General features: G+C 46.0%; 3 protein-coding genes and 1 long non-coding RNA gene across 9 annotated transcripts; 1 reads left to right on the top strand and 3 right to left on the bottom strand.

Annotated features, from left to right (window-relative positions):
• The first annotated feature begins 50,102 nt into the window (after positions 1-50,102).
• ADAMTS18 (ADAM metallopeptidase with thrombospondin type 1 motif 18) lies at positions 50,103-188,879 on the top strand. The gene is made up of 23 exons (XM_032324210.1): positions 50,103-50,347; positions 50,451-50,538; positions 53,408-53,724; positions 112,178-112,460; positions 114,628-114,821; positions 115,092-115,175; positions 116,780-116,939; positions 118,710-118,815; positions 120,770-120,907; positions 123,123-123,276; positions 130,383-130,478; positions 135,029-135,177; positions 141,235-141,407; positions 145,076-145,206; positions 145,985-146,108; positions 146,831-147,075; positions 167,400-167,541; positions 169,990-170,116; positions 173,270-173,474; positions 176,565-176,750; positions 178,119-178,331; positions 181,101-181,248; positions 186,965-188,879. The coding sequence occupies exons 1-23, from the start codon at positions 50,258-50,260 to the stop codon at positions 187,078-187,080; spliced, it is 3,669 nt and encodes a 1,222-aa protein (XP_032180101.1). The 5' UTR covers positions 50,103-50,257; the 3' UTR covers positions 187,081-188,879.
• Positions 184,316-242,723, bottom strand: LOC116579196. Its single transcript, XR_004281169.1, has 5 exons — positions 242,589-242,723; positions 186,905-187,022; positions 186,316-186,603; positions 184,770-185,208; positions 184,316-184,554 (listed from the first exon to the last, which is right to left on the bottom strand). It is a non-coding gene; the product is annotated as an uncharacterized LOC116579196 (long non-coding RNA).
• Positions 242,724-247,525: 4,802 nt separating this feature from the next.
• Positions 247,526-267,398, bottom strand: SYCE1L (synaptonemal complex central element protein 1 like). Of its 5 annotated transcripts, none has more exons than XR_004281168.1 (13): positions 267,305-267,398; positions 261,168-261,230; positions 259,197-259,256; positions 258,936-259,010; positions 258,342-258,389; positions 258,012-258,066; positions 256,784-256,867; positions 256,470-256,533; positions 255,563-255,632; positions 255,384-255,471; positions 255,030-255,114; positions 252,844-254,825; positions 247,526-248,695 (listed from the first exon to the last, which is right to left on the bottom strand). XR_004281168.1 is itself a non-coding variant. In XM_032324207.1 (12 exons), exons 1-12 carry the CDS (start codon positions 267,375-267,377, stop codon positions 254,766-254,768), a joined length of 825 nt encoding a protein of 274 aa, XP_032180098.1. In that variant the 5' UTR covers positions 267,378-267,398; the 3' UTR covers positions 252,595-254,765. The 5 variants fall into 5 exon arrangements, 2 of the variants coding, with proteins under 2 accessions (XP_032180098.1, XP_032180099.1); XR_004281166.1 differs by lacking the exon at positions 247,526-248,695 and adding an exon at positions 251,260-251,346; XR_004281167.1 differs by lacking the exon at positions 247,526-248,695 and having other exon boundaries at positions 252,893-252,961; positions 253,744-254,825.
• MON1B (MON1 homolog B, secretory trafficking associated) lies at positions 265,244-275,734 on the bottom strand. Of its 2 annotated transcripts, none has more exons than XM_032324206.1 (6): positions 275,646-275,734; positions 275,075-275,232; positions 272,775-273,104; positions 271,428-272,247; positions 270,930-271,077; positions 265,244-268,605 (listed from the first exon to the last, which is right to left on the bottom strand). In XM_032324206.1, exons 2-6 carry the CDS (start codon positions 275,220-275,222, stop codon positions 268,396-268,398), a joined length of 1,656 nt encoding a protein of 551 aa, XP_032180097.1. In that variant the 5' UTR covers positions 275,223-275,232; positions 275,646-275,734; the 3' UTR covers positions 265,244-268,395. The 2 variants fall into 2 exon arrangements, with proteins under 2 accessions (XP_032180097.1, XP_032180096.1); XM_032324205.1 differs by lacking the exon at positions 275,646-275,734 and adding an exon at positions 275,448-275,639.
• Between the last annotated feature and the right edge of the window lie 12,624 nt (positions 275,735-288,358).

Raw genomic sequence — 288,358 nt, 5'->3', positions numbered from 1 at the left:
ATCTATTATAAAAGATTGCAATTACTGTCTTGCATTTTCTTTCTCTGACTTTCTTTCTCACTCCAATGAAGCAAGATGCCATGTTGTGGGTAACCCTAACAGTGAGGCCATTTGGCAAGACCCTTGGGATGACCTCTTGCCAACAGCCAGATAAAACTAAAGCCATTGGTCCAACAATCTTTCAAAACTAAATTCTGCCAACAACCACATGAACTTAAAAGCCAATCCTTTTCCAGTTGAACTTTGAGATGAGATCCTAGCCCTGGCTGGCACCTTGATTGCAGCCTTGTGAGACATCTTGACGTAGAGAGCCCAGCTCAGCTGTACCTAGACTCCTGATTCATAGAAACTATGAGATAATAAATACACGTTGCTTTAAGGCTCTAACTTTGTGGTGTTTTGTTTTGTAGTAATAGTGATGTTCTAAGATCCATCAAGACAGAAAGGAGTATGTGGGATGGGTCAGAAGCCCCCACATGGCCTAGCTGTTGGCCAACCACTTCCCAGAGCCTTGGGCATGGCCCGCTTCTGGGTGCGGCCTTGTTGTAGACCCGCTGCAGACAACTCTGGCTCTGTGAAATGTGGACAGGAGGCTTCTCCTAGATTGAGTCAGTGAGTCCCTGTCTGAGCTCCAGCTTTCACAGTGCCTGGCAGAGTATCCGGTGGAATCTTCCAGGATCACTCTGAAGTAGAAGCCACTATTGCAGAGAACTCTCAATATGGCCTACAGAGTCAAAGCAAGGACTTGGCAGGACAGACAGAAGGACAAGTTTCAGAAAAGTATAATAGAGCTCATTCAAGAAGTCTGTTTTCTGCTGAATGTTTTTAGATCTGAAAGAACCTGAAGACAAATGTGGCACATGGCTGTGGTCATTTTTGTTTTCTATTCTGTTCTGTCCCCAAAGTTTGGCTGAAGGGATCACTCTGGATTCAACTTGCTGTGTCGTATGCATTGGACTTTAAAGAAAACCAAAAGCCCAATGAATGCCAGATATTTCTTCTTGGTTCTTCTTTAATGCCCCTCTGAACTCGCATCAGATACTGGGATTCTTTCTCCAAACTGTGTTTAGTTGGTTTTTTAACATTTTAATCAGGGTTTATTTAGACTTGCAGAGCTTGACTTGGCTCAAGCAGAGTCTCTGGATCTGAAGCTGGACTTGAGGAGTATGCAAATGCCGAGGCGCATTTCTCCAAACCACACATACTTGCTTTTATCTCTTTTAAATATTGGGGTTCTCCATAATATTCCATGTGGAAAATACAAAAAGAGGCACAGTGAGGAAAGAAATAATAAAATAATCTTAAAGTGCCCCCTAAACCACTGATTTTTGAGCATCTGCAAAAGATACTGGCCATCTCCACCATGGTAGATGATATTCACATTTTTATTTAAAAACCAGTTATTAGTCTAATTTGTTCAGTGTTTACCTATACCAGGCATCTGGGTGAATTTATTTCCAACCTCAGGGTGTCATTCATTCACTACAAACATATTTTTTGTCCCTAGCAGAGAACAAAACGTGCTGTCAATCAAGACAACCCAGACATCTTGATATGTGCTCTTTAAGGGTGTAGGGAAGAGGCAGAGGACACAGTGATGACCATGACCTGTGATAAGGCTCACTGCAGGCTCCAGTTTGTCAGAGACTGCCTCTGTTGACTAGAATAACTAGAAACACCCCCTCTTCACTTGTAAAAAGCTCTAATTTGAAAGATAAATTCAATAGTCTACTCTAGCTTAGGCCAAAAGTCATATGTGTGTAAAAAAAATTTTTTTAAAGTGCCTTTTGGTAAAATCAATCACATTTTCTGCTCATACTTAAACCAAAGTTGATCATTGACATTTATGTATTCAATTTATATATTGATACTTAAGTTACATTCTTGGGGTTTGTTATGTCATAAATTATTGGTAATTTTCTAATTCTCTTGACCAATATATAAAATTAGTCTTGCTTTACCCAGGTTAAGAGGAAAATGAAGTTTAGTTGGCTCACTTCTTCCAGCTCTGAGAGTTTCCCAGTTGCCATGGACAACATTCATCCATTGGAAAGCACAAATATCTGCTTTCCTATATGGAGATGATGACTATCGTGAATTTCTGGGGAGGGAACCTACCACCCACACTGTACTTTCTTTTACTTTCTACTCCTCCAAGGAATAATCGTGAATCAGAGAAAAGCTATATGGAAATCAGAGCTGAAATAGCCTATAAATCAGACTTGTCATCGTTTCCCCAAACTGTGGTTGATTTATGGAACGCCCGAATGCCTCATTGCCACGGCCACCCCATTCTTGTGATATGAAATCACACATACATGCCATCAGGGACTACTTAAAGACCATACAAAGGGAGAAATAAAAACAAAACAGAATCAAAGCTGGAGAGCACTGAGACACGTATAGGATGCAAATACATGAGTGGGAAATCTGGGGGATGCTGGAAATAAATGCTCACACTCTGGAGAGCAAGGGGGACGGTCATTTGGTCAACACAGGATTATCTAAACTCATGCAGAACGGGGGAGGGGTCATGTGAATGCCGAAATAATCAAATTTTTGTCTGTAGGTACAAAGGTGTCCCCAGGGGCTTTATCCCTGGGCACTCTGAGTTGGTTATTTCTAAGCCGAGGAATGGTCAAGCTTCACCCCCGGTTGAAGATGGGTAAAGGCTTCCCAGACATGCTGGTAGCACTGTGTGTCGAGGGAAAGTTAAGCATATGGCCAGGGAGAGAAAGAGAAGAGGAAGTGGGACTGTCTGATCATCCTCTTCCAGGATGATTAACTAAGCCAGACATTGGGAATCTAGGGAGAAACTTGGGGACCTGCCCTCTATCCATGTTCACCCAGATTAAAATCACGGAGCTGGGCTTCAGCTTCCAGTACCCATCCGTATTACCCCAAGAACATACTTCCTCGGATGAGAGCAATATTTAGGCTTGCTCTCAGTGGAATGTCCTTCATTTAAAAATATGTCCAAGTCCTATGTATTCCAGAAATCTGTCTGGGGCAATTTTCTAAAATACTTCAACAGAGAAAAATAGTCAGTGATGAAGTCGTGGGGGAAGCTAATGTGAAACCTAATTGTCCTCCTTTTGGGCTGCCACGAATGTCCAGGGCACGTCCAGAATCAGCAAAAACCCATCACATCACAGTGGTGTGGGGAACGGGCAGAGACACAGAGCGAGAGGGATCTGGAGTGTGCTTCCCATTGCCAGGGCTGCCCTGTCTCTTCCAATTGTGGATGATTTCTCTGGTGATGGTTATTGGGAGGTGATTCCACACTTGTGGGTCTTCTCCCTTCACATGTTCTGCCACTTAATTTGTTGTGTTTTTCCCGGTTACTTGTCATCACTTTGGGAACTGAGCACAGTCTCACGGTCAGATAGATTTGAGTTCAAGTTCCAGCTCTGTCTCGTATGAGTTGTGAGACTTTGATCAAGTTATCTGATCTTTCTGAGCCTCAGTTCTCTCATCTGCAAAGTGGAGGTAATAATAGCTATGGCATAAAAGTACTTAGGAGGACTAAATGAATATAAATAAACCGGCATACAGCCTGAGGTATACAGTAGGTCCTTAGTGTGAGTATGCGCGTGCATGTGTGTGTGTGTGTGTGAGAGAGAGAGAGAGAGAGAGAGTTCTCCAGAGGACAGAACCAACAGGATGTGTGTGTGTCTGTCTGTCTATCTATCATCTATTGATCGATTGATTGTTCAAAGGGAAATTTATTTAAAGAAATTGGCTCATGCAATTGTAGATGCCTGGTGCATCCAAAATCTAGAGTAGGCTGGCAGGCTGAAGACCCAGAAAGAGCTGCACTTCCAATTCAAAGGCAGCCAGCGGGCAGGATTCCTTCTTGTGTGGGGGAGTACAAAGTCTTTGTACTATTGAAGCTTTCACCTGATTGGATGCGGCCCACCGGCATCATGGCAGTAATCTGCCTTACTCAAAGTCTACCAACATAAACTGCCAATTTATCCAACAGACTCCTTCACAGAAACATCCAGAATAATGTTGGACCAAATATCTAGTCACCATGGCCCGGTCGACTTTGACACACAAAGTTAACCATCACAGTGTATATGTATACAAAATGGGAGCTGTGTGCTTCCTCATATGTGTCAAATAATTATAGGCAGTGTAGACTTACTAATACCTTTTCAGTAGTCACTGACTTTATGTGGAAAAAAAAAAGTTAAATAACTTTGGCTAGTTATTCCAGACCCCACATTTTGGATCTTTCAAAATTTATTCCACTCCAGCTGTCTGTGCCAAATCTTGAGTTAAGCAAAACTCCTCTCTCTGGCTGACCTGAAGCAAATCTTTTGGAAAAAAAAAATGAAGCATGTCTAGGCAGAGACATGCTAAAGAGAAAGAAAATCCAGTCTCTCTCTCCTCAGAGAGACATGTGACCCCTTTTGGAACTGTAAACTCCTCATTTTGGCTTTCTTGGCACCATGCCACAGCTTTGATGGCGAGACCATTTAGCTTTGTCAGTTTCTTGAGGGATATGGGCCTTCTTGGAGTGGGCAGTGAGATATCCATCCTGTTACCACCCTAACCACATGGAACATATTTTTCACTCATGGCAAACCTTGGACCCCCTTGAAATGAGCCCTTTACATATAGAAGGGTGGGCCCAGCCAAAAGAACGCTTAGATGGTCAGGGGAAGTTACTAATATTGCCCACCTATGGAAGCAACAACAATGGTTCATGAGATTTGCTTTCCATAGCTTGCTTGCCTCTTGGCTTTTGAGGCAAGTCTTGGCTTCCCCACTGTCTCTCTCAGATTACGGTGTCTCTTGGTGTCACTAAATTATATATGGCTTCAACCATAACCATAAGCCACCTCCACAGAAGAATATGGTTGAAAAAAAAATGCTCTGCTTCCCTGGTCTTCTCCTACTTTCTTCTTCTTTTTTTCAAGATATTATTTATTTCTAGAGAGAGGGGGGTAGGGAGTGTGAGCATGATCAAGAGGGAGGGGCCCTTCTTTCTTCCCGATGCCAACAGCCATCTTCGAAGATCACATTAATGTGAAGTGAGTTCGATAGATGGGTCCTTAGATATTTGAGGTTTGTTTTAAAGACAGTTATTCCAGGCCAACCCCTTTTCCATGGATCCCTCTTGTAGGAGGTTTCCCACATCCCAAATATTTTTTGAGGTAGCCATTGTTTCTACTTTCTAAAGCTTTTTCCACTTCGGTTTTTAGCACCCGTGGGAGGTAAAGGCTCTCTGTTTTATCTCCACATAGCCTCTCACATATCTGTGCCATCTTGTCTAATGCACTGTTACTCATCCCACAAAGTTGACTTCAGACAGAACTCCTGGGATGGCCTCCCCTAGAAAGTTCACCTTCTTCTATTTCTATAGAATCTATATGTCTTTACTGCAGTTCTTTTCAAATTACGTAACTGTTGGATCCACATTTCCTTCCCTGATGCGCCGTGAGCTCCCAAAACAGGGAATGGGGAGTCCTCACCTTTCAAACTCCTCCATCTTGTGTAGACAACAGCAAAGACGACCTTGAATATAAGTTTGCCAGATGGTTGGTTAGATGGATAGAAGGAGCCTTCAGGAAGATCTTAGAAGCATCCCAGTTGAAATTTCAGTGCTGAGTTTACCACCAACATGCTGTGAGACATGGAAGCAATTTACTGTCAAAGGAAGGTGACTTTTATTTGATAGCTGAGTCCTTTCCTGTTCAAATAATCTGTGCGTCCAGCATGCTGTTAGATGTTTGTATGGCCAGCAGCTTCCAAGCCAAGAGTCATCACTTTTGTATGGTTTTAGCATTCTACAGCAAACCTGCATCATATAGTCTTACCAGCTAGGACCCAGGCAAAAGTCTTACACTTTCAATGCTGTTTATTGCCTGACTCACCGGGCTGAGAAAAGGCATTGCTGCACTCTCAGAAATCTTCCTCTCCAGAATTCACATACCCTATGAAGACAACTTAGCAGTATGGTCAAGACATAAACACCTCGGTGACACCAAAATGGTTCTAGAGAGTTTTGCCATAACCATCTTTGCCGTAGTACTTTTGCCCCATAACAACTTGGCCGTAAGGCAATTTTGCTGTAAAAAATTAAAAAAAAAAAAAACTGGTTGACAGTTTAGTTTCATTTCTCCTTTGGCAGTATTTTTTCATTTTATATTATTATTATAAATCTCAGCCCTCATAATGGTCCACACAGTGGTGCAGTATTGAATCCACATTTCTTGTAGAACTTCCAAACATCTCTTGGTGGACGGGATGCCAAGAACAGATGACAGTGTAGAGGTTTCCACAGCACAACACAAAGCTCAGTTACAAAGGTACAGCATAGTATCTTGGGACTGATACCTTGCTTAATGAAGGAAGAAATTTTAGCAAATAAAGAAAAAGTGGTATCCTACCACCGAGCCACTGACTGGGTGGCTCAGTCGGTAGGGTGTCTGCCTTCGACTCAGGTCATGATCCCAGAATCATGGGATGGAGTTCCACGTTGGGCTCCTTGCTGTGCAGGGAGCCTGCTGCTCCCCCTACTTGTGCTCTCTCTCTGGGGGAAAAAAAAAAGGCAGAATGCCGATGGAGAAGATGAATCCACAAACAGCTCCCCCCTCAAATGTGGACCATGAATGAAAGACTTTGAAGACAAATGCTTAGGTACGGGCCCCAAAATAAAATCATTTACTTGCAGCGTGGCCATGAATATACACTATACATTTGGAATGTATTCATGTATTTTGCATTTTGCAATAGTCTTTAATTTTGTTCTTCATTTTTCATGTTTAATGATGCCCTTCTAAGTCAATATCCTTCTTTTACTTTTCATGATTTTTATGTTTTATGGCAAAAGTGCCTTATAGCCAATTAGTTACACAGCAGAAATGCTTGTGGAAAGATGCCAGACAGGCACCATGATCAGAGAGGTATGAGTGGGAGAGTGGGAGAGCCAAGACTGATGGGTCAGAAGCTAAGAAGCAAATAGTGAGCATCATAGACACCCAGTATTGGAAAACACCACAGGTCAGTGATTTCAACCTGGATCAGAGACATCTTTTCTCAGTGGACATTCTTTTTTTTTTTTTTTTTTTTTTTTTTTTAAGATTTGTTTATTTCTTAGAGAGAGAGAGAGCAGGGCAGGGGCAGAGGGAGAAAGAGAGAGAAAATCCTCAAGCAGACTCTCCACTGAGTGTAGAGCCCAACGTCGGGATTGACCCAGGAGATCATGACCTGAGCTGAAACCAAGGGTCAGCTGCTTAACTGACTAAGCTCCCCAGGTGCTCCTCTCAGGGGCATACTATACCTACTTGATTCCCCTCTGTGACATGAAGCTCACTACATGATGAGGCAGCCATGCTGTCATCAGACACTGAGAAGGAATAAAAGTCAAGTTCTACTCAAACTCTACTCAAGCTGGAGCCCACATTCAGAACCCAAACAACTATGATCTTAAATATTCCTGTGTTCCAGCCATTAGGAGTACAGCTTCCGCATTCAGTTGTCATGAGTATCACGCAGAGTGAACCATTTGTTAACTGTGTGACTTTGTGTGAAATACGGAGCCTCTCTCTCTCACCTGCAAAATGGGGGTATTTGCAGGACCCAACTTATAGTATTGTTAATGAGGTTCAAAGGAGATGATCTATATAAAATGCTTAGCGCAATGATTAGCTCTATTAACACCTGTGAATACTTACTCTATCTAGTAGCATATCAACTGTCACTCAGAGGATCCCCTTTCTCTTCTCTTTAGCGGAGAGCTAATTGGGACAGATACCAAAACAGAATACTTCTAGCCACCAAATCCAAGAACATCACAAGAAGGGGGTTGAGTTTGGAATCACAGGAAGGGATTCTGAGTCTCCATTCTGCCCGCTCCACTGGCTGGATTGCTTTTTGCAAGTTACTCTGGGATCAGTTTCCCTGTCTTTAAATGAGAGATTGTTACTAAGTCAGCATAGCTCCCTTTTTAGTAAGTGTACAGTTCGATCCCTTGAAATTCCAAAATGGGCTAAACATTCAATCTAAGCAGCGAGATGATTTTAAAATATTTTTAAGTGTGTGCATGAATTTTCTCCTGGGAAAATCTGCTGCGTACTTTCCCATTTTTCTCCCCTCCGCATGAGGCTCATCCACATCAAGTTAAAATCCCTGCCCTAGACACCCTCTAACTGTTCCCATCCAGCCTACAAATGTTTGCGTATTGTACTCATGAAAAACAACCAATGGAAGTTATTACTCAAAATTATCATAGACATTTGTTCATCTGTCAAAAAGTAACAAGAAAATTGCATAGAGGGGAACAGTGGTATGAAATTTCATGAGCTCTTTCAGTAGTATATTTTAAAATAAGTGAAAGTCAGCATGTTGTGGAACAAAAACATGGTGGATAAGGATTAATACCTTAAAAAAAAAACAACCTTTTGCACACCCTGGACTCTGGTACATTCATATTATCCATCCCACAAGGAACTGAAAAATCATTAAGCCCCCAGAAATTCCATGTGTCCATGGTGCCTGCACTCATTTTCCTTCTTCTCCACCCATGCATCCATGGCCCTGTCTTTGCCTTCTTATCAAGTTCTGCCTCAGGCCGCTGCCCATCTCAGCCTGGATTAGAAAAAAAGCCCCTCCCCCCCATACCTGAACAATGGGGCTTCCAGGCTGGGGGACTTCCTATCTCTGTCCCTGCCCCTGAAGGCTGCATCTTTGCCCCACACTTCCTTGGCTTCCACCCCCAAAGGCAGCAAAAGGAAACAATAGCTGTCAGTCCCCGCCAGCCTAGGTCTTTCTGAGATGCAGCTGAATAATCAATTACTGGGTCAGTGTATCTCAGTTTCCCTGGCGCTGGTCCACAGGCCTTCACAACATCCAAGTCTACAGGCTTGGAGCTGCGGGGCCCTCCTCCCAGCCTCTCGCACCAGGCCTGCCACTCAGCCCCAGCCCGAGGCAGCTCCTGCCCTCACCAGCCTCGCTTTGTTTCCTCCATCCTTTCCACAAGGTGTCTGGAAAGAAAGACCACTGTTTCCTTGAAAAGGGACCAGTTGGAAAGGAGAGATGGTGCAGACAGCACCACTTGGCAACTTGGTGGCTGGGGCCAAGGACCAGGAGCTATGAAATAGACACCTCAAATAATTTTTATTTTCATTTTGGTATCTGAATTAAAATAAAGCCAACAGATCCAAACTGTGAGGTCCTTCTGCGAGAAACCAGGGCCCCGAATGCCCTCCTGTTTCCACGTACCCAGAACCCACACAGTCCGAGAGGGTGCCTGCACTCCTGGCTTGTTTGCAGAGTTTACGCTAAGAAAAGTCAGAATATCAAGTGATCGAACAGAGGCATCTTGCCAGCTTGACAGCAAGCTGGGAAACAGTTTAAGGAACAGAAAAATTCTTGTCTGTGAAGATGTCCAGTTTTCCTGAGTGTTGGTGTGGATATTTATGTCACTTTGGGGAAAATGATGGCACAGGCAGGATGCCTGATAGGAGGGTGGTTGGTGGGCAGATCACACAGCAGCTTGTGAGGGTTCGGCTGAAAAACAAATATGGTTTATGTAACAGGCCGCACACGCAGGCCGAAATAAGTCCGGCGAACACAACATTTTCTCAGACTTGGGGATTTTGCGTCTTTGGGCTTGGCTAAAGCTGAGATCTCAAATCTGTGTTGAGCAAATGGGTCAACAGTTCTCAAAATCTGCCAGCGTGTGAAGCAGAGACGGACTCTGGTGTTCTCATCTGTCAAATGGGAGCTGTGAGCATACCAGTCCCAGAGGTCCGTGGTGGAGGGAAAATGAGTTCATTGCCAGCGGCCAGATAGTGTGATTTTATTTGTTTATTCTGAGCACCCAGAGGAAGTGGTAAATTTCACCAAAGTAGCAATATGTAGTTGGAAAAACCCTTGACAGGGAACCTTCAACCTGAGAATGTATGCTGACAGCAAAAAGACTTTACCTATGTCCAGTGTGTGTTTTTGGAGTGCCCACTACATGTGAGGCACTAGGAGTGGAGATCTGTTGCTATTTCATGATTTGAAACATAGAAAGTAGATTGCTTGTTGTTTAGGGTTGAAGCAGGGGAAGAGAAAAGTGAATGACCACTAATGGGCATGAGGTTTCTTTGGGGTGGCCCAAAACTCTAAAATTAGGTCATGGCAATGGTTGCAAAGTCCTGAAAATACAACTAAACACATTTTAAACGGGTGAATTGTATGGTATGTGAATTATATCTCCATCAGCCTGCTTTTTTAAAAACGTAGAGATGGGCACCTGGGTGGCTCAGTTGGTTGGGCTGCTGCTTTCGGCTCAGGTCATGATCCCAGGGTCCTGGGATTGAGTCCCGCATCAGGCTCCCTGCTCAATGGGGAGCCTGCTTCTCTCTCTGCCTCTGCCTGCCGCTCTGCCTGCTTGTGCTCTCTTTCCCTCTCTCTGACAAATAAATAAGTAAAATATTTTAAAAAATAAAAAATAAAAAACGTAGAGAAACACTATTAAAAAAGAAAAGAAAAAGCAACAAAACCAAGATGATGACAACAATGAAACCAGGTCTTGAGCAGGAATATACCAAATTGACTTGGTTTCTAGCCTCATGGAGCCTGAGGTCTTGTGAGATAGCCACAGATTTGCTAATTGGCCAAATAAAGAAGCCTTTGGATAAAGGTTAAATGAGAATAGGGCAGTGTGGCCGACACTGGCCATCACCTTGCAATATGCATGCATGTTCTTCTGTTTTCCTGCTGCTGGAGGTTGGAGACTAGGCTTACAGCATCCTCACAGCCCGGTGTGGCCCTAGGGGCATTAAGTGTGTGGCTGGTGGGATGTGTGATTTCCAAGTCAGGTAGGTTCCTTCCTTAGAACAAGCTCTCTTTCCTTTTCTGCTCTCCCAGGGACTGAGAAACCAGCATCACCCCTGCGAACAGGTCAGCCCTTTGCAGATGGTACAGACGAAGGCAGAAGGCATGGCCGACATCTTACTCTGGACCACCCTTCTGTCTCCTTCCTTGCCTTGTTCCCAATAAGCAGCTGTTTTCATTTTTATCTTAGCTTTTCTGTACATAACATGTGTCTTGTTCTCTGGCTGATTTTAAGAGTTGCTGTTTATCACTGGTTTTAAGCATATTTCAATTATGATTTTGATTATTTTGAGCAGGTTTTGTGACATAGGTCTTCATGTCTCTTGGGCTAGGAAGTCATTGATTTTCTTGGATCTATAGGTGTATAGCCTTTATTAAAATTGAGGGGGGATTGGCCACTATTTCTGCAAATAGTCTTCCTGCCCACACCTACTCTCTTTTTCATGGAATGTCATTACACATATATTAGCCTGCTCCCAATTGTTCTTTTGTTCACTGGTTCTCTTCTCTTCTCTTTTCTTTTCCTTTCCTTTTTTATTTTTTTCCTCTCTGAGTTTTATTTCAATAGTTCTTATTGCAATAGCTCCAAGTTCTCTAATCTTTTCTTCCACAGCGTCTAATCTGGAATCAGCCTCATGCAATATTTTTCATCTTAACACACCATACATTTCATCTCTAGAAGCTCAATGTGCATCTTTTTTTAAATAAAGATATATCTTTTATGTCTAAGTCAAAGCCATCTTCAATGAGAGCTCAACTTTTGAACATCTGGAATACAGTCATAATTGTTCTAATGTCCTTGTCTGCTAATTTTAACATCTGTGTCAGTTCTGGGTCAGTTTTAACTCATTTGTTATTTGCCATTTGGGTTGTGTTTTCTGGTTTCACTGCAGGCCTGGTGATATGGGGATGCTAGCTGTGGTGCATTTCACCTTGATAAATGTTTTTGAGGTTTTCTCCAGATGCAGCAAACTTTCTTGGCAACAGCTCGATCATTTTGGATCTTGGCATGATGATTTGTTAGGCCGGTTTGAAGCTCAGCTCAGTCTAGAGCTAATCATTCCCTGCTCCTGAAGCAAGACCTCCCTGAGTAGTCTCCCCAGTGCCCACGAAATGAGAGGTCTAGCTGGGGTAAATGGCATTATCCCTGGTCCGGTGGGAGTCCCAGACAATGTTCCCTTTAATCCTTTTGGATGACTTTTCCCCTCCTTTTGAGCAGTTTCCTCCCATGCATGTGCTGATCACGACTCTGCTGACTATTCAGGGACAACTGTCTTGCCGATCCTTGGGGTTGGCTCCACCTGCAGCTCTTTCCTCTCCAAAATCCTGCCCTGCATACACGAGTCACAGCAGTCTGCACACTCTAGTCCTGTCCGTCTCCCTGGATACTCAGCTCAATGATTCAACGCACAGTCTCCCAGGTTTCCCCCCGGGGTCCCTTCATCATGCCACAGTCTGCAAGCCTTTTCAAGGAAGCGATCGGGGGAATCATAGTGCTACCTTCATGATTCTCCGTCTCTCAGGGATCATAGTCCTTTGTGGCTTGATGTACAGTGTCTTGAAAATAGTTTTTCCCTGGATTTTGCCTCTCTTCATTTGTTGGTATGTTTCAGGTGGGAGGGTAAATCTTGTTCATTTGTCTTGCCTGCAAGCAGAAGATATGCTTCCCAATACCTTACTTAACCTTATCAATGAGGCTTTGAAATAGCTGACCTATCCTCATTTGCAGGGGAGGAAGAGGGGGCTCCGGCAGGTGCATAACTTGGGCATACTCACGCCGCTTGTGACTGGTAGACCCCAGATGCCATCCCAAGCTTGTGTCTTGAAAACAGTTTATACTCTTTTCTGTGCTCTGCATTCCTTTCACTGGAAATGCTCTCGGGTGGGAGGGGAGAGTGGGAGAAGAGAGCTGGAAAATAGGATGCTAGAACACCACTGGGGCCCTGCAGACCACTCCCCTGCTCCTTTAGGGTGTGAGGTAAGTCGGGGTGGAAATCTGAACGTGTGGTTCAGACCCAGGGGCCACACCAGTATCGGTCACCACACTTCAGTCTCGTAGTGAAGGAACCTCTAGGTCTGCAGGTCTCAATGTGGAAAACAAACAAACACATGTACTCATGGTTGGGGAGAATATACACCACCTTGGGTTATTAACAACAACAAATGGGAGAAAATAAAGATGAAAAATTCATCTACTTAGTTTCTTTCCTGAAGTTCTGGCTTGTGCCCCCAGTGAGAACTGGGGAGAGAAAGTTCCTCAACACAGAGAATTTGGTGATCTGAGTGACAGTGTCCAATTATTGCCCTCTCTCAGCACCCCCTTCCTTCTGTGGCTCGGTGCCACAACATTCAGTGTGGCTCAGACCACAGACCCAGCCAATCATCAGAACCACGTGTCTGCCACCCTGACAACTGGGCCAGCCTTTAGCTCCATGCCCCAAGCTGGGTCCCGCCCAGTTCTTCCCTAAGACTTCATTATCTGGGGCCAAAAGAAAAGGAGTTTTGTCTTTTGGGCTGCAGAATAGGAAGGCATGAGTCAGAGCTATCTGGAAGCCATCTTCCAAACCCTACAAAGACCTTGTGTGCGGTAGGAGAGAATAAGACAACACATAAGGCAAACACAGACAAGAATTGGAGTACAGTGGGGCTGGTTTTGGGGGGGGTGGTGATAACGTCAGAAAAAAAGAGATTATCAGGGTTTAGTCATTCATAATCTGCAGATCTCACTGAATCTAAAACCAGTGCTTGGACATCCCAGATGCACAACCCAGGAAATCCTATTTTATGCTTAAATTGATTTGAGTTGGATTTCTGTCACTTGCAACCAGAAGAGTCCCAGTAAATACGGAGAGGAAGTAATGTACCCAATACAAGGTCCAGAATTAGATGAGACTTCTACTCATTCTATACCAAACATATAGAGCAGGAGAGAAAATTTAGGACCCTGTTCTTCACCTTGACCTACAAAACCTGCCCCATGCACAATCACTACTAACCATTTTTCTTGTCACTGATACACACTGAGGCCATAAAAACTTAGTTCTGGGCACATTCTAAGGCTTTTATGTGCTCCTTCCACAACCAGGAGGAAGATCTTATTATAGTCTCGCTTTGGAAGGTGAGGGAATGGCAGCTTGAAGAATGTCAGCACCTTGAGTCTAGAGCTGGCTAGTGTTGCAGGCAGCCTGACTTTTCAGCCATGTACTTGACCGCTGTGCTGTCTTGCCCTTGCACTGGTGCGTTAACAACCTTCTGCCTGAGTACCAGGTGATGTCAGGAAATGATCTTTGACTGGTCTCGGACAGCATCGTCTGAATTTCCATTGTGTATCAGGCAGTTGCATCCAGATTTCTCCCTGAAGGATGAAAGAGCTGGTGGTGGCCACATTTCGGAGCGGAGGACGAGGGTAACAGGATTGCTCCCCACTTGTAAAGCTGTCTTCTCACACTTTATCCCAGTGATTCCTCATTTGAAGTTTGCTGCGTTTCAGAGAGTGCTGGTCAAGATAGCGAGCGTGAACCCTGGTGCACAAGGGACTATCCTTAACCTAAGTTTCCGGAAACAGTCACTATCCCATCTCAGGTGTCATTCTAGCAGAAATTCAGATACAGTTCAGGCTGAGCCACAAAATCAATGTGTTTTTCCTTCAATGACACCAAAGCGCTTGATTTTACAGAATCCCCTGTGGCCCTGATTACAAAATAAACGAGAAAAGAAAAGCCCAAGGGGAACAAAAGAGGGCCAGCACAGACCTTGCAATTTTCAGGCTCTGAATACAGAATCCATCTGTGATTCAAGAGCATGGATGTTACTGTAAGTGGACAGATGCCTGTTTGGACAAGCAAGGCCAGGAAGTGATTTGCCTTATGGCGATTTTTGCTTTGAAATTCTTTTTGTTAAAAAGTAAGTGGGTTTTTGGGGCGCCTGGGTGGCTCAGTGGGTTAAAGCCTCTGCCTTCGGCTCAGGTCATGATCCCGGGGTCCTGGGATCGAGCCCTGCATCGTGCTCTCTGCTCAGCAGGGACCCTGCTTCCTCCTCTCTCTCTGCCTGCCTCTCTGCCTACTTGTGATCTCTATCTATCAAATAAATAAATAATTTAAAAAAAAACTTAAAAAAAATAAAAAAAGTAAGTGGGTTTTCAACTATCAGTGAGACCCAGTCTACTAAACAGAATGACACAGATACCTCCGGCATTTTCTGGAATGGCTTTTGGCTTTTATCAGCAGTAGGGTTTGGGGAAGTTTTGCTGGGCAGACAGAAAAGAGCTCGGTAGGGGCTGCATGTTTAGACAGGGTGGGGCTGGGAAGCAATCACAGAAGGCCCACCCTGGGTCTGGGCTGTGGGAACAATAAACACAGGGGAGACTCCCATGTCATAGGAAGGAAGAGACCATCATTAAGGTCTTTGGAAGAACGGAACTGCGGGGTCTCTAGTGGCTTCGGGGCTGGTGTCATCTCATCCCTGAGGTCATCATCACACATGTCTTTCTCACACACCAGATGGTCTCTGCCTCGGAGTTGGCAAGCTCAGGCGCCTCCTGTCCCAGTTGGCCAATACCTACAGGCTAGAGTTTGCAGGAAGAAAGTACATTTGGAACCGCGAAGAGGGGACTCTTGCCCCAAACCCACTTGGGCAGCTTCGTTCAGCAGATGCCAAACAGGGAGCCATGAGTCTGCGTTGGCTCTGCTACTCACCAGCCCTGTGAATCTGGGCAAATTCCATTGCCTTTCTGTGCCCCCTTAGTCTCATCTACGCCTGAAGAAGCCTTAGAGATTATCTAATTAAAACAAGCTATGGTTCTAAAACTGAAGGGAATATCCAAGAGACCATTGTTCTGTTGCATGTAGAATTTTCAGGAGATTCTAAATTCCTCTTTCTTAGTCTCTACCATCAGGTTGCAAGTAAAGGGGCAAAAAAGTAGATTCTAGAGAAACATCAGAATCCCTCAGCACAAATTCAGGGGACCCTGTGTAATTTCTCCTTAATATTTGTCTTGAAGCCAACTCACATTTTTTTCCCCCAAATAGAAATAGTTAAAAAGGAATCTTTATATCACTTGCCATAATAAGAATTTTAAAACATTGTATTATTTTCATTGTATTTTTTTCCAATTACCTTCTAATTAGATACTGTTGCCTGCCAAGGGTTCTAGCCCCCAGGCTTGTTCTTTCTTTAATGCTTGCTAATCTCTCTTTTTAATAGAGAAGTATTAAAGACCTACTCATTCTGAGCCAAAACACTTCCTCTTGATGTAATCAGCAAGTGAGAAAGTGAGTCCCTTTTGAGTAATGTTCAGCCCCTGAGATTTCATTGTCGTTTTGTTCATGTGCTTCCGAAAACTGTCTCCAAAACTACCTGGTTTGCATTTTCTGCACCCGGGAATATGGAATGTAGGCTCTCTCATGCCTAACCAGGAGTCCAATTAAGTAGTCTAATCCTGGGTAGGCTGAAATCAGTTGCTGCGATTTAAAGAGATTTCCTTGCAAAGGGCAGGACCCTGTGCCTTTATCACTGTGTGCTTTGGGGCAAGCTTTATACAAGTCTTCCGAAAAATAAACTATTTTCAAGCAACACTGGCCCTGTCCAGTCCTTCCTAGAGAGAGACAGAACAGAAGCCTCAGCAACTAGGACCAGGCATTGTACCGGCCGCCCCTCTACCCGCTTTGAAAAGTCAAGCTTCTTGGGAAGTTTATACTCAGACATGGCTGAGGAAGGCAGGCTGTGCCTATCCACACAGAATGTCCATGAGCAAGTCCACACAGGTCAAAATACTTAGCACAGCCATAAAATGTAAAGTGGATAGGTTTGGTAGAAAAAGTCCCTGCTTTTCTTTTTCTTTTTTATTTTATTTTATTTTTTAAAATTATGTTCAGCTGACTACTGTATATTACATAATTCGTTTTGGATACAGTGTTCAGTGACTCGTTAGTTGCATATAACATCCAGTGCTCGTCACCACACGTGCCCTCCTCAATACCCGTCACCCAGCCAACCCATTCCCCCACCCACTCCCCTGGGAAACCCCCAGATTGTTTCTCAGGGTCCATAGTCTCTCATGGTTCATCTCCCCCTGTGATTTCTCCCCCTTCAGCTTTCCCTCCTGTCCCCCCTGGTCCTCCGTGCTATTGCTTATGTTCCACAGATGAGTGAAACCATATGATAATTGTCTTTCTCTGCTTGACTTACTCCACTTAGCGTAATGCCCTCCAGTTCCATCCATGTCGAGGCAAATGGTGGGTATGCATCTTTTCTGATGGCTGAGTAATCTTCTGTTGATTTCTTTCATGAACAGTAAATTTTAGGGATGCCTGGGTGGCCCCGTTGGTTAAGTGTCTGACTACTCAACTCAAGTGATAATCTCAGGGTCATAGAATTGAGCCTCACATCCATCTCTGCACCAAGCTTGGAGCCTGCTTAAGAGTCTCTCTCTCTCTCTCTCTCTCTCTCTGTCTCTCTCAAAATCTCTCACACTCTGCCCCTACCCTCTAAATAAATAAATAAATAAAATGAACAGTACATTTTAATATCAGAGTATGTTGGTGGGCACTTGAGAAAGATGATAGTGTTCACTGTGTTGCTACTGCAGGAAACACTCTTTTTAAAAAGATTTTATTTATTTATTTGAAAGAGATTAGAAGCAGCGGGGAGAGGCCGGGGCAGACTGCCCACTGAGCAGGGATCCCAGCGCGGGGCTCTATTCTAGGACCCTGGGATCCTAACGAGAGCAGAAGGTAGACACTTGACGACTGAGTCACCCACGTGCCCTGAAACACTCTTGATGGTTAATGAACTTCTTATAAAGAGTGACTCAGGGACCTGGATCTTTAGGACAGTGGTTGCTCCCAGATCAGGGCCATCTAGCAGGTAGATGAGCTTAGGTTCCATGCTGAGGGACAAGGGTCTTGGTTACAGGGCCAATAGTCTTCCGTGTCCTCTTGACTTGATCAGGGAGGAAGTGGTGGTAGTGGTGAGGGTAGTTTAATGAACTGCCTGAACCAGGAGCTATTTTATTCATCCTCTCCTTCAACCTCTGCCATGATCAAGTGATCTGGATCTAATGATTCCACTTTACAATAAAGACTCAGTGCAAAGAAGTCAAGATGCCTATAGCTTTGGAGTCAGTTTGGAGGGAGCTCAATCTTCCAAATCAGGCTTGTGCCATCATGTTCCCAGAAATCTTCAGCACCAATTTGCTCTCGGGGTGAGTCTGCTTCCCCATCCCTCCAAAAGACCCTCATCCCTGACCCGTGTGCTCCGGCCCCATGGAAGCTCCAACTGGAGCATTTTCAACACAGAAAGGTAATGTTTCCAAGACATTTATATCCTCCTTAAACACACATGCATAATCCCGAGACTAGACATGAATGGTAGCAGGGGAGGGTTTACTAGGGTTCCTTAAAGGAACTTTGAATAAATAATACTGGGCATTTTCCTACCCATAGTAGAAGAAATACATGCTATTTTGAGGATTTGGAGCTTAAAATATATCTTTGATAGAGAATGCCTACTGAAGATTGAAAAAAAGCTTACTCTAAGTTGATGATTTAACATGGAGGTTTCATGTTCTGTATGAAGTTAAATTGCTCTAACTTATCATCATGCTCTAGAAGAGTTAGGATACTCTGGCTACCCATTAAGGGGTTTTTATTGAGCACCTACTACCTGCCACTCACTGTGATGGGGTACCAGCGAGAATGGGCATTATGAAGAAAAAGTAGGCTGTAATGGAGCCTTACACAGGGAGCTGAACCTAGTCTATGGCTTTAGAGAAGGTTCCTCAAGGACAATTTTGAAGCTCGCTTCCAAGGAAGAATATATGCAGGGTCAGAAGTCCCCAGTTTACAAAACCATAATGACATACCTCCAAAGTCATATTAGAAATAAAATCCAAGTAGAAAAAAAAAAGGCTTCTTTTTTTTTAAGATTTTTAAAAAATTTTTATTTTGTTTTATTTTCAGTGTTCCAAAATTCATTCTTTATGCACCACACCCAGTGCTCCATGCAATACATGCCCTCCATAATACCCGTCACCAGGCTCACCCCACCCCCCCCACCCCGCCAAAACCCTCAGTTTGTTTCTCAGAGTCCACAGTCTCTCATGGTTTGTCTCCCCCTCCAATTTCCCCCAACTCAAATTTTTAAAGTAATCCTGACACCTAACATGGGGCTTGAACTCACAACCCTGAGATCAAGAATCACGTGCTCTACCAGCTGAAGCAGCCAGGTGCCCCTCCCCCCCAAGACTTCTTAAATATAGCATCAGTTACATCAATTATTGATAGTAGACGTCCAGTCTGGAAGAATATAAATGGTGGTATTAGAAATCATTTATTCATTTTTTTCCTTTTCATGGCAAATGTAAGTAACCCTTGCCATTTAACCATTTTTAAATGTACAACTCAGTGGCATTACTACAGTCACAGTTCTGACCTACCATGACCACGATCTATTTCTAAGGCTTTGTCATCACCCCAAGCAGGAACTCTGTAACCCTTCAGTGATAACTCCCCCTTCTCTCTTCCCCTGTCTACTGGAGACCCCCAGGTCTGCTTTCTGTCTCTTCAAAATGGGCCTACCCTGGATATTTCATGCACCTGGATCATACAATGTCTGTCCTTTTTGTGTCTGCCTGATTTCCCTTGGTGTGACGTTTCCAGGTTTATCCACATTGTAGTACATGTCAGAACCCCATTCCTGTTGATGGCTGCGTGATATTCTACCATGTGGATAGACTGCCTTCCACTGTCGCTGATTCTGTTTGTGGACCTTGGGTTGATTTCAGCTTTGGCTATTGTGAATAATGCTGCAGTGAACAAGGATCTGAACATCTTTTCAGTTCTTTTGAGTAGATACCTAGTGGTGGAATTGCTGGACCTCAGTTCTGTATTTAACTTTTTGAGGAATGCCGGCACCATTTCCCATGGCACTTGTGTCATTTTACGTTCCTATCCCCAGTGTATGCAGCTTCTGGTTTCCCGACCCCCTCACCAACACTTTACATTTTCTGGTTTTTGATTATAGCCATTATAATGGGTATGAGGTGGTATCTCATTGTGCTTGTCATTCGTGTTTTCCTGATGACTATGTTGAGCATCTTCTTGGCCATCTGTCTGTTTTCAGAGAGACATCTAAGTATTTTACCCATTTTTAAAATTGAGCTATTGGTCTTTTTTGGTGCCAAGTTTTAGGAGGTATATATATATATGTGTGTGTGTGTGTGTGTGTGTGTGTGTGTGTGTGTTTTATATATATATACATATATATGTATTCTGAATATTAAACCTTCGTCACATGACTTGTAAATGTTTCTCCCTATTTTTTCGGTTGGTTTTTATTTTTTCATTTTCACTAATGTCCCTTGATGCACAAATTTTCAAGTTTGCTGAAGTCCAGTTTAAATATCTCTTGGGTCGTTATAGGTACTTTCGGAGTCTGTACTAGCTTGAGGGTGTTCCCATCACAAAACACTCTGGTTTTTAATTTTCCCCATATCAAGAATACCTTTGATTTCCCCTGAGGCCTCACTCTCTGGCTGGCAGGTGACATCATCTTATTGTCTCTACATACGGTCTTTTCCCCTCTCTTGTGTCTCTTCATGTGTCCCAAGTTCCTCTTCTTCTTTTTAAAAATTTTATAGATTTAGTTGGGAGAGAGAACACAAGTGAGCATGAATGAGGGGGAGGGACCAAGAAAGAGGGAGAAGCAGGCTCCCCCCTGAGCAAAGAGCCTGATGCAGGCCTTGATCTCAGGACCCTGGGATCATGCCCTGAGCCAAAAGCAGACGTTTAACTGACTGAGCCACCCAGGCCCCCCAAATCACATAAAATTTAAAAAACGAAATGCCAGAAGAGAAGAGAGAGTGAGTTGGGCAGAGAGACGGTACTTGAGTGATCCAAGAAGTCCTCTCTGAGGACTTGCTATTTCTTTGGCACCTGGACCAGTTTTTAAAGATCTGGGAGACAATTCAGTCTCATCGCCCAGGAAACCACACACCTTTGCTCGCAGTGGCATAGCCAAGATTTGCATCCAGATCTCTCAACTAACTTCTGAAACAAACTATATTATGCATTTCAAGATTAATAAGCCAAATGGAGTGACTCAATCGATATCTTGTCACTAGTGAGAGAAAAGGTAAAGTATGAAAAAAAAGGGGGGGATGTAACTGATTGATTGGTTTATCAGATGTATGGATTTTTTGGCAACCATGAGGAGGGTAATCTAATGACATATTAATTTGACCAGTATTTTGACAAGCTTCCCTGGAATGTCGGTCCCCAGAATGATGTAAGATTAATAAACAACATTTCTTGCTGGGTACGGTGGCAGGCACTATCCTGGAAAGGAATGCGATGCATACATTCCATCCTCCAGACCCACGGCTGGCCACAGTGGGATCTCCGAGCTGCCAAGGAGAACGAGAAGTTACAGAGGCTTGGTCTTGGGTGGACTGACTTGTCTGATGAACATCGAAATGACAAATTGTCTTTCACAGTCCCTCGAGTGGGATGACAAAACACGGTGGTGGGTCAGAGTACGAGGCACATTCCACTCTTCTAGGCTTGCGACAAACCCACCCCAGTTCTCGAGGTCTTTCTGGACCCCAGACCAAGCTCTCCTCCTTGGGAAAGCCCCACCCAAGTGCAAACACGCCCCAGACACACTGCATTCTCCCACAGCACAGCTCTCCAAGAGTTGCGTTGCTCAGCACAATCTCAGCCTTTAACAAACACCATAGGGGAAGACCCTTCTCTAGGGAGAAGTGTCTATTTCTGAGTCCCTAGGACTCGGCCTTATTTGGCACTCTTTTCTAACTTGAGCAGCAGGGGAAACAACTCTTTTGGGTTCTGATAAGTCTTTATCACCAGGAGGCCCACCTCCCCTTCCTGCCCCCCCACAAGGAACTTGAAATCCCCAATTCATGTCTCCAGTCTCTGTCCATAGCATCTCATACACTCAGGCATTTTCCATCTTCTGCCCCCAGTGCCCATGCCTTCTTTTCTTTCTTTATTACCTTTGCTTAGTTACATGTTTCTGAATATAAGCATCAGGTTTTACTCATCTCTGCCTGTAGTAGCACAGCACCTACCATGCTTGGAATAAATATATTCTGAATAATTTTTTTTTTAGGAAGATCATGTTAGTTTTGAAAACTGTTTCCTATTTCGCAGGTATTTTTACAAAGTTGAGAGCTGCCCTTGTTGGCTTATGCAGAACTGTAATAAGGCTAGCATGAAAGCCAACTCTGATAAATGTACCAGATGGATATTGGAGAAAAAAATGACATAAGGTAGCCAGGTCACAAAATCTAATTGCAGTATTTCAAAAGGAAAAGAATAAAACTAATCAGAACAAGTTCCTTTTTTAGTTGACCGTGGGTTAGTTAATATAACTAGGGTCACAATTTGTAGACTGTCCAGATACTACAGCCACAAATGTAAGGTTTGATGGGACAATATACAAGAAAAGACTCCCGGGGCGCTTGGGTGGCTCAGTGGGTTAAAGCCTCTGCCATCAGCTCAGGCCATGATCTCACAGTCCTGGGCTCAAGCCCCACGTCGGGCTCTCTGCTCAGGGGGAGCCTGCTTCCTCTCTCTCTCTGCCTGCCTCTATGCCTACTTGTGATCTCTGTCTGTCAAGTAAATAAATAAAATCTTAAAAGAAAAGAAAAGACTCCCTAGAAGAACAGAACACTTGTAAAGTAAAAAGTACCTATAATGCAGTTGTAGTTTTCAACAATGTATCTGGTACATGAGTGGGAGCATTGTAAATTATTTTATTACTTATTTATTTTTAATTTCTAATCTTCCCTTTTCTTTCTTTTTTTTAATTATTTTTTTTCAGCGTATCAGAATTCTTTGTGTCTGCACCACACCCAGCACACCCAGTGCTCCATGCAATCCGTGCCCTCCATAAAACCCACCACCTGGTACCCCCAACCTCCCATCCTCCCCCTTCAAAACCCTCAGATTGTTTTTCAGAGTCCATAGTCTCTCATGGTTCATCTCCCCTTCCAATTTCCCGCAACAAATTTAATTTTTTTTAAAGATTTTATTTATTTGAAAGGGGGAGAGAGAGCGAATGAGCATAAGCAGTAACACGAGAGCAGGAGAAGGGAGAAGCAGACTCCCCGCCAAACAGGGAGCCCCCCCAGGGCTCGATCCCAGGACACTGAGATCATGACACGAGCCAAAGGCAAATGCCCAACCGACTAAGCCACTTAGGTGCCCCTAATTATTTTAAGCTTAAATGGCAATATCCATTAAAAGGAATGAAAATACTCATTCACTTGGACTCAATTCTCTCTCTCACAGGAATTGATATCAAGGAAATAATCCTGATAGATAAAAAGCAATTCTTTACTAGTACAGATCTTCCTCAACATATGACGGGGTGATATCCTGCTAAAGCCGTCATAAGTTGAAATTATCGTTAAGTCAAAAATGCATCTAGCATACGTAACCCACTGAATGTCACAGCTCAGCCTCACTGACCTTAAATGGGCTCAGAACACTACCGTTAGCCAACAGTTGGGCAAGATCATCTCACACAGAGCCTATTTTATTATCAAGTGTTGACTAGCTCATGGAGTTTATTGAATACTGTAGTGAAAGTGAGAAACAGACCGGCTGTCTGGGTACAGATGGCTGTCCACGTCCCGGGAGTTCCTGCTCGCGGCTGTGCGTCTGACCGGGATCTGCAACAGCCACCGCTTGGCACCAAGAGCATCGTGAAAACACTCATTCACTTTGAATGAGCATCGGGAGCAGTGTCAGACCACATGTCACTCGCCCGGGGACAGATCCTGTCCAAAATTCAAAGTACCATTCCCGCTGAATGCCTGTCACATTCACACCATTGTAAAGTCCAAAGATCCTAAGCTGCATCGTTGTAAGTCAGGGACCATCTGTAGAGACAAGATCTTTTTCCTATTCACCCAGAAATTAAATTTAAAAATTACGTGGTTGTTAGACTTGGAGTGTTTTAAGATCTACTTTAGCGTCTAGGTGGCCAATATGTGACGCTTTGCTTAAATGTTGCTGTTAGAACGGATAGCAGCACACACTAGGATATGCTTTAATACTAGTTTTAAAATGGGAATGTAAAAACATACCAGTGATTGCAGATAGCTAAAATATTTATGCATGTAGACAAAAACCGATTTCTTGTAGTTATTGAGGCCGAAGTGACTGACTCAAGAAGCTTGTGGAAGTGTAAAGATTTTTTCCTAAAGCTTTGTAAGCCAATTTTCTGAATTTGAAAGATAAATAAACTAGAATTGACATAAGGAAGAAGAACTAAGATTGGTTTGATTTTTTTTTTAAAAAAGGTTGTTTTTGTAAGATATTTATTTTAAATAAAATACTTATTTTATATTTATGTCCATTCCTCCCTTGCTGGTCTGAAATGAAGCTCTATCACTTTGTCTTCTAACAACAAAGCAAAGATCAAATAAATTTTTGAAAAGCGGAAACTTTCCTAGATAGGAAAGAAGATAGTAATCACACGCATAAAAGCAGATACTTCCTTCAGGCTTGTGAAAACAGTTCTAGGGTCTGAAGACTCATTAGCGTCATTTTCTATAAATTTTGCATTTTATTAGAGAATGGGAAGAATGCCATTAGACTAGAAGTACCGAAATGTTCTAAAACGGAGATTATTTAAGTCACTGAAAACTCAAGAAGTGACTAAATCTTTTTAAAGAGATGTAATTTTGTCTAAATAGCCCAGTTCCAATTGTGAAATTGATGAGCATTTACAAATGCGTGTTGAAACTAACATGGTTTTTATTTTTGTGCCAAAATAACTACACATACTCCGTTGATGCCTTTACCTTGAGGCTGGAGGAGCAGGGAAGACTTGCATCCTGGTTTCAGAGGAGTGTTTGATGACATTTCTCTGATAGTAGTATGTGCAAGGATTATGACATGGGAACTAGATTGTAGGGCTTCTGAACACAATCTTACATGACCAAGGAGGTTGATTAATGACTTCTTGTCAACTTCGTGGGAGGTCTGCAGCAGAGCGACACGGAGATCACTCCCCAGGTCTGTCCTGTTCGTCTATTTTTTATCAGCCACTGGGGTTGAAAGTATGCTTATCACATCTTCAGCTGCCACAGCGTGGGGAGGAATGGTTAACTGTGTAGACGACAGAACCAAGTACACAATGAAATCAACAGGTGGGAACAGGGTTCACCAGTGGAATGTGACAGGGAGAAAAGGAAGTCTAACTTTTTGGACTAATAGTACAATTAGCAAGTTTACCATAGGAGACATGAGACTTGGTTGGAGATCAAAGAAAAGAGGTGTTTTTTGTTTGTTTCATCCATTTCTAAGGCAAACAAGGGTCTTTGGAATGATAAGAACATTTAAATAAAAAGTCAGTGTTTATGCCCTGGGGTCTGACAATTCTACCTTCCTTTGAATCAGGTACATCTACAGTATTATGTCTAGATGGGAGCCTCACAATTGAAGAGGTTCATTTAAAAATAGAAAAATCAGAGGAAGGTCAACGGAAGAATGAAAGGGGAAAAATGCCAAGAGGTACTAGATTCTTGTTCTCCGCCTGGCACAGTTCTGTGCTGGGAACTCTGTATTTTACTCCCCAAAAGTCCTCTGGCATGGACACTGTGCTCATCAATTTATAGATGAGCTGAGGTCCCAGAATTCAAGGAAGTTGCCCAAAGACTAATAACCAGCGAAGGGCCAGACTGAAATTTGAGTCTAAGACTGTAAGTTGCCTAAACCTAAACTACTTTCTCCTCCAGGAAAAACATCCAGATTTATTGAGAACATAAGCATTGTTTTCATACATTTCAAGCATTAGTATAGAGAAGAGGAAACAAATAATTATATGGGCTTCCACATACGAGAACTAGGGCATTTGGTATAGTTTCTTAGAGCAACCAACTTTGCTCAATTTAAGGAAGAAGTTGTGTGTGTGTGTGTGTGTGTGTGTGTGTGTGTGTGTGTGTGTGTTTAAGATTTTATTTATTCATTTGACAGACAGAGATTACAAGTAGTCAGAGAGGCAGGGAGAGAGGAGGAAGCAGGCTTCCTGCTGAGCAGAGAGCCTGACGCGGGGCTCTATCCCAGGACTCTGGGATCATGACCTGAGCCGAAGGCAGAGGCTTTAACCCACTGAGCCGCCAGGCCTTCTTCAAAGGTTGTCCAAACCAGAAATGGAACATTCACTTAAGAAAAAATACTAAGCACCATTCCTAGATCACTGTGAACTCTTAATAAATATTAGTGATTGATATTAACAGCACTGTGATGATCCTTAGGGTAAGCAGAGTGACTTACAGGTCCGTTTTCTCTTGTATTCTTAAATTCTTCAAGCGGGGGATATCACGCTGCTCAATGTAGCAACTTGAGGCTTGGATGGGCCAGAACATCTGAGGTGCTTATCTTTCCTTTCACTCACTGCACACTTTCTTCAGGACCAACTCAACCCCTGGCATGGTGCCAGCTGTCCTAGGGAAGGACACAGATCTTGAATTCTGCTTGGTATCACTTGATTCAGGATACAAATCAAGGCCCAAGAATCCCCTCTCTGGGCGCCTTTTATCTTCTTGCTATTTTCATTCTTAAATGTCTTTTTTATCATTGACACGTATACATGAAGCTCGTCCATTTTTAAGACATTCCCGTGGTTTGGGAGTATGTGAAATACAGACGAGGAGTCCTCCGTCACACCCGCCCCACACCTCCACACATACACATTCCCTAAAGGAGAGCGTGCTTGAGAACTTGATGTTCTATGTTCTATTTTCTTTTTCTGTCCAGCCATAAAGAGCTCTAGATTTTCTATTTCTGTCCAACCATAAAGAGTTCCCCCTTCACTATTTCATCAACAGCCTCAGCAATCACGGGAGGTGTGACCACTTTACATATGATGACTGTAAAGATCAGAGAGGCCGAGTGGAACCTTCTACAGGCAGTGAGTAGCCATTAGGGTTGGAAGTGTTCTACTCTGTTGACTTTTATCCCAACAACGGCTGCCTTGAGGTGGCTTAAACCAGACTTCTGGCTTCTGGCACAAAGAATCATGAAAAAGATTATGAAATCAAAATCGAATTCACTAGTATTTGCTTGAAGCTTTCACATTTAAGAGAAAACTGATTTATAGGACTCTATAAAGAAATATATAACCAAACCTGTATCATCCAAGAATGTGTCATAATTCTTTTCTTTAAAGTGTAAGACAAAGCAATTACACTTAAGAGGCAATTTAGATATTTTGATATCTTTTATTTGGAATCAAATATGATGTGATACAAGCTCAATTTCTAACTAGTTTGTCTTTTCCTACTACCAGCTCATGGGAGGAATTCAAAATGCTGCAATTCAGGGGAAGAAAATGTTTGTCTTTCTTCATAACGCTTCCTTTTTTGGGAGTTGTTTATTTAATAATCAAAATCAGGCTTTTCTTTTTCTTTTCTTTTCTTTTTTCTTTTTTTCTTTCTTTCTTTCTTTTTTTTTTTTTTTAACAAGCTTGGCAAGTGGCTACCTGTTTTGGATCCATTCTGAGTTGATTAACCGGACCACAGAGAAGACACTAGAGCAGAACTGATTGGATGTTTCCTTTATTCATAACTAAATATTTGGACTTTGCTGCGCTTTTTTGCCCTTATACATGAGACCACAGTGTTATAGATTCTTGAATCCACTGTTGCATTTAGAACATTTTGCATTTTCTTCAGCAATCCCTTCTCTTCCTGCCGGGTACCTTTCTGAAATTCAGAGCTCGTGGTACGTGAAAGGTTCAGACTTCGGGTAACATGTCTGTGACAGGTCCTTGGTGTGGCCAGCAGGGCCTCCCATATGTCACAGGATGACATGTGGTCAGGTTCTGCAGACCAGAGTTTCCCAGGCAACCGAGTCAGTCATGCCCTATGGGGATTCCTTGGGAAGTTGAAAAAAGAGGATGGAGATCTCAGAGGTCTGGAGCCACCACGTCTCCAGGCCATTGTTTTGCTTTCTTTGTCCGCTCGCCTGCCTTCCCCTTGACTCTAGCCTGAGAGTCTCCAGTCTCCAACGTGGGACATGCATTCCTCTGCTGGCCAATCCAGAAGCTTCTCCGGGTGCGGGGGGAGGGGGCAGGGGAGACACACAGAATTTTAAAATTATTTTACATCTTTATGTTTTAAACAATGAATATATTCTCGTTTGATAAAATCAAGGCAAAGTTTGTAAAGTGAATCAGGTTACATATATGTAAGTAAATAGTTTAGGTGGCACACAGTTTTGGCTAATAAGAAAGAGGAAAAAAATACGAGGTGGCAAAGAAACCATTGGGCAGTTTCCAAAATTTCTACCATCTCTAGTTTTTCTGTTTATAGCATTTTTCTTATTTCTTAACAGCAACGGTGATAATGATACCTAATACTTTATTTTCCTTCAAATTCACACAACTTTTGTGTCTATATAACCAAATGATCTTCCTTTTTGTTGTTGTTGTTTGTTTGAATAAGGAGGAAGTTACTATTTGTTGGCTGGAGGGTGGGAGAGAGAGAAACACACAAGACTACTTCCTGGTTTGTGCTAAGAGAGCTTAGTCTAGAGTCAGATAAGCCTTTATCTTAAGCCCAACTTCATAGTTTCACTAGTCAGGTGGCCTTGGGGAAGTTCTTTGATGGCTCTGGGCCTCAGTTTCCTTCCCTGTAACATGGGGGTGGAGAGGGGTGGGGAGTGGGAGTGTGTGAGGGGGCCGGAAGCAGTAGTACCTTCCTTGTAGGATTATTGAGAGGATTCAATGGCCAAGGCATACAAATGCTTAGCATGGTTCTCAGCACACAGGAAGTATCTGCTAAATTCTAGTTATCATGTATTCTTGTCATTATCATGTTTCTAAGATGCTGTTAATTCCATAATACCTTATTTCACAATGGTTCCAAGGTGCAGAGAGGTGTGTTTCAGAAGGATGGTCTATGAAATTGCCTCCATGAAGCTTTTGGAGTCCTCACAAACACCTTGCCAGGTTGCATCACTCATTAGGATTAGCCCCTTGTCACTGAGGAGAGTTGCGGAGCTATCCCTGATTCCGAGACTTCCTCCCACTGATGGACATTGCCTGGGGACATTGGGAGTTACCCGTCCTCCCACCGTATCTTAGGACATGGCCTCCATGGTGTACTGCTCCCATGTTCTCGGAGGGCTAAGCAGAGAAAGTGAAATTGCTTCAGTTGATCCCAGTAATAAACTTACTTCTAACCAAAGACATAATAATGCCTTTAACCCTTTTAAAAAGTTTGCCTTCTTGTATCAATCCTGGCTTTTTTTGTTTTTAAAAAGCAGATCCCAGATCACTGCTTAGAAACGTACCCATTTGTCCAGCCATTTTGGCATCTCTCTCTCTCTCTCTTTTAAGATTTTATTTATTTGCAAGAGGTGGAGAGAGAGAGCACGAGCGAGTGAGCGCACAAGCAGGGTGGAGGGGCAGAGAGAGAAGGAAGAGCAGATTCCCCCTTGAGCAGGGAGCTTGACACAGGGCTCGATCCCAGCATCCTGGGATGATGGCCTGAGCAGAAGGCAGACACTTAACCCAGGCACCCCATTTTATTTGGAGTCTCTTATAACTCTTGATAACTGCCTTCTAATCTTATCGTAAAAGTGCATTAAAGGGATGCCTGGGTAGTTCAGTCCGTTAACTGTTTGCCTTTGGTTCAGGTCATGATCCCAGGGTCCTGGGTTGGACTCCCTGCTCAGTGGAGCGCCTGCTTCTCCCTCTGTTTGTGCTCTCTCTCTCTGACCAATAAATAAATAAAATCTTTTTAAAAAGTGCATTGCAGGTGATGGTTCTGAAAGGGATGAGATCTTCCAAAGTAATACATATTTTATTTTCTTTTCTGACGGAGAGAGTGAGCACCTGTGTGCTGGGGGCCAGAGGGCAGGGGCAGAGGAAGATGGAGACAAGGTCAAGCCGACACCCATGCTGAGTGTGGAGCCCAGCTCCCATCTCTCGACCCTGAGACCATGACCTGAGCTGAAATCGAGAGTCAGATGCTTAACTGACTGAGCCACCCAGATGCCCTATAGTGCACATTTTTCAAAGTGATGAGTGGAGGGTGAGTGAGAAAGGTCAGATAAAGCAATTGGCATAATCCATCCTGATACACTCAACGAGACACTTCCTTAGAGAAAGCAACATGATAAAGAGAGCTTACTCTGTCTTTTTCTTTCTTTTCTTTTTTTACTCTGTCTTTTTCTTTCTTTTCTTTTCTTCTTTTTTTCTTTTTCTTTTTCTTTTTTTAAGATTTTATTTATTTATTTGACACAGAGAGAGAGATATCGCAAGTAGGTAGAGAGAGAGGGGGAAGCAGGCTCCCCGCTGAGCAGAGAACCCAATGCAGGGCTCAATCCCAGGACCCTGAGCTGAAGGCAGAGGCTTTAACCCACTGAGCCACCCAGGTGCCCCTCTTTTTTTTTTTTTTAATTTTGCTAGAATGAAATCATGCCTCAGTCTTTTCTAGCTTCTCTAATAAATATAGAGGCTCAGAGTAACTGCCCGGGGTTTACTGGATAGAATGCAAAGCTCAAACACACTTCCTTCCCTGCCCGCCCCCGACTCCATTACTACACCTTGGTAATCAAAAACAGGTAATTCTATGAGAAGGAGATTGAGAACATTATTCAGCCAAGAATTCATTCATGTAATGATCCCATCAATAACATGAAGAGTCTTTCCTGTGCCTTGCGCAGGGCAACAATCACTCAGGTTTGCGGTGTTTGAAATGTTGCGTCAGAGCATCCTGGGAACACATATGTGAGATACAGACCACGTTCCCTCCATTTCACAGCCGGAGAACACTCTTCTCTTCGTGCTGGAACCAGCTTGCAAGGAATGAGTAACTTGTCTGAATGGCAGCTCCAGAGTTTTATTCCAGTGCACTCTACAATATTCTTATTTTTTCTACCTTTTTCCTTCTCTCTTCTTCATATTATTATACGAACAGTAATGGAGCCCTCCCTGTTGAGTCCCACATACTAGCGTCCCTGTAGGATGGATCTTAAGACCTACTGTCTTCTCGCTCTGACCGTCATTGGCGCGCTTCAACCCTGAGACACCAAATGTGGGTGTCGTCTCACAACTTCATTACTTCCAGCCTAAATCTTCTCTCTCAGATCCTACTCCAGGCTGACCACCTCCCTCCAAACCCCACAACCCACCTACAATTCTCAAGAATAGCTAAGATGTGGGGCACCCAGGTGGCTCAGTGGGTTAAGCCTCTGCCTTCAGCTCAGGTCATGATCTCAGGGTCCTGGGATCGAGCCCCGCATCGGGCTCTCTGCTCAGCGGGGAGTCTGCTTCCCTCTCTCTCTGCCTGTCTCTCTGCCTATTTGTGGTCTCTCTCTCTCTCTCTCTCTCTGTGTGTGTCAAATAAATAAATAAAACCTTAAAAAAAAAAAAGAATAGCTAAGATGTAGGGTGTGCCTGGGTGGCTCAGTGGGTTAAAGCCTCTGCCTTCGGCTTCAGTCGTGATCCTGGGGTCCTGGGATCGAGCCTCCCATTGGGCTCTTGGCTCAGTGGGAAGCCTGCTTCCTCCTCTCTCTCTGCCTGCCTCTCTACCTACTTGTGATCTCTGTCTGTCAAATAAATAAATAAAATCTTTAAAAAAAAAATCTAAGACTTGACATTTGGAAAGCTTACTTCTTTGTGTCCCCCAACCCCCACCCCTGTCCCAAACCGGATGCTTTTCAGAGATGCTGTTTCACTGAATGGCTCTCCATCCCTCCAGCTGTGCAAACTGGAAACCACACTCATTCTTGACACCTTCGTGTCCCTCCTCTCGGAACTTGTGAGAGATTGGCGTGGATCTCCACCTCCACCACCCTGAGGATCCCCACCCTCATCTCTGGCCCGGAAGACTGCACTGCCCTCTAAATCGGTCCTCTTCCTTGGTCCCTTTCCAATCCATTCTCCACACATTAACCAGAGTGAGATTTTCCGAAATGTTGATTTGCTGGTTGCCCTACCCCTGTCTTCTCACTTTTCCGTGGAATACCATGGATCTGGTAACAGACCAATATTCTAACAGGGTTCCAAGTCTCTTCAACACATCCTGTATCATTAATCTTTGCCCTTCGATCTCTGTACTTGGGCCACCCTGATTCTCCATCAGGTGCTTAAATGAGCCAGCTTCAGCCACATGCAAGGCTTTGACATGTTGCCGATGGTCTGAAAAACCACCTCCATCCCAAAGTTTGCTGCTGTAATGTCCATGTTGCCTTTATTTCCCTGCTTGAGTACTACTTCCTCGCAGAAGCTTTTCTTAATTTCCCGTACAATCAGGTCTGTACATTTTATTCAAAACACTTTAAATAAGAGCTTATACGCTTAGCTGTGTGTTTCCTGGATTAATACCATCGGTTCTCTTTACCAGAAGATAAGCTCACAAGAACAAGGACCATGTCCCCACGTTTACCATTATGCATGTCTATGCTTAGTGTAGAGCCTAGAACATACTAACAGTTGAGTATGTATTTGAGTACACCGTAATGGAATAGGATTATTACATGATTAAACTACCTTGTTTTCTAATTATTGATGAAAAAACCATCTCTGTCTCTAGAGTAGGGATTCGCAAATATTAGTGATGATCAGAAACACCTGGAAACCTCATTGAGCATCCTGGCTCCCTCCCCAAGCATTTCTGATTCAGTGGGTATGGCTGTGTCTGAACTTTGCATTTTCTGGTGAGACCGTTCCTGCTGGCCTGGGGACCAGACTTGGAGAAGCATCGTACTGGCCCATATACATTTTAGAATACAGTTCTTACATTCTTGAGAAATCATGCCTTCTTCATCAACTGCATTAGGCCCAGCCTCGGACGCTGCAGGAAACGGAGAGGTTTGCTCTTTCTTAGGCATTTCTAGCCCTTCTGAGAAGCTGCTGTGTTTGGACAGCCATGCCTGGCATCGTTCAGGGGTTCAGTTTCCAGCAGGGATTTACTCCCTAGCAGGACTCTCATGATTCTCAACAGGGACAAGTGCCTGCAACTGAAATGAAAATGCGGAGGGCAGGCAGGGAGGCTTAGGTTTCAAACATCTTTCACTGAGGAATTAGTTATAAAGAGACACACAACAATAAAGCATGAACTGAGCCCAGACACCGTCATTCAGAGCAAGCTTACCCTCCGAAACTGGCCCCACGCCAGCTTGGAGCCAGGTGCCTCTCTTGGATCGGAGTCAAGTGCCCCGCGGCCACCTACAGAGCACTCAGGTAGGATCCTGAAAGCCCCTCACCTCCGTCTGCCCTGCTTGATTACTATTTCAGGTCCCCCCAAAGGACTCCCAGCTGGCTGGCTGGGGCCCAGCTGCACAGGCTCACCCATCCCATCATCTGCACCACCGTGGGGAGGACGGGCAGGACCTTTGGGAGAGGAGTGACAATTGGGCCACCTTCTTTGCTTGGAGCTCACCTCAGAGAGGTATTGTTTACACTTGATTAGAGTGTTTATGGCTCATTTTGTCCTGGGTCTGTCTGGTGGCTGCAGAAAGAGACAGGAGGGCCAGACCATCAAAGCTGAGAGATACAAGTTTTGCTAAGAAACAAAGCAAAAGACGAGGACGTTCTGGTGGGGGGGCAGGGCGGAGTGGCGGAAGATCAAGTGTATCTAGAGAAGGACATTTATAACGTGTCCTGCAAGCCGATGAGCTCACCGGCGGCACAGACCAGTGCTCAAGTGCAATGCCAGGACAGGCACAGTGTGCCCCGAGGGCATGAGTCTGAGTACTGCGCGTCTGGTTGAACTGAAGGCAGAGGATTTGCGCTTGCTTTAGTGAACATTGGAAAATGCCTAGCATGACGGTCATGGGGATGCCTCACACACACTCACCTTGAGGCAGGGTAATGGACCAAGGGCCCAGCTGCTGGGCCCCAAATTCCGTGGCTGCATTTGTGCCCTGGCCCCGCTTTCCGTGGACTGCTCCTAGCCCACGAATGAGTGAGAGCAGCACCCCTGCTAAGGCAGACCGATCCCCCCCACTCCCCACAACGACACACACACTGCTAGGAAACACAGGACTCCTCTGCTGGCTCTGGCTTGAGGTCACTTCAGCAGGCTTCTAGAACCTTCCTAACATAGCACAGAAATGTCAGTTGCTTCCACCCAACCACCCTCTGGCTTTCACTTGGGGTCAGACCGACGTCGTGGACTGATGGGTTTGCCAGACTTCCTGGCTCCTCCCCTTTTTTCTCACCAACAATACCCCTAAGATTCCATCAGTTTCTTCTTCGCAGAGGATCCTGGTAGCATGGGAGGGCACAGAGTATTTATTCTTCACCTGGGTGAGGAAGCAGGGACTTCTGCTGAAATGGCCGGATTGAAGTTCTAAGAAATAGAGATGTTTCTTTTGTCCCTCATTATCCACATCATCTTCTTGGATTCTCCCTGTTTTCTGCCCTCTGTTATGTTCCCCTCTCCCAACACACACACACACACACACACACACTCAATCTCCTGCAGAGGGTCTTCAACAAAGGTCATCCCTGGAGAATAATTGGACATTCAAGATCCCCTCCATTCATCACCCTTCTTAGACTTCTCATCCTGTCTCCTACCTGAAATGACAACCTAGCATCTCTAAAAACCACCCACCATAGCAAAGGCCATCCTTAAGTTTCCAGCCTGAAAACTTGCTCTATTTGTGGAGTCATAAAATACAAAGAGTGAAATAACCTAACAGCCCTATGTACAATGTACTATGATTCCCAATTGTTTTGTTTTGTTTTGTTTTGTTTTTAATCTGGTAAACCATTGTGTGAGATTGTCATGAATCAGGAAGCCTAAGTCAGATGCTGCATTGCCTTAGGAATCTTACTGTCTGGGCTTCCATTCTGTCATTTGAGATGGTGACATTCAGAGCTATTGTGAAGATTATAGAAGACCATATTATATGTGGAAAGAATTATATGTGGAAAGGGACCTTATACCCTTTAATGCTTACTGGGGGCTAACTATTATTAATACACAAATAGTTATGGTAAAGGAGTAGGAACATGGTGATTCTAACCCTTGGCACATGGGGTGACATATAGACAGTGCTTAAAATTTGTTAAATGAAATGTCCTTTAAGATAAGGTTTCTCAACCTCAGCCCCATTGACATTTTGGACAGGATAACTCTGTGTTGTGGGGGTTCTGTTCTGTGCAATGCAGGATGTTGAGCAAGATCCTTGGCTTCCATACACTAAGTGCTAGTAGCAACCCCTATCCCACTTATGACAACCAGAATGTCTCCAGACATTGCCAGATTTCCCTTGGGTAGAGGGAAGGCCTCCAGCTGAGAACCACCAGTTAATATAGAATTAACATAACTCCTAAACCTAAGAGGCTTAAAATCCAGCAGGGAAGCTAGACCACATTATTTTAGTTTTTGGTTTAATATCGTATGTCCCGTGACAGAACAAAATACCGGATATTTGAAGAGCACAGAGAAAGTTCATTGACCCAGTCTGGAGGGTTTGGGGGTAATTTGCTTCCTGTGAGCTCAGCCTCACGCCAGTTATGGTCTGTTGGATTGACCTTTACAAATAGACCCATTAGGTCAGTCTGAGCTCATGATGAGAGCTGGCTTGGTTTCTAGCTCCTTCGTTGAGAGTAGGTATTCCAGCTTTTGTATTTTAGAAATTGACTATGTGAAAAATTAATAAAAGGAGAAAGGAAACCACATTTAGAATGGGACTGGGAGGCCTGCAGGGGGAGCTTTCCCACCTAACATTCCATGGCAGACCGAACGGGAAGAGAAGAGGCGGACCTTGGGGGTGGGTACTGCTTTACTGTCTATCCCAGCTGGAGGAGGAAAGGCTTTCCTTCTGCCCCAGCAACAGCCCAGCCAATGAGAGAGTGTTATAACTCAGCCAGTGAAAAGCCACCATACTTCAACCTCTCAGTTGACTCCAATGGCCTTTTTGTTTACAACAACCTTCCCCGCCGCCACCTTTCCTCTAAAGAGTGGCCCTCTGTTGGTGCTGTGGATTCGCCTCTGGTGTTGGCCAGCTTGGCATTTGAGTTTTGCCATTCTCTGCTATTCCCAAATAAACTCACTTTTTTGCTGGTGAAAGAACTGGCAGTTTTAATTCTTGAGTTTAGCAACAGCAGCAGCACTTGTTTGTCTTCTACCTAAACCGAAGATGAATGCTTCCGCTTTGTGAGGGACGGGCACTCTCTAGAGCGTGAGAAAATCATTCTCTTTTCACCTTCTTTTCACCTCGAGAGACCGGGTAGGCAGACAGGGGTCTGAAACACCCTCTGTTAGGGGCTCTGAGCTACTGATGAGTGAAGCAAGGGAGGGACAACCTATGATTTCTGCAGAGCATCGGTGCGTCATCTGATAGGCTAAGACAGGTCTGGTTCTGCTCAGGGGGTGGGGGCTAGATAGTTTGGTGTAAAAGGCAAGGGGAAGGAGAGGAAGGGAGAGTCTTTGGGTTTATGGACACTTCCAGCAGCATGGTGGGTGGCCTAATGACTTGTAAGAAAATGCTATCTGATACCGCCTTAAATCAGTTTAGTCTCCACTGTAACCCCATTTGATGGTGGTGATGCTTGGACAATACTGGAAATGCACTTAATGCTACCAAATTATACACTTTGGGATGGTAAAAATGGTAAACTTTGTGTTACATGTACTGGTGATGGTTCATTTCATGTGTCAGCTTGAGTGAGCTAAGGGATGCCCAGATAACTCATCAAATACTCTTTCCAGATGTGTCTGTGCAGGTATTTCTGGAACAGATCAGCATTTGAGTGGGCAGTTGGAGTAAAGATGATCACCCTTACCAATGCCTGTGACCATCACCCAATCCTTTGAGGGCCTGAACAGAACCAAAAGTCCAGGAAAGGATGGATTCATTGTCCCTGCCCGAGCTGGGACATCCGTCTTCTGCACTTGAACGTAAGGGCTTCAGGTTCTCGGGCTTTTGGATTCAGACCAGACCTACATCATGGGGTTCCCATGATTCTCATGTCTTCGGGCTTGGACTGCAACTGCAGCACTGGCCTCCAGCTTTCAGATGGCACACTGTGGACTACTCAGCCTCCATAATCAGGTGAGCTAACTCCTGCTAAGAGCTGTGTTTTCATATGTCCACAAACTTCCTATTGGCTCTGTTTCTCTGGACTAAGACAGTGTTTCACATCAAAAATAAAAAGTCATCTGAGTCCTCACACTTTAGTAACAACTGCTGTGGAACAGAAATGGCTCTTTTGAGTGGTTTGGGATGAGGCGTGGTGCTCTTTGGTCGAGGCAGGACAGAGAGGAGAGTGGAAGAGGTGAAAGTTGGTGACATTGAGAATTTGGTGGGAGCCAAGGGACATGTGAGAAAGTGCATGTCTAGAAGTCCTTCAAATTCTGGCAAGGCCACTAGATGTCCTATAGTAGAAGAGATCTAGGGGCCACACCCATTTATGTCCACATTTTAAGGGATGGGGTGAATTCAGTTGTAATCTGGCTTCCATTAAGACTGTAATCTATGTTCTAGCTTAGGGCTTATCAATCGGTATTTATTTATTTATTTATTTATTTATTTATTTAAAGATTTTATTTATTTATTTGACAGAGAGAAATCACAAGTAGTCGGAGAGGCAGGCAGAGAGAGAGAGAGAGAGAGGGAAGCAGGCTCCCTGCTGAGCAGAGAGTCCGATGCGGGACTCGATCCCAGGACCCTGAGATCATGACCTGAGCCGAAGGCAGCGGCTTAACCCACTGAGCCACCCAGGCACCCTATCAATTGGTATTTATATTACTGATCTCATGAGGCTGTTTTAAGGGCCAAAGGAGTTAAATAACTATACAAATTTGATATATACCGATTTTTGATGTCTGATTTTACCTTTCCACATTCTGTTTCCTCCATTTGCATCTGTTAAATGGTTTCCTGGTCTTCAAATTACATCCATTTGATAGTCACTGTCTTTGGTTTCTGTTATGTTTTCAGCCTTCTAAATGTCTTCCTCCCTCCAGCATGCCCTGATTTTTGCCTCTCTTAACTCCTTTCCCCCCTAATTTAAGAATATACATGCCATGTTGGATCCAGCCTGTGACTTTCCTGGGTGAGCTTTCTGACACTCAGGGATAGCCCATGTGAATTAGGAAGGTCATTTTTAGTGTAACTTGGAAAGTTAGGGATGAATTATAAACACTGCTCCTTTGCCACTGACGTCTGGTCCGGTCAAGCCTTCAGGGGTGGTTATAGACATCTGCTGGTGGACTCTCTTCCCACACAAAGACTCCCTAGAAACCTCAGCTACTTCTGGCATGATGGGGAGTGGTTTGTACCCCCCAGATCAACGTGTCATGCTGAACGGAAAGGATGGTGAGATGGGCCTCATGTGTGTTTCCACCACCGCCACTTATCCAGATTTTGTCAGGTGGTAATTTCCCAACTTCTTTGTGCATTGGATGGTCTCACTTTCATTTTCCAGTTTAGAAAACTGTTTGGCAGAGTATTTTGATGTTGCTTTTCTTTAGTGTGCATGGTGCTGGGCCCACTGGAATCAGTGAGTGGGAGTAACTTTCCCCGTCACTGTTGTCATACCTATTCATTTCTCAACCAAACTGGCGTCTCTCTGTGCTATCTTTCTGAGATATATGTATGCCTTGTGCCTTTGTTTTCCTAGTTCTGCATCATTGATTAAGCCTATGCTATCCTTTGTATCCAAAATTGAATTCGAAATTGTGGCTCTTATGTAAAGATACAACCTTGTGAATCTAACATTTGTGGGTGCAGCCCCTGGGTGTGTGAGTGATGGTAGCCCTAAGTGAAAGGTCTTTATGCAATCTGTATTCATTGGGAACTTATCTTTTGCATGGTCTGAGACAAATAACACTTGGGCTCCCCACCTCCCTTCGCCATTATAGATGCAATTATACAGATGTTCCTGTTGCTCTGTAATTTATTTTTTGTTATTTTTGGAGGGTTTTTTTTTTTAAGATTTTATTTCTTTGATAGAGAGAGAGTGAGCATTTGCGATTGAGGGGAGGAGCAGAGTTGAGAGGGAGAGAGAATCCCAAGCGGACTTCAAGCTGAGGGTGGAGTCCCACCCGGTGCTTGATCTCAGAACAAAGGGGATTCTGAATTTTTGCTAAGTGTGTTATGTTATATTCCTCTGATGAATTATGTCTCAGTCGTTCACACTGGCGGTGCAGGGAATCTTCATATCTGCCACACAGTCTCTCTATAGTACCAGTCAAACAAAGCAGGGCACAAAAGTGTATCCAGCCCAGTCTCAACTATGTAAAATGCTGCTTACAGCAGGAAGATACTATGTTATCTGTGGTCATCTTTGAGGGGTAGCTAACAGATTATTCCAATTCTTTCATTACGTCTTTCTTTATTTCCTAAGACTTTTTAAAAAAAGCTTGTACTGGTACTAACTACTATTTTTAATTTAAATAATTTCTTCAGTCCCTCCGCAGTAGACCTACTTTGCCAGTTCCATAGCGTTGGAGGGGAGGGGCTGTTTTTGTTTTTGTTTTGTTTTTGTCTGTATTCCCTTTACGTGCTTTTAAACCAAGTAAGTGTTGTATAATTAAAGCAGTGTGTTCAAAGCTGTGTGTCTGTGTGAGAGAGCTCTCATTTACTGTACAGTGAACTTAATGAACAAAGCAATATTTAGGCAATTCTGAAAAAATGGGTTATTTTTTCTCTTTTTTTTTTTAGGCATGAGGGAGCATGGGGTGGGGGGAGTTTCAATTGTAATGATTTTCCTCCGTGTCATTTAGCAGTTTTCCAGGGCTTTTCATTATGGCAGCACCGGGCCATTTGAGGTTCTTGCTTTCTAATCAGCCCTGGACGCCTTCCAATGAGCCTGGGCGGAAATTCACCGGGCACTGGGTTTAATTGGGGCCACCCACCATGGAAGCGCTTCCCCCCTTTGTCCAGAGAGATGGAAGCTCTTAACGTAATGCACATAAAAACGTCCAGTATTGCAGGGCAAGAGCAAGCGGGCTCTGATGTCCCGAGGCTGTTATTATGTCCCAGTTTAATGTTAGCTTTTCAGGGAGGCTCCATCCAATCACGGGGGATACGAGAACTCTCCAGAAAGAGAGCAATATAAAGTATTAGGTTGCAGTCTGAACACAACCCCTGATGTTTGGAACCTCTCTAAATAGATCCCAGACTGCTTTAAAAATGAGAACTACCCCCCTCTCATCCCTTCTCCTATAATCCCTCTGGCACCTTGGATTCCTTAAATTAATTCATTGCAAAAGCCGGTTGAGTTCCAATAATTGGTTTTAAATGATCTGCCTCTTGAAATTGTGCCTCGCAGTCTAGTGGAAACGCCAGCCTCGAGCGCGGTGGGGCCAAGTCACCACGCAGCTTCTGGAAACAAATTGCCTGTGTGATGGGGTGCAGGCTCCCTGCAGCACTCCCAGCGGGATGGGGATTGTGTAACTGGGGAAGGCAGGGTGTCTAGAAGGCCAGCTCATGGTGGTGTTTTGGATGCTGCGGAGAAGTCAAGGGAGCTGTGACCTCTTTGCACGCTTAAAACTGGAAATGTTTAATTTGGATGTGACTATGGCATCTGCAAGCTTCTTATTGGCTGTGCTTCCCAGGCTAACACAGCCAGTGTCCTGGGAATAAAGATTATTGTTGCTCTCCCCTCCCCTATGGAAGAGGGTAGAAGGATGAAGAAAGAGAGAGTGGTCTCGAGGCTACTGCTTATCGAGTATTTAATCTAGCGCTTAACCTGATAAGAACCTGATCCCTCTCACCCCTCCCCCTCTCCCTATGAGTCTGCGCTGTTACTACTGCCCTCTTGGGAGCTGAGGCTTACGTTGGGGAAGACACTAAATCCATCAGGTTAGTGTTTCTGTCCTGCCTGTTTGACTCAGCTGCAGCCCTTGGGAAACTTAAGGGGCATACAGGGCAGTCATACACCTGGGGATCTTGATCTAATGCTGTCTTTGATTGGGGGGGGGGGGCGGCTGGGGCATGGCCTGAGACTCTGCATGTCTAATGAGCTCCCAGAGGGTGTGGATGTTGGGGGTCTGGGGATCCCCCCCGTGCCTGTGCGCTCCATACCATGGTGGGACCTCAACTGGCCGCACATCCCATTCACCCGGAGCCAGCGGGCTCCCATTGACTCAGAATCTTGGGATGAGGGGACCTGACCACCGAGCACCCAGGCTGAGAACATCAGCCAAGGTGGGGAATTGTATGGCTTCAACCGGGTGGGCATCGAGGCCCTTAAACTTAGAGCAACAAAATGCAGGAAGGGAAGGAGGAAAAGACCACGGTGTATTCCCGGGTGAGGGAAGAAATAACAATGGGCCGTGCTCGGGGGTGAAGGAAGGAGTGAAAACAGCCGGAGCTTGTGCACAGGCAGGTGTGGGACCTGCTTGGTTGTGAAGTGCGTTCCACACAGGAGGCCCTAGAAGCAGGGTTCCCCAGGCGGGGCTGGCTGAAGAGGCGAAAGTGCCTGTCTCGGAGGTCTGGATCCGTTTTCTTCTGGGCAATGAGGACTCCACTCAGGGCCTTTCCCAACTGTCTGTGTCTCAGCCCTGTTCTCAGTACTAGAAACGGAGAGGGCAGAGATGGCCAGGGGTACTCTGCTCTCGGCAGCTGTGGTTGGGGTGGGGCGGTGGCCTCTATAGCCCTTGTCTCCTGGAACTAACAGGCCCCCCACTTCCCCCAACCAGGGTGATCTGGGAAGTCTGGCCAGGGTGCTGAGGGCCTGAACTAAGGCGATTGTGATGAGGGTATGAGGGGCTGAGCCTGTGGCATTTCTAAAGCCGGTTTGGTGATCAGCTGAGCCCCCATTCTCTCCACATCCCGGGGGGCTCCCAAACTTCCCAGCTTGGGATTTGGGTCAGATGGCAGCCGCTGGAGAATAACTAATGGCATTTGTTTGGTGCCTTGTTGCGTTTAAGGTGACTCTGGCGCATCCATTTAAATACATCCCATAAGTGGTTGGAAATGTGTGTCTAGAGCTTGGGACTGAGACACAGGCTGGAGTAAGAGCTTGGGAAGTCACCAGCCATTCCGAGGGGGTCCGAGTACACAAGGGGAAGAGATGATCTAATTAGAGAAAAGAGAAGTGACGGGGATGCAAATCTGGGGAGCACCAATATTGAAGGGACCCCAAAAGGGGAGGGAAATAATTGATTAGTAAAAATTAAGAAAAAAAAAAAAAAGCCAGTGTATAGTAATGACCTAGAAGCTGAGGAGGTGAGTGCTTTTTGAGAAGGAAGCAGTGATTATTAGTTCAAATGCTGTAACTACTTTAAAAAGATAAACACTGCCAAGGGCTTTCCCTCTCTAACATTTTTTTTTTTTTTAATAGTTGTGCGTGAAGGAGCGAAGTCTGCATCTCTATGTTTCTGCTTATTTTGAAAGAGCTTTTTTCTCATTCCACAATTATGAAATTATCCTTTGCGATCTGGCCTCCTCGGGGACTATTCCAGGGGACTTGGGGCACAAGTGAGGGGTAATTCACTAAGGTTATGATGAATTTGCCTTCAACTGCAGAGCCCAGTCTTTTGAAGGGCTCCCTGACACCCAGGAAGGATGCTGGGTAAATGTGGGAAACGATAAAATTGGCGATTTTGAGGGGTGCCTGGGTGGCTCAGTCAGGCCATTAAACTTCTGCCTTCGGCTCAGGTCATGGTCCCAGGGCCCTGGGATCAATCCCCATATCGGGCTCCCTGCTCAGGGCACCTGATTCTCCCTCTCCCCTCCCCCTCCCCACTGCTCCTGTGCTCACGCTTTCCCCCTCCACAAATAAAAAAAATTTTTTTTAAGTCAGTGATTTAGGAATAGTAGCAGGACATAGCGGTAGGTGGGATGAATCTTTGCTTCTAGTCAATTTCCCAATTCAAGATAAGAAAAGGCCCAAGAGGGGATTGTATCCCAAGCTGGGTGCCCAGAATGGTTATGCCCTGCCTGGGGGCTGAATTGAAATGAAATCCACTAAGTCCTAGGCTTCTAAATCCTGTCCCAAAAGGTGCCATTAACCCAGAGGGGCATCTCTTATCCTAATTTGCGTAGCTTCCAACTTTTCCCCACTTTTATGTGCCTGCCTGTGCAGAAGGGAGCGCTTTTTTTCTTTTCTCTTTATATGTTTGTTTGATTTTTTTTTAATTTATTGAGGTGTAATTGGCATTCAATGTTACATTACTTTCAGGTGTTAACATAGTGATTCAACATTTGTATATGTTGTGAAATGGTCAACGCAGAAAGTCTGTCATCTTACAAAGTTAGTATCATATTTCTGACTATAGACCTCATGCTGTACATGACAGGCCCCCGACTGTTTTATCACTAGAAGTTGGTACCTCTTAATCCTCTTCACCCATTTTGCGCCCCTGCCCCACCCCCATACCCTCACTCTGCTCTGTGGCAACCACCAATCTGTTTTTATGAGTCTGGGTTTGGTTTGGTGTTGTGTTTTAAAAGTGAAATCTTACAGTATCTGGCTTTCTATCCAATTTCTTTCACTTTGCGTAACACCTTTAGGTCCATCCTTGTCGCAAATGGCAAGACCACATGCTTTCCTATGGCTGAGGGGTAGTCCCCTGTATATACACCACATCTGCCTCTGTTCATCTCTTGGTGAGCTTAAGTTGTTCCCATATTGTGGCCATTGTAATTAATGGTGCAGTGAACACGGAGCGTGTAAGTGTCCTTTGGATTTAGTGTTTTTGTTTTCCGTAGCCCAGCAGTGGAATTGCTGGGTCCTCTGGTAGCTCTATTAAAAAAAAAAAAAATTAGGGACACTCCATACTGTTTTCCACCATTGCCGTTCCAGGGAACATCATTTTCTTAATGCACACATAGGCACTGTATCCAAGAGCTACAGCCTGGAATCGGATGGGAAATATTGGGGGTTCCGTCTGGGGTTTGGATGGAAGAACATTTGGAGGACACTGTCTATGAGCAAGAGTTCACAGGCTCAGGAAGTGGGATGGCCACAGGAATAAGGATAAAGGAAGTTCGAAAAAAGGGAGAAGAACTAGGTTCTGCCTCAGACATTTTGTATTTGTTACTCCCTTCAGCTCTTGTGAAAATAAAAATAGGTGAAGGAGGGATTATCTTCTCAGTGTGAAAAATGGTGATTGGGGCGCCTGCGTAGCTCAGTGGGTTAAAGCCTCTGCCTTTGGCTCAGGTCATGATCCCAGGGTCCTGGGATCGAGTCCCACATCGGACTCTCTGCTCAGCAGGGAGCCTGCTTCCTCCTCTGTCTCTCTGCCTATCTCACTGCCTACTTGTGATCTCTGTCTGTCAAATAAATAAATAAAATCTTTAAAAAAAAAATGGTGAGCACATTAAGACTTGGGTGTCCAAGTTCCCAGAGCAAAAAAGCACCAGGTCTACTTCTGCTGGAATTGATGGAAACCCAATTCAGATCAACTTAAAGGGACAAAGAGAGTTGGAAAGAGATTTCTTAGCTTACATGGTAGTGATTTCAAGGATTAAAGGAGTGGGGACAAGAGTCTTGGCCTCTGACCAGAGGCTGTTTAATTCCCTCTTTCCTACCTGAGAAGTTTCATTTTTGCAGATCAGAGGGACGTCTGCTGACAAATCCAGGCTGTGACCACACACTGTGATGACCTCAGCTGAAAGAGGGGTTCGTTCTCCCGAATGGTGTGGATAAACGCCAGTGAACCATTCTAACAGGTCATGCTTGAGTCCAGATCCCACCTCTTAGGCCAGTACTCTCGGCCCCTCCAAAAGTGCTATGACACGTTTGGGCAGGTCTAAATCACGGATTAAACCAGAACGAGGGAGATGGAAATGTTTAGAAAGCAAATTAGCCTCTCCCACCCAACAATCTAATCAAACAAGCAACAAATACTTCCTGCTTACCCCTACAGCAAGTCTTCAGCCCCACACCTGCCTTTTATGATTTCTACTATAATTTGATTCCTCTCCAAGTAGGGAGTAACTCAAAGGCATCCCAGAAGCTTTAAATCTTTTTGACTCCGAAATAGTGCTGGCATTTGAGGGAAGGCTTAAGTACAGTGGGCCACAGTGTGCTGTTTGTAATACATTTAGTGACATCAGAAACTACCAGGTGTTGGTTAAAAGACAAATGCCGGGTCTCATCCCAGACCCGCTTAACTGGAATATTCACAGGGACGCCCAAGAGTGTGGTTCTGACAACTCCCCAGGAGATTTTGGTTCGCAGTAATACTTCCCAATCCTGGCCATCCACACATTGAGTGAGGACGCACTGGCCTTAGAGAGGCGAGATTGGGGAATCACTGGGGCAGATGTCCAAGCCTGCGTGTGCCGAGATCCTGGCGGTGGGGAAGTAGGAGAGAAGAGGTCCCATAGACAACAGTTACTTCCTTTTCTTTGATGACCTGATTCTTTTCCCAGAGCTTTTGCAGAGTCTCTATTCCACTCTTCCCCTGTTCAGAGAGCTCAGAACTTGGCCTTGAGTCCAGTTGTGGAAATCAGTAGTCTAGTTCCAATACAGCCTCCTGGGTCTCGGGCAAACAAACTACTTTTAATAGTAGGTCTTGGGAAAGCACTAAAAATAGAACAAGGGAGCCCCACGCATAGCCAGGGCGGGATCAACAGAGGCAAGTGGAGCGGAGGAGTCTCATCCCACGGATAAGTTAGGGCACGTGCAGGTTGTAAAGCAAAAAATCAAGGTCCATGTCCTGAGAGGTTCAATGAAAGACTGAAATGTAATGCTAGAGGGGAGGGTAACAGTTGACAATTCCTAAATGGTGCTTGATGACAGTCTGTTTCTAAAGCTAGCTGTTAAGCTAAGAGTTTCTACTTCCTCTGCTGTCACTGATAAATACAAAGCTTGCTACATGTCACTTGTTGGAGTTTCATTCTTTGTGTGGCACGCACCTTGCCTTTCAGGTTATCTCTAAAGAAAAATGGAAAAAGTGGGGTGCCTGGTGGCTCAGTTGTTAAGTGTCTGCCTTTGGCTCAGGTCCTGATCCCAGAGTCCTGGGATCGAGCCCCGCACCAGGCTCTCTGCTCAGCCGGGAGCCTGCTTCTCCCTCCCACTTGGCCTGCTTGTGTTCCCTCTCTCGCTGTGTCTCTTTTTGTCAAAAAATAAATAAAATCTTAAATAAAGAGGAAAATGGTAAAAGTTTGGACGTGCCCTTCTTTATTCTTCCTTGCTTCCTTCCTTCTTTCTTTTTTTGGGGTGGGGGGGGGCAGAGGGAGAGAGAGAGAATCTTAAGCAGGCTCCATGCCCAGCACAGAGCCCATCATGGGGCGTGATCGTGACCTGAGTAGAAATCAAGAGTCAAGACACTTAACTGAGACACCCGAGTGACCCACAGATCTTTCTCTTGTGACGTGAAAATACCTTCTACAGGAAACTGTCAGAAATCTGTCGGGTAAAACCTGATGAACTACTCAGTGCAGCTTTGAAATGCCAGAGGACAGTGCCCTTCTGCTCTCTGCATGGGAAGGAGAGGAGAAGCCAAGGGGTTGGTCACGGCACAGAAAGTCCGTGGTGATGGGAGAAGAGTTAAGTGTTTGTACTTTGCGTGAAAGAGACACTTGTATCTTCCTAAAGCAGAGACCAAGGGAAAAGTTGGTAACTAAGAGGAATTGCCATTGTTTCTTGTGCTGACTAGGAAGGGACGCATGGCTTAAGGTATATTCTGTTGAGAAAAGTTGAAACGTATGCCCATGCAGAAGGAAGAAAAACCAACATTCATATTCATCATTCATATTAAAGAAGGAAAAAAGGGAAAGTATTTAACTACTTCAGAGTGAAACCCTATGATCTCTCTGTCTCAAACTTCCACACCATTTCCTTCCTTCTTCCAAATATTTATTGGCTGCCTGTGTGCCAGGCTCTGGGCTAAGTTTGACAGAATACATCATCACGGATTTTTTTTTTCTTTTTCCCCCTAGGTGTATGCATTGAACCGAATGTGCCATGCCCCAAAACCCACATGTTGAAACCGAATACCCGGGATGCTGGTATCTGGAGATGGGGTCTTTGAGAGGTGATTAGGCCATGTGATTGTATGAGTGCCCTTACAAAAGAGACGGAAGACCGCTCCCTTGCCCTTTCCACCATGTGAGGACACAGCAAAAGGAAGGCACCCTATGAACCAGGAAGCAGGCTCCCCCAGACATCAGATCTGCCAGCATCTTGATCTCGGACTTCCCAGCCTCCAGAACCGTGAGAGACAAATGTTTATTTTATTTTTTTTTTAAGATTTTATTTATTTATTTGAGAGAGGGCATAAGAGCGGGGAGGGGCAGAGGGAGAGAGAGAAGACTCCCCACTGAGCAGGGAGCCCAAAGACCCCAGACTCAATCCCAGGACCCCAAGATCATGAGCTGAGTGGAAGGCAGGTGCTTACCCCACTGAACCACCCAGGCACCCCAGTGTTTGTTGTTAATGGCACCACTGCTGTGGTATTCCCTTATAGCACCCTGAAAAGACTGACACAGATGACTGTGAACTTCAGATATTCCTTATGGTGCCTTAGATTTGTAGTTTTAAAATCAGTAAGATTTTCTTTTTAGTATTTATTTATTTATTTATTTATTTATTTATTTATTTGAGAGAGAGGAAGAGGGAGCAGGAGCAGGGGGAGGGGAGGCCGAGGGAGAAGCAGACTCTCCACTGAGCAGGGAGCCCTACATGAGGCTTGATCCCAGGCACCTGGAATCATGACCTGAGCCGAAGGCAGACACTCAAAACCACCCAGGCACCCCCCAAGTCAGCTAAGATTTGTATTTCCAAATAACTTAGAGAGGAGCGCTATTTTGCACTTAGAGCTGGACCTTGCGCTTCTGACTCTCTGTCACCATCTAGAGGCAATTTGTACATATTGCAGGGCTAGTTCTGGGAATATTTTATAAGCACAGTCATGTCAGAGGTTAGTTATGGCTGGCTTTGGCGTGTTTATTTATTGGCCCTACAGAAGACAGTGGACCCAGTCATCCGCAAATGCATGGAAATGGAAGTTATGATCTCTCCAGCTGTGAGTACATGAGAAATGGGGCTCAGTTTCTGTACCAGACCATGAAGGGTGGGGATCTACGGAGTGCAAAAGTTTCCTAGGGTTTGGGAGGACAGCTGGAAAACCAACGCGGGAGAAGCCACTTACATCAGGTTCAAGAGGAGGCCTCCACCCTCTTGGTGTCCAGGTCTTTACTGAGACCACATAAAGCACAGAAGCCACCAGCATCAGGAGCTCCCTGCAGGTGCTGGCTACAAAAGCATATCTGCCCCCCCCCCCCCATGAAATCTGCTGAAGCAGGACTTCCATGGTGCACGGCCCAGGAATGTGCACAATAAGCCAGCATCACAGGTGATATTGATGCACATTAAAATCTGATATCAGATGTATGAAGTAACAGAAATGCAGCGTATCCTCTGTTCTCACTTTTAAAGCCCACATATAAAGTGCTCAGGAAAATACAGTCAACCCTTGAGCTATCTCTCTGATACCTCGTATCTATTCCCGTTTCACATTATAGAGCAGAGGCCACTAGAACTGAAACAGATTATGTTGGGAAGCCCTGCTGGTTTGTTCAACCTGGATTTCCTCACTGTGTGGCCTTTCCCAAAGGCATTCCCTAGCACGAGGGCTTTGCCTTGGGCAGCCTGGGGTTCACCTTGTCGCTGCCGTGTCCAGGGAAACAGACTATGTGTACTGAGTTGTCCCTTGTCCTAAGCTGTGACCTGGACCTCATCTTAACCACCTCAGTACTCTTAGGACTGCAGCAGGGTCCACGGCCCCCTCTCCTGCTACCATCCTGGTCCAGGGTGCCTCATTATTCACCTTGACTCTAGTGAGTTTGCTTACTGATTCCCCTCTGGCCCGACCTTAGCAACTCTAGTCCTGATCCCCACAGATCAGAGACTCTGTATTAGAGATAATGCTGCCCTCCCCACGCCCCTCACGTCTTAAATCTAACAGACTCCTGCATGCTTCCCCCGCAGTCTACAAGGTCCTGGCGACTTGGACCTCTGCTCTCTGCCTCTCCCCCTGTCCTGTAACTAGCTCACCAGGGCGAGCACTTTTCATGCCTGGAGACCTTCACTTCTGTTGTGCCCCCTCTGCTGACACACAAGACCTTGTTCCTCTCTTCCCTTGTAGAACTAGCATTCTCTTTGGTATTATTTGAAATGTCAGCTCGGAAGAGACAGCTGACACACTCTAATCCCTACTCCTAGCCAAATTAGATAGAGCTGTTATTCTTTCTACTTTAGGAGCCTGTTCTGTTCCTTTCTAGTATTTCTGATCATCTGGGTTCTGGCATGTGAGAGCCTTTTACCCCCGGCCTAGACTATATTCCATTAATCGGTGCACTCAGTCGTGATCCAAAGATCAAGTAAGTGTATCGAGTAGATGAACAGGCCCGCAGGCACGCGGGAAGTGAGCCGCACATTCACGGGGGTGGCGGCACGGTTGTGGTGGTTCAGTTCTGGGAGTTGTAGTGTTTTGGGCCAGGACTCAGTCTTGAGAAGCTGGAGGCAGGCTCACAGGGAGAAGAAAGAGGAGAAGCGGCTAGGCCACCGCCTTCGGGGCAGGCTGCGACCAGACTCAGGGTTCCAGCCTTCTGGGCTCCCCTAGATTTGCCAGAGCCCACGGTTTCGTTGGGTAGCTAGGCTCCCTTGAGCCCAGCTGAGCCTAGGTTCTTCGTCTTTCTCGAGGGGTTAATAACTCCCACCTTGCCATAATAGGGCCCGAGGTAAACGAGACAAGGGGGCTGGGTAGCACCTGGTACTTGGGAGGCTTTGCGAACGCCGAATACGTGGGCTGTCTCGCCGGAAGACTTGTCCAAGAGAAGTCTGCACAGGCAGCGGGAGGAGTCGCGCCACTTACCTGAGCCTGCCCCCTCTCCGCTCAGCCCGTGGTGCGCTTCAATTACGTTTTCCAAGCCTGACCCAGGGCGCTCCCCACTCCCTCCCTCCACTCCCCCACCTCCCCTCCCCCTCCGCCTCCTCCCTCGGAGCGGGAGCCGGGGATCCCACGCCCTTGCACCAGCCCGGGGGCTCGGACGGGCCCGGGAGCCGCTGGTCGCCAATCACCGTGCGGTGGAGAGGCGGGCGCTCGGCTCGGCGCGCCGGGGGAGCCAGCTGGCGCTGCTTTCCCCGGGAGCCTCAGACGCTCGCACAGACAGACAGACGCACAGACTGGCGGGCAAGCGGGCGGGCAGGCACGGACAGAGTCCGCCGGCCGCCTGCGCTCGGAGGCGCGCGCCAGCCCGGGCCCGGGGAGCCCCCGTGCCCCCCGGGAGCGGCAGGCAGGCAGCTCCGCGGGCCGGCGCCGGCAGAAGGGAGGGCGCGCGGGCGGCCGGAGGAGGGGAGGCCCCGGCGCGCGCGGCCCGCGATGTGAGCGGCGGCGGCTCCCACCTGGCGCCGCACCTGGAGCGCCGCGCTCCGGGCCGCCGGGGAGAATGCGCGCGGCCAGTGCGCTCCGCCCGCCGCGTCCCGCCGCCCGCAGCCGCCGCGCCCGCACCTGACCATGGAGTGCGCCCTCCTGCTCGCGTGCGCCCTCCCCGCCGCCCGCTCGGGCCCGCCGTGGGGTCCGGCGGGGCTGGGGCGCGTGGCCAAGGCAGGTGCCCGCCGCGGGGCGCGCGGACAGCGGGGGGGCAGGGGGCGCCCGGCGCAAGCCCCGCCGCGCCTCCTCACGCGCGGTGTCCCCTTTTCTCTTGCAGGCGCTCCAGCTGTGCTGCCTCTGTTGTGCGTCGGTCGCCGCAGCCTTAACCAGTGACAGCAGCGGTGGCGGCGGCGGATTAAACGTTGGTTCGTATTTGCTCCCACCCTTAGAAGGACCTTTCCAGGCGCTTGCCCCTTCTTTCCCCCCGAAAAGAGAGAAAAGTAGAAAGGCGCCTGCCACCGCCCTCCTCCCCAGCCTGGCAGGTGTGCGCGCGTCCTGGAAGGGGCTCCTGTTTGGGGGCGGGGGATGGTGGGGATGTGGCAAGGACTCTGAACTTACCAAAAGAATCAGTGCCTCAAGCTGTAAGTCCCATAAATGTGAAAGCAGTACTTTCCTTCGTTCACAGATGGCTTGTTTTTAAAAAAAAAAAAAAAAAAAAAAAAAAATCCTTACTATGGTGAGAAATTAGGAAGTGGACGAGATGGTTGCTATCAAAAGGCACCTTCCTCATTCCCTTCCTCCTTTGGGAAAGCCTGCAGGAGCTACTTCTTGGTGGAAGATGAAAAAACTGTGAGCCCTCCCCTCCCCCCTCTTGCCTCCTCGCTTTTCGCTTTTCTGCCCTTTTGTGTTCCTGATCTTCCTTCCTTTGCTTTTCTGCTTCCCCTGCCCTTGTGTCACGAGTTCCCAAAAACTGCTTTGAGAGAGAGGAGAGCAGGTAGCTTGAGATCTTGGGGCCTTTATCTCTTCTGAGGTTCCCAATTGCGGGGTCCCAGAACACCTTCCCCGTCTGTCATTTATTAACTTCTCGTTGGCACTCACCAGCTACAGGAGAGGAGCGGATCCAGGTATCTAGCAAGACCTTGATGTCCAACCCAGATTCCTGAATTTTTAGCTTTGCAGGGTTATCTGCCACTGCTGTGGGAGAGCAAGGCATACTGGGGAGACGGGGCATGGCAGAGTCGTGGAGTAAAGGCTGAGCAGATGAGGGTGAGTGAGGGGACAGGAGAGAGCCAGGAATGAACTCTTGAGAAATTCACTTTTGGTCCACCCAGAGGGGCTGACTGCATTTTCTGAAACAACCCCTCATTGTTCCATGTATAGTTTCCGGACCGCATCTTTACTTAGTCCCGGAGCTGACCGATTAGATCACTCCCTGCAGGAGGCTCTGCCTGCCTCTCTCTGTCCACGGCTGAGTATCACCATCCACCTGCTCATTCTCCCCTTGGAAACAATCCTGTAGCTGTGTCTTGGGCAGGGGTCTTTGTGGGCTGAGTGCGTGGAAGGCTGGCTGGAGAAGACTACCCCATGGCCTCCTGGAGAAGACTACCCCATGGCCTCCTACGTAGAAGCAGGCAGAGTTTTGGGTGGGTTTGGGCAAGGAGGTTTGAAACAACTTCTTGTACAGTCTAGAGCACATGCAGGCGGGGTTTTCACGCTTAGCTTTTAGTATGGTGGAGGAAGGAGGTAGTTTTTTGTAAGAAAAAGTTGGATTTAATCAAGAGTCACCTACCTGTAAGGCAACGTAGCAGATTTTTGAAAGAGAAATCGTCTATGGTGTGCTTAGTGGTTTTTTTTTTTCTTTTTTAAGGTTAAAAGAGGAGAAAAAGTTTTCCAGTTGTTTTTAAAGACGCGTGTCAGTTAGATAGTATTTCTCATTAAAGGACTCAAGGAGAAAACGGGAGAGGCAAGATATAAAGTCCATTGTGAGACTGGGAATTGCTCAAGCAATAAGGGTCACCCATGGTCCATACAGAAGAAAACAACTGAAGTTATGATCCTGTTGGGATTCCCTCCTCCCCCGCCCCAAACGTAGGCTCAGTTAGAATATCCCACATCGATTCCTGTTAGCTACAGGGCTTCTGTTCATTCCTGGGCTTTTCTTATTTGGTTGTTGACTATTTTGGGAAAAGGGAAATTCCTCTTTCTTTTCCTCCTCCAGTAACCAAGGACCCAAGTGACTCAAACATGCCTCTTAGTTATTTGGAATCTTTCTAAACACTTTCCAAATTAGTTTCCCATTCTGTGCCTAGAAAGTGGAAACGCAGAGTGTGTCTGAACACACAGAAGGCATGCTCCAAATCATTTTGTGATGGTACTTTTTAGTTTCCACGTGTTGCGATAGAAAACTGTGCATGCTTCAATTTTCCAGCAGCAAATAGTGTTTTTTTTTTTTAAGCTCCTCCCCTTTAGAACAAGCAGCAATTAGTGCTGTTCTCGAGAGCAAGGGGGAAAGTATTTTGAAACATGCCTTTCCAGGTGTCCCCTGACTGACACTCCCCCACCAACATGTCTGAGCAATCTTAAACATCAGACACTATAGGAAAGTTCTGACAATTTTGAGGCATTTTTATGCATCCACTGTATTTTATGTCTACAGCGAAATGGGATTGTTCCTGTAAAAGCTCGCGGAGTGAAATGTTCAGAGCTCTACAGGTGCTGGGGTTTTATTATCACATATAGTTAATATTGGAAATATGAAGCTGCCGGTAGGTGCTCATTATCTGAGATGGTTTCAAGTTATTCAGCACTGTCAGTTACCATTTGAAATTTAAACTCAGCCTCCCCAAATGCTCCCAATTCAGTTTAAACAGGAAGATGTTAATCTCCTGGGGTGGGGGGGAATTGTTCTTTTCTCTCCTTTTGTGGTCTTACACTTATTTTCTCCACCCCCCCAATCACTTTTTATGTGTGGATGGCTCTGACTCATGTACTCAGTCCATCTGTCTCCGTGCAGACCATGAGAGAGAGTTGTGGCATTTTCCGCCAGCAGTCTTGACATTCACGAAGCCTGTGCTTGACTTTTCATTTCTGTAGGAATTACCATCACAGAGCTCATTTGCACAGGCCACAGCTCCTGTCGTCCTGAGCCTCTCTAAATTGTCGTCGATCTAGGTGCCTGGCGATGGGAACAAAGCCACCTTTGAGCTGCGCGTTTGCTCTCTGCCAGCCTGTTGCAGGGGGACCCTTTGGCACTGTGGGTTCTGGGTGCTGACAGCGAAACCTTTCCCATTGCAGATTACGTCTTTGTCACGCCGGTAGAAGTGGACTCGGGCGGGTCATATATTTCACACGACATTTTGCACAACGGCAGGAGAAAGCGATCGGCGCAGAGTGCCAGCAGCTCCCTGCATTACCGATTTTCAGCATTTGGACAGGAACTACATTTAGAACTTAAGCCCTCGGCAATTTTGAGCAGTCACTTTATTGTCCAGGTACTTGGAAAAGATGGTGCTTCAGAGACGCGGGAACCCGCAGTGCGGCGATGTTTCTATCAGGGATTTATCAGAAATGACAGCTCCTCTTCCGTCGCTGTGTCTACGTGTGCCGGCTTGGTAAGTACCCCACGCTTGGGGGCGACTCCCTCGTTCGTGGGTTTTGTGTAACTTGAATGAACAGATGTCTGCAATATTAAGCATTCTTCCAGCCAACTCGACACATTCACACTGTCAGCTTTGATACTTATAATATTCTCAATTGAATTAATCTAATCTGCTCCCAGAAAAAGAAAATAGAATAGAACTTTAATTACCATTTAGAACATTCTTTTGATGTTTAATGGTCTGGGCCTCTTTATTCTCCATGTTTGAGACGCTCCCCAAGGAAATTAATTTGATGGATGCCATTCGCTTTGTAAAAGTCTTGGGAGACCCAGGCATTATATAAATCTAACAAGCTGCTTGCCTGTACGTTGCTTTGAAATGGGAAAACTGTATTTCAATGCAAAATTGTGTTTGGCCGCCCCATGAAGCCCAACCTTCACTGTGGAAGGGAAGCCTTTTGTTTTCTTTTAACTAATCTGTTTGTGTCCTGCACACATAAGGCATCCTTTTAGAGTGTGATGTGGTATGCCTGAGGGCTGGTGGGCTTGAGCGTGGCATCCGGGGTGCAGGGCACTTTAAGCGTTCCTTCCTCTCGGTGGAATCCTCAACAGTGGAGCTCCAGGCCAAGGGTATTGGTGTAAAGGATGCTTGTCTCGGTTCAGTGAAATCTGTGAGGCTGTAAACGGGGTTCCGGGTTCATTGCAATTGATGAGCGTCTTGAACAGACGTCGGAGTGTCTGTCTGTTGAGACCCCCCCCCCCCCCGCCCTGCCCCGTGGTCATGTTCCTGGCACGGCTGGAAGAAGGAAAGCGTGAGAGAGCCCATTTGAGGATGTAGTTGGTAATGACTTGGTACATGAGGACACAGACCAAGAGGGGCTGGTGGCTGGTGTAGGTTCCTGGGAATGAAAACTCCCACGTCCTTCACTAGCCAAGACTTTATTATTTAACGGCCTGAAATTTAGCTCACACCTTTTGTCACAGAGTTCTGATAGTCTTTGGTGTAATCTTTGAATTACAGGGCAAAGCAAAGATTTAAGAAGTCTCAACTAAGCTTGATCCATTTAGACGATCAGTATGACTCACTGATGACCTGTATGTTCTGACTTGGTTACACACATACACCCGTGAATCCTGGGAGTTTTGTTTGACTTGGTTGTGGTTGTGATGAGTCTCCCACTCGTTTCTGGGCATTTCTCCCGCTCTCCCGTCTGTTCCAGTACCCTAGCACCTTCAGGAGGTTGGGCATCTCACCACAGTGGCTTGGACTAGCCCAGTCCACGTAACACAGTGGTTGAGAGCAGTCTGTTCTGGGCCATTGCACCCCAGCACTCACTAGTAGAACCCAGGGCCAGTTATTAACCTCTGTGTGTCTTAGCGTCTTTATCTCTAAAATGGGAATAATAAAGGGGTTTACATCACAGGGTTGTGGGGATTAAGTGACTTCTTCCAGGGAAATGCTTCCATGGAAAACAGCAGTTTCTGGCAGGGAATAATCGCCCTGTCTGTTCTAGTTCCAGCAACAGTTAGCCACTTGATATTGATTTCTCTTGGGATGCCACTCTCTGCCAATGATCACTTGCCTCATATTAATAGATTTCAGGTGATTTCTCCTAAAGAGGAGATTCACATAGAGCAAATGATCCCAGAACACCTAGGAATGGGGCAAATTACAATTTTCCATCTGCCTGTGTATAAGGCCGACGTGAATTAGAATCATGAAATTCAGATTCTGTCCCCACTGCTCAACAGACCAGCCACATGTACTTCATTAAATAACTTCTCTAGGTCTCAGTTTTCTCTCCTGAATTACATAAAATAATTTCTCAGACTCCTGCCATCTCTAGGCATCTGACTCTGATGATTTGATTTGTTGACCCTAGCCAGACCGGCTTGCTGTGGGGCAGGGCAAGAATCAAGCTCCTCCCCACTGCATTACCCACGTCTCCATGACCTTGCCAAGCAAGGGTGAGACACAAACCCATAGACCCATACTCGACAAGAAGAAAACAACAAGAAAAAAACAGAAAAGAATAGAAGTCCAACTGAGAAACTGATCACCACTCGAATTAAGTTTTATAACCTTGTGTTGAGGTGTAATGTATATACAGAAAATTATAAAACATATATACAGAAAAATGCAAAAATCAAAGTTCTCACCTATGTAATGACCAACGAGATGAAATAAGACCTTCATTACCAATGCCTCTTGGTGAGCATATGGACATTGTATATGCCTCTTGGTGAGCATATGGACATTCTGTTGGAAGTCTGCCCAACAGTGAGCTGTTGGGTCTAGCTGTACTAATTTGCCCTGCGATCAGAGCATATGGGAGTTCCAGTTGCTCCACTGCCTCACCAACACTTACCATTGTCTGTGTTTTCTATTCTAGCTGCTGAAACGACGGGTGTGAAGTGGTACCACGTTATATGGGTTTAGTTTGTGTTGTCTTAATGGTTGCTGAAGTTGAGCTATTTCTTACACTTCTCAGCCATTTGTGTATTCTCTTTCATGATCTTTCTATATCATACGGACATAGAATATAAATGTTTCCAGCCTACATTATGGTTTTATTTTCCTTTTCTCTGTAAATGGATACAAGAGTTCTGAGCAAAAACACTGCTTTGCTGATTTAACATCTCTGTTGTCGTGGCTCTGAATCTCTAACAACACATTGATCTGCTTGTGAAATACTATCAGAAAGCAGCAGTGAACACCCTGCGATCAGCTGAGCTCAGGGAGGGGACACTTGACTAGGAACATTGAGAGATGGTGATAAAGAGAAAGAATCATGGCAGGAGCAAGAATGTCTTCATCCTTCCTGCCACCTAGAACACTTTGGCACTGCTTCTTTGGCCAAACAAGGGGTTCAATTCTTCGCTAAAGTTAATTAGCAACTACTATCACGTATTCAGAACAGTGAATGATTGAAGAGTTCAGGAGAACTACAAATCTCTAGATGCTTTTTGGAGAGATCCTTGGAGATAACATGTTAAAGGAGACGAGCAATTCTTCTTATATTGACCCAGAAGCTGACATGAGATGATGGAGATTGAGAAGTAGAGGCTCTTCTGCTGAAAGTGTCTACACCAGGGTTTCTCCTGCCGTGGAGCTGGGTGTCTGGCATCTGAATGCCTGTAGGGGTTACAGCAACCTCCTGGAGGTCATGCAGGTGTATCGGGCCAGTAGGTCACCCTTCAAGAACAAAGTACCCGTGGGAGAACTAACAGTGATCCGGATTGCCAGGGAAGCCCCAGGAGAGAGTGGGAAAACAAAGGAGGTTCATAATAGTGAAATATATGTGTAGGTACAGGCCTGCCTACCTGTATACCTATGTATTCCATTAAGGATTTCTCTGGCAGTGAATTTCCCTCGATAATTCAGAATTAAGCTGTGCTCAAAATACTTTCTTAAAACGCCCTCCCCTCTCCACAACTGAAAGAGCTAACCTTATTCAGAAGTTGAGCAGGTAGTTATTTACTTAGAATAATAGACAAAACAGAAATTGCAAACTTCCCTGACCGAATCCCGCCCACTGTGACTCCTGGGCAGGATAATTTTTTTAAAAAATTTGAGTGTCTGTAATTGGGGGCTTGTGCACTCCAGCTCACCACCGCCTCCTACAGCAGACTGTCTCGCACTCTGGGAAAAGTTTTCTGGGTTTGCAGCCTTGGCCTCAGAATCTTGGGGTCACAGTTAAGCTAATCTAATCACCGCCTGCCATGTACATCCCTTCTTCTGTATCTCACCCCTCCTTGACCACCACAGTGAGGAGAAGGTCATTACCTCCAGGTTCATTGTTGGGATGGTCTTCTTGATGTCGAACCACCACTGACCTTCTCATGAGTCTCCTCTGTATTTCTTAGTCCTGTCTTTTGAGATGATTGAACAAATTTGTGTCTGTCTTCCTATATCCTGGGAGATCCAAAAGGCCTTTCTGCCCAAAAACGTTTCACCCTTGAGCTCCTTTTCATTAGGACTGTGTTTTCAGAGTTCCTGGGATCAGCTGCCTTGACTTTGCCTGAGGTGTTGAAAATGTGAATTTCTTTACCCACAACAGAAGGTCAAAGAGGCTAAGCTCAGGAATGCGTGTTTTCAATTCTCCAAATGACTCCTAATGCATACTAACATTAGAGAACCATTGGATCAAGACAATGAACGTATAGGCAGATTTTTTTAATGATTGCTGTTGGGGGGAAAAAAAAAACGCTGTTGGTTTGAGACACTGATCCATTTCTGAAACTTAATGGACATGTCCTATTTTAAGAGCTGACTAAAAGGACACGTTGAGTGATTATTTTATTCAACGACTATTGATGAGCTTCTGTTCAGGGCGGGTAGAGTTGTAAACAAGTTGGATGCCATATTCTAGTTTGTAGAAAAAGTTCATGGAGTAGGGTTTTAAAAATGGGGGAAGCATAGTCAAATTAGTGGTAACTCCACATCTCTGTGCTTTACCGGTGCATATTAGCAACTTAGAAATGCCCTACTTTAAAGACCTTTATTTACACCTAGCACCTTCCTAACTTATTTGGTCACAGAACCTTTTTTTTTCTCCCCCAAAGAACATCTCTTCATAGGCTGGTAGTGACAAGAAAATCAAGTGATGCCCCCCTCCCCAAAAAGAGATAGATCACGAATTGATCTCTAACTGGTGCAAGATGCTCCAGGGAGAAAAGGATCTCATGACCAGGTAACTGGTTTCATTGCCAGATACTCCCACAGAATAAGGGAAACCTTGGGTTTAAATGCAACTAGACAAGGTCTTCCCTGTGATACATTTCACACCTTTTACTACGCTAATCTGCATTGTGAAGCTTCAGGAGGCGGAACTGTAATACTAATTGGGCTGCACCTCCCTTCTTCAAGGCACTTCCATCAGCCACTTGTCCAGGTTTTTGCCTTTACCACGAAAGAGCAACTTCTACATCTTGAGATGCATCGCACTTTATCGGTACCTGATAGACCTCATTACCAGAGCAATGCACCTCTTGCTTAACAAACCCTTAACACCAGACTCCATTCACCGTGTCAGGAGCTAAAGACCAGGCATACTGAAACATCCCCCATCTTGCTTTCCTGCCCAGATCTGTACTAACGGTACTTGGTACTTTACCGTTGATACATAACCTCAGCCAACACCCAGCCAGCAGGAGTGGAGGCATGGTCTGTCGGTGTCTTCAGTCGTCTCTGATCAGGGGTCTCAGAGACACATCAAGGGCTCCCTGGACAGTGTGCCATGATCAAGTCTGCAGGAGATCCCTCCAGCCTCCATTCTTGACACTCCGCCTGATTTGGCCTTTTAGTTTTTCTTTCGTTTCTGTTCTCTTTGTCCCCAACAATGAAACCGTAAGTGGTGTTTCTCCTGCATGGCTGGCTGCCCCAGTGCCCTAGTGTCTTTCTCACCAGTGGCCCTTTTAGATGGCGACTGCAGGGACCCATCCTCCGGAGAGCCTGGGTCCCTGCAAGGAGCTTTGGAAGCAGTTGGGTTTCAATAGGCGGGAGGGACGCTTTGATCTCCTCTTTTCAGAAGTATTTTATGACTCACAAGTCTCGGCCATTGAGGTGTCTGGTGCTGGTCACTGCCTGCCCAGCGGTCTTTAGAAAGCTGGTTTCCATTCATAAAAGGGTTGAAGTTAAATGACCTTAGTCCAGACAGGCCGAAAGAGACCAGGCTCTCCTGCTTTGTGGGGCCTTGTTAGCTAGGCGGGGGTTTGCTGAATTATATACACTCCCTCGGCACTGAGAGGAACATGTGAAATGAAGGGTTAGACTGGGCTGTATTAATACGTTTTTTGGGTACAGGCTCTCCCAAATCAGAGGTGTTTTCTTAGGTTCCTGATTCATCAAGGGTAAAAAGTGGTGTTTTTGTTTTGTTTTGTTTTGTTTTGTTTTTGGCTACTCTTCAGAGGTGATTTATGAAGACAATTATTTGCTATTAGCAGTACTTTTAGCAAAATGCTGGCCAATCTCTTTTTTGAACACCTAGCTGAGGGTCTTGCCAGAAAGCAGGATCCCAAGGCTGATTTGGGGGGTGCTCCCACAGGAGGGTGAAGGGCTGACTCTTCCCCGGGCTCTCTGCCTGTTAGAGGGTGGCCCCTGCAGGAGCGCGCCCCCAAGCTCCAGAACTGTGAGTGCTGTGCGCTCTGCCTTGCTGCACACCTGTTTTCTCATCTGTAACGCAGACGGTACCTCTTTCCTCTCTCTCTTTCTCCGGGGACTGTGGCGACTCACGAGGAGGGCTGAGCCTGATACGCACTGGGTGCTCGGTCCTTGGTTACTCTTGGCTTTGGACTAGGAAGGGGTCTGGGAAGGAAATGACTGTTGTTCTGGAACCTCCTCAAGGAAAAGGGCTCCAGGTGGTGGTAACGTCCTGCTGAGGCTGTCTGGAGATTTTGTGCGGGGAGGTCACCCCTGCATTATCTGCCATGAAGGAAGGAAATGAGAGAAAGCTAAAGAATCAAAGAGGAAGGAGGCACAGATCCGTAAAGGTTGGGCTCGGGGCGCGTAGGTTACAGGAGTGCGGTGTGCTGGCTTCGAGCTCAGACTTAAAGAAGTCCCCGCTCTGGCCTCTGCTCACCGCACAGCTCAGGTCAGATGCCTGATCCTCTCTGGGCTTCATTCCTTCATTGGTCAGATGAGGATAACGGGGCTTCTGGATGCTGAACTGGAAGAAAAACGCTCTACGTGCAATGCTTACAACGGCGCCGAGCCCATAGTCATAACGTTAGTCGTGGTAACGAGAGAGGCATAATCATCATGTTTGCTAACCTCCCGCCATAAAGGAGTTTCCAAAGCTGGCTGATACCCATGCTCCTTACCACCCACAGGCGGGAAAGCTTTTGCCAAGATAATAATAATCGTTTCTATTTATTGAGCACTTCCTGAGTTATTAAAACTGGAGCCGTGGAGAGGAGAATTCAGCTAAGACACGGGCTGGGGCCTTCATAACATTTAACTGCCAGCGAGCATACGGGTATTCAAGGTCTTAAGTGGCCTTTATACCTCCACGCATTTCCAGAAGACCCAGGCACTTGGAAACAAACCCCCAACCTCTGACGTTTGGGCCCTCCCTCAGAGAATTCCGTGGGTCCTGGGTAGGGCCTAGGTGTCCATTTGAGGAAAGGAAAGGAAAAGCTTCACAGATGGTCTCAACCCAGCAGGCTTTCTTGACTGCCTTAGGGTCCTAAACACATCCCCAAAGAATCTTTTCAGGGGAAGCAGGACTGCTGGACCCTCTTTGGGGCAATCGTTTCTGCTTTGTGGAATGCATCACGGCACGGACGTGTGACTGTCCGCGCTCTAACCCCCATCCACGGGTGTGTATGCTAATGGGACAGGTAGGAGTGGCTCCTGTGAATCAAAACGGATTGTTCTTGTTTGTGTGTCCTAGAAGTTTCTCCTGGCGAGTAGAATAACTCCACCTCAAACTAGGTGAAGCATAAAAAAAAGTACATTTTGGGGATCTGAAATAATTTGAATTCATGCACCCCCCCCCCTTGCCTTGTGTTAGAACGGCTAGCTCTCAGCAAGGCTGGGTCCACGGTACCCAGGGATGTCATCACTGTTGTCTTTGTGTAACTCGGCTCTTCGACCTTGCTAGTCTTCCTTCTGCAAGCAGGACCTTCCGTGCTCGGGAGAGGAGGCCAACCGTGCCGTGGGCCCCTGGGGTCTCACGTGCCTTACTCAGCAGTGACGCCCCAGTTGTAGCCTCTGTCCCACGTGAGAGCAAGTGTCCGGAGCTCTGGACTTTATTTGCTCTCTGCTCTCTCTCTAAGCCCGAGAGGGCCATGCCCATTTCCTCTGTATTTCCGAACAAGACCAAGTCAGGTCTTCACTTACGTATTGATATGTGAATCGTGCCTGGAAGGAAGTCAGGGATGACGGACGGCGAGCCAGGGGCTGCCGCCATTGCTTTGAGGTTCCTCTAGAGACCCGAGTTTATTACATCTAGGGGTGTGTGTGTGTGTGTGTGTGCGCACGCATGTGCACACATATGTGTTCACATTTAAAATGTACATAGATTGTATTAACCAACACTTTTCCTGAAGCAAGTTTTTTGATGGGAAGGGAGAATCCATGAAAATAATGTAGATCTTAGAATTCCTTCTTATCAGTACGTGTGCATCTGTCTTATTCGTTTAACTGCTATGTATTTAATCATTCCCTTCTGGTTAATGGGTTTGCGGCCAACTTTTTGCTGCAGCTGAAGAAAACACATACGTTGGTGGGTCTTCTTAGTTGTATGCAATTCTGTATTCCATGAAAGAGACAGACACCGAGAGACCTGCTTTGTGGAAAAATGGAGGTGCCAAACCGACGCAAGACATTAGCTCTGGCCAGAAATTTCCCCGTTGAGAGTGACATTAGCCACCGCATGTCACTGGCTATCACCTTGGTGGAAAATCATGCCATGTTCCCATGAACTCATTTCACCTTTGTTTTCCGTGACCCTAAGAAAGTCACTTAGGAGAGTGGTTCTCTCCAGTGGAGCAGATGTTCTGCTAAAATTGCACATTTCCCACCACTGACCGCCCCCCCCCCCAAAATAAAACCAGTTGATGAGAAAGTGGTGCTGATTAATTCCTGAAGTCCAAACAGAAACAGGCCCAAGGAGCACCGCCCATTAAGGCTTTCGTGACCAAAACCATTCTCCCGGGCTTCCCAGCCATCTCTGTCCGCAAACTCAGGAGTTCCCTGTCAGTTACATCCAGTTATTTCCATGAAAGCCTGTTCCCACGGTTTCTCTGCCCAATTACGGGACAGGGTACACTCAAAGGCCGGAACGCAGGTCTGGTGAGAGCGTTCCCTCTGGACGGCAGGCTCACCTCTTCTGAAGGGACGCCTTTGAAGTAGCCAGGGATTTCATTTGCAGCTGAATTCTTTTCATTGCTTATTCATGCCGCCAAGCTCCAGAATATTTTATCTGCCCTTATTACCACTACCCGTCGAGGGGGCATGCTTTCTAATATAAATTATGTCACGCACACCACTCATGTACTGGAAGTCAGCCACCCCTACTTGAGAGACGGCACTTGAAAGGGACTGACCTAACTAGTAAGTAAAAGGAGATTATCTCTCCGGTGATTTCCCAAGTTCTCTCTCCAGCAGTGAACACCTGACACAGACACTGCTTTTTAGTGTCTGTGAGTTCATTCTGTGATTTTATGATTCCCTGTCTCCCTTTCGTAATGTTCTTCGCCACTTCCGGGAGGCCAATGAAGAGTTACCCCAAATTAATTTCTCTGTTGATAAGCAATGAACACAATTATTCCCCTAGTTCATTATGGAGTAAAGGTCTGTTTTAGGCAGCACAGTGATGTGGTGGAGAGAAAAGACTGCTTAATTGCACTCTTATTCTTTATATATACTTTATATGTATATGTGTGTAATACACACACACACACACATAGATATGTATGTCCTATATTTTCCTATGTCTTGGCCTTACCTCAGGGCTTTACAGACATTTTTCAGTGAGATGCATTAAAGCAAAACAAATTCCATGTCTTTAAAAGGATTCTTTTTGCGTGTAAAGCAAGTACTAATTTCTCTTTAATCCTGCATATGTAACAATGATTAAATCATGTCTAGGTCAGTGATTCTTTTTTTTTTTTTCTAACTTCAGTTAATTAAAATATAATGTATTATTAGCTTCGGAGCTAGAGGTCAGTGATTCGTCAGTCTTAGAGAACACCCAGTGCTCCGTACATCACGTGCCCTCCTTAATGCCCGTCACCCAGTTACCCCAAAGCCCCACCCCTGCTCTCCAGCAGCCCTCAGTCTGTTTCTTAGGATTGAGAGTCCCTTGTGGTTTGTGTCCCTCTCTGATTCTGGCCCGTTTTATTTTTCCCCTTTCTTCCCCTGTAATCTTCTGTTTTGTTTCTTAAATTCCACATAGATCAGTGATTCTTGGCATAGAGAGCTTTAAAAAAAAAAAAAAAATGCCCAGATCCCACCCCAGAACAATCGAAGACGAAGATCTGGGGCTGGGGCCCGAGCATGTGTGTTTTCATGGCTCCCCACCTGGTTCTCCCGCGCAGTCCAGTTTGAGAGCCGCTGGTCCCGACAAATGCCAGTGGCTCCAGAAGCGCGGTCACTTTAGAAATGCCTGCGCAGGAGTTTAAGAGGGCGGATGGCATGTGAGAGTGCGTGAGATTTTAGAAGCCCATCGCTTTTCCTTACTAGTTACGGGATCTCGGCACAATTATTCTTTCTGAAGACATTTTTATATTTTGAGATACGTTTAGACTCACAAGAAGTTGCAAAAATAGCACAGAACTTTCCCATATAATCTTCCCTTCAGCTTTGGGAAATTATCAAAATCTGGGAATCTAGCACGATGCCCTCCCTTTTACTCATCCAGTCGCTAATTCAGGTACTGCTGGGAAGAGGTCGCGCAGGTGTCCAAGGCTTCAGATAAGTTGACCTTAAGATAAGGAGATTTTCCAGGTAGGTTCCAGGTAGGATCCTACCAAATCAGGAAACGTCAAAGAGGTTCACAGCGAAGGGGATTTGATATGTGAGAGTCTCCGTTGCTGGCTTTGGAGATCAGGGGGTCCATATGGTCAGGAATGCAGGCGGCCCCTTGCAGCCAGAATGGCCTCTAGCTGAGTGAACCTAGACGTGGATTATTTCCCAGAGCCTCCAGTGAGGAAGGAGCCCCCTGGTTGACCCCTGATTCAGGCCTTGGGAAACCCAGAGTCGAGAACCTGGTCATGCTGTGCCCAGACTTCTGGCCTGCAGAACCACGAGCTGATCAAGGGCTGTGAGTTTTAGGCTGCTGCGTATCTCGTGATCTGTTATGCAGCAGTAAAAATGTAACACAGAGGCGTTCTCCAGTGCTGACTGTGCAGCGGGTGGGTCACATGGTAAGTCCCTTCTGGTTCCAGGGCCATGGTCTTCTTACATCACCCCCAAATGCTCATGCTACCTTGTGGGGCATGTGAGACCACGGGTTCAAGGAGAAGCAGCGAGTGTCCATAGATATTGCCTGTTGAAAATGACCTAGGAGGGGCGCCTGGGTGGCTCCTCAGCGTCCTGGGATCCCAGCGTCCTGGGATCAAGTCCCACATCGGGCTCCTTGCTCGGCAGGGAGCCTGCTTCTCCCTCTGCCTCTGCCTGCCATTCTGTCTGCCTGTGCTCGCTCTCTCTCCCTCTCTCTCTCTCTCTGATGAATAAATAAAAAATCTTAAAAAAAAAAAAAAAGACCTAGGAAATTGTTTCACGATTTAGCTCTGCTTTCTTAGCTGGATGCTACTCGCAGGGACGGCTGCTTGTGAGAGCTGTCCTGTGCATTTAAGGATGCTTGACTGTTATCCAGCAGATGCCAGGAGCACTGCACAGTTAGGACTGATAAGTGCTCCCAGAGATGGCCACTTGCCCCTTGAGTATGATTGTCCCCGGCCGAGGATCATGGATAGTGCCCGGTCACACGCTGGGTTCTTTTATAGAATGTATTCACGTATGTTTGTCTTTCTTCCACAGTGTGCTTGCTGTTGGTTTTGGAGTCGTTAAGAGTGATGATTTCAGGGGTGCCTGGGTGGCTTAGTGGGTTAATCCTCTGCCTTTGGCTCAGGCCCTGATCTCAGGGTCCTTGGATTGATTACTGTATTGGGCTCTTTGCTCAGCAGGGAGCCTGCTTCCCTCTCTCTCTCTGCCTACTTGTGATCTCTCTCTGTCAAATAAATAAAATCATTTAAAAAAAAGCAATGATTTCAGTAATATGATGATTCAATAATGATTTTTGCTTTTGAGGCATGTTGCTGGGGAGACCGTCTGTGAATGGTGCATGGGGACTGGGCGTGGATTGGACAATAGTGAAAGATAGTCTGGAAATCTTTTTAAGGATGTGTATTTGCTTTTGAGTTGCACAGAATACCAACCCAGACTGCTGAAAATAAATGGATCTCTGAAGAAACAAATATATATGTGTACATATACGTACACATATTTGAGAGAGAGAGCGTGTGCACACAAGCAGGGAGGAGGGCCAGAGGGAGAGGGAGAAGCAGACTTCCTGCCAAGCAGGGAGCTTAATGTGGGGCACCATCCCAGGACCCTGGGATCATGACCTGACCCAAAGGCAGATGCTTAACTGACTGAGCTACCCAGGCGCCCCATAGAAACAGAGATATATTTATAATAAATTTTACCCTTGCGTTCTTACAAGGAAAGAGGGAGGGTGCGTCTATGCATGTGGATGTAGATTAGAAATGTGCATTCCATTTCGGGGTTTGCTGTCAACCTTCTGTAAATCTCTGTATCCTGTGGATCTGTAACAATGGGGATAGTGGGCAGCTCTGGAATGAGTTCTAGAATGTTCTCTATGTTTTATGAATGTGTGCTCAAACCTGAGAATCTTGTCAAGGTATACTGGATTTTTCTATCTACTGCATGTAGTTGGACATACTTGAACTTCACTGTACTTGAGGAGGCAAAGAGCTCTGTTTTAATCGTAATGCAGCATAAGGGAGCTCATGCTTTCATATACAATCAACTCATCAGCTGACCTGATGATGGAATCCACCACTTTTACCCCTTCCTTGAATAGACCTTCCCTAGGAGAATGTATAGCACACTGGTACCTGGTACTTTTATAATAACCACATCCTTTAAATTACCCAGCTTCTTTAAGGTCATTTGGGGGTTTGTATGCCTGGCGAATTGCTTGACATTTCATCTTTTCCCTCTGTTCCTTCCTCCTGCCTACCCCCCACTCATCTCTACACCCAGCCACCCGCCTCTACCCACCCACCTTCTAAGCCAAACCATTTATTTCCAGCCTTTTATGTGGTTGAGTACTATGATAGATGATGGAGATACAAAAATGGTAATCTGGTTCCTAAATTCTAAGATATTCCAGTGTGAAGCTGGAGAGTAATGGTGACTGGAGTATAAACATATAAGAGTGCAACAAAATTAATCTTACTATTTACGTATCATTTAAAGCACCTTGAGAACACAAAAAAGAATTGAGTGACTACTTTTTAATATGGTGGGCAAGCATTTAAATGCAGACGCGAATAGCGGGTGATTTTATGCACCTGTCCTTGTTCATTTCATTGCTCGTGGGCCAGCTGAATTGGGTATTTAGAAAATACACCCAGTTCCAACTACCTGGTATCCCCTCTCCTGCCACCACCGTGACGCACGCCGCTGTCCTCTCTCACCCCGATTCTCCTAGCAGCTTCTAGTCTGATGCTTCTCCTTCTCTCTGGTGTCCCTATAATCTGTGCTTCTCGCACTTGGCCAGTTTATTTCACCTTTTTTCCTCTGGCAACTAATGGCTTTCTGTGACTCATAGTTTGTAATCCAAATTCCTGACCACGACCTGCAACGCCCTATGTGATCAGGCTCTTTTGGCTTCATTTCCTATCTTTTCTACCATCGTACACTCCCTGCCTGCCAGCACTTCTGGCCTCTGTCACCTTTCATGGCCCCAGATGCCCCTACTGCATTGACTGTGCTCTTTGGATGCTCTTCCCCTAAATATTCACCTACTTCCTTCCTTCATGTCCTCTGCACGTCTGTGTAAATGTCATTGCAGAAAGCTCTTCCCTGCACTGGTCACTCCGCCATCCCCTTAACTTGATTTCTTCTTCTTCATCCTCTTTATCACTCATACAGTGAAGACTTTATTTCTTGCATGTCCCTCCCTCCCTGCCTGAACAGCGGCTTTCTGAGGGCTGTACTTTGATTCTGCTGTTTACAGCTGTGTCTACAGTGGCAGGAATGGACCCTGGAAAATAGTAGGCACTCGATAAAAATTTGTTACATGAGCGTATGTGATTAACATCCTGGTCATTTAGAAATACACACATCATTTCTGTTGGGCATGCGTGAGGAATTGGGTTTTCCTTAGGCATCCATGTAGGCAGGCATTCATTGGAAAAACGCATCAGTGTGTCTCCTTATGTGCAGGTTAGCTAAGGGGATTCAGAGAGAGCACTGGCCCCCTGTGATTTCTTGTCTCTTTGGCGTCTCTTTCCCCAGTGTTTTGGTAAAAACCTTGCAGTTTTCCTTAGGGACCTACCTTCTTCACCTCTGTCCCAAGTCCTTGGAGTTTGGGTGGAGGTGCCATGTTTCAGAGCTACCAGTCAGCAGATCAGATAGCCTTGACTACAGTGATTGGTAAGGAGTTGCATGTCACGGGATCAGAGCCAATGAAATAAAATTCTGGGACACCTGGAGGTCACACAGAGGATGGAACATAAGTCCAGAGCTGCTGGCCACCTTTATGTCCCCTGAGAATAGTCATCACAGGCTTGATGCCGGAAATCAAAGTACTTTGGACCTTTCACTCTAATGAAACATAGCCCCCTTTCTTGTTCCTCTAGTTTACCCTTAGTTTTGGTCCCTTTGAAATGAAAGTAGTAACTGTGATAGGACCGTAGAAGTCATGGACACCTTCTGCCAAGGACCTCCACGTCCCGCCGAGGGAGCAGGCAAGCTGAATGCAACAGGGGCCTTCATCCCGTGCCGGCAATCACGACAATGCAGTGACACCTTGCCTGCACTTTGTGAACTGGCATTTCGTGGGCGCAGAGCCCACTGCACAGAGCGTGACCACATCTTCTGCTGTCGGTAGTCGTTTGTGATGGTGCATCTTGGCTGTATCATCTGTCTTCTTGATTCACTACTTTGTCAGTTGTCTTGTCCTTACACACCTCTCCGTGTCTGCCGACAGTAACTGCAGACAGGGTTGACACAGCAAACACAAGAGAGCACGCCCCAGGCCTGTCAGTGAGCAGCTGGAGAGAGACCGCTCTGCGCGGTTGACTTAGAGGATGACTTCACACTCCATAACCACTTTTAATTGATTTCTTTGGACGATGACATGTGGGGAAATGTTGTAAACCAAGAATGCTTATTGATGGATGACATTGCCCAACGTTCATATGCAGCTCATTTGCGTCTTTGAAGATATTTATTTTAATGAATCTAATTTTAGGAGGCAGTGGGTTTTTATTTTTAAATAATGACAACAGAAGTGTTTGTGTGTGTTTTTGTGTGTGTCTCCTCCCCATGCTCTGTTTCTTCTTTATGACGTATGGCATTCCATCCCCTCTTTGCTGTGGCACAGTGCTGTCCAGTAGAAATGTAACACAAACCAACATGTGTTATATGTCATTTAAAATTTTCTAATAGTCTTATTTAAAAAAAAAAAAGGTAAAAGGAAACAGGCAAAATTCATGGTGGTAGATTTTATTGATCTAAGATATTGAGAATGGTATTTCAAAATATAATGATGAAAAAATTGAGATAGTTTGCTTTTATTTTGTACTCAAGTCTTCAAAACTCAGTGTGCATTTTCCAATTACTGCATATTTCATTCAGACCAGCCTCATTCAGGACCAGAGCCCGTCCTGGACAGGATAGCTCTAGTCCTCTCCTATCTGGAAGTCCTCAGATGTATACAGTGAAAGTGAATGGGCAGAAGAGAAAGGTTCCGTTTTTATCTAGCTTGCTGAGATGGTGTATCTTCCAGAAAGTACTTCCCCAGTGTCTTCAGTTTTCTTTTGAATAGTCTCTGGTATGTACAGTTTGATATTTGGGTTTGGAGGCCCATGGTCATGACATAGTTCCTAGACAGTTGGGTAATTCTGATGGTGGGATTCAGATGTAAAATAAAGTCAATTATTTCTTTTGAACATAATTGAGGGTAATTAGGTTTTGAAAAATTTCAGAATTTATGCATTGATTTTCTTCTAATTATATTTGATCAAAACTTGCTAGCTTACTAACTTCTGCTTTTTTAATTTTTGAGTGGAAACCTCTTTATTAGTTCTCATTTTTCGGATCTTCATAATAACCTTCGCAGTTCTGCTCATTACCATATGTAGAAACCGGAGCAAAATTTTTTTAAAAAATTTTTTTAAATTTTAAAATTTAAAAATTTTAAAAGTTTTAAAAAGATCTATGGTCAGGTCAGGACATTAAGAGGTACTGTCACACTATAGTATAAAGTTCCCTCTTTCACAGAAGGGTTCAGTGGTAAAAATAACCCAGATCGGTGAACAGTCAAAAATACCTTCTATCTGACTTACGATCATATTTAATGTATCAGAAAATTTAGTTATTTACTATATTTTTCTCACATGATATCTAAGCACATTTTTCCTTGCCGGTGGCCATGCTCACAGAAGCCGGCAACCCCACGGAGGGGCAAGAGATCAGCTGGCAGATGAGGACTCCATGCCCTTCCCAAGCTGGGCCTGGCCTTCCTTAGGCCAGAAGAGTGGAGGAGAGTTTTCTCAGGAACAGTTGAAATGAGGAGCCCATGGCTTCCATTCTCCAGAAAGGAAGGAGACCTTCTCAGTTCAGGAATATGGCAGTGGCTGTTTTTCAGAGGAGCCCACCCCCCCTCCCCCTCCATTCTTGGCGGTAGACTGAGCATACCCAGGCTGTGTTAGGGTTTCTGGACAAACAGAAGCAAGGGTGTGTATATGACATATATTATACACGTGTAGTACTAATACGTATGTATATCAATATTTTACTAGATAGTAAGATATGATTAATTCATAATTATATAGTAATATATTAATGTATGTGTGTATTTTATATGCATATATACATGTGTGTGTTTGTATTTGTACACACATAAATAAACTTATATATGTATAAATAAAACTATGAGATTGACTCACATATTATGAGAAGTCCCAGGACCTGCAGCGGGGGAGCTGGAGAGCCAAGAGAGCTGAAGGTGTGGCTCCGGGCTGAGTCTGAAGGCAGGCAGAGAGCAGTGCCCCAGCTTGAAGACCAGGGTCAGGGGGCAAGTTCTCATTTCCTCCGCCATTTTGTTCTGTTCCGGCCGTGGGTGACGGGTGATGCCCACCCACACTGGGGAAGGATCCCCACCTTATTCAGCCTACTGATTCAATCTCAACAAGAAACACCCAGAAAAGAATACAAGAATAATGTTTAAACATTTGGGCACAGTCCAGCTGGCACGTAAGATGAGGCATCCCGGAGTTGTTCTGCCATCCTTGGGCACAGTCGGTTTCACGCCTCATCCTCTCATCCCGTGCTCCGGTCATGCTTTCCCACTTCCCAGTGCGATTATCTCCGTAATGCCCGTCTCCTTCGCTCGGTGACAAGTGTCACGAGGACAGGAGCCCTGCCTGTATGATTTCTGCCCCTCATCATTGTATTTCAAGCATCAGTCTCAGTGCCTGGCACTCACTCATTCACACTCTCTCGTAGTGTATATGTGGAAATGCATAGCTATGCTAATATGCCTCTCCACATTGCACATTAATATAATGAAATAATAGTATTCCTTCAAGTGAATTTCCTCACTTACCAAGTGTGTACTGAGTGCCAACCAGGACGGATTCTGGAGCACCGAGCCTGGTAGTTCTGAAGAAGGGGGTTAGCATCCTACCGCCCCTACGGTGAACCTCGGCACCTTGTGCCCATGAGCCGAGAACCTCTGGGCGACCTTGAACTCTGTGTGTATCTTGTTTTCTTCATCAGGAACATAGGGATAAGACCTCTTACAACTGTGGTCAGTCTTACGTTCTTCATGCAAAACCCGCATCACAGTGCCTTGGAGAGACAATAAACATACAAATGAGTGAATATAAAATAAATCAGAAGGTCCAAGTGCTGCACGGTGGGTGAGGGAGGTAAGGAATGACTGCTGGTACGGGGGTGTTTGGTGCTGCTTGTTGGCTCTAGGAGCCTCACATACTCAAGGAGCACCTATCACCGCAATTCACTGTTGCTGCCGCGCGCCGTCTTCAGCTCGTCCCCTAGAACAGGTAGGCGGTGAGCATTTACATTTACACGTCATGGACACCTTGCAAGATCTGGGTTTCAGCTGGAATAAATGAACCAGTTTGAAATGAAGCGAGGATCTTGCCAAACTGCTGGCTAAACAGAGAGTATCTGAGAAGCCAGAATATTACATTCCTGGCCACGTTCTGAGGTTTGAGGATCCAAGGGAGGGTTTTGGAAAGATTTGCTGAACACATTGTGTTGCCATATTGATTAGAAGGGAGACGAGCTACCTGTACTCCGTCCTGGGTGTTTGGCTCTAGCTAATTTCTGCAAAGGGACCTCTTCTTGATTAGCTTTCTTCCCTGCTGACACTCGGTTTTGTTACTCACTTTCTCTCAACTAAGGCGGAAATGGGAAAAAGTGGTTGCCCATCTGCTGAGATGGTGTAGGACCCTGGAGATTTGGTTCTAGTCCCAAGGCTCTTACTAGCTCCTCTGTAACCTTGTGCCTATCTGGGCCTCGGTTTCTTCACCTGAAAATGAAGGGATAGGATTGGAGAAACATTTATCAAACTGTCATTCTGGGTCTCCTTACGGAGGCATTGCTTAGATGCTTGACAGAAGTTCAGGTTCCTGGGCCCCATTCCAGCTCTCATAATCTCTGGGACCCTTGGAATCTGCGCTTTAAAAAAAAAAAAAAAAGATTTTATATATATGTTTGGTGGAGAATGCATAAGTTGGGGGAGGGGAAGAGGGAGAGAAGGAGAGAGTCCCAGGCAGACTCCTCCCTGATGCAGAGCCAGGGGTGGCGGTTTGATCTCATGACCATGAGATCAGGACCAAGCCAAAATCAAGAGTCGGATGCCCAACCGACTGAGCCACTCAGGCGCTCCAGAATCTGCATTTGAGTCATTCCCATGTTCATTGCATTTTGAGAATCTGTGAAATGTAAAAACAAACAAACAAACAAAACCTGATTTCCCCATTTGGAAAACAAAATCTGCTTCCGTATGTAAGATGTCCTTTTCCAACCCAGGGTTGCAACTCATCGGTGAGTGAGTCGTGAATCCATTCAGTCAGCTGCTGTGAGCATCAGTAAGAAGGAAGATACAGAGAAGCCTAAAATAGAGTCAACTAGACAAGACCACATTATTATCTAGGAAAAGTATTCTGTGAAATTTTACAGTGTGGGTGTACGTGTGTGTTTACTCAGCCACGTTATAAAATGTGTGGAGGTGTGTAAGCTGATGTTTGGGACCTGGCTTTTAGTCAAGGGGATTTAGGAAATGCTCTCGAAGAGGATCCATATTTAATGGATGTGTGGTGTGGTCTGTTCTGTCGTCCCTTGAGAAAGTCGTGTTGTGTCAGGCGCTTGGAGCCAACCCCGACAAACACTGAGAATCACCCTGTGGTGACTTTGACAGGAGTTTCGGAGTCACCGAATAAGTAAATCTTTTCTAAGACAGACGGGTCTTAAAGATTACGTTCATCTCTATACATGGGTGCCATTTCTTTTTTCTTTATCTCAAAAGCACAAGAAAGATTTCCATTAAGTATTTGAAGAGACATGGAGCCTTTTTCCCTTGCATGTGAGCAAACGCTTGCCTTGGAGAGCCCAGCGTTGAGCTGAGCCCAGATTCAAGACAAGGCTTGTTGGACAAAGCAGACCTGTCAGAGTTCTTCACCATAAATGCCGTTACCTGTTGATTTAAGGGTTTCAGTGTACACTGTAGGTCATCAAGCCCCGAACAGAGCACATGGGTTTTGATCTCAGGATTCAGTTCTCCATTGTAAATCTGTCAGCCTCCCCTGTCGAGTCAGCTACCGAGAGCGGAATGTCTGTGGTACTATTTATCCTGTCATATCAGCTTAGGTCAACAGTTTTTTGTTACTCTCAGTGGAATAAGCCAGCCCCCCGTTAAATGCTACTTTTGACTCTAATGTAAGTCTCTTATCTCTGCTTTCTTGAGTGTCTGCCTCAGCAGGGCAGGGCTGCAGGCAATGAATGTAGCTTTGGTCTAGAGGTTTTTTTTTTTTTTTTACTAACTTGTGACCCCTCAGCTCACAAGGTGCTTCTGAAATCTTGCATACCACCTCTGTCCCTTCCAGAAGGTTAGGATTTCTGCTTTAAAAAAAAAAATCAGTTGAAATAGCATAAATATAGAAAGATGCGGGAGGAAGGGGTAGAGAGCTCATTTTTCTATTCCGAAGTGACCACATTCGTGTAACCGCCAACCAGATCAGAATATAGACTATCTCCTACACCCCCCCGGAGCCTTGCTCACACTTGCTCTCAGTCCCTAAATGCCTCACTCCCAAACATAACCATTATCTTGGCTTCAATCTCGGAAAATTAGTTCAGCCTGTTCTTGAACTTTGCATCAATGTAATCCACAGAAGCTCTTAGCTGACGAGCTGCTTCTCTCCGACACCGTGTGTGGACACTGCTATGGTTGGTCCATTTTTATGCTCTGAAGCATTCAATCATTACATGAAGCACTACCCTTGATCCACTCTGTTGTGGATGGACATTTGACTGTCCCTGGCTGTGGGCCATTACCAGAAATGCTGCTGTGAATACTCTTTTGCAGGTCTTACGGTTCAAAGATGAACTCGTTTCTGTAGGGTTTCTAGAAATGGAGTCTCTGGGTCGTAAGGCACGTGCAAATTGGTTCTACCAATTTGTTTTCAGAGTAGTTCTACCAATCTGCGTTCTTACAGGTTCGCTTGCTCCTTATCTTTGCCAGCACTTGGGGTTCTTTGTCTTCATTTTCACAAGTAGGGATTGTACCTAGTATAGCACTGAGTTTTTGCCTTCCCCTGATGACAAAAGAGGTTGAGGGATTTTCCGCATGCGTAATGGATATTTCATTGTCTCGTGGTTCATCCGTCTTTAGCATCCTATCTCAAAACCCTTTCCTCTACCCAAGATCATAAAGATATGTCTTCAGTGTAAAATTCTAGAAGATTTTTGGATTTATGTACCTTCTTGGGTAGCCTACAAACTACTCGGAATGCGTTTTTGTGAATGATGTGAGGAATTGGTCAAGATAACTTTTTTTTTCCCAGTGGATATCCGGTAGATACAACCCCATTTATTTCAAAGATGATTCTTCTAAGCATACTGCATTCCATTGTTATCTTTGTCATGAATCAGGTGTTGGTGTATGTGTTGGTCTAGTCCTGATTTCTCTATTTTATTCCACTTTAAAAATTATTTCTGTTCTGGGGCACCCGGGTGGTTCAGTGGGTTAAAGTGTCTGCCTTCGGCTCAGGTCATGATCTCAGGGTCCTGGGATAGAGCCCCATATCGGGCTCTCTGCTCAGCAGGGAGCCTGCTTCCTCCTCTCTCTCTGCCTGCCTCTCTGCCTACTTGTGATCTCTGTCTGTCAAATAAATAAATAAAATCTTTAAAAAAATTATCTTTGTTCTAATACCGCACTTTTATTAATTACTGTAGCTTTATCATAATTCTTGATAGCAAGTAGTCTAAGTCATTCATCTTTGTTAATTCAAGACTCTCCTGGCTATATGAGGTTTACATTTTCTTCTGCATTTTTGTATCATTTTCCTAATTCCTGCCAGAATGCTGCTGGGATATGTACTTGGCTTTCATTGAATTTATAGGTTAATCTTTACAATAGTATTTTTGATACATGAATATGGTATATCTCATTTGCAAGTCTTGAAATTCTTTCCTGAGGGAAATTTCTGTCCTGTGAGATCTTGTTCACCCTTTGTTAGATTTTTTTCTTGACTGATATTTTTGATGCTACTTAAAATGAAAAATTGTCCTTGTTTTCTAAATTTCTGCTACTGTTCCAGAGAAATGAAATTGATTTTTGTATATAGACTTTCCTTTGGAAGTTCTTCATTGTCAATTTTAGAAATTTCCCTACAAATTCTTTTCTAAATTTTATTTTATTTTTTCAGTGTTCCAAGATGCATTGTTCATGCACCATACATACCCCGTGCTCCGTGCCATACCTGCTGTCCTTTCTACCCACCACCAAGCTCACCCAACCCCCCGTGTCCCTCCCCTCCTTTCTTTTGTTGCTGCTCTATATAATCCTATCTTCTGTGAATAGTGACAGCCTCCTCCCCCCAAATCTTTATTAATTTTTTTTTTGGACCCTTGCAAAGTCAAAGAACTTAAGTATGGTGATGAATAGACATGATAATATTCAACATCTTTGTTTCAGTCCTGATCTTGCGGGACAATTCTACTCTTTTACCATGAAGTATGTTCTTAGCTATAGTATTCTTTGTAGATACCCTTCATCAGATGGGTAACATTCCCTTCTATTTGTAGTTTGCTAATAAATTTTATTAAAAATTCTTCATCTATTGAGGGCATTTGGTTTTTCTGTTTTTTTTTTTTCTCATTAAGTATATTGACTGATTTTTTTTTTTTTTTTTTTTTTTTTTTTAAATGTTAAGCCCACCTTGCCTTTCTGGAGTAAACCTTGTTTGGCCGTGATGTACTATCACTTTTAGTGATGGCTGCGTTTGATTTCTAAATATTTGTTTAGGTTTACCCATGCATGTTTATGAGAAAATTTGGTCTGTAATTTTATTCTCTTTACATTCTTATCAAGTTTGGGCACTGGTCAAGTTAGGCTGGCTTCATAAAATGAATTGAGAACTGGTTTTTGGTGGTGGTTGTTCTTTTCTTCCCTTGCCACTTTCCATGGTTTTAATTGGTTATTTTTTTATATATATAGAATCTTAGCTCAGTGCTTTTCAGACTTTCGTCTTTTCTTTTAAGCCTAACATTTCTTTTAAGCCTAAACATTTCCATATAAACATTCCTTTTACTATGTGAAATCTTTATTGCCATTTATGAACAACATTTTGTAATTTCCCTTTGGGTATATTTTTTAACTCAAGGATTACTTAGAAGTGATTTGATTAATTTGGAGCCATTTGGGGTTATCTTTTTGGTTTTGATTTCTAGCTTAATTTCACAGTGGTGAGAGAAACTCCATTCACTTTTCAACCCTTTGAAATATGTTGAGTCTTGCTTCATGGCCTAGAATGTGGTCATTTTTAGGGTGAAGATAAATATTCCATAAGCCCTTGAAATGCAGGTGAATTGAGTCCTTGTGTGTACAGTGTGTTATATATCAATGTTGTCAAGTACATTAATTGTGACGCTCAGACTATTTTCGTCCTTAGTGATTTCTCTGTCTGCTCGATCCATTAGCTTTTAAGGGATGTACAGTAAAGTCTCCCTTTACAATTGTAAAGTTGCGATTTTTGTTGTTGTTAGTTTCAATGTCTCTTTCTGACCAATTATCCCCATTTAAAATATGCAATGTCTTGCTTTACCTCTAGCAATGCTTCTTGCCTTTAAGTCGGCTTTGATGACTACAGTAACTGTCATCTTGGTTGATGTTTTCATGGTGTAACTTTGTACCATTTTTTCAACTTGCATCCTTTTGCCTTTAGTTTTAAGGTGAGTGATTTATAAACAGCACATAGTGGAGTTTTGAAAATACATTTTAAATGGAGTATTTTATCCATAGTCTCTAAATATGATTACTTGCATGTTTTGGTATAAAACTTAGTGCCCATTAGTTTTTGATTTGTTGGAGTCTAACAAAAATGAATACCGTGACCACTTGGATTACAGTGTCATAAAGATAAGACATTTGAAATTCACCTCCTGTCACCGGGGTAGGTTATTGTTGCCATGTATTTAAATTTTATATTTAAATCTTTAAGTTATCACTATTGCTTATAGAATTCATATTTATTCAGATTTCCCCCATGTTCCCTTCGTTGTTGTTCATTCTCTTTTATTTTCATTCTTCCTTCTGGGAGTAAGTATGTGCGTGGGTGGTCAGGTGGGAATGTGCATTCATTTATCCATATTCCGCCTGAAGAAATCTCATTAATATTCCGTATACATCTGATGGTGACAGATACTTCTCTTAGTGTTCATTTGTTTGGACATGCCCTTAATTTTTCTTCCTCTTCCCTAGATCTAGAATTCTAAGTTAGCCGTTGGCTCTTTAAAGGTGATCCTTCTTACTTCCTGCTCCATCCCCTCTGTCCAGTGGCCCATTGCCATTCTTGCTCTTTGTGTTCCTTTTAAGGTAATAGAGCTTTAAAAAGATTCCCTCTGGATTTTTTTTTTAAAGATTTTATTTATTTATTTGACAGAGATATCACAAGTAGGCAGAGAGGCAGGCAGAGAGAGAGAGAGGAGGAAGCAGGCTCCCCGCTGAGCAGAGAGCCCGATGCGGGACTCGATCCTGGGACCCCGAGATCATGACCCGAGCGGAAGGCAGAGGCTTTAACCCACTGAGCCACCCAGGCGCCCCTCCCTCTGGATTTCTAAGGAATTTTTAACACCTTTGGTTTTCGGTGCTAGTACTATGATGTGACTAGGTGTGTTTTCTTTTTTATTTAAACTTCTCGGAGGGGATGCCTGGGTGGCTCAGTCGGTTCAGTGTCTGACTCGGTCTCAGCTAAGGTCTTGATTTTAGAGTTGTAAGCTCAGGCCCCCATGTCTGTCTCCATGCTGAGCATTATATTTACTTAAAAATAAATCAATAAATGAACTTCTTGGGGCTTGCAGTGCTTCTTGGATATGTGGCTTGAAGTCATTTTCGGTTCGGAAAGTTCTTATGGCCATTATCACTTCCAGATAATTCATCTGTCTTCTGCTGTCTCACCTCTTCTAAGACTTCAGTTGCATATGTGTTATACACATGTTTTCAGATAACCAGTAACATGTATGTTATGCATTTTCTACTTAACCGTTTTTCAAAAATATCCATTCCCCCTTTAGCTGTGTCTAAATTTTTATTAAATCCATCTGAATTCTTTTTTTAAAAGATTATTTATTTATTTATTTATTTGAGAGAGAGCGAGAGAGCGAGCAAGCAGGAGCCAGGGGAGAAACAGAGGGAGAGGGATCAGCTGGCTCCCCGCTGAGCAAGGAGCCCACTGCAGGGCTCAATCTGGAGACTCTAGGATCATGACCTGAGCTGAAGGCAGATGCTTCATCGACTGAGCCACCCAGGCATCCCAAAGCCATTGGAATTCTTTTTTTTTTTTTTTAAGATTTTTATTTATTTATTTGTCAGAGAGAGAGCACAAGCAGGCAGAGCGGCAGGCAGAAACAGAGAGAGAAGCAGGCTCCCTGCTGGACAAGGAGCCCAATGTGGGACTCGATCCCAGGACCCTGAGATCATGACCTGAGCCAAAGGCAGCGGCTTAACTGACTGAATTCTTAATTTCAGTTATTATAACTTCCATTCTAAAATACGAATGTTAAAATAAATTTTGATTTTCTAGGTGAAATTTCTGTCTCATCTCCTAATGAATTTTCTCAGTTGTTACTTATTTTTCTGAACATGTTTACCCCAAGTACTTAAAGTCTGTGGCCAACACTGCCAATACTTGCATCATCCCTCTTTGGTCCTGTTTCTTGTTACGTCTCGTGATTTAAATTAAATGGTGAAGGGGCGCCTGGGTGGCTCAGTGGGTTAAGCCGCTGCCTTCGGCTCAGGTCATGATCTCAGGTCCTGGGATCGAGTCCCACATCGGGCTCTCTGCTCAGCAGGGAGCCTGCTTCCTCCTCTCTCTCTGCCTGCCTCTCTGCCTACTTGTGATCTCTCTCTCTGTCAAATAAATAAATAAAATCTTTAAAAAAAAAATTAAATGGTGAACATTATGTAGGAAAAATGAGAGAGATTCTAGATAAGCCTTTAGCTTCTTGAGGCAGTAGATTCTGTCAGGTAGATCAAGTTAATCTAGTCAGCTGTTTTGAGGCTGAACTTCAGTCTTTGTAAGGTGTGGTCTACTTCTCCTTTTCCTGTACTTCTAGGAACTATCCCTCCCAGTGTCAGGTGCAGACTGGAGATGGTCACCAGTGTTTCTTCTTCCTTGGTCAGTTTTCTTGTTATTTCCTGTTGAAAGTACCAAGACCCTGGTTGGACACCTTCAAATTTGGGGTTGTTGCTTTTCTACTTGGCTTCCCTGGATCAGCACCATTTAGGACATGTCAGAGTCCTCAAAGAGGGAAGCATTTCAGACTATGGGCTTCACTTCTGTGTACTGCTCTTCTCTATGAGATGTTGGCCCTTCTAGTCCTAGGTAATTTGGTAGCACCAAACACAAGTTTCCACCTTTCCTAGTTTGAATCAAAAGAATCAGGATGAGGTTTCTGGGGTTTTTTGTTTGTTTGTTTTGCAATTGCTTTAAATTGGGCTTTCAGCCTCTTCATTGAATGCCTTGAGGGGACAATAATGTCAAACACTCAGATCACCTAACCGTGTTTCCCTTCGCTCTGGGATCTCAACCCTTTTTTGGTCCTGAATGTCTAGATAGTTATTTAATATCTTCAAACAGATTTTTCGGGGGAAGGAGGAATAGAAATCTTAGAAAGTTTATCTAGCTGTTCTCAATGGAAAGAATGGTCTCCTGCAAGATAGTCTTGATTTATGTCTTTATTGTTATACTGTTGAGTCATTGAGCGCACTAACAAAGAGAGAAAAGACAATTTTGGCAATGATGGGAACAGCTAACATAAACATCTAGTGTGCCTATGTTTCGTGGCTGGCACTGTGAGGGGCAGATAGACAAAGAGGCCACATGCATATTGATAGAGAGGTGTCATCATTTCTCTTATAATGCCACTTAATTTTTTTATGAAAGGTTGTCCTTAAGAACATAGTGGAATACTCCATTCTCTTATTAGAATTCCTTCTACATATACCTAGTTAGTTTAGAAATATTTTTCTTGGTCCAGGACCTAAGATTGCAATCACTATACCATACTACCTTTCATTCGATAATAATAGTGTCTATTTCTTTTTAAAAATATGTTCCCCATGCTTCACTTTGTTACTCATTGAAGTCTTGTAATGCACACATTACAGAAGTTCATTATCATCACCGTTTCACAGAAGGAGAAACTGTGAGAGGGGTGTCACAGACAGTGTTTGTGTCCCTCTCTGCCTCCCTGAATTCCTATGTTGGAGCCCTATACCCCAGGGGGATTGTTTTCAGAGGTTGGGCCTGCCAGGGGGTGATAAACGTTAAATGAGGTCCTAAGAGGGGGGCTCCCATCTGATATGGTGGCCTTATAGGAAGAGGAAAAGACACCTGAACTCTCTCCCCTCCGTGGGAGGACACCGCAAAAAGGCAGCTTCTGGAAGCCAGGAAGAGCGCTGTCACCGGGAGCTGAGCTCACGGACGCCGCGATGGCAGACCCCAGCCCCCAGCCCCCAGACCTATGAGAAAACACATTTCTGTTGTTGATGCCACCGGCCTATGGTATTTCGTTATCTCAGTCCTGGTCCGAGCAGACCAGCAGGAGATGAGTCATTCAGTGTCTCTCATCTGTTGAGTCTGAGGAAGAAAGAACCTTTATAGAAGGCTGCTTTCTTGTTCCTGAAAAGCAGTGCCTAAGACACGCCGAAATTGCTTATGTCCTAAGCAGTCGTCTTCAACATCAGTGGGCACTGAAGACTGACTATCGTCAGTCTGCTCACTTAAAGCCTCAAATGTGTTCTCGTGACCTGTGAAACCAGGGCTGTGCCAGACTCTGGACTGGACATTACGAGATGTTCTCCATCGTGGGCCAGAGAGGTGCTCAATGTACCAAGAATAATTCTATTCTTTCCATCTGGTTTTCATTCAAGATTGAAAAATTGGGGATGCCTTTGACCAGGAGCTGCTTATCTGGACATGTATTTGGACTTAGCTGTCAACACACTGCTGAGGTGTCTAGAGTTTTCTTCCCCCAGTCCCAGCACAGAGGTGGCCAAATATTGCTTGACAACAAGGTCTTACATGAAGTCCCTTGCATTATTACCATGGTGTGGATTTCAATGTCACTTTTGGTGACATTGAGCTGACCAGCCCAAATCACTTGACATTTTTTTCCTTACCAATGGCTGGGGCACTTAACAGCAGGGCTAAAAATATTTTTCTGGAGGCTCAGGCCTTCTTTCCTTAAGATGTTGTTCAGATATCCTTTCCACCAAGAAATCTCATGCTCCCACATGGAGTGAAGGGCTCCTGCTTTGTGCTCCCGGGGCTTACCTTTGCCATCATACGGTGTTGCAATCACCTATTTTCTTGGCCATCACCCCCATGAGATAGGTAATTCCTGGAAGAAAGAGACCAGATCCTAATCTTTGCAGTTTCAGAACCTGGCACAGAGTCAGTCACATTAGCTGAAAGAATCACAGAGTGGACTGTGTGAGATATACTTTAGAAAAGCAGATCAGCAGGAGGACCTGGACTGGGCTTTGAGAACAAACAAACGAACAGAAAGCTCAAGCGTTATTCACTAACCCATCTACCAAGGATTTGAGAGTTGAAGTATGTTTACTCTTTTCCATGTGGATTTTTAAACAAGATTTAGCCAAGGAGTTGACAGTGAACTCTCCATGGTTTTATTTTTTCTTACCGTTTAAGACCATCACTGGTTAGGGAATGTTCATAGCAGCAATGTCCACAATAGCCAGACTGTGGAAAGAACCTAGATATCCATCAACAGATGAATGGATAAAGAAGATGTTGTGTGTGTGTACACACACACACACACACACACACACACACACACACACACAGGAATACTATGCAGCCATCAAAAGAAATGAAATCTTGCCATTTGAAGCGATGTAGATGGAACTAGAGGGCATTATACTGAGTGAAATAAGTCAACCGGAGAAGGACAATTATTATATGATCATATAATAATATATTATTATATAATATATAATAATAATATATTATTATTTTATTATAATATATTAATAATATATATGATATATATATAGCATATAATAATATAATATATATTATTATATGAAGAATTTGACAGGCAAAGTGGGGGTTTTAGGGGATAGGAAAGGAAAAAATGAAGGAAGATGGGATCGGGAGGGAGACAAACCATAAGAGACTCTTAATCTCACAAAACAAACTGAGGGTTGCTGGGGGGAGGGGGTTTGGGAGAGAGGGTGGGATTATGGACATTGGGGAGGGTATGTGCTGTTGTGAGTGCTGTGAAGTGTGTAAGCCTGACGATTCACAGACCTGTACTCCTGGGGCTAATAATACATTATATGTTAATAAAAATAATTAAATCATTTTTTTAAAAAAGATTGTCACTGGTTAGGTTATTAACTAACAGAGGAGCCGGGGGTCCATATGATAAGAGAGTGGAATAGAGCTGAGGCTCACACTCAAAATCCACTTCCTCTGAAACCTAATTTTTTGTGGAACTAAGTTCTCCCCCAATTCTATTTTCTTGTCTCTCCAAGAAGCTCCCCCTTCTCTTTGGTCACAGGTGTGCATCCATTTTCTCATGGAGTTTTACGATCATTGTAACAGCACTGCCAAATCATTTCAACTTTTTGATTCATTCATTCACAATGAAGAAATGAGTTTCCTTCCTTCTCCTCGGAGACGCAGTATACTTGTCCCGTATATCAACAGATTTACTTTCTGGGGTTTCAGTTACCCATGGTCAGCTGTGGTCTAGAAGCGCCTGGTTGTCCTTCTGACGTCATGTCAGAAGGTGAGTGGTGGCCTGACGCTATGTCCGAATGCCCACCGCGCATCTCATCACACGGGCACGGTGTCCTCTCCCGTCCTCGCGAGAGACCACATTCACATCAAGCCTATTGTTCCAATTGTTCTGTTTCATTATTAGTTGTTGTTAATCTCTCCGTATGCGTCGTCTATAAATTAAACTTTATCATAGGAGCGCAGAGGAAAGAACAAGGTGTTTATAGGGCTTGGTACTGTCGTGATTTCAGGCACCCCCTGGGGGTCTTGGAACGTACCCCACCCTGCAGATAAGAGGAGGCTGCTGTATTCTAAAAGGTCGAGGGTTTTGATTCACAAGAACCACATCTGAAGAATTTTCAGAGGTCCCACCCTGAGGAAAGCTTCCCCTAGATATAACCCCCGTGGTCCCTCAGAGCTCTGTTCCAAGGTCACTCTCTAGGACAGCTCTCTTCCCAAGTTGGGTTCGTTGGGTTTCTCTGTTTTGCACTCTCAAAGCACTGTGTTTCTTCCTTGCAGATTATATCTCTCTGTTGGTAATTGTACACTTAACTGTGTGATTGTGTGGTCATTGCTTATCTCTTCCACTAGAACTCAAGAACTGTGAGTCAGGACTGGGTCTGACTTTGGTCACAACATCTGACCTATAAGTACCCTCCCCCCATCTCTACTTTGAAGGGAAGGAATGACTCTGTCTCTCCTGCTGAGACAGGAAGAGCATTGATGTGTTGTTGAGACATGAAGTCAGACAGCAACAGGCTGTAGTCCATGCAGGGGGACCTGGATATCCAGAAACAAGGGGACTCTTGACTTTTAACCATATGGGTCCCTGAGACCTCCTATCACCCCTCCCCCCTTTTCTCAGCCTCCTCATACCATAGTGTGAGGTGATGGGTTGAAAGCAAAGGCTCTGAGCGTAGATAATCTTAAGTTCAAATTCTGTCTCTGCCATTTAATAGCATTGTGACATTGGGAAAATTGCTTAAACCTTCATTTCTAAATGGGGATTAAAATACTCCCCACATCCAAGTACCGGTATATGGCGGTATATGAATTAAATAAAGGGACTCAAGGAACGCTTTCTTGATACATGCTTGCCATGATTATTGACAGGCATGTCGCATCTTTGTCCAGGAGCTTCCGTTTATGAGAGCCCCTCTTAATGGCACCAGCACCTTCTTAGTGACAAATTACTGTATACTTCTCTTACCATCCTTGTGATCTCAGCAAGTTAGCCAGCCTCCTGGTGTATCAGTTGTCTTCACCATGAAGTTGATACTGTTACCATCTGTCTCATAGTCCTACTGAAAATAAACCTGGGCTCATGCACACAGAGAGATTTAAGCAGTGCTTAGCCCATGAGAAACAGCATAGTAGCTTTGTTCCTAATTTAGGGTAATGGTGATGCTAAAAATAATCATTAATAATGTACCACCATGTGATTGGGGCCCAGCCATGGCTTCACGTGTCCTTGATAAAGATTGTGTTTTTGTGACATCGTGGGGGCATTTCCCATGAAAAAGCCAGATGAAGAGGTGAAGAATCCAGGGCATTCAACCATGGCTGGGGTTCTTGGTCTTGAGCCAGGCATCTCTTAGAACTGCAGAGAATTAGGATAATTGTGTAAGAATAAGAACTGAAAACTCCAACCTTCCTTTTTTGGGAGGCCCACCAGCGCTCATCCAGGCGGACTTTCTTTGTTTCCTAGAAATGCACTTTCTATTGTTAGTCTCCAGATTGATTATCCGTGTTGATCAAATGCAGGTTTGGGTACCAAGGGGATAAGGAGGCACATAAACATTCTCCTACTTAAAGTTGACTTTTAAAATTGTTTATATCCTGCTTAGATCTGGGACTTGAAATGTACTCAGAGTTTAAAGGCCCAGGAGTAATTCAGCCAGAACTCAGGAGTGGGCTCCTTTCTCGCTTCCCATGCTTGAATGCTCCTGGACACAAACAGGGATCCATGGGAACCTGGGGCAGCCCCCTCTCTGTTAGTCTCTGTGCTTGGAAAGTACCCCCAGAACTGTCAGGATGAGGAGAACTACCAGCACCTAGGGCTGTCTCCAGGATGAGAGCAAGAGAGATCACAGGTGGGGGACTGGGCATCTCCCAGTGGAACAGCCCTTGCTTTGGGAAGAAAACGATGGGTCATAGTTTGCACTGTGACAGGAAATTTAGGAAACTGAGAATCTCGTTATGTAACTGGTGTTCTTTATACCTGCTTTTTGTTGTTGTTGTTGTTGTTGTTTGTTTGTTTTTCAGTTCTAGAAGGAGGCAGAGCTTGTGAGTTCTAGTGTCTGATGAGGACACTTACACTGTGATTAAAGCTCAGAGCCAGACCAGAGCCACCATTTGATGGCAATTTTCTTGAACACTCTGTGGCTCAATTTCCACACCTCCAAGGCCAGGTCAATAATATCATGGACCTCAAAGAACCAGAGAATGAATTTAAGTAAAGGCCTGGTTATGGCATTTGGGACGGTTGTAATTAGCAGCGGTGGTCATTGAGTCAAGGCTGCGTACTGAATTGGGGTTGTGGCCATGTGGTCCTGTACGTGTGGAGTGCTTGGTATACCCCAGGCACTATACTTTGGGCCTGACAACATCCTCTCGCTTTCAGCCCTAGATGGCTCTAGGAGTATGTGGTATCTTCTACCCCATTTCGTGATTGAAGCAACAGAAGGTCAGAGACATTAAGCAACTTCCCAGCATCTGAACACCAAGAAGGAGTAGAGTCACTTGCTGAGAATTAGAGGAAACACCAGACATCACTTAGTTTTATCTGCCTTTGGGAAAGAAAATGCATAAAGATTTCAGATGCCCTCTGGCTTCCCGGAAGCTCTCATGTCAGGAGCGAAAAGCTTGTCTCTCCTGGTTTAAGTGAAACAGGGAAGTCTGGCTTGGGCTCGGCTGGATTGAGGAGACCTGGCCTCTCTCCGTCTCTTGGATGTCTCCATCTCCCTAAGTGACAGCAAGGATGGTCACTCACACGTGCTGCTCCTCCCCCCATATAACAGTCTCAGACTAAAGCCAGACTCGATTGCATGCGATCCTGCCAAATGTTCAGGACTGGCTCTCACTTGGAGGACACAGATGGCCTTACTGCTAAACCCAAGCAGAGTGGCGGCCCCTGGAGCTAGTGGCGGGTCCAAGTGACATCAGACCCACATGCAACAAAACCAAGTAGAAGGTGCCTTTCCCACTGAGAGCGGTGGCTTCTGGGCCTAGGAGAGCTTCTGGCCAGGTCAGGGTGCTGGCGGCTGCTCTATGGGTTCGCGGCGTCTCTCTTTCCATGTACGTATGGGAACAGAGAGGCTCTTTCTTTTTTTTTAAGATTTTATTGATTTATTTGATAGACAGAGATCACAAGTAGGCAGAGAGGCAGGCAGAGAAGGGGGCGGGAAACAGGGTCTCTGCTGAGCAAAGAGCCCAATGCATGACTTGATCCCAGGACCCTGAGATCATGACCTGAGCCGAAGGCAGAGGCTTAACCTACTGAGCCATCCAGGTACCCACAGAGAGGCTCTTTTTACACACGGAGTGTCTTCCTACAGCCGTCATTCTGTGACTTTTCTCGCCCATCAGACCCGAACTCCTAGATACAGATTTTCAGTTCTCCCAGTCTTTGGGTCTTGAACCATCACTTCTTGGCCCCTTTCTATCTGCTTTCGACCTAGAACAGGAGTTCTGAGCCGTGGATGATTTTGCCCCCCAGGGGACATTCGGCAATGTCCGCAGACATTCGTGGTTGTCCCCGTTGGGGAAGGAGGGATGCTGCAGGCACAGAGCGGGCGGTGGCCAGGGTGGCTCCCAAAGTCCTACGATGCCCGGGAAGGGCCCCAGCACAGACTTGCCCAGAGTTGCAGAAGTGCAGAAGCTGAGAAAGCAAGCTTAGAGAAATGCCTTCAAACTGTTGTGACCGAAGTTAGTCATCCTTCTCGTTCCTGAAACTCGACCGTCGCTCTCTGCCCTTACATTGTCTGACCTTCTGAACATACTGGACGACGTTGATGACGGACCCTCCACTTCCTAGGAATATGGTGCACCACCAATGGTTTCCTGCTGTTCTTTTGACTGCTTCTTCCCTGTTCCTACCATTACTGGTTTGTTGTTGTTGTTGTTGTTGTTGTTTGCCTATCTTAACATCTTTATTGGCCTTATTATGTTCAGTTAGCCAACATACAGTACATCCTTAGTTTTGGATGCAGTGTTCAGTGATTCATGAATTGCGAATTCACACCCACTGCTACTCACAACATGCCCTCCTCAGTACCCATCCCCCAGCCACTCCATCCCCCCAAACCACTTCCCTTCTGTCTTTATACCCGGTGTCCCAAGTGCAGGATATGCAAATAAGTATCACAAATAATGCAGTCTTGATGCATGCTGCACATTGGAGGGCCCATAGGGGCCGTGACAAACACGGCTGCCTGCCAGGTTCTCTCGGTTCTCTAGACAAGTCATGCATCTCGGATGGGAAATCTTCCCGTGATTAATGTAGGCAACTCTGTAAAGATGCTCAATGTAGACAAGACAAAGCGCCTCTCTGTGCTAGCAGCGTGTGTCCACCTCTACCTTAAATACCAGCATGTCCTGGGGATTTTGTATTTTGGGGAAGATTGGAAAAATGAGCAAGCATCCTGCCCATTTCTCTTTCACCACCTAGGGAGACATAAATGCACAGAGTTCCTCTTCTCCGCGTGGTTGATTTTTCTCCTTTTCGCTGTCTGAAAGAGATGCCGAACCTACTTTTTCTTCTTTACTCCACTTGCGGAATTAACAGTCTTAGAGTTGGAGGAACAGGGGTGTCTTAAACTGCCATGGAGGCTGGCACATATTTGGAGGACAAAGCCGAGATAGCCGCTAATGGGCAGCTCTGTGCAAGCAGTAATGGTTTTGGAATTCACCTGATGTGTGACTTCGGCTTATAAAATAAACCAGTCCCTGTTCCGTACACACTTTCTTGAAATCCAGATTTCCCCTGTGTGCTGGAATTTAGAACTTGTTCTTTGCAGGTTTTCTCGTGACCAGTTGTCTTACCTTCCACGTTTGTTTTTTCATTAAGATTTTTACCTTCGAATATTTCCTGCGGTTTGGTTGAAAATGGTTTTTTGACTTTGCGGTTCTGATAACAACTTCCTTCAAAAATTATACTAATCATATGAAACTGGTACATAACCCATATGGCGTCTGGAAACGGTTATTTTTAAATGACTTTGTGCTGAAGTGTAGTCATATTTTTGTAAAAAAGGCTGCGATCTGTTTTTAATTTGCGGCAGTTTGAAGCCATATTGATTTTTTTTTTCTGCTGATATTTCAAATTTCCCTTTGTAGCAAACACAGTAAGTCGATTAACCTCTTGGCTTCCATTACCATCGAGTGGCAATAGCTGTATTTACTCAATTGGAATGTCTAGAGATTAAAAATTCCTTGATTCTCTGTAAAACTTGGGTGGAATATGGTAGAGAGGGACTGCACGGTCTAGGGCTCAGGCTCGGTACTCAGATGGCTGGTGGAAATTCTGGTTTAACCATCCCAGCTGGGTGGCCTTGGGCAAGTTGCTTAACTTTTTCTGAGGCTTGGTTTCCTCATCTACAAAATACTAATGGAATTTTTCTTACCCTAGAGTACTATTAGGACAGTTAAGCCTCCTGGCGCCCTGCCTGGTTCATAATGGTAAGTGCTTCCTAAGTATGAGAGTACCTCTACTAACACTGGTGCTTGTAGTAACAGTACTTGTAGTACCAATGGTAGTAATAAGAGCCGTAATCCTGTCTATCACCTTATTCTAGAGTGGGTCTAAACATGCCAAAAGGCTTTGCCAAATCCAGACTCTCGTTTGCCATTGTCCATTCATCCTTTCGTTATCATTTTTCTTAACTCCTACTCAATGCCAGAGCCTTTGGTAGGTGCTAGAGATGGAATGATGGACTTTCTAAAAGGGATATTCGTGCCCTTGGGGAATTATAGCTTATAACCTTGCTCTAATGAAGATACGTCCATTAACGAATCCTCAGGATACACAGTTACATTGGTTAAGTGCTTCAGGAGACAGGCGTATGGTAAAGTGAAGACATGGTTGGTGGAGGGGGTTGAGAGGACATAGCCCTGAAGGAAGCAGTGGTTAAGCTGAGAGGGGAAGGGAAAGACCTCTTAACTAGAAGGAGGGAATGGCTTGTGGACAGGTTCTGTAAGAAGAGGAAGCATGGCTTGCTTGAGGAGCAGATGAGGCCACGTGACGGAGCCACACTGAATGGGCCACTGGCCGAGTCTGCCCTTGATGATGCTGTGGAGTAGGCAGGACCAGACCCTATGGGCCTTATTGGGCTTTCAGAGAACTTTGGCTTCGCCCTTAAACATGCTTCCTACTCACCTTCTAATCTCATCTCAAATCACATTTACTAACTGATGACTGAGTTGGGAATAAGACCTGAGGGCGGTTTCCAGCTTCCCCAGAGGTGACTTTCGTAAGCCTTCCTTAGGTCTCCTCTGGTGCTATGGCTCGCTCTGTGCTTCCTCAAACCTACTTGGACCAGAAGATCATCATGAAGCTCTGCTGATGAGGGAAGGTTATTCACATTCTCACGAGCCACAGTTAGAGTGATAGCAACATTGCCAGTTGTGCCGTGCACGTAGTTTGTGATCAACAATTTGCTTAAAGGATTCGCCTCACTTTTGCTCTGTTTTCTACACAATGAGTACCCCTATGTGAGAGGGGTTTTCTGTGGTACTGAACTTTCTGTGGGCTTAGGTAGTCAATGGGGAACGTATTTTATCAGTAGTGGTATGAATTACATTTACATTTCTCAGAGTTGGGGCACCTCTGTCCCATCCACCAGGCCACCTTATCCCTTTGTGAGGCTCCTTTGAAAACTCAGAAAGTGAGGTGTCCATTGATTTGAGATGAACCTGAGTCCCCCTTGCCTACCCTGTGCATGAGGAAAATGACAACTTTTCCTTCTGTTCAGTTTGAAACCAAATACAGTTGTAGTAGTTTTTGTTACTGTTTTGGGATATTATAATTCCCATTATTTTTTTAACCCCAGCAGGTTACAGATTATTCATAAAGATCCTCATGGATATTCAAGAGAGATGGAGGGGGTAACTGGTTGGCTCAGTCGGTAAAGCATCCAACTCTTGATCTCAGCTCAGGTCTTGATCTCAGGGTCTTGAGTTCAAGCCCTGTTTTGGGTTCCATGCTGGACATGGAGCCTACTTACAGAGTGCGAGAGAAAGAGAGAAGATTGATAGAACTTTATTGTTGACTCCTCCTCTCGCAATGGCTGTCGATAATGTATCAGGAACCCCCAAATCACTGTTACCGGACATTGCCAGGTTCCCACTTGTTTGGAGCAATCCTCTGCTATACTGATTTAAGACTGAGAAATCCTAAAAGGTTGATTTCTACTCTTACCACCTATCTCTTCCAAATGCCCATATACAGTGGCATTTAATTCATGCTTTTAAGCAGATGGAGGTTCCTATATGTACAAGTAGCCTGACATCTTTTAGACTTCCAAGGAAAACCAAATGTAAATCTATAAGATCAGGGACAATTTATTGAATAAATTTGATGGAAGGATGGTAGCATGGTGTGTCCAGTGGAACTTTCTACACTGTCCAGTATGGTAGCTGCTAGCCACATGTGATGGATCAGTGCTCGAACTGTATCGCTAGCATGACTCAGGAGCTGCACTTTGAGTTTTATTTCCTTCTAATGGATTCACTTTAAATATCAGTAGCCACATGTAGCTAGTGGCTATTGTATTGGACAGTATAAATTTGATGGGTTCAAGGGGTTATCCTCAGGAAGTAAGCAAGGCTGAGTGATTCTTTGTCTATGAGCCAGCCCCGTTGCCTACAGAAAGGATTTGAGTAACTTCCGTAACTACCCACTCCCAATAACGCAATCTTCTAAGTCTACATTCTGAATTTTTAAAAATGTGTTTACTTCCTCTTTGCCATCATTGCTGGGTTTCCATTGCCGATCCGTCGCGCAGAAACCCAGGCAAAGCCTCTGCTGGATGTCGGAGTCTTGATTTCTTGTCTTCCTTTCAGTCAGCTTCCACATTTCAGCCCCACTGACTCTCCTCGGGATTAACATCCCTGATGACTCTCTAATTTTCGCGGGACAAAGTTCAAAGTTGCCAGCTTTAATGAACATAATGGCTTTGGGGGTTTTCTCTCAAGTTGTGAAATTCTGGCAGTTTCCATGTCAGCTGATTGTAAGTTTTACTAATAACGTGATTTTTTTATGCCTAATAACATACAGGTTACACATTATCTTTTTATATTTAGTTAGGGCTTTTTAAAAAGGCTTCCTTCCCGCCCCCCTCCCCAGCACATACATGCCAGTGCACATAACCATTCTATGCTTGGCGAGTCAAACAGCTGTCGGCAAGTGAGCCTTTCACCTTTGCTCCCCCACCTGGATACCCCTCCCCACCCCACCCACCTTGCCAGCTCCCTCAGCTGCTAATTCCCCCTCCCCTGCCCTGGTCACCTGGCTGACACTAGCTAGCTTCATTAGAGACCAAGCTTTGATATGCCCCCTTTTAAGAAAGCTTTCCAAGAATTCATTAGGTGTCCCTTCAGTGATCTCCCCAGCTCCGTGGGGGGATGGGGGTGGGGCAGAAGGCGGCTGTCTAGTGATATGTGTTTATAGCAGGTGGCCTCCTGGGTCAGAACCTGAACACCCTGAGCCCGGGGCCAGAACAGTCTCATTCCTTATCTCTACGGCTTAGGTCAGTGCCGAACCCCTTAGAGATACCAAAGAGTTGTGGAATGAATGCATCTGATGGTCAAATATATGCTGCCACAGGGGGAATTTTCTAAACCCTCCCTCACCCCCTCCCCAAAAGTAACAAAATAAAGCTAAATTCCTCCAAATAGGCAGGCCGTAATCTTACATCTGTTTTGTGGAAATAGAGAATGCAAAGGTTGGGATACTCTTGCTTTCATTCATGCTAAATCGTGTCCTCAGTTCTCTAGCTCCTGACTTCTTTACCTAGTTGACTGCTGCCAGCCTCCTGAGTGGCCGCTGTCTCGTCCCGAAGGTGCCGCTGGGACATCCTTCCTTCAGTCCACAGGCAGTCATTCCGAACCTGTTAAGCATCAGATGCTGCTCTCAGTGCCCGGAAGCTAGGGATAAAAGATGGGACAAGAACATACAAGGGCCTTTCTCTCTGTGACCCCACATGCTAGTGGAAAAAGATAAAACCACCAGTCAGTGGAGAAATATGACACTTTGAGGCAGTGAAGCAACAAATGAGATAGGCCAGCCAGGCACTCACTGCATGTCAGACACGATTCCAAGTGGTTTACCTGTATTAATGTCTTTAATGCTGACAGCAAGCCTGTAACCTTCATTTATCCTCCGGAAACCGAGGCCCAAAGGGCCAGGTAACTCAGCCAAGGGCACAAGCCTTAGAACAAGTGGTGGAACCAGAATTTGAATGCCAGCATCGGGTTCTAGTCCATGGCACGACCGGAGTGTTGCCCCCAGTCCTGACTTAAGGAGCTGCATCGTCGCTGATGATGTGGTCAGGGAAGGGTCTTCTGAGAAGGTAAACCCAGCCTCACAGAGAGCTTGGGGATTAGGGTTTACTGGGTTCCTACTGAGAAAGTCAGAAACAGGTTTGGCAGGTTTAAAGAAGAGCTGGAGGGCCAGGCTGCTTAGGAAGTCTTCAAGGGTGGGGGTGGGGGTAATGGAGAGAGAGAGAAGGCCAGATTGCCCACAAGAGTCAGCGGGCAGTAGCTTTCTCTCTCCAGCTGGGTTGCTGGGTCTACAGCCCCCAAGTGAGGACCATCATCATCAACTACTAGTTAGAAAACAAACCAGTTTACCGATAGTCCTGGTTGCTGATGGATAAAAGTAAGATACTAGGGCGCCTGCGTGGCTCAGTGGGTTAAAGCCTCTGCCTTTGGCTCAGGTCATGATCAGGGTCCTGGGATCGAGCCCCGCATCGGAGTCTCTGCTCAGCAGGTCGTCTGCTCACCCCCACCCCGCGCCCGTATCTCTTTGCCTGACTCTCTACCTGCTTGTGATCTCTGTCTGCCAAATAAATAAATAAAATCTTAAAAAAAAAAAAAAAGTAAGATACCGCTTGTCATCTCAGTTCACATGTTATCTTAGCTACGGTTGGAGAATCAAACGAAACCTCTTTTCTGGCCAAAGTCAAAGAACTCAGCATCTTGCCAGTTTTCTTCGTACGCTCCTGGTAGTCCACTGATAGGCAGGGTGCAACCTCGGATTAAAGGAGAGACGTGGCAGTGGAAGCAATTCACTTTAAAATGCTTTATGTTAAGAGAACTCGTGGATATGTGGCGTGCGCGGCTGGGTTGCCACGGCGCTTCCTCCGTCTCTGGGCTCTAGAGCAGAGCATTCTGCAATTGCTTCCAAGACCTGGCTGTCCATTCGTATGAGCGATCGGGAAGCCTACGCATACTCGGTTTATTGAACCCCAGCCTATCCCAGGACAAGAGTGGCCTGAGCCCTCTGACATTTTGAACGACTTTGTAAACCGATCCGTGACCCATGACCAACTAATGTGTAACTGTCGATATCAGATGGAAGTGACCCGACGTTTGGCAAGAAAGCTACTTCTCCTCTTCCGGCCACACTGTGCTTGTAACAGGAAGGGAGCTCGCATGACAGTCGGATGAGCCGAGGAAATGTATGAGAGCATACAGAAAGACTTGGAAATCGCTGCCCACATTCAGTTAATCCCTCCGTTATATGTTAACGAGTTGAGAGCATATGTGTTTGTCTAACATCCTGCCTTATTTATGTCTTTCTGAAGGCCGATCTGGATGGAGGGTATTAGTTTAATTTAATGCAAAAGGTCATTTGCTATTTTTGCCCCAGGCCCCCCTCCTCCATCCCTAGCGTCTGGAGCAGGAATCTGGATCCTGCTGAAGGCGAGCTCGGTTACAGAACAGAAATGTTTACCCATGGCAGGCTTCTGTAGTTTGTTTCGGCATGAAGGCACCAAGTATTTGAAACTCACAGACTCCACAAGGTAAATAAACTACGCTGCTTTTCCAGCCTTCCAAGAAAGCTGTGTTTATCTACCTGCCTCTTGCTAACAGTGACCACTCGGTGATGTCTCAGTGATTGTCGCCAAGCATTGTGCGCGGCAGCCATTTCCTGATAGATCCCAAGCGATCCTATAAAAAAAAAAAAAAAAAAAGAATTCTGTGTTATTCTCATTCTACAGTTCAGGACACTGAGGCTAAGGTAGGGAAGGCACGTGGTGCAAAGTTGCAAAGATTTTAAGGTGTCAACTCTGAACTCAAATCTATGTCCAGACTCCCAAATCCCAGTTCTTTTTCCCTTTGCTCACTCTAGACTCTCCATTCATAACCAGATCCTTTTTCCTAAATAATTACATTTGTGTGTGGCACATATGTGGAGTTGGCATTGTGCTGGGTGATCTGGCAGATACAGAAAAAGGAAAAAAATGCCTTGGATAATGAGACGGGACTCTTACATAAGTAGCACATCAAAGATAGGACTGAATTAAGGCAGAGGTCTCTAAGCCAAACGTCCACAGGCACCAGACTAGTCATGTAATGAGGGACATGGGATGGTGGGGAAGGTTGGGGACTGTGCAAGCATGTCCTATATGCTTAGGGGACAGCCACTCCTTAGCTGCTGTCTAATAGCTGTATAGACAAAACAGAATTTCTGACTTCTCTTGACAAATGGGATGAAATGACATTAACACAAGCGTTGAAAAACCTACTGAGTAGGGAGTTCATCAGCAAGAAGTGGAGAAGTTTCCATTGCTTGTCCCCTCGGAGAAGCATCCGTTTGGACAACCAGCCATGCATGAAAATACCTTTACAACAGTGCAGCTACATGAATTAAAGGCTTAAGCATAAGACTGGAAACTGTGAAGCTATGTTAGAAAACAGACATTCAACTGAGTAAGTTTTAAAGATCTTGTTGGCTTCATTCCACAATTGGGGAATTAGGCAGCAACCCATGTAGTGGATTGAAAGGCGCTCCAAGAAGCTATATAAAATGGAAGACTTTTATAGGTGAAAGGGAGCGGGATACGAAAGTTAAATTGGCAAAATGTGGAGTGGTGGTGGCAAGGCCGCAGTCCTTTAGGGGAAAGAAGGGGTCTTTCAGGAAGATTATGTCCTTGGTACTGACTAGGTAATTTCTGACTGACTGGTTTAAGATTCCATTCCTGAAAGAGGCTGATAGATACTGTAATTAAGTTTGGGGACTTGGGGCTGAGGATAAGTGACACCATTTGGGGGCCTTTTGTCTCTTTCTTAACAACTACTAGAAGATAATATAGGGAAAATGCTTTTGGACATTGGTCTGGGTGACAAATCTTTGGATATGACCCCCAAAATGCAGAGGATAAAAGCAAAAATCGGCCAGTAGAATTAGGTCAAACTGAAAAGCCTCCGTACAACAAAGGAAACAATAAATAAAGTGTGGAGACAACTTATGGAATGAAAAAAATTGCAAATCGTTTATCTGCTAAGCAGTAGATGTCCAAAATACTTAAGGAAATCAGGCAACTGAATAACAAGAAAACAAATATCCAGATTTAAAAAATGGGCCAAGGACCTGAGTAGGCCAACAGGTAGCTGAAAAAATATTCAACATCACTAATTATCAAGGAAATGCAAATCAGCACTACAACGAGCTATCCCCTCACATCTATTAGAATGGACATGATCAACAAGACAGGATAACCGGTCTTGGCAAAGGCAGGGAGAAAAGGGAACGCCCGTACCCTGTTGGTGGGAATGTGTAGTCACTATGGAAAACTGTATGGAGGCTTTTCAAACAGAATAGAATTATCCTATAATCCAGCAATTCCACTTCTGGATAAATATGTAAAGGAAATGAGATTAGGATCTCAATGAAGTTATCTGCCCTCACATGTTCATTGTAGCGTTATTCACAATAGCCAAGATAGGAGACCAACCCAAGTGCCCAGCCGTGGATGCGCAGATAAAATGTGCTATATGGGGGCGCCTCGGTGGCTCAGTGGGTGAAGCCACTGCCTTCGGCTCAGGTCGTGATCTCAGGGTCCTGGGATCGAGCCCCGCATCCAGCTCTCTGCTCGGCAGGGAGCCTGCTTCCCTCTCTCTGCCTGACTCTCTGCCTACTTGTGATCTCTCTCTGTCAAATAAATAAATAAAATCTTAAAAAAAAATGTGGTATAGGTGCACAATAAAATATTATTGAGTCATAAAAATGGAAGGAAATCCTGTCGTTAGTAATATCATGGATGCACTGGGGTGGACATTAATGCTAAGTCAAGTAAGTCAGGCAGAGAAAGACAAATATCACATTGTGTAGGATCTAAAAGAGTCAAGGGTAGAATGGTGATTGCCAGGGACCAAGGGTGGGGGAAGTGGAGACACATTTGTCAAAGGGTTCAAACTCTCAGTTACATAAGATGAATAAGTTGTAGGGATCTCATATATTGCATGACAACTATAGTTAATAAGACTGTGTCAAATACTTGAAATTCACTGAGAGGGTGGTTCTTAGAGTTTTGGGTGCATATACAAAATAGATGATAACTTTGTGAGGGGATGGATCTGTTAATTAGCTTGACTGTGGCAATCATTTCACAATGAATGTGTCTATCAAAATATCACATCACACAGCGTAAATAGATACAACTTTAATTTGTCAGTTATACGGACCAAGAGACCAAAAGCCTACCAAGAGCCAGGCCGGGTCTGTGGACTTCAGTTTGGGATCTCTGTTCTAGAAGACGGGTCTTGAAACCCTGGAAATCCAGACTCTGAAGGTCTGAGTTCATAGCCACATCCTTAAGTTTGGTGTTCACCCAGGTCACAGATGGGCTCGAATGTCCATACCTGGGCTCTGATGTTACACAATCCTATCCACGAACTTTCTTGTTGCTCTGTAAGGGCCTATTTAGCCAGAGCGGCCCCACCTCGGCTGAACAGCCATTTTGTTGTTTATGTAGTAAAACTTAAATTGACCCTGCCCACACCCCCAGGGGAACTTATTTAAAAGCAAGTCCGGGAAACCAGTCCCAGGTAACAAAGCCCAAATACAAGGGTAGGTCCGGTCAGGTGGAGACATCCAATCAGTAAAGGGTGCATACTGTCTCCCTAGCTACCAAGGAGTGTGGGCCCCGCCTTTTGGGTGCCAATTCTCACCAAGGTGATAGGCCAGTTCAAATGTCTACTATGGGATGAATTGTAGCTCAATTGGTCACTTGTGTGTGGCCTAGCAGGACTGTGTGGTTTCCCTATGTGTTACAATCTCATTGGCCACCTGTGTGTGGCCAGGCCCAACCACATGGCCTTTGCTCTATAAAAGTTAGTCTGTGAGGCAGGGAGGGGTCGCCCTCTCCGTAGGGGGCGGCCCTGACCGGTCTGTTCAATGGTTGGTTTGATTCTCGATGCTTGGCACGAAATAAAGCTTTGCTTGACCTTCGTTTTGTATCCGTCTCGCTCCTTTAACCACAGACCCATTATTGGGGGACCCAACATTGGGGACCCGACAGCTCCCTGTGTACCAAGCTATCAAATAGGTTTGCCGCCCGTACAGTGATTTTACTTTGCATCACAGTAAGTTACCTGCGTGTCATCCCAACTGATAAAAAGAATAGAATTCCAGACGTGGAAAGGCCCTTCAATGATCAAGTCTAGTCTCTTTATTAAGTAGAGGAGAAAACTGAACTCCGAGCAGGAAGCATGAGTGATCGGCTGACCCGCTGTGAGGCTTTGGGCAATGCCTTTGTTCTCCCTGGATCCCATTTTCTTTCTCTGTAAAGTCGGGGGATGGAGGACACGATTGCTAACATCCTACAATCCTGTGATGATTTTCTTCGGTTCTGTCTTCAGGCAGGGGGTGAGGAAGGGCAGGAGAAGAAAAATAACTAGAGAAAATTGGGACCAGCCATTTCCAGCATGGTGTTCATCTCCGGCTCTTCCACACCACCCCTGGGAGAGCTCGGGGAAGTCCCGTCAGCGGCCGCACCCTTCTCGGCAGCGACCCAGTGACTGGGTGCCACGTGGCATACGTCATCACGTCTCGGACAGCTGGTTACTGGCTCGGCTTCCAGCTCCAGCTGTCTTTGAAACAAATGAATGTTGTCAGTTCCGAGGGAGGCAGGGCAAGGTGGGGTGGGGAGCTTGACATAACCCATCACCACTGCAGAAACAAGTAGAAACATATGTCTTCCTGATGCCACACATCCGTGGGCAGCAGCCTTGGGAATGGAGGAGCATCATTTATTCCACAAAAGCGACTTGTACTGTCTTGTAAAGACGGCAGATCCTCTCTGTGCTGCTCCAGATCGGTCGGTCCCAGGGCCTGTGTCAGTTGTTTCTTTGAGGAAAATCACTACTTTTGGCAAACGCATGGGAGACATCTTTGGTGCAAAATGGTGGTTTATTAAAGCACGGGGACAGGACCCGTGGGCAGGAAGAGCTGCTGCCCTGGGTTGTGTGGGATGGTAGGTTATATACCTTGCGGTTGGGGGAAAGTGAGGGAAAGGGAGGTTTCAGTGGAACTTTCATATGCTAAAGAGGGCCTACAAGGTGCCCTGATACCAGAGGCCTTGCTGGCTTGATCAATGTTATCTTTTGGCCAGCCATTAACATCAAGATAGTTGGGAGATTCTTGGTGGGATGTCACATTCCTGCTATCAATCATCTTTGTTAGTGAGATTTGGGTTTAGAAGAAATTTAACTTGGGGCGCCTGGGTGGCTCAGTGGGTTAAAGCCTTTGCCTTTGGCTCAGGTCATGATCTCAGAGTCCTGGGATCGAGCCCCACATTGGGCTCTCTGCTCAGCAGGGAGCCTGCTTCCTCCTCTCTCTCTGCCTGCCTCTCTGCCTGCTTGTAATCTCTGTCTGTTGGGTAAATAAATAAAATCTTGAAAAATTAAAAAAAAAAGAAATTTAACTTTATTTAGGGCTTGAGGAACTGAGTTATTTGCCTCTGGAAATTGTGCTATTGATAAGGTAACTTCTTTGTTTGTAGATCTCTAGGACATTTGTAAACCAAGGGAGACTCCTGTCTTGTAGGATTGTGGTTTCTGCAAGTTAACTCTTTGTTTCTTATGGCGGTCAGGGGTGCCTGAGGAATGCTACACATATTACTGAGGGGGAGCGGATGGAGAGGGGGTGCAAGGTGCCAGCTTTTGCTTTTGCCCTCAGCCAGCCTCCTGCTCCCTCATCATCAGTACTTGAAAACCTATGTCTGGAATGCTGGGGCTCTTTGAGATCGACGTCTGGAGCAATAGTGGTAGAATGAGGTGAAAAACGGGCTTTTACCGAACGTGTAATGTTATAATTTTTTTAGTCTAAATTCTTGGCATATCTCACTAGAATGACAGGCAGGCTCTACTCTATCAAATTAGCACACATCCTTGGGGGTGCCGGGGTGGCTCAGTCAGTTAAGCGTCTGCCCTCTGTTCAGGTCATGATCCCAGGGTCCTGGGAAGGAGCCCTGCATCTGGGTCCCTGCTCAGCAGGGAGTCTGCTTTTCTCTCTGCCCCTCCCCCCACCCAGGGCTGCTCTCTCTCTCTCTGAAATATATAAATAAAAATCTTTAAGAAATTAGCATATCCTTCAGTGTTACGGGAGCCCAAGTCCCTACCCCCTGGGTTCAGCCATTTTTCTATCATATAGATGGGTTCTTTGGGCTTTCCCTTTAAAGCCCTCAGCCATTTCTCCCTGTACAGGAGCTTGATATCATTCTCAGAGGTGGTCTGCCTTTGCACTCCCATGGAATTTTGAACATTGCCTCATTCCTTCAGCATGATTTGAGTGTCCTGTCCGTACCATCTGAGTGCCAAGAGCATAAAGTCAAAGTATATTATCTGTCCTTGCAGGGATTCTGCATTACAAAAAAAGTTGTCTAACTCCCTTCAATAGGCGCAGCAGTCCAGCGCAAGGTGATAAGCCGGCAAGAGAAGCCTGTAAATCGTAGGGGTGAATCAGGAGAGGAACGTAAGGTGTCTGATGCATTGGTTGTGGTTTGTCTCCAAAGGGAAGAGCATCCTTAAGTACGGGCACCAATGTCTTGCCTATTTTTAGGCCTCTCTTAATCCCAAGTACGTTGCCTTTTTTCTGGCTCATTCCTTCTGCAAATATTTACAGAGCACTTACCACGTGCCAGAGGCGAGCCAGAGCAACACAACCCCCAGGCTTTATGATGCTAATAGAAGCAACAGACAATAAACACAAAAGTGAACAGCAGCAAGGTAGACCATCAAGTAACGATAAGGGCCACACAGAAAAATAAAACTGACTGAGATGGAGAATGACGGTATTTGCTTTATTTTATAGGATGGTACGATGAGGTGGCCTTTGGGCAAGATGAAGTGAGAGATCTGTGGACAGAACATTCCAGATGCAGGAAACCGTAGTCAGAAAAGTCCAGGGTGGGAGCCCAGCTGTTCTGTTGATGGAACATCAATGGCATCATTGCACCTAGAGTTCAGCAAGAAAGGGTTGAAGATGGTTAGAGGGGCTACTGGGGGCTGGATTTGGATGGGACTGGACTGCAGAGTGGTTTGAAATCCATATTTCTTGGTTTGCTACTGATCTTTTCCTATTAGAGCTTGAATGTGACGTGTTTTAAGTGATGCTCTAGAAAAATAACTTTGGAGAGAAAGAGAGGGTAGGGCTTGCCAGCAGGGAGACAAGATAGGAGGCCCCAGCTTTATCCTAAGCCCGCGACAATACATGACCAAACTGGAATGAGAACAGAGAACAGGGTTAGGAGCTCAAGAGATCAGCTGTGCATTGAAATTTGTCAACATTGTTAACCCATAATGCCACATTCCTTGGGACGTTGTGGGAGAAATTGAGGACTAGAGGTTGGAAGCCTAAGTTTGGATTAAGAAAACATGACTTTGATGGATATGAGTTATGACCATTTCCTCTCAGACACTTAGCCTGCCCCTCCCTCCAGAGGATGCTGACACGACATGTGAAGAAGGAAGACTTCATTAGCAGACACAGTACCAAAGCCTGGAATGATGTAGAGGGAGAGGCCGGCTGCGTGGTCCCATGTGAAACTGGCAGAGAGTCTGGTTTCTATTAAATCCAGACCTGCTAGCTATCTCCACGTGGTTCCTCACAATGGACCAACAGCCATTATGGTAGTCATGTGTTTTCCAAATGACAGCCTTCCTGAACCTTCCTTTGAAACCATCTGATGCTCAAAACCAGACTGGAGCAGAGGGGATCATGTGACACAGGCTGTCAGGTGGCTCCTGCCTTAGGTTTCCCTAGGTTTCCTTAGGTTTCTTCATGACCAGACTGCTTTGTGAGGGTCATGCAACTCTGACGTCTGTTCTTCCTGATCGTCAAGGTCTGTCTAGCTTTCTGAGGAGCTGGGAGATGTGGTTTTTCTTCCTTCTTATTCTGTGCGCATCTCTCCCAGAGATGTGTGGCGTGCCCCTGGCATACAGGACATGACATGGTTGGTACAAAGCAGGGTGTCCCAGTCTTGCCCTGAAATTACCCGTGGTTCACTAGACAGACAGGAACCAGAGCGCTGCAGAATGAAATCTACCAGATTAGTCGTGTCCAGTAAGGCCATATTGCAGAGAGCGGTAGAGCCGCTCACCTCCAGATCCACCGAGAAGATTCCTCTGTGACACTGTTAACGCCCCACCATCCCTTTGGTGTGAAAATTGAGAGGGGAAGCCAGAAGGATGACTGATTTTAGTGTCACGTGAGCCCCCACCATCATTTCTGGAGTTTGAGTTTATGGGTGTTCTCCCAAGTCCTTTGGGTCCATCTAAATGACAGGAAAAGTTCATCGCCAGGATGTTAGGATCTACATTAAGCCAGCTCAGAAGTATTTAGCTCTTTAAAGTCCGTTATTTGGGCTGCTACCCTACTCCCCCCAGAAGTCCTATCTTCTCTGGAGCCTTTGTTTTGTTTTTCAACCTTTTTGAGGTATAATAAATAAAATTGTAATATATTTAAAACCTACAACATGATTTGATAAACATACACAATCCCCCCCCATTGACTTAAACATCAGTCAGCTCCCGTATATATTCATGCCTTGATTATGTGAAAATATTTAGGTTCTACTCTTAGTAGATTTCAGTTAAGCAATACAGTGTTTCTGGAACTTTTCCTGAATCCAAATAACATGTGTGGTTAAGGGCGAGCAAAGGCCGTGTGTTCAGATAACCCTGAGATACAGAGAGGCTAATGAAAGTACCCATCAAATTGAGCTGCATGACTGGTGGGATTTTGCAGACAGAATGCCTCGTACACTGTCTGGTACAAAGGAAACAATGGCCTCTCCCTCCCGGTAAGGTAATAAAGGGTGGGGGAAGGGAGAGAAGAAGAGAAGTTCCCCCAACCTCCGCCGATCCTGATTAACCACTTGGACTAATCAATAAGTGTTGAAACATAGGTTGTATGACTTCTTATGAAAATTGTTTGCGTTATGAGCATTTGGGCATTTAATTTTTTGAAATTAATACTAAAAGATAGACAACCGGCTGTGGTAAACCTGTCAACCGTTTTGGTATTAGGAAATTGTTTTGTTTAAAGAAGAGGATTTTGGAGGTCTGTGTCCTACTGAGAATGGGCACGGGCATAAATTAGAACAGAATGGGCTTATACCTCCCAACCCAGTGTTGCCTTGGGAACCACTGTGCTCTATTCTCAAGAGATTTGGGCTGTTGAACTCATTAAGTGTTAATTTCAACAGATATGTTAAAAAATAAATTAATTAAATAGGTTTCATCAGTATATTACTTATGTCTTTGAAGAGCTGCTAGTGTTGCATCTTCTTTATGAGTCCAGATAGTTACACTTTAAGCACTCTGAGGAAAGGGTCGATTCATCTTTGTATCAGGAGCTTAAACCATCGCACAAGGTCAAAGCCATGTTAGTCAATACCGTCTCGGAGCCAAATTTGCTTAGTGTAAGTGAAAGCAAAGGATGATTCCTTTCAGCCTCCTGGAGTATTTGAAGAAGTAGCCCAGTATCCCAGGCTAGGAAAGGGATAAAAGCCGGGGCAATTTGAAGAACTTCCGCAGAAAGATTTTTTTAGACCTTTTTTTGAATCCTTATCAGTGTGACTCAGAAAGCCACAGAGACTGACAGGACACGGAGACTCTACCTGCCTCGTGGAGGTCAGGGGTCACCTGTGAGAACGGGTCTCTGCCCAGGGATGCCTCAGTGTGGACCGCAGGCAGGATGTTTGGTGAGCCTCTGGAGCGAGCCGCCGTATTCTCCAGAAAGTCAGCTTCACTTTTCTTTTCCTCCCAGCAGTAACCTCCCAGTTGTTTTCCTGGCCTCTCAAAGTGTCCTTTTCCCCATGAGGCTGCCTTTTCTTCAGTAGAGGGCAAGTGGATGAGAGATCGGGTCTCCAAGATGGACCATGGCTGGGTTTCACCACATTGAACCTGTGAACTTGTGGGTGAGAAGTTAATGGGTCCAAAAGGATCGTTGAAGAGGTGCAGTCTAGCAATGTCCTCTCTACCTGTCTTCTGTCCTTCCTGTCCCCATCCAAAGAAACCAATAAACAAGTCAAAACTGAAACCTGGAGCCTTTGGGTTAAGCAGCTCTCCAAGGTCGAAAAATCCATGCTGTCTCCTCTATCTTTAAATACCTCCCGTTACATTTGCAAGAATGTCATTAATTCGTCTCTTCACCAGTCTCTTAAAGCCTTGTGTAGTCTTTTCATTATTTTCTCAAAAAAACGGAATGCTTAGGGCATCTCCCAGAATTTCAGGTCCAACTGAAGGGGAAAATCATAATAGCAAAACGCTACTTGGTGAAAACGGCATGGCTTCTCTGCTTTGCTCCCTCAAATAGTCGAAGGGAATAATGATAATAATAAACATGTACTGGGTGGTTCTCTGTGCTGGGTGCTGCTCTTAGCCCTTCAGAAGTATTGACTCACCTAAGCCTCTACAAATCCTCTAAGGGATGTGGTAGAATCATTCCCATTTCACAAACCAGGGACTGGAGTATCTGAGCAGTTTGCAAACTTCTTCAGGAGAAAGGGAAAGGATGAAAGTGTCACTTAACCGTTACAGAATTGAAGAAACATTGTGGCTTTTGGCTTCATGGTCCCTTCTCTCTTTTTTAGTTTTTTCCCTTAGGATTTTATTTATTTGATACCGAGAGAGAGAGAGCACAGGCAGGGGGAGCAGCAGTGGGAGAGGGAGAAGCAGGCTCTCCCCCGAGCTGGGAGCCCAATGTGGGGCTTGATCCCAGGACCCCAGGATCGTGACCTGAATCGAAGGCAGATCTTTAACTGACTGAGCCACCCAAGTGTCCCAGTGGTCCCTTTTCTTGCCAGGCAATTTGGGGATATTGAGAGTGGCTGATGGAATTTGCACCAAGTGGGATTTATAGTTTTTTGAAGGAAGATTACTGTGTGTATGACTCTGGAAAGCCTTCTTTGCCTCCTAAATCATATTTGTACTGTGAGTCTAGTTGACAGTAGTATTACCCTCAATGAAGGAACAGGAAATGCCAGATTTTTGTTGACATGTGTTTTTTTTTTTTCCCCCAAATGTAAGAGACTTTTCCCCCCACTGACAGTAATTGGGGCTCCTGAATATACATTTGTTTTTTCAAAAGGCATGTCTACGTGTGAGGGCCTGTCCAAGTTGTCTGTTAAACCACCTCTGCATGGATAGATGCAGACAGCAGAAGATTCTATTTCAGTGTCAGAGAATTGTATTCTTTGGAGAGAACGGAGGATGCCAGCTGCGTCTGCCTGCTCTCAGCACAATGTCAGATTTTGTCCCCTCAGCCTGCTCACTGGTGCAGATCATTCCCCTTCTCTCCTCTCGAACCTGGTCAACGATTTCTCTGCATTCTCAAGCTCCTGATTTCTTTTTGGGAAGCAACTATGGCTCTCGGTTTTATGTTAATAGTTAACTGAGCAGTTGACTGCTTAGCACGTTGCCTGATGAATAAATACTTTCTTGATACAAGAGAAGGAAGGTGGGGATCCCTTCACTTCCATTTCACAGTTAGGAGGGAAAAAAAGCAACCAGAAGTTGAGAGTACTTAAGCCCAGCTATCAAGCAGTAAAGCTTGAAGTTTACCTCTAAACTGTTTAGGTTTTTGAGAGAGAGCGAGCAGAGGGAGGGCCAGAGAGAGAGGGACAGACAAGCAGACTCTGCACGGAGTGCAGAGCCCGACACAGGGCTCGATCCCACGACCCTGTGATCGTGATCTGAGAGAAAAGCAAGAGTCGGATGCTCAGCCCGCTGAGCCACCCAGGCACCCCTGAAGTGTTGTTCATATGTTGAGCATTCCTTTATGTCATTGCCTCTGTGCCGTTCCATTTTATCTTAATTTCTGGCCACTTCTAAATTTGTCCATTCTAAAACATCCTCATGCTGATGGTTTTCGCGTTAGACTTTCTCAGCCTTTCTTAGTCCCTAGTCCCTCGTTACTCTGATGCTTCCTTTCTCTCCTCCTCCAACCCCTGGACCGTGGACTCCTGTTTCACACCGAGTGCGTACGCTTCCTTACGCCCTGCGCTCGCTCTAAGCTGAGACTTCTTCTTTGGGCTATCCTTATACGCACTGGGCCATAAATCAGCTACTTATTCTTCTTTAGTGCTATTGTTAGGACAAAATATAGTTAAAAAAAAATGTGATGTCTTGACTGAAGTTGCAATATTTTTTTTGGTCACTATTGTTGACGATGGGCTAAAAAATAAAAAGTGAAAGATCAATGGATTTTTAGTAACCACAAATATATATATCTTTGCCGATATTTTCTCCAGCCAGCCTCATGGGGGCAACTTTCTTATTCTATTAGCCTTTCCTAAAAAGAGAAAGAGAATGTTCATACTGCCCCCCCACTCCTTTTTTTTTTTCTTTAATTACTTCAAGACCTTTCTTTAAGGTATATCATCTCACTTTTAGCAAACTTCATCAACCCATTGAATCAGTTTTTGATTATTTAATAGGATAAAGGTGGCTTAAGACAAGGACCTTAGGGGCATCTGGGTGGCTCAGTGGGTTGGGCCTCTGCCTTCGGCTCAGGTCGTGATCTTGGTGTCCTGGGATGAGCCCCGCATTGGGCTCGCCACTCTGCAGGAAGCCTGCCTCCCCCTCCCCCTCTGCCTGCCTCTCTGAGTACTTCTGATGTCTCTCTCTCTGTCAAAAAAAAAAAAAAAAAAGTGTTTAAAAAAAAAAAAAAAAAGAAAGACAAGGACCTTGTCCTTTCTGGAATCTGTAGTTTCCCTTTTTCTGTCAAGTCTAAATCTTTTAATAGAATTTAAATATGACCTAGGGGGAGGGTGTTTTAAAGGCAGTTTCCTGAAGTATGATTTATACCCTCCAGAGCCCTTGGTGTCTTACTTGGCCATTGAAATCTAAAATAGGAAACAACTTCTAACGAAGTATATCATCTTATAGTTGTTCCTCTCTGAACGTATGAAGTGGTGAACTGTGATCTGTGTAGAATATTGACTGTTGGTCTGTATCCATTGCCTCTTTCAGTTTAGCAGTTAAATTATATGATGACTGGGTTTCTAGGTCTTTGAAACTGGGAAAGGTTGACTCTTAATGTGGGAACAGTATTCAGTCCAGAAGGGAGCGCTGCCAGGCCTTTATCTCTGGCTCTTCTGGCTTCTGAGGGAGAGGAGTCCCCTTGGGTGGGTCGTTGGGGCAGCCCTCCCTGTAGCACACCTACCTTCTCTGGGACTTGAGGCCTTCCCTGTCCTTCCTTAGCCTAGGGGAAGCTTCAGCGCATCCTCAGTGGCAGGCCACTGGGTCTCTTTCCCCTCCTGTCCCCCCTCACCAACTTCCTCCCTCCTCATGAGCCAGGAAAGGGCTGTGGTCCCCTGGCAATGCCTGTCCTCAGGAAACCCTCCCATGATCTCCCACTCTCGTCATCCTTGTTTTCTCTCATGGAACACTTTTTTCATTCATACTTTGCCCAAAGGAATATTCCATACCCATCTGTGATCTCGTTTAACCCCTCCCCTCCCCCGGCCCCCCATTTAACTGGAAGCCACATGAGACCACGCTGCATCTCGCTCACCACTGTCGGAGCCAGAACGTCGCGTGTGTTCGCTAACTCAAGACGCTTCACACATTCTCCACACAAACAGATGGCTCTTTTTGGAGGTGCTGGGTTTGGATTTTTAAACTATAAAATGTATTTATTTGGTCGGACTCCAATTTTTTTTTTTTTTTTTTTAGTCAAACTACACCCAAAAAAGAATCTTTCTTCCTTAATATCTGGCACTGTAAAATTCTTTTTTCATCCTGAAGAATTATTCTAGATTTTTGTTCTTGTCACTCTGAACTGAAAAAGAGAGGGCCATATGGGGCCAGTATGTTTGTCCTGATATAGGATGACAATTCTTTTTTTTTTTTTAATGCTTTCTCAACACAGAAGCTTTCACTGTGCCTTTGAGTTGCTTAAGGTGCTCAGGAAATGGGGAAAATACAGGAAAAGTTTCCCAACCGGTTAGTCCAGTTACGGCACTGAAGTGGCTTAAGCCTTTGATATTAGTTTAACCAAGTTAGGAAGTTAGTAAGGCAGGAGGGCTTTCAGGGATAAATCACTCCTCCCTCCTGCCCCTGCCTTTTAACTGTTCCTTCTGTCTTCGGGGGACTGTAAATGGTGTCTTTTGTCTTCATGCCTATGGAAGGGGGGGCTGGGAGATGGGGTTTACATCAGGGGGACCTCATTCTCCCTGGGCTGCCAGCCGAGATCTCCTCCCAGAATGGTTGTGGGGTACAAATAAAGCACCCCAGGGAGTGCTCCGGGCTTGACGGCTGGACTTTGGGAAGAATGCCTGGTTTTTATGTATTGGAACACGTTGCTCCCCACCTCTGGTGTCTTCCACTGAGCAGGGAAGGGGTGCTGGCTGGTCTCCTGGACCAGCAAGCCTGCGGTCAGAGAGTCTTTCATTCCCTTATTCCACAAACATTTATAGACCAATAAACGAACATTGATGGGCTGATAACATGTGACACGCAGCAGGGATGCCTGTGAGGCTCCTGCTGTCACAGAGGGTACATTAGAACTCTGCGCTCTGGGGGATATGGAGAGGGTGGCATTTCGTCTGTTTTTGTCACTGTAGATAGACATGAACAAAGACACCGGGATGTCAGAGCATTTGAAAGTGGGGGAGAAACAGGGCCATGAGTGTCGTTTCTTGGAGGGGAGGGTGACAAAGCAGTGAGCACCAGAAGCCGAGCCAGTCGATGGGAGGGGGAGATCATAGGTCGAAGAAAAAGTGTGCAAGAGTGTGTGGGGGAGGAAAACTCATTTTTCCCTCTACCCTACTAGGTTCTTGGCTCAGACCTCTCTGTAATAAACGATCAACGGGAGAAAACAAAGTGTCTAATAATATGTATACCTCCTGCACACACGGGAGGGCCCCAGGAAGACTTCGGGATCTCCCCCAAAGGGCCCAAAACAGTGCTCTAAATACCATCTCCAGCTAAATACAAAAGAAGGTGTTGAGGGGAGCAGTTGTGGGACCTTATCAGGCCAAGTGCCCTCAGCAAGGGTATGGTTGTTATGCAGGTTTAAGTCCACACCTTCTCCCTTGAGAAGAGTTTCCCGATCTTTGGTCATCTTCCTATTCCTGGTACACAGAGAGACACTCTTATAAATAGAGATTTCCTTTATAAATGTAAACTTCTCTTAGAGAAGGGTAACTTCTCAAGGTTTGCAGAGCTTCTCCTATGTGGGCTGATTCTTTCCTTTTTTTAAAAGATTTTATTTTATTTGACAGAGAGAGTAAGCACAAGTAAGGGGAACACTAGGCAGAGGGAGAGGGACAAGTAGGCTCCCCGCTGAGGAGGGAGCCCAGTGCAATGCAGGGCTGGATCCCAGGACCCTGAGATCATGACCTGAGCCTAAGGCACCAACTCAACGGACTGAACCACCCAGGTGCCCCTGCCTGGGCTGATTCTTAAAAATAACCAGCTCAAGATAACCCTTGTGCCAAGAGACATATTCTGGGGTGAAATTTCTGTTCCTCTTCAAGTAAGAGAACATAGTAGATTCAGGAAATGAAATGTCCTATGAGAATGGTGGGCAGGGAGGAAGGGAGTGGGGCCAGATAAACTGCCCAGCGCCACACAGAGCAGGTTACGCAGGGGCCTGTGGGCCAGGAAAAAGGGTTTGGATTTGAGATCAATACCGGAGTGCATGGAAAGAGCTGATTCCCTTGGACAAGGACTCTGGCCAGTGTGAGGAGGCCCTAGGAGAGGATGCAGGTAGTTTGGGGACACTAAACAGAAAGTGTCCAAATGAGGGACGAAACCTCTCTCAGCACGGCCCTGGGCTGGGCGGAGAAGGGTAGGTTACTCTGAGACCCAGCCTGAAGATATGATGGAAAGGATTCCGACATTGTGGTATTTTACTCAGCTGAATTTGGATCTTGCCAATCAATTTATCTTCTTCCGGAATCTGCATGAGAACATGAACGTGATCGGTTCCCTTGACTTGCCATGTGCCTCTGTTCTCTATGCCAACACCTGGCACAGGGCTGCTAATTAGGTGCTCGGTGTGCGTTCGTGGAGCCAAGGAAAGCATCTGCCTGTGTCCCGATTCTAGATAATAGGTCAGTGCTGAAGTCAGTCTGGCAGGCGGTCAGAAGGCAGCACCCGAATGAAGGGGGAGGGAGATCGGCACCAAACCACGAGTTCTGGGGCTTCTTTTGAGAACGAGAAGCTGAACCGTATCAGAGAGCCCAAATTAGGCCTGGGCGCAGAGCCCTCCACCCTGTGGGGAGTTGGAGGGGCGGCTAGGTGCCAGAGCCCCTGCATTCCCATAGTAATCTGTGCTCGCCACGATGCCCCCTTAGCATTTGGTACCACCTTTGAATTTTTAGTTGTCTGCTCTCTAACAAACCACATGCGGTTTGTGTATCTCCTGCCGCCCAGCGCTGTGCCTGGCCCTTCCCCAGCATTCAGCGAGGGTTGATTCAGTCACTCCCCCTCCCTAGCCGCCTCGATTGCTGTAGCTGAGAGTGGGTAAAAGGCTTCTTCAGTGGTTATTGTCTCCCCTTATAAGGTAGTCAAAAAGGAGGGACAAGTCTCCCCATTTTGCTCATGAAGAAGGGGAGGCCTAGAAGACTGGTCAGCGAAGCCCTTTGTGCAAGGCGGTGGTCATCGGAGCAGTTCAGAACCAAGGGTCTCATGCGTGAGTCCCAAGGACAGAGATCTGGTTTCTGGTGGGGCGGGATCCTGCCCGGGAGTGAGGGGGTCCGTGTGTGCATTCCGTTTCCCTGTGGCTTTCTGATGTTCGCTGAAGTTGCTGGCCTCTATCAGGGCTTCTCCGACATTCACAGACACACAGATCGCATGGGAACCTAAATAAAACGCAGACTGTGGTGGCGCAGGCTTGGGGCGAGACCCGCGTCTTCATCCCTAACGAGCTCCTGGATGGGCTGAAGCCACAAGGCCAGCAGACCAGACGTGCCGTCCCCGGGCCCAGATGTCCAGGACCTTCTGAACCAAATGCAGGAAGACAGAGGGCAGAGGTGTGGACGGGAAGGCAGGGGTGTGTTGCGGCTGAAATAGCAGGTACCAGGATCCACACTTTGTGCCGTGAACTTGGAAAGCGAAATTGCGGTGGGATGGGCTTGCCGAGTCCGTTTTACAGCTGGGGCGCAGGGGTGCGAGAGCGCCGGGCTCTGGGGGTCCCGAAACAGACCAGGTCCGGCCACCTGCCGCTGACAGAATCCGAAGGCAGAGAGATGGGTGAGCGGGAGACAAGAAAGGGGTTCGTTTCAGGGAGGCCAGCACCGGGAGGACAGCGGACTCACGTCTCCAAGGCGGCCTCCACAGTGCCGGAAGTCCTGCCAGGTTCAGCCAGGGAAGTGTGGAGTGACGGTGAGCGGGTGTGTGCAGCGGGCACTGAAGGTCAGGCCCGTCGTGGTCTTGGGGTCAGGCACGTGGGGTCTGGCTGGCTCAGGGCAGTCGCTGTTGCTCAAGGAGGTAGTTTCAGTCCCCGTCAGGGGATGCGTTGCCCACTGGGTCTTTTGCCCGAGTGAAGAGATAAGCTGGCAAGAAGAACGTGATCAGGGAGAAGGTACAGATTGACGTCCGAGGGGAGGGGGTCCGCGTCTGCATTCACTCCTCCTTCCCCGTTTAGCAGCTCTGTCTCTCGAGAACGCAGCCCCAGGCCCCTACGCGGAGCTGACCGTAACCACTCGCCCCCTGCTCCCCCCCAGGCTTGCCCTGTTATTTAGCCCTTGTGGAACCAGGGTGGAATGGCGGCGTTTCTCCCGCCCATGCTGCGGGTCCCTCGAGGGCCAGGATGCCATGAAACTGCCCCCTTGGCCCTGTGTTTGCCGCTATGTCCCCTGCATCCTAGATGCAGAGTCTCCAGGATGTCATGTGGCCCCTCCCTCAGTCGCAAGAATCCCTGAACATCAAGATTCGTAGTGAAGAGTCTGGAACAGTAGCTGAGTCCACTGCCTCTGAGGGTCAAGCTCTCCGGGTATCCTGAAGCCTGCCTCTTTAGCATCAGGATTATTCTAAGCTGATTGTTTTTAAGAAACAGCAGACATGAGGAAAGCTAGGAAAACTGAGTAGAAGTTACCATTTTACATTCACAAGGAAAATCTCTATTCATGGGGGTACCTTCTTCTCTGTGCCAGGAACAGGACAGTGGCCAAATCTTTAGCAACTTGTCCGTGTAGAAAGCCAGGACTTAAATCTCTGTATCAACCGTATCTCTTTTCTCTGTGCTTTTCCGGGTAACCTTGCATGACTGCCCTTCCCCCACCCCCATCACCCCCTCAGTATCTTCTTATACCTTTAGCTGGAGACAGTAGTTGTAAAGTGGTGTCTTGGGCCCTTTGGGGGAGTTACTCAGTCTTTCTGGGTAAGTTCCATGTGTATGCAAGGTATATATGTTATTAAAAGTCTGTTTTTCTCCAATCCGTGTTTTACTACAGTGGGGTCAGAGCCAAGAACCTAGAAGGGTAAAGGGAAAATTATTTTTTCCTTCTCTACAATGCCATTGCTAGCTTTTCTACTGACTACCTTTGCCTCAGTTTTGTCCTCTGTAAAATGGGGATAAAAACATTATAACTGCTAATGGTACATATGAAATAGATAATACTCATCAATTACTTAGCACAGTGCCGGCACATAGGAAGTAGCGGATAGACAGTTGTTGAAAATCACCACATACAAAGGGGATGCCTGGAATCATTCATATTTTCTTGTGTTTGGCTCTTTAGTCAGGTCTAATAAGGACACGAAAAAACGAATTCCTCATTTCACCGTTACCTCAGCTGCTGGCCCAGGAGCATAACTACAGCGCACCCACGGGACACCATCCTCACGTACTGTACAAAAGGATGGCTGAGGAGAAGGTCCAGCGTTGCCATAGCTACCCGGGCTCCAACGGGCATCATCCTGGTCACTCCCCAGCCCACACTCCCCTCACATCTCGGAGTCAAGAAAGAGAGCATCACCACCCAAGGTTGCAAAAGCAGCATTTTTGTGGACGACGCAAGAAATGTATGTAAGGAAACTTTTTCTTATTTTGTTCTTATTTGGGCCCTCGATAGGCTCTCTTGAGTGTAGTCAGATGTGCTGACTTTGTAGGTTAAAATGGGGCAACCTTAAGCACCCCTTGAAATTTGTCTTGGAGATGGGCCAAGATTCACCCCTGTCAGGCAAACCTAGGTGATCAGTTCCCAATTCTTCTAGGTTAAACTAGGAAAGATTTTGATATGCTTTTGTTTGTTTTAGTCATGGGTCGCCATATTATCTTGGTTTCTGTGCTCCTGAGAAAGGTACCCAGTCTTCCAGTGATGAAGGAAATCAGAGGTGAATCCTCAGGTGTGGTTGGATGTTTATTCCTTTTGAGCTCTTACAGGATAACTTCACAGGAAATGAGAACATCAGCACCTATGTGGATGTAGCAGTGAGATACAGGGAGGGCCAATTGGCCATGGTTTGTGACCCAGGCACAGCATTCTGCACTTTGTAGATCAGCAGCATCTAACAGACATACAGTGTCAGCCCCACAAGTAGTCTTAAATGTTCTAATGGCCACATTTTTTAAAATTAAAGATAAGTAAATTAATTTTAATAATATTTATTAATTAATAAATAATTATTTACCTGATATAGTATAGACTATCATCTCAACATGCAATGTTGAATATACCAAATTATGAATCAAGTATTTTATATTAAATTTTGGAATTCCGGTCATTTTTGGACAGAGCACAATTTCAATGTAGACAACAAATTCTCTTCAGAAATACTTAAATCTGTATTTCAAGTTCGTAAAATTTAAGGTTGGAAAAGTAGCTTTGCATAGTCCGATAGTTCCAAACTTATTTTTCAATGACCGTACCAAATATTGCTTGCTTAATTTAAATTGAAATTAATTAAACTTAAAATTAAAACTTTGGTTTCTCCAGTGGCACCAGACACATTTCAAAGGCTCAGTAACCACGAATGGCAGGTGAGTGTGAGTTAGAGGAGCCGGATGGTAGTTTTACCCAAAGAGAATGGGAACTGGTATCCCTGAGCAATAATGAAATACCATGTGTCTACCATTTTAATTGCTCTTTGGGGTTTGGGGTATTAACAGAAATGTCATCTTTAAGGAACATCTGTTTGACATGGATTTATGATCATAGTGGTAATTATAATGGTGCTCCCCATAGTGACAATGATATGTATTTGATAGATATCAAAGCTCATCTTTAGAGCAGTCCTGTGATTGGTATTGTGGGCGTTAGCTCTTTTCCTTGATAAACTGAGACTCAGGGTCACTTATCAAAGTGGCCACCTTGAGGCTTTTTAGCTAACTCTACATAATTTGATCTTTTAATTTCACTTTCTGGAGAGTTATGATGACTTTACTCTGAGGACTGTACTAGTTGTTGAAGTATTAAAATAACTCTGTGTTAGTACTACAGTGTCCCATTCCCTCCCAGCAATCCTTGGACTTGTCCCTTCCTATTAACTGAAGGGATCATGCCTGGCCCAACATCTGGAGACTTCCGGGTCTCTTCTCAAAGGCCATGGCCAATATCCACTCTGTTAAGGTGGTGCCTACACTTTACCTGCTAGGAAATACTTACTATCATTTTAAATATCACCCCTGACTGTGCTCTTTTCCTCAAAACTAACTCAATATTAGGTCAAAGAGTCCTTATTCAGCACTTACTTTGTGCTATATTCAAGTTTCTGTTGATGAAACAAGGATATTAGACATGGACAGTATTCTGTAGGACGTATATTTCTAAATTTCATTTTGGAAATAATATATGACGTGTTATCATGAATTCAGATGCAAAGGATAATGTCTATTTCTGCAGTGTTTAGAATAAAAATGAGCATGTTCTGTTTTTAAAGGCTATTACAAAATTAATTTTTGTCGACCTGCTGTACCAACTAGATTTGTAGTGTGTGTATGTGTGTGTGTTTTACCTGGTAGAGTATTTTTGAGTTGTTGAGTCTATCCATCCACCAACCTCTTTGACTGAATCTTTCTTGACCACAAACTAGGTGCAAAGCACCCAGGACAAGCACTGAAGTCACCATTTATCAGTACATCAGTCAAGTGTTGATTACAGACTCTCTCCCGCCCTGTTTAGATTTCTTTTATCTCATCCAGATGTTCTCCACTGTTAATCCTCTCCAAATGCTCTTATGTTCATTGTAGATGCCCCTAAGCCTCCCACAGAGGACACCTATCTCAGGTTTGATGAATATGGGAGCACAGGGAGACCCAGAAGATCAGCTGGAAAATCACAAAAGGGCCTAAATGTGGAAACCCTTGTGGTAGCAGACAAGAAAATGGTGGAAAAGCACGGCAAGGCAAACGTGACCACGTACATTCTCACGGTCATGAACATGGTAAGGGAGTTTGTTAGACTCCAGTGCTCTGGTTCTCCAGAACAGCCCAAATCATGGAATATCCTTGTGTGGATTGAATAGCAGATGGAGCCACATAATTTTACTGGAAAAAAAAAATTGAGTTTTGAGGAAATTGCTTCATACGTACATATACATATATTTAATTTTGTAGATTTGAAGCGTGCGTACTTAAAAATCTGATACACACAGAGAGTTTTGGAAATTTCTAGATTTTCTTCATTTTTTGTTTGATTTCAATTGTTCCAACAGGTTTCTAGCCTATTTAAAGATGGAACCATTGGAAGTGACATAAACATTGTGGTGGTGAGCCTCATTCTTCTGGAACAAGAACCTGTACGTGCCAGACTTCAATTACTTCTGAATTCATTTTGCCATTTGGGCTCTACTTATTGAATACCTCCTGTGTACCTGTCCATGAACTAGTCATTAGAAATTCCAGCTTGAAAACAGGCTGACCCTATCCTCAAAGAAAGTAAACCTAATAGGGTTGTGTATTCAAATAAGTAAAACATCACAAAATAGTTATATATATATATACATATATAAGTGTGTGTATATATATATATAATTATATATAATATGTATATACAATGGCATAAACATTAAATATGCATATATAATATAAATACTACATTATATATAAAAATACAAATATTATGTAGGCTTCACAGGGAGGGTGCATTTGATAATGGATTTAAGGGTTGGTTGCATTTTGCACATCGGATATGCTGGGTAATTTCAGGTAGATGCAAAAAGATATTTTGAAAACCTACTGAAAAGAAGTCATCAGAAAATTATTGCAGTTAACCTGCTGTCCCCCCAACACCATCTTAGGTACTACAGGGACTAAGTAAAGACTATTTAACTGCCCTTGAATTGATTACCTTGAGGTGCAAGACACAGGCAGGGAGTAAATCATTTAACCAGAACATATAATAAAGTGTTAATTGCATGGCACTCACTGCTTTGTAGTGTTTTGGTACCGAAACTGTATTTTTCTGAGGTAGAGATTACCAAGTTTTTTAAGTCCTGCTGTGGCTTCTCCTCTTCATCTGTTACCCCAGTAATTACGGTACAAAGCGAAGAGTCTGAGACAGAAATTAATCTCATTGTCCAGGTGTGTAGAGCTACAGAGGTTAACCTGTCAAACTGTTCCTGGAATTTTAGGAAGGTAGAAAGGAGGGTGTGTGTCATTGGGAGGCAATTTTGTCTATAACCTACCACTTATACTTTGCCCAGGGACACTGAAGCCGGAGGCATCCTAATTTATGGATAATTAAAGACCTAGTCTAAAAACCCCCAACTTGACCCAAGTCAATAGTTTTAAGCAAAGATTTGGTAAATAATTATCTCAAAGCGAGGTCCTATCTTACCCCTCAGAGTCTTATAATTATTTGTTTCTACTGTTTCTACATCCACTCACTGAGTTTTCATTTTATTGATTGATGGATGGATTGATTTTAGTCTGTGATGTGCCAAGGCCTTTGCTGGAAATTCTGACACAGGGGTAGGTAAGTTGTGGTCAGTACCTTCCTCATGCTGTGTTGAAGAAGACATTGCACTTTCTCACCACTTACAATCAGGTTCTAAAAGCTATAACAGTTTTATAAGGGTGATACCAGCATGAGATGAACACAGATATTCCTAACTGATATCAGGTTACTATTTTTTTTTATAGAAAAAGAACTAGTTATAAAGTATACTACTAAAACCCTGTAGTTACTTTAAATATTGTGAGCATTTACCTGAAATAGTTTTAGGGTGTTATTATTATTATTTTTTTAATCAGTCCTCTCCAACCTTAGCTCAAGTGTTTTTCTCTACTGACCTTTCTCCCTAGAAACATGATGTTTTCTGTATTTGCCTGTACAAATGGAATGATTCACGGTTCTCACCTCTCACAGATTCACACTCTGATTTGTGTGGGTTTCCCATAGGGAGGATTACATATCAACCATCATGCGGACCAGTCTCTGAACAGTTTTTGTCAGTGGCAGTCCGCCCTCACTGGAAAGAATGGCAAGAGGCATGACCATGCCATCCTGCTCACGGGATTTGACATTTGTTCCTGGAAGAATGAACCATGTGACACTCTAGGTAAGACATGAGTGGATGCTTCCCTTGCACCTGTTGAAGCACAGTGTGGAAACTGTCCACCGGGTGGGTGGCCCTAAGAATCCTTCATAAGAAGACCTAATATTTAAATGGCAGAGTAATATCTTCACTGTGCCCTGAATATTGTTCTATTTAACTGAAGTTGGGGTGGAGTGGTGAGCTCATTTCCTTTATTCATTGTGTATTTTTCTTTATTAACTCTATTGATGATCATTGAGGTAAATTGTTTAACTAGACAAGTTGTGGTTTATTCCATCAGCACAACTAGGCAGCTGAAGAGAATTTGACTGAAGAATTCAGAATATCTCCATGCTGCGTAACTGTGCCCTTGGGTAGCATAGCGGTGCATCCTTTAGAAAGTTACTTGACCTTTAAAGGACCCAGCTATTCTATATTTGCAAAAGATACTGAGTAAGGACTGTGTCTTCTATGTCTAAACTGTTTTTTCTGGTATATTCCATTGCATACAGTAGGAACCCAACAATTTTTTTTGATGAGTTAATGATCATTTAGATCAGTGTTGATGATGGTGGTGGTGGTGGCAATGGTGCCATTGGTCATATATGCTTATACATTATGTTTCTCAGACCATCTAGTTGACCTTATAACAGCAAGGTGGGCACGGTCGATCCACAAGTGTGTGTATTTCGTACACACTGGACACATACTCTCATATGAAGACCGAAAACTGGGAAGAAAGACATTTAACACACAATGTGGTTCAAGATAGAATCAAACACTGGTTAGAATGATTTTATAGCTGCACTTAGAAGGAGGTAGTTTATGAAAACAGAAGCATTCATCACGGTCTAGTAAATAGGAGAAGAATGCATTTACTCTCTTCACATTGTTGAAGCCTTTTCATGTTGTCTGCTTCAGAAAAAGACCAGGATGTATGTTCTCTTAGAAAATATACCTTGAGCTTTAACGCCAATAGCGTTGTTTAGTGTACATTTTGCATTGGTTTAACTCCGATAAGGCATATATAACTGTCATACAGCTTCCTATTCTGTATGGAAAATGGAAAATACAACACTTGTAGTGATTACACAGGGTTGTGAGGAGGATCTGTTGATGACAATATGTTTTGTTTTGTTTTTTAAATTTATTTATTTGACAGACAGAGATCACAAGTAGGCAGAGAGGCAGAGAGAGAGGAGAAAGCAGGCTCTCCACCAAGCAGAGAGCCCGATGCGGACTCGATCCCAGGATCCTGGGATCATGATCTGAGCTGAAGGCAGAGGCTTCAACCCACTGAGCCACCCAGGCACCCTGATGACAATATGTTTTAAAACGCAAGAAAATGTTAATTTCTGCATTTATCTGGATGAGACAGATAACCAGATAACTCTATACCTTTAGTGCTTTTCTGAAAAAAAAAAAATTAAGTACCTGAATCAATTAACCTGAAATTAATCATGTTAATCAGTGAAACTAGAACTGTGCAGAACATTTTGAAGCCATAAGAAATGAACAGGTAGGGGCGCCTGGGTGGCTCAGTGGGTTAAGCCTCTGCCTTCGGTTCGGGTCGTGGTCTCAGGGTCCTGGGATCGAGCCCCACATGGGGCTCTCTGCTCAGCAGGGAGCCTGCTTCCCCCCTCTCTCTTTGCCTGCCTCTCTGCCTACTTGTGATCTCTCTCTCTCTCTCTCTGTAAAATCAATAAATAAAATATTTAAAAAAATAAAAAAGAAATGAACAGGTATCTGTACGTGTGCCCTTGGGACTAACACTTGAACATGCTCTCTCCATAGGGTTTGCCCCCATCAGTGGAATGTGCAGTAAGTACCGAAGCTGTACCATCAATGAGGACACGGGGCTTGGCCTGGCCTTCACCATCGCTCATGAGTCAGGGCACAAGTGAGTGAGCCCTCGCTTCACCACTTGATACGAAAACCTGCTGGGTGATTCACTGGCATCTCCCTAGTGATCATTGTTGGTCTAGTCTGAATAGATAGGCTGAATCTTGGGTCAAGCTTGGAATCCTGCCTGACTCTAAGGAGAGCTCCCTCAGTAAAGGCCGGCCATCAGGGATGTTGCTTTTTTTGAACAACAGTGTTTCTCTGCGGCACAGAATTATATGGTGGGCACAGATGGATTGCGGGTCATCTAATGGACCCCCTTGTCTTTTAGGAATGTCTTCCAGGCTCTGTTACAGTGAAGATCCTTTTGGTACAGTACCTCTAGGCAGACATGTAAATTCACAGAACATAATGGCGTGTTCGTTGTTCAAAGGCTTTCAGTGCACACACTGGATATTCTTGGAGTTGGTGTCATGGCGGGTTCATAGTAGTCTTTTCTCTGGTGTTAGTAAATCTTTCTCTTGTGAGAATGGAGTTCGAAACGAGGGATGAGAAACTTGAGAGCAGTGAGCTAAATGGATAAGGCATGAAATATGGTGCTGACACCGTTCTGTAGAGGCTTTTCAAACACGCCTTGAATGGTAGCGGCCACATTGGAATGAGCCCGCTGCTTTACAAAACGGCTGCTTCGAAAGACAAGCTGTTTGGATAGAGTTGAATATTGGTGTGTGTGTCCTGTGTTCAACACTTATCTCGAATGCTCATATTCAGAGCATCTGATTGATTTCTGACTTAAAAGCAATATCATCTCCTCTACAACTATAGTTTATATTTGAGTATTTTGGTGCTTATGTCTCTCATGGGCATATTATCTTCTGGAAATATGAATCCGGTGTATGTACACAGCCACTTTCTTAGCAAGGTATGAATGAACCTTTTTTATTGTGAACACTGGTACAAAAATGCGTGTCATGCACAAGGCCCCTTTGTACAGAGCAGGAAAGAAGTATGAATGTCAAACATGTCTGCTTAAATTTGTTTCTGTACCTATCACCTGCTGACCCTGAACTTCAGTATCACAGTTACAGTTGGTGGAAAGAAAAACAAAAAGTGGTACTTGAAAGAATTTGACTATCCCATCATTTTAAAGTAGCATAGATATCTTGACCAAAAGTTTCTCGTCCTTAAAATATTTAGCAGATATACCATTCTCTGATTTTGTGGGCAAGACATAATGGAATAAAACCCATAGCATTCTTGACAATTTTCTACATGAATTTTACAATACGGCAGTTGCCTTTTTTTTCCTTAAAAAGGTTTTTTTTTTTGTTTTTTTTTTATTTGTTTTAGAGCAAGAGGAGCATGCAAACAATGGGAAGGGACAGGGGAGAGGGAGGGCGAGAATCTAAGACTCCACAATGGGGGCAGAGTCCCACACAGGGCTCCATCTCACGACCCTGAGATCATGACCTGAGTTGAAACTGAGAATCGGTCCCTTAACCTACTGAGCCACCCAGGCCCCCCTGTAGTTGACTCTTAAACAACATTGTTTTGAACTCTGTGCAGGTCCACTTACATGTAAATTTTTTTTTCAATAAATGCCATATAGTATTTTAAGTGTATTTTCCTTATAATTTTCTTAATAACCATTTTTTCCCTAACTTACTTGATTGTAAGAATATAGTATATAATGCATGTAACATACAACATATGTGGTAATTAAGTTATTAGTAAGGCTTCCAGTTAGCAGTAGGTTATTAGTAGGTAAGCTTTGGGGGAGATAAAAATTAGACTTGAATTTTCAACTGCAGGTGGGGAGGGTCAGTGCCCTTAACCCCTATGGTGTTCAAAGGTCAATTGTATATAGTAACTCATTTTGTCTTTCTTTTTCCTTACAACTTTGATAACTCTGTCTCTCACTTGGGTTCAGTGATTGCCAATGCATCTTCTTTCCTTTGATTATAATCTGGAAAATGGGCTCACAGAACGATGCTTTCTTCTTTCTACTGCAGTTTTGGCATGATTCATGATGGGGAAGGCAATCCCTGCAGAAAGGCTGAAGGCAATATCATGTCTCCCACACTGACAGGAAACAATGGGGTGTTTTCCTGGTCTTCGTGCAGCCGGCAGTATCTCAAGAAATTCCTTAGGTAAGACAAAATAAAGCAGAGGTATTCCCAGGGTGGTGACAATAAACAGTGCTCAGCAGAGTTTTAAAATACTCGGTGGTTTGATGATGATGGCGGTGTTAGTGACAGTGATGATGATGACGACGATGGGGCTGGTGCTGGTGAGGATGGTGGTGATGGTGGTGATGGTGATGATGGTGCTGGTGGTGGTGGTGGAGATTTGATGGTGGAGATGGTGATGGTGGTGATGAAGGTGGTCAAGGTGATGATGGTAGTGATGATGCTAATGATATTGGCATCACTATTGCTATTGAAGAAATACATTGAAGGTCTAATACCATGCTAAATGCTCTGCACTTGTTGCCTCATTCAATCTTCATGGAATTCCTATTATGATTCTTTGTCTCTGCTTGAGGAACCTGAGTCATAGGGAAGTTAATTGTGTTGCTTAACATCCTACAGCCAGTAAAATATAGACATGAGATTCACACTTAGGTTTGCTATGACTCCAAGATCTACGCCTATAACTATCTCCCGTTTATGACCTCCAGAGGCTGCTATATAAACATTTAACTGTGACTCACTATTTTAATCTGATCATCCAGTTTGGTCATAAGAGTATTAAAAATGCTAAAATGGTGTGCATATTTATAATCTTGCTTAGCTAATTTTGTTTAAAATGGCCATGAGCTAGCTGTAGGTCTAGAAGACATCCAAAGAGGAAGATAAATATATGAAATCAATTTGATAACTCAAAACTCCTACATAGCATTTGTAAAATGGGAACTAGAAAGGTAGCACTGTGTGATTCATATTAAATGATGAACCTAAAGTTGGAACTCTTTGAAGTTTCCTCTAACTTTATTTAACAACAATATATATTTGACCATTGTAATTATAATAGCACTCCTAATTTTTATTATCTATCTTATCCTGCTATGTGACTCACAGAAACGAGAAGTTCTAAAACCATTTCCCTTTAACCAAATGTTAGGGAAACAAACAAATATTTTGGGGAATTGATAATTTTGATAGTTTTTTTTAACTGAAGTATTGCATACTATTTGTGAATGTTCCTAGAATTAGTAATACAGGCAAAGCTGATTAAATATAAAGATGTCTGACCAAACAGTATCCAAAGAACAGTAAAAAATTGACAAACCTTTTGCTAATTATAAGTTTTATCAATTAGAAGATTGTCTTCATTAGTTTTAAATTTATGATTTGAGCTTTAAGAGTATTTTTTCTATCTCATGTGAGAATAGAATCAACAGATATTATAAATCAAGGTCCACTTAGTACAGATTGAATTCCCGTCATTAATATACAATTAAACGTTCAGGGATGATGGTACCAGTTGACTTTGAATGCTTACTATGCTGGGTTGGTATATTGCATTTTCTTGCCGGATCCGTTAAACTCTTAATGGAAATCACTATCCATAATGAAGTATTTAGAGTTGATCTTGGTCTCATGGTTGACTCGGATTCCCATCTGTCTGCCTCCACAATCATACTTAACCACCGTGCTATTTTAACTCTCATTGATATCATAGTTTAACTATTCAAGTTAAATGGAGGGAAGGTGCTTTTTAACAATATCCACCATCCAGACTGACTTTTGGTTTTTCTAATACATCCCAGTTTAGTACACTTTGGGGAATTAATTGGGGCTTGTTGCCCCAGTGCATCCTTTCTCCTGATGCTTTCGAAAACCCAACTTATCTTTGGCTTGTCAAGACTGTTTGAGGTAAATTACATTTTTGACCTCGGCCCCATTACTTATAAAAGATGCAGCCCAACCTTCAACTCCATGAAGACAGGCACCAGCTCTGCCTAGTTTATTTTGTACCCTTAGTGCTTGGCCTGGTACTCAGCACCCGGTAGGCACCCCAATAAAAATCTGTTGAATATTGTTGAATGCGATTATTGGGAGAGTTTTCAAATACAGTGACCTTTCCCATCTAGTTGGCCAAACCAAACCACTTGGGTAGCCATAACTTCCAGTGCCAGGTGAAACGTTCCATAGCTGTGTAAATTCTATCTTCTTAGACAGGAAGGGACTCACTCTCTGCAAAAAAAAAAAAATAAAATAAAAATCCGTTTTAACTTTCAGTATTATCTATATCTTTTGCCGTGCTGTATTTTCCTTTGCCTGAGTGAATTCAGAGACATCGTTTTACATGGAAGGATCACAGATAAACACAGGAATTAACACGGCTGTGTTTTCACGGCAGCACACCTCAGGCTGGATGTCTGGTGGATGAGCCCAAGCAAACAGGACAGTATAAATATCCGGACAAACTACCAGGACAGATTTATGACGCTGACACACAGTGCAAGTGGCAGTTTGGAGCAAAAGCCAAGTTATGCGGCCTCGGGTTTGTGAAGGTATGTTTGTGTGTGATTGCAAACTCACATTAAGATTCTGCAGCGAGTCTGTGTCCCTAACAGAAATGTAAACATTTGGTTTGCAGAGGCCGAGGGTTAGAGTCTGGGTTATCTCTAAGATGTCAGTTGTTTGGCATGATAATTAAGTGGCAGTTTTACCGTCAGTGAATTATCCAGGCTTATCCCGCATAGATCGTGCCTGGTTTAAATACCATTTGACTGCATCCCTGGGAGAAAATCCCTCCTGGCGAGATGAGGGTTTCATCACAAGCAGTAAATCTGGGTACAATCACGTTTACCTTCTCCTCATCCTTCTGTCTATTATCGCTGTGTCCATATTCCGCTGTGATGTGATATGTTGAAAAAGCGTCACCCCCTTGAAATATATCCCTGTACCTTTCTGGAATATGAAAACTACTGTTGACAGGCAACTTTTTGTGTGTCCAGTCTTCCCTTCAATATTGTGAGAAACATCGATGGGAAAAGGAAAGGTCCAGGACAGAACTGGGAGAAGCGTTAGACCAGTTGGTCCAAAACTCCATCACGGAGTGCGTCAGCATCAGTACAAAATGGAATCAGTTTTAAGTGTCTCTTCCAGAGAGAAATGTGGCATTCCTCGGTCTCTGGAAACCGGGAAACGACGAAGTTTTATAGCTCCTTTTCCCTGCTCTCTGTCTCTTCTTCCCCCTTTCCATCTCTTGCCTTGTCAGTGTGTCCTGCAGCCGCCAGCAGCCCCACCGTGGGTAACCCACCCCTCCCACCGCCCCCCAGCACTTGCCACGTGAGCGTCTGTTCCACATAAGGCATCATCTCAGAGACGTATTTAACTTCTTCTCAGTCATCGTGAAGACCTTTTGAAAGGGGAATGATCATGTCCTACGCGGAGCTCAGAGAATGTATTTTCCATTTGCCCAAAGCCTCAAAACTTTTAAACCTGTCCATCACGCTGATGTTAAGCTTGCTTCTCTCCAATTAATAGGTGTTTCCCAAGCTTCACTCAATAACATCAACAGTCACTGATAATTACCTTCATTCTCTGTGCTGTGTCTCTGTATTTTTTTTTTTAAGATTATTTATTTGAGAGAGAGAGTGCTCAGCAACAGGGAAGCAGAGGGAGAGGGAGAAGCAGGCTCCCCACTGAGAAGGGAGCCTGATGTAGACGCGTGACTTGATCCCAAGGCCCCGGGATCATGACCTGAGCTGAAGGCAGATGCTTAACCCACTGAGCCACTTAGGCGCTTTTCTAATAAATCAGTTTCTTAAAAATATGTAAGTCCAGTCTGAAGAAATAACCACCAAATCCCAGGTTTTGATATGGGATCATGTATTTCTCTAATGCTCCTTAAACGTCTCACTGTTAGAAAAGTTGACCAATGCACCATCCACAGTTTTCTCGGCGTATCCTCCATGGAACACGCAACTGACTTTGGCAAATGCTGGCGTTTCGTGTATATGTTAATACGTTGACAACTGTTTCTAATTGCCTGTTACGTTGATGCATCTGGCAGAGGTCAGTAGACATTCGCTTGACTGACGAAGTTTGTCGAACTCTGTCTCCTGTTCACTACATTACTGAAGGTTTCACAAGCTCATGCATTCATTAATCAAACATTTACTAAGCACTTACTATGCAGCAAATGCACAATGGGTAACAAGTTTGATTTTCCTTGGAATTATCAAGGAACTTTTTAAAATGACCGTGATTCCTGCAGGATCAGACATTCGACGCACATGTGTGGGGTTCCTGTTCCGTGTCCGACAGTGTGCAGTGTCCCACAGCCTCTCTGCAGCGACTCATCTTTTCCTGGAACCATACCCTATTTTTGGGAGACAGTGCCTCAGTCCGATGGTCTTTCTTGGGGAGCGGGGCAAGGGGAAGTGGCTGTTGCAGACTGGAGAGCATGAGGAAGGTTCAGGATGGGAATGCCTGGTCAGGTGGGGAGATTCCCTTAAGGGAGAGGTTTGAGACAACCATGAGACAAGACAGGGAAGGCGGTAGATCCCGAGGGTGGAATTCGCCGCCGCCCCAGAGCCTACGGGGGTGGAAAATACCTGCTTGTCACCAACCATGGCGATACCTCCGAGAATCACAGATAGTTCCTCCCCGGCCCTATGTGGAAGGGTTTTCCAAACACGCAAACCTCTCATCATCCTGCTGGTCTGGACAGTGTAGAGCCATTTCCAGCAGCCCAGGAAAAGGGTGGTGGTTGTTCTCCGAGTCTTCACTGTCCTCTCGTTGCTTCCCTTACAAACCTGATCCCTCACTGCCTTTTTTTTTTTTCCCCTAAACTTTATGCCTCCTGGAAAGGCAGTTTTGCATAATAGTTAGACGTGCGCACGCGCACGCACACGCGCACACGCACACACGCACACACACACACACATAGAAAGGGGAAGAAAGAAAGAAAAAAGAAAAGGAAAGGAAAGAATGCTCAAGTGTCTTTGGATCCAGGGATGCAATTGTCAGTGTCCCCTGGAACTTGTTAGAAATGCAAATGCTCAGGTCTCATCCCAGCCCTAAAGAACAAGAAGGTTTCGGGATAGGATGGTCAGTGCTTGAACAGGGGCTCAGGTGATTCAGATGCTGACTCAGGGATGAGAACCCCTGAATTAGGCAGTCTTTAGTTTTTTACACACACACACACACACACACACACAACTTCTGGAGTTAGGTAGGCCTGGGTTTAAAACCCGATTCCTCCACACCCTAGAACCCTGGCGAGCGGCTGAACCTCCCTCGGTTTTTGTGTCCCCATCTGTACCATGAGGCTAAGGAAGGTTCTTCCCTGCTAATTGTGAGGGTGCAGCTCTAGGGGCTGCGGGACCCCTCAGCGGATACCCAGGCTCTTCCCCCTCCTATCTCAGCAGCAGCACCGTCCCAGGCTCCTCTCTCCCCGTGGCTTCCTTGTCCCAGGTCTGGAGTTGGCTCTCTTCGATCCCTGTCTCTTCTTCCCTCCTCCCCCAGCCCCGGGTTTTCTGTCTTTGGCATATCAAACCTGATCTCTCTTCCCTTGCAAAAGGAGTTGGCAACTGAAGGGTCCCCATTATTTGGACAGATGGAAAGGGAGGTCCCCTCCACAGCTGCTGGGGAGACTGTGCCTTTGGTTATTGCACATGTAGCAAAAGCTCCACAAAATGTTCATTTTTAGTGGCACCGAGAGGGATTGAATCCAAATAGCAATTACAGGGAAGCATTTGAATTCTAGTGAAAATGTTTGTGATCATCACCTCACAGAATGCTTCCTTTAAAAGAAGAGGCATGTTAGAAATAGCAGGATGGAGATGTACTTCTTCTTTGAAGAATCTGCATGTTGCAGTGCCTGAAGGACATAAAAGGAAACAAAGTTCTAGAAAATAAGTCACGGACATGCTATGTATAGCACGGTGACTGTAGTTAATACTACGTTGCATGTTTGAAAGTTGCTGAGCAAGTAGATCTTAATAGTCCTCATCACAAGAAAAAAAAACTGTAACAGTGTATGGGAACAGATGTTCTCAAATTTATTGTGGCGATCTCTTATAATAAATACAAATATTGAATCATTATGTTGCGTACCCAAACCTAATAGAGTCAGTTATACCTCATATTTAAATATTATTTTTAAAAAGTACTTGACATTGGGATAAAAGAATGGAGAATAAGGAGAAACTTCCTAGAATCTAAATCTAAAAGTAATCAGTGAATTGTACCTGCTTTGCTATCTACTAAACTTGCTACATCAGGTTTCAACTCTTACTAACTCACCCCATGGACTCCTGTTCCAGTGTTGATATCCTAGTATTTTTCCCAAACCCTTCCTTTGTTCACGTCTATAAGCCTTTTAAATTGTGCTTCCCACCCTAGAATGCATGGTCGCCTGTGTGACAAATACCTAATCACCTTTTACCATCGTCAAAGATTCAGTGCAAGTCATACCTCCTATTTTCCCCAAGGTTCCTCTCCCCCAGCCTCCATCTGCACACTCTACGGACCATCATGAACTCATGGCACCGTATTATAACTGACGAGGTGTGCCTCTCGCCTCAGTGGATGGCAAGCCCGTAGTGTCTGCCCGCCATGTTGGCGGATACCCCAGAATCATTTACTGAATTTACATAGTACTAAAGCTTACATTTCTCTAGCATTCCCATTTTCATAAACTGGAAGATTTCGCCTCTGTCCTCTTCTCATCCCTCCTAAAGGAAGGGAGAGAGAGAGAGGAGTCAAGAATGTCTCTACGATTCTCGGCTTGGGCAGCCAGAAGCATGGGGGTGTGATAACACGGGCTGGAAGAGGTTGAACAGGTTTGGGGGAGCAGATGGGGAACTTTGTTTTGGATGTGTTTGGTGCTTCATAAAATTCGATTTGCAGAGACCACTCGCATTTTTAGCGCATCGGTTTCGCTTGACGGGGCATCCTTCAGAATCTTTGGGCTACAACAGGACAACACGGGCCAACCAGTGACAAGACAGAGGAATGCGTAATGTCGAGACTCTCCTTAAAGATCACATCCAGGCGACATGAGACCTTGGAGCCTCTGTGGTTATTTCTTTTCCCCTTAAATTATGACTTGAGTCTAGGGAATTATAGATAAGGAAAAGCTAGTCGAATGTGCTGGGGGTGGGGGAGAAAGGAGGGAAGAACAAGCAAAAAAGTGCAAACTCCCATTTCTGTTTACTTTGAAAGGGAGCTTTCTCAGAGGACTCGCATGGTCGTCAAGGCCTGTAGTTGGCTATAATTACGTTTGACTTATGTACTTCACCACAAAAGAAATAACATGTTCATACAGCCTGTCTGATTTCACTCTGGAATCCTGTGTTTTTTGCCTCATTTTCCCGGTCTTCTCCAGCTGCCCCTTCTCCATAGCCCTGTGGCTTGGCCTTGGCCATGGAATCCGGGTCTCCTTTGCTTGGGTCTGCCCCAGGGTCATTTCGGCGGCTGCCACATAGGCGAAGGGTGTGGGTTATGGCTGCCTGCTGGCTGTCAGGAGGAAACGGTTTAATTCTGCAAGTTTTCCTAACTGTGGCTGGGTTTCAATGGTTACCTCTCCTTTCTCCATTTTGATGTAGGACTTTTTCCACATTAGGTTATTCCCCTCAAGCCCAGGGTGATCCAGGGAGGGAGAGCACACAGAGATGATGAAGCTGAGTCACTTGTTGGAAGGCTGCCTCCTGCTTTCTACTGCTGTTAGCGGCAGGGCCATGTCTTTGGGAAACACTGACATACCGTGTCTTAGGAGCTGTTTTGAGATTTGAAAGTGGTGTTCTGGAATGTGGGGCGCATGGCTAGGGCCATGGACGGGTGGTGGTCCCCAGCAGCATCCTGAATGTCCTTCCATTCTCCTTTGGAGGGGAAGGACTTTCTGGTCCACACGATCAGGCGCACTGCCCTTATCTCTGATTTCCTTCTTACTTCTTCTTAGTTCTGTGGAAAACTTTTTTTGTGAAATCACTCTGGAGCTTGCTCTTGCCATGTTGTCTCACCATGAAATCTGCATTAACCGGAAGGCTTGGGGAATTGGGTGCCCAGTGAATGGAATTTTCAGGGCCCCACCAAGTGACCACAAAAGTCATTTTGTTTCCTCCCTGGTTGTTAATATTTTCCCCAAAATCATACACGTTCACACATCTATCCCAGCAAATAGAACGTGGCAAACGAAGTGGAATGATTTTGACATTTCATGATTTTGACATTCTCTTAATGACATAATTCTGAGTAGCAACTTTAGCTGTTTGGGCTGGAAGGAATCTGGTTCAGTCCCCTCGTTTATAGATGGGTGACTGAGGCCCAGGAGGTTGAGAGCTTTCCAGCTTCCACTAATGACAAATCCAGGTCCAGAGAGCTGGGGTCAAGGACTCTGGCTGGAATCAGGCCAGTGCGAGTCCTGCCTTTGCCACTTACCAGCTGTGCGACTTGGCAGCTTTGGAAGTGTCAACGGCTCGCTCAGTCCCGTCATCTAAATTAGTTTCTCTGGGGAATTAGTTTAGTGTCCGCCACTAAATGCTGTTAGTAACACTATTAGTTTCCCGTAGCTGCTCTAATAACTTTCTGTGAACTTGGTAACTTAACATAAATTTATTTTCTTACAGTTCGGGAGGTAGACATCTGGGATGAGTCTCACTGGGCTGAGATCAAGTGTTGGCAGGATTGTGTCCCTTCTAGAGGCTCCAGAGGAGAAGCCATTCTCTTGCCTTCTCCAACTTCTAGAAGCCTCCTGTGTTCCTTGGCTCATGGCCCCTTCTCCCCATCTTCAAAGCAGCAACATCCCCCTTAGACCTCCTCACACTGTCCTCTCTCGGGTTCTCTTCCATCTTCCTCTGCCCTATTTAAGGTCTCACATGATCATCTTGGGCCCATCTGGGAAATTAAGGGAGTTTCCCCATCTCAAGGTCAGCTGATTAGCAGCCTTAATTACGTACGTGATTTTAATCCCCCTCTGCTATGTAACTGCACGAAGTCACAGAAGTCGCTGGTGCCAGTGATTTAGACGTCGTTTTCTGAGGGGGCGGGGGGAGCAGTATTCTGCCGACCACAGTCTAGCATGAGAGTTCAATTTTTTCATGGTTTAGTGTGAGAATTGTCGAAATGCTTGAAAATTACTATAAAGAGGAAGAAGGTGATGATGGTGATCATTTACACCATTTATCCTTGGGAACCAACCTAGAGAGTCAAGAGCTACTTTTATCACTGTTTGCATAGGGGAGAAAACCACAGATCAGAGACTTCTAGAACTTGACCATACGGCATGGAACCTGGAATTCTGGAGCAAGGATTTGAATCAGTTGGGCTCGATTCCAGTCTTGGCCGCTTCTGCTTCCCTGGTGGTGGTATGGGTGGTGGTTCTTACAAACCAGGTCTCTTAGTTTCAAGTCAAATGGTCTTTCCATAAATTATTATTACTCCCCCATCATTACCAAACACACATGCAGGCAGCATAGAAACTTCCTGATGTTACATTTGCTACTGCACGTAACTGGTTACCTTGCGGCTACTGACTTCACTTGCCTCTACTTCTTGGATCATGTCTCATTCTAGCCCCCTCAGAACACAATATTGTGAACAAACGCTTTGGGTATTTTCATTTTTATTGTATCAAACCCCTGACGACCTGCTTCTTTCCTTTCAGGATATTTGCAAGTCACTTTGGTGCCATCGAGTGGGCCACAGGTGTGAGACCAAGTTTATGCCTGCGGCGGAAGGGACCGTTTGTGGCTTGAGTATGGTAAACTGCATACTTGTTAGTTTTTAGTTCTGGAAACATGATAACACATAGAAATAAGTCACTGTGTAAACTGTTTGCAGTGGGAGCTCAGAATGGAATGCCTTGGCCGCATATATTTTCTGACTTGTCTTTAAATCAACCAGCCTTATTTAACGGCTCTTTTCAAAACTCAGTGCTAATATCACCAGTTGTCTCCGTTATTTAGGATGAGGTTTTTTTTCTGCCTTTGATTTCCATTTTTAGATGAAATATTTCAACAAGGTGGAAGGTTTCATTGTCTACTGTTTGCCTTTTCAACTTGATTCAGTATAGAAAAGCTTCAGGGAGGAAATACTCCCTTTAGTAGCAAAGGAGACACTGTCCCCCCCATACAAGGTCTCTGTTGCTTACCTCACAGGACCCATCACTGAGTTTCTGACATGCTCAGTGGAGTCCCATCACTTAGAGGGACTCCTAGCCAAGGGTAAGCTGGATCACTGTCTAGGTTGTACCAGAAAGCCATTAGCCAGCAAGTATGGTCAGTCCTCAGAACCATCACCGATATGGGAGATTTCTGTGTTTTGGACAAAGAGCATTCATATATTCGTTTCTGGGTTTTTTCCTCCTTAGTAGCCTCTGGAGGGAGAGGTGCATTTGATATCGCAGTAAATGACCCAGATTTGGTGCATTCCTTTGAAAGATCATGATTGAGAGCTAGAAAGGGGAGCATGGAGGTGCTCCAGGTTCTTTGATCTCTGCTTGAGCCACAAGAAGTAGAGAAGACTCGGTTATTTATAGTGAATTCAATCGCACAATAACTTACCGACTTTTAGGCATCAGAGACAGGAGGCTCTGGAGATCCAAGGATGAATAAAATTCCATTTTATCTCTTCAAGAACTCCCGGTCCAGTGGGGAAACGTGTGCAGAAGCCAATAATCTTAACTTTCTCTTTAAGCGGACCTCCCTTAAGCCCCAGGTTGCTGTCAGTGCTCGGGGTTAGTGCGCATTTAGAATGAAGTACCGTGAGTGGGTACACCGAGATGGCTGTCAGAGCACAAATCAAAACTCCTCAGTTGGACGGGAGAGAGACTTTCTGTGAGAAATTAACGATAACGGCAAAAATAGAGGCACACAAAAATCAACGTGTTCAGAAAATGCTTACTAATATTTGTTGAGTCCTTTATTCCGAGTCACTTAAGAGATTTGCATTTTTTAATTCTTTGATTTTTTTTAAATTTATTTATTTGACAGACTGAGATCACAAGTAGGCAGAGAGGCAGGCAGAGAGAGAGGAAGGGAAGCAGGCTCCCCGCCGAGCAGAGAACCCGATGTGGGGCTCGATCCCAGGACCTGGGATCATGACCCGAGCCGAAGGCAGAGGCCTTAACCCACTGAGCCACTCAGGCACCCCTAACTCTTGGATTTTAAAGAAAATAAACTTTATAAAAAATTGAGGTATTATGTGCAGCTTTCCATCAGAAGGACCCGTCTTAGAAAATTCCAGTAAGGATGATCATGGGAAATGTACGTGGAATGTTTTAGGTGTGATGAGGCTAAATAGTGAAATAATTAATTGGATATACAGGTACTGCTCAAGGCATTTTTATTTTTTTGTTTTTTAAAGATTGTATTTATTTATTAGAGAGGAGCATGAGTGGGGGTGGGCAGAGGGAGAGGATCAAGCAGACTCCCTGCTGGGCGGGGAGCCCGACTAGGAGCTCGATCCCAGGACCCTGGGCTGAAGGCAGCTGCTCAACCGACTGAGCCACCCAAGTACCCCATCGTTTTTATCTTTAGAGCATCATAATTGAGGACTTGCAACTCGAGGATTAGTGGGTACTTTTTCGTTATGAAAGCAACAGCATTTAACATAAGAGGAGTGTACAAGAACAGATTGATCCGCTAAGCGAGGAAAGTAAGTGCCAAGTGGCATAGGGCTAAAGTTTTATGACCTACATCACCAGAGATGTAGTTCCACGGGCAGGAAAGTGCCCCTGGATTAGACTTGAGTTACTATAACCTGAGACAAATAGGGCCAGAAGTAAGAAAACAGATGTCCTCAAGCCACTCCCCTACCTCATTATTTTAAAAAGACCAGACGGCAGTTCTAAATACCTGAGGAATGCCCCTTTACAGAATGGGGGGAGCCCCCCTTAGCAGAAAGCGTTCAGATGCGTCCGATCCATCATCACTGCAGCTTAATCATCACCGTATCCACACGCCAGGTTCTCGGACTCTTCCTCTGCTAGGGGCCGAACCGGCTTTTCATTAGACTGTACACCCCGTGAGGCTGGGACCCTGTCTTACGCTTTTCTCAAGTGTCCCGCAGAGCAGCAACTACTCCCTGTTTTGTCCGATTGTCCCTGGAACCTAGCGCAATCCTTCCCCTTCTCTCCCGAGTCCCTGGTCATTTAGAGCTATTTGGACCATGAATGCTGAGTAAGCGTGTGAGGATGTGAAAACCACCTACGTTTATCTAGTTAGATGTGCGGGGAAAGAAAGGCTTGCATTTGCCATCAGTCATAAAAGGTGTCTGCCCAGTTATGGCCACTCAGTTTGAAATTAGAAGAAGTGCAGATTTACGTATGTATGGAGAGAGAAAAGTTTGTGTGTAGAACTTTAGAATGGGGATTATGCGCACCCGTATGTGCTCGTATATATAAAATATGTATATTATGAACAAGTTCTGCATGACCTAGCACAACTTCACAATTTCCTAAAAGCCTCTGCAGTGAGATCCAGAGATGATGTGTGTGTGTGTGTGTGTGTGTGTGTGTGTGTGTACATGTGTGTATGCATTCATGTATTAACTTCTGATTTCTGTACTGAATGAAGGAGCCAGAGGAGACAATCTCTTAGCAACCTAACCTATGAGGATGCATCCTGGAATAAAAGAAATTTAAATTAATTGAAGGTTTGCAACAAATCTGAAAATCATATTTCTTAAAAGAAAAAAAATTAAGGTTAAGATCTATATATGTATGTAGGGGGCGGCGGGGGTGTTGCCTCTGAGGCGTGAAGGTTACGTGTCCTGTTCAGCAGCTTTGGTGACCCAGCTGAAATCGAGCCCCAGCTGGCTGTGTGGCTGGCTGTGTGGCTGCCCGGGTAGCCGTGTTAGCATTTCTTTGCTACATTTCTCTCATCCAGAAAATAGTTATTAACTCCTTAGCGCTTTGGGAGGATTATGTTAGAAAGCACGGGAAGTCCCCCCGCTCCGCCTGCCTGTGCCGTTTCTGGCACCCAGAAGCAGCTTCGTCAGGGGCAGCCTCTGTGCTGTTTCTGGCTCTTGTTCTTTTGTGTCCGCCGCGGAGCTCAGCTGGGAGAGTCCCAGGGATTCCGGGTCGGGAAGATTCTGATTCCTGCTCGCAGTGGCCAAAAGCCTCTCGTGACCAGTCGCTTTCCCCCTAAAAGTGCTCAGCGGTGTTATATGAGTTCCTGCAGACTCTGAAAGGGCAATTAATCCAGGGCAAAGACAAATGGAAAACACAAGAAGTAATCTGCACACGGCGAGCATTTGAAGAAAGGAAGCCGGATCTTGACCTGGGCAAAGTGCACTCGCCATGCAATAAACGGCCAAGGAGCCAAATGTATCCCGGGAGAGCAAAGATTGGAAAGTCAAACTGCCTCCCCCTAATTCTGTAACTGAAGCCCCACTCCTCGGCAGAGCCCAGCATGGTCCCAACCCCAACTCTTTGGATCCCACTGCAGTGGCTTTTAGGAACGTGTGCTGTTACACTAAGTCATGCAGAACTTGCTCATAATAAAAGCACCACAGGAATAAAACCACTACCAAGGGCTAATGCAAGCCCCAAGGACAGAGATGACCAGTCAAACCTGGAATGTATTGCAAAAGGAAAAAAAACGCAGGGGTTAGCCTGGCTCGATCAGAGCACTGGGCAAAGCAAAGACCGAGAGCTAATTTGTAAAAGGTACTCGGAGAGCTCAAAGTCATCCGAGGGTCTGGAGTCGGGAACTTGCCTACAGACAAAAGGTCAAAGCGTGCTATCTACAAGCACAATTTGCCTGGACTGAGAGCTCTGGGGCTTCCTACAAATTGCTCCGTGGGGATGATTTGGGATACACAAAAACGTTTGCATAATTGTATCTGTTTTTATGATGAGCTCATCAGAATGATGAATTCTGTGTTCCTACCTAAAAAAATCCCGCGTTTGTCCCTGAGTGAATGACCTACATTGTTCTTGAAGCAGCCTTGTTACTAGATGGCGGGGGAGACTCGCTTATCCTGGGGCCTGGACTCTCTCCCTTGGCTGCTGGGCGGAGTCTTATCTGAATATTTCCCCTGGACAGCTCACAAAGCATATGATCCTCGCCTGCTGCTGACAGACGCCCTCCCCTTGCCCCCCGAGGTCAGCCTTTGAAAACGCACACGGTAGATGCCGGGTAGCCAATCCTCCGTCCAGGGCCGCCTGCCAAGGGAGTCTGTCAAGGTGTCGTGCGTTCTCCCGTTCGCCCACGTGCTCGTTTTTCCCGCTAATGTGCAGGTGTCTGCCTCTGTTTCCCTTCCCCGCGTGGACTCTAACAGGAAACGTGTCCCGCCTTCTTTTCGCAGTGGTGTCGGCAAGGCCAGTGTGTGAAGTTCGGGGAGCACGGCCCCCGGCCCGTCCACGGCCAGTGGTCCGCCTGGTCCAAGTGGTCAGAATGTTCACGAACTTGTGGTGGTGGAGTCAGGTATCAGGAGCGACACTGCAATGACCCCAAGTAAGGCTCCCGAGAAAGCCCGGGTTCGTAGAAGGCCAGAATGTACCGTTTTGGTTTTGCTTTGCTTCCGTGCTGGCCTCTAAGTGCAGTTTCCTTCCCTCTCGGAATCGCAACCAAACTGGGGTTTCACGGTTTGCGGATGAAGCTGCGGGCATGGGGGAGGGGACAAGGATGTGATGGCCAGAAACCCAGAGCAGCAAAGGAGCTGCTGTGTGTGTGTGACTATGATGATCAGAGACTCAAATGATAGTCTGAGCTCCCTTCTGAGTCTAAATTCAAGCCACGTGGTCACACGATCAAATGCCTGTGTTGTTGAGAGAGAAGCTTGGCCAGTGGAATGTGCGTGTGTATGTGTGTGTGTGTGTGTGTGTGTGTGTGTGTGTGTTGTCTGATGAACTGGAGAAAGTATGCTAATTTTTGCCTTGCAGGAATGTACGTCAACACGTGTTGACAGATCTGCCTGACTTTTCAAGAGAAACCAGAAATCCTTAAAAAAAAAAAAAAAAAAAAAGTGTGTGTGAAATTCCCTGACTGTGAAGATATTGACAACAAATTCCGTTTTCTTTAAGCAGAACACAGCAGGGACCAATCACAACATCTGCCAATGGAGATTGGCCTGCAGTCGCCTGCGGGCCCACTCGGGCCCCGGGGTGTCCCGGGATTTTGAACCACTCTGTGTCTTCTTTGAAAACGGAGGTGGTTTTAGGTTCCTTTTCTCTGGTCTCGTCCCCATGTGCAACCCGTGGGAGACGTACACTTCCCGATGGTCACAGGGGAGTAGAGCGAGCCCAGGGTTGAGAGTGAGATCGGACTGCAAATCCTGGGTCTGCCGCCTGTTGACTATGCGACTTCGTGAAATCCACTTGAACTCTGAGCTCGAGTCCGAGTGTGAGGTCGAGATAGTAATGCCTCCTCTGAAGGTTTGGGAGGGATTAGAAGTGGGTCTGTAGGACACCCCCTTCCAGAGAGCATCCAGTGGGCAGTCAGGAAAAGGATCTGGGGTCTGTGTGGCTTTCATTACTGTCATCCTAAACTCCAGGGGGAGTACAGGGTAGCAGAGGATGGGTCCTCGAAAGCGAGGGGAGCAGGGAGGGAGGCGTTACTGATGAAAGTGGACTTTGGAGAATGTGGTAGAGAGAAAAGAGTTCAAGGGGTCCTCGGAAGATGAAGATTTCACTTCGTGGCACTGTTTGAGGGGTGGCTTAGTGCAAGGGGCAAAAACACGGCTTCCTAATCCCAGAACCCCAGGTTTGCCTCCTGGCCCTGCCTCCCTCCAGCTGTGTGGCCATACGCACCTTTCCTCCCTGCTCTAGGTTCCTCACTGGTTAAAGGGGATAAGGAGAGTGCCCCCGCCAGCTGGGTTGATATTCGCAAAGCGCTTCTGCAGAGTGCCTGGCCTGTTACAAGCATCATATGAATGTTTGTTAGATTCAGAATTAAAATAATGAAACGGGAGCAAGAGGAAAATTTAAAGGAGACCTGGCATTTCATCGAAGTCAGCAGCCTGAGCTGAATCTGGAAGGCCAGCTGGTTCCAAAAGAGGAGAGGGTCAGAAGACACTTGGGCCGTGGTTTACTAGGTGCTCTTAGGGCTAGAGCAGGCTAACGGTATTTTTCAGCTTTGACACTATTGACATTTTGGGTTGGAAAATTTTTGTTACGGGGTTTGTCCAGGACACAGCAGCCCCGACCTCTCCCCACTAGATGCCTGTGGGATGACACTTCCTCCCCGACAGCCCCATGATAACCAGAAATGTCCAGAGACTATCTGATGTCCTGTCGGGGGCAAGTTCAGAGAGAGTAACTAGGTGTATGGTAGACAGGCTTGTGATGCATTTCCAGCTTATCCCAGATTATTAAAACCACCCTCCTCGTACTTTGAATGTAGCCCATATCTTGGATAAGATTCTTAAAATCATTATATTACTTTTCATTTTTTTTCAGCCTATTTCACGGATCTGGTTTTCATACCTCACAACATTTTACAGCTCCGTATTTTCCCAAGAAAGAAATAGATTACCTAATTTAATAGCTGTGCTGGTAAAGTGCGTGAATGACACCCCTGGGATTTAAATTAAAACCTCTCTCATATCTGTGGGGCCGAGCACTCTCATTGTAATAGGGCATTGTTCACGGGAATATTGTACTGTAATTTTAGAAATGCCTCATAAAAGAATCACCAGTGTAGTTCCATTTGGTGCCGTTTTATCATTTCAACAAGCGTGAGGCTCCTCAGACACTGTTTACTTTAATTATGCCTCACAAATAAAACAAGAACATGAGCAGCCGCCCCCAGGCAATTGAATTAGTTGTTCTCTGCTCTTATTTCACTTTGTTGTAGGAAAACTGAGGGGTTTTCCCCCCACCCTCCATTTTAACTTACTGATTTCTTCTTTGCTTCAGTTGAAACATTCGGTCTGTTCACATCACTTCACCCAACCAGCTTCATTTTCTCACGTGAGAAGCAGGAGGGCCTTTTATTTCACATTAATGCTGATTTTCCCAGAACATGTGTTGTTTCCTAAAAGTGAACTCCTCCAGGCTGATTCGTGGACTTACCCAGCTTTTCGGCTTCCAAAGGGATTAAAGGTTCCCTGGTTCTGGAATGACTGGTACCACACACACATGGCGCTTCTTTTTTCCCATGTCTGGTGTGGACATTTTTGTTTTTATTGATTGATTGATTTAGAGGGAGGGAGAGCGAGTGAGCCTGCGAGTGGGAGGAGGGGCAGGTCGAGAGGGAGAGCGTCTGAAGCAGGCTCCGGGCTCAGCACAGAGCCTCCCATGGGGCTCGAACTCGCAACCCTGAGATCATGATCTGAGCTGAACCCTGTAGTCGGACGCTTAACCAACTGAGCCACCCAGCAGCCCTGAGGTGGACATAATTTTTAATGGGTGGAAGCTCCATTTTCTCCTGAGCCCTACTATATGCCTCAGGGACCTGGAAACATTTCCCAGTCTACCTAGAACAGACGCAGGAGTTCCAGCCTGTTGTCCAGTCCAGTTATCTGATGAGTGAGTAACCAGGGCAGGCAGAGAGGGTCAGTTATCACAGTCTGAAGGAGCCTGGTAGAATTTCTATAAAGTCTGTTCCAGAAAATTAATTGCAAAAATTAAAGTGAAAACGAAACATGCAAAGGCATTCTAGAACTTTCCTAAAATGCAAGTCTATTTGAGAAAAAAAAATAATGCTATTTTTTAGCTATGGAAAAATAATTGAATTAAATCTCCAGCCCATTTTTCAGCCAGTGATTTCCAGGCTCAGGTGGTTATCAAAATCACCAAGTGTGCTTTAAAAAAACACTGATTTCTGGATCCTCTTATCATATATTCTTATTAAGAAAGTCTGGAGGGACCCAGGAGTGAGTCCATCTGTCTGTCTGGCTGTCTGGTTCTGTTGATCAGCCAGCCAATACTGTAACCATTTGTAGCCAGGACGTGATAAATTATGCAGAAGTAAAAATGAATATCCTTTATATCGTTCTCATATAAGGATAAAATCATATTCCCAGACATCTGTTTTCTGACTGTTTATATTTTTGTTTTTAATCTTGTTGCACCAAAGAATGTCATGGTAGAATTTTCTGTCAACTTATCCTAACACTCCTGTTTACAGCTGCAGAAAAAAGTACGTGTTTTTGAGGATTTGAAGGAAAAGTACAAATTCTTGCTAGTCATTAGAACCAGAAAGCACTTTAAAGTTATGATTGATTTGTGCTAACTCTGCCCTAGGTTCAGCCCTGAATTTTTTTTGAAGATTGTATCTCATTTATTTTGTGACCTTTGTTTTTGTCATTTTATTTTATTTTTTTCTCATGATGATCAGTGTAGTCTTTAATCCCCATCACCTATTACCCACTTCCCCCTACCCACCTCCCCGCTGGTAATCATCAGTTTGTTCTCTAGAGTTAAGAGTCTGTTCTTGGTTCATCTCTCTCTCTTTTTTCCCCTATGATCATTTGTTTTATTTCTTACATTCCACATATGAGTGAGATCATATTTCTCCGCATTTCTCTGACTCATTTCCTTTAGCACAATACCCTCTAGCTCCGTCCACATCATTGCAAATGCAAGGTTTCATCCTTTCTGATGGCTGAGTAATATTCCATTGTATATATACCCCACCCCTTTATCCACTCATCTACTGATGGCCTCTGGACTGCTTCTGTACTTTCTCAGCTGTGAAATCTTTACAAACATTATCTCAGTTAATCATCATATCTGCCCCCATTTTACAGGTTAGGAGGTTAAATAAAATTTCCTAAAGATAAGCTGGGAAGAGGCAGCGAGTATTTAAATCCAGATCGGTCTCATTATAGAAGGCCAACTCCCTCACCATCGTGCCTGACCGGCTTCCTCTCCCCTGTCGGCCTCTGCTGCCTAACTCAGCTAAATGCAGGTGGAGTGGGGCAGGGAAAGGATCCTGGGGAGTCGAAGGTAGAGGGGCTTCGCTGTGCCCTGTCTCTTGCTAGCTTGCTCACCCATCTACAAAATGAAAGGGTGCTGTGGAGGTTTTGAGATCTCTGTGTTACGGTTTCTGAGTTGGGAAAGTAACCCATGTCGTCCTCTTTTGCTTTCTCGAAACTGAGGAGTCTAAATGAAGATTATTTATAAAATCGCAGACAGAATGCCTTAAACTAAGAAAAGTTTTAAATACGCTTTGTAAAGATGACCAGGAATAGTAAAGCTATGGTAGGGCCCTTTAAGGTTTTTCTAAGTGCTTTTCAGATAATGATTTAAGATGTCTTCGGGGATTTGATGTAGCACAATGGCTGCTGAATGTTTAAGTAGTCGCTCCAGAGTGTTTTGAAATAGCAAAAAAATCTCGCTCTGGCGGCGTGACGCTTCCCGTTTCTGTTGAATCCATCTCAGCAAGCAGTTGCACGAGGATTTGATAAAATAGGTTGAAGCAAATCCAGGGGTGTTTTATAGCATTCTTGTGCTTCCTAAAGAGACAAGGAATTTTAATCACACAAATTTATTAACCTGGAGCCTTCTTTCATGTTACATGTTTGCACTGAGCTTTTCTATGAGATGATCCATAGTTGGGTTTTAGCCTTTGGAGAAAAGCACAAAAAAAAAGCAATTGCTTTGTGCCTGGAAGAAGCTGGATAAGCTGTTACTGGTCATTCTCAGTTTGGTTTATGCTCCTTTTTCCTTTAGATTGCTTTCTGGTTTTTGCAGTCTACCTACCAAGAGCTTAAAGAGCCGGCCATTAGATCATAATTATTTATGTTCTACTGGGATTCCCTATTCTGGAAATCCGTTTCCCATTGTGCTTGGCAGGAGAGGAATAGGCCACCTACAAAGTTAAAAAGTGATTATGCAGATGAAAACATGGGAATTTCTGTTCACAGTTGAGGATCGACCAGGGCGAAATATACAATAGTCAGCCAGTAGTCAGAGCGTGGGCTCGGTGACAGGCAGAGCCGGATAGGAGGACATGGCAGATGGGGCTTCTGGCTCTTTCATTTCAGTGCCCTGACCTTCTGCGTGGCAGCAGGCGGACAGCACCCTGGAGGAAGCTGGGGGTGTTCAGAAATGGGAGGAAAGCTGGGGAGTAGGTCGGGTCCACATTTGAAGACTGTGATACCAGTTGGGTTGTGTGTGTGTTCGTGTGTGTAGCGCGCAGACACACATCTGTCTACATCAGTGAGGACACTCGGGTGCATTTATAAATTTCCCTAACACAGGTAACACAAGGAGTGTCAAGAGTGCGCTTTCATCGTTCTTTAAGGAAATTGCCAGAATGTAAAACTGGCATCGGAGCTGACAAATCGGTTTTCTCTAATATGCCAGTTCCGGTTGCTGAATAGTGGTAATGCCTCCCTAAGAGCTGTATCGGGAAAAGAAAGAGCGGGTCCCTGATGGACGGGTTCTGCCATGGATACAAGGCAGGACACGGCACATCGTGTCGTCCATTATTTCCTTTCCTGTACTAGACTGTATACGCTGCACGCCTTCTGACAACGGTCGCCTTGACTGTCCCTCCTTACGTTATTTTTTGTGACCATAGCCCACGTTTGCTTGCATTAAAGCCCTTTCATTTTATTTTTAGGCCTCAGTATGGTGGCAAGTTCTGTCCAGGTTCTAGCCGTATGTATCAGCTGTGCAATATTAACCCTTGTAATGAAAATAGCTTGGATTTCCGAGCCCAGCAGTGTGCAGAGTACAACAGCAAACCTTTCCGTGGATGGTTCTACCAGTGGAAACCCTATACCAAAGTGGAAGGTAATTTGGTCTCTGTACCTCCAACAAATAGGGCTCTCTGGGGACAGTAATGTGGATGAACACACGGGGAAATTGCTGCCTACATAAAAGAGTTTTGATGTTGAAGTCGTCCCCTAGACCCGTCCTGACCCAGTTTTTCATTCACTTCCATAGGTTTTGTTTATTTTTCCACACTTTTTTTTTTTTTCACAAGACACCCCTTTTCCCCCACATCTGTAAGCCAAAGGGTTCATGTGTTTGGAATGTACTTATGTTTCTAAACTTACCTTTGACATTCCGGCAATTAAGTCTCCCAGGGATGTTAATTGTAATTGGTATGAGTTGTCCAGACCAAAAACCCATGAAACCATATATGCCCCATAGAGAAGCCATATTCAGCAATTGACAAGTAGATGATTGCCCGCACAGAAGGCCTGTTTGCAGTACCCTGTACACACACACAGCCAAGAATTTAAAAATGTCTCCATACTGGGTTCCTAGTGCTTATTATTACTTAAAGTTGTGACTTGTATTTTACCTTTTAAATTGAATTGTTTTTGTTTTATGGAAGTATCAAAGCATTTATTTTAGCTGCAATGTACACATTTAATGTGCTTCCCATTACCTTTGCAGATAAAGCTGTCACTGTTCTGGTTGTTTGCCTCCTATTATTGCCATTCCCTTGCTTTACCAAAACTCAGCCTTCCTCGCTTGAGAAAGGATAGGTAGGAGCCCCTAGGGGACACGGGTCGGATGGGAAGACATGGAATGTAGTGGCAGTTCGTGGGAGATAAGACTAGGGCCATCGCTGGGCAAAAATCTCAAAATGAACCCATGTTGTCGATCACCATAGAGAAGCCAGTGGAGTTAGAGCCCTAACAAGGGGGATGATAGTGCGGCTCTGCCCAGGACCAGCCCAGCTGTCACAGGAGCACTGTGTGGTTCTGGGTCATCAGTGGCCTCTGAAAGCACGAGAGGGACAAACATGAAAATTCTGCAACCACAGTGAGCAGTCTATAAGTGTCTACTTTTAGGTGCGTCTTTCTTCAAGTAGAAACTCAGCCCTTTCTTGTTATTTCCAGTGTTTCGAGTTGCACTGAGAGATAATATGTACAGGGTTTATTTAGGAGTTTTCAGCCATTTTTTAAAGCAATACTTCATGGTACGCCTCTTTCTTGCTTGATGGAACAAACGTGTGCTTGTGCACTTAGCTTGTCTGTCATTTCTCTCGGACCTCAGTGACAAAGCTGGGAAGACATGCATTTCAAAAAACAATTCTTCAGTAGACTAATATGGAAACTTGCCAAGAAAAAGAGAGAAGAAACCCGGTACCTGCAAAAATCCAGAGGTAGTAACTAGAGAAGGATTTAGAGTAATTGGAAATCACTTCAGAGGACAGACAGGGTTAGTTCAAGGGCTAAGACCTTCCCCACCATGGCACCTCCTCAGGGAAGCCTCCCTTGCTAGTTTGCCCAGAATATCCTTCCTTCGGGTAATCCTCCCGTTCCTAAACTGCTCTATTCTTCGTAGCTCTTATGCATGCCTGAGTTTACATCCCATCGTCGCTATTCAGTATCTCCGTCCCCAGGAGAATTCATGTTCCACGGGATAAAGCCTTCGTCCGTTTTGAGCATGCTTGGGCCTCCGGCATCTGAGAACAGCCCTTGGCACGTATTTGTAATTTTCAGAACGAATGAATGCATAAATAAGCACCAACTGTCCCTCATGGAGGTGTTTCCCGTCTCTGAGTGGCCGGCTCTCCATCACTGGAGGCATTCTATCAGGAACCGTGCGCTGATCCATGCAGGGCACTGCACAAACAGGTGCCCGGGGACCATTAGCTAGAACACCTGCAGTTGCTTTCATTTCCAGCATTTGAAGATGTCTTGTCCCTTGGTAGAACCCTCCCGTCATTCCGTGATTCTTACGGATGCATGGCTCTTTCCCCCAGACCCTGCTGTCCTTCCTTCTCACGTCCCCTTCTGCTCCCTGCTCTGTTTTCTTGGGTCTCCCTGGGGCTTTCCCACATTCATTGTGTCTTTCGTTCAAATGCTGTGTTTACACTATGTGTTTTTTGTTAACAAACGCTTTAAACAAACCCCAAACAAACCCTTTAAATAGGTTCTGTGTTCACGACACAAGACAGTGAAGCACATACATTTTGTAACATGTGAACTATTTTTTGGTTTCAAAAGTGTCTCACTAATTTAGTGGCAGCCCGACTGAGTAGGGAGCGTGTCACTGCATTCAGTTGCTCAGTGGCTGTTTACTGAGCACTTCTCCCATAGGAGCCGTTCTGCTAGATGCGGGGGCAACGACACCAAGGAAAAGAGACCCAGCCCAGGGAGACAGAAAAATTAAGGCCTTTGGTTTCTCCCTCTTCTCCTTCTGATACGAACTCAGGATCGGGAAACATTGACCATGGCTTGAAGGTCCGGTGGCGTTCATGCAGGTTGGGAAGAATGAGGGAAGACCGTTTATAAATTAGACAGTCTTTGTCTTACAGTAGAGAGGTGTTTGTGTTTCCAGTAGACCAGTTGAGAAACTTGCCCCAGAGCCTCTGTGGGTAAAACTGAACTTCTTAGAGCTTGTGCATTCCTGGGCATGACAGAGAAAAAGAAAGGCCATCGATAACGTCTTCCGTAACGTCTGATGCAAAAATTACGAGGTGTTGAATAAAGCTACTCAAAGAGATTTCTAGGTAAAGGTAAAACTTTCACTCCATCGACCCATCTGTATATTTGGATCACGATAATCTAACTACTTTCACATTTAAGTTTTGACTTTGTCTTTTATCGAGAGGTTTTATGAGCCCAGTGGTTTGCAGACTGTTCACACGTTCGTTGTACAAATGTTATCAGGGCTGTTGTGTGGTGTCGCCCACACGCGGTCTCTTGGGAGAAATGTCCTCTGGAGCTGCTGGCCAAGAAGAACGCTTTGTATTTGGGGAATTGGCATAACTCCTTTCTGATACAAGCGCTCTGTAGAAATACTGCATTTTTTTTTTCTTTTTGCCTGTGATACCAGAAACTTCTCAGGGAATTTATGGTCAATAAAAGTTACATTTTTTAGCCTTTAGGTTTAGTTTATTTGGGTCTTCTTCCTTTTCATGATAGGATTATTCTCTGTATGTTTTATAAACATAAACCATATGGCCCCTTTTCCCCCCAAAGTACCTAAAATTTTTTCTCTTAACTGCCTGAATAGATTTTGAAGTAATCCATGTCCCTAATCACGGTCAACAAATTATCACTTGTGGGCCAAATCTGACCGTTTTTTTTTTTGTTTGTTTAAAAATAAAGTTTTATTGGAACATGGAAACACTTCTTCCTTTACATACTGTCAACAGCAGACCATAAGTCCTTTGAAGCCTGAAATATTTGCTAATGAAGGAGAGTAGCTGTATAACCCACCAATTATGTGTATTGTGGCTATTACGAAGGGTTAGAAAAATACAATTTTTGTGTGTCGAAACAGTTTTATCTAAATAGCAAACAAGATTCCTGCTTTTAAAAGCACATATATGTACATTTGTACATGCACACCCACACCCACATACAAAACTAGTAACATTTCCCATTTTAGTCATGATCGCTTTCTAAAGAAATTTAATTCATCCTTCTGGCCATCATGTCATTGCCCTGTGATCTCCTCCTGATCACGTCCTGTCTTGATCTCTTTGCTTCTAGAGGCAGATCGATGTAAACTGTACTGCAAGGCGGAGAACTTCGAATTCTTTTTTGCGATGTCGGGCAAGGTGAAAGACGGAACTCCTTGCTCCCCAAACAAACACGACGTTTGTATCGATGGGATTTGTGAAGTAAGAGGACCTTTGTTTTCTGGGCTGTGTGTGTCGTCACGCTTGCATTTCCTCCTACCAAACGTGTACCGTGAGAAGTGGCACAAGAGATTCTGTGTCTGGAGAAAAGGCAGCTTAGGGGAAAAGACCAGTGTCTGCAAACTGGATGTGTAGACTGGCTCTAACGTCCCCACTGTCGCTCTGCAGGACCATCTGACATCCTTAGCTCCTCTTCCCCCGTCTCCACAAGTATGCAGTGGAGAGGCTGACATATTTACTCCACGCGGTTGTTGCAAAAATTAAATAAGAATGTAAAGGAAAGCAGTAAACTTCCATTGCGTGTTTGCTAAGTGTGTTCCCTGTGTGGTCAGACCCTCACAGACGTGTTTTGACATAGGACTACTATTTCCTGCCAATTGGTCTTCCTTTTAATTCCATTGTGTGTGTGGTGAGGGTGAGGGATTATGTGGGGGGCTCAGCATTTTATGTTTCAGCAGGAGAGCTGGCCCAAATCAGCTCGCCTGCCATTAGTAGCAGCAGTGACTTGGGGCTCCAGTTTTCCCGATGAAGAGTCCCAGCAAACTTTCGGTGCGTTCTGTAACTGCCCTAGTCCCGCATCTGGTAAAGGCAGAGGAGTGATTTGAACCCCCAGACTTGAGGCTCTGCTTTTAACCCTAAAGCTGTACTATCTTTCTAATGTTCTGAAGATAGAGCCCCGTTATCTCTTGATTATTAGTAGCCATTGGCTTTTCTGATTTTTCCACTTTGTTGTTGTTATTTTATTTTATTTTTGTCACAGCCAGTGGGATGCGATCATGAACTTGGCTCTAAAGCAGTTTTGGATGCGTGTGGTGTTTGCAAAGGGGATAATTCGACTTGCAAGTTTTACAAAGGCCTGTACCTCAATCAGCATAAAGCCAACGGTAAGAGATGCCTGTGGTTTCATCACTGTGGCTTTGCCACTGAGCAAGTTCCGGTCACACTGGCCATGACCGAACTGTTTCCCAGCTCCCCTGACACACACAGGACAATGGCTTTGATACCTCCCAGGAACAAGGGAGGATGGGTGGTTTCTCAGTGTGAGGAGTTCCATCAACACGCACAACTCTGAGATGTGTCGATCAAATGCCCTTTACTTTGCCGTGTGTCTAATGTCCCACAGGCCTTTGGTAAACACAGAACGGATTTTGAAACTTACGGTTCAAGATGTGAATCATGATCCCCACTCACAACATCAGATGACTGTTTGAAGCAATGATCTAAACGAATCTTGAGTAAAATGAAACCTGGAGCCCTGTTGCCCGAGTATCACTACTGAGGTCATGGCGCTAAGTTTCTTCTGAGTAGATGAAAGATAAAAAGGGTCCTTGAGTTCCGTGGCCTTGGTTGTTCTGGAAGGAAGAAGTGTGTACCTCTTGTCCACACACACTTTCTTTCTGGTGTTCCTTCCTCCTGAAAAATGAAAAAAAAATTATTTATTTGTACTCCATAGAGTAGGAATGAATGTCCATTCATGATTCAGCAACTCTGCTCTGTAAAAGTGGACATCGCTGTCCACTTTTGAAAATGTGTCTCTGCACATTTTCAGCCCCACTTCTGCAGTGTGCATCATGGAAAACAGCACTGTTCTGTTCTTCCCGCTTAGCATATTATCCAGTCGTTACCATCCCAGCGGGGGCCCGAAGCATTGAGGTCCAGGAGCTGCACCTCTCTTCCAGTCACCTTGCAGTCAGAAGCCTGGGCCAGAAGTACTACCTCACGGGGGGCTGGAACATCGACTGGCCCGGAGAGTTCCCCTTTGCTGGGACTGTGTTTGAATACCAGCGGACCTTCAACCACCCAGAACGCCTGTATGCGCCAGGACCCACCAACGAGACGCTGGTCTTTGAAGTAAGCCCCTTCTGTTTGTTTAGCGCTCTGTGCCTCCTGCTACATTGACAGTGATGGCCCCACTTCAAGCTAGCTTGGAGAATGCCTCTCCCTTTGGCTCAGATTTGTTTCCTAATAAGCTAAGTTGCAAAGTGCAAAGAGGAAGAGACAGGATCCCCATTCTGGGGAAGATGGCAGGAGGCCAGTGGATCTCAGAGAATGCACAGATTTTCAGACCTACATGCCCACCACTCAGCCTTGCCCTTGACTGCCGTGAATGCTAAGGAATGCAGTAGGAATGCTTTTTAGGTAATTCCATATTGTCCACGTCTGCCATTCGGATAGCCCATTGGAGTTACTCAGCACACCGGTCGCCTGGCCTGGGACAGTAGAATGATAAGAGTAGAAAGAACACTTGCTTGAATGTCAAGAAAGTTGTTTTTTTTTTTTTAAAAGATTGTATTTATTTATTTGACAGGGAGATCACAAGTAGGCAGAGAGGCAGGCAGAGAGAGAGGAGGAAGCAGGCTCCCCATGGAGCAGAGAGCCCGATGTGGGGCTCGATCCCTGGACCCTGATATCATGGCCTGAGCCAAAGGCAGAGGCTTTAACCCACTTAGCCACCCACGTGCCCCTGCCAAGAAAGTTTTAATCAGAGAAAAGCACCTTCCTTGTGTGGGTTGGGTTGTTGTTTCCTTCGAGATAGGAGAAGAAAAATGAGTGGGTCCTGGTCTGCCAGTTGTCTGCTGGTGACTCTGCAGGACAAGTATCTCACGTTCATTTTCCTTGTCTGCGTCGGTGTCTCTGAGGTTGCATTTTCTGTGCGCAAAGTGGGGCCGATCGCTGCTCCCAGAGGCAGTCCCGTTTGCTGCCAGTGGTGTGGGAGCCGTGCTCGCCCGGGCCGAGGTTACCAGACACTCCAGATCATCTTCCTGTGTTTCAGTTTCTGACCTAGAAATTGGGAGAGAAAACTTGCCTCGTCGACTCGCTAGAAAAATAAGCAGTGAAGTGGGAGATTAGTGAAGAGGCTTGCCTAACACACAGCTAGGGAAAAAGCAGAACTGAGCTGGAGTCCGAGTGTTTTCCAGCTACGAGTATTTATTTATTTATTTATTTTAGAGAGTGAGTGTATGAAGGCGGGGGAGGGGCAGAGGGAGAGGGAGAGAGTCTCAAGCAGACTCCATGTTCCGAGATCAGGACCTGAGCTGAAATCAGGAGTCAGACGTTGCCCCGACTGAGCCACCCCGGCACCCCTCCCTCCACCTATAAGCATGATGTCTACACTCCAGTCATGCCGCTCTCTTCTCAAATAAAGGAAACTTTGGCTTAATTTAACTAGTAGTATTTAACACACTGCCTTTAAACATTTACTAAGAAAGACAAGTAGAAGACCGTTGGGGAAAAAAAAACATGTCACTTTGGATTCTAAGTCAGATATTGTATACCTAGTATGGTTAAGAGGAACGATCTTTTATTTATTTTTTTTTTTAAGATTTTATTTATTTACTTGACAGAGTGAGCGAACACAAGTAGGCAGAGCGGCAGGCAGAGGCAGAGGGAGAAATAGGCTCCCCGCTGAGTGGGGGGCCCAAGGCAGGGCTTCATCCCAGGACCCTGGAATTATGACCTGAGCCAAAGGCAGACACTTAACTGACTGAGCCACCCAGGAGCCCCAAGAGGACAGATTCTTAACTATGTAAATTAAACAAGTTACCGGGTTAGGATTCTTAACATCATTGTCCCTTCATGTCCGTATTTGTAAAATGGGTGGACAATACTAGCTAAGTGTTAGGGTTATTATAAGGATACTTGAAGACAAGTTCAGTGCTTATGAAGTACTGGTCACATAATGGTATAACCATTCTCATCATGAACTTTGCATTCTGAACTTCTCACATACATATTTTTTTAAAGTCTAGATCTCAAGGGGGTGCCTGGGTGGCTTAGTTGGTTAAGCATCTGACTCTTGATCTCAGCTCAGGTTTTGATCTCATGATCTCAGGGTCATGAGTTCAAGCCGTGCACTGGGCTCCATGCTGGGTGTAGAGTCTGCTTAAAATAAATAAATACATAAACAAACTGGTAAAAATCGAAACCTCGTACCATGGCTAGCAAACTCATGACTACCAGCCACATCCAGCTCCCACATCTGTGAAATACTGAAACAAAATGGGTAGATGCTTTAATATCAGGTGATTTCTTGCAAAAATAGAGATTTGGACATCTCCTAACAACAGGGAACTTTTGGTCCCAGTAGCTACTTGAATTTGCCACACTTGGTTCTAGATGGTGACCATGACTTAATTCATTTAAATTCCTATTATTTTGTCACTTGAGATATTAGGTCCTGTCATCTCTGTGTGGTGGGACATCCCTCAGAGATCTCCCACCACTTACTTGAAGAGAAGCTGCATACAGTTAGAGAAAAGTCTTCCAATCCTCTCAACTCTTCCATTTCAGACATGAGAGCAGGAACTCCAAATCAAACTGGACTAAAGGGGTCCTAGGAGAGCTCAGTAGGTTAAGAGTCTGCCTTTGCCTCAGGTCATGATCTGTGGTCCTCCTTGGGTTTCTACTTCCTGCTCAGCAGGGAGTCCGCTTCTTCCTCTCTCTCTGCCTCCTCCCCCCTGCTCATGCTGTTTCTCTCTCTCTCTCTCTCTCTCTCTCAAATAAATTAATAAAATCTTAAAAAAAAAAAAAAAACCTCGGACTAAGGGTGGTTGGAAGCTCAGCAGTGGGTTGAGCCGCTGGAATTAAACTTTCATTAAACATAACACACAGAAATGGAATTCTGATTCAAGATTTCTGGATATTTTTTCAAAACTTTATTTTTTTTCTAATGTTCTTTTTCTGTTCTATCAAGTATTTGAGCGGGAAACATCTCTTCCTTCTCTGCAGGAAGGTTGTATTTTCTTTCAAGAGGTGTATTTAGCTTGCAAGGTATTCGTTTTAGAGCAACAACGCTTCATTAGTTTTGCCAAGAGGCCTTTGATCCATCTATGAGCAAATGTACGCAATCCAAGGTCTGTGGCTGCAAAAGAACCTAAAGTCAGGAAGTGGGGTGAGATGCCCCTCACGGCGCCTGCCGCCAGCGATCAGAACAAAGTGCAAATCATTCCCGGGGAGAAAGACATGTTTTACTATTTCATGACAAGCAACCATTTTTGGTCATTGTTTCTCTCTCCAGTCTTGTTCATAAACATAAAGCTTCTCGAGTAGGTTTTCACAATTTTGCCTGTAATTTAAGGTTTGCCATTAAACATATATTATCTGCAGGAAACCACAACAAAGAGTAAGACAAGAAATAAAGGAACAAGCAAAGCAGAATAACAGAGTTCCCTCTTGCTTTCATCTTTGGGACTGAAATAATATCCCCTGGCATTGTCTGCAGTGATGAAATTAACCAGATAATTGACACATTGTCACTGAACATTGTACCAGCCTGGGGCTAAGAATTTTTGTTTATGCTTTGCTTAATTTAAACATAGCTGCTTATCTCATTCATCCATATTATGTTGCCCTGACCCACAATCTTTGGCATGTTTATCAGGTCTTTAATTTTTCTTGATGGAGCTATTTTTTGAGAAAGGGAAGGAGGACCTCAATTGGTGATGGAGTTCTCCAAAATTGGCCAGGTCCGTCACCTGTCTCCTTGCAAAGACAGACACCTCCTTGAAAATAGGTCAAAATATAAGGAGAAATACTGGCTAACTCTAAATAAAATTATAAAAAGGGAAAGTCTTCCCTAGGTCCAACCACATATGTATTGTTTTAAATAATTCCTTACTATTACAGGGATAGAATAAGAACTATAATAATATCTATTAATACAAGGCCGTAGTTTTGCCACAAAGGATTAAGGTCATATTTGCTAGCTATTGTTATACAGAATCTTGTTTTATGGATTCATTCTACTTACAGACGGAAAGAAAGCTTAAATTAATATCTTAGGAATGTGACCTGTCTGAAAATAATCTAGAGGGAAACTTGTATGATTAATTGGACATGCCTTGCTTGTATTTTTAAAGGAGTTATGGTTTTATTCAAAAGTTGCAACTATGTTAGTGGAAAGAGAGAAAATCAAATCTAGTAACCTAGTATTATGTCTATTTTATCTTTTAAAAGAATTTAGGTTAATGACTTTAATATTTAAATTATTCTTTATTGCACTCAGGGGGACATCATCAAATTTCTGGTCAGTTTTTATCACATATTCATACCTTTCCAAACTCAGTAGAACACAGTGATTTTTTAAACTTGAAATCACAATAAGCAATAACTTACATTTTCCAAAATGAAACTATATATCTGTATCCAAGTAATCCATGACTATATTCTTTAAAGGAAGTTAAATAAAGTTCACGTGCCTTTCCGTACAGCTATGGATTGAACCAAAATGAATACTTTGGGAGCCAAAAATATGTTCACTCCAATATAAAAATGTTGAATGTGTTTTAACAGCCCTGTGGGATGTTGGAATCAAAGTGTGGGAACCTACCAAAATGAAAAATGCTATTCCATCCACAGAAAGCATAAGTCTATGAAAAAAAGCACTTTCTCTCTTGGCCTCTTAAAACTACTGAATGTTCACTAGGTTCTTACTATAGTATAAAATTTAGCAGAAGGGTATGTTTTTCAAAATATGTGAGGATGGCACTTGGGGGAGGGGTGGATAATGTTTCTCTCCTTCATATGTCTCAATCAGATCTTCCCAGTATCTTGACGAGCTCCCATCTTCAACCACTCTGGTGTGTGTTGAGCTACATACCTACCTTCAGAGCAGTTTTCCTTTCTTTGCTTCCATGTCTGAAAAAAGGAAAATTAAGCCAACATTCATTGGGTGCCCATTATATGCCCAGTCCTGTCTGAGGCATTGAAGACGCACAAACGGTTATGACATAAATTAGGTTGCCAAAGCATTGTGGTCTATAACGAGTGGGTGTTGATATGGATCCCATTCGTGTTGGAAGCAACATGGGTTAGAACAGGGATATATATAAATGGTGGGTTCTGCTATTCCCCTATGTTGCTGTGCATGAGTCAGTTAAACTCCCTGGGTCCCAGTCTTCTTATTTGAGAAATGAGGCTAGGCTCATGTCTTCCCCTACATCCTAGGGCAGTGTCCTGAAAGGCTTTTATAGCACCCCAAACCCCAGAAGAGCAGAAAGAAGACTTGCTCCTCTTTGTGGCCTCCCAAACTGGCACGATATCTAGGACATGGTAGATGCCCCCTCCCCCCTGCAAAATGTTTACTGAACAAATGGCATCCAGTGATAAAATATATTCATTCATTGAAAGAATAGAACCTTCTTGAGAAGTCATCCACGCAGGTGAGGAAGAAAACAGGTGACCGGATACTGGCTGCGTTTGGGAACAGGGGAGCAGAGCATAATGAATGAACTCGTTGAATCGTTATGTTGTACACTTGAAACAAATATAACATCATGTGCCAGCTGTACTCAAATAATATCAATAAAGCAAACAAAAGGAGAACTTCTGACCAAAGTCAGGAGGGATAGGCCGAGAGACCAGCCTTCTCCTTTACCTGCTTCCGGCCCCTGCTGTCCCAAACCACAGTCACAATCCGAAGTTCTCTAAAGAGATCTGAACTTCTGCAGTTCGCGTTTTAAAAACCACTGGATTTCATCATCTCTTAAGACTAGTCTTAAAACTGTACACTTTCAAGTTAAGTAAAGTGAATAGCACTTAAAGGATTGAAATTTGATCTCCTAAATTATATTTGAGGAATCAGTAGGCTTCCTAAAATGCTGGCCTTTCCCAGAGTGGATGATGTGCATGTAAGAAGTTGCTGACCGGTTAGTTTACAGCAGATTTAGCTTAATGTGGGACAGTAGCAACTTGCCCTCCCTGGGTGGTGGATTTACCAGATCTTTTCACTTTTTTTTTTTTTTTTTTTTTTTTTTTTTTGTGGGCATAACCTAGTGCAAGGCAAGGGTAATGCAATCCTGGGAATAACTGACTGCTGTCAGTTAACCTCAAGAAATAAGCACATGGCCCAAGACCAGAGAGAAATGTCTTCTGTGTCTGGTTCTTTTTACATGTCGAAACCTTCTAGAATGTCTTCATAGGGAAGCTCAGTTTAAACTAAATGAAAAACAGACCTTCAGTTCTATCATTGAGTCACCCAATTTAAATGCAGTCTCTGTTACATTTATTCTCTCTGGAACCTTGACTCCACATGTTTCAACGTTTGCAACAGGTGGATGTCAGTTTAAACAGAGCTGGCCCCGTTGATTTCCTCGGTGGCCAAGGGAAACTCCTAAGGGTAATCAAGGATTTATATGACTGTCTTAGGCCTTAAATTTTTAAGGCATTATTTAAGTCAATCAGTCAAGTTTTTATTTTGAAGTACATTTATATATATACATGTAAATGTCTGGAAGAAAAGAAGCTAATTTTCAGGACCGTGTATTAAATTTATGCATTGCCCAGGAAAAAGTACTCACACTCACACACACACACACACACACACACACACCCCAGCAAAAAAAAAAAAAAAAAAGAATCAATATTGATTTGGCAATCATATGCTTTCTGAGATCACTACAGAGACAGATATTATAAACTAGATAATTTCCACATATTTCTTCTATTCAACATATTCCCCACAACATAAGTCTGGCATAAAATCTGAAGACTTTCTTATTGAACTAGTGCACTCATTAGTCTTCCGAAGGATTGAAAAGTCAGCTTGTGTGCTAAGTCTTTCGGACATTATGTATGGACCGCACCAACTAGGCTTTATTTTATTGGCTTTGGGAACACAAGGAAAGCTAAACATATTACTTCTTTACCCCCATGTAGCTAGTTTGGGTGTGTGAGTATGTGTGTGTGTTGTGTAAGGATTATTTTTTTTTAATTTATTTGACAGAGAGAGACATAGTGAGAGAGGGAACACAAGCAGGGGGAGTGGGAGAGGGAGAAGCAGGCTTCCAACTGAGCAGGGAGCCTGATGTGGGGCCCGATCCTAGGACCCTGGGATCATTACCAGAGCCGAGGGCAGATGCTTAATGACTGAGCCACGTAGGCACCCCAGGAATTACATTTTGAACAATTTCACAGAACTGTGAAAACGGAACATCAGAGTTGGAATTCACACATGCTTTTGTTGAAAAATAGTCACTTATGGGGCGCCTGGATGGCTCAGTGGGTTAAAGCCTCTGCCTTCAGCTCAGGTCCTGATCCCAGGGTCCTGAGATCGAGCCCTTCATCGGGTTCTCTGCTTAGCAGGGAGCCTGCTTCCCCCTCTCTCTGCCTGCCTCTCTGCCTACTTGTGATCTCTGTCTCTTTCTCTCTGTCAAATAAATAAATAAAATCTAAAAAAAAAAAAAAGAAAGAAAGAAAAATAGTCACTTAATCTGAGGTACACAGATGTCAGGCTTTTTGAGGATAGATGGAAACTTAATATTTTTTCCAAGTTGAGGTTGAGATAGAAGTCATGTAAGGTCACAGACTCTGTACTTTGTCCAAGCACTGAGCAAAAGGCCCATTTAACATAAGTTATAAAAGACCTTGGTCATAAGAATTAAAAACACAAAAAATTGGGGCGCCTGGGTGGCTCATTCCCTTAGGTGTCTGACTCTTGGTTTCAGCTCAGGTCAGGATTTCAGGGTCTTGGCATCGAGCCCTGAACTGGGCTCCAAGGTCAGCGTGGAGCCCGCCCGAGATTCTCTCCGACTTTCCTCTGCCCCCCCCCCCCCCGCACGGCTCACACACACTTGCACACACTCTCTCTCTCCCCCCAAACAAACAAGTGAATCTTTTAAAAAACACACACACAATTTTTTCATGATAAGGTGTCCCCTTAGAGATGACACATTTTTTAGAAGTGACTGAAATTTAGCTTTTTTGCTGGTTGATGCCACCTCTCTCCCCTCCCCCCTTCTTCCTCCTCTCCCTTCTGGCTCTTTCTTCCACTTCCTGTCTCCCTCATTTTCTTTCTCCCTCTCTCTCTCGAATACACACACAACAACCCAGTCATACTCGGCATCACACCTCCCCGCCGTGGGAGGGAAGGGGAGGAAACTCATCGTGAGTGTGTCATTGTGTGTGTGAGTGTGACATTGTGAGTGTGTCATTGCGCCTCATCTCTGCGCGACGAACGGGACTCGGGATGACATGATCACACAGGTTGCTCTTTGGAGACTGATGCCCTGTGTTTTGACGGCGTTCGTTCCTTTTTGAAAATTCTTAAACATAGAAGCCCTCTTGCAGGTTGAGGACTTGCTTCCTCCGTGGGAAGCAGCACAAGGGATGTCGAACTCGTGGGAAGCCCGTTGCATTTAAGAGCGTGACAGGGGAGAGTCCTGCCGCCAGCAGCGACAGCTGCCTTAGTGAGGCCAGCAAGGGAGAAATCCGTGAGCCACAGGCCAGTTTCAAGGCAGGGAAAGACATCTCAGGAAAATTACTATAATACACAACTTCTTCCACGCCCCCCCACGCGGATGGCAGGGCAGCGGGGAGCAGGTGGGGGGGCGCGGTGATCCGTGAGGCGGCTGGAGTGTGACCTTGTCATCGGGCTCCTGCCTTGTGCCCCTGCTGTCTGAATTCACCACCACCACCACCACCCCCTGCCCCGGGGCAAGCGGCGGGTGTGAGTAAAGATGGGCGTCAAGATAAAAACAGCAGAAGGGAGAGGAGAGAAACCAAGAAGCCTGGACTTGAGGGGAGACACGAAAGAGGCAAAGACCTGATGGAGAATTAATTCGGAACAGATGAGAGAAACCTCAGGCTCCCGAGGACGATTCCGAAGGGCTGTCCTGATGCCACCTCATTTGTCTAGAGGCTACCATCGGCTGTTTGAAGCGTGGGCCCCCCGTTAATTCCTGGCAAATACTTGTGTGACGGGTCGGAGGACACTATTTATTTCTCTTCATTCAACTCCAAGGAATGCAGGCGGGTGAATTAGACCTGTTGTCGAGGCTCGGGTCGAAAGCTGCCTCGTAGATGCATTTCCCAGTCCCTGGTAGAGCCTTTGTGCTACTGTCGTCGTCCAAGCTGAACCCCCTACCCCAACCCGCCACCATAGCCTGGCTGATCCCCAGTGGTGTCCTTCCGCCTGGAACAAAACAAGGCAGAGACAAAAGGCAGTGCTGTGACATCACAGGGGCTTCCAGAAATCACAGCCCCTTTAAAAACCAGGACTCCACACTTCCCCAAGAGCTGTCCCTTCCCCAAGCGTTGCTCAACATGTAAAGTCCCGTGCGAGTCACAGTTCATCCGGAAGGGCCAGCCTACAAAGCCTATCCTAGTTCCGCTGTCACAACCGCGGGTTCGTAAAACATCCAGATAAACCCCGGGGAAGATGGATTGAGGAGTTTAAAATCCCGCGTGCTTAAACCACACTGGAGCACGGTCAAGAAATCCAAGTTCCAGGTTTGAACCCAAAGCGCGATGCAAATGTTCTAGCATGCTGTTGAAGCCCAGGGACAGAATGCTTCCCAGGGCTCCCACAGTTTTGAGAATTTTGAAGTGTGGTCCTAGACATCGTGTTTCAGAGTTGGAGAAACAATGTGGTAAGAGATAACGCATCAAGTTTTGGAGTCAGACCTTATCAGAGGCTTGAGTCCGGCAGTCGCACTTCAGTAGCTAGTGGCCCTGACACGAGAGGAGACACGTACAATCCTCTGGCGTGCAAAAACCACACTAAGCATCGCTCTTACTTCAGAGCCATCAAATGCATTATTGAGGACGAGAAACAAGCTTTCCGGCTTGCATTAATTAAAAGGCCAGCCCTTAAAGCCTATCTGTAAGTCTCCGACTTACTTGAGAGAATTAGGACTTTTTTTTTTTTTTTTAAGGCCTTAAATGAAGAGTTTCTGGGTGGCTCAGTGGGTTGAGCCTCGGGCTCTCAATTTCTGCTCAGTCCTGAGATCAAGCCCCACCTGGGGCTCCATGTTCAGCGTGGAGTCTACTTGGGATTCTCTCCCTCTGCCCTCACCACCCCCAGCCCCACAAACTAATTAATTAAATAAATCTTGAAAAAATAAAAATTAAAAAAATGCCTTACCTGAAAAAAATTACAAAATGGATTAAAGGCATTTATAGTTTTAACATTATAAATGAAAAGCGGGAGCAAAAGAAAGAAAGCCGTTTATCCAAGATGACTCAGTGGGTCCTTTGTTTTAATGTTGTGTGCCCTAAGCAGACACTGAGCGCCCCCCTTCAGAGGGCAGTTGGTAGAGTCCAGTCCAGCTGTGGTTTTCCAAGTTAAGAAGCTGTAAATTTTATAACTCTGCACCCTGCGGTCAGAGCTGCTGAATGTTTTGTCTGAAGTCAGGTGGTTCGTGTGTTAGAGGTAGACATTAAACAGTTCTACTGAGGACCTGGAAGTAGTTACGGAGGTGGCTTGCCAGCTGTAAATTAGAGACCCAGTGCCAGTTGGCTGGAAAATTCTCTGGACTAAGTCCAGTTAAGTAGACGGAATCACTGGCGGTCTCTGTAAATGTGTGCATTCACCAGCTCGCCCTGCAGGCTGACACGCGGCGTGGGGGGCTCAGAACAGAACGTGACCTTGTGCCACGGGCGGGGATGGGGTGGCGTTCCCGGGCCCTGGAGGGTGGCTGTGTGCTCCGCTAGTGCTGAGAGCAGTTTCTGACTGCTTTCAACAAGGTCACTGAAAATGCTTTAAAATAGATGGGAGTGCCAGGAACGGTCGTGGTCCTCAGGTGGAGTCTCAGCTGTGTGGCTGGTACCCGTCTGGCCCCGGTGAGACAGTCTGTGCCCCCTGGCCATGGTCACACTGAGGTCCTTAGGGGCAAGCTCTCCTGACATGGTCTCACTGATGTCACCGGCTGTTCCTATCCGGAGACCATAGCCTCTATAGCCGGTGACATCAGCGTTAGACCACAGGGTCATTAAGAATTTGAACGATCTAAAATCGTGTCTTGAAAGGAGGGCAGGTAACCACTGGAAGGTGCGGCAAAGGTGGGCTCGTGGCTGTGGGACCAGCAGCGTCCACAGAGCCTCATGCTCGGAAGGACTCTGTGTTCGATTTGTGCTCTGCTGTCACTAACCTGAAATTCTTAATTTTTTAAAGACTTTATTATTTATTTATTTATTTATTAGTGAGAGAGCATGAGCAGGGAGAGTAGCAGAGAGAGAGAAACAGAAACAGACTCCCTTCCCAGCGCAGGGCTTGATCCCAGGACCCCAGGATCATACCCTCAGCTGAAGGCAGATGCTTAACCAGCTGAGCCACCCAGGTGCCCCAGTATTTTTTTTTTTTTTTTAAACAAGAGGCCTTGTGTTTTCACTCTGCATCAGGCCCCAGGATTTATGGAGCCGTTCTTTAGGGTAGGATTGATTTTTTTTTTTTTTTTAACAAAGTTCTGTTCTCAAGAACAGGGTGAAAGTGTGACCAACAGAGATTCTATTAGCTGGGCAGATGACCTGTTTCCAGAGGATTAACTACTTACAAGCACCAAACTGTGAGAGACAAGATGATTGGTGTGTATTCTGCTCTTGGTCACTTCGTTCCTCGATACAGCATAAAGAAAAGGGCAGAGAAAACCTTCATTATCCCCGAGAAGCAAATAATACGCTATAATTGGCAAATACTCATCTTTTATGTACTTGGCCTTGATGTCTATTTGTTTAAATAATTACTGCCTTTCAGAGGCCTGTGTGAGCTGATGTTAGACTCTTAAATCCGCTTTCTGCTGGTTTGTGCAAATATTGTTTTTCAGCCTACGTGATTGTGCACACGACTCTGCATGTGACTTTACAGCTACGTAGACATTATACTCAAGCCTGAAGTCATTTCATTTTTTAAAGTGGAGAATCTTTTATTCATTTATGTGCTCGCTGCATGCATTAATGTGTTCAGCAAACAAAATATAAATGATATGTCCTATATGCCACATAATCTTTTGAGTATTTATAGTAAGTTGTATAAGTTATTTCTCTTCTTGCTTTGGCTGGCTACGTAATCTTACTTGGTAATATGAAATGGATTAGTTGCCTTCTTGGAATCCAGTCTTCTGTCTGGTGCTATTCTAAAGAAAGCACAAGAATTTTACTCTTCAAATGAACACTTACTCTTCTCGATCTATTTTGATAACTAGAAAAGGAAGGAAAACCTCAAAATTCATTCTATGAGGCCAGCATTGCCTTGTACCAAGACTAGAGGAAGACCCCACTAAAAAAGAGAACTACAGGCCAGTATCTCTGATAGGTAGGCAGAAAAATCTTCACGAAATACTAGCAAACAGAATCCAACAAAATATTTTAAAAATCAATCACCATGATCAAATGGGATTTATTCCCGGGTTGCAAGAATGGTTTGATTTTGGCAAATCAATCAACATGATACTTAACATTAATAAAACAAAGTATAAAATCATCTGATCATTTCAGTAGACACTAAGAAGGCATTTGACAAAAGTACAACCACCATTCATGGTGAAAACCCTCCACGAAGTAGGTTTAGAGGGAACATGACTCAACATACTAACAAACGTATATGAAAAACCCATGGCTAATGTCATCCTAAGGGAGGAAAAGCTCTCAGCTTTTCCTCTATAGTCAGAACAAGACAGGAATGTCTGCTCTCACCACTGGAAGTTCTAGCTACAGAAATAAGACAACAAAAAGAAATAAAAGGCACTCAGATCTGCAAAACAGAAGTAAAACTTTTGCTATTTGCAGATAACATGGTACTATGTATAGAAAACCCTAAGACTCCCCTCCCAAAAACTGCTAGAACTGATAGGTAAATTCAGTAAAGTCATGGGATATAGAATCAGTATACAGAAATCTGTTGCATTCCTTTACTCCAGTAATGAAGCAATAGAAAGAGAAATGAAGGAATCCATTCCATTTATAATTGCACCAAAAATAGTAAGAGAGGGACTAAGCCTAACCAAAGAGGTAAAAGATCTGTACCCTGAAAACTGTAAAATGCTGAGGAAAGAAATTGAAAGTGACAGAAAGAAGTAGAAAGACATTCCATGCTCATGGATTGGAAGAACAAATACTATTTAAATGTCTATATTACTCAAAGCAACCCACACATTTAATGCAATCCCTATTAAAGAGCCAACAGCATTTTTCACAGAGTTAGAGTAAACAATCCTAAAATATGTATGGAATGTACACATTTGTATGAAAGGACCCTGAATAGCCAAAGCAATCTTGAGAAAAGCAAAGCTGAAAGCATCACAATCCTGGACTTTTAAGTTCTATTACAAAACTATAGCAAATAAAACAGTGTGGTACTGGCACAGAAACAGACACATGGGTGAATGGAGCAGAGCAGAAAACCCAGAAACGATTCCACAATTATATGGTAAATTCATCTTTGGCAAAGCAAGAAAGAATATCCAAAGGGAAAAAGACCATCTCTCCAACAAATGGTGCTGGGAAAACTGGGCAGCCACCTGCAAAAGAATGAAACTGGACCACTTTCTTACACCACACACGAAAATAAATTCAAACTGAATTAAAAACCTCAATGTGAGACCTCAAATCATAAAAATCCTGCAAGAGAACACAGGCAGTAACTTCTTTGATATTGTCCATAGCAACATCTTTCTGGGTATGTCTCCTGAGGCAAGCGAAACAAAAGCAAAAAAAAAAAAAAAAAAAAAAAAAAAAAAAAATTGGAATGACATCAAAATAAAAAGTTCTGCACCATGAAGAAAACTCAACAAAGCTAAAGGCGACCTACTGAATGGGAGACGTTTGCAAATGACATATCTGATAAAGGGTTAGTATCTAAAATATATTTTAGAGAATCCTAGAATTCAACCCCCTAAAAGCAAATAATCCAATTAAAAAATGGATAGAAGACATGAACAGACATTTTTCCAAAGAAACATACAGATAGTGAATAGACACATGGAAATATGCTTCATGTCCCTGACCATCAAGGAAAGCCAGATCAAAACTACAATGAGGTATCACCTCACACCAATCAGGATGACTAAAACCAACAACACAAGAGACAACATGTGTTGGCGAGGATGCGGAGAAAGGGGAATCCGTATGCGCTGTTGGTGGGAATGCAAACTGGTGCAGCCACTCTGGAAAACAGTGTGGAGGTTCCTCACAAACCTAAAAATAGAGCTACCCTATAATCCAGCAATTGCATAATTATTTACACAAAGAATACAAAAATATTAATTCAAAGGATACATGCACCCTGATATTTACAGCAACATTATCTACAAGAGCCAAATTATGGAAACACCCCAAGTGTCTATTAATTGATGAATGGCTATGTAAGAGGTATGTACATAGGATGGACTATTACTCAGCCATAAAAAAGAATGAAATCTTGTCATTTGTAAGGACCTGGATAGAGCTAGAGGGTCTTACGCTAAGTGAAATAAGTCTGTCAGAGAAAGACAAACACCGTATGATTTCACTCGTATGTAGAATTTAAGAAACAAAACAAATGAGCGAAGAGAGCAACAGAGAGAAAGAGGGGCAGACTCAGAAACCGAGTCTTACAGCGATAGTCACCAGAAGAGATGAGTGAGCGGGGGTCAAACAGGTGACGGGTTGAAGGCAGGCAACCGTTGTGATAGGCGCCAGGTGTTGTATGGAACTGCTGAATGACTATATTGTATGCCTGAAACTAATATTATACTTATGTTAACTAACTAGAATTTAAATTAAAATTTTTTTTTAATTTAAAAGATTTTGTCCTTCTGGAAATCCTTACATATGTTTGTTTGAACTGTGAGGGAAGGTAGATGGGAAACCCAATATAAAAATTTGCCCCCTTGAGGGGAATAGAAATCCTCAAAGAAAACTTAAATTCTCTTTGCGACTCTGTGGCTTCTTGGCAGAAATCGTCACCAAGATACTTGATTAATTAAGCGATGGCTACAAAGCTTCTTTAGGGAGTCATGTGGTCTGCCCTTCCCCCAACCCATCCCAGATTTCACAGCAGCTTTTGATTTTCCTTTGATTGGATTTGCAGGTTCAAAGGCATTTTGTTTTTCATCCCTTTAGTAACTGTCAGCAAGTGATTTTTAGAATGCTAAAATGGTGCGGCCTTATCTTCTCTCCTGGAGAATATGGCTTCTCCTCATCCCTAGAGCGCCCTGAGCATGGAAATCAGAAGAGGTGATGAGGGAAGCGTAGACCAAGGAAGCCACAGTGGTGACAGACAAAGGGAGACAGGGTCAGATTGGAGGTGCCCTGGACATGAAGAGAACGCCATTCCCTGGCTGATGAGACAGAGGGTGTGAGACCAAGACCAAGGAGATTGGGGTGCTTCCAACTTTTAACCTTGGCCTGAACAGTTGAAAGGACTGGTTGCCATTACATGGGACCGAGAAGAACAGGGTACCGGGAGGACAGTCACGAGCTCACTGTCGTATGTTGCTGTGCCTTTTAAACATTCAAGGAGAGATGCTTCACAGGCGGTTGAGTGTGTGAAGATGGACCTCAGAGGATGGGTTTCATCTCCAGCTCTGCTGCCCAATATGGCAGCCGCTATCCACACATGGTTATTTAAGTTTAGATTTAAATTAAATGCAAAGGTTTACTTAGTCATAGGAGTGTGCTATGTTCAGAAACCGCGTGTGGCTTGTGGCTTGTGGCTACCGTATGGAGCAACACGGGATTCTAGTCTGCTACCATCGTTGTAGAATGTTCTCTTGGAAAATACGGTGTGGAGTGATGGATTTAGGGGTGGGCAGCATGCGGACTGCCCTTAAAATCAGAGCACTGGATGAAATCCTATGAAGGCGTGTGTAGAGCTAAAGGAGAGGTCCAGAGGTTGGAGGTCTCTTTGATAATGACAGTTAAGAGATAAGGAGGATTCTCCAAAGACGTGAGGAATGAAGTTCTGTGGGGCAGGAAAAGAACGGAAAGAATGGGCTTCGGGTGGCAAACCAGGGAGGAAGTGATCGATTGTGTCTGGTAAGACGAGGCCCATCAGCTCTGGGGTATGGCAGGACGCCCTTGAGAGAGCAGTTTCAGTGACGTGTTGGGGGCGACGCCTGATCCAGAAGGATCATGGAGGAAGGAGAACAGATACGGAGACGGAGTCAAGACAGCTCTCGGGGATTTTTGCTATAAAGGGAATCAGTGACATGGGATATGCACTGGAGGGATGTGTGGAGATGCAGCCCATGTATGCGGACATTTTTTAAAGATGAGAGAGAGAGTAGCATCTTGGATGCTGATGGGAAAAGTCTAAGAGGGACATTTCAGTGAAGCTCAAGATACGGGGGCTCTAGTAGTGGTGTTCTGAGGTGGGTGAGGGCCGATCTGGAGCCTGGTGGAGAACTCAGACTAAACAGGGGGTGGGGTCAGGCGTGGTGGGTGAGAGCAGGAGGGCTGACATGTATGGGTGCAGATGCAGAAAGAGGTCATGGGGGAGATCATGGAAATTCTCTTCTTGTTGGCGGCACTGATAATTCTCTCTGGCTAGCTGTACTGGAGGCTGAGGGACACTTGATATCTTGATTGGCTTTGTTTGATAGTAATGACACTTTCATGTGTTATTTGTTTTCCCTAAGCTCATCCTGCTGTTCACAGCAACATTTTAAAATGGTTTTTTAAAATTATGTTAGTCACCATACAGTACATTGGTGTTTGATCTAGTGTTCCATGATTCATTGTTTGCGTGTAACTCCCAATGCTCCATGCACCACGTGCCCTCCTTAATACCCACCACCAGGCTCACCCATCCCCCCACCCCCTCCTTTCTGAAACCCTCAGTTTGTTTCCCGCAGTCCATAGTCTCTCATGGTTCATCTCCCCTTCTGATTTCCTCCCCTTCATTTTTCCCTTCCTTCTCCTAATGTCCTCCATGTTATTCCTTATGTCTCACATGTAAGTGAAACCATATGATAACTGTCTTTCTCTCCTTGACTTACTTCACTCAGCATAATTTCCTCCAGTCCTGACAGCGTTGATGCAAATGTTGGGTAGCCATCCTTTCTGATGGCTGCGTAATATTCCATTGTGTATATGGACCACATCTTCTTTATGCATTCGTCTGGTGAAGGGCATTTCGGCTCCTTCCACAGTTTGGCTACTGTGGACATTCACAGTGAAACCACAATCCATGTATGGCTTAGGTTCTAGATTCATTCTAAAAGCTGAAAGTAGAATATATTTTTCCTGCCCACTGAAAGTGTATTAAGCCCCTCTCAAATTACCAGAGCGTCAGTCTTTCACACTCAAAAGGCAAGAACTACTGTTTTCAATTCTTCTCACATTTCCATTGGGGTCCCCTTTGCCCTTGTGGTAGTCAGAGTCAGGGTCTAGTTTGAATGGCAGAGAATGGGGTAGTCTTAGGAAGTAGAGACAAATGAGTGGATTTCTCTATCATGTTTCACACTTGAACATGCACCCCTTCCCCGCCTGTGTGATACAGCTCCACGTGTTGTAAAGTCATCCTGTCTTGTGAGCCTGACAGCTCACTACAACCCCTCACTACCTCTCCACCTCCCCAGCATTTTATGGCCACATGTAGGGAGGTGCCCTCTTTTACTCTCTTCCTCTGAGATCTCTGTACAAAGAGATTCTGCTTAAAGGGATGCAGCACAAAGAAAACAGAAACCCGAAGTGTTACATACGAGAATACTACTTTAATTAAAGGGGAGATTGAGTTGAAGTATCAATGAGCATCAAGATTCTTTTCAGAATAAGGGGCGCCTGGGTGGCTCAGTGGGTTAGGGTCTCTGCCTTCAGCTCGGGTTATGATCCCAGGGTCCTGCGATCGAGTCCCACATCGGGCTCTCTGCTCTAGCGGGGAGCCTGCTTCCTCCTCTCTCTCTGCCTGCCTCTCTGCCAGCTTGTGATCTGTCTCTCTGTCAAACAAATAAATAAAATATTTAAAAAATTATTTTCAGAATGAAAATTCTGAATTTTCTGAGTTGTATGACATAGCCATAAAATTGTATGACATATCTGAAAATTCTGAGTTGTATGACATAGCTATAAAAAGAGAAAAAGACTAGAAAGAGCTTCAAAAGTAAGACCTCTAAGATCTTGATTTTGAGGTTTCCCTGGGTGACTAAGCAGAACTTGGCATTTGTCCATCTTAATGGTCGTCACCTGTTGTGTTCTGTTTTGGATGGGGGCACCGGGAGCAAAGACCCATTTCTCAGCATGTTGGCTGTTTCTGGGAGGCATCAAGTGTTTGTACTCTTGTACAGCAAATGATGGTCACACCGTGGAATCTTCAGAGTAAGGCATAATATTCCTGGAGACGCTGAAACTAGCAGCGAAGTGGAAACCATTCTGTAGCATCCTGGGCAGTGGTTGGTATAATGAACAGCTACCACCCACCTAGCTCTGATTGAAGTGGGCTCTCACCAGACGGGTAAAGAGCCAGGGTTGCCTATTTTTAACTGGAAATCTGCTTTGCTTTGGGGGCACGAATGCCAGTCCTAGTGGTAAAGATTTTTCCACAAGACTCACGGGCCAGGAGAGAAACAGCTACTTATACTCATGTTTGAGATTGCAAGAAGGAAAAAAAGAAAAGCAGTACTTAAGAGTGCATCAGGAAGGTAGGCAAGCAATGTTTGCCCGCACCAGAAACAAGGTGATAGACTGCGGCATTCAGGCAAATTTTGTTGGTGGCCCTACATTCTATTTTAAGCTTTTTTTTTTTTTTTTTTTTTTTTGCTAGTCATCTGTGCGATCTTGTACAAGTTCTTTCTTGTTGGTTTTTTTCCAATGAAAAAATGAGCAACTGCATTGTAGAGTTGTTATAGGACTGGTTTGAGATAATGCCTAGAAAGTGTCCAGCAGAGGGCCTGACATGTGGGTCCTGCCGGTAAATGATGGCTCTTATGTTAGTGGCCAGACCTTATATAGGGTCAGATTTATGCTAAGTCCATGTCCTTTTTTTTTTTTTTTTTTAGTTTTTATTCAAATTCCAGTTAGTTCATATACAGTGTAATATGAGTTTCCGGTGTACAGCATAGATTCCAGTACTTCCGTACATCACCCCGTGCTCAGTCCCTTCCCCTGTTTCATCCCCCCCCCACCCCCGCCACAACCTCCTCTCTGGTAACCCTCAGTTTGTTCTCTGGAGTTAAGACCCTGTTTCTTGGCTTGCTCCCCTCTCTCATTTTCTGCCCTTTGCTCATGTTTCTTCAATTCCACATGTGAGTGAAATCATACGGTATTTGTCTTTCTCTGACGGACTTATTTCATGTAGCATAAGACTTTCTAGCTCAGTCCATGTCCCTGAAAATGGCAAGATTTCTTTTTTTTTTTTTTTTTTATGGCAGAGTAACACTCCACTGTATATGCATCCACCATCTTTATCCATTCATCTGTTGATGGACACTTGGGCTGTTTCCATAATTGGGCTCTTGTGGCTAATGCTGCTATAAATATCAGGGTGCATATATCCCTTTGAATTAATATTTGTGTATTCTTTGGGTAAATAATAGTGCAATTGCTGGGTCATAGCTCTATTTTTAACTTTTTGAGGAACCTCCGTCTGTTTTCCAGAGTGGTTCTACCAGCTTGCATTCCCACCAACAGCGCATAAGGGTTCCCCTTTCTCCGCAATCTCGCCAATACCTGTTGTTTCTTGTATTGTTGATTTGAGTCATTCTGACTGGTGTAAGGTGATATGTCGTTGTAGTTTTGATTTGTATTTCCTTGATGATCAGGGACGTTGAGCATCTTTTTATGTATCCTAAGTTCTTTCAAGATTAAATCCATTCCAGTATATATAACCAACCCCTTTTTCTGATCCTGTTTCTTTTGGTCTTATCTGTTCATCCTGGTATAAAATCAACAGACACATTCTCTTGGGACAGATTCTCTTTGAAAATCCTACCGGAAACCTGCCTGGATTTTAAAATTGACGATAGGCAACTCTAAGTGGGGTGTTCTGTGGTTTCTGGAGTGCCTCCCTTGTGCCCAGCTTCTACTGGCACCCAGGAGAAGGACTAAATTGTGGTCCAGGATAAATCTTAAAAATATATCTATGTAGATTCAGTTTCAACATTATCTGTGAGGCACTTTCAAGTTTAATCAGAATGTTGAGACCTCATAATATAACCTTATTGCCTTCAATATATTGTAAAAATAATTTCTTTTTGCTTTATTAATGGATATACATAGACTTGAGGGTTGTGGGCTTACGGCAAATGTCAAGTCATGTTTCCCTATTTAATATCCATCTAATCACAGCTTTGATGGTACGGAAATAAACATTTTCAAAGTATCTAGGGAAAACTTGAACTCAACATAGAACATACTTGGGAACAATGGCATGAGCCAACTTTAAGGCTGAAATGTCATAAAAATATCTTAAGAATGTTCAGTGAGATTTCTGGAATTCCGGGGTCTGACCTGTCTCTCTACCTCTGGCTTGTGTCTACGCTGTCCAGGTCCTGATGCAAGGCAAAAATCCGGGCATAGCTTGGAAGTATGCACTTCCCAAGGTCACGAATGGAACTCAGCCGGCCTCAAAAAAGCAAAACCACGCCTGGACCACAGTGCAGTCCCCGTGCTCCGTCTCCTGTGGTGGAGGTAGTTGATTTTCCAATTCTGCCTTCCAAGTCTCTTCTCAGAACAGGTTCTGCAATCTCAGACCTCTTCAAATGGTGTGATTTAAATAAGCAACAAAAGAACTGTCTTTTAGGGGACCCATCCCTGTAAAAAGCAATATTAGTGTCCTCGTTAAGGATTTTCCTGTGGAGAAAGGCACTAAGTCTCAGAACATTCCAGTCATTCATAACCAGGACTCACAATTCATCTATCTGAATTTATGGGGGGGGGGGGAGACAAAAATATCTATTTATATTTTTCTTTTCAGCTTACAGTTTAGTTTCTCCCTGTGCTGACTTTTGTTACAGTAAGAACCGCCCACTGAGGCTCGTGGTAGGCAGGGTCAAAACCAGTGAGAACAGGTACTAGGCAAACCTAAGCGTCTGTCTTGTGTCACTCCATCCCCTCAGGGGCAAGGCTCGCAGAGTCTCTCTCAGGAGGGAAGTGTGGTAAATCTCAGAAATCATTCTCCTCAGGTTGGGAAAACAACAGCCATCTTCTCAGTGAGCAGAAGGCAAGCATTTTATTTAGATCCAGAGATTTCCTATATTTCTGTGTAAGTCCGTCTTTGTTACCCTTGCCCCTATGAGAAGAAGAACCAAAGTCTATAAACGGATCCGTAAAACTGAAGCATGGAGGCCGGTCACTCATTTTCTCTTTACCAGAGCTTCTGGTGACAGTGGGTCTCCCGACTCCGCCCATCTCCCTGAACACAATGGGGCATCTTGAACCAGAACAGAAATAGAGAAAATGAAGAAATTCTTTGGTCTGTAAGCCTTCCTCAGGGGCTCGTGCTAATTAAAAAAAAAAAAACACAAGGAAAGACTTCTTTTTAAAATATATTAGATACTTGAGAAGTAATACATTTTTACAGAAATAGGTAAAGGGGATTAATGGGTGTGGTGCAAAAACAGTGAATACTGTTACGCTGAAAAGAAATAAAATAATAAATTTTAAAAAATAAAATAGAAAAAAAAAGTACATGTATCATGACAAGCCCCGAGTAATGTATAACATTGTTGAGTCATTATGTTGTACACCCGAAACTAATACAACACTGTATGGTATATGGAAAGAAAAGAAGAAAATGTGAAATTACTGAAAGAAGTAATACATTTTTCGTAGTTCACATTTTAAAGGCAATATGCCATGCAGAAGAAAAAAAATTTACCCTAATCCTTGAAGCAGCACATGCCAACATAGATAATTTTGTCTTTGTCATTCTATTACTGTCTTATGCAAATGTAACAATGTGTTAGATGTTCTCATTTTGTATTCTTTTTTTAACGGCACAGAAACCATTCTATCCATATGTGTTTATAATGTACTCTTTTTCACTTCGTCTTAAATTACAAGCAGTTTTTCCTGTATTAAATGCTCTTTGAGATCATTTGGAATAACTTCGTGCAATTCCAGGGAGAGCGCAGTTCCTTGGGAAGGAGAGAGATTCAGTCCATTTGCCACTTAGGGCAAATGAGTCCAACCAGAGGGAGGATGCTGCAGAAGAGCATTGTGGGAACCTCTCTCTTCCCTTGATGTTTCTGTCCCTTCGTGTGACTCGCAGAATGTAGTGTGTCCGAGGCATAGAAGAAGGAGAGTTCAAATGAATAAATGCTCTGGAAGTAAACAATTAACTTGAGGGAATCCCAGTATTTGCATGTGCCTCCTCCAGGGAGACCTCCCTCAACCTAATCATTATCACAGGAGGGACTTTTCATTGTTTCTCAGATTCAATTTTAAGGAAAGGTACCATGTAAATATAAACAAACAGAATTCAAAGAGGAGGCAGCATTCCTATTTGAAGAGCCGACAGACAAAATTATTCACACACATAAAAAATATGTGCCTCTGATAAGTCCGGAGACGAACACTGCAAATCAGGCATTAAGTACCATTAAAGCAAAAAACCAGAAGCCCCAAGTCCTAGCTGACAGGTATGATTCCATATTCCGAGTTCAGCTCTTTGTTTACATCTGTTTCTCACGGAAGCAGAAGATGCTTCATGGAAAAGCAGAATGTTAGAGTTTCCGTGCAGAATTTATGAACGGTTTTTCTTTGAAGAACATTTTCCAATAGACGGATGCAATGTGAGTTCAAGTTTGTGGGATATGCCCCTGTTTTTAACACCCTGTTTTCCAAAGGTTGTGTTAATCACTTCATGGTTCAAGAATCCACAGTGGTCTTGAAACTGAAGAAGCTACATATTAAAATTATTAGAATATGAAAACTATTATCTCGGTGGCAGAGGCAGAGGAATGGGATTCAAATTAGTTGCAGATTTTTATCAAAGGGAGGTGTTCTTAACACCCTATTTGGATTCCATACCTTAAGTTGAACATCAGAGTCCTGGTAAGTCAGAAGCTGCCTTTGGAACTGAAATTGAATTGGTTATCTGTAATTTTCACTTTGTAACTTTCGATGTCTTACTAGGTTACATAAGTGTAAAGGCCGTTTGCTTACGAGATCAAAACACTCAAGTCAGTTCCTCATTCTGCAATGCAAGAACCAAGCCAGCAACTGAACCCAAAATATGCAACGCTTTCTCCTGCCCTGCTTAGTAAGTCATCTGGAAATTTCTTTCTGGTTATATTTGTGCTTGTATGCTCTCCTTGTTGATATGAGAAAATTAAAACCCACTGCCAGTGCCTCTACTTACAAGTGACCCAGAGAGAGAGAGAGAGAAAATGCCCAAAAAAAGTAACAGAGAAAAGAAGACAGTTGAGCTTACAATATATAACTGGAAAAACACAGATTTCCTTTAGGCATTCATTTGACTCCAGCTAAGCAAACCTAACCTTGGGATTTAAACGTGCTTTTTAAAAATTTTTGTTTTGTTTTGTTTTTTAATCTTTACATAAAGCCTCCTCTGAATTAAATCAGACAGATTTAAATAATACAAAATCCCATATTAGTTAAATTGACATGTGGTTGTTTGCCTAACTTTCATATAGTCATCCAAGAATTTAAAAATCATAATACTATGCAGACCGTGAAACCCCAAATGCAAATTACACAGTAGCAAGACACATAATGAAAAGAAAGAGGTAGAGGCCAAGGGGTAATCCGCTTCTGATGATGGCACTCTATGGGGAGCTCAGCGGGTGTGTTTTGGGGATGGATTTTAGCCACACTATTGTTTGAACACTAATTTTAAGTAATCTGCCCAGCCGAATGGAGTCTTGTGTGTGATTGATCTTCTGCCAGATGTATTTATAGAGAATCAACAGAGTTTCTTCTAAAGCAGTGCTGTGTTCCCTAATGTCTCAGATCATCTTAATAAGTAGTGTTTGCTTTGGGGTGATGCAATTATATTGTGCAATCTTCTTATGCACAGACAGATACTTTTTGCTTGTAATAGTGCAGTTGTCCTCATTGTCTGGGGCTTTAGCTACTCACCAACCCATCTGCCTGGTTGTCCACCTCCTCCTTCTCCAAGAATCTGGAACCACCTGTGTCCTGAACACACAGAGGAGAAAGAAATCTGGTGGGCTTCCCTGGATTTTCCCATTTTGCTAAGAAATATCTGGTTCTAAAAAATGCCCAGTGGCTCTAAGACATGATTACCAACCAGTATTATAGATGCTTGTGGAGTAATGTTCTTCTTCAGATGGGTGTGTGTGTGTGTGTGTGTGTGTGTGTGTGTGTAATCGTGAGTCTTCTTGAATGACTAGCTGATATTTTGCCTCCTTCCCATTGCTGATTATTTCTGCCAAGCCAAGAAACGGACCCCATTCATATGTCCATCCGTGAAAAAGGAGGGAGCCTAGCTTGTGCCCGACTTCTAGAACTTCTGTGATGACCCTGTGTAGAAATGAGACTCTGCAGTAACCAGTTACTGGCTGTTTAAAAGCAGAACAGCCCTCACAATGACTGCAGGGCTGGAGCGGTGACACGGGAAGGCTCCGTGGCTCCCTCCCATTCTTCTCCACCTTATCATTCACGTCTTTGTATTTTCTGTTGGAACAATGGGACCTTCAGGGACTGTTGTCCCCCAGACATGGACTAGAAATAGTCTTAGGTTATTCAAGTTAGAAGGAAAAAGGACTCCATCCCATCTAACTCCATTATCTTTCCAAGCAACAGGCATGTCATAGGCACCTACTGGATACCAGCCTTGGGCTGACAGTAGAGATCTGGAGAACTTGTATTTGATGCCACCAGTGAACTCTCAGTCAAGAGGAAAAGAGGGGTGTGTAAGGAAATAATTGAGAGGCGGTGAGATCTGCGCTATGAAGAGGTCTTGTATAAAAAAGCCAGGGCTGGGGGGATGGGCAGTATAGGAACTGGGCTCTGAAATGGGGTTGATAGGGACTGAGGACAGATGGGGAGTGACCCGGGGGCTCAAGGGTGTGGAACCATGCCTGGCATACAAAAGGTCTACCTGCTGTGCTCTTCTGTATTTTAATGGACTCATATTTGTTGCATGAAGGAAAAACTTGAATTGGGTAGACAACGATGCCATCTTTATAGGAAAATGGTGAAACTAAAAATGTCAAAATACTAAGTATATTTTCTCTGCATCTTATAAGACAGAAATAATTACAAAAATAAGGAATTACTCTATTTTGCGTTCTCTTTCTTGAAGAGAATATGGATCATGTAGTGTTTTAGAACCAAATCATCTAGAACTCACGTGCCACATTCTCTGAACAAAAGGAAAGGATTTTAACGTCACACATCAGGCTGGTGGGGGAAACCTTTATAGGACTGGTAAAGGTGGCAGAAATGCAAGGGTAAAACAAAAATGTATTTGGTCTCAGTGAGATTGTGTTTCTTGAAATGAGATTTAGAATACTGGTAAACCAAGGTCCGTCTCAGACATTGCTCCTGTGACTGAAATGCATAAGGTCATCTAGGGGAGGGAAGGAGTCTCGTTACTGCCAGAACTTCCAATCCTAGAGTATCTACTGGTCAAATGCAGTTGCTGGAAAGGATTAGTGGGTCTCACTGCCTCGTCCTCACATGCACACCACGTCTCAGAGCACCGGGAAAACTGGGGTCTGGCGATCTTTCAATAAAGAACACGAGGTTGTGTCTCTAACTCCTCCATAAAGTTGAAGACTAAGCAGAGTAGTTGGGGGAACTTCCTCCTTAGAGTTTCTGTAGGACCAACTGCTGAGCGAGCCCTCCCCTCCTGCAGGTGTGTGTGATGCGTGTGCGCCCCACCCCCCGCCCCCCCACCCTCCCATTCCCTCCCCTCCCCCCCATTGATCATTCTTCCCTTGGTCTCATTATTGCACTTTGTATTGACGTCCCTTATAGCAACCACACCATAGGGTTGTCTGTATGTGTTCACACAGCCATCTCGTCACTGTGTTGGAGGCTCCTTAATGGAAGGAACATTGCCTTGTTCGTTTCTCCAACCCCGATGCCGACGAGAGTCCCTGGCACAAAGCGAAGATCCCAGTAGATCTGGCCGAGTGAATGACTCGCTCAGGCTTCCAAATGGCACATGTTTCCTCCCTTGCAGAGAGCAGGAACGTGTTTCTGCCCAGAACCGGGTGGTGATTAAATGTGACTCCTTCTCACTGGACCACATTCGCATGGGCTTCCAAACCCGGACAAGAGTAATTACTAGGCATCGCCCTTATCGGTTCTAAAATCGATCGGAGGCTTTCCTCCGGCGGTTAAGGCTTAGGCAGTCACTGCGTTGGGAGGGAGGTTGCCAGGCCACAGCCTCACCAGAAGTAATCTTGTTTTTCACTCCAAGCTGGAAGCCGGGCGAGTGGAGCGTGTGCAGCAGGTCGTGTGCGGGGGGCCAGCAGAGCAGGAAGGTCCAGTGTGTCCAGAAGAAGCCCTTCCAGAAGGAGGAAGCCGTGTTGCACTCGCTCTGCCCGGTGAGCACCCCCACACAGGTACAGGCCTGCAACAGCCGTGCCTGCCCCCCCGAATGGAGCCTTGGGCCCTGGTCTCAGGTAAGACTTGGAATCATGAGTCTTTTTCCTTCTGGGACAAGGATGGTGGCCAAAATGGGGGTGGTGTCCTGGATCCCCACGAGGCCCTCCGCCCTTTGTGCTTTCCCGGGAGTTACACGGAGTGCACGTGATGAGGCAGTTCGGCTTGTCTCTGTGTGTGTGATGTTTGTGTGTCCTGCGGGTCGGGAAGCCCGGCCCCACAGCTCAGTCTTCCTTAGAAGTCTCGGAAGGAGAGCATGGGGGCCACTGGGGCTAGACTCACGAGCACAGCTAGAAGGGATGTGAGTGGGGGTGGGCAGGCCAGTGCACGGCTGCTCGGTGCTCCAGAACAAACAGAAATATAAGGAAGGTGGCGCAGAATGATAGTCACTGTCACTTCGGGGGAGAGAGCCGCGGCGTCTGAGGGATCCAGAGGGGACTGGGGCATAAAGTTTGCCGTCTTCACAAACTCTCGGTGAAAGGTAGAAAGTGATGAAGTCCGAAGAGGCACAGACCTACCCACCCTTCACAGCTCCGAGGGGGTCAGTGGGTCACTGGGGGCTGGGATGCTCAGGGGTCCTCTCAGATGGCACTTGTCCCTGTCCCAACTCGGGGGAGCGGTGCTGTGGGCATCTGTTTGGGGGAGAGAAACATGCTACAGTGTCGGGGACGGGTCCCGAAACAGATTTATCTGGTCCAAGACGTGCTGACGGTGGCAATTCTGCTCCGTGGGAGCCCTGCCTCTGCTAAACCGCGGAGGTCAAGCTGGTTGGATGGAACCCTCACAAGGATGCAGGGGTTCCGTCGCCTGAGCTGGGACAACCACGTTCCTACCATGCTTTCCTTTAGGGAACATTATCCCGGAGCGTTGAATTCTTTTTTATATTTTCTTTAATTTTTTTTTAATTTATTTTCAGAGAGAGCACAGGTAGGCAGAGCGGAAGGCAGAGGGAGAAGCAGGCTCCCCACTGAGCAGGGAGCCCAATGCGGGGATCGATCCCAGACCCTGGGATCATGACCTGAGCTGAAGGCAGATGCTTAACGACTAAGCCACCGAGGTGCCCCTTGGAGCATTGATTTCTGATTAAGGATAGCTGTGTACTGTCACATCCCCAGGAGAATTCAGATTAAGGCTTTTGTTTTAATTATAGGACATGGGATTTTTCTGAAGGTTACAACTCTGTTAAAGGAATAAGGAATTAGCACTGGGAGAGAGTATTTTTGACATGCATTGGTAATGCTTTAAAATGAAGAAACAGGTGCCTGGGTGGCTCAGATGGTTAAGTATCTGCCTTCGGCTCAGTTGTGATCCCAGTGTCCTGGGATCGAGCCCCATGTTAGGCTCCCTGCTCAGCTGGGAGCCTGCTTCTCCCTCTCCCTCTGCCCCTCCTCCACTTGTGCTCTCTCTCTCTCTCTCTCATTCCCTTTCAAATGGATAAAATCTTTAAAAAAAACAAAAATAAAATGAAGGAACGTATTAACTTATAACAGAAGGTCAAACTGAATAGGATATAGGGTTATGTCTGGTCTCTTTCTCTGAAGGTAGGGAGGTCTACTTTATAAGAGGAAAGAAAATTCACATGGTTGTTTTAGCCAAATGTGTGTGGTAGGCATGGGGAAAAGAATTAGGGGACCCAGCAGTTCCAAATGTGACCTCATGAAATGGAGTTTGCCCCAAATCGAACATGGAAATATCTTGAGAGAGTATTTTGTGTCCTTAGTTTTTTGTATATTTCATTATTGTTTACTAAGACCAACTGTGTCCCTTAGGGAACATCTTCATGACAAATCTGAAAGGAGTCCCTCCAAATTTGTTACCTCAACTTGTTTTCAGAGACCATGTCTCTCAAACCCTCTGGGAAGCAATTTTAAAATGTTTGATCATTCTTAAAAAAATAACAATAATAAAAAATAATTTTTAAAATAGGGGGAAAACCCCAGAAAAACAAAGTAAGAATTCTATTGAAAGGGGTCAACCACCTAGAATCTTGAATGAACGAAGGCATGCGTCCGCGGTGTAAGCCCCCCCGTCTGATATGCCCAAGTCTGTCTGCCCGTCTCCGCTTCATGATGGCTGCCTGACTGATCTGGGTCAAGTTCTCTAAGTTCTCAGCTGGCCCTTCTGGAGAATGGGACGACTGCAGGGATCTCAGAGGGTTGGTAGAAGGCTGTGGACACAAGTCAACACGCATGCCTCATCGCATGGAAAGCCATTCTGCTGCTGTGGTTCGCAGATTATGGCAGTATTGGCCCTGTCATCCCGCTCCCTTCAGGGTGTGAACAGCCAGAAGTCCTGTTGCTCTCGGAGGAGGCTTGCAGTTGTGCCCAGATGTTTGCATGTTGACCAAGAGCCAAGGCAAGAGGGTCACATTTCATATGACCCTTCTGCACAGAAACCAAGGCTGGGGAGGGGGGCGTGTCCCTTGAGGGCAGACCCAGACCGGGAGCCAATAGCTTCCAAGTAACTCTGACCAGTTTTCAACCGCTCATCTGAAAGCCGGGAGGTTCTCCCCCAAGCCTTGTCTGTTTCAGAGAGTCCTGGGGAAGGGCGACAAAGTAAGAGAGCGGGGGTGACTGGCCCAACACGCAGGTTCATTCCGACATTGACCGAGTGCTTTGCCCACCCCCTAGGCAGCAGATCGTAAGAACTGGACACCCTCCACCCATTTTTATCAATGTCCCGGTCTCTTGCTCTTAGATGCGCGCATCTGTTTCTATTATGCTTCCATCAGGTGCACAATGAGCCTCCTTAGCAAGTGCCCAGACCAGCTCTGCCTTGTGCCAGAGAGCGAGCCACTGCTGGACCCGGGGAGCAGGCACGTAGCATTCTCCCGGGAACCGTGTGCGCCCTGGAGAGAGAACCTTGTCTCCAGCCCCGGGGCAACCAGAAGCCCCTGGGCATTCAGATGCTGAAGGGGAATGCTAACCTGCATTTAAGGCCTCAGAGGGAGGAAACATTTCTCCTACTGTCTGCAAGGGATTTTACCTGGCATTTGGTTTTAAAGCTTAAGAAGAACTTGTTGAATACCTCATTTATACGTTCTCAGTGTTCACCTGGAGGAGAATCATTTGAAACAAGCAGGCAAATGACTTTATTTTCCCCATCTCCAGTGTTCCAAGAGCTGCGGGCGAGGGGTGAGGAAGCGTGAAGTCCTTTGCAAAAGCTCCCCCACAGCAGAGAATGTCTCAGAGACCCTGTGCTCCAGCAGCCCGAAGCCAGAGTCCCAGGAGGGCTGTGTGCTGGGACGATGCCCCAAAAACACCCGGCTGCAGTGGGTGGTCTCTTCCTGGAGTGAGGTAGGAGTTGAGCGTCGGTACTGCTGGGTTGTGGGTTCGAATGCTCCCGTTCACCCGCTGGCGCCCAGAGGCTCAGACCTCCTTCCTGATCCACACACACAGCAGGTGCCAACTAATGATCCATTCTTCCCTCCTCACCTTTCCCCAAACCCCGCATGAAGCACCCATCACAGTGAGCAGGCCCGTGCCTGGGCGTGAAAAGTGCACCACTCCCCCCGCGTGTGTAGGGCACCTCGGGGAGGGTGTGCAGAGTGCTGCAGTGTGGGGGGGCTCCGTGATGCCACCGGAGAGCTTGGGGTCCCTCAGCCCCGCCACCAAGAGGCGTCTCTGTCAGGAGACTTTCCAGGGAGCACGAGTCAGAAGGATGACCAAGAACTGGGCAAGGATGGGGTCGGGGAAGGTTGTTCCAGATGGAAGGTGTGCCCCGTACCAGGGTGAGGGGAGAGAGGATGACACACCCGAGACAGTGGGGTGAGGGGGCGGTAGAAGCTGAAAAGCCTCATGGGACCCCAGTGTCAGGGCCACTTAGGACCCAGAACAACCCAACATAAAGCAGACAGCCCTTAGGACAGGCGAGGTGTGCTCACAGGGGGGCTGCCGTGATGGGGGCGAGAGACGCGTGTTTCGGGAGTGGAGAGCCGCAGAATCTTGAGTTCCTCAGGAGGCCGCCGCCCCCTCCGGGCACACGCGGGTGGAGGGGAGAAGACACGGGGACGACGTCTCCTGGGTCTGTGGCGGGGGAAGCTCCAGCCAGCGGAAATGCGACACGAGGAGCCCAGCCTGAAGTCTGCGGCAGCCACTGGTGGGACGAGGTCTCTGCCCGGGAGGAGATCGCAGTTCGGGGTGGAAAACGGGCCAGGACGGGGGTCAACAGTGGGGTCGGTGCGGTGTGGCAGAAGCAGGACCTCCGGCCCAGCAGCCCCTGGGTCTGGCCGTCCGTGTCCTTTGATTCGGCCCAAATGGTAAGTGACACACACAGCAGCGCGCCCACCGCTCTTCCTCCCCGCTTTCCTGGAGACGTCAGAGCCTGACGGCGAAATGCGTGGGTCAGACTCACCCCGTTTCCCTGCAGTATGCACTCCGGGTGTGGCCTTGAGCTAGCCACTGCACCGCAGAGCCTCGCGGCGGGACAGTGCCCCATTCCGTTCCTGGTGCTGATAAGCTCTGAGACGTGGGGACAGTTACTCGAATTCTCCAGCCTTTGGTTTCTTTGCAGTAGCAGGAGGGATGCGGTCGCCTGGCCTTCAGGGTCACACGTGGTTGACCTGGCGTGATCCCATTCCTAGAACGTCCCGCAGATGGTGCGTCTGCTCAGCACACTTGACCGTGGGGCTCTGCACACCTAACGCCTCCCTTCTCGGCTCCTAGTGCTCGATGACCTGCGGCTTGGGCGTGAGGCGGAGGGAGATGAAATGCAGCGAGAAGCCCTTCCAGGGAAAGCTGATCACCTTCCCGGAGCGAAGGTGCCGCAGTATTAAGAAACCAAACCTCAATTTGGAAGAAACCTGCCAGCGAGGGACCTGTCCCGCCCGCCCCGGCTTCGGCGTGGCTGCTGTGTGGTTCCCATCCCCGTGGCAGCAGGTGAGTGCCGGCGGATTCCCGTCACATGCCCAGAATGGGGGCAGCCGCCCCCGACCCCCCCCCCCCCACCGCCAAGGACCCATCCAAAGGTCAAGAGCAGCAGCTCAGGTTCGGGAGACCTCACGATCTCGGGGAGCTGTGCCACCTGCGTGGCCCCGGGCTGCTTCCGTCACCGGGGAGCTTCAGCTGTCGCCGCTGGAAAACCAAGACGCTAACGAAGAGCTCATCTCTCATGCGCACCTACGATAACATAAAGCACCGAGACCACACGGTCCCGTGGCCCCAGCTGTTCACTCTTGCTGCTGCTCTCAAGATCCCCGGGAGCCTCCTGTATTCTAGAAACACTGCTCTTCGTCTCGACACCTTTGGTCTTTACGTCCAGTTGCTGAATGACGTAATAGCTGGCATTTATGGAAGCCGCCTTGCTTGTGGGTGCTTTTGTGCCTGTTTTGTAGAGGAGGCAGGGAAAGCTCGGCTTGGGTCAATTCAGGCAGGAACCCCCAGGCTTGTAAACACATGAGAGGTTAGAGGCACCCTTTGTCTCAGAAGACTCCCGTGAAATTTTGGTTAAAGTGGTTTGGTTCTGATTGGCGAGGTTGGCGTGTGAAGCAGAGTCTGGGAGAGAAGCTGTGTTGTGTCCTCACCCTTCCCGACCAGCAGAGGTCACGGAGCTCTTTACAGAACTTGCCAGCTGGAGGGGTGCTGCCTACCCCATGGCAGACACAGGGGCTGGGCTGGGCCATGTGCGAGCACAAAGGTAGGTCTGTAGATCCGTGTCTAAGTAAGCGTACGTACACACAGTGTAGAATGTGTGTGTTTATAGGCGTGCATGTTTTTTTTAAATTAAAATAAAATGTATTACTTGCCCCAGGGGTACAGGTCTGTGAGCCCTCGGTCTGACACACTTCACAGCACTCACCATAGCACATTCCCCCCCAGTGTCCCTCACTCAGCCACCCTGTCCCTCCCCTCACCCCAGCAACCCTCAGTTTGTTTCCTATGATTGAGTCTCTTATGGTTTGTCTCCTTCCCTGGTCCCATTTTGTTTGATTTTTTTCCCTCCCTACCCCCACCACCCCCCACTCTGCCTCTCAAATTCCTCATATCAGAGATACATAAGATAATTGTCTTTCTCTGACTGACTTATTTCGCTCAGCATACCTTCTAGTTCCATCCACACCATTGCAAATGGCAAGATTTCATTTCTTTTGATGGCTGCATAGTATTCCATTGTGTATATATACCACATCTTCTTTATCCATTCATCTGTTGATGGACATCTAGGTTCTTTCCATAGTTTGGCTATTGTGGACATTGCTGCCGTGAACACTGGGGTACATGTGCCCCTTTGGATCACTACCATTTGTATCCCTGGGGTAAATACCCATTAGTGCGATTTCTGGGTGATAGGGTAGCTCTATTGTCAACTTTTTTAGAAACTTCCATGCTGTTTTCCAGAGTGGCTACAGGAGCTTAACACCGGTCATTTCCTGAATGGTTACTTTCAGCCATTCTGACTGGCGTGAGGTGGGATCTCACTGTGGTTCTGATTTGTATTTCTGATACCGAGTGATGTTCAGCACTTTTTCATGTGTCTGTTGGCCATCTGGATGTCTTCTTTGCAGAAAGTGCATGTCTTCTGCCCATTTCTTGATTGGATTATTTGTTCTTCGGGTGTTGAGTTTGATAAGTTCTCTATAGATTTTGGATACTAGCCCTTTTTCTGATATGCCGTTGGCGAATATCTGCTCCCATTCTGTCCGTTGTCTTTTGGTGTTGTTGACTGTTTCCTTTGCAAAACCTTTTGATCTTGATGAGGCCCCAATAGTTCATTTTTGTGTGCATACGTATTTGTAAATGCATACATACACATGTATAAATGTCTAAAATGTGTATGTGTGTGTCTGCATGTATTGGAGGATCTGAGAACTAAACCATGAAGAAAAAAGCAAAGGAAACCAGTGTGACTGTGTATCCCTAATCAGCTAGACTCCAAAACCAAACCTCGTATGTTTTCCATCCCTGCTGGTTTTCCCCTCCCAGACACCAGTCCCTATAACAATGCTTGTCCTGGATAAACACTTCACCTATCTGCACTAAGAACAATGTAGTGCATTTTTAAAAGCAAAACAAAAGATAATCCATGTATAGGGCTTTTTTCCTGATATTTCATTTATTCTTTTGGTATAAAATATATGTCTGAGGGAAAAAAAAAGGTGATAGTCCTTGTTAGTCATCTATTTTTTTGTTGTTGTTTTAATGGAAGCACAAGATCATTGATTTCTAGGAAGCACCACACCCACCAGACCAACTCTGACTTTGGCCAGGCACCGAGGACAGGATTCCAAAGCTGCCTCGGATAAAGTATTATTTCTTCACTGTCCTAATTCTGAACCGTCCCCCATGCCCCCCCCCCACCTCTGCAGAGATTATCTTGAATTCTTTAAATACTGGGATGATTTGTTCTGCATCCTTATGGCAGCTTCTATATTTCTGGAAGCCGTTTTCGTTACAGTCACTCAACTGGAGACACACTCTGGGGCAAGAGAGAGAACGTTTGCCGAGGACCCCCTTCCGATCAGATCATGCCTGCTGCATGTTCGACTGGACGTGAGCGCACATGCCGGGCTCTGGCCACTCCTGGCTTCATCAACAGGGCGCCCGGGTTTGGCATGGAGCATGGCGATGCCTTCTGTTGGACATCTCTGACCGCCACAAGCACCCTCCCTCTGAGTGCTGCTGACTCCTTCCTCTTGCCCCCTTATGCAGTGCACGGTGACCTGCGGAGGGGGTGTGCAGACGCGCTCGGTCCACTGTGTGCAGCAGGGCCGGCCTGCCGCCAGCTGTCCACTCCACCAGAAGCCTCCGGTGCTACAAGCCTGTAATACCAACTTCTGTCCGGCTCCCGACAAGAGAGGTAACTGGCCCCCCACCCCAGTTCATCGGATTTGTCCTCCGAGAACTTTTCCAAAACCCCTCCTGTGTGGTGGTGTTTATGCCCTGCAGCGCCACTAGGGGGTGCTATTCCCACCCTGTCTGTGTGAACGGCGCCCCCCACGGGGGTACAGGGCACAAATCTGGGGGCATTCCTGCTCACAAGGATCTCGTTTTCACACCCATGCAGGGAACATTTAATTCTGTGATAAGGCTGGTGAGCCCTTACTTCTTACTCTAAAAGGGGGAAATAGCAATCACGCAGGTCAGTTTTTTAACACGGTTTTAGTTAAATAGGAAAATGAAAAAGTAACTACCATGAGCCCAAGATTAGGGTTGTCGGTGGAAACCCAAGCGTGAAGGGGGATCGTCCTTGAACTCACGTGTTAGCGGAGGAGGCAGGTAAGTTACAGTCCGTCAGGGAACATGCGGCATCCTCAGACCACACCGTGCGTGTTTCCTTGGTAACAGTCCATTCCCACGCAGTGCGGCGTGTGCTGGAGGCACAGTGGGACACTGGATTACATGAGCGGGCAAGACTGGGTTTCACTGGCTCAACTTCCTTCTCAAAGACACCTGACAAACACACCAGGAAAGGTCTCCTCCGCCCCTCAGATTTCCTTGTGCTAAAGAATTAGGTTCCCGCCAGGTACCTGCTACATTTTCTTTTCATCCCATCCCGGCTTTTCCAGGGCTGTCTTATTTCTTACCCCGCGCTCTCCCATGTGTGGGGAATCAGATTCGGGACTCTGACTCCTCGGCTCTCCCCTGTCCCTATCACTTTGCGTTTCTAAGTTGTTGTCCTTGTTTGGCTTCGTCTTCGAGCCTTGGCTCCAGACTCTGGGCATCTGTTTTCCCTCCTCTGCCCTCTCTCCTTCCTCGTCTGAGGCTTGCAGGAGACAAAGAGAACTAGTAACATGCCCGCTTCTCTCAGTCCCATCCCTGCCAAGGCAATTTTGGAATTCTCCAAATCTCCAGCCTCTTTCGGCAGAAAGCTTATGGGGGAAGAGACACACATTTGGAGCAAGTGGTCATGTACTTGCAAACTGTCTCCCCCTTTCTTCCCCCTTGTTAACTTCTCCCCGGCCCCCCCCCTCCGCCTCTAGTCAGCTGGCCCCAGACACATGCCCAGAGTCCGAAGTGCATGACCCCGGTGACAGGCTGTAGGGAACGGCTGATCAAGACTGTGGCTCAGCAGTATCTCCTGGGCAGGAGTACAAGGCGGGGAGAACCAGACAGATAAAATCCAGGATTGCGGGAGGCCCTTGGTGTTACTGTTCTGTTCATCTGGCACCCCGCCAGGCACACTGTCAATGCTCAGCACGTGTTAGGTGGGAGATTGGGGTCCAGTACCATGAGGTTCTCTTATTCCTTCCAAGCCAGGTCACTAAGCACCTGCTGCAGATCCCTAGCATTCTTCTAGGGATAAAAGAACAAGGTGACATTCTGTTCTTAAGGTACAAGGAGTCAGTGTCTCAGAGGAGGAGGAAGACAGGACGACAGGTGCACGTGGTGGAGCGTTACCAGCGTCACAGCGGAGGTCCGTGCTCCGCGGGTCGCAGGGATGGGGGCAGTAGAAGATGACAGGACGAGAAGGGGCTCTGAGAAGGACCCCTCTCCGTGCCTCCTGACTACGTGAGGTCTCTTTTGTAAAGAGGAGTACGGTAAGAAGGCAGATATGAAAGGCATCACCCTAAGTATTTCTTCTTGGCAAAAATGTGGCCCGTGGTTTTTACGCAGTTGAAGGCCTCCTCCCGCTTCTCACATGCCATCCCAAATCCCGGGACAGGGCCGCGCCCAAACTGCTGCTGGGTTAGTCTTCCTCCTTAGATCATTGGCAGGCTGACCACAGGTAGAACTGGAGTGTGTTTTCTAACGCTTAGTTTTCAACAAACATTAGTGGACAGTAAGCAAACCCGTGGTGCCAAAGGGAAGAAGGTTTAATTCTTGGAATCTTCTCTGAGACTCCCATGAGGCACCGTGCTTTTGAGGCACCGCCTTCCCCTCCAAGAGTTGAGAGTAGACAGTTCTGCCCAGACTGGCACCATCGTGTCTTGCAGGACAGCCAAGTGTGTGTGCCGTCGCTCGGACCCCCTGCCCCACCCCCACGCTGGTAGCCAGTCTAGGGCACTCACTCGGTGCCGTCTGCACTGTGGGAGGCTCTGCCTGGGTCTTCACTGGATCTGGATCCGGAAAGCATCGTATGAGCTGGCATTGTGCCTATTTTACATGTAAACCTTATTCAGAAAAGAAGGAAGCCTCGGGCAGCGACATCAGTCATCACGGTATTGTGAGTGGTTGTTGACACAGTTGGGACGAGGCCTGGGCTGCAGCCTAGTGGGATTTGGCTGGCGATGAGCAGCCCTCAATGGGAGTAAGTTTATTCCTCTTGGAATCTCCCCTCCTCACATGGAGAGGGGCCAAGAAGGGTGGCCCTGCACAGTGGGAGGAGCACAGACTCTGATGTCACAAAAAGGATTTGCGTCCACACACTACCAGTGACTAGTTTGTGGCCACAGGCAAGCTCTTGAACTCTTCATAAAATGAAGAAATAATGCTTACCTGAAAAGATCACTGGGAGTTAAGTAAGATGATTCAGTGTTTCCATGTCTATTTCGGACTCCCTGTGAACTGGGAACTGTTCTGATGTCTGACTGTAGATAGAGCAGTGGACAAAATGGCCAGAGTTTCTACCTCCTATCTGGAAATGAACAACAGGCCAAGCAATAAATATACAATGTCAGATAATAAAGTAGAAAGTAAAACTGAAGCAGGGTCTAGAGAATGAGAAGGATTAGGGGGTAAAGGTGGGGGGAACTGGTTTAGAGAGACTAGTCTAAAGGATGATATGATACATATTCGGATCTACAGGAAGGTGAACTATGCATGTATCTAGAAGGACAGTGTTCCTGGAGGGGGGACCAGCACATCCAAAGGCCCTGAGGTGGGAACGTGTGAATCTGATCAAGAAACAGTAAGACACCTGGAGTCAGATGTCTAAAGTGGACAGGGGTTAGGTGATGAGCGGAAGCTGGTCCTAGGGGCCTTGTCAGTCTTTGTAAGGACTGAAGATTTACCTCTGAGTGAGATGGAAGCTGATGGAGAACTTGGAGCAGAGGAGCTGTGGGATCGGACTTGTGGGAAGGTCCCCGGCAGTTACCCAGAGAAGAGCACAGGGGTCCAGAGCGGGAGGAGGAGGTTCCGTGAGGGCAGTGGCCGTACTGGGAGAGGCTGGGTGCTGGTGTATTCTGAAGACTGAGCCCATGTATAATACTTGTCAACGGTCTGCCTGCGGGATGTGAGGCAAAGAATAGGACACCAGGGTCATCCTCAACAGCACACACGAAACATGTGACAATAACCAGCTGTGGGTAATCACTAGAGTAGCCATAATCAAACCCAGCGCTCATCTTGATGGCTCGGCGATAAACCTCCTTTCTGCTTCCAGACTTAAAATGAGCTCAAAGCACAAGCCACAGCAGCCAGCCGAGATCCCATTCTTACCTCGAAAGGAGGAAGCATTGCTACAGTACTGTAGTTAGGGTCATGCTTTTAGAGGTCTGTTTTCATCCTGATGCGGCATTTCCACTACATCAGTAGGATAATCGCTACAATTTAAGTAGAAAGTGATTCAGGTGTACATTCTGACGGAGGAGGCTGCGTGTTTGGTGGCTGGGCTAGAAAACACTGTCCAAGTTTGGATTAGACACAACCGGAGATGAATACGGAGACATGAGCCAGAGCATAGACGAGTGTTCGTCTCACGTCTGACTTGTATCTCTGAGGTAAGGGATCGCACCCCTGCCCCATGATCGTCCGCCTCCATACACCTCCTTCTAGATGCCCAGGGCAAAAAGCACATCATCATTCTTGATTCTTCTTTGCTCTCTCCTGTCTTTACCAACCCGTCAGAACATTGTTTAGGCTCCAGATGCAGGAGTTACTGACAAGAAAAGAAAGATGCTCTTAGCTCACCTTTCGACCCAAGTTGTGACACTGTAGATTTCACATTGGTTGTTCTAGCCATGATGGTTACAGGGAAACTGGTATATTTTTTCAACAAATATTTCCTGAGCAGCTACTTTGTGATAGGCACTACGCGTTGGGAACGAAGTAATGAAAACAGTAGACGGAACCTCTGCTCTCAAGGATCTTAGGTTCTAGAGAGGAACCAGACAGGCAGCACAGAATGGGATGAGCACTGATAGCCCCCAGGTAGGAAAATAAAGTGAGGTGGGGAGTAGGGAGTGTTTTCTGGACAGCCGCAGAGCACTCTGCTTATCTGGGGGAGTCCCAGAAGGCCCTGCTGTCTGCCAGTGACCTCTGAGCAGAGACATAAAGGAATAGAAGGGGTCTGGGGCAGGAGGTGGCTGGGGAAAGCCACCGTGTGCCTGGCACGTTAAGGCATCCCCCAGGTGGCCCATGTGAGGGAGGGGACGAGAAGAGGAAGACGAGGTCAAGCAGTAGTGGGGGGACCAGATCCTAAGACCTTGTCAGCCATGGTAAGGACTAAGCCTTTCACTGTGGGTGGATGGAGGGGCCCCAGGGAGAGTCGGGGGCTGAGACATGCGTGACCTGAACTGACTTGTCCGTTCGGGGATCAGTAGCGCTACTCTGAGATGGGTGCGGAGGCTGTACTGTCGGCAGCAGAGCGAGGGCAGGGGAAGGAAGTGTAGGCAGTTCTGACTCACAGAGAGGCAGAGTTCAAGTCGGCAACAGCAGGAAAAGAAAGAGGAGAGCCAGGAGCCTGGCCTGCCATGTCCAGGGACACAGGGTACAGAGCACAGCTACTTCAGGATCATTTTAAAAGGGAGCTGGGTGAGCGCCTGTGGGCAGCGGGGGGCGTTGGGCAAAGTGAAGGTAAAGTGACTTTTGAGCCTTGCAGAGAGGAAGGGAAAACACTTCCCACCATGACTGAGAGAACTCACTTATGTCTAGGGTAGACCATAAACACGTCTGAAGTCAAAATTCCTTGAGAATCTGGTAAAATGGCTAAGACCTTGACTCCTAAAATGGGCACTGAGGTTTACATGAAGAACATCTTACGTACAGCTTCGCGTGCCTTCTGTACCTAATGAGGTCCTTCTGCGTGAGAATCCCCGGTGTACCGCGTTCTGCTTTCAATCCATAATCCCATCTGTCAACAAGAGAAGTCAGGCCTGCTGTTGACTTAAATTCACTCTGTTGCAGATGGGCTGGGAGATTTATTTGAAATCAACCTAGAGCACCGCAGCTGGGCCATCAGTCTCGGTGTGCTGACTCCCGTATCGTAGGCCTCCTGTTCCCCAAAATTAAGCCCGTGGACCAGGCGGCAGCGGCTGCCAGCTCACCCCAGACCCTGGGAATCAGAAACAGTGGTTTAACAAGACCCCCAGGGCATTCCTCCCAGGCTGGGCTAAGGACACAACATGGTGGCTCCCAGGCCGCTGGGGCGGATCCAACAGGAATCTTGGGCTGGATATGACACTTTCTTTTAACATCCACTCCCCCCACCAGCTGACATTTCGCTAAGGGCCCTAGTCCCTTTTGATGTCTTAATCCTGCTCCTCCTCCCTCCCAGCCAAGTCCTAGTACAGGAGCAGAACCACTCAGAGGCAGGAGGCAGGTACGTCTGAGGTCTTTGACCCGCAGGCTCTCACCTTAAGGAAAAGGCTAAGCTTCCTCCTGAGGAGTGAACAATTTTTTTTCTCCCCCTGCAGAGGATCCATCCTGTGTCGATTTCTTCAGCTGGTGTCCCCTAGTTCCTCAACATGGCGTCTGCAACCACAAATTTTATGGTCAACAGTGCTGCAAGTCATGCACGAGGAAGAGCTGATCTCAACGACCCACCCCACCCCTCACAACACTCGAGGGCAAGGTCTTCCCTCTCACCTCTGGAGAGACCAATCCCCCACTGAAAGCCGAACACTGCAGACCACCCATGCACGGCTGCGGCCATCAGTGGAATGGGCTCTCGAGGACAGGCTCCCTATCCACTTCCCCAAAGCACATGGTACTCCAAAGCACTTGAAAATGGGAAGCAAGGGCAAATTGGACTTCCACAAGAAAAGACAAAATAACTTCGATTTGCACTGTGACAACGAAAGAAGTGATGCATCCCACTGAGAGACGTCACGTTTTAATTTTGACAAAGTGAGAATCTGGTCACCGTGGGGAGGGTCCCTCTTTGAACTTCAGAGGGTTCCACGGCAAAGACATCTGGGTTGAAAAGGTGCTTTCAGACTTCGGGTCCAAGATGGAGCCTTGGAGCAATCAAATACAAATGGAACCCCTTGCCTCGCTGTTGCCCGGAGCTCACAGTGTGACGGATACTGTGGCCAGCCCCAAGGAGGAGTTCCACGGGAAGCAAGAAGGTGCTCATAACTGTGCTTGCTGCTGGACTAGCAAGCCTTGTGTTATTTTTATCCAGTGTGCGTGTGTTGTTTTTATTATTTTGTTTAGACTATATTCTGCTTAGAGAGTCTCCAAGACTAAAAGTCACACTTGAAAAGTATGCCAAGGAATATTCTGGAAACAGGGCAACATGGATTATTTAAGATCCCCAGTTAAGTGAACTTCAAGACTCTGAAAAAAGAAAAGCCCACAAACTCACATAAAAGGCATATGTTGACGCCCTACACAGTACGTCAACCTCGTAACTTCCGGTGCTAGCTGAACAAGTCCACGGGAGCCCCTAATCTGCTCTTTGGGAATCAGAACTGGCGAGACGGTCATTTCTGGTAAAACTCTAGGAGGAGCTAAATAGCAGAACAGCAGTGTTTTGAAGGAGAGCAGACCTGCATTTATAAGGCTCCCTACATATTATCAGAGCTGCTTGGAAAATTAAAGACCACTTGTGGTTCTTTCTTACCAATGGTCATGTTTAAATTTTCCCTAAGATTTAGTTAACAAAAAAATACTGGCAACAGAGAAACCCATCTGTCTTCTTGCTAAGTTAATATTAATAAATCATAATAAGCCAAGATCTTTCGATGAATGAGAATATTTTATAATCTTTCAGATGATATTTTCAGTCATCAGAAGCCAGCTGTTGATAGGCACTAATGAGCTTAAAATTGTTCTCAATTGGAAAATACCACACTGTTTTGCCAAAACCAAAGTAACTTACAAGACTGAGTCCTTCTGTAATTTTTTGAGATGTGGTTAAAATGGGCATATTTATATAATTCTACTCTATTCCTCAATTTCTTTGATGAATGTAACCCAGTTTTACTGCTTTATAAAGTCACAATTCAAACAGGGATTTGCCAGCTCAGCACAACCAACCAGACAGTGGTTTGTTAAATTTAGAGCATCCTTTGTTCTCATTCTAATTAAAATCATGCGTTCTTGAATCTCAGAGAAATTGGATTAGAATAGTCTCTCAATCCACTCGGCCTGGCCTAGAGTAGTGGCCATTCTATCATCAGAAACACACAGTTCCACATCACCCACCCCCTTGCCCTCCGAAAAATTGCAAGTTATTTGTTTCTTTATATAATGATCATTTTATTATTTTATGGAAAAATTAATTTATTAATAGCCTATTCTTATGTGTTCTCACTTGCTTCTCTGAGTAAGTGATATTAATTCTGAGGAAAAATGTTGAATAAAGCAATGGGTTATAGAGAAAAGTCAAAATATATGTGTAATATTTAATTATTTTATAAGTTTTATAATAAAGTGTTCTGTTTCTTTATCTTTGAAATTTGTTAAGTTCTTGAATAAGTTAGAAGTCCGTTACTTCCAAGATCATGTAGCTGATAAACATTGATTAGGGATCTCAGTAATTTCTCAAGGAGAAGTTGGGACGAGAAAATACTCACTAATTGATTTTTCTTGCCTGTGTCTGAGAAAATTAGAAACCACCAAAAGTTGGGGTAAAATGGAAGATATGTTTAGCATCTAACAGAGATAGTTATTTTTTCCTGCTCTAATGCTTTGTCCACATTTATGGAAATCGTCCAAGTTAGTTAGATAAACCATAAACATAGTTGGCTTTCTCCTTCATTTTTTCCATTTGAATGGCAGGATTTTGCAAAATCCTTTTGCAAAAAGCAAGAGGGGAGGGGAGGGGAAGGAAAAAAAATTAAAAAGCCATTATTTCAGGTTTTCCAAATTTGGAATCATCAGACTGGTGGAGAATAAAAATAGTCTGGGCAAAAGTCAGTCCAGTTGATGTGAATATGTAATATTTTCCTTCCACATGTGAATATATACATGTATATGAATATGCCCTAAATATATACATAATATATGTGTACACATGTGGATCATTTATGCATGCAGATCTTTAAAACATATTTAGGAGAATTTTATATGAATTATTGCTATTTGGCAAACAAAAAAACTGATAAGAATGAAAAACAGGAAAAAAAAGAATGAAAAATAGAACAGCACATAAAATAGCAGAAGAGGAGGTATCCTTGTGCTTTTTGGTGATAAAATGTTAATGGAAGCAACCACAGATGTAGTGTTTGGTGTTTAATGGGTACCAGAGATGGGCCACGCTCTTCATGTATGTTACCCCTTTTCATCCTCCCAAGACTAGTTAGGGAGCAGGGAGTCTGATTCCAGGCTCAATCCCAGGACCCTGGGATCATGACCTGACCCAAAGGCAAACGTTTAACCAACTAAGCCACTCAGGTGTCCCAGAAAGATACTGTTGTTTTTTTTTTCCCTTTGCAGATGAAGACTCTGGGATTCAGAGAGATCCTGTATTTCATCTGAGGTAGCCATAAAAGTGAGCTCCATAAATAATACAAACATTTAAATTGTTCATTTTCATTGAAAATAGTCAATCTAATTGGTTTACAGAATTCCCATCCAGAAAACAATTCCCAGCGAGAACAGGGGGGCTGTTCACAGCTTCACAGGAATGTTGAGCTTTGTATCACGAAGAAGATAAAGATGCAATCTTCTCACTAAGATGATTTTTATCTTTAATCCTAAATTACCTTTGAGCAGAGAAAAGGAAAATTGTATCTAAATATTTAATTGTACCTTTCCTGATGGACGCTGAGGGTCATGATGTAAGTGACTTTGTTGTTCAAATTTCTGTGTATCGAGAAGCCAGCACAAGCAATGTCCAGAATGTGTTTTTTCTGAATGTACAATTTGTTTCTGCAAAGTAATGGCTAATTGCCTCACCCCTGCACACAAGCACCATCCTGCTGGAACATTATGAAGCCGTACGTCCCAGGTATGGTTGTTTTCCTAAATCACATTTAGTGAGGGGCATAGCTGAGTTCATAATCAGGTCATTTAGTAGCAAGAAGTGATTTGTATAATTGTTATATGATTGTTCTAATGGACAAAAAGGTTGAAAGATTGTTCCTGGCATCCTAACTGGGATGAGAAAGAAACAGTAATGCCAAGGAAAAGGAAAGCCTATAGGCCATGTCTCCCCAAGCCAACCCAACCCCCGCTGTTTCTTTCCGCCCCTCCTCCCTGCCTCGCCTTGGCCTCCCCACCCAGGCTGCCTCTGCCCCCCGCGAGTTAGGGCATCACCTGACATGAACTAGCATCGCCCCACAGTGCCCTTACCACATGTCAGAAAACACAGGACAAACACTGGGCTCTCCTTAATCCTCCATCTTACCGCTAATGGAATTTCTAAACCAACTGCTCAGTAGAGAGAGGCGCGCTCACTGTATAAAGTTAACCGTCAGAGCCCTGGAGAGATGGTCTTTGAAGGAGAACCAGGGCCAGAGGCTGTTCCTGCTGGAGACGAGGCCCAGACATGCCTCTCCCCCGGACTCCCCTCCTGCCTCTTTATTGTGGCTGGAGCACAGGAAGGACCGGGCAGCCCCCTCTTGTCAGGAGACCAAGCCAGCTCTCCAGTTCTTCTGCGGGCTCCTCGGTTTCTGCAGACCCATGCCACCTACCGTGGGGCTCAGCAGCTCCCCTTCCTCGGAAAGAAGGCTCTCCCTACCCTGCCCCATCCCTTTTGAAAGCCAGCTTGGCTCTAGAGGAAGTCCGGGGACACAAGTTTCTAAATAATTAGCTGCGTGAACAATCGCTTGAGCCTACTTTATACATTCCTAGGCCCCATTCCAGAAATGTAATTTATTAATTCTGGGAGTAGGGCCTGGGAACTTAGAGTTTAAAAGGCATTCAAGTTGCTCTGAGGAAAAGCTAGTTTTGGAACCACTGGTCTAGGGCAAAAAAAGAAAGTAGCTCGAGTCCGTCTTCCTTGTGCCGATGAAGGAGTTGTGTTGGCACCAGGCCCTCTGGTACGGGTCTGCTGGGGTCTGAGCTAAACTCAGCCAGTGATAAAGGGGGCCTTGCCTGCTCTCATCCTCTGTATGGAATTCACCTGGGACGCTCTGGGGGCTGCCAATAACGGGTCATGAAGAGGACTCCCAGGCAAGGACCAGGTCCGTGGGCATCTTTGTCTCGTATTCTCATTCCCAACCATGCCAGTAGCCGAGAGCAAGGTTTGGTGGGCAGGCAGTGGAAGGGTTTGAGGGAAACTGGCCAGTTCTCAGTCAAGCACCCACATGCACGAATTCGTATACCGTGTGTGTGTGTGTGTGTGTGTGTGTGTGTGTGTGTGTGCGCGCGCGCGTGCGTGTGTGTGTGTGTGTTTAAAGAAAAGAAGAAAGAAAAGGCATTCAATAGAGAAGCCAATGAAATCCCCGTTGGAAAGTGTCTCTTGGCAAGTTACTCCAGGACCTCGTGTGTGCGTGGAGAAACCCAGAGCACATGACAAAACCAGTTGTGCTCCTGGGATCCAGAGTCAAGGCAGAATGAAAGCTTCCAACCTACTTCCTGCCGGGACACTGGGTGCCAAGAGGTGAATTAATCCCTTTTATGAATCAGGCCAACTGTCACTTGCTTACAAATGGCCAGAAATGCATTGGCTGACTCGAGTGGATGAAAATTGTAACTTCAAGCTCTGTACGACAGAAGAAAAAGAAACAAAAGACTTTGAAAAGATAGGGGACACCAGCTGGGATGGTGCTTTTGGCCGCACCGAGGTATAAACAAGGTAATGTCCTGTTGCCTAGAACTGTGCTGTTCTGGGACTCTGATTTTTCTCACTCGGTGGCTCATATCATTACTTACAGCGGCTTAGGTTTTTTTTTTTTTTTTTAAATATATATTGGCCCCAGATACTTAAAATGAACACATCTATTTCTGTATCACCATAGTCCTAAACCAATGAAGGCCTAATTGTTATTGTATTCAGCATTTTTCCCCCTTTGTTAGGATGCCCACATTGTCTGGGGCCTTTATTACTTGCAGATAGGTCTGCGGAGGGCGCAAACATTTCACATTTTGTTAGAGGTTAGCATTTGCTTTCAGGCTAAAAGTCCCCCGACACACACAGAGTCACGACCAGTCTTTCGTGGGCTCTGCCTACCCTCACAGTTTTTTTCCTGCATGCTTGCTCTCCAAAATACATCCGTTCTTTCAACCAGCATTTATCGATCTGTGACATCCAAACACCGAAACAGATCTTGTTCCTGACCCAGAGAGACTGGCAGTTAAAAAACAGGATGCGGGGCACCTGGGTGGCTCAGTGGGTTAAGTCGCTGCCTTCGGCTCAGGTCATGATCTCAGGGTCCTGGGATCGAGTCCCGCATCGGGCTCTCTGCTCAGCAGGGAGCCTGCTTCCTCCTCTGCCTGCCTCTCTGCCTACTTGTAATCTCTCTCTGTCAAATAAAAAAACAAAAACAAAAACAAAAACAGGATGCGTATCCATGCAGTCGGGCAATGGTCCAAGGTCACATTTAGTCCTGAGATTTTGTTTTTAATTCCTCACTGTTTTAGATTCACCCCAGTCAATATTCGATAATGTGTGTTTTTAGGCTTATATTGTTGTCACTTATGGTAAGGTCACATATGCAAATGAGGGTCAGGCTGCAGACTTCTTTTCCCCTTCAAAAACAGTAAAGTCACAAAATTATACCATTAAACAGAAAGTAGCCCATTTGCAATTTTTTGTATAGAAGGGAATAAATGGGGCACCTGGATGGCTCAGTGGGTAAAGTGTCTGCCTTCAGCTCAGATCATGATCCCAGGGTCCTGGGATCAAGTCCAGCATCGGGCTCCCTGCTCAGTCGGCTTCTCCCTCTACCCCTCCCCCTGATCCTGATCTCAATCTCTCTCAAATAAATAAATAAAATCTTTGGGAAAAAAGAAATGAAGAGATGGAAGAGGATTTTGTTATTTCATTCTTTCTCCCTCACAGATGTAGACAGAAATATTTGAGGACCCTTCCTAAAATTACATAGTGAGTTAATGGTATGTCTAGATGTAAGGCTGGTTATAATAATTTTCATGCAAGTATAGTTTTCACTAGATTGTAAAGTATTTACTGATTTTTATACTCAATAGATAAACACTTTTATTGCACTTAAAGACAATTTTAATGAATAGTAAGTTTCAGATAGAAATCTAATAAGAGGGCGCCTGGGTGGCTCAGAGGGTTAAGCCTCTGCCTTCGGCTCAGGTCATGATCTCAGGGTCCTGGGATCGAGTCCCGCATCGGGCTCTCTGCTCAGCGGGGAGCCTGCTTCCTCCTCTCTCTCTCTCTGCCTGCCTCTCTACCTGCTTGTGATCTCTGTCAAATAAATAAATATAATCTTTAAAAAAAAAAAAAAAGAAAAAAGAAATCTAATAAGAAACATCGCTGACCTCATGTGCTATCTATAGTGTTAACTTAAATTCCCCTCCCCCCCCAAAGAAATACGTATTCTGGTACCATAAAAAGCCTAACAAATGTTCTCCTCTTTCCTCTACGTACAGCAAAGATGACCTCATGAAAGTACCAGTTTTAAAAAACAATTGACCCTTTCCCTTTCCAATAGTCTGGTCTCCTAGGGAATCGAGCAATAGCTTTGCTTTGAGCCTAGACTTGAGAACAATGCTGAAGGCCACAAACTCTGCCAATATACTAAAAACCACTGGACACTTTAAATGGGAAGGTTTTGATGGCATGTAGATTCCATCTCAATAAAGCTGCTTAAGTTTTTTTAAAATGTGCCATGTGGGATCAAGATGGTGGACTGGGAAGTTTCTGAGCTCACCTCCTCTTACTGACACACCAAAACTCTACACAAAGAACAACGGTCTCTGAGAACAAAGGGAAGACCAGTAGAACGGATGATAGATACAAACATGGTTGGGGCTGGCAGAACCCCAGTCTGGCCAGGACACATGCCCCTGGCATAGCAGCCCGCTGGCAGGAGGGACATCACACGTGCAGAGGCCCTCTCTAAGGAACAAGGGATCTGAGCCCCACATCAGGCTCCCAAACCCGGGGAACCTGCACAGGGAAGATGAGCCCCGCACTCCGTCTGCTTTGAAAACCAGCAGGGCTTATGTCAGGGAGAGCCAGAGGGCATCTCCCTAGTCTCACTCCCGGTTCCAGGGCAGAGGCAGCAGTTTGAAAAGCAGCTGGGTTATGCATCGCGTGGAGCAGCGCTGGCTCGTGTTGGGGCATGTGCCAGAGGGACCTGTTGGAATGATCACCAGGGACAGAAGAGCTGGTGGGCACCATGTTTTAGTCATTCCCCCGTCTATCTGGCTGGGCCCAGTTCTGATACTCTCCATTTACTCTGCTAGCACCACTTGCCCTGCCCAACTGGCTTGCCCTGGATGGCACCACTTCCTAGCGGCTCCCACCAAGCCATGCCCAGCAGACAGCCTCAGCCAGCACTGATGTTCCCCCACCCCAAGGCAACTAACTTTGCTCAGTCAAGTCCAGGTCTCACAGACAGTACACTGGGGGACAAACCCACATACCAGCGAGTCTTCTTCAATCTTGGGGCAACCACAATAGGGGACACACCTGGCTCAAGTGTCAAGGGGGGAGAACTGCGCTACAGGCCCCACAGGACACCTACATAAAGCCACTTCTTCAAGCCCGGGAGACGTAACTGATCGGCCCGATACACAGAAAACCAGAGACAGCTAGGCGAAAGGAGGAGACAGAAGGGTATGTTCCAAATGAAAGAACAGGACACAACCTCAGGGAAAAGAACTACATGAAATGGAGATGAGCAAACTACCAAATCAAGGGTCAAAGTAACGGTCATAATGATGCTCGTGCACTTGAAAGAAGAGGAGATGAACACAGAGAGAACAGGAAAATGTCAAAAGAACCAGAGCTGAAGAATACTGTAATTGACATGAGAAATACACTGAGGGAGAAATACACTGAGGGAACGCACAGCACATTAGATGATGCAGAAGAATGGATCTGCGATCTTGAGGACAAGGTAGTGGTAGCAAAAAGAATCCTAGCAATCAGAATAGCAAAAAGAGAACTTTTTTTTAAAAAGATTCATTTATTTGACAGAGAACGAGAGAGAGAGAGAGAGAGATCACAAGTAGGCAGAAAGGCAGGCAGAGAGAGAGGGGAAAGCAGGCTTTCTGCTGAGCAGAGAGCCCCACAATCCTGAGATCATGACCTGAGCTGAAGGCAGAGGCTTTAAGCCACTGAGCCACCCAGGCACCCCGAAAGAGAACTTTTTTTTTAAAGGAGTATTGTTTAAGTAGCTCTGGGAAAACATCAAGCAAGCTAATGTTAGCACTATCTGTAATGTATCTCACTAGAATTAGCAGAGAGAAAGAGACAGAAAACTTATTTGAAGAAATAGTGGCTGAAAACATCCTTAATCTGGCAAAGAAAACAGATATCCAAGTCCAGGAACCATAGACAGTCCCAAATAAGATGACCCAAAGAGCCTCACAACGAGACACATTATAACCTAAGATAATCTTTAAAGCAGCAAGAGAAAAACACTAGGTACATATACAAGGGAATGCCCATAAGACTATTAGATGATTATTCAGCAGAAAATTTATGAGCCATAAGGGAGCACCATGATATATTCCAAGTGCTGAAAGGAATAAGGGGGAAAAAAAAAAACAAACTTACGACTAGTAATACTGAACCTGCAAGGTCATCAATCAGAATTGAAGAGATAAGCAATTTCCCACACGAACAAATGTTACAGGAGTTCATCACCACCAAACTGGCCTAACAAGAAATGTTAAAGCCACTTTAAACTGAAAAGAAATGGCCAGGCCTAGAAATAATTATGAAAGAAAAACATCTCACTGATAAAAGTAAGCATATGGTAAACGGAGTGGATCAACCACCTACATAGCTAGTAGGAAGGGTAAAAGACAAAAGTAGTAAAACCATCTAGACCTACCATAATTAGTCAAAGGACACACAAAATAACGAGCTGTAAAGCAGGACAACAAAAACATAGGGGAGTGTACAAAAATGCAGTGCTTGGAGAATGTATTTGAACTTCAGCGACCATCAACTTTAAAGAGACTATCATACACATAGGAGTATATGTGAACCTCATCATAACCACAAAATCAAGTGCCTATAACCGGCACCCAGAAAATAAAGAGAAAGGAATAAAAACACTAAAGAAAGTGACCAGATCACAAGGGAAGGGAACAAGAGAAAAAGAAAGAAGCGGGGGATAACTACCAAACAAAAATCAACAAAATGGCAGTAAGTACATATCTGTCAATAATTACTTTCGATGTCAATGGACTCAGTGCTCCAACCCGAAGACATACAGTGGCTGAATTGGGTAATGCCTGTATGCTGCCTACAAGAAACTCACTTTGGATCCAAGGACACATACGGACTGCAAGTGAAGAGATGGAAAAAGATATTCCATGCAAATGGAAATGAAAAGAAAATGGGGTAGCAACACTTACATTAGACAAAACAGACTTTAAAACTAAAACTATAACATAAAACATGGGAATTACAAAATGACAAAGGAATCAATCTAATAAGAATATATAACACTTGGGGCGCCTGGGTGGCTCAGTGGGTTAGGCCTCTGCCTTTGGCTTGGGTCATGATCTTGGATTCTGGGATCAAGCCCCACATCGGGCTCTCTGCTCAGCGGGGAGCCTGCTTCCCTTCCTCTCTCTCTGCCTGCCTCTCTGCCTATTTGAGATCTCTGTCTGTCAAATAAATAAATAAAATATTTTAAAAACTAAAAAAAAAAAGAGTATATAACACTTATCAATACATCCAACATGGAGCACCCAAATACATAAAGCAAATGTTAACATAAATAAAGGGAGAAATTAACAGTAGTACAATCATGGATAAGAAAATCAACAAGGTCTTGGCCTGAAATGATACGTTAAACCAAATGGACTTCCCAGATACATAAAGAACATTCCATCAAAAACAGCATAATACACATTCTTTTCAAGTACATAAGGAACACTCTCCAGGATAGATCCTATGTTAGGCCACAAAACAAAAAAAAAGTCTCCATAAACTGAAGTAGATTAAAATCATACCAAGCATCTTTTCCAAACACCAAGGATATGAAACCAGAAATCATTATAAGAAAACTGGAAAAAGACACAAACGTGTGGAGGCTAACCGATATACTACTATGCAACCAATGGGTTGATTAAAAAGTCAAACAGGAAATCACAAAATACCTGAGACAAATAAAAATGGAAACACACCAGTCCATGGCAATACAACAGTCTATAATCTGGGGGGCACAACAAGAACAGTTCTAAGAGGGAAGTTTATAGTGATACAGGTATCCCCCAGGAAATAAGAGAAATCTTGAACAATCTAACCTAAAGGAACTAGAAAAAGAAGAAACAAAGCCCAAAGTTAGAAGGGAGGAAATAATGAAGATCCAAGTGAAAATAATAAATAAAAAAAAATAGAAAAGATCAATGAATCTAAGAACTGTTTCTTTGAAAAGATAAAAAACAAAACAAAACTGATACACTGTTAGCCAGTTTCATCAAGAAAAAGAAGAGGGACCCCCAAAATAAAATCAGAAATGAAAGAGAAGTTACAACTGATACCAGGGAAATACAAAGGATATATGTTATATGCCAACATTTAGGACAGCTTAGAAGACATGGATGGATTCCTAGAAACACAATTTCCCAAGACTGAATCACAAAGGAATAAAATCTGAACAGACCAATTACTAGTAATGAAGTTGAGTCAGAAATTTGAAAGTTCCCAACAAACAAAAGTCCAAGATCAGATAGCTTCACAGGGGAATTCTACCAAACATTTAAAGAGAAGTTAATGCCTATCTTTCTCAAACCACTCCAAAGAATTGAAGAGGAAGGAATGTTTCTAAACTCATTCTATGGGGTTAAAAACCAAAGACATTACAAAAAAATAACATTAAAGATCGATATTCTTGATGAACATAGATTCAAAAATCCTCAACAAAATATCAGCAAACCAAATTCAACAATAAAAAGACTCCTATGCCATGGTAATGTGGGATTTATTCCAGGGATGCAAAAATCGTTCAATATCCACAAATTAATATGATACACCACCTTGACAATAAAAGAGGCAAATATCATATGATCATGTCAATAGATATAGAAAAAGCATTTAATAAAATTCAACATCTACTTATGATTAAAAAACTCTCCACAAAGTGGGTATAGAGGTTACATATCTCAACAAAAGGCTACAGCTGACAACATACTCAATGGTAAAAAGCTGAATGCTTTTCCTCTAAAACAGGTAGAAAACAAGGATGCTCACATTTACCACCTTGGAAATCTTAGCCCAGCAATCAGACAAAAGAGAGAAATAAAAGGCATCCAAATTGGAAAAGAAGTAAAACTGTCACTATTTACAATTGACATATGATACTATACATAGAAAACCCTCAAGACTTTACCAAAAAAAACTATTAAAATAAATGAATTCAGAAAATTGAATACAAAATGCATATGCATACATCTGTTGCATTTCTATCAGAGAAATTAAGAAAGCAATCCTATTTGCAACTTCATCAAGAAGAAGAAAATACCCAGAAATAAACCCAAACTTACATACCCGATTATTCCTCAACAATGCCAGCAAAACCATACAATGAGGGGAAAGTTCGGATCTTCAATGAACAGTGTTGGGAAAACTGAGCAACTACATGCAAAGAAGGAAAATGGACCGGCCTCTTATACCAGACACAAAAATAAACTCAAAATGGATTAAAGACTTAAATGTCAGAACAGAAACCATAAAACTCCTAGAAAAGAGCACTGGTATTAAACAATCTGACATTGGTTTCAGCAGTATTTTTTTGGATCTGTCTCCTCAGGCAAGGGCAACAGAAGCAAAAATAGACAAATGGACCTATGTCAAATTAGAAAGTTTTTGCACAGAATTTTCATGTTTCTCAGTTTCAATTAAAATCACTAAATCCCATGCTTCCTAAGAAAAAACTTTCTGCATAGTGAAGGAAATGATCAACAAAACAAAAATGCAACCCACTGAATGGGAAAGATATTTATAAATGATGTAACTGATCGAGATTAATTTCCAAAATATATTTTAAAAAGCTAACACAACTTGGTATTAAAACTACAAATACTCTAATTTAATACAAAATAGAGGAGCCAAACAGACATTTCTCCAAAGAAGACATCCAGATGGCCAGCAGATACATGAAAAGATGTTCAATATCACTAACGATTGGAAAAATGCAAATTAAAACCACCGTGCGAAATCACGTCACACCTGTCAGAACAGCTAGTATCAAAAAGCCAAGAAATAACAAGCGTCGGTGAGGAAGTGGAGAAGAAAAGCCTTATGAACCATTGGTGGGAATATAAATTGGTGCAGTCTCTATGATAAACAACATGAGGTTCCCCAAAAAATTCAATCTAGAACTACCATATGATACGGCAAAGTCCATTTCCAGGTATTTATCCAAAGCAAATGAAAACACTAATACAAAAAGACATACGCACCTGTATGTTCACTGCAAAATTATTTACAATAGCCAAGGTATGGCAGCAACATAAGTGACAGCAGAAAGTCGCATGGAAAAAGTGTGTATGTACATAATATATACATAATATATAATAAACATATTATGGCATCACATAGGTACACACACAATGGAATATTACTCAGCTATAAAAAAGAAAGTTGCCAAATGATGTTGGGAAAACTGGACAGCCACATGCAGAAAAATGAAACTGGACCATTTCCTTACACCACACACGAAAATAGACTCAAAATGGATGAAGGATCTCAATGTGAGACAGGAATCCATCAAAATCCTTGAGGAGAACACAGGCAGCAACCTCTTCGACCTCAGCCGCAGCAACTGCTTTCTAGGAACATCACCAAAGGCAAGGGAAGCAAGGGCAAAAATGAACTATTGGGACTTCATCAAGATCAAAAGCTTTTGCACAGCAAAGGAAACAGTTAACAAAATCAAAAGACAACGGACAGAATGGGAGAAGATATTTGCAAACGGCATTATCAGATAAAGGGCTAGTATCCAAAATCTATAAAGAGCTTATCAAACTCAACACCCAAAGAACAAATAATCCAATCAAGAAATGGGCAGAAGACGTGAACAGACTTTCTCCAAAGAAGACATCCAGATGGCCAACAGACACATGAAAAAGTGCTCCACATCACTCGGCATCAGGGAAATACAAATCAAAACCTCAATGAGATACCACCTCACACCAGTCAGAATGGCTAAAATAAACAAGTCAGGAAACGACAGATGCTGGCGAGGATGCGGAGAAAGGGGAACCCTCCTACACTGTTAGTGGGAATGCAAGCTGGTACAGCCACTCTGGAAAACAGCATGGAGTTTCCTGAAAAAGTTGAAAATAGAGCTACCCTATGACCCAGCAACTGCACTACTGGGTATTTACCCTAAAGATGCAAAAGTAGTGATCCAAAGGGGCACGTGCACCCGAATGTTTATAGCAGCAACGTCCACAATAGCCAAACTATGGAAAGAACCTAGATGTCCATCAACGGATGAATGGATCAAGAAGATGTGAGATATATATATACAATGGAATACTATGCAGCCATCAAAAGAAATGAAATCTTGCCATTTGCTACGACGTGGATGGAACTAGAGGGTATCATGCTTAGTTAAGTAAGTCAATCGGAGAAAGACAACTCTCATATGATCTCCCTGATACGAGGAAGTGGAGATGCAACATGGGGGGTTAAGGGGGTAGGAGAAGAATCAATGAAACAAGATGGGATTGGGAGGGAGACAAACCATAAGTGACTCTTAATCTCACAAAACAAACTGAGGGTTGCTGGGGGCAGGGGGTTTGGGAGAGGGGGGTGGGGTTATGGACATTGGGGAGGGTATGTGCTACGGTGAGTGCTAGGAAGTATGTAAGCCTGACGGTTCACAGACCTGTGGCAAATACCCCTGGGGCAAATAATACATTATATGTCAATAAAAAAATAATAAAATTATTTAAAAAAAAAAAGAAAGTTGCCATTTGGGACAACATGGACAGACCTAAAGGGTATTAGGCTAAGCAAAATAAGTCAGACAGAGGAAGACAAATATCTTATGATTTCACTTAAATGTGGGATCTAAAAACCAAAACAACCAAACCAAACCAAACAGAAACAGACTCCCAGATACAGAGAACAATCTGGCCCGAGGGGAGGGAGGTTGTGGGATGAGGAAACTTCCCCTGAAGAAGTTTAAACTTTACAACCTGTCTTTTGTCGAATAAGTAAGCCATAGGGATGTAATATACAGCACATACAAGTTTGTATGGTGACAGATGGTAGCTGAATTTAAGGATCACTTCCTCACGTACGTGAATGTTGAATCACTATGTTACACACCTGAAACTAATATGTCAACTACACTTCAATAAAAAAAAAAAAAAATCTGCTTAAAATGACGACTGTCTATGTTCACACTGAGAGTCACACAGCAGCTTTTCCGGGTGGCATCAGTTCTTCCTGCATTGTTTGCAGGATGGGAATGTTTACTTGGGGCAACAGAGCCCTGAAGAAATTTTACTATAGAAAAAGCAACTTTAGTCACCCATTTACTATTTCACTCAACAAATCACCAAAAAATTACCATTTTCAACCATTGTCCTTGGTACTGAAGATACAATGTAAGGTCCATAAAGGCAGGGGCTTTTTTTTTTTTTTGGTCTTGTTCTGTCGGAGATCACTGTTACCAAGAATTTCTGGAATGGATGATACACAGGGAAACAAGACAGACATACTCTCTGCCTCTTCACACTTAAGAGTCTAGTAAGGGATTCAGAAAATTAAAGAGCATTTTCAAAAACAACTGAAATCCTTTATGAAAAAAATTTTTGTGGGGCTAGGAAAAGAACACTCTGTGAGATTGTTTCTAAAGTTCTTGTTTGTGCTTATTTAATTTGATGACTGAGATGCAAGAAAATCTTAACGTTAGCGTTTGCTTTAAAAGTTTTCTAAATCGGTTCCCTTATACTCTCTTGAAGTGGAGAAACATTCACAATATCCATGTTTGGGCACAGATAGTAAGCGTGGCTTTTGACCCAAATGATGTCAGAATGGAAATGCCCAGTTAGAAGAGTAGTTTGATTTACTATGCTTGTTCAGTTAAGAAACAAAGAACAATAGGACGGTTGAAACAATGTTAATTAAATCCTCCTGGCCCTGACTGGAACATAGGAGGAAATAAACCAGGTTGGAAGTAAATCCTTCATTTTTCTTATGATGTCACGGAAGGATAAAAATCTTGTCAGGAGCACACCTGCTTCTGCTGGAAACACTTCTGAAGTTCTGAATTCCAGGTGGAGAAAACAGGGGAACAGGGCCCTTCCAGTTCCTAGCCCTATAACTTACTCATTCAACCTACTCTTCTAGAGTATGTGGGGGGCCTTTCCGTCTGCATTTGTAGCAACCTTCCTTCCAAGGGAAAAAAGTGTCTGTGAGAAATTTGGGGCTGGAGAGGGTGAAGGGAAGGAAAAACTAATTTGATACTACTCCCTCCTCTCTGCCCCACACATTAAAGGCCGAGGCAGGGGATGGCAGGGTGATGGACACTGAGGAGGGTATCTGCTATGGTGAGTGCTGTGAATTGTGTAAGACTGAAGAATCACTGACCTGTACCCCTGAAACAAATACTTTATATGTTAATTTTAAAAAATGAAAAAAAAAAAAAAGAGGCATACCTAGAGGAATGTATCTTGGATATAGTATTCTTTAGTATCTGGTAGATTCTATGAGCGAGATTTTTTAAAAATCTGCATTAAGACTCATCTGATGAAATTTAAATGTTTTGTTTCTTTCTGTAAAATTTTCCTAGGACCTACTTGCAAAACCAGTAGCAACAATGTCGTACAAGACCAGAACTCCCAGAGCCCAGCTACAGGAATGGGAAGAGCGGGGAGAGGCGATGACGACGTCCTGATGGCTGACACTCATGCCCGTCTACTTTGTGCAAGGGACCTTCCCTGTACGGATTTGAATTTCTACAGTTGTCTGCATCTTAACACAACGCATGAAATCAATTTTTAACTCTCCTAATTTTGCATACGAACCAAGGCTCACAGACATTTCATACAATGGGGTTCAATTCGCAGAAACCCTATTATGTTAAAAGCCTAGGATTTGCAACCACAGCAACCTCAAGTCCATATCCTGGGGACCCGCCCCCAAAGGATCCATGGGGACAGCAGCCATCCTGCTTCATCTCGTTAAGTCTTCATTTCCTCATCTAGGAATAGGACTTTCATCACTTATTCAGTGAACATTAGAGCCGCTGTCCCCGGGGTTACACAGTTGAGGAGAAACAAGGTTCTGCGCACACTGCGCTGATGATCCGTGCGTGAGTAGCGCCATTAGTCACGTCATCTCACAGACACACGAAGCGACAGCGTGCTGAGGATGAAGCAGAAAAGGTGTATGATCGCAGCAGAGGCGATACAGTGCTCCAGCCCTTCGCGCCTGGAACTCTCACTCATGATCTCGCACGCCAGTCGGTGGTGCGGTTTTGCTCCCAAAGCCAGCACCTGCGTATTGTTTGCCAAGGTCATGTGCTCACTGCCAGCACCCACTCTGTCCACAAGCGCAGAAAACCACGAGTGCCCAGAGATGTATTCCCCTGCTCGACCCCAAGCCGACGCTGAACCGGGATGCCATTCGTTCACCAGCAATCACCTGCGTCAGGAGTAGTGAGCAGTACTAGAATGTTCAGGAAGGTACTGCGCCCTCAACGGGAGGGACAGGCACATAGCAATCCTCCAAAAATGGTCACTATGGAAAGGACAATTCAGAAAAGAACACAGAACGGTGAGGAGGGCAGCAGGTGCTCTTGTGACGGGCAAAGCAGAGTTGGAGGGTGTGAGATGCGCTTTAGGATTCTGAAGCTTTTCGGGAACTGGCTTGAGAAGCAGGTGCATGTGGGGCTGACCTTTCTCAAGGCCCCAGATCACTTGACCCTCAGCTGCCAGCCACATCGCCCAGGTGCACGGCTGGTGTCCTCCAAGGGCCGAGAGCCGGCAGCCTGGGAGTGGCCAGCGGCCGAGCTCCTCTTCCCCAGGTGGGAGGAAGTTGGCTCCTGCCTGACGATTAATTCAATCCCGACTGGGTGGGCACTTTCAACATCCTCTCCCGCGGCAGTCTCGCTAGTCGAGTTCCTAACTGAACTGCTGCCAGCCTCCGTCACGGAGCAGGAAACCACCTTTGGCTGGGGCCAAATCACTTGTTCTGCGTCCAAATTTATTCACCCAGGTAGAGGTCTGAATTGGCGGTCAGCCTGTGATTCTCAATGGACTGACTGTTTCCACCCACCTCCCGTCTGCAAGGTCCGGAAGACATGAAATAGGATTTGGAGGGGGGAAGATTAACATGTGGCTCTACCACATTGTCTATCTGGAAGGCACACTCTGGGTACTGTTTGGCCAGCACAAAGGGTCTTTCAGAGTTACCCTGGAAAAGGGCTTGCACTTGGGAGTTAGGTGTCTCAGTATCCCAGGACAAAGTGGCAGGGAGATTTAGCAGTGATCTAGATAATCTTATCAACCCAGATAATTCAGATGTTGGTTTTACAGCCTTCAAGTGCACTAGCCAATTAATCAGCAGCTCATTCAATTTCCTTCCAAAGTGTTTGGGGCTACACGGAGAAAAGGCGGCTGATATTTACTAAGCCCCGACGATGTGCCCAGTGTTGTCCCCCTGCACTTTGCATGTACTTGCTCCTTAATTTTTGCATCAAATCCCTCCTTATCATTTCCGGCCTTTAAGGATAAGGAAACTGAAGTTTCATAAAAGGAAACAATTCCCTTAAGGTCACACAGTAAAACCTGATGTTACAGGGCTTAGAACACAGGTCTGTTTCAGGTAATAAAATACTTGGGAGTGGAATTCAAGCTTTTGGATCTCTTAAGCTCATGGAGGGGATTCTGGCTCGCAGCCAGGACAGAGAACCACAGCCCTACCCTAAATGCATTCAACCTAAGTAGGCCAGCTAGTCAATGGCAAAGCAAATACTAGAACCCTATTTTACCCGGCGTGCTTTCTACAAGCTCTACTGCCCCTTAAAAATAGTAAAGTCAGCCCAATTCTCAACAGTGACTAATGGAAGCCAATATACTGGGGACCAATGATCTTGGCTGCCTGAGGTTCATTATTTAATGAAAGAAATCTTAAGATTCACTGTCTGTATTCCCAGAATTGATGAAGTAGATGTTATTGAGTGCATTTGTTACTAAGTGCATTGGAAAGACCACACTGGAAAGCAGAAAACCTGGGCTTTCGCCTTTGCTCTGCATTAATTCCCTGGATGAACCTGATATATTCTCATATCCTCTCTGAGCCTAGGACATCACTGGATCTTGTGATTCTTGACCCTAATGTACATTATAATAACCTGGAGAAGGTAAACAATCTTATGCCCATGTCTCACCTCCAGAGTTTCTGATTCCATTGATTTGGGAGAAAGCTATAAGGTCCCCCCCCCAACACATGTTATTCTTACATTCAGCAGGGCTGGGAACCAGCGCTTTAATTCCAACAACACTGTAGATGAGTCATTTCAAGGCTCTTCCAAGCCCTTGAATCTTCCACAATTTTACGACGGTTTCCATTCTCACTGAAAATCTAAGAATGACTTCAGCCCTATTGTGTAAGTTGCCTGAATGTACCGATTGCTAAAGCAATTTATCTATCTGCCCTGGGTGGGTTCAACAAGCAAAGATTAAAAACATCTGTGCGGAGTGCTGGTTGCCGCAGTGACCTGGGACACAATGAGGAAGGGGGAAGTGGTCCTCGGGGAGCTTGGTGTTGCAAAACTCAAATCAAAACTTTTTTATATGGAGATCGCTGTTACGAAGAGGCTGTGCTGGAGGGTCTGGTACAGTGAGGCACTTGACTTCTCTGTTTCCACAAATGCTTTTTTCTCCTTCTCCTCACCTGAGAACATCTAAAAACTCACACGGATAATGGCATAACCCTTGAATGAGAACTACTTGTACCTTTTGGAGGGTGAAGGTCACAAAGGAAATGGGATAGGGGCCCAGTTGGGCCCTGATCTATGCAGGGGAAGAAAACAAAGCTTAAATTCAAACTTACATGAGAAAAAGGTAGTATTCTCTCTTTCCAACTGCCTCAATTTCCTACTCCTAAAAGGAAGTCAAGTTTCTGTGTTGAATATTGATCTTCAGTCCAAGCCTGGAACACTGTTATCTGTTTTCCCTTCTCCAGAGAAAAACCACGTCCCTCTGGAAGTTAGGGTTCTGTATTCAGGGCAGAGAACACTGGAGCCCAGAGCACAGATGAATGAGGTCTCCTCCAAGTTCTCTCTTTCTTTCCTTAAAAAGCTCTCCTCTACCTGTGTCTGGCACTGGATGCCTGAGCCTCCTCTTAGTGCTGTGGAGTTAATATCTTCTTACTCTGTCTCTTTGGACTCATTCAATCAGTGCAACCTGGCTTTTCTTCCAGAAAGATTTATGGGAATGACATTAGACATTCTGGATTATGAAAGGTACAGAAGAATAAAAACCCAGTCTACTCAAGTGATCTAATTCTCTTCTGGTTTCTTCCATGAAAAAAAAAAAAAACAGGTGTTACAACTGAACTTCGAATTTTCCCATTTCCAAAAGGACGAATTTGGGCAATGTAACTTTTAAGGCTTTTTCCTGCCCTAATCGCTGTTAATTTCCATTTTTTCCCCAGCCTTCTCCTACACAAAGGCGTTTCCTATGAAAATTGGACTTAGGTTTCGTGTTTAAATAAAAAAATAACACGTGTTGCCTTCTACTTTGTCCCAAGTACTTTTGTACTTCATTTCATTGGCATCTGAATTGGGCCCTAAAAGTAAGTTAGGTCTGATGAGAAGAGGGAAGGGCTATTAATTCGCTGGCCTATTCTCTGAGTACCCATTATTTGCCAAAATTTAAGTCAATATTAGAAATGCCAGTTAAGATATGGCCTTTTCTCTCATCTGTCCCGTTGTAGGGACATAAACTAGTACTTTACAAAGTGCCTAACTGAACATAAATGTATCTTCTTTATGAGATAACATAGAAGTACATACAGAGTGCTGCAGAAGAGCAGAAAATTATTAATTCTGTGTAATGGATTCAGAGAACCCTCCACAAATGCCACAGTGGCATTAGAGAAGGTTCTAGAAGGATGGATGGGCAAGGAGCTGAGGCAAAAGGGACAGCATGTTCAGAGTTATGAGTGCAGCCACAACCCCCAAGAAAACCCCCAATGACCTCTGCCTCCTGGTATCCATGCCCCCTCTTGTAAGATCCACTCTACTACTGGGGGGAAAAAAAGCCAACTTTTTTTCCCCCCCAGAATAACTGTGTGTGATTTCCAAGTCCAAGGCCATAAAAACTACTGTGGGTTCCGTATTGTGCCCTCTTGGGTTTACACCGTGCAGTGGTCAGCCTCCATGTTGTAATGATGCTCAAGCAGTTAAGAAGCCTCCAGAAGAGGAACGGAGGTCTCTGAATGGCAACCAGAACCACGTGAGAGCCATCTTAGAGGCAGAGTCCCTAGCTCAGCTATGTGTTCAGGTAGGTCAAGCGTCAGACCTGACATCTTCCCAGCAGCCTCATGAGACACCCAACCCGAACCACACAGCTAACCATTTCTGAGTTCCCAGGAGACAATAAATCTTTACTGTTGTAAGCCCCCATGGTGGGGGATAATGTGTTACACTGTAGTAGATTGCTGATACAGGTGGCATCCAAGTTTATGTCATGCTCTGAGATAAGAAGCGGAATGATAAGGGATTAGGTCCAAAGGGAAAGAGGAAGATCCAGTTGGAAAGGTTTTGTAGTCAGAGTGGACCACAGAGAATTATTAAAGTGGATTGTTGTTGACTTTAGCAAGGAAGTGATGCAATTGGATGTGTGGGTTAGAAAATACACGCCTAGACACTAGAGCACGAGCTGAAGGAAGGTGTTGGCAGATAGGATATTAAGTATGAATTATAGGGAACTTTTTGCACTGGATTATTTGTGTCTACCTTCATTAAAGAATGGTTTTCAGAATTGCAAGAACTTTTATGGATTACCACCTCCTTCCCGCTTTAAGACTCATACACAACCTACTTGACAGATGACCTGGCTCCCTCTGCTTGAATATCTCCAGGGATGGGGGGCTCACCATCAGTTGAGCCAATCACTGAAAGACTGATTTGAAAAGCTGTATGACTCCCTATAATGCTAAAGGATGAATGGACTGGGTTTTAGACTTGTCTCTCCCACTACAGAACTGGTGGCCTCAGGACTAGAACTTTTAAGATCCATGCAAACTGGGCAGGGTTCAAGATTCTAATGTCTGCCACTGGTCTGCCCATTCTCTAGAGACGAGTTTGCGTAAATCAGTAAACTAACTCTAGGTTGGGGTCTAAGAAGACGAGGAGTAGAGACTTGACACTTACCCACCATTTCTAGCTTGGCCGTACCAAATTAAGCAACAGAACCATTTGAAAGAAAGCTGAACACAGCTCCATCTGTCTCCTTGACATCTCACTTTGCAGCTATTTTTAAAACTCTGGATTGAAGGAAGAGGCTTTGTACTGAGAGAGTTGGCGGAGCAAGAGAGCCCATGCCATCTCCCTCTGATGGCTCTCAAGTGGCCAAGGACGGAGGTGGTCTCAAGTTTGCAGTCCCAGGATGTCTATGATGTAGATGAGGTAATGGTTAATCAAGACTTGGCTCCCACCAAGCCCTGGTAGTGGAAGCATGAGAAACAGTCCAGCTTGTATAAAACCCTTGCCTTTGAGCCCAGGGTTACAACACTTGGCGACTGTCAGAGCCCTGTTAAGTGATTTGGATGTCCACACCAGTTGCTTAATCAGAGGATTCAATCATCTGGGGTTTTAATAACTTAATCTTTAAGCCTATCTCTGTAGGTCCTGCCAAAACCCAGTTTCCAGAGAGAAAGAAAACAGAGGAATGGAAGCAAAATTGTGAATAAGAAGGCCACCTTGTATCTTGTCTTATGTAGGAGCTTAACCTTGAAGGCCGTATTTATGTTGGTATTGTGAGGGCACAGGTCGTCCACTGGTCTTTGAGACTTTCTTTCAAGATATGTGACAGGAGGCCCCCTATCATGAAAATGGACCTTAAAGTCAGACTGACCCACTTTCAAATCATGATACTACTGGGACATCCAGACTGAACATGGCAAGGAGTCCAGTTAGCTGAGAATTTCCAGCTGCATCACCTTCATTACGCACCTCAGCTCTGCACGCAGTGGGGATGCTGGAGGACAACCATTTCTGCTCAGTGTGGAACCTCTCTAAAGGGCAGTCTTTGCTCTGGAGCTCCCAGCTGAACTGACCAATACGTCACCAAATCCGCAGCACGGTCCAGCGCTCTCCCTGCTGAAGCCCATGTCCCGTCTCCTGCCCCCACCCCCTCCCCCTTTCTTTGAAAGGTCTCAGATCCTCACTGTAGTCTGAAGGATTTCCCTGCTGAATTCTGCCTCCCCCCACTCCTTCTGGCATTCAACCTCCCACCGCGTCCCCTCCCCTAGAATGACCCATTTGGACTACTCAGTCCATCGGAGAGTCATCCCCAAAGGATCTAACTGACAGAGTAAGTTAATGAACTTTGAGATTCACTGTCTTCATCTTTCACACCTTAGTGCTACTGCACACATCATCAGAAATTGAAGAGGTTAAACGAGGTAGCACACGTTTAGCGCCCTCCCTGGCTTGTCAGTAGACCATCACCAAGATTTTTTTCCCTTCACTCAGCTCATCAGTAGGACCACTGGTATGAAAGGAGAAGATACATTCTTCACTTTCGTGCACCAACGGTGATAGGCCTAAATTCCATTAACCACATGAGGAGGAGGGGAAGGGATACTGGAAACAGAGTCGTGGAAGAGTGGGACACATCCGTCACAAGTCTGTGAGCCTCTTTGATGGTGGGGAATTTGGGTTTCCTAAACGCTATGACCAACGTCAGAGAGGAGCACAGAGCAGGGACATCGAGCCTGAAATGTCCAGGGCAACCACCTGGGGAGGAAACACTTAATTCTGGAAGAACACGTATGAGTTCACTGAGCAAGAGAGGCAGGTTGTTGCCAGAAAAGGTGGCCCTTGTTGAGTCAGAGACATGCCAGAGAGAGTGGCAGAGTGAGACAAAGGATGCTCTACAGATATTCTAGAGTCAAGTGGGGAAGGGGGGAGAGGTACCCCAGCAGAGCCCCATGAAGGGCTCCAGGCGAGATTCTCTGCCCTGCTGTATCCAACAGAAAGAAAAAGTGGGGCCCACAGGGGCTAAAAGCTGGCCCAAGGTCAAAGTTATAAAGTCACCGAGCCCCCCAGAGACAGAGCCCAGGTGTTTGCTCCTCTACCTGTAAGCAGAGCAGGGAGTTACTGAGGGGGTCCGGACGAGCCTGGAGCAACCCTTAGCACCCTGCCCATGGAGCAAGGAAGGGGCGCGGCTGACCATCCTAGAACCCATCCATGAGGCTTTGTGGACTGGATCTCTGTGCTCGACGGTCCAGGGAATCTGAGCTCCTCTAAAGCATGACTTTGGGGAAACAGAAGCCAATGTACACATCCACAGCATTCGGTAACCCCCCCCCCGAATCAATTATGCTTAAGTGATATTAAGGGTCTGACAGAGCGAAAAAAAGAAGTTTTTAACCTCAACACTGAAGCTACTCCCCGTGCCTTAATCTAAGCCGCTGTGTCTGGTCCCACTTGTAAGCCTGGGTCTGGTTCTAATTGCTTTTGTGGATTTCAGGAAAATCCTTCACATAATTGAAATGAGGGTTTGATTTGGTATTTCTTTTGTTGTAATTTTTTTTTAAAAAAAAGAAAGAAAACCACCAAGTCCCTCAATCCAGGCCATTGGTCTAGTGGATACATGCTGTCCCGACAGACAGAGCATCTTCCCAAAGAACAAGGGTGACATCTGGGTGGGCAGCGGTACACGGGGAGTGAAGAACTGCTCCTTCCGAACGAGCCAGATGGGCTTGAGTTGTTCCCTTCCCTGGCGTTGCTTTTTGGTAAGACAGGATCAGGGAGTTACTAGAGAAGCTACAAGGACAGCTTCTGGGGCTACTGGGTCCAAAGCAGCCTTTGGATGCCCCTGATCTAGAAGAAACCACATCTCATGCGGGGAAAGATCACAGAGACCAGACTAGCTCAAGTCCCTCACCTTCTAGGTGGGAAAAATGCAGGATTTGATTGGACGGGTGACTTGCTCCAAGTCAAGGCCAAGTTCATGGCACAGGCAGAATTAGAATCCAAACTGGCTGGTTTCCAGACCCTCGTTCTCAGTTGGCTCAGCTCCTCGGAAGACAAAAGGCTTCTGGCTCCAAGGTTTTCTTTCCATTTGGAGGAGAAAAATGGGACCCAATTCTGAAAGAAAAGGCTACCCATGGAACGGTGGGAAAACCTAAAAGCCAGTTCCGGCAGCAATAAGAATGTTGTGAAGTGCATTTTTAGACTGTGCACGGTCCCATCTTCTTTCTGCACGCACGGACGGGTGTGCATTTTACCCATGTGGCTCCGTGTAAATATAGACCTGTCAGTCGTCTGTGCCACGTGGTTTGAGATTGACGGAGGTGGCCCCCATCAACAGGAAAGCATCTCCACTCCTACCTAATGTCGAAACCATAGAAAGGAACAGGAAGGAAGAGGAGGTTGGTAGAGAGAAAAGATTGCCAAGGTTGAGAAGGCTCCTAGCAAATCACCTAGTCCAGAATGTCCCAAAGAACAATCCACAGGAGAGGGATTTGTTGCAATGGAGAAGGAAAGTCCTATGGTTGAATGGCTTAGGAAACTTGCATCCAAATCGAACAGGATTCTTTACTACAGGATTCCCTTATGGGGTCCTCACTCTGGTTCTGTGCACTGAGGCATTCCAGAAAAGGAATGTAAGATATAAACTTTCCCAGACTTCTATGTCCACTGAAGCCCTTTTCACAATAAGGACAATTTCATGAGATGAATGTTTCTTGGCAAATAACCTTTAAGTGCTGACCTTTTCCCATATCCCAATTTTACAGATGAGTAAAAAAGTCTCAGAGAATAAAGTGACTTTCCTTAGGTCACACTAGTCATCAGCGGGCAGAGCCAGGACTCAACACTAGACCTTCAGACAATCGCCAAAGGACCAAATCCCTTTCCTGCTCTATCCTTAATGTGTTTCCAAGACAGTTATCAGCAAGTGGTAAAGCAGTGACGGACTAAAATAGCAAAGTGTTTTGCCTGCATTATTTTCTATGACCGCGATTAAAATCCCAAGGGATAGATACTCTCATTACCAGTGTATCCTTACAGATAAGGATGTGGAAACTTAATATACCAGCTAGTTGACCTTGGGCAAGTAGTAGCACGTAGAAGACAATGAATGATTAAATGAATGATACAGAATAAGACGCTACTACGGATATGAAGCACTCCCAGGTACTGCCCTGAAAAGCAGCAGCCATAGGAATAAAAAGAAGAGTGATAAAGGAATATGGCTTCCCTATGACCGTGGCAGAGATCCTGCTCTCAAACTGGAGGTGAAGACCACGCCCAGAGGCAGCAGGTCTGTAACTCTGTCCCGTGACTGATGGCTTGTGCACAGACTTGAGAGACCATCCAGGTCCTACAACCCAGGGTGGTCCTGAGCCTCCCCGATCACAGCCTGGGACATCCCATCCTGGCCAGAAGGAAAGAACAGCCCACCAGCCCACACTTCTGATGTCTCCTCAGAGTTGCTCACGTCTTTTGTACCATTGCAGAAACCCCATCTCTACCCTTAATTCTTTCTTCCTGTCTTACACTGGAAAAACCTTCAGACTTTAAGTTGCACCCGGCCTCTAGCTCAGGATGTGACGTGCCATTTGACCCGGGGCAGATCACCTGAGAGACGACAATCATGACTACTGTCAACGTCAGCATCGTCATTGTCATCATGGCGCTTAACATCGGCTTCACCCACCACGATCAACTTTACAACAAGCTGCGGGGGCAGCTGTTAGTGCGGCTCCCATTTTTATCAATAAGGAAATGTGGCCCAGAGAAGCTAAACTAGTCCTTCAATTCATGGCGTTGGGCAGGTAGCAGAGCTGGAGTTAGGACACGGACGGTCCAACCCCCACGTCCACTGGGTAAGCCCCTGATAAACAACTTCGTGGGGCACGTGTTGCCTAAGAGCAAATGAATTCTCCTCTCTTGTCACAAGCCCACGAGGTAGGTAGTATCCCACCCATCATGAAGAGGAGATTTGAGTCTCAAAGAGATTTAAAAGTCTGCTAACTGTCGCCTATCAAGCAGGCAGAGATGTGGACACAGTTTCCTCATTTGCAAATTAAGGTAATGATAACGTCTCCTTCTCAATGACCTCGGGGAAGATCATGGTACCTGAGAGACCTCCTAATCTCAATGCTCGGGGACAGTCACCTCTCCTCATCTTTATGCAAACGAAGGAGGAGTCCTCTCTCTGGCAGGCTGCCGTTCGCTGACTCTGTGTTCCTGCGCTGGCTGGACATTTGATTCACTCACCTAATTTTTTAGGGCCTTGTAAAACGTATGAGGTAATACGTCTTTGTTAGTGAAAAAGATTTAGTGATGAATGCACCCTACACCGTAATTAGCCCCAGGCCTGTCTGTCCCAGAGGGAATCCCTCCTATCTTAGCAAAACATGGGCAACCTGAGGTTCGGGGGCATGTCATTTTATAGAATCTGGCTAATCAAACACAAAATGCATTGAACCCACGGCTCTTTATTCCTTCCACCTCCAGGAGCCTCCACTACTCCCCAAAGAAAAACAGAGGAGGAGTCTGGCCAGCATTAAGGTTGGCCGAACGGCGTAAATCCCGACTGTTACCTGTTAAGAATGGCTCGTTGCTCAGGGGCTCGTTGTTTCTGTGGACGCTCCTTGGGTTTCAAGGAACAAAGAGGCTCCCTCAGGAAGCAGAAGACACTTGTCATCCTTGCTATTGCTTCGAGAATGTGCCTCTACTTGACTGTCAACAGACCTTCTCCCAAAAAGGCTCGGTGGCTGTCAGACAGCCTCAACGTGACAGGAGGATTTGCTCAAAGGAGAGGGTTTGCATTTAATGTGAAATCAGGCTTTGTTCCTGCCCACAGGGTCCCCAAAAACGTGAGGAAACATTGGCTATCCTTTCCCAGTGGCTTCGGGCATGTGGCTATCATAGGACCTTTAGTGATCTAAGTCACCTCTGTCCCGGCTTGGCCAAAAAGTTGACGGCTGTTCTTCTTCTCACGGACCACTCAGTGATAAAAATATGTTTGCCTTACCAACTGAAGAAAATCCACAGGAGGGAAAAAAAAAAAAAACAAAAAAAACAAAAAACCAGAATCCTGTGGCAATCCGGGGGGCAGTAGATGGGTGTGGCTTAGATGGCCGCTCCCCTCAGGGGCTAAAGTCCACCTGCCTTCCTAACAGTCCTCAGAGTCCCCTGTGCCAGCTTCCACACAGGGAGGGTCTCCTGCAGCCAGCCAAGAAAACAGCACGTCCCCTCTACTCCTGGTGAGGTAACAGGACCCAAACCAGGAAGCAGGACTCTCAGACATGAGCCAACCAGGGGACACAGCAAGGACCGATGACTGCGGCTTTGACCAAATCCATGGGCATGAAGGAAGTTCCTTCATGAAGGGAGGTCACCCTGCGGCAGCTGTGAAAAGACACTGCAGATCCAGAAAAGCAAACTCACCGTGTGAGTCTCTGGAGGGAAAGGTTCTCTTGCTGAACTCCTGCGCTAACCCTTCCCCGTCTGCGGCTTCACCAGAGCCGATCGTATGGACTTGGCAATGTCCCAGGCCACCCGATGCATTGTGGGGCAGTGCCAGAGGTGAGGATGTTCTTCTCCCGCTGTGTCCTTCCCCACAACTGCCTCCTTGGTCCTCTGATGCAGAACCCGGTGAACTCCTCCCAACAGTCCACGCAGGCTCTCCGACCGCCTTCCCTGCTGCGCTCTGCCCTTCTCGGCTCTCCTGAATCAGACCTTCTTTGTCCTTAAGCTCAAGTTCAGCTCTCCGGAGTCACCTTTCATTGACCCTATCTCTGGATTTCTCAGCCTGATTGCTGTAGACCAAAGTCCCCCCCAAATGGAAACCGTTTCTTCATTCTTCTGCTTCAAACTTGCCTTGACGAACAGAATACGGTAGAAGTGATACCATGTGAATTCCACCACCCAGTCCTCAAGATGCCTTGAAACATCTTCCTCTGCCCTCTGGAAGTGCTGTCCTGAGACCGCCCATATGAAGAAGCCCATCTTTCCTGCTGGCCAAAGTGAAACCACGTGGAGAAGAACTCAAGTGCCCTGAGGGAAGGCCAGCACCCACGTCCAGAAATCTGAGGCCATCTGGACCCTCCTCCTGGTTGAGCTAACAGAGGACAGCAGCCCCGTGAGTGATTCCAGACAAGCCACGAGAAAGACCACCTGTCAGAGGCCAGCCCAAACTGCAGAATCATCAGCAAATACATGGTTTTAAGACACATTCTGAGGTGGTCTTGGGCCACCTGTTGGGAAAGTCACATACGCAAAGCGAGCTGTGGGGACCTTTGTATTTGGGAAGGCGGCGTACTTCCACGAGAAAACCTTCTTTCTCCCACATTCACTACCCAACTGACTCCTATATTCAAGTCTTTCTGGGGCGCCTGGGTGGCTCAGTGGGTAAAAGCCTCTGTCTTCGGCTCAGGTCATGATCCCAGGGTCCTGGGATCCAGCCCAGCATTGGGCTCTCTGCTCAGCGGGGAGCCTGCTTCCCTTCCTCTCTCTCTCTCTGCCTGTCTCTCTGCCTACTTGTGATCTCTGACTGTCAAATAAATAAATAAAATCTTAAAAAAGAAAAGAAGACTCTCTTTCTCTGGGAATCAGTCTGCCGACTCCCTAGAGAAGAAGTGATGGGCTCCCCGTTCTCCTGGGATAGGACAGTTCACCGTGTCCTGCATCAGACTGAAGGCTCCACAAGGCAAGGGCGGAGAAGGCCTGTCACCACTGTGCTCCCGGCTTTGGTTCCCACTTCCATACACGGGCAGGATTCCTGCTCGAGCAGCTCGTCAGTGCGCCGAGTGTTTACTGATGCCCTCTCCAGGCCACCCAGGCCACCATGGGCCAGTGATGTGTACGACCATGTTTTTCCTTAAAGGAGACACCGTCTGCCTCTGTGTCTGCTTTCTTTCTTTCTTTCTTTTTTTTTTTTTAAGATTTTATTCATTTATTTGACAGAGAGAGATCACAAGTAGGCAGAGAGGCAGGCAGAGAGAGAGAGGAGGAAGCAGGCTCTCCACTGAGCAGAGAGCCTGATGTGGGACTCGATCCCAGAACCCTGAGATCATGACCTGAGCCGAAGGCAGAGGCTTAACCCACTGAGCCACCCAGGTGCCCCTCTGTGTCTGCTTTCTGTTCCCAGGCCTGCATCTGATCCCCAAAGGCTCCCAAAACATATCCCCCGCATAACTGCATATTTGGATACGGGGGCTCTGCTCTCTTTAAATCAGTTCTCCTCCAACCTACGGTGTAAGACCCAGCTGAGGGCCCTGCGGAGGTCTGGCTGGGAGCATTTAGTCCCAGCCCCTCCAGGCTCTCTCCTCTTGACCATTGTCCTCTTGCCAAAATGTTGCACCAAGAACCTGGTATCGCCAGGAGGGGGCTGACCAAAGCAGAGTAGAGGAGAGTGATCATACTCATTGCTGAGAACTTTATTCGGATCTTAATGCCACTTCATGCTCATATAGCTTTAGTGGGGGGACACGCGGTCCAGATTATGATGGCCTTGCCGCCGCCGGCAGCAGCCTGGGCGAAAAAGGCATCTGGGTCATGTTCGTTCTCCTTTCCCCTTGACCTGAGAATGTGCAGTTGATTTTATTCAGGAACATTCTAGAGAACCAGCACAGCAATTTTCATTTAGCCTTGTTTTCAAAACGGATACAGTCACGGGGCTTTTCAGGTGTGATTGTGATTACAGAAAATTGTGTTTTCTGCAACACTCCTGCAAACACACAGAGAGCCAGAATTCCAAGTTGCATTCCATTTAACGTAGAACTTGCCTTTGGTAGCAAAGTCTCTATGCAGCACTTGGCAAAAGTTTTTGTTTAGTTCACCTGTATCCTATTTGGAAAATGAAAAACAATTCGAAGTGGCACTAAATTCCTTGCAGAGGATTGAGTATTTCTTGTTCCCGTGTTGTAGGAGAAGCAGTTAGAGGCTGTGCAGAGGAGAGGGTGTCTGCAAGCAGGTAAATTCAGGATGAAATCTCTTTCCTACCACTAGGTAGTTTATGACATTGGACATGACTAAGAAGGGACACTGGGGGGGGGGGATGGAGATACTTCTCTTGCAAAATTAAGCTCTCTCTATATTATACTATGCGTATTAATATATGAGTGTGAATAGATCTATATCTCTATATATTTCTTTTGATAGATACATCTGATCACCGTGCCAAAGAAGCACACAGTTAGTCTTAGTTGTTTATTTGCTGTTGTTTCCTACTGGATACAACCTCTGTCCATCTGGTAACCTGGCTGACCTTGGGGTCTAATAAACCCCGCCACTGAAACACGGATTTGGCGTAGAACACTTTCTGTGAATGCCCGAATGTAGAAGAGTAGGTAAAGAAGAAATGGCACCTTGAGATCTGGGATCTCGTTGGGCCGCTTGGGAATCGTATGTGTGAGCAAGTGTGTAATGGTCATATCTACGGCGACAGCCACGGGATCCTCTTTGTGAACAGGCATAGGAGTGTGTGCGTGTGTGTGTGCGCGCGCGCGCGGGCGCGCATGCAAACAAGGAGATCCTCTGAACCCGCCGGCTCTGCAGCCAGCAGTGGGTGCTGGGAGCCCTCTAGCGTTCCTTAATAGAGCTCAAGGCGCTGGAGCTGGTGGCGGAAGGTTGGGGCATCTCTGGGCAGATGCTGCCATCTGCTGGTCAGACCCACATTTAGCAAGTGTCAGCCTGTTCACTGTTTTGGGCAGGAAGGTGGGTTTTTCTCACCTGAACACTTGGACTTAGCTTTCAACAGGCAAGAAAACACCAAGGACAAACCATCTGGCTGCTGCTAGCAGAGCCCACTATTACTTCCAAACATACTCTGGACCCATCTTCCCCTACACCTCTGGGTTTTGAAGGCTCTCTACAACAGGAATGACCCTGCCACGCCGACGTTCTAGGACGATCTTGTTTTGGGGGATGAGAATTAAGCAACTCTTGATCAAAAAATAAGTTTTACAAGTTGTTCATACCCTGAAACACAGGATCCAAAGTACTGGAGAACAGCCTATAACGTAGCAGGTATTTTCACATACAAACTTCTTCCTAACCCCCAGCCCTACACACCACATCCTAACCAGGCCTCTGAAGTTAGTCTCCCAACCACAGCACACAGCTGTGACTGCGCACTCATCAGCTGCTGCCCAATCTGTTTGATTACCTCTGATGACAGAGCTCTCACTACCCAAGGTAGCTGCTGACTCTACCTATGCACAGCGTTGTTAGCAAATCCTTATTTGTCTTGCTGATTCCTTATCAAGAAGAAAATATTCAGATAACAAAGAGGATTTCAGTATCCACTCTCTGTTCATCAGAAAAAAAAATATTTTAAGATTTATTTATTCCAGAGAGAGAGAGAGGGCATGCATGAGCAGGGGGAGGGGCAGAAGGTGAGAGGAAGGAGACTCCCCACTGAGCGCAAAGCCCTATGTGGGGCTTGATCTCCAGACCAGAGAACATGACCTGAGCCAAAACCAAGAGTCAGATGCTTAACCGACTGAGCCACCTGGGTGCCCCAGGAAAAAAAAAAAAAAAATCTTAGATTCTTTAATCTCAGCTCTCCTGACATAGATTTCAAAATCTTTTTTTTTTTTAAGATTTTATTTATTTGACAGACACAGATCACGAGTAGGCAGAGAGGTAGGCAGTGGGGAGGGAGGCAGGCTCCCCCCTGAGCAGAGAACCTGATACAGGGCTCGGTCCCAGGACCCTGAGATCATGACCTGAGCCTAAGGCAGAGGCTTTAACCCAGTGAGCCACCCGGGCACCCCAGATTTCAGAATCTTTATCATACTTTCCCCACTGGATGGGTTTCACTTTGTTAATTCCATCTCAAACTGAGTTTACCCGAGTTTTACGAAATGCTGTGAGCAAGGCTCAAACAGCAGAACTGTGATCTCCTTGCTCTGAACAGTGGAGCTGTATCAGTGTGTCTAAAGATGCAAAAACATGGTTTCAATGGATAATAAATATTCCGGCCCAATGTCATCCAGATTTCCCTCAGAGGAACCTATGCTAAATTTTCTATATACAGACCCCAGTGCTTCAGCAACATAGAAATCACTCATATTTATGCCACGGCAGGATTTCAAACGCTCCCATATACTCGTCCTCCTCTTCCTCTGCCTGGGACAGTTTCAGGCTGTGGTTTGTGTTTCCCATCCCTGAAATCTCAGAAGTACTTACGGCCTTGGAGACATGTCCTCGTTGGTCAGAACTCCGTGGAGCCCACTCATTACATTTTAAATATTTCTTTCAAATAAATGTAAGTAAAAAAATAAGTCAATTTCTTTAAAAAGCCTTTTTGTTATGATCATCGGAAAACCTAGCCCGAGCTGCCTTTAGAAGGAAAATGCAAAAATGGAAGGAAAGCTACACAAAGGCATTAAGCTCAAGAAAAATATAGTTGCTGGCCAAAGGGGGTACTGAAAGGAGAGGGTGGCACAGGGAGCTTCAGGGATGAATTTTAAATCAAAAGGAAAGTTGTTGCTTTTAACATAGTTGGCCATTTTGAACACTTCTGAAAGGGGAGGAACATCATCACCGTGTGGTTCATTGCTACCAGGTGAGCCCCCTGACCACAGCAGTCATGAGTAATGGGAGTCCCATACTTTGGTGACACCCTGCCCTGAGCCGGCGACCGAGAACAGCACATCCTGGCAGGTATATTTAGCTTTCAAAGCGGGATTCGGGGTGAACACAAAGAAGCACTTATCATTCCCATGAATGCAGAGTCCGCAGAATACCGAGTAGTGTCCCCTTTAACAGAGGAAGGAAAACGGACATCCTATCTCGTGTTTACAGTAACTACGGAAACCAGTATCTTCTTTTCTATTTCCAGGTGAGGCCACTGGAGATTAGAGTGAAATATCATTTGTGTGGGGTCCCAAGTTTAGTTTGTAAGGATCTCAGGCTTGAGCCTGATACGCGCTGCCTTCAAAGGCTAGGGGGTCTGTGTGTGTTTAGTTTACTGCAAGAAAAGAGATGAAGAAGTATAAGAACTTGATAGCTTTTCCTTGTGACAGTTCAGTGGTTCTCAAACCCAGTGAGCAAGTCATCTATGAACATGGATATGGATCTCACCCCCTTTTCACGTAGGAGGGAATGGAGGCCAAGAAAGATGTAGGGACATGCAAGGCTGTACAGGCAAATAGGAATTAAAACAAGAGGTTTAATGCTTCCTGTTGAAACTAAGGGAAGAGATTCTGCCTGCCTGACTTTTCTTAGGGCATCTACTTTGGAAAACTGGTCAGCTCCTCCTCTCTGAAATTTATATGAATCTTTCTAAAAAAGCTTAGTAAGCCTCATACCACCTTTGTGACCCATGAGGTTCCTTCTCAATAATCTGGAAACCTTTTTTTTTTTTAAAGTAATCTCTGCAACCACTGTGAGTGGGGCTTGAACTCAAGACCCCAAGATCAAGGGTTGCGTGCTCTACCAACTGTGGTAGCTATCTCTGAAATGGAACCATTCTGGAAGACAGCACCCATCGCCCAGTTTCGATGGGAAGGCAGAAGCCTCACTTCCACAACCAGCCTTGCACAGATGCCTTGCTCCAAAACTACCTCCTGCCATTTGATTGCCCTATGGATAAAGCCAATAAGCTAGCACAGATGGTCACCCCAACTGCTAAACGAATGCAGGGTGACCTGAGCGTGACAGATGAAGTGGCCACGTCTGTTCTCTGGGAGACAGTTACTGCATATCAATGGACTGTATCTGCTTGGCTAAACAAAAAGGTGAGATTTCTGGTTTTTTTTAGCAGATTGTCTGCCTGGGAGATGCCTCGCATTCGCCTTAAATGCTTATTCAACAACGAAACTGTCTTCTTTTCCACTTTCTGGGGAAAGGTTCTCTGAGTTGGCAGATTTTATTTTAGTTCTATTTTCCCAGGAAGGTTGCACAGTGAACCAGGGCAGAGTCAGAAAAGGAACCACCGGATTCCTAGCCCGGGGTTCTTCCGGTGGGTCCCACTGGCAATTATGAGTAAAGGGGAACAGAAGAGCCGTCCCCAAAACATGCCTCTTTGGCATGTTGACTAGTTTCAGCTGGGTTCTTTTTAGGAAAAGGTACACGCAGGAGAAGCTCAGACCAATGAGTAGAAAGTACTCTTCTGTAACTTACCCTCTGTAATATAAACGCATATCAACATTCATAAGGGAGACCTCTCTGTGTAAACGTGTCTCTTTCTCCACACCAGGAAGAGAAGGAGGACACTAACTCCCAAGAAACTGTTGTCAAGGAGGAAGGCAAGGATTTGAAGTTACAGGACAGCCTGGATTGCGTTTGCTGGGCTCCCAGGAACTTCCCCTAACTGGCCTCCCCCTCCCCAACCCCTTCTTTTTTCTTTCAGGTGGTGGCCTAGGCTATTTCAAGGAGTTACTCTGGGGAACTAGTTTCTGGTTATCTCCCACGCATGCAAGAGGTACACACAATACTAACCTTCTGTTTCTCTCGAGTTAATGTGTCTTTTTATTACAAAGAGAGATCAGGCTAAAGAGTCTAGAAGAGTCAAGGGGAAACTATGCTTCCTTTCCCCATGTGAACACGGGGTTTATGTTCGTTGCTGGGTACCATGTGCATCTTTTCTCCCCACGATCGCTTTATACTAAATTCCTCTAGAGCAGATCCTAGGACTAATATGTTTTCTGCTATTTTTCTCAAAGACTAACCAGGTGCCAAGGATGTGGCATAGTCAGTAAGTTCAAGCTGAATCACTGAACTTGGAAAAATGAGGTCAAATGGATTATAATCTTTAATCACTACAAGACTGTTAACAAGATGGCAGGCCTCACATGGAGTTGCTCAAGCTAAGCCCATATCACCAAACTGGGACTTAATGTACATTTTTGGTTCTCCCAGAGATGGAATCTTACACCAATCAGGAATCACTAAATCAGCACTCGTTGGGTCATCTTCCTGACAGACCCCTGCTCTCCAATTCTCTCCAAGAAAGTGACCTTCAATAACCAACCAGCTGGGCGCCTGGGTGGCTCAGTGGGTTAAGCCGCTGCCTTTGGCTTAGGTCATGATCTCAGGGTCCTGGGATCGAGTCCCGCATTGGGCTCTCTGCTCAGTGGGGAGCCTGCTTCCTCCTCTCTCTCTCTCTCTCTGCCTGCCTCTCTGCCTACTTGTGATCTCTCTCTGTCAAATAAATAAATAAAATCTTTAAAAAAATATTTAAAAAAAAATAACCAACCAGCCTTTTTTTTTTTTTTTTTTTTTTTTTTTTTTGCCTAGTACTTCCTTGTTCCTGCTCCCTTCTGTCTATAAGAGCTTTTCATTTGGTACACCTCTGGGGAGCTCCTCTCCATCTGCTGGACTGGATGCTGCCCAATTCATGATTTGTTGGATAAAAGTCAGTAAAAGATTTAAAAGTTATTCAGAAAATTTTGTTTTTTAACAGTTTTGTGGCAGTGATGGGATCCAAAGGGGACTTCTGATGGCTTCGGGGGCAAACAATGGAAATGCAGGTGTTGGCACCCGTTAGCCTTTTTGAGTTCACTGTTTCCAAGGGCCCTGGGTAAATTCTTCTTGTTTCTGAGCTCTGCCATTTTGAGTTGAGTACCAAATCCCGTTGGCTTTCAAGCCAGGTTAATGGGTCATTCCAGACCAGTGAGAGGTTCTAACAGAACTCCAGCCCTCAGCCCTTGCTTAATCCCCAGTCCAGGACTTAGTGGGTCAGCTGGAGCTACCAGATGCTTCTCCATGGAGCCCAAGTCCATTGCCCTTGATTCACTCCAAGCCCCCCTGTGCTGGGTCTGTTGGTTCAAACCATAGTTCCATTCTAGAAACTTCTGGTCCTGTACACCTAAGGCCTTCCCTTGGCCAATCCATGATACTGCCTCTTGACTTACTGGAGTCCACAGTTCTATTCTCTTGGTTACTATTGGTCCCTGTTAATGTGCCCATGACATAAAGGAACAAGAGGTCTATGATTAATGCGAATCTCAGAACCCAAAAACCACCAAATTGGTGGGCACAGGCTGAGTACTTGCAAGATGCTAGAGCATTTGCCATCTGATGGTTAGAAACTTATACAAGAACAAATGGTTACAGAATGAGTGACAGGAATACCAGGAACACCCATCAGTCTCGAAATTTCCATACAAGGAGGTACCTCGCGAAGCACAGTAAAACACAATCTCCAAGCCAGCGGCTCATCCTTCTGATACATTAATTTGACCCCAAAAACCTAATGCTGAGAGAAATGGAATCCTCAAGTTTCAAAGAGTTGAGCGCTCCTCTCTCTGGCATACTTGTTTCTAGGTTCAAGAACTCTGGTCTCAGAAGCTGTAGATATCTGTAAAAATGGCCAATCTTACCAAGACCAAGTGGATACAACAGCCACTCTGGCGAACATCCCCACTAGACAAGCTCATTCATCGACGGGGTACACTTGAAAGCAAGGGCACCTGAAGTCAAGCCAACAGAATGGGATACCTGATAGGCAGTATCCTCCAGAAGCCTTCAAGATTCCAAAATAGCTTTACTGAAGGATTAATTGCAAAAGATTAATGATAAATTAAAGACACAAAAGGTACCTGAGATAAAAGACCCTAAGACTGACAGAATTCCTGCTACTCCCCTGTCTCACCCTTTTCTTTATACTCAGTCCACTAGTCCTCCATGTGAACTGTCTTTCCACTCTGAAGAAACTACAAGACTATTAAAAAAAAAAAAAAATCCAGCAAGTTATCAGCCTTACAGAGGACCCAATTCTACCCTAGAATGAGGGCCCCCTATGGGCCCAATATTTACCTCTAAAAGGTGGAAGGAACTCAAAGGGATTCTCCTATAAACAGTTACCAGTTATTCCCTTAAATAGTCCAGGAGAAACTGCGATTAATGGAAAACCTTGCCAAATTCTGCCAAATATTGGAACCGCACTCTACTTTAAAGCTGACTCATTCTGGAGCTTCTAGGAAGGATTCTCAGAAAACGGGCAGAAGCTGGCAAAGGGTGAGAATTCTTACAAGTCAGCCCTCCCGGATCTGTCTGGAATGCCCAGTTGAGAGAGGAAGGTAAAATTTCGCATTGTCCCTTCCTAAGTCCAGACTGGTTAAATATGCTTTTTCTCCCAGGGATAGCTACTGCCTTCTTGTAGGTCTCATTTTGTGTCTCAAGAACATGGCTTGGCAACCAACAGGGTGGGGGGGGTCCCCAGAAATGGCTGGGCAGAAATCAGGCTCACGCTCTACTGTAATTGGAATCCCACCATTAGGCAGCTCTTGGGGGGAGGGAGCTCTGTCTTTTGAGGGGCTATCTCAGGGTGTGACTCTGGATCTTGGGTAGGAATACCTTTAGTGAGATCTCTTGGGTCCATGGGGTTGTTTGATACTCCAAGGCATATTTACTCTCTGTCCCAGCTGAAGCCTGACAAAACATTTGAAAGGATTGAAGTAGCTCTGCAGTTTGAAATTGGCCAGATTGGAAGCTGATATGCAGAGCCAGATAGGATTTTTTTTTTTTTTTGAGGACTTCTCCCCACCTAAACATACCTAGAAAGAAAGAAAAACACTCCAAAGACAAAGCTTTAAATCTAGAACATAGGAATCTTTTTATTTTCATCTTGAAGATCTTTCTGACATAAAGAGGACACCCCCAAATTACTAGAATTCACAGAACAATTCAGTAATGTGGCAGGATACAATGCACCGAAAACCATAAGATACTTTGGAATAAAATTAACCAAAGATGTAAAGGATCTGTACTCTAGAAACTACAGAACACTTATGAAAGAAATTGAAGAAGATGCAAAAGGATGGAAAAACTTTTTCCATGGATCCGAAGAAGAAACATTGTTAAAATGTCTATGCTACCCAGGGCCATCTATACTTTCAATGCCATCGCGATCAAAATGCCAATACATTTTTCAAAGTGCTGGAACAAACAACCCTAAAATTTGCATGGAACCAGAAAAGACCCAGAATTGCCAAGGGAATGTTGAAAAAGAAAAAAAGGGGCACCTGGGTGGCTGAGTGGTTAAAGCCTCTGCCTTCCGCTCAGGTCATGATCTCAGGGTCCTGGGATCCAGCCGGCCTCGGTGCTCAGCGGGGAGCCTGCTTCCTCATCTCTCTCTCTCTTTCTCTCTCTCTGCCTGCCTCTCTGCCTGCTTGTGATCTCTCTCTGGGTCAAATAAATAAGTAAAATCTTAAAAAAAGAAAAAGAAACCGGGGAGCATCACGTTGCCTGATTTCAAGCTATATTACAAAGCCATGATCACCAAGACTGCATGGTACCGGCACAGAAGTAGACACACAGATCAATGGAACAGAATCAAGACCCCAAAAAGGGACCCTTCAGCATCATTGGTCAATCTCGCCTACAACAGGAAGATTATTCCTTAAAATTATTATCATGATATTTGAAACTTGTCTCTGAAGTTAAAAACAAAAACAGAGCTGAGGGAAAAAATAAGGTTCCCATAGTTGTATGGCTTTGCTGCCAGATTACTAACAAAAATCTATTTCCTTCCGTGGAGGTAAGTTTTAATGTCCAGACCGAGAGGCAGGCAGAGGCTGCCGCGTGGACAGTAACAACTGTAGGAAATGCTGGAAAGGCTCTGCTGGGAGCAGGGACTGGAGATGCCCAGACAACGCAGGAGAAAATGCCCCCATTTTGGTGAAAATGGGCCATTGCTGAGGCATAATCATTGCATCTTTAAGGATAGTAAACTTCTAAAGATACATGTATTTTTAAATGTTTGGTGAAATTTGTAGTCCAGAAGGATTTAGGATTGAGTAGATAATACAGTCTCTCAATAGCTGATATTTTCAATGGACAAATAGTTGCCAGATATGAAGAACAAAGAATCTCTCTCTCTCTCTCTCTCTATATATATATATATATATACACATACACACACACACACACACAGCAGATAACCCTAATTCTAAAATATATATACATTCTGTTATTATGCACTCAGGAAGTAGTAATTTTCATTATTTACGTTTTATCCCAGACCCTACACGCTATTTGTAAGAAATATTGTAACTCCATGAGGGATGCATGTGTCACAGGAAGCCAAAGGTTGGAGGCTTCTCATGATACATCCGCTGTCTTCAAAGGGAATTCAGAGACAATTTTCATCTGTTTAGTCTCTGTAGAGCATTTTAAAATATTTTAAAATTCATGGGAATAATCAACACTCAAAAGAATTACGTCTTTGGCAATGAAAAACACATTGAGAGGTTTTAGAGCCTCTGCAAACTGCCACTCAGGCTTATTATTTATGAACTCCTTGCTCTTTAAAATCGAGAACAGAGCAATTAACTACAATTTTACACCTTGGGGAAGACGAAGAACACAGTCTGCTCTCTACTGTAAATACCCAAGGGTATTCTTCCACTTAAATGTATAGTCCCATTGTGTGGAAATTTTTCTCTTATTCAGAAGAAAGTTAGAAAGTGAATCTTTTAGTTTGTTCACAGGCAGTAGTACGGAATACGTACCAAACTGCTGCTACGAAAAGAAGCTTAAGGGACCCCACTGTAAAGAGAATTGCAAGGTCAATATTTAAGACGACAGTACCCAGAGGCAGACCATGTTAAGGGAGGCCACGTGCTCCCTGGTTTGTTTAGGGAGCTCGGCGATCACGAGTGCACGAGTGTACAAGTGCAGGCCTTGGTAAAAATGTGTGTTCAGGTCAAGGGCCGGGCACTTACCGTGGGGTCAGGTCCTCAGTCCCCACAGTGACTATGCTACGCTCCTACCTCCAACCACCCATGCTCTTGAATCAGGGAGACTGGGGAGGGTCCCCAGGTGGGGAGGCGTGGGCTGGAGCCCGGCGGCCTGACCGGAGCGCGAGCACCCCTCCCTGCGCACTGCAGCTGCCCCAACAGGAGCGCCCAGCAGGTGCCGGGAGAGCCACCGGCATCCACGGCGTCACCCCTGAATACCGCACCTCCGCACGGCTTCCACCCAAAGAGAGTAACCGGATGTTCCTTTTTGAGAACAATGAAAATAACAGAACGACTCTCATACTTCGGAGCTGCCCGAAGAAGGAATAAGAATTGAGCGGGCATCGCAGGTGCCTTAGACGCAACACTTGCCTCTTGTTCTTCCTCCTACGGCCTGAGTCAGGGGCCTCCGCCTCCCCCTCAGCCATTCCGCGAGACCCCAAAGTCATCCTTCCAACCTCAATCTCCGCTCCGTTCAGGTTTTCGGAGTGGTTCTGCTCACGACCAGTCCACTGCTCGAGGAATGTTCAATGGCTACTCCTGACCACAGGATAAACTCCGTACGGCCCGGACCTTGTGGGTCTGGGTTCCCAAATGGACTCGCCACACCCCCTTCCCCCATCAAGAAGGAACCACCAATCCCACCGTCTCGGAGTAGTTCCCCACCGTCTCCCCCACCCTGCCCCCAGGACTAGTCCCCAAATCCCAGGATCTTGCTACATTTAGTGGTCAGTTCTGAGGGGGGGCTGGGGAACCCCGGTAAATGTAAATATCATCTCTGCACGGATGCTGCCCTCGAGTCCCACACACATAGTGCTCAGAAGGATGAGCGCGACTTTGGAGAATTTATCAAATTCCGTTGGGAACTGTGTTTTATCGCTCAGCTGTTTTTGTCATCTCAACAATTTAAGCAGATGAGCACTCCTGGTGTGGAAATGGGGTGGGTGTCCGGCTGGGGGGAGATTAGGGTCAGGGTGTTTGACCTTCACTTAGAAAAACACACAGTGATTCCCCCTCCCTGGTCCGACTTCCTTTCTGTATTTTGAAATTTGCCCCAACTACGATTTTGCACTTTCCTACCACTGGTCCCATAGTTTTCCTATCTACAGGAACTGTTTCCCACTCTCTGCCTGTTCAAAATAGGGAGCACGATCACTGCTCCGATCTTCAAAGCTGTGCATGGTGCCCAGCTCAGGGTAAAATGATGGCTCCCTCCTGTGAGGTCCCACCGCTCTGGGCCCTCAGGCCACACCGCGGTGACAATGAAGCATTTGGGAAGCAGTGGGATTCCTCCAGCATCAGGCCCCGATGAAGATACCTGCAGTCTTGTTAGAGCCTAGATCGGAGTCCTCAAACCCTGTGGCTCAACCTGTATTTTCTGCTCAAAATTCCGTGTCATATCATTTTTTTCCTATATATTTCCTTTATTAAAAATAATTTACCTTTCATTTGCTTTCTCTTTTTGTATTTAAAATTTTTTTTCCAAGCTGCCTTTGCAATGTCAAGTGCTTCAAGCATTTAATCTGTTAAACTTCCATTCACTCCCTGTAGATGGGAGATGAGGGTATTATCTAAAATAGAAGGCTGTTAGGGGAACTGAGGGAAACAATGCACGAACAAAGTTAGCACCTGTCAGAGCCGCGATGGGAAGCAAAAGGACAGGCTGGACCTGGGCTGGGAACACAAAAGGAGACCTATTACAGCCCAAAGGACACTGCTGAGTCCTTTGGGACTCCCTGCCCCATGCAGGGAAATAGAGACAGAAGAGTATGAGGAAAGCAGGGAAAATATCACTAGAGAAACCTCGTCCACACGAGAAGTCTCTCCATTCAAGGGACGTTTCTGCTGGACATTTCACAAAAGCAGAGTATGTGGGTTCTAGCATCCGGGGTGTTTCTTGTTCAGAAATGACGTGGCAAGTCCATGCAGAACACGGAGGGGACTGAAAAAGAAGGGAGGGTTCTCGAAACTGGGAATCACACTGAATTGACGGGGTTCAGCGCAGCATCCCGCACACAGCCCTCCGTAGAGACTGGAGCTTCAGCAGGAGGAAACGTGATCCAGGGGATCGCTCTGGGTCCTTCCTGCCGCAGGGAAGCCGGGGCCGGGCCACGTTGGAACGGATCCCACCTACCCACCGCGGGGGTGACTCAGCGCCACGCTCTGATCACATCAGTTGGCAATAAAATGCATGAGTGACCAGCAGCAAATGGTCCTGCCTTCCGGTTTCTCTCTCGTTCCCTACATAAACAATCGACCAGGTGCTGAGGTTACAGAAGAGATTGTCATTTAGTGTCAGGGAAGGAAAAAAAATCCATCAACCCGTTCCCCACAGAGTGTTATTAAAAACATCCAAGTGTGTGGGGGGGGGGGGCGGGGGAATGTGCTCTGAAAAAGAAAAAGATTTGCTTGGACTTGCCGCTGTAATTGTTTAAGTAATTTATTTTGAAACAGTTAATGTCTATATTTGTTATTTTCTAAGACACCAATGGGTTTAATAAGATTAGGAACATGAGTAACAAGCTTTTCTGACTTTATTTACTGTCAGAGAAAGAGAGAGAAGCATGAGCAGGGGTGCAGCAGGCAGAGAGAGGGGAGCTCCCCACTGAGCAAGGAACCCGACACTGGACTAGATCCCAGGACCCTGGCAGATGGACAGAACCACCCAGGCTCTCCATGAGTAACAAACTTACATCACGAAGCATCTGCGTTCTCTCTAGCTGTGTATCAAATCAGCATAAACCCAGCTGCTTGCAACAGCACATACTTCCTTTCTCACAGTTTGCATGGGTCAGAGCCCAGCCCCGGCGGAGCGGGTCCTCTGCTCACCTGGAGGCCTACCTGGGAAGAACCTGCTCCAGGATCATTCGGGCTGTGGTCAGGATGCGACACTGGCAGCTGCCTGAGAGCTTTGCCCCCACCGGCTGTAGGTGGGGGGCTGCCTCTGGGCCCAGAAGCCTCTGGCACGTCCTCCCCTCGGGGCCTCCTCACCCGTGGCCACCTCCTTCCTTAGCGTCAGGGGGAAGGCTCAGGCTCCAGGCTGCTCTGCCCGAGTCTTCTACAAGCTCATGTCACCACAGCAAGGACATTCTCTGGGTCCCCTGCAGCTACGGGTCCGAAGCACAGCACGGGTCCTGCCAACACTCGAGGGGAGGGCACCGCACAAAGGCACAAATATCGGGGACTAGGGCCCACCGGTGCTCACTTTGGGTGGGTAAGTGAGGTGGAGAACCCATAAAAACCCATTCCCAGCCGGTATCTCTGTATCTAAAATTCAAGGGTTAAAGAAATGATGGAGAAGCTCAGCGCTGTTAAAACTAAAAACTTTTGCTCTAGGACAGAGGATGTCCAGAGAAGGAGACGACCAGCCACAGCCTAGAAGAAATACTGACCAGAGACACCGCGGACGAAAGACTGTTTGCCAAAACATCCAAAGAACTCTCCAACCTCATTGCCATTAAACATTGATCCAAAGACCCTAAGAGACCCCTCACCAAAGATACGCAGATGGAAAATAAACATTTGGAAAAATGCTCCCTATCGTATGTTATCAGGGAAACGCAAATTGAAACGAGATACAACTCCACACAGGTTGCAATGGCCACAAGCCTGACCCCCGACAACAGCAGATGCTGACAAGGGTGTGGGGCCAGCCCTTGCGGAGGTGGGGCCATGGGGTGGGGTGGGGGACAGAGGGGCAGCCACGTGGGAAGACAGTCTGGCAGCCGCTTATGAAACTAAACCTTCTCTTCCAATCCGATGCAGTGATCACCCTCCTTGGAATTTTCCCCAAAGGGGTTGAAAACGTGTGTCCACACGAAACCTGCCCATGGATGCGAGACCAGCTTGATCCAGAACTGCCCAATCTTGTAAGTAACCAGGACGTCCTTCAGCAGGCGTGTGGTATGTTACTCAGCGCTGAAAGGACGCGAGCCATCAAGCCATGAAGAGACACAGAGCGATCTTAAATGTGTATTTCTAAGCGAAAGGAGGCCATCTGAAAAGGCTGCACACTCCAGGACTCCAACCATACCGTGTTCTGGAAAAGGCAAAACTATGGAGACAAAAAACAGATCCACTGTTGCCAGGGGGGCGGGTGGGGGCTGAGTATACGGAGCACAGAGGATTTTCAGGGCAGTGAAAACACTCCGGATGGTACCAGGATGAGGGACGTAGGTCATTCTACCTCTGTCCAAATCCACACAATGGCCAACACCAGGAGTGAACGCTAATGTCATCCTCCTGCTTCGAGTAACTATGACGTGTCAATATGGGTTCATCAGTTACAACGCATGTACCCTTCTAGGGGGATGTCAACAATGGGGGAAGCCATGCATGTGTGGGGTAGGGAGTCTGTGGGAAATCTCTGTACCTTCCCCTCTATTTTCCTATGAAATTTAGCATTCTTGAAAATAATCTCTTTTAAAAAATTAATGGGCTGATCAAGACTTATGTAGGATTATACCTCAAGTCCCCATTTCACTGTGATCCTATACAAATGTCAATTTCTTAAATTAGGTATCCTCATAACAAGGGGCTTTAAATACAATGAAAAAGAATTTTTTTAAAAATTATGGGGTCCCTGATTATGTTACTATGTTGATCTAGGAACTTTGTATTTAGGACTCAACACTTTCATGAACGATTTTTTTTTTCTTCCTAATCTGCTTTTGGAGAGTGAAATAAAAAAATCACACGGGAAAAACAAAAATAGAATCCTAGCCTTTTTATAGGAGATGGAGCCAGCTGCTGAAAATTCAATCTTAGCCTGAAGCCAACAGTGTTATTTGAATCTCTGGGACTAACTTGGGGAGTAAACAAGTAAATACTGCATTCAATGACCACAAATTAGTATTTAAAAAAATATTCAAATATAACCTGATTTCTATATAGAGGCTTACATATTTAGATCTAAATTTTTTTTTAAATTGTCCATAGTATAAAAAGTTGTGAACACTCTATTTGTTCATTTAATTATTTTAAACCTTTACTGAGGATCATTTCTATCTATTGGACCTTATTTTAGGTATTGGAAATTACATTTGTTATTTACTGATGCTTCCCAAAATAACCCAAAAACTCACTGGCTGAAAACAGAAAACACAGACCAGCAGTTTCTGAAGTTCAGGAATCCAAGAGCAGTGTCGCTGGGGCGTTCGACTCAGGGTGCCCCATGGGGTTGGCATCAAGATGGCAGCCAGGACTTTGGTTATCTGAAGGCTGCCCTGGGCTTTCAGCATCTGCTGCTAAGGCCACTCATGGGACTTGGCTGGAGGCCTCAGTTCCTCACTGTGTCTGTCCCTCCCTAGAGCTATGGTGACATGGCGGCTGGTTTTCCTTGATTCAGCAATCCGAGAGAGAGCAAAGGCACAACCAGGGAGCGTAACTTCATCTCAGAAGGGACACACCACCCTCTCGTCTGTAGTGGATTGTCCCAGCCACCAGCCTTGGTGCAAGGTGGGAGTGAACTGCTCAAGAGTGTGTCACTGGGAACCTGGCTCCCCCAGTGAGACTCAAATGAGCCCTATCAGAACAAAGTCAGTATCTTAGTAGGTAGGGTTCATTTCTGATGATAACCAGTAGCCCTCTGGTGCCAAAAGGACAACCCGAGGGCACGTATGAGCTGGGTAATACCAGCTTGTGTCCAAACAACCTGTTCGCAGCCATCATTCCATTCTCCCCAAGGTCAGAGCTCGCGTGCGTCTCCCCGGCTCACCACAGTCCGCACCGGGACCTCCTTCCCAGCCTGCAAAGGGATGCCCACTCTTCAAGTATCTGTTCAAATTCTGCTGCCTCCATAAAGGTCTTCAACCTCCCCTCCCAACCCAACACACTCTCTCTCTTCTGAATTCCACCCTCAGAGATTTTAAATGTCTCTTGCACCAACTCTAATTTTCCCTGCACTGTAATTACCCATCGAAGCATTTCCTCCCACTCATCTAGTTTCAGCATTTCGTGAGGAAGGACAGGGTCTTCCTTCCTGTATGTCCAACATGGCGGGTGTTCTAGCCATTACAGAGAAGAGTAACGGGGGTATACCACATAGCACGTTGCCAGGAGGCCTCAACACAGGCAAGGGACTAGGGGACAGGAAGACATAAAGGACAAGGGGAAAATACATTTTGAGGCTGAAGTTAGGACAAACACGTAATTACAGAAATAAACTTTCGAGGACAGCTCCATCCACAACACTGACCATACTGCCTACACGCCCTTCCCCCAAACTCTCTAGTGAAGCAGATGCTCTGTACACTGGGGACATTGACACATACACAGGTTATGCATTTCACAAGATTTTAAGTTTCTCCTCATTTCCGTCTTCTTTTGAAGAACAGAGATCCAGACTAGAAAACCATCCATCTCCACGACATTGCTGATTCCCAAATTCTGCTTGACATACCTTCTTCTCATAGAAGCTTATCAGGTCACATCACATGCTAACACATCAACGGATCCAGGATTTATTTTCCAATCCATTGAAACTCAACAGAATCACGTTAAAGATGAGATCCAAATCTGCTTCCACTATTTCATCTGTGTCATTTCAGAATCACTGTCATTCCCTTCAGCACGTCCGACCTGTCACTACATTGGTTCTTTTCCACTGGATGGTCTGGGATGGTTTGTGTTTATCATTAAAGCAGGTGTCCATTAATGCATATAGAATAGTAGTATTTTATTCAGTGAATTATACTTAATAGCAGAAGTAATACCAATTAGTAAAGAAGGAAAGGCATTACAGACTGACCCATTTGGGGCATCTGTTTCAAACACCTTACTGGGATTTACAAAGCCCTAAATAATCTCAACTACATCTTCCCTGACTTCAGTTCTGCCTCCAACTCAGCACCCTGGCTCCCTTTCCATTTCTCGAGTTTGTGAAACTCTGACCATCGCCAGTGTTCTCCCGTGACTTCCTTTCCCTAGAAAGATACTGCTCATTTTTCACATGAGAGACTGGTCATCACTGAGTCTTGGTTTAAATAGGAATCCCTTGAGGGATTTTCTTTAATGATACTTTTTGAATAGGAGCCCAAATAATTATTCTCATTACAGCACTCAAATATCACTGCATTATAATATGAAATTTAAATTTTTACTTGTTCACTTGGTTATTGACTCCCTCACAGAGTAAGTTTTGAGTTCCTGGAGCAGTAGGTTTTTTTTGTTTGTTTTTTTGGTTTTTTTTTAACGTGTCCACTTCTACAAGCATAGGGTGGTACCCAGAACATGGAGGGCATTCAGAAATAATCCTGAATAAATGAATTAACATCATCAATCACAATCTTCTGCAACATAATCCTTTATAAAATTTCACTCTGCATTCTTGCTTTTCCTGAGCAAACATTTTAATTCAGTTTTAACAAGTTCCTGTGCTATTGTTCACCCAAATGATCTGCCAATCTGAAGCCCATTTTAGGAAACGAAGCCACAGCCATCCATCCCCAGGATGGGACGCATCACATTCACCTTGGGTGGACACTCAGGGCAATCACACGCCATCGTCGAGTCTAGGATAGAAGAGAGCCACCGTCGGAAATAAAGCCATTTCCAGAAACTGAAATGCAAAGGGCACTAAGCGTGTGTCTCTTTTAATAAAATAAGAGCATGAAACTGCCAGCTAACCAATCTATCCCAACTGCACTGCAGAAATGGAGATGTTCTCATTTTTCTTAAGCCATATGGAAAAGGCTGGCAGCAACCGTGCACAGTCAAAGTCACAGAGCTACACAGCAGGAGTGGTCGACCAGGTCAAGTGGTCTCGATTTCCTTGTCCTTTTGCCTTCCCATCTCCTTCCTCATGTGCGCAGCACAAAATGCTTCCTGCCCTTGTCTTCTGTGACCTGTTTGTGACGACCCTTCGCCTGTGCACACACACAGCCATTATACAGCGATAATACATGTGTATATATAAACTTACATTTAAAAAAAAAAAAAAAGGAAGAAGCAGGACACCTTGGGTGGCTCAGTTGGTTAAGCGTCTGCCTTTGCTCTGGTCACGATCCCAGGGTCCTGGGTTCTATCCCACCTCCTCCCGCTCAGTGGGGAGTCTGCTTCTCCCTCTCTCACAAGTAAAGTAACATAAAAGAAAAAAGCTCTCATTTGGGGAATTAACATTTTTTCCGTTTGCCTTACTTTACAGAAACCTTTTCCCCAGGTGTGTTTGATTCTATTTTGGCCATTCTGATGTCTTCCCGACATTTTTGTTTGGGATATAATAAGCTCCGCATCATCTTAAAATAGACTATTATGCCTTAGAATTGTTGAAATTGGACATCTAGAATGTACATATGTTTTATTATCTCTGAGGATGAGACTACTTCACTGTGTCTAAATAAGCCTTTGAATGTGGACTTAAAATCACCAAGGTTTTTGATGAATTGAGAAACTTCCTGATACTTCTTTCTTTACTGTATTTCTAACAAAAATAAGTCATCTGCTCCAGTGATCCCCACCGGTGCTTACATAATCCCTACAGACTTGAAGATAGCCTTAAGTTTTTTAAAATCTAATGCTCTAAAGTTAGAAACCAATTTTCAAGTGAGAGCTATTGAGCTAGTGAGAAGAAACAACAAAAACAAGCCACCGACTTTTGTAACTAGTATTTCACTCAAAGCTCATAACCACAATTTTTGATAGATCTATATTATATTTTACAGATGAATAAATCTAGATATAGCATCCTGCAAGTTTGATTAAGGTCCTATTTCCAATTAGGCCATGTACCAGATTTCAAACTATAAACCTTGCTGTGCCTTCCTTGTTCACGCTTTTTCTAAGATAATTAGAGGATCCATCTGTAGTGGGTTCAACAGTGTGCCCCCAAATTCATGCCTTTTCAGAACATCTCAATGTGACTTTATTTAAACATAGGGTCTTTGCAGAGTTAATTAGTTAAGAATTGACATAAGATCAGGGCGCTTGGGTGGCTCAGTGGGTTGGGCCTCTGCCTCCAGCTCAGGTCATGATCTCAGAGTCATGGGATCGAGTCCCGCATCAGGCTCTCTGCTCAGCGGGGAGCCTGCTTCCCTCTCTCTCTCTGCCTGCTTCTCTGCCTCCTTGTGATCGCTCTATCAAATAAATAAGTAAAATCTTAAAAAAAAAAAAGAATTCAACTAAGATCATACTGGATTAGGACAGGTTCTAAATTCACTGAAAATGTCCTCAAAAGCGGCACAGAAGGACTCATAGAAGCACCAGGAAGAAGGCAAGAGGAAGGTGGACGAGACAGACAGGAGGGAGATGTCCACAAACCAAGACCCATCACGGATTTGCTACAACCACTGTAAGCAGGGAGGGAAGCATGAGGCAGTTTCTCCCTCAGAGCCCCCAGAAGACCTAACCCCACCAACACCTCGATTTCAGACCCGTAGCCCCCAGAATGGTGAGTGAACACCTTTCTGATGCTTTGAGCCAGCCCGTCCGGGGTGTTCTGTTACAGCACCGAGGAAGCTAGTGCACCATCACGTAGAGAAAAGAATTTTTATTTACTAAAGAAAACCACATTCCTCATGAGACCATCTGGCCCTGGATTCTAGCGTCTCTTGATGTATGTCCTGTACATCGCTCTGTGATGAATCTGGAACCTGAGAGAGCAGAATCACTTATGGTGCTTAGATTAACTCTCTAGTTCCATCTGCAATGGCAAACAAGAGAGCTAAGGTTATGGCCGGTTTTATTTGTAGTATAGAGTCTCTTTCTAAATGTCTCTCCTGACCTCGATTTATCTTCTTAATATTGGAATTCAAACGCTCTTCCTTTTTCAAAGTAACTGAATTGCAAATTCATGGAGGGCAACAGTCATGTCTGTACACATTTAGCGGGTCACCTGTTGGACTGCAAACTCGAATACCGTTCACTGCCTTTCTGTCACACCAAACCCGGGAGGGGTGACACTGGTGCACCGGCCCCTAACCTTCGGAACCCTACAGACCACCACCGGGAACAGAAACTTTCCGAGGCCGAGACAGAGAACAGTGCCGTGTCTGAAGTTCTTCGGTATCTCGAAGGAAGAGCAAGCGCCTGTCGGACCACATGACTCTGCGTGTCCCACGTGTCCTTTCTCAGCTTGAGTGTGTCCTTCTCTCGTCACCTACGGAGCCGTGAGACCCCATCAGATGGATGGTTCTGGCGACCTGCTCATCGTTTTACCCGGCCCCTCCCACCATGCCCAGCGCTTCCCTTTTATTTTATATCCTATCAAGAGGGCCCTTTCCTAAAACCCACGTTCGCAAGTATCTAGGACATCGCTCTCCAGAGAAACAAGGGTTAAGACCAGGTGACAGCCCCAGATTTCACACTTAGAACCCGTGCACGCGCACAGCACCCGACACACCGTTCCCTCCCCCGCGGTCTGCGGTGACTGGGGCGGAGACACAGAACGTGCACACGGAGCGCAGCCAGAGCCCCCGGCGGCAGGAGGGAGATCCAGCAGCAGGGACCAGCTCCAGGAAGCCCACCCTCCCTGCCCACGACTCCCCCACAACCAAGCCGGGAAGCCAAAGAGCAGCTCTTTCAACAGTCCCCAAACACCCGGGACAGGACTTATAACTGACCGTTTTCCTCATTTTCGCCCTCACTTCCAACTTCCGACCCACAGGCCACAGCCTCCCCCCTGCACCAGGAGCAGCAGCACCCCGGCCACCTGCCCCGGCTTCCCGGCCCACAGTCTCCAGCCACGGCTCCCGGTCCTCTGGGGGCCTTTGCACTTGAAGCTTTGCTTCTCTCCCCTCTGCCCAGGGGTCTCCACCAAAGGCAGATGCTGGTGGTTGGCTCCCTCCTGTAAACTGGGCAGCAGCAGCCCTGCCTCTCCCCTCCAGGGGGCCTGCCCTTGGCTCCACGGGGGAGCGAGAGGCCAGGGTCCTGCTTGGCTGGCACCTGAGATCTCTCTGTGACTGTCCCGTAAGCAGAAGCACAAAATCGGCTGCTCCCGGCTTCAGGGGCGGATTCTTTCTGGGAACTTGGGTCTGTACAATCAGGAGTCCTGTCTCTCAGCAGACACTCTGCCCTCATAATCCAACGTTGTAAATGCCCCTATGGCGTAACCTGAGTCCTCTGACGGGTTATGTAATACATGTGATTCATTTTATTCGATTATCTTTTAATTCTTGCTTGCATTTTCATTTCTACTTCTCTATGCGGATTCCAACCTATCAGAAAAGCCAATTGCTATGAATAGAAGTATTATTTAAGGATTAAATGCGTATTTTCAGTTTATGCCACATTCACATGGAAAACTTGGAAATTATTTCCTGATCACGCGGTTGTCTTTGCTTTACAAATCAAGGATAAAAAAAAAAAAAAAAAGGCACACGCTAATATTTTAAGAGGAGATGCGGTGACACAGAGAAGCCTGTGAGGGGAAAGGGAAGAGAGGCGGGATGTCTGGAAGCAAGGACGAAGCCGTGAATTTCTCAGGAGCCTGCTGCGTCACAAAGAGAAAGCCCTGGTCACTCGGCCACACAGGATGTCTCTGGCCCGCGTGCAGCCGCTCCCTACATCAGACCAGAGCACCGGGATAGAGACGGTGCGGGTCTCCAGCCCCTTCTCATCTCCCATTGGTCACTGGTCAAGATTCCCCTCCTAGGAGCTCACACTGGTGGCTCTTGTCATTGGAGCACGTTGGACACGGACGGGTGACACCATCCCGCTCACTCTGTCGCACCACACGGGGCCCCATTATCCTCACCCAGGGGTGGCCGGAGGAAACAGAGCCTCGGTGGGTCTATCACATCCCAGCCACCTGCTGCAGCTTCTGGGTCCCACATCCGGGGGGACACTGGAGTCCTTCCAGAGGCTAATGCACACCCTGGAGGGACGGTAGGACAGACCATGCTGCCAGCAGGGGACGGCACAGTGGCCACAGGGCGGAGGGGGCAGCAAAAGCAGAAACTCGCTCTTTCAACAAGGGGTCCAAAGCCCAAGACACAAGGAAACCAAGAAACATGTGACCTTCCATGCTTCACACGGGACGATCCTGATGAGTGCAGGTCCACAGACCCGAAGAAAATAAGCAACTCTGCAGGACAGGAACCAGAAAGTGGCAGTCCCCGGAGTTCCTGCTACTGGAATATCCAGCCACTGCCCTCCCAACAGAGCAGGCAGACTGAGATCAAAATATTTAATAACGGCAACCCCCAACCACTTGTCCCCAGCTGGTGATGGTACAGAGAAGCAACCGTGAAAGTTCAGTCCATCTCCCCCCAGAGTAAGGACTGAAGTCAGGCCGGCCGGGACTGAGGAAACATATGGAGAACTGGAGACCTGCTAACGCCTGAAAGTCGTTATTTTGGGAAGAAAAATCACTATCGTCTTTGACGTAGAAATACATTCCCACAGGACAATGAAAGAGCATCGTTCACGGAAAAGCCAAGCTAGATGAGCTGCCTCAGTGCTTAGCTGTTGAACTGCCTCACTTGAATATCAATAACTTAATTAGTACGTGTGTGTTACGAGAACTTAGAGAATCTCAATTGGAGAAGGATGACGAGGTGCGTCTACAGGTCAGTCCGAGTTAGGAGTGAATCGGGTCCCGGTGCACACGTGCTCCCGCTCGATCCTCATCATCATCAAAGTGGTCCTGACCTTATTAGCAGGAGGACACCACAGCGGGTACGTGAGGGATACACGACTTTCCCTCTGTATTTCTCTGAGCCCTGTGGCAGGTAGCCCAGCAGTGAGCTCGTCTCTGTTCAACGCAGTTTCAGACACAAGAAGGCCCTGCCGCCACCTCTGTCCCCTCCCCGACGCCCAGGGAGGCCTTCTTCTCAGGCTTCATGGCTGACCTTCCCCAAAGGACATGTGTACATCCCCAGAAACCGCAGCTGGACACGAGCCCAAGCCAGGCAAGCTCGGTCTGGTGCCTCTTTGCGTGTCTGAGCCGAGCTGGTGCCCGTACTGATGAAAGACAGAGCCACTGGACTTGCAGCAGGTTGTCCCCGAGATCACAGTGCACCTGAAGGGACAAAGTGTGGCTGAAAATGCTAAGTATGGGACTTCCAGCCCCGTGTTGCTAGGAAGGCACCTCTCTCAGGACGTGTTTCCTAACTCTATCAAGGGAATTCCCAGACTGCATCAGAACACTGAGCCAAGAGTTGTACCAAAACCCCCAACAGAGGGAGCTTGAGCAAGGTAGCAGCTGATTTCCCCTCTGCCTCACACTAGGATCCTAAGAGGGGACACCTGGGGTGGCAGCTCTAAGGGCCAGGGACTCGGGCCCCTCCTTTCTTATTGTTCTCCCCGTCCCCCTTGTCTGAAGGGGGGAGGTGGCCCGAGTCAGCGGACGGGAGGGAATCCTAAGGCGCAGAGCACGTACCCTCCTGTCTGAAGGGCATGAGCTGCACTGTCCTTGAGGGGGCAGCTACCAGCCCCAAAGCCCGCTCTCAACTTCCCAGCAATCCCACGAGCACACGGTGCAACAGCCTTTATTAAAAATTCAATTACAGAAACTCCTAACCATTTATATGAAAAACAGGGCAAGAGACACTCAAAACTCAACACTTCTGAGTAACCGTATCTCACTATTGTCTATGTTCTTACAGTCGGTTACTTACTCCCACGGTTCATGCATGTGCATATTATAGAATGACCCGCTACTGCCGAGGTTTTCCTGACAGTGAAGAAACTTCACGTGGGCCGCGTGAAACCAATCACAGCGGGTGTGTTTACACTACGGAAATTGGCCAACACGGCAGGTCGGGCCTCCCCTGATTGTTTTGTTGACTCTCCAGACCAGCAGCTGGCCAGCCAGTTCACACCTGTTTTGGTTCACTCCTTAGTCCAACCATTTTTTATGTTTTAAACTAGAAAAAGAGAACATGTGACCCCGTCGGACTGTATGTGGCTGGAAAACCTGAGCTATATACTTGCTGGCCCTTTGTAAGAGGCGCTCCTGACCTGATGGAAAATGTGAGCATGCAAACGAACCTGAAAAACGTCCTTGCTGGGGGTCAGCTGGAAGCCATCCCGGCCCCACAGAAGCAGCCTCATTCCTTGCCATGTGGCCCTCCTAGCTTCACGGCCAACAAGGGAGAATATCCCACGGGTCCAATCCTTCCCATACTTTGAGTCTCTTGCCAGGAAGCATCCAGGCCCTTCTAAGGATCTTCCCCCACCCTGCCCCTGCAACCCCCCATAGGTCAGGCCCAGGCCTGTTGAGGAGAATCGCCCTTTCTTGGGTCAGCTCTGTAGGCACGCTCTGATCATAAAATGATAGCCTGTCCTACTTCTAGGTCCCCACCCCAATCAAGAGGATGAATTACACATAGACTTGGATCCTGGAGGTCATCCTAGAGTTCCTGCTTCTAGGAGAGGAAACTCGTTGTTTCTGCATTATCTACCTCTTGTATTTACATTATTGAGAACTTCATGAAATCGTGGACAATTAATATACTTGTATAGGGTGTAGGGACATGGGCACACACGCGCACACACCGGACTCCCTGAGGCTTTGGCAAGAAGAGCTACACGGCTTGATTTGAGCATGTTTGTAAATGAAAGCAGTATTTTAAGTGCTGACGGTCACCGAGAACTCCCTGCAGGGGCAGGAGGAGAGCAACGAGCCACTGGCAGGATCGCCCCCAGGTCGGCAGGAACACGTGCACCCACCTGCGTCCAGACCACAGGCAGAGACAATGCCACGTCAAGTGCCCAGAGGTCCCCCGCACCCTCTCTTTTTAGCAAGGAGGACGCCCCGACCCTTTATGAAAAACAGGACAACAGCCCCGAACGCCAGCGGGACGCTGAGCCCCAGGTCACACAACTGAGACTCGCCCACACTTCGGCTCTCTCAGAAACGGAATTCGGAACCGGTGAATCAGTCACCGGGTTGGCGGCTCGTCTGCTGCACCGGCCCCTGCTCTTCCCTAAAGTCCCAAAGAGCTGCAACAACCGACCAGCTCCTTGGTCTAGTAAAAGTCCCCGATCCCACTGCCGTCCGCCGGCCGACACCTTCCGTGGCTCACAGCCCCTCCTCGGAGCACCTGCCTGTCTGCTGACTCGGACGCGGCCCCATTTGAACCGATTTTTGCGTGAATAAACTCAAAATTCTTAATGTGCCTCAGTTTGTCTCTCAAGAGTTCTGGTGTCAGAGAAGGAACCAAAGGCGACCCCCGACATCCCCCCGGAGCAAGAGCAACCAGGCACGGTACCTGCTGGGCCCCTGGGGCGCGCTGCTCCGCGGTCCTGGAGGTGATGGGTGCGACCCTCTCAGGTCCTGGGGTCCTGCCCCCCGGGACTTCGTGGGGTTAGGAGCCCGCAGACTTGGTGAGCTGCTTATTCCAGAGGGTTCTGGTACCGGAACCGGATAGGGATTGCGCAGGGTCTGACTTAAAAAGCGAACTGGATCTGATTTAAGCTGGAGTGGAGCCTGTGGGAGAGGCCCCAGGTGGCTAAAATTTTAAGGTTGAAAACAAGCAGGTTAACCACGTCAGAGATAATTTTGCGTTGTAGTGGCCACGGTGGAGCCACAGGTGAGCTTATCCATTTATGAAGCGCCGTAGAGAAAAAGGGGTCTCGGCCAAGCGCCCACCATAAAGGGAAGAGGGAAAATTATTTTTCCTCCTTTATGGTTTTTCGTGACAGGATGGAGAGCCCCAGGGACCCCCGGACTCATTCCAGAACCTGGAGAAGGGATCCTGGCCAAACTGACCAAAGCTAGCGTGAAAAGTTCATTAAAAAAGAAAGTTAAATCAACAAATCACTGGGTTAGTAATTAGTAAAGGCTTATCGTGCAACCCCCAGAAAGAGAGTTGCAAATCTGCGCTGGTTAGATAATCTTCCTGAGAGAGCCCTGCCAGCGCCGGAAGGAGAGTCACGTTCATTAAGCAACGCGCTTGGTTACCTCGGGTGACGTCTTCCTTCCTGGTCCCCTCTGCCTGAAAGTCTTGGACTTTGTACAGCTCCTCGGGGCAACTTTCTGCTAGTTTGGATGCTGCCCCATTCAGGATTCATTGAACAAAGCCAATAAGATCTTCAACTTTTATTCAGTTGAATTCAGTTTTTTTTGTTTTTGTTTTTGTTTTTTTAAGATGAAGGAAAAAAAAAAAAAAAAAAAGGCCAGAAAAACCTGGGCAGACTGGGAAGGTGCTGGTGTGTGTGCTGTAACCTGAAGAACGGGAAGCGTTCTAGTCTCCACGCAAGAGGACCCGGGATTGAGATCGAGCCCTACCTGGGTTATTAGGAGACCGCCCTCGGTTTCCTTGCCCGACAAAAACCTAAGGTGTCAATGAGGATCACAGTAGGATGCTCCGGTGGTGACCGAAGGTGACTATAAAAATTCCCTGTGAGGATGATGGGCGACGGCGGCTCTCTCCACCGGAGCGCTCAGGCTTTGCCAAGTCTTGTCTTAGGTGCTTTGTCTGTATTATCCATTTTCCTTAGCCCTCACAGTGACCCTGCGCTTCACAGAGGAGGAGACTGATGCTCAGAGAAGGTAAGGAATTGGGTGAAGTCACAGAGCTGGTGTGTGGCGGAGCTAGGCCCTTGGGGAGGGCACCTGGCCCCAGGAGCCAGTAGGTCGTAGGTCAGTCCCCAGGCCTGCTCCATGGTCGCCTGGGCAGAGGAAGGAATAACGCTCACCTTCCCCTGATAGTCCACTGAGGTCACCGGGCCTCTCCCTCTCCCTCCCCTCTCTGGGCACCCCTCACGTCGCTCTGGCTCCTCTGCCTGCTTTCCACAGCTGGCTCCTCTCTAGCTCAGTTCTCTGAGGTGCTCTTCAGCCTTTGGCAATTCCGAGCTCCCCTGGGGCCATGCCCATGTGAACCTGAAAGACAAAGCAAAGGTCTGAGAACAAATTACAGGAAATGAACGTGTGCCCCACGGACAGAGGAGGTGGGCGGGGGGCAGGTAGGGAGGTCCGTTGATCCAGGAGAACAAACGGCAAGTCAAAAGCCAAAGGACACAGATTTGTGGTGGACCAGGAAAGGCCACCAGGGTGAGAATCGTCATCTCCCTGCAGAGGCTGCTGCCAGCCAGATGGGCTTTGTTCCCCTTTGTAACTCCTGCCTGGCCAGGGAGACGGTCAAAACATCTCCCAACAAGCCGTGGTGGTTGGGTGGAGACGAAAAGACCTCCAGGAAGAGCCTGAGATGCACTTCTCATTGCCACGAGACTAAATACCAATAAAGAAATTTCATGAAGAAGGCAGAGTTGGTCTGGGACCTAACGAGAACATCGTAAACCCACGTAGTCATGGAGAGGGGTGCACTTCCTGGGGATGGGGATAGATCAAGTCTGGTTTGATGTATGTTCATGCAATATGAAATGTCTGCTATCCCAGGGGCTTCTCATTGCTACATTTAGGACACAGGAAGGGGCCATGGAAATGAAGCCCCAATTATCCACTTGTTATTAGGTTTATTAAAGGATTTCAAGTCTTTGACGAAGAGCCATACAATAAACCCTTAGATTAACTAGTCTTTCTGCACCCACTTTTCCCTCCCCCCTCATCCACATGTCCACACTTCTGCTCTGCCAAACCATCCAAACCTTGGTGGCAGATATTATGAAACTTAAAACTTACGTCAGCCCTCATCTCCCCGAAAGAGCACTTTCCAACCGTCTGCCAGGACCACTGCTAGAAATCAATGTTACTTCCACAGTGGCATCCAAATTTCACTCTATTCCTAATGCCCCCAGAGGCCCCCACAATGTTTTCTCCCAGCCATGATCTGGGGTCCATTCAAGTTTTGTGAATTACCTTTGGTCTCTTTGCTCTCTCCCATTCAAGAATGGTCCTCCGGTGTGGTGGGCAGAGTAATGGCCACCAAAGATGTCCATTAATCCACAGAACCTGGCAATATGTTACCTTATGTGGCTGGAGGGGCTTCACAGACATGGTTTACTTAAGGGAATTTTCCTAGATTACCTAATGGCATCCCAAGGATCCTGGTAAGAGGGAGGCAGGAAGGTCAGAGGAAATGTGACCATGGAAGCAGAGGTCTGCGTGTGTATTTAAGTATTTAAGGCAACCTTGAGAAGCTAGAAAAGGTAAGGAATGGATTCTAAGAGCCCCCAGAAGGAACACAGCACGGAGGACACCTTGAATTTCCCAGAATTGGGACTCCTGATCTCCAGAACCGTGAGGTAGCAAATCTGCATTGTTTGTGCTAGTTTGTCACCACAGTGATAGGCAACTAATACATCAGAGCTTCTCCATTCTCCATGACACTGACCTGTTCCAGATGTCCAAGGTGGTTGTCCTACAGAACTTCTCGCTGTACAGTTTTCAATCAATTAAACTTAAGTTAAACCTTTTCATCAAGAACCCCACGTGGGGGATGATGTGTACTTCCCACTCCCTGGGTCCCAGGACAGGTCATGCTGCACTTGACCCTTGGTTCAGGCAGTTCTGATCTCCCCAGGCACATCCCCCTTCGGAGTCAATACACAAACCATGGGATAAAATTTTAAGAACACGTGATTTTCCCATTCTTCACTGGCCATTCAACAATTATGTAAAATGCATTCCTGAAGCCCGATCGTTTTGTCGTGTACCTGTTTTGAGCCTCTTGCTAATGGCGTTAGAAGAAATGTAGCATTTTTGCCCGAGGCAGCAAGGACATCTGGTACACCAAGATTAGGTCCTTCAAATCCACTAAAATGTTTTCTGAGATGCAAGACTATGGTATCTGTTTATCCACAACCGGAGATGTATAGAGAGAGGGGGTAGGGAGGCAGTCGGCTGTGTGTGTGCCCTGCATATACGGCCATCCCATATGGCACTCTGTTCCAGTCTTCAACGCTGAGCTCCTGGCACCAAAGTCACCAAGCGAGATCATGACACCAGGAGACAAGGAGATATGTGGCCTCCAGGTCACAGCTACAAAGGGGCTGGAGGCACAGCAGATGGCCCAGTCCCCTTCCACGCCCTCTAATAAAACAGTGCTGCCCACTAGAAATAGAAATAGAATGTGAGCAACATATGTCACTTAAAATGTTCTACTAGCCACGTTAGAGGAATGAAACAAGGAAAAACAAGGTGACTTTAACTGTAATATTTTATTTAAGCCAATATATTCATTAAATATTATGACTATAATTATTCACAAAATAGTATCATGTACTTATGTAATCACCATAAGAATGATGAGTGATGCTTTTTTTTTTTTTTTTTTTTTTTACAGGTTTTTGAAATCCAGCGGGCATTTTGTACTTAGGGTGTGTCTCCCTTTGGACTGGCTACACTCCGAGTGCCCCATAGCCCCCTGTAGGCCCTGTGGCCTGGAGCTGTCACGCTGGGCAGCACAGCTCCCATCCAGGACTCCCTCTGTCTTACAAGGATGCACTTCCCATACTGCTCTCAGCATTCCCAAACATCGGTCTCCTGTCCTTTCATTCTCCCCTTCCAAACCCACAATCCCAACAGAATCAAGAGGAAAGGCTAAAAGAATCCCCTGACCAGGAAGTCCATTTGATCCTTTCCTCCCCAGGGAATAATTTGACAACTGCCTTGAACTTTCAAGCAGATGAGAAAAGGAAGCGTGTGAGAGTAAAGAAGCAACCACTCAAAGTATGAGCTTTGGGGGGAATATGGAAAAAGCCAGTGTTTATTTTATAGGAGAGAAGAGAAAAATGGTTAAGAATAAGAACTATCGGCACATGAAAACAGCTAACAATTTATCAGCAGCAGCCTTCAGATCCAGGGGATTTCAGCGGATTTCATGCATGTACAAAAATATCCGGGTGGTCACTGAAAGGGGCATCGTCTTCAGTAGTTTTTTCAGGCTTTTTACTGGAACTCAAGGAGACAAATAAGGCTGGTCAGTCTCTACTCTTCGGAGTTCGGTCCGGCAGCCAATTCACCATTGCCTTATACTGTACCCACATGAGGCCATTTAGCTTATCTGTGAGCTCAAGGGAGATTTCTTAGAAGAGCAAGGAGTGGGCTAGGTTTATGGTAATTTCTGTGCGGTTGATATCACTTTGCAAATCTGGCAGTTGAGTTTGGGAGACCTTAATCAGTTTGCTGAGGTTACTCAGCCGGTGAGCGGGGAAACCGGGACTTGAATCCTAGGATGAAGACGGTAAGTCGGCAGAATACCCAGGCTGTCCCATCTGCATGACTCGGAGACACCAAGGCTCCCGAAAGATCCTTGGAGGCTGGCCTGAGGCGGGTGGGCAGTGGGCCCGGGGATCTAAGTGATAACTAGCACGCACTGAATGTTTGCTGGGGGCCAGGGTCCCTTCTCAGAACACCACACAAACCAGGCAGACACAGTCCGACTTGACTGGGTCCCCAGCAGTTCTGCAGGATTACCTCCCCTTCCTCTCCACCTCACCGTGCCCCACACACTGGCTCCCTCCAGATGCTCCTCAAACACACAAAACTCAGTCCCTCCTCAGAGCCTTTGCACAAGCCATTCCCTCTGCCAGGGGCACCTCTCCCCAGATGTCCACGGCTCCCTTCCTCACTTGCCCCCTCCCCTCCCTGCTCAGTGAGACGTCCCCTGCCCACGCTATTTCAGTTCAGGGCCCACACCAGTGCCTGGCACACAGCAGACCACCAGCGCAGACAGTTTACCAAGGCATGTTTAGTAAATGACAGCGTCCTGGCGCAAGGTGGCTTTTGCAATAGGGTCCCTATTGCCTCGGAGGCAATAGGCGAGCCTCCGAGGGAGCTGACAGCCTTTTAACAGACTCGCAGTTAGAGAACCAGGGGGAAGGTGCTGCACGTGAGGACACAGCAAAGGCCCTGAGAGGAAAAGTGCAGGGAGAGGCTGCAAAAGAAGCTGGCTGGACCCGAACATGGGGAAGGCCGAGTAGACCGTGGGAGTCTGTGGGGGATGCAGGGGCTCTTGGGAGGCTGCGATTTTACTCCGAACCAGAGGAGACAGGATTTTACACGGGTTTTTACCACGTTCCCTCCAGCCCTGGTTGGTAAAACAGTTAGGAAATGCGGAGGAGATGGGGGGGCTTGGACACCCGACACCTGTTAGGATACGGAGTCGACCACCCCTCAGTTAGACAGAGAACACTCTCGATTATGCAAGTCACACAGCGAGGTTTATTTCCAGGTAGCTGGGGTCCGAGTATCTGTGCGATGCAGCAGGTTTCTATAAAGACCCCGAACACTCAAAGCCAAGGGTTTATATAGCATTTTCAAAGCACTTGACACACAGTAATTTTCCATAGCTACATTCGTATCTGGTGCCACACTGGACGGTTTACTTTTGCGTCACTCCCTGGCTTGTCTCTGCTGCGGCTGGGTGGCTCGGTGTACGAGGGAGTGGTAGACCCAAGGCCCAATGCTGTCAACCTTTAAGGCAGTGGAGGTAACCAGAACAACCACATAAGGACCTTTCCATCTTTCTTCTAAAGTTCAGGACCTGTGTCTCCTTACCCATACCCGATCCCCTGGGACAATGCCATGTTCTGGATTCGGTGTATCCCTTGTCTCATACAAAGAGCGCACCATGGGCCAGATTTCACGCTGAACCTCCCGTAGGGCCTTCAAACTGGCCAGATAATTTGGGGTCCCATTAGACTCTTGGTCTGGCAAGGCACAGACAATAATGGGGGGTGGTCTCCCATATAGAATTTCGAAGGGAGTTAATCTGTGCACATAAGGGGAGTCCCGAACCCGGAAGATGGCATAGGGTTGAAGGGTCACCCAGTCCACGCCAGTCTCGATGGTCAATTTAGATAAGGTCTCTTTTAAGGTTCGATTCATCCTTTCTACCTGCCTGGAGCTCTGGGGACTATATTCGCAATGTAACTTCCAATCGGTCCCCACCGCTTGGGCCAGTCCTTGTAGGACTTTGCTGATGAAAGCCGGACCATTATCAGACCCTAGAACTTTGGGGACCCCATATCGGGGTATGATTTCTTCTAGTAATGCCTTAGCAACAACCTGGGCCATCTCTGTATCGTGGGGAAGGCCTCCACCCAGTCTGAAAAAGTATCAACAAATACCAGCAAGTATTTACACCCATACCTCCCAGGTTTTACTTCAGTAAAATCCACCTCCCAGCTCCGCCCCCAGTGTCCTCCCCCCCCACCCTCGTACCTGTGTGTGGGGGAGGGGGGGGTCCCTTCCTACTGGGTTTCATAGCCTGGCACCCAACACATTGGTCCATGATTTCCTGGATCTGGCTGGCTTGTCGGGGGAACTTAAGGCAAACAGACTCGAGAGCTGTCAGCAACTTTCTCTTTCCTAAATGGATGGCTTGGTGCAGGTTGGAAAGGAGGAACAGTCCCAGTTTTGCCGCCAGTATTAGTCTTCCCTCTGGGTCCCGATGCCACCCGTGCTGATCAGGCTCTAGGCAGTGGTGGTTCTGGATCCACTGTAGGTCCTCTGGGGTACACCCCAGAGGGTCAGGTCAGGTCGCAGGGGTGGTCGCGGGGGTAGGCGCGGTCTTGGGTGCCGGCAGGGCGAGTGCCAGAATTGGTGAAGCTATTGCTGCCTTTTTGGCGGCCTCATCCGCTCGTCGGTTTCCCTCAGCCTCCGAGGTTCGGGCAGACTGGTGTCCAGGGACGGGAACAACCGCAGCTGCCCGGGGCTTTTGCAAGACCACAAGCAACCTCTGTACCTCTGGGACATTGCGTGGTTCTTTCCCTTCCGCTGTAACAAAGCCCCTCTCCCGGTAGATGGCGCCATACACACGGACAGTGGCGAAAGCGTAGGGACTCTCGGTGTAGACAGTCCCTTGTCTCCCTTCCGCCGGTTCTAGCGCCTCCACCAGCGCAATCAGCTCGGCCTTTCGGGCTGAAGTCTCCAGGGGAAGCGAGGCACTCCAAACGACACCCCCGCCTTGGTCCACGGCCGCCGCACCCGCCCTTCGCACCCCGTCCACGATGAAGCTGCTCCCGTCTGTGTCCCACGCCAACTCACGGTTGGGGAGGGCAGTGTCCTGGAGGTCGGGGCGCACCTGGGTGATTTCTGTCATGGTTTCCTGGCAGTCATGTAGGGAGGCTTCTAGATCCGGGGTCGGCAACTGGGTGGCTGGGTTTAGGGCGGCTGGTCCGGCAAAGATGATCTGGGGTGCATCTAACAAGAGTCCTTGGTAATGAGTCAGACGGGTATGAGTCATCCACTTACCAGGGGGTGTTTTAGGACCCCCTCGATCGCATGAGGAGTTACTACCTTCCGATGCTGTCGGAAAGTGAGTTTGTCTGCGTCCTTTACCATTAGGGCTACTGCTGCGATGATCCTTAGACATGGGGGCCATCCTGCTGCAACCGGGTCTAGTCTTTTGGATAAATCAGCATCCGGCCGCTTCCATGGCCCCAGGCGCTGCATCAGTACCCCTTTCGCTATCCCCCTCCTCTCATAGACGAAGAGGGTGAAGGACTTCAGGGGGTCTGGCAACGCCAGGGCTAGTGCCTTTAAGAGGGTGGTCTTGAGTCCGTCAAAGGCCTTTTGCTGTTTTGGCCCCCAGGCCCAGGGGGCCTTATCCTTGGTTGGCTGAGACAGGGGCTTCGCTATCTCAGCATACCCCAGAATCCATAGCTGGCAGTAGTCCGCTGTTCCTAGAAACTCACAGACTTCTCAGGCCGAGGTTGGGACTGGGAGCCTGAGAACAGTCTCTTTCATGGTCTCTGTTAACCATCTGGTCCCTTCCTTCAATTTATACCCCAGATAGGTGACTGTCTGCCTGCATATTTGGGCTTTCTCTGTGCTGGCCCGACAGCCCAATTGTCCCAGCTCCTGGAGGAGGTCTCCAGTGGCACTCGGCCTTGGTGGGGGCTGCCAGAAGCAAATCATCTACGTATTACGTATTCAGCGTAACTGAATCATGGCTCGGGCGAAACGAGTCCAAGTCCTGATTTAAGGCTTCATTAAACAGAGATAGAGAGTTTTTGAAGCCTTGTGGCAGTCTAGTCCAGGTCAACTGTCCGGGAGTTCCTGTGCTGTCATCATGCCATTCAAAGGCAAAAATGTGTTGGCTGCTGGGTGCCAGGGCTATGCTAAAGAAAGCATCCTTTAGGTCTAGGGTGGTGTACCAAACATGTGAAGGGGGCAAGTGACCTAGCAAGGTATAAGGGTTGGGGACCGTGGGGTGGATGTCCTCTATTCTCTTATTTACCTCCCTCCAGTCCTGGACTGGCCTGTAGTCTTTCCCCTCTGGTTTTTTAATGGGAAGGAGCGGGGTGTTCCAGGCAGAGGGCCAGGATTTGAGTATCCCTGCTTCTAAGAGGCGGTTAATGTGTGGGGCAATTCCCTTTCGTGCTTCAGCGGACATGGGGTATTGGCGGACCCAGATAGACTGGGCTGAGGCTTTGACTCTGACCACTACTGGTGCCCGGTGGGCCGTCAGACCCATGCCCGCTATTTCTGCCCACGCCTGAGGGTATGTTCTAAGCCAATAATCCATTTCCTGGGGCCACTCTGTAGGGGGAGAGGTACCTTGCAGGGCAAACAGGTGATACTCATCTGTGAGGGACAGGGTCAAGGCATGAAGGGGCTGCCCCTGGCCATCACTTTGATGTCCGGCTCAAAGTGGATACGGGCCTGGACTTTGATTAGGAGATCACGCCCCAGCAAGGGGATCGAGCATTCAGGGATAACTAGAAAGGAGTGGGTCACTTGGTTCCGGCCCAAGTTCACCTGGCATCTACTGGTCCATTGATAAACCTTGGACCCAGTTGCCCCCTGCACCAGGCTGGTTTTCTGAGACAGGGGCTCCGTAGTCTTGTTTAAAACTGAGTACTGGGCTCCTGTGTCCACCATGAATCCCAATGGTTTCCCCTCTACATACACAGTTACCCAAGACTCGGGGAGGGGGCCCGAGTCCTGTCCCCCCAGTCACTGTCCCTTCCAGCTAATAGGACCCGGGCGTCTTTGCCAAGCGTGGCAGCCAGTCCCTGCTGTCCTTTGCGGTTAGGGCACTCCTTTCTCCAGTGCCCGTATTCCTTACAATAGGCACATTGTTCTCTGTCTAGTTTACGTCAGGGGCGCGCAGGGCCTGCCTGACCAGAGTTTGGTCCGGCCCGACCCCGGACTCCTGTCAGTAATATGTTAGCTATTTCCTTCTGTTCTTCCGGTTTTCCTTACACTGGTGCTCTCTAGCCTCCTGTCGAGTTTTTTCTTGTAGTTCCTGATTTTCCTTCCTAATTCTATCCTCTCTTTCCTCCGAGTGTTGAAAACCCTTTCTGCCACTTTCATCAGATCCCGAACGGTCATTTCCCCCAGTCCTTCTTTCTTATATAATCTCTTCCTAATATCTGAGGCAGCCTGGTTTATAAAGGACATAATCACAGCTGACTGATGTTCCTCTGCCAGGGCGTCTAGAGGGGTGTATGGTCTATAAGCATCACAGAGGAAGTCTAAAAACACGGCTGGGCTTTCATTTTCCCCTTGCATTACAGCTTTTATCTTAGCCAAATTGCGGGGGGGCAGTCGGCGCCCCGCCGCTCGGAGACCTGCCATAAGAGTCTGGCGGTAGACTCGGAGACGCTCCCTACCTTCCGCGATCCCAAAGTCCCAATCAGGTCTATCCAAGGGGAAGCGCTCCTCCATCAGGTTCGGCAAGGTTGTCGCCGGGGACATTCTTTCTGGCCTCAGTGAGGATTCGCTCGCACTCTTCGGGAGTAAACAAGGTCTTAAGGAGCTGCTGACAATCATCCCAGGTGGGGCTATGTGCGTGCATAACAGACTCAATTAGGTCAGTTAGACCCTTTGGGTCTTCAGAAAAAGGGGGGTTTTGAGCCTTCCAGTTATACAGATCGCTGCTTGAAAAAGGCCAATACTGGTAAGATCGCTCCCCATTTGGGCCAGTACCTCCCAGGGCCCCTATGGGGAGAATGGGCGCCCCGGCTGAGGTGGAGGAGGACGGTTCCTCTTCAGGGGTCTCCTCCCTGTGCCTGCGGGGCCTTAATCCCTTTGCTGGTCCCTGGGTTGAAGCGGGGGGCGGGTGCTGACGGGGAGGTAGACAAATGAAGGGGCTCGGGAGGGGTGGCAGCCTCAGGTTGGAGCGGCGGTTTCTTCTAAATCTAGGTCTATCAGGGAGGGGTACAGGTCCGACCCTTCCTGTAAGAAAGGGTTTCTTGGATGGGCTCCCCGGGAGTTTCGGGTGGGCCATAAGATCGGGCGCAGTCAGATGCTGGGGGGCTCGAGAGGTGGCCAGCACCGGGGGGAGGTGTCCCCCGGCTTCTCGGGGACAAATGGCTTCAGCCAGGAGGGAGGACTTTCCCCCAAAGCCTGCCACATTAAAATACAGGGATACTGGTCCCGGCGGCTGTGTAGTCCGGGCCAGTTGATCACATCTCGGACTTTCTTAATAAGGACCAGAGAAAAGGTCCCCTGGGTTGGCCAGCCCACCTTAAAAGTAGGCCATTCTGCAGAGCAGAGGGTATCAAACTTACCTTTTTCTACTTCCACGCCATGACTGTGAGCCTTGGCGCGGATCTCAGGGAAGTGGTTCAGGAGCAGGGTCTTGGGCGTTACCTGAGCCTGTCCCATTATTATTACAGAAAGAAGCCAGGAAAAGACAAGAGACACAAAGCCAGCAAACACACACATTCGAAACGAGTTTTCTAACACCCACCGGCCGGTCAGCCACACCACACCCACAGGCGCCGGCGCACTCACACACCACTCAGGACCCTTACCTGGCCGGCCAAACGGCGTCCACTGTGGACGTCGTTCCGGCACCCTTTCGTTGGGGACATCTCCCGCGACTTCAGAAATGGAGCCTCCAGGGTCGCAACCCTTCCGCCCACCCAGATGAGAATTCTCTACCAGATCCAGATAGCGACCTTCAGTCCCTCCAGGCGAGAACCTTAAGTTCTCCAGACGGAGGTGGCCAATCCTCCTTCCGCGGTTCCTTTAGTTAAACCTCGGTATCGGGGAGTTGTCTGTCTCTCTGAGGAGGGTCTTAAACCTCCAAATGTTAGGATACGGAGTGGACCACCCCTCAACCCTCAATTAGACAGAGAACACTCTCGATAATTCAAGTCACACAGCGGGGTTTGTTTCCAGCTAGCGGGGGTCCTTGCAGAAACCCGCTGCGCCGGGCAGATACTCGGACCCCCGCTAGCTGGAAACAAACCTCGCTGTGTGACTTGCATCATCGAGAGTGTTCTCTGTCTAATTGAGGGGTGGTCCACTCCCTATCCTAACACACCCACCCACGTGTCCTTCGTGATGCTCAGGAACGTTCACGGAGCTTCCTGAGTCCTGCACGCGGCTGGTGGGCGGAGCCCGGAAGAAGCCCCGCCCGGGGTGCCTGGACACGCCCCCGGCCTGCTGCGAGCAAGGGCCCTGCCCTCCACCCCCGGACCCGGGAATACAGACTCAGGCAGGAGGTGGAGGAAGGTCCGATATCCTCGCCTTTATTTCTCGGCCCGCCTCGAAGCGGGTAGGGGTGAGGAGCTTCGGGAGGGTCCTATTGCTCTGGGGGCGGCTCCAGGTCCTCGCTGAGGGCGCCGGGGCGCTCGGGGCCGGCCTGCGGGAGCCGCAAGTCAGGCTGCAGACCCCGGGTCCCGAGGGCGCTGGCGTCCGCGCACGCGGGCCGGCGGCTGCCTTTACCCCACCGGTCACGTCCCCCGCCGGGGCGCCCTGCTCCCCACTGACGCTTTCTCCAAAAGAGACTCCGAGGGCACCCCCGCCCGCCATCTCTGCCCCCTCGCCGCATCGCCGAGCTCCCTACCTCTCTTTTGGAGGCCCCGTCCTTTGGCGTGCAATGAATTTGGGCAGAATCCTGGCCCCCGAATTTCTCCAGCTCCGCCCTCAGCCTGAGAGCAGGGGGCGCGGAGAGGAAGAAGAGAACGAGAGTGGAGCGGAAGATCTCTCCAAGATCCCGACAGAGACTTCGGACGCCAAGCGCCCGGGGCGCGAGCGGCTGGAGTACAAGGGGCGCTGCACCCCAGAGTCCCCACCGACCCACTCCAGAGCCAGGCCTTCGGGGGGGCGGCTGGAGGCGGTGCCGGGGGAAAGTCGGCTCATTGCCCTCGCCCCCCTCCTTGCTCCTTCCCTTTCGCCCCATGCTCTCTGGCCCACTCACCCATCGTTCACTGCCCGGGCATCCCGGACCTCGGGTGGGGAACTCAGCTGCAGCTCCACCTCCTCTAGCTTGGCCCGCGCCAGTTTCTCTGCGGGTGGGCGGGGCGTCATGGGCGGGGCCGGGAGCTCTAGCGGGCTAGGCCCCGCCCCCTCGGCCCCAACCCTGCATGGGGGTCCCACCTTCAGTGAGCAACTGCTCCTTGCTGCTCTGCAGGGCGCGTATCTCCCAGGCCAGTCGCTGCTTCAACACCTGTGAGAAGGGAGACCTATCTGTCCGTTTGTCCTCCCAGCCCCCTGGGCAAGCCCTTACTCGTATTAGTCATTCATTCATTCAACTATTAATTCGATGTGCAGTTCCAGCTGTGCCTGGTGGTGGTGGGGACGAATTTCCTCTCCAAAAGCTCCCCGTGTCCCCGTATACCTCTCACTCAAATTTCATCTCTTCTCACTCCCCCCACCTTCCACCCGCCTCCCCATGCTCTTCTTCAAATACCCTGGGCACGCTTCAGCCTCAGGGCCTTTGCATTGGCCCGTTCCTTCTTCCAGGACCATTTGCACCAAAATCGCTGCGTGTTTTTCTCCCTTTATGTCTGCGTTCAGATGCCACCTGCCCAGAGAGGCCTTCCCCACTGACATTACATGATCTAGCTAATTATTTGTTTAGAGTCTGAGTATGCCTCCACCTGCTCCCATCTGTCCTGGGGACAAGCAAATACTTGGCCCCTTTGGCTCCCCACCGTCTCCTCCTTCCTGGAATGTTGCTGGGCACATCCTTCATTCGTTCAATGAAGGAATGATAGGACCATGGCTTTTTCAGGGTTCGTATTTGCCACTGCAAGGGGAGCAAACTCTAGGTAAGCAGGGAGGAAGCGGGCTGGGTGGCAGATGCTGGCTGTGGCAATGCGGCAATGGTAAGAGGCTAAATTTAAGGTAAAAGCTGAATGGCTGAGTTGGTGGGAAAGAGGAAGAAAGGAGTCCAAAACTATCTCACGGAGTTGGGGTGAGCAGTGGGTAGACACTGAGCCAATCAGAGGAGACAGTGAAACCAGGAGAGGAGGGGCTGTGGTTGGAGGCAATGATGGCTCACGTGGAATTCCCAGAGGTCCTTGTGCTGGCCCATCACAGTCTCCAGCTGTTCTTCAACGTGTAACCTAGGGGCCAACACCCAGGAATGAGAGAATACATGCTAGGACTGACATCCGGTCTGGCCCAGTCTGGGGTTCCTCTGGATGGCCTTTGGATCTTTGCCCAGTGCTCCCTCTCCTAGGAGCCCTTTTATGGGCCTTCTCCTCCAAGCCTGGGTTCCCACAGCTCCTCCTCCAACAAACTCCCTGATGCAAGTCCCACCCCCAGCCCAGCAGCACTCTGGGCCGTAGACCCAAGGTTACCCTCAGTAGTTACCCCAGCTGTTTCTTTGTGCAGTTCTCTGTGACCTGAGAGTTAGGGATTGAAATTTGCTCTGTGAACTCCTGCAACGTGCCCTTCCTGGAAAGAGAAAGACAACTCTTAGTCATATTCTCTGAATAAGCTCCACTTCATTCAGCAGGACCGGCGGACGGCAGTGGAATGTTCACAACCGTCACCCTTCTCCTTTCTTCCCACACGGAACCTGCACCTTTATGGGCCTCTGTTGTGAGGATCACCCTGTCCGTCCTGTCCCTCATCAAAGCATGCCTTCCCAAGACACCTCCTTGACGGGTTTAGTAATGTAGCTTAATAGAATCTAAAGTCCCAGCCTGAGGCCTAGATATGCTATTTAACCGCGACCCTGGACAAATTACTTAATCAGTCTGGGTCTGTTTCCTTATATGTAAAATGGTAATAGTGGTGGAAGGCTGACAGTGACCCTTAACTCCTATAATTGTCATTGCGAGGATCAGATAGAAAAATGAACATACACTGCTCATCACACAGTATGAGCTTTATCAACAGGTTTTCCCAGAGTTAAAATCATAGTACATCAGGGTGTGAGACTTCTGGTCACAAGAACCTGTTAGGTGAAGATTCCAGAGTTGGAGAGATGGTTGGACAGACAGTAACTGGATAGGTGAATGGCTGACGAGGTCAGAGCTGGCTGGAGAAATGATGAGTGGAGGGATGATAGCTGGACAGAGAAATAGAAGAAAGGTTGCTAGAAGGATCCATAGAAGTCTGGGTGTATGGTAGGGTGAAGAAACGAACAGCTAGATGAACGGGTGATTGGAAAGATGGAGAGAGGGTGCCCGGATGATTGGATGGAAAGCTGGAGACGTAACGGCTGTCTGGCTGGCTGGAAAAGGATTTCACAGATGTGCGCATGAATGATGAACGGGGGAGTGGGTGGACAGGTGAGTAAGGGGATGACTGGAGGCCTAAGTGGGCAAATAAATAAACAAATGAATGGATGGTGGAATAACACCAGTGGGTGAGATTTATTTAATGAAGAAATGAGCAGTGAATGATCCAATGAGTGAGTTAATCTCAACACCACTGTCTGATAGCAAATCAGGGAAGTCTCTTGTCTAGCTACTCTAGTCTAGAGAAAGGAAAAATGAGGAGTGTGTGTCCGAGGTATATTTCCCCTAGCTCTGGCTCCTTCCTCCCGCAGGCTGGGCAATAAGGCGGGGAGGAGTTGAGCAGGACCTCTTACTTCTGAGCCCCACGTTCCCTCCTTTGGCAGTGCAGCTGGAGGATCCTCAGTGCCTCTGTGGGGAGAGGAAGCAAGGGAGCCCTGTGTGACCTCTTGGGGAGTCAGGATTCGGGGGGAGGTAATGGGTCCCACATCATGTCACACATGGGAGGGCACTCGGAGGCCTTTAGTGTCTGCTTTGAGTCAAGTGGCAGGTAAGGGAAAGGTCCGAGCAGAGAGGGAAGCGCCCTGATTCAGGTTTCAGTGGGATTCCTCTGGCTGTTCCGGGAATTGTGGGCATTTGTGGGTCGAATGTGGTAGAACAATGAAGACAGGGCAGCTGATAAATACCTTGCTTCTTGCTCAAGACCTCCTCAAGGTGCATTTTCTCTCCATTCACTGGAAAACACGGTGACACTATGAGCCCCCAGAGGCCACATCCCATGTCCCCATTGCAACTTCATGCAAAGGCATGTCCAAGTCGCAGAAAGTATGGCACCGTGCCAGGGCAGGGGAGGGGTCTCCTTGCCACCCGCACCCATCTCCCACTGGGGACGGTCCTCATCCAGTTTCTCCCCGTCAGTGTCCACATTCTCTGTAAGTGCCAGAGGAGTGAAGACCCCGCAGAATGCGCAGGGTTTGTACCCATGGGAGAGATGACCAGAAAGAAATGCACTATGTCAAGGGGAGATAAAGGCTTGAAGAAACAAATCAAGCAGGGGAGTGGGAGTGACCGAGGGCTGGTGGTAGCCCATATCTAGATGGGGTAGATCTTTAGAATTAAGTCTGGACTGAGAGCTGGAAGGTGAGATAGCAAAAGGCAGCCGGTGTTACATGGATAAGAGCACTGCAGGTGGAGGGAACAGCCCATGCGAGACCTGAGGTGTGCGGAGAACATCGGCAGTGCTGAGAAGATCTATGGGTCCCTCTTTTGGTCCTACTTACAGGAGTCCAGTTCCCTATGCAGGGTCTCCCAGAGAGCTTGGGCTTCTCCCAGTTCCTCACTGGATTTCTTCTTTGCTGGGCCAAAGAAGAGGACACTGTGTGAGTGCAGCCTCTAACCCTGCTATTCTCTTGCACACTCTGACGCTGCACACCCATCTTTCAACAACCCAGAGGTGTCTGGATTTTATAGATGAGGAAGTGGAGGCACTCAAAGTTCAGGTTCTTTCTGGCTAGCTAGGAAGTCTAGGTCCTGGGGTTTACCTTGCTGAAGCTCATTAATCCGGTTAATCAGGTCTTTAATCTGTGGCTCTAGGCTTCCCTCTGCAGAGTGAGAGAAAGACTGAGCCAGAGAGGGCAGATGCCTGGCTGTCTACGGCAGAAAGAGATGGGTGGGTGTTGGTAGAGTGTCTCTGATACTAGCAATCAAAACGCATTTATCGGGGCACCTGGGTGGCTCAGCTGGTTAAGCCACTGCCTTTGGCTCAGGTCATGGTCCCAGAGTCCTGGGATCGAGTCCCACATGGGGCTTCCTCTGCTCTGCAGGGAGCCTGCTTCTCATTCTCCCTCAGCCTTTCCCCCTGCTTGTGCTCTCTCTGTCAAATAAATAAATAAAATCTTTTTAAAAAATTAAAAAAAATGCATTTATCGAGTGCCTGCTTTGGCTGGGCTCTGTAAGAGGGCTTCGCAGGGTTTGCATTCTGCATGGGCCAGACGGACACTGAACGAGGATATGAGTGGTCAGTGTGGGTGGCAGTGACTGCTGCAGCTGGAAATAAAGTGAGGCAAGGGGTCAAAGGTGAGAGGGTAGAAGGTGCTTCTGGATATGGAAGGGCCCCCCCTCCCCGTGAAGCGAGGAAAGGGAGCCCTGCAGTTCTGCGGGCTGGGGAATATGAGGGGGGGAACCACGCCAAGCGGAGGGACCAGTGCAACACCAGAGCAGTGGAAGTGAGCCCCAGCGGTGGGAGTGAGCCTTTACCTCGGGACCACATGCCTAAGGGGCTGGGCCAAGGGGCTGCTGTGGCTGATGGGAGTCTAGTGAGCAAGTCGAAAGTACCAGGAGGCAGGTGGGGGAAAGTAGAGTTGGCAGATCACACAGGGCTCCTGGGACACGGTGGAGGATTCTAGAAGTAATTTTGAGTGTGCTGCGAGCCAGTGATCTCCCACCTGCCCTACTCTGTTAAAAGCTTAACAGTCACTTCTCATCTGATTCTGGTACTGGACTCATCTGAGAAATGGTGCAAATGCTGCTTTCATCTTGTGGGTGGCAGCTTTAACGTTTTCCAGTGACAGAGAGATCATGCTTTCTTTAGAGAACTATCTCTAACTTCCTACAGTCCCAATTTCAGGGCTCTGTATGGAGAAGTCTTCCTCCTCATCCCTTTTTGGCTTCAAGGTCAGCAGCACGGAGTTGGGGCAAAAGCTTCACAGCCCTTGCTGGGTCTCACTACACACCCCTGACACTCTGGAGTTCTGGAGTTAATAAACTCAAGCCCTTGATTTTCTGAGACCACCAACTCCCATCTCCTGAGACTTCTAGGAGAGTGAATGATCTCCAAGGTGCTGATTATGACTTAACACATGCCTGAGGGGCCTCATTTTACTTGAGACAGTCATGGTAACTCTGCATTTCTAGTCCTGTAATTTCTCTACCTGCAGCTCCAATGCAGGTGGCCATGGCGGGCAGGGGTGTGCCAGGCTGGAGGAAGGAGAGGTTCTCTTTTCTTTGGAACAGACCAAACAGACCAAACAGTCATAGTATTTTAGTTGCAGATGGCCTGGTCTGCAGGTCAAACCTCAAACCTAGCCAGCACTGTGCCCCAGCCCCCATGCAGGCTGGCCCCTAGGCCCCCTCTCCGGGACGCAAAGTGCAGCCATTTGCACGGCCATTTGCCATTTGTGTGTAAAAAGGGAGGACAACGAGTGCACACCCAGGAAGGTATTTTTTTTTAATCTCTGGAAAAATACCCAAGAATTTTTAAAGTAGTTGCTGCTAGCCCTTGAGCCAGGGACATGGATGGCTGTGTGTGTGTGTAAGAGAGGAGGGTTTTCCATTCCCTTATACTTCTTGAATTTTCAAGCTGTACTTTAGGTGCAAAGAATTAAACTGTGTAAGGGGGGAAATGCACGGTGGAATAACTTCCCAGGGTTGTTGAGCTGAGGGGGCTAAATGTGAACCACATCCGCCTGCCTCTAAACCCCAGGCTGAGCCTCAGACACAAGGAGACACATGACCTTTCTGCAGCCTTTTCACCAATGCCAGCAGGTCTTCAGCCGTCGTCAAAGACTTGGTCTGCTCTGTGGAGACGAAAACCAGAATTACAGGATGGCAGAAAGGTCCAGGCCTATCTGGGAAGGCAGGAAGAAAGGCGCAGGGAGTTCTGCAGAAAGCCTGAGCTGGAACTGAGGACAGGCCGTGGGGGTGGGCAGGTTTCCTGCCAGAGCTCCTGCAAGACCCTGTCCCCTGCCCCCTGAGCTTTCTGATGTGTGCTGGATGAATCAGGGCTCCTAACGGTCAGCTTCTCCTAAAGGACACCACAGGCATCCCCTTAATGAAATGAAACAGTGTGGGAGAAGGGGATGCGCTTTTGCTGCTGCTGTTTAAAATCAGTATGCAGTTCCACCCGAGGCAGCGGGGCAGGAAGACTGTAGATAGATTTTTAAAAAATCATTATAGGTCACAATTTGCAAATTCTTGAACAACTGACGGGTGTAAGGAATGGTTATCGCTAACATCAAAAAAAGACAACCAGATATTGTGAGCCTCCTCATGGAAAAACACACCACTTACGAAGGATTCTTGCCAAAAACCAAACCAAACCAAACCAAACCGAACCAAACCAGCCCAGGAACCTTACCAGGCTTCTATACCTGCATATCAACCAGAATAAACAAAAGGAGCAGAGAAACAAATTAAATGACCCCATAGGGATACAGATGCTGGGGGGCGCCTGGGTGGCTCAGTGGGTTAAGCCGCTGCCTTCAGCTCGGGTCATGATCTCAGGGTCCTGGGATCGAGTCCCGCATCGGGCTCTCTGCTCAGCAGGGAGCCTACTTCCCTTTCTCTCTGCCTGCCTCTCCAATCTACTTGTGATTTCTCTCTGTCAAATGAATACATAAAATCTTAAAAAAAAAAAAAAAAAGGGATACAGATGCTGGAAAATGCCAGAGGACAATTTGGTTTTTTCAAGAAATAAATTCCAAAGGGGAAAACAAAAAGAGTGAGGGGGGGAACTCTATTGATTAAGAGAGACTTGGCATATATATATATATATATATATATATATATATATATATATATATGATTCAGTTGTAGGAAAAGACCTTATTTGGATCCTGATTCAAAGACCCTTTTTAGCCATATACACGTCTATATGTATTTAATGTGAGTCTGTATTACTTTTAAAATTATAACAACGACAAAAGCCCCACAGGAAAAATGTTAACATCGTAAACTCTTGAAATCAATGATAAAAGCTCAAGGTCCAGTGACCCACTCCTCTCCAAGGAACATGGTGCAGAGAAAATGAAAGGCAGCTCTATAACGCATATGAGAGTCCCAAGGTAAAGTAAAAGATGCTTACTCACAGGAACGTACAGTGCAAAGTCCCTCCTCCTCAGACCCTAAGTTCCTCACTTCCCCTTCACAGAGATCACTGTGTTATAAGCTGTTTGTTGTCTAGTTGGAGATAATTCAATTCACATACAAGCACAAGTCCACTCTTGCTTTTTAAGTGGTGGCATGTCATACATAGTGCCTACGTCTTGTATATTTCATCTGACAGTGTATATGGGTGATGTTTTTATTCTTTTTAGTGGCTTCGTAGTAGTCCACTGAACAGACCGACAATAATTTAAAAGAAGTCCCCTACTGATGGATACTCAGGCTGCTTCTCTTCTTTTGCTGTTACAAACAAGGCCACAGTGACCATTTGTATTAGTTCTTCTTGGGCTGCCATAAGAAAGTACCACAAAAAGGGTCTTCCTTCTGTGTGTGTCTTCATCTGGCATTCTGTGAATTTCTGTATGTGCAAGTTTCCCTCTTCTTATAAGGAAACCGATCATTGGATTAGGGCCCATTCTAATCCAGAACGACTTTATCTTTTTTTTTTTTTTAAATATTTTATTTATTTATTTGACAGACAGAGATCACAAGTAGGCAGAGAGGCAGGCAGAGAGAGAGGGGGAAGCAGGCTCCCCGCCGAGCAGAGAGCCCAATGCAGGGCTCGATCCCAGGACCCTGAGATCATGACCCTAGCCAAAGGCAGAGGTCAACCCACTGAGCCACCCAGGCGGCTCCAGAATGACTTTATCTTAACTAGTTATACCTACGAAGACCCTATTTCCAAGTAAGGCCACATTTTAAGGTACTGATAGACATAAATTTTGGGGAGAGACAAAATCGAATTGTGTATTCAACCAGAAAAACATCCCCATGCATACTTTTGGTGCATATATATGAATATATTTACTGGATGAATTCCTACTAGGCCACCTGCTGGATCAGAGAGCATGTGTATTACTAAATTTGGTTTTATGAAATGGTTCTCCCCGTATTTCAAGCAGGCCCATAAAAGTTTCCTTCCCCGTAGTCTTAGCAGCCAAGTATGTTTTCCAACTTCTTCATTTTTGCCAATCTGATAGGCAAAACCAGTATTACATTTCAATACTTTTGGTAGTAAATATCAAAAAAATTACTCAAATCCTCTACATCAGAAATTCCCTATCTAGGAGGAATCTATCTCCAGGGAATAAATGATGGCGGTCGAGTTGTTCCTTATTTCTAATCTTACAAACAGAAACAATCTAAAGATATTTTAGTTAAGTAGGGCATGTTCATAGGATGAAATCCTTTTTAGCCATGAAAAATCATGTTATAGGGAGCCTGGGTGGTGCAGTCGGTTAGGTGTCCATCTCTTGGTTTCTGCCTGGGTCATGATCTCAGAGTCATGAAAATTGAGCCCCACATCAGGTTTCACACTCAGTGCAGAACCCGACTGAGACTTTCTCTCCCTCTTCCTCTCCCCTTGCCCCCACCCACTCTCTCACTCCCTCTCAAATGAATCAATCTTTAAAAACAAATCATGTTATAAACCAGGGTTTTTTAACCCGAGCTTATTGGGTTTTGTTAAAATGTTTGCTGGTATGTTCGCTTTCTTTGCATGTCTTGTCTCAAATCATTTACAAATTACTATGCCTTATTTTAACTTTGCATTTGAACTTTTGACTATTTAATAAACAACTGTAGAAAACCACGGACAAAAAAGTAACAGCTTCCTCTCAGGAACAACACCTTCAATGAGTCACTCCCCTTCCTAGAGGTAACTGCCGCCAACAGTTTGGTGAACACCCTCAGATCTTTTAGGAAAATGTATTTCATGTATTCCTTTTTTACTTTCTTACCCAAAAACATTCACACACTACAAAATATGTGAAGTTAAAAATGAAACTTCCCCTTCTCTCCTTGGCTCTAAATCTTACTGCTTTTCTCTGATATAATAAATAATAATGGATATGTCTCTTCTTGAGACTTTTAATTTTTACAATACTCTTAATATTGGGAATAAGGGACACCTGGGTGGCTGCCACTTAAGTGCCTGCCTTTGGCTCAGGTTGTGATCCCAGGGTCCTGGGATCAAGTCCCACATCAGGCTCCTTGACCAGTGGGGAGCCTGCTTCTCCCTCTGCCTATGCCTACCACTCCCCCTGCTGCTCTCTGTCAAATAAAGAAAATCTTTTAAAAACATATTTGGAAATGAAACAAAAAAAATTAAAGCTATTTTATTAACAGGGAGAAGTATTTGTCATTGTTTTCTTTGTAGGATTTCAAATGAAAATTTCTAAACATCCATGAAAATAGAGAGGACACCTTGGTGAACTGTGATTACACATTGCTAAGATCTCATAACTATTACTTTCATCCATATTGGCTTCAGCTGTTTTTTCTGTGCTGAAGTATTTTCAGGCAAGCTGTATGTTTTATTACATTTCATCCCCAGACACTTCACTAAGAATCTCAACTACCTGAGGCCATTTTTAGATAACTCCAATCCTGTGATCACACTGACAAGATTAACAGTCCTCATGTAATACCGTCCAATAATCAATGTGATTTCTCGATTGTCCCCATGTCTTTTACAGCTGGCTTTTGTAACCATTTCTGCAAAAGCCCCATCTTCACTTTTCCTCTCCACTTCCTTTCTAGTCCAAGTGATCATGAGTGATCAGTAAATCTCTTAAGTAACCCAACTAACATCTTGATAAAAAGTTTCTGAGAAATCCGGATTACAAAGCAGTCTGTACAGCATGAGTCCCTTTTAACATTTTATTTTGAAATAATTTCAGACGTACATAAAAGTGGTAGAAAAAGGCCACAGTGCTCCTCTTTGCCTTTGTATTGGATTTCTCATTTGTGAGCATTTCTGTACCATATATTGCTGGCATCATGGCCCATTATTCCTTAATATTCCAGTGTATATTTCTTATATACAAGGGACTCTACCAGGTAACCACAGTATAACCATCAAAACTGGGATGTTAATATTGATCAACATTAAAATATGATCCTCGGATGCCATTCAAAATTCCCCCTTCTCTATTTTAAAATTATATAGCACTACATATTCCTGAAAGAAAAATAAAAGAAAAAAAAATCACAAAAATGCCTCCACCTCTGCGCACCCCTAAAAATGTTAAGTCCCTTGTTAAGAGTCATCAGTTAGGCCTTTAGCCTTCAGATACTGTGCAACATACCTAGGGCTCTAGTTGACACTGCCCCTCTTTATATATTTTTTAAATCCCAACTCGCTTTTCTCTCATAAAAGTATGATCACCTTTGAAGCTGATTCTGTGTCAATAACCCGTGATCTTACTCTTTTAAAAATTCATTTTTAATTATCTTATTTTCTTATTTTTTTTCCTACTACTTAAAAAAAGGTCCACCACCCAGTCATTCCACAATAGGCGTGGATATATCTAAATCTAGACATTTGCCTGATTGCTTCTTGTTCTGCTTCCATCGACAACACTTTGATGGTCCTTCATGGGCCACACATCTGTATATTCCCTGATTACCAAGCATGGTGACTAAAGAGATGGAATAGCATTTTAGATGCTAAAAATATTCTGCCAAAACGCTTCTAGCAAAGCCTTTACTGGTCAGTTCTGAGTGAGGCAAGAGAGAGCCTGTTTCCCCACACAGTAATCAATATTAATTTATCCCTCTCTTTTTAAATCCATTTTCAATGGGCTAGAAATGCTAACTTAACACGCTTTTCAATTTTCTCCAATGCTGGTGAAGTTAATTATGACTCCAATTTTGACGAATTTGAAAGCTGGATACTAAAATAGGTTTTAGCACAATTGCTACTATTTTAAGCGCTATAGCAAGTGCTTAATATATGAGATCTATTTGCATCTGTCTTCTTTCTGAATGTCCTTTGTTGGAAGCTGGCCTTTGATGCCTAGCCCTAACCTGAGAGCTCTTCCTGTTAAATGACTGTTCAAACAATTTAAAACAAACAAACAAAGTTAGTAAGCACCTACTATGTGCCAAGCGGGCATTGTTTTAGGTGCTAGAGAAGTAACAATAAACAAGTGAACAATCGTAATTATTGTTGACGTCTGCATAGATAGATCTGGAAAGATGCAGTCCAGATGACATTGATACGGTGGTTTAAAGAGTGTGTACGAAGGGGGACAGAGTTCAATCAGAGGGCAGAAAGTCAGAGCTGTGGGGACAGGAGTGGGCCTTCACATTATTTGCTGTACTTTGGTACATTCCAAAAATGTCTACAATAAAAAAAAAAAAAAAAAGAGAGAGAATGTTGGTGACATAGCTGTGGGTCACCGAATTGGGAGGTTTCCTTCTTCAGGCCACACTACGTTTTCTAATGATCTCTAGGGCCACCCCCTGCCCCTCGCCGGGGTGCGGGGGTGTCACGATCGACCAAGGGCCCCAGAGCGACGCCGGGCACGGGAGAGGCCCCTCGATTCGGACTCGAGTCCGTGCGAGATGGGCTGTGGGCTGGGTGGGAATGACACTGGGGAACTGCTGTGCTTCTCCTCGGTGCGACAGGAGCCGGTGACTTTTGAGACGACATCCGTCTCCGCGTGTCGTCCGCGGAGATACGGACTGAAGTATTTAGTCGACCGTTCCTTCGGAACACTTAAACCAACGTGCCCGACGAAGCGGGGTTCATCTAGATGATGACAAGATGCACGTTAGTTTTCTCCCCGTTGGGGAACGGTTTTGTTTTCATAAAGCTTACATTTTGACTTTTTTTTTTGTACTGCTATTACTATTTCGTCATTGTGAAGGGACAGGGCTCTCTCCCTTCCGCCGCGCCCAGAGGCTGGCTCGCCCTTCCTACCTTCAGCCTCCTCGGCCTCCTTTACCAATTCGGGAGGCTCCATTTTCAAAGGCTCCAACCTGCCATTTTCCATTTTCCAACGCGGGGTTTGCGCTTGCGTACACCTTGGATGACTATTGGTCAAAAAAAAAAAAAAAAAAAAAACCACCTACGTGAGAGCGCATGCGTGCAGCGCGTGTCGGCCCGTCAGTTGACCCAGGCAGAGCAGCACGGAGGTTGCGAATCGCTGCCCGAGCCCCTGGACGACAGCGCGCATGCGTACACCCTGAGGCCCGCCAACTCTACTGTAGGGCACGACCGGGTCTTGGTCGGTTGAGAAGGGAGTGCTGTGCCCACGCACACGAACTCTAGGGAGGCCTTTCCCTCTCTGGGTTGCTACGTGGTGCAGGTTGGAAGTACGAGACACACATATGTGAACTGTGCCGTGGTACCCAAGAGTTCGAGTCCCCTTTCGCTCACAGATCCTCGCGTGACAGCCGATGCGAGGTTCTCTGCACTTCACGGGAGTTCAACGAGCCTCAGAAGCCGAGCGCGCCTCCCATGCACACGGTCTGGATCTCAGCCAGGTGTGAAGTCAGTCAGGTGTTGTGCCCAGAAGGCCACCTTCTCCATCAGCAGCGGCCAACATTGACCAGGGTCACTTCTGACCGGGTGAAGATGAAGTAGGTGAAGGGCAAAGGAATGTCCTTGTCGAAACTGATTTGAGGTCTTTTAGGTACAGTTTCTTTCTTAAAGCCTTTCTTAAAGGCTGGCCATGCATTCCCAATTCCACCCAAAGGGACCCTGGCCAACCCTGGACACTCAGGGCTCACAGCCCACCAGGAGGCTGACTCCTGCTGCAGGACAGAGGGTGTGGTGCCCAGGACTGGAGGAGACAGCCCCTGACAGAGGGATGTCATCCAAGTGGAAGAGGCGGGGCAGAGGGAGAACAGGGCAGAGGGGCCCAAGGATGTCCCCAGAGCTGGAGGAGCATCACCGGGCTGGGGAAGCAGCCTTTCCTGTGTCCTCCTGCCCCATTTCCAGGCTGGAGACAGAAGGTAAAAGTCAAAGGTGGTGCTTCTCAGCACGGCCCAATCTAAGAACTCTGCCACTCAAGGTCCAGTGAACAAGCCGTTATGGGAAGGTTGGTCTGAAGAGGCAGCTGGGGCAGCGGGGGGTGTGGAGTACTTGGGTGGGTAACGGATGAAGAGTCGATCCTCCTCTTTCTTCACCCAGCGCAGGAGTTTGGTCACTACCAAGATGGCACCTGCCTTTGTCACCAGTGGGCTGAGGCAGGTATAGAGTTCAAATTTGGAAGTCACCTGCAGGTTTGAGAGGAGACAGAGTTAGTTAGGCCAGAGCTGGCCATGCCCTGTCCTGTCCACCCCACCTGGGCCCCATGCTTGTCTCTTGTTTGGAAAAAACATAGGGCGAGGGTTCCTACCTGGTGCTACATCACCGTGGGCCAGGGGTTTTCAGTAGGGCCAAAAAATCAGCTGAATCTAGTGGCTTCGGCTGGGTAATGCTGGCTCTGTGTGTGTGTGTGTGTACGTGTGAACACGCACACACACATACTCCCTGGATGTCAGTTTGCTCACCTGTGGACCAGGTGTAATAGCAACAGTGCTTAACATTTACTGAGCGGTTGTTATATACAAGGTTCTGTTCTAAGCTCCACATAACTGTTTTCATCCTTTGTAGCCGGGGCATAATAGGAGGATTAGGAGGACAGGAGGATTAATTCTATTTAATCCTTATACCAACCAGAAGGTCCTAACCTGACCAGGTCACTTCCGCATCACCTCTCATTGCTCTCCCCCTCGCTCACCGGGGGAGCAGACCAGCCACTCCAACCTCTCCTTGCTATTCCTACAACATACAGGTTCTGTCTCACCTTACAGCATTTGCACGGTCCTTTCCCTCTCCATCTCTTCAGTGAGTCATCCCCTGACAACCCAATTTAAAATCCTGGGCCTACAATATCTTGGTTTTGAAATGCTGTCCTCCACCAAAAGGACATAGGCTCCCTGGACAAATGGCTGATTCCAGGACTGGCACAGAGAAAGTACATGATGAGCCTGGAACATCGTGTGCCAGGAAACAGGAATGCTCAAACAGTGATGGGAGACATATAAAAAAGAAACAGGGCCCACCCCGGCTACACTGAGATAGTTTTAGCACCAAAATCAATGACAGAAAAGGCTTTTAGCTCACTGACTTAAAGAAACATCCATGAGACCATATTGATATAAAATTAAAAATTCAACCAATATGTAGGGGGAGGAAGAGTTCTTTCATATAGAAGTAGAATGTCAAATAATAAATGTGGAAGGGATGATACAGTTCAAAAATCACCACGTGGCAAACACCAGAGTAGAAACTTTTGCAGACAAGAATCATTAATGGCTATTAAAATTAGTGAATGAAAGTGTGATGAAAAACAGAAACCTGACATAATCCCCACAAGATAATTATGAGAGGTAAAGGGGGAAAACACTATATAGTGCAGAAATCTGGGAGAAACCACCTTAACCAAGTGACCTAAGTTACATCAACAGTGGGACAAACCTGACATTGTGGATCTCCCGATCCGGGGCAAAGAAGGGCATATCACTCACTCTTCTGATATTCTTGCCAAAAATGCCTGACCTTATTTCAGTCATGATAAAATACAGAAAAACCCAAGTTGAGGGACATGCTACAAACTAACTAGCTGGTACTCTTTTAAAAAGTATCCAGGACACGCAAGAAACAAAAGACTGAGAAAGGATTCTAGAATAAATGAGACTGAAGAGAGAACAACAGATAAACCAACATATGATTCTGGGCTGGATTCTGGACCTGTTAAAGGACATTAGTGGGACAACTGGTGAGATCTGAATGAAGTCTGAGGATTAGATGTTGTATTGATGTTAATTTCCTGATTTTTTTAAAGCTCCTGTGGTTGACATCTGGAGAAACCAGGTGAGGGACCTATTTGTAGTAATTATTTGTACCTTTTTGTAGCTTCCTTGTAAGTCTAAAATTGCTTGGAAATGAAAGTTAAAAAAACTTAAAAATAAAATCCTTAGGTGAGAACAATGCCTCCTACCCAATAAGCATGCAATGAATTATTTAATACACGTCTGCCAACCGGCAAAGCCTGAGGGAAGGTGCCATTTCCAGTGGGGTCACCTTGGCCAAACTCCCTGAACAGCTGACCTTAACAGACCCACAGGAAGTGAGGAGAGGAACCCTGAAGCCCCCAGGGGAGACACCCCAGGTAGAAGGCATGGCCTGGGACCAAGCCTGTGGTCTTCAAGAGTGCTGGGGACTCCCAAAGCGAAAAATGAACTGGCGGAGAGACCTACGGGCAGGGCTACTGGGAAAGCAACAGGCATACTGACGGCTGTTAATGGGACCTCTTCCAAGTTGAGGATGCTCTACTGGTAGCCAATGGGGGAACAGCGAAGAGAACAGCGAACCGGAGGGCTGTAGACTGTGCAATCCTTATGGGTTTCAAAGGTACGTGTGTAATGGTAGGAAAAGCGATGCAGCCCAAGGCAGGGTGTGCCTCATGGAGGCTGTTCTGGTCAGAGGGGATAGAGTGTGGGGAAAGGGGGCGTGAAGTCAGGAACGAACTCTTGCGGGCCCCTAGCCGACTCACCCAGGCCAGCAGCGTCTCCCTCTCGGCCACGTGGTAAATGAGACGCAGCGGCCTGGAGGCGCTGTGGAGGCGCGCGTGCAGACGGTGGTACAGGTCGGACAGGCGCTGTCGCTCCTCCTCTCTGCTGTACGGGGCCTCCAGCTCGGGGCTGCGTGATGAAGGCAGGGGAGGCCAGCGTCAGTCAGAGGCTGGCTTGGCCGCCCCATCTCCCCTCAGTCTAGGGAGTTCAGTGAAACGGAGCCCAGCCGCCCCCATTAGACTTGAGGTTTCTCAGTGGTTGGAGGCCCAGCTACCGAGGGGCCTCCTCGAGGACCGGAGCCCTCTTCTTCAACAGAATACAGGATTCCTTGAGGTTGGCGGCCGAGCCTCCCTCCGTGGACAGACACCCATGCTATCCCGTCCTTCTAGAGAATGCCTGGCTCTCTCCCACCTCTTGTCTATGAGGTGCCGGATCTCAGGCCTTCCTGCCCACCAACTGCCCACAGGGTCAGGGCCTACCTGGTAAACTGGGGCAGCTGGCGGTGATGGTCGGGGATGTCCAGTGGCTTATAGAGGAAGTGCCGGAGGCCCGGTGCCCCCACAGCCTGCACGCTGTAGGCAGGAGCACTGGCTGATGGGGCACTGGACAAGCTGGCAGCCTCCCCCAGAGCCCGCATGGCACCCAGGGCGTGCATGCCTTCTTCAACCAGGCGCCGGCAGGTGGCCATGTCATGGAAGGCCTCAGGGTCAGTGCCAAGCAGCAGCAAGCACACGGGCATGGCGTCCAGGCGCGCCACGTAGGCGTAGAAGAAACCATCCGGATTGAAGCGGGGCAGGCACACGGGTGCCCACGCCTCTCCCGCCGCGAAGGCCGGCGCCCCCACCCAGTCGAGCAGCAGCTGCAGGTCGGCGGGGTCCAGCCGACACTCGGCTAACACAGTCCGCTCCTGGGCCGCCGTCACCAGTCGACCTCCGATGGCCAGCACCGAGAGGGCCAGGCCGGGCGCAGTGCACCGTCGCAGCAGCGCACCCAGGGCTTCGCGCAGTGGGCGGGCCAGAGGCACACAGCGCACGGCGCCCAACAGCAGGGCGCCGGGGTCCCGCTCCACACTGTCCAGAAGCCGGTCCAGCGTGCGCTCCGAACCGGCCAGCAGGCGGCGGAGGTCGTAGTTCTGCTTGCGTGCGAAGATGCGGGCCACGCTTGCCCGGGTCAATGTGCTCACGATCTGTGCGTGCACGGCCAGCAGCTCCCCGCGGAGCTGGGCTGCCGACTGAGGAGTCCTGGACACAGCCACCAGCAGCAGTGGGCCCTGCTGTAGGAACACCAGCTTGTGGTCCTCTGGGGGAGGGAAGGGGGGCACAGCGGGTAGAGAGGGGTCAGCGGCGACGGGCGGGGTCAGGCAGGGCTCTGCCGCTCTTTCCCTGAACACACGCACTCCTGGCCCATGCTCACGTGGTCACTTGGCGGTACACTGGGATGGGGATAAGGACAGCTTGGGGGAGTCTGGGTTAGTTCTAGAGACATGATGGGACGGTCAAGGAATCAGGTTAGACACAAAGCATGGGTCAGGGGACAACAGAGCAAGGACTGACATGGAACCTAGAGACACCCAACTCAGCCACAAAGCTGAGCCCCCAAAGTCAGGCTTTCAGATGAACCAGGAAGTATCCAGTGACTCAGATCCAGGTGTGTTAATCACTCAGAACCCAGCAGGCCAAACAGTCAGACAACAGACAGATCCTGGCCAGCCGCCCACATACACGGACTTGCCCCTGGCTGCCTGGACAATCTCCCAGGCAGCCGGCTGGCCGGTCAGCCATTTGCCCAGTCACCATGCCCGCTCCACCTCCTCCTCCTCTGCTCACCAGCGTAGATGGCGCGGATGGCATCGCCTGCACTCTGCACGAAGGACACGAGGGCCGTCATCACACCCATGGTCGTCGACAGTGCCTCCACGCTGCCATACCTTGAGTAGATGGGCTTGCCTGCCTCGCTCAGCACAAACACGTGCTTTCGCTTGCTGCGCCAGTCCTCGTCACTGGGGTCCCCGCCCTGGCCCCCAGAGCCACTCTCGGCGCCACCCACGGGACTATTCTCTGAGGCTGCAGGATCCCAAAGCCCACAGTTGCATGATGGGGCCTCTGTTTGGGGCAGTGGTGACAGCAGGCTGGAGGGCTGATCCTTCGTCTCGGATTCTGAAAGGGAACTCCTGGTGGGTCATCTGGCTGTGGACTCCCCGTAACCCCATGTGCCCAAGGACTTATCAAATCTCTACCAGTGCCTCCCACTGACCCATGATGCTGACAGAGACCCCCCAGGTGTCTCCTTAGCCCCTCAATGACCTCCACACGATCCCCCTAAAGCCCCAACAATCCAATCTCTGTCATTACTGAGCCCTCTATATCCCTAGAGACTGTTTATTCTCCTTTCAATAACTGCCACTTTCAAGTCTTCACGCTATTGCTTCTGAATGACCATTATTAATAACTTCATCTTCAATAATCCCCCATGAATACCTCTGACCCCTCATATATTTTCCTAGTACCGACTACTCACCTCTCATTGGCCACCATGATACCCACTAATATCTCCATAGTCTCTCATGTAAATCCTTCCCCTGCCCCATCCCTCCCTAATACCTTATTTATTCTCATGAATGTTCACTGATCCCTAATGACCTCACTGACTCTTCTGGTCACCCATGTATATTTTTTGGTGATAACCACTAATTCTCCCAATGACTGCCATGAATGTCCACTAGCACCCATATCTTTTAGCCTCCCCTAACCCCCTATTTACTCCCACTGCTGTTCACTAACATTCCAATTATTCCATTAATATCACTAATACCTGGGTCTTCAATGACCTCCAGTGACTACCCTGACACACAATCTATTTTACCCCATGTGCACTCCACTCCCCACCATGACTACCATTGACCTCTACTAACATCCAAGATTTCAAATAACCTCTCCTGATTCACCTGACCCTTTTTTATTTCATTCTCCCATCTCCTCCTATGACTACTATTAATTTCCACTAATATTGAGGACTTCAGTGACATCCTCTGACTTCCCTGACCTCCTGTTGTTCTCATTGATAATCCACTTCCCTCCTTATAATATCCTTCATAACATACATACACTAACACACAGGACTATAATAATGACCTCCATCTCCCCTCCTTGTGACCATCATTAACAATCAGCAATAAAACCCACGGCTGCCCCCTACTGATTCCCTTGACACCCCCCATTTATTCCAGTCAATGTCCACTGATCTTCCATTGACAACCCTTATTTCAACAATTTTCCTATAGAATCCTGATAACCTCATATTCCTCATTCTTTGATTGACATTTGCTTATCCCCCATGTCCTCCTCCCAGTTACCTCCCCAAGAGCTGCCATTACTTGCCAATAATTCCCAAATCCTCAGACAGCCCTCACCCACACCCTTTATTCTCAGTGATGTCCACGCATCCTTCCTGATGATGCCACCAACATCCACTCATTCCTAAGTGGTCCATGTGCACTCCTTCTGCAATGACTCCTAATGAGTCTCCACCGAATACCTATACGCATCGACCTAGGTCTTCAAATACCCTCCTATCAGTCGTCCGACTCTCCAGATAATCTCATTGATGTCCACGGCTTCCTCACCGATGATCACCATTAACATCTACTAATTTCTGGTTCCTTAAAGACTGCCACCAACAACTCACCACTGACTTCCTCAAAGATGTAAACAATGAATGTGCATTTGTCACCATTGATCCCCTTTCCCACCTCAATGACTTAAGTAACACCCTAGCCTCAAAAGACACAGACTTTTAAATAGTTCCCCTTTGGCCATATCGACTTTCTTTTGGTCATTCATTGACCTTAACATCCTAAATCCCCCATGCCCCTCATTGGCGCCCGCTGACCTCTGATTCCTCAAAGGCCTGAACTCAGACCAGTGAACATCACACTGATACCCCCTGATTTCATTTCTCAACGACTTAAACTACATTGTGTGTCCACCATGGCCTCCTACTAATCCTGCTATGCTCTAAACTACTTTCCCGAGTCCCGAAAGACTCCTCGCTGGTCCCCCTCGGACCTCTCCCAGCAACGACACCCTCCAGGTATTCTTTCAAAGACCCTGGTGAGAGGAAGGCATACCTGTTTTCTCCAGGTCCCCGTCCCCAGGATCCGGCGGGGCCTCGTGAACCTCTCCATCCTCTCCATCCTCCTCACTGGGGAACCGAGTGTCCTCCAAGTCCTCCGCGTCCCCAGGGGCTGGGGCAGTAGTGTCTCCTCCAGCCTCCATCTGCACATCCCTGTGGGGTAAGGGAATTGAGGGTGACAGGCAGCAAAAGAAACTTCTTTAAAGCCTCTACTGAGCCTGGACTCCTTGAACACATTCCTAGTGCTTGTTTCCCCTCGGGTTTCAAGAGGATGAGACAAGCAAAAACATGACCAACTACTTGCACCCTCCAAGATTTCCCGAAAAGGAGGTTCTAATGAGCTTCCTCAGATAAAGAGACATAAACACCTGTTTTAATCCCGTATCCCAATTGGCCGGGTACCATCACTTCCCAGGCAGCGGCAGCATCACACTTCCGGGTGCGGCTGACGTCTTGCCACACTTCCGGGTACGACGCCGCTCTGAAGACACTTCCGGCTGCGGCGCTTTATTCGCTCGCCGCCGCGCAGCAACCTAGTTTCCCGCCGCACGCTGGTGTCCCCTCACCGTTGAGATGACGCGCGCCACTCCCGGATTTACGTCGGTCTGGCTGGAGACCCGGTGCGCCGCCTAACAGCTCCTTTCACCGCACTGGCTCGCAAGGCTAACACAGGCGAGCCGGGTAGCCTCCCTTACAGTAGGTTGTCGGCGTGATGGGGGCGCGGCCCGCTTTCAGCCAATCCGGAGCCGGAGGGCTTCCCTTTTGGCCCAATCAGGAGAAGCTGGCTCTCCTGCGGTTCCGCGCACACAGGCGGGCAGCGCCGTATCTCCACCAATGCTGTGCGCGGCATTGCGATTGCACCCGCCTATCTGGACTGACATATCCCTGGGCCCAATCGAAGGCTCGAGGACTTTCACAGCCGGTCAGGATAGTTACCAATATCCGACCAATAGGCGCGCTCCCCCCAAATGGAGGCTACTTCATCCTCCCTAATCCACCTGAAAAAGCGATGGGGTGAGATAATTGACGGACAGTCCCTGTTTCCAATCGGAGCGCTGAGCGCAGTCTGGCCAGCCTATGGGGCTCGGTTGCTAAAGAAGCGAGAAGGCGGGCTTCTCAGATGCAGAAAGTACCGTGTGACAGGTAAAGGTCTCGACAGTCTCTGGGGGAAACGGACAGCCGTGGACATGCTCATGGGGGCGGGGGAGTGGGCTTACGAAGGCAGTGTGCAGGCTGCCCAAGGTCTGCCCAGATCCGCCAAAGGCCGGGTAGACCTCACTTCCGAACAAAACTCTGTGGGCGGAGCTTTGCGGTTTAGGAGTCCGGGCACGAGGGAGGGACATGCAGGCGTGGCTTTGAAAGGCCTAGGAGCTCTGGTTGGTTGAGGAAAATGCCCCTCCGGCTTCTGCGCGCCACCATTGGCTGGGAGAGGGAAGGTGCGACGCCGCCGCCGCTGGGGACCCGCCCCCTAGAGGGTGCCCGCCCTAGTTTAGAAAGTGGCAGGAGCCGGATTTGTTTTTAAACCGCAGAACAAAGCCTTTGAGGATCGGCAGACGAGAGTCCTGGCTCCATTGCCCGCAGGATTTCCATTTACCTTAGTTGGGTTAAGAAAAATTCCATTTCCATTAGTTGCGTAATCTTCGGAGAAATAGACTCCATCTCTGATCACTCCGAATGGTAAACTCTTCCATCCCTTCCCGATAAGGGTTCCCTAATTGTAACTTGCTTTCCCTCCGCATGATGTGCCCAATTCCAAGTTTCTCGTCATGTCAGCTGGAATATGCTTTTTCATGAATCTATGTCACCAGGTAATGTTGGTTTAACTCTTCCCACATCCACATTCCCACCAAAACACCAGGTATTAAAAACAAACAAACAAACAAATAAACAAACAAACCAGCTCTACCAAGAGGTAAGTAAATTTCTGGAGTCCAGTGAATCCTGAAGACATAGTAAGACCCTGGGCTCACACAATTACTTTTCAATTCTGATTACAGAGGGTCACAGGAACTGAAGGGCATTTGAATTTATTTATGTGACTGCTAAGGAGAATAATTGTGCTTACATCCCTGAACATCTCCAGTGGGAAATTCTGCATTTGGGGTGAGTCGACCAATTTCAAGATACTTGAAATATCTTGAAATGATACTCTCATCCTGTACACAAACACTTCCACCCTGGGCTTCACCCGCAAGCCCAGGAAAGTGTACCTTTCTAAGGACACTTTTTTCATGAAGTCACTAGAACACAGTTTCTGGATCTGCATGACCATACCTACTTCTGTACTTGCCCCAGGATGGTAGAACTTCTGGAACTGAGGCTTTGAATTCATAAACCACACTAGGAATCTGCCTGTGCCTATCTACATACATTGTGATGACCCTCATGCCATGGATTCTTTCCTTTCTAGACCTCCTGAATGCTAGGAAGTTGAACTTGAATATATACAGTGGAAACTGGAGTGGGAAGAACACAGCTGTGAGTAGAAACAAGGCAACTTGTAGTGTATTTGTACTGTGACTGGCTCCCTCAGTTGTACCCGCAGTGCAGGACCATCTGTGGCCTTTATTTCCCTAATACCGGTCCATCTTGTCTTTCTTGCCTTTTCTCTCTTTTCTCTGCCACCTCACCTTGTTCCATGCTCTCTTCTGTGATTTGTACCACTGCTCCCTGCTCCTTTTTGTTCCCCATCACTGTGTTCTCCGCTCTGTTTCCTTAGTCCTTGCTCCCTCCCCCAGTTTTTGCCCTTTTTTCTCTACTTGATCCCCTAATCTTATTATCTCCCCCAAATTGGGTTGGGAATAGGACTAGGGAGAAGAGGAATGATGATCTTAGCTACATTGACCACACTCTTCCATAAGGAAAGAGTGGTTGCTTTCCTAGATACCTGGTTTTGAGTGGGACACCGCTGCCCTGCATCCATCAGGTGCCAAAGTCAAATAACATTGGCCTACCCTATGGAGCTAATCAATGTAAATGGAATCAACAGTTCATAGGGGCGCCTGGGTGGCTCAGTGGGTTAAGCCGCTGCCTTCAGCTCAGGTCATGATCTCAGGGTCCTGGGATCGAGCCCCGCATCGGGCTCTCTGCTCAGCAGGGAGCCTGCTTCCCTCTCTCTCTCTCTCTGCCTGCCTCTCCATCTACTTGTGATTTCTCTCTGTAAAAAAAAAAAAAAAAAAAAAAAAAAAAAAAACAGTTCATGGCCTTCTCTATTTCATCTGACAGACGTCTAGCCCCATTTCCAAGCTTACCATTCTCCACAAGCCAAACAATTTCTTCAAGTTTCTAGAATACTCACATCTACTAATTTAACGAGACCCTTAAACACACCTTAAGTCATCAACCTCCATAAACATTCAATGTCTCCAATTCCAAAACCTCTCCATATACTATGCCTCCTCCAATGTGATAACCTCTCCCAAACCCCTTCTTCACTATACTCACCAGTGTCACCAAAACTCTCACTCTTCAAACCCAAGAAAATGTCCAAAGCACCTAATCATCCTACACATCCCACCATCCATGAATCTACCCACATGCCTAAAGCTGCCAATTTCCACAAATCAGCAACCTTCCAAAAATACTAGCCTTCAAAACCAAACACACCAAAGCCTCAACCTCCCCAAATTCACTAATGTTTCATGTCTGTCAACCCCCTCAAGCCCAACCATGTCCTATGTCCATCACCTGCCCCCAAACCTACCAATATTCTTATGCCACTCACCCTCTCCAAAAGAACAAACCTCCTAAACACACCGTACTGCCCAAATATACCCACTTGTTCTAACACATGAAACTCTCCAAACCTCTATGCTCCCTCAAAGCATCAGTATTTCCAAACTTTCCAAACTCAAGTCCTAAATTTTCCATGATGCTCAAATTCCCATGTCCACCTAACTCCCCAAATCCACCAGTCGCATAACTTCAAGTGTGTCAAGCCCTAAACCAATCCACCAAATTTCTCAAGCTCCAAAGGACTAAATTCCTCAAAAGTCTCCAAATACCCATCCTCATCCCTCATCCCTCTAATCCCACATCATCCACAAAGCCAAAATCTCCAAACCCACAGTCACTCTCAATGTACTGCCTTCCTCAAATCAACACATCCAATCATTGAGAACTTTCCAGTTGCTCAAAGCTACTGGTCTCTCCAAATAAGCAAGCCTCCCTAGCACACAAAACTGCCCACATACTAGTCCCCACAATTCTACCAGACTTTGACATCAACAGCTTTTCTAAACCATGCCTTCCCAAACAACATTCAGTACGATCATTTTCTCAGACCTGTCAGTTCTGAGCTGCTCTCCATGGACTATCTCTTGCTTGCTCTGGGTGCTGGTGGGAGGGGTTCTAAACTTAACAGAATTCCTCAAGTCACTCAAGTCCTTTTTAATAACTCTTGTCTCTCCTTCATCAAAGAGCCACATCCCTGTGTCTGTTCCTTCTGGCTGGGAGGCACACCATCTTTCCCCACCGGGGGCAACAAGACCCTGGGACTAAAAGACTGTGAGATATAGGCGGCTCTGATAGAAGACCACAGCAGTCATGGCATGAACATTGCTGAAGGCTCTTTCTCTCTTTTTTGATTGAAATCTAGTTAGTCTGCGGTGTCTAGGAAGAGGACTCTGGACTTGTGGTGGGCCCTCCACAGAGGATACACAGGCCTGGAGAGCTGGGTCTGACAAGCGACTGCAGCCTGAGGGACAGGGCCAGGCCAAGTGTCACTATCGGGATTGTGGGGATTTTTTCCCAACAAGACTGTGACATTCCTCGGTCTCTTGGACCCCCATTGTGGGGTGGGGATGTTGACCTCCTGTGTCATAATAAAGAATGCAGAGGCTGCCCAGGCAGGGCAGACGGCGCAGAAGAAAGGAGAGGAGGTTGCCCCTTGCATAGGCAATTTTAAGACTAAATCCAGACTCCTTTCCCACAGTGGGCATGGCCTGACCCAGGGTGAGGCTACTGTGTGGCCATCCTGGGGCTGGGGTGGGGTGAACAGACATAATCCCTGACTTATGTGGAATCTCATGATGAGTCCTGGGTGTGTACTATGTCAGGGGAACCTGGGGCAGACCATTCACTAAGTGTCTGCTTAGCCCTGAGGGGAGGGGCTGGTTGGGTCCACAGGCTATCCTCTTCCAGAGAGCACCCCCAGTCCGCTCGTTCATTCGTTGGTTCATTCGTTCGTTCCTTCCTTCCAGCTTAAATGGAGTAGACCTCATTTATAAAGCCTTATTTAACACTGCAGTTTTATTTCTTTTTTGAAAAAAAGTGGAAGGCACGTATTGCATGGAGCACTGGGTGTGGGGCATAAACAATGAATTTTAGAACACTGAAAAAAATAAAATTCAAAAAAAAGTGATTTATTTCAATGAGAGAGAGAATCGGGGGGGAGCAGGAGAGAGAAACTTCAGCAGACTCCCCCCACCACCCCTGCCACCACGTGTGAAGCCCGACACAGGGATCAGTCTCAGGACCCTGAGATCATGACCTGAGCCAAAATCAAGAGTCGGATGCTTAACCGACCGAGCCACTCAGGTGCCCCATCACTGCAATTTTATTTCTAGTAAATATGCTAAATTTGCTCATAATGTTTCGTATTGAGAAGACTAAAAATGCCTGCATCTCATTCTCAATCCCCTGAGCCTGTGAATACATACATGGCCTACATGGTGAATGGAGCTTTGCAGGTGAGATTTGGGGAAGTGCCTGAGTTGAGGAGATTGACCCTGGATGACCCAGTGGCTCAGTGTTATGGCAGGAGTCCTTAAAAGCGGAGAACATTTCCCACATTGAATCACAAATAGTTATGAAAATAGAATGAGTCAAAGAGATTCTGCATGGTTGGCTTTGAATTTGAACACAGGAGGCCAAGGGTCACGGAATGCTGTCAGCCTCTGAAAGGTCACCAAGTAAGGCACAGATACTCCCCCAGAGCCTTCAGAAGGGAGAACAGCTCTGCCGATAGGTTGATTACAGTCTGGTCATATGTTGATTATATGTCTGGTTCTGACATACAGAAATGCAAGAGATCAAATTTGCATTAAGATATTAAAAATGTGGCTAAGGCTGTGGTGGTATGTTATATACATAACGAGAGTGAACTAATACATAATAATAAGAAATTCACAAAAACAATCCTAATAGTAACATACACTGAGGGGCTAACATGTACCAGGTACGGCTCTTTGTGTTACAGGTGCTTTAAGCTATTTAGCAGTCTATCCCAGTCGTTTTGGAAGAAAAATTATTCTCGTATCACATTAAAGAATCTGAGGGACAGAGAGGATGAATGTCCTGTCCTGAGGAAAGAGAGGGCCAGGAAGGAGCATAGCCTAGATCTGGTCCCAGGGTCGTTTGAGGCCTGGCTCTATTCTTGTTTCCACTGCTTGTGCCAGGGTGATTAAACAGAAACTTGTTATATGTCTCTCCTATCTGTATTTTGTCCACATTATATTAGTACACTGCTGGGATCAATATATCAATATCAACAAATACTGATGTTGGAAAATGGGTGAGAAATGCAGCTTCAGGATAACGCCGTGACACTTTCCCATCCGCATCTCCCCCACACACCTCCTTGGCTGCTGTGGCTTGTTGGGGCGTCCCCTGGCATCCAGCAGGTCCTAGTGAAATACCAGGGCTCTTTTTCCCTACCCTACCAAAGTTCTTTACTTTCTTTTCCATGTACTTTCTCCCTATAGATGATCAACAGGCCCAGGGGACAAATGATATCTTCAAATTAGCTAAGTCCATGCTTCTGTATTCTAAGACCAGTGAGGTCGGCTTTCCAACAGATTTGCTCACAGGTGTATGTTGCCCTCTGCCAGGTTTCTTGTCATCTCATGGAATGGAGCCCTGCATCTTGGACCCCACGCATGCACCGAGTCACCCAGAATGCCCCTCACTCCAAGCAGTCCACCCCCGAGTCACTCGCTGGTAGCTGTATTCACAGATCTGGCAGCCCTTGACTCTTTTCTGTACCTGCTCTGGGGCTTCTGAGCCTCCGGGACTGACCACCTATGACCTCTGAGCAGTGTGTGCTTGTCAGTGGACATCTGGACACACTGTGCTGACCCTTTTGCAAGCATCTGTTCCTGTGTGGTGATCTGGATAGTAATGAATTACATTTGACCGAGTATGACGGGATTCCTTGCCGAGACGTCAACAAGGACCGGAAAGCAGGTTGTGAGAGCCGCTTCTCTCCTAGTCTCAGCAGCCTCTCTAGTTCCTGCAGCCAGGCCCTGGGGCTGGTTTTACTTCCTATTTTCTGTTTCTTTTCCCTGTATCTTACTCCCCTGACTGGAAAAAGGCTCCTTCTCTCTGCTCTTGGCCCAGTGCTGTATGCTTACCCGCACCACATCCCTCTGTTCTTAATGGAGTAGGACTCAGGAAAGGAGGGGTGGGGGATGGCTTTGCTGAGCTCACTCCACCCTCCAGTTTATGATGGCTCTTAGGTGACTTCAGTCAGCATCATAATCCAATGGTCCTGAGCACCCCATCCTTTCTGGAGGCTTTCTGTGCTCCACACACGGAAGAGGCCAGCACTTGCATCTCCTGGCATCAGGCCTGAATCTTTCTCCCAGTTCCTTCATGTCGTGCCATCTCACACACACCCTAAGGTCTACGACCATGACACTCCCAAAGGGCACTTAGTCATATGGCCCACAAACCACCAAGCATTTCAAATATTATCTGTGTGGGAGTTCACCATGACTTTCTCTTGGTCTGAGCATTGCAATGAATGAGAGGTGGCTTGTTGGAATGTGTAAATGGGCACACAACTCTTTATCTGGATTATATATCAATAAACTCAAGGAAGTTCAAATATTAATAAGCTACAAAGAATGTCAACATCTCATCATGTTAACAGATTCTATCTATACCTTCACTCAATTCTTCTTCCCACCTCATTCTTTTTATTTATATGATTGTAACTAAAAATATAGATGTGCTTTAAAAATACAGATGCTCGGGGCACCACCCAGTTGCCCCGAGCATCTGTTATATTTTATTTATTTATAGATAAATAAAATCTTTTTAAAAAAATACAGATGCCCTTGTAAAGTAGTATTAGACAATTCATACTTTGGAGGTATTTTTTTAAAATGGGTTAGAATATGAAAAAAGATGGATGGATGAACAGATAAATAAGATAGAAAAATATATATATATTTCATGTATGTATGTGTGTGTGTGTGTGTGTGTGTGTGTATAAATTACTTGGTCATCAAAAAGAATGAAATCTTGTCATTTGCAATGACATGGATGGAACTAGAGTGTATTATGCTAAGAAATGGGTCAGTCAGACAAAGACAAATACTACATGATTTCACTCACATGTGGAATTTAAGAAATAAGACAGATGAACGTAGGAGAAGGAAAGCAAAAATAAGAAGCAAAGAGGAGCACTCAGCCGAAATAGCTCAGTTGGGAGAGCGTTAGACTGAAGAAGCAAAGAGAATACAAACAAAAATAAGATACAAACAAATAAAATAAAATACAAACAAAGAGGGAGGCAAACCATAAGAGACTCTTACCTCTGGGGAACAAACTGAGGGTTGCTGGAGGAGAGGTGGACGGAGGGATGGGGTAACGGGGTCATGGGCTTTAAGAAGGGCACTTGATGTAATGAGCACTGGGTGTTATATGCAACTGGTGAATCACAGAATTCTACCCCTGAAGCTAATAATACACTATATGTTAACTAACTTGAACTTAAAAATAAATAAATAATAAACAAATGAATAAAATGGGTCAGAATTTCATTTGGAAAACAATGTTCACGACAGCTGCAATTTTATTCCTAATAAATCTTCATGAAAGAAATGTCTGGAAATAGGAACAGTAACTCCTAATGATGTCTGCTTCCTTCCCCTGAAACCTGTCAGTGCTATTGTACATGGCAGATGGGACTTTGCACGTGTGATTAAGTTTGGGGATCTTCAGGAGGATTTTTCCTGGACTATGCAGGTTGGTCCCATCTTAAAATAAGAGTCCTAAAAAAAAAAAAAGAAAAAGAAATAGAACCTTTCCTGACTGTACTGAAAATGAGGTTTAACAATGGAAGAAGGAGGGGTGTATGGATGGTGCAGTTGGTTGGGCCTCTGACTCTTGGTTTTGGCTCTGGCCCTCATCTCAGGGTCATGAGATTGAACCCCACGTTGGGCTCTGTGCTCAGCGCAGTCTGCTTGAGATTGTCTCCCTCTCCCTTGCCTCTCCTGCTTGTGCTCTCTCTCTCTCTCTCTAAAATAAATAACTCTTAAAAAACAATGGAAGAAGGAGATGAGAGGAATGCTCTGTTGCTAGTTTTGAAGATGGAGAAGAGGTCCAAGAGCCAAGAAATGACGGTGTCCTAGAGAATCCCCAAGAACAAGGAGACAGATTCTTCCATAGGATCTCCAGAGGGAAAGCAGCCCTGTTGATGTATTGGTTTTAGTCTGGTTGGACATGTTGTGGACTTCTGATCTACAGAGCAGTACGATAACACATTTGTGCTGTTTTAAACTGCAAAGGTTGTAGTGCCTTTTTTTTTTAATAAAGATTTTTCTTTCTTTATTCGACAGACAGAAATCTCAAGTAGGCAGAGAGGCAGGCAGAGAAAGAGGGGGAAGCAGGCTGCCCACTAAGCTGAGAGCCTGATGCGGTGCTCGATCCCAGGACCCTAGGATCATGACCTGAGCCGAAGGCACAAGTTTAACCCATTGAGCCATCCAGGTGCCCCTGTAGTGCCTTTGTAATACATAATTACTTCGAAGATCTCGAAAAACGAAACCAGCAACATATACTCAGTCGTTAATGTGTGCCACATGCTTCTCCGTGTGCTTGTTTCATTTTAACCCTGTATTTTGAGGAACAGTGATGATAAATGTCCTGCTCTGAGATGTCACAACCCGGAAGAAACACATCTTGAATGTGATGCTAGGGAAGTTTGAGGCTGGCCTTGCTCATTTCAACATCGTTTTTCACAGGATGATTAAAAGAAAAGAGGAATCTCAAATATATGTTTCCATGTTCTATCAATATTAAATCGATGCTTTGGTGGTGGTGAGCTCAGCAGGGTCACATAAAGTTGACTGGGACACCGGAACTGAAAATGGCTGCCATGCACATCAAATGCTCATAGAAGATTCAATTCTCTTCAATTTGCATCTGATGCTCCTATAAATCAGGCTAAGAATATAAGTAAAATTAAACAGGAAAAAGTTCAGGGAAAAGAAAAATCATTCCTGGTCCCGAGTAAATGAATGATGGCTGCCTCTATCCTCAGGCTTGATTCCTGCTCCCTATGTGCCATACCTGCCTCAAGTTTTCTGCCTGGAGGAAGACACAAAATATCTACATTTGCTGTAGACTGATCCATGATATGGCTAGGGTTTACGGTCATCACTAAAATGGTCAAATTTTCTTTCCTTCCCTTTGCAAGTGGCTGACATGGGATTTGGTATTTTCCTGCTTCTTACCTGACTTCCCAAGGCATGGTGTGGGATCCCATGCCAAGAATGGTGCCCATGGAAGGAAAGATGAATAGTGATCTAGGTGATCCTTCTGGAAGAAGGATGGATATAGCCAATAAAAGAGGATGATTTGAAAGTCCGATCGAGTCCCAGCTACTCTCTCCCATTTCCTATTTCCCACTCTGGTAGGTGGCCTGATGCTTGATATCCAGAAAGTTAAAGAGTGGGGGTGTGGCTCACAGGCGATACTGAGGTTGACTATCTCCTCTTAAGCTCTGGCTTCCTGTAGAACCTTCCAAACTGGCAAAGGCAGGAAGGGACTTGGTGTGTTCTCTGTCATTAGTTTCCGGGGAAACATTATGTTCCCCTCAGGGCTGCAGAGATCAAGGATGATAGAGTTTTTTAACAGAATCCATCCTCTTTCTGACATTAGAAGGTAGAATAAGTTTTGCTGTGAGACGGTTCCAATTTACCTCTCTCTCGGGCCTTTTTAGGTCCCTACCATGGGACATCCTCCTGGTGACCTCTACTGTGGTATTGTCCCTGTCTGTCTGCTGGGCCTGATTAAAACTGCTTCCAGCATCACCCCCAAACTATTCACACTAAATCTGACATTGGTGTGCCTGATGGACATGAGAAGGGCCACCACCATGAATCTCATTGGGATTCTCTCCAGAAGTTACTGAAGGCCAAAACATCTCCTGCAAATGGTTGCTGGCCAGGGAAACTCATTGGTTTCCATAAATTCCATCGTCTGGAGGCTTGGACCCAGGTAAATGAAGAGAAACTCGAATCCCTAAACATGAGGCGGGGCAGAGTTTTTACTGACTATTTTCCTCTTATCCAGGTATGTGTTGGTAAAGACTTGAGAATCATCCACATTAGGCACAAGCCAGCTGTTTCATGATTTCATCATAACTTAAATTGTTCAGCTCCTTCCCACAGATGCATCACCCCCTGGACCTTGCTGCAGCTGAGGAGGTGAGGAAGTGCAATGGGTCCTGGTGATACAGCAAGACCATGGCCCACTGCCCCACTAGAATGTCTTCACCTCTTATCACTCTTCCACTTTCTTCTTACAGATGGTCAAAGTTACTGCATCCTTTGAAATTTTTGAATATAGACTAAATCATCAATATGATCACATCTGTATGAATTTATTTCCCAATGAAGAGTTTCTCATTTGGGGTTCATGAACCTAACCCAAGCCCCATGTTCACTATCCCCTTGCATGGACTCTTTGACATGGACCACCTTCATGAAGATGGCAACATGGTCACTTCCACCCCATCCCCTCTCCCCATGGAATGTTCCAAAGGATACTGTGTCCTCTGACCTGGCTGTCCTGTCTATTCCTGCCTTGAGGTGTCTGTCATTAGACTCCGAGTCTGAAATCTATGGGCCAAAATACATCCTTGTCTATGGACATCTGGACACACTGTGCTGCTACTTCTGTTATAGCTTCTGTTCCTTTCAGGTCTTCTGATTAATAAAAACCAACTAAAGGTGACAAAGAGTGATATGGTGTCCTGGGAGAATGTGAGCAAATACCAGAGACAATGCCTTCACAGATACTAAGAGGCAGATGTAACTGCACTGTGAGTGGTCCTCTTGGCTATTCCTACAGTCCAGGAGTTGTGGATTATTTCCTTCCTGCTATTGTCTGCTTCTGTTTTTGCTTCCTACCCACTCAGCCTGAAACTTCCCCTTCTCTATGCCTTTTGGATCTACTTTCTGTTCTCCAGCCCCTGCCACACTTCGAGTGATGAGATGGAGCTGAGTCCTGGGAGGGAAGGTGATGACCTTTGCTGTGATCTCTTTCCAAATACAGTCTGAGAAAGAGCGAGCGTCTGTTGATCACTCTATCCACACGTGCTGATGTTACTGCTCTTGCCTGGGCTCCGTGGAGTCCGCACACTTGTGCAGCATGAGCCTACCCCCAGGACCTCCTCTGGTCGGCAGATAGAAAGATAGAAGTGAGGCCATATAACCTATGTCTCTATTTCTCCCATGTCATGCCATCTCCTGCATTTCCAAACATCTGCCCAAAGACTGTGAGACAGACTGTGAACACTACTCTCATTAAGTCCATGAGCAATTCCAAGCATTTTAATGGTGGTCTTTGTAGGATATTTTTCAAGGACCAGTTTTTCATCTAAGTACTGCAGTGAGGACTGTGAAAACTTTGTCAAGACGAGTGGACAGGTACATTTGTGATGTGCATATATTTCATTATGTAGCTTCTGCACTAGATACTCAGGAACTGCACAGAAATGGCCAAATCCGCATCCTATTTACAGATCCTTCAGCATCTTTAACTCTCCTTCCCTGCCCATGGGCTCTCCTTCACTGAGGAATCAGGTCCATAACCACACCCCTGATTACCCAGAAGCACTCAGTCTCTCATCTCTTTCCCCCCTAGTCTCCACGTAGGGAGACAGAGGGTGCTGAAGCCGGGGACCTCTTGGACCAAAACTAACAGTGCATGTCAAGAAATTTTCTTAAAGATATTTGTGATGTAAAAAGCCCAGCCGTGGTGTCATGGAAGGGACTTTGGTTGTGTGGAGGGACAGAGTCCAGGTTGGTTCTCTATGACCCTGAAGAATACAAATAGGCCTGGAGAATTGGGTCTAAGAGGACACAGCCCGAGGGGCGGGACCAGGCCAAATGTGTGTGGCAGGTGCTTTTGCCTTCCTTCTCTGGGAGAGACGCGGGAGACTGATCTCCTGTGTAGGGGTGAGGGACAGGGAGGCTGTTCGTGCAGGGCAGATGGCTCAGAAGAAAGCAGAGGAGGTCCTCCTTGCACAGACAATTTTAAGGCT

This window comes from Mustela erminea, chromosome 19 (assembly GCF_009829155.1).
Source record: "Mustela erminea isolate mMusErm1 chromosome 19, mMusErm1.Pri, whole genome shotgun sequence".
Classification (NCBI taxonomy): Eukaryota; Metazoa; Chordata; class Mammalia; order Carnivora; family Mustelidae; genus Mustela; species Mustela erminea.
The sequence above is the reverse complement of the archived record's forward strand: the minus strand, read 5'-3'. Positions and strand labels throughout refer to the sequence as shown.

Bases quoted from the DNA above. Each gene is read 5' to 3' on its own strand.
- ADAMTS18 (XM_032324210.1), top strand. From the start codon at position 50,258: ATGGAGTGCGCCCTCCTGCTCGCGTGCGCCCTCCCCGCCGCCCGCTCG. The intron at 115,176-116,779 runs GTACGTGCCAGA...GGTTTCCCATAG, and splicing joins TTCTTCTGGAACAAGAACCT to GGAGGATTACATATCAACCA. The intron at 130,479-135,028 runs GTAAACTGCATA...TTCTTTTCGCAG, and splicing joins CCGTTTGTGGCTTGAGTATG to TGGTGTCGGCAAGGCCAGTG.
- SYCE1L (XM_032324207.1), bottom strand. From the start codon at position 267,377: ATGGAAAATGGCAGGTTGGAGCCTTTGAAAATGGAGCCTCCCGAATTG. The intron at 258,390-258,935 runs GTAAGTAGGACC...CGTGTTTTCCAG, and splicing joins GCATAGGGAACTGGACTCCT to TGAATGGAGAGAAAATGCAC. The intron at 256,868-258,011 runs GTAAGAGGTCCT...TTCTCTTTCCAG, and splicing joins AGGGAACGTGGGGCTCAGAA to GAAGGGCACGTTGCAGGAGT.
- MON1B (XM_032324206.1), bottom strand. From the start codon at position 275,222: ATGGAGGCTGGAGGAGACACTACTGCCCCAGCCCCTGGGGACGCGGAG. The intron at 273,105-275,074 runs GTATGCCTTCCT...GTTCCCTTTCAG, and splicing joins CGGGGACCTGGAGAAAACAG to AATCCGAGACGAAGGATCAG. The intron at 272,248-272,774 runs GTGAGCAGAGGA...TCCCTCCCCCAG, and splicing joins CATCCGCGCCATCTACGCTG to AGGACCACAAGCTGGTGTTC.